General features: G+C 37.8%; 2 protein-coding genes across 4 annotated transcripts; one reads left to right on the plus strand and one right to left on the minus strand.

Annotated features, from left to right (window-relative positions):
- The first annotated feature begins 794 nt into the window (after positions 1-794).
- BHLHE22 (basic helix-loop-helix family member e22) lies at positions 795-4828 on the plus strand. The gene has a single exon (XM_003831394.7). It carries the CDS (start codon positions 1991-1993, stop codon positions 3128-3130), a length of 1140 nt encoding a protein of 379 aa, XP_003831442.6. The 5' UTR covers positions 795-1990; the 3' UTR covers positions 3131-4828.
- Positions 4829-12078: 7250 nt separating this feature from the next.
- Positions 12079-219565, minus strand: CYP7B1 (cytochrome P450 family 7 subfamily B member 1). 3 transcript variants are annotated; one of them, XM_055116599.2, is made up of 7 exons: positions 217471-219561; positions 45546-45682; positions 36866-37456; positions 36198-36404; positions 25906-26081; positions 17997-18148; positions 12079-13418 (listed from the first exon to the last, which is right to left on the minus strand). In XM_055116599.2, the coding sequence occupies exons 1-7, from the start codon at positions 217590-217592 to the stop codon at positions 13277-13279; spliced, it is 1527 nt and encodes a 508-aa protein (XP_054972574.1). In that variant the 5' UTR covers positions 217593-219561; the 3' UTR covers positions 12079-13276. The 3 variants fall into 3 exon arrangements, with proteins under 3 accessions (XP_054972574.1, XP_003831426.1, XP_034822051.1); XM_003831378.6 differs by having other exon boundaries at positions 12079-18148; positions 217471-219562; XM_034966160.3 differs by lacking the exons at positions 12079-13418; positions 17997-18148 and adding an exon at positions 18192-25315 and having other exon boundaries at positions 217471-219565.
- Between the last annotated feature and the right edge of the window lie 68793 nt (positions 219566-288358).

The raw sequence follows: 288358 nt of genomic DNA on the forward strand, positions 1-288358 counted from the left end.
CCCTTTCATCCTTTCCGGGTGAAAATACAGACATTTTTGTGTCGCCCTCACCCTTCCTTTATGAAATAAGGTGCCCAACTGTTCTGATATTACCATTCAAAAACAGGTTCTGTGGCGAACCTCATTTGTGAATCTATTACAGAGATTAATAGATTATTTCTCCTTTTTCAACTAATTCTCAGTGGGGAAATTTAACCATATGGTAAGGAGAGAATTAGAATTTCATCACATTAGAGCAAAATGTAATGAAAAGAGTCCAACACCTGGGGCCAACTCCGAAAGCCACAATTAAAAGGTTTTTAATGAAACCAGAGAAACCAAAAATTGCATAGTCTTCAGTACTTCTGCCATATAAGAAAGAGTTATTGGAAGGTGTTGGGAAATATTGTTTTTACTTATGTCATAAGGATGAAAACCAGCTGCTAAATACCATGTGTACCCAGAGACCGAACTCAGGAGTGAGAGGACCGCGTGTACCAGTGCCCATCCGGAGAGGAGCACTTGTTTTTACATTCTCCCTTCCGGAACCCTCCAAGAACAACCGAGGCTGATCCAGATGTCCTTAAATGGCTTCCGGGTAAATAAATATGCATAAATGCCTCACTTCGTGTGGGAGCGGATTTGACTCCTGGTGAAGTTGACTCTTTTGAAGCAATCAGATTTTCATCTTAAGGAAAGTTTGAGAAACCGGTTTGTTTGTTTGTTTGTTTCCTGTTTAGGAAATTGTGTACTTCACAATTACCATCACTGTAACAGTTATTTGGAGACCACTGCAAAATCACTCCCACCCCACCTTAAAAAAAAATGGGCTGCATGATCACTTGCTCTTCATTTTGCTTTTTTCTTTCTTTTTTTCCAATCTGGGTAGGAAATGGGCAGTGGCGGGTGTGGAAATGAGGCAGAGTGTTCGGGGGGACGACTGCTTTGCTCTCTGACCAGCTGAAAACCTAGAGTGAATTTCGGGCAAGCCAGCTGGGACACCACCTTCTCTCGGAAAGTCCCATCCCCAAATCCAGACCAGTCATCCTACGAACAGGGGTGGAGTATAATTCTCGCCCGGAAGGGTAATTTAGCACAAGCTGAGAAAGCAGTGGCGAGGGAAGGGCAGTGGGGGGTGGGGTGCGGTGGGTGGGGGCGTCTGCTTTCCACAGGACTCCCAGGCTTCGCCGCCGATCTACAATTTGCTGAAGGAGCAAAGAACATCCTCGGCTCTAAGTAGGGCTTTTAGTGTGCTCATTGATGAGTGAAAGTCGCCACACATGTCAAGCTAAAGGCAGTTGTTGGGTTACTAACAGGACCCAGCGCCTTGCAAACATATGCGCTAAGCTGTGTATACAGATGGCAGGCAGAATAATGGAGCAGGCGCCTTTTATAAAGCTCTAGCTGCTGCCTGTCTTCAGACCTGGGAAATGAAACTATTCAGACTTGCGGCCAGATAGCGCCTGCGATTGTTTGTTACCGTTTTAATCCTATTAATTAAAACGTTAACCTGATTGGGTAGAAAGCGCTGTCCCAACAGGCGAGTCTTCTTCATAATAACCTACTCAGAGATAATGATGTAAAAGACTCCCCCGTCTGTGGCGGCGGCTGGTTGATGGGTCCGGAAATCTCTTGAAGGTGAATCCAAGCAAGATAAACGGTGCGGAGAGGAGGCGCGGGGCTGGGCTCAGAGCGGCGGCGGCGGCGGCGGCGGCTCCACTCCCTCCGCGCCCACCCTCCCACCATGCGGGGCCGCGGCCCATGGTGAGCCCCAGCAGCCAGCACCATCGGCTGGAGACGAAGAAGAAGAAGAAGAGGAGGCGGCGAGCGCGGGGGAAGGCGAAAAAGAAAAAGAAAGAAGGGGAGAGGGCTCCCGGCAGCACCAGGACCGACGCGCGCACCAGCTCCGGAGCCCAGCTCGCGCGCGTCTGTGGGGCCGCCTGACTCCGGGGCCGAGGCGGCGGCGGCGGCAGCGGGCGCGGCGGCCCGGGCTGCGCGCCGGCGCGGGACCATGGAGCGCGGGATGCACCTTGGTGCAGCGGCCGCCGGCGAGGACGACCTCTTCCTGCACAAGAGCCTGAGCGCCTCCACCGCCAAGCGCTTGGAAGCGGCTTTCCGCTCCACGCCCCCGGGCATGGACCTGTCCCTGGCGCCGCCGCCTCGGGAACGCCCGGCGTCCTCCTCCTCGTCGCCCCTGGGCTGCTTCGAGCCGGCTGACCCCGAGGGGGCAGGGCTGCTGTTGCCGCCGCCTGGAGGAGGAGGCGGCGGCGGCGGCGCGGGAAGTGGCGGCGGCGGCGGCGGGGTGGGTGTCCCCGGGCTGCTAGTAGGTTCAGCCGGCGTTGGGGGCGACCCTAGCCTAAGCAGCCTGCCGGCCGGGGCCGCCCTTTGCCTCAAGTACGGCGAAAGCGCGAGCCGGGGCTCGGTGGCCGAGAGCAGCGGCGGCGAGCAGAGCCCCGACGACGACAGCGACGGTCGCTGCGAGCTCGTGCTGCGGGCCGGAGTAGCCGACCCGCGGGCCTCCCCGGGAGCGGGAGGTGGTGGCGCGAAGGCAGCCGAGGGCTGCTCCAATGCCCACCTCCACGGCGGCGCCAGCGTCCCCCCGGGGGGCCTGGGCGGCGGCGGCGGCGGGGGTAGCAGCAGCGGTAGCAGTGGCGGCGGTGGCGGTAGCGGCAGCGGCAGCGGCGGCAGCAGCAGCAGCAGCAGCAGCAAGAAATCCAAAGAGCAAAAGGCGCTGCGGCTTAACATCAATGCCCGAGAGCGCCGGCGGATGCACGACCTGAACGACGCGCTGGACGAGCTGCGCGCGGTGATCCCCTACGCGCACAGCCCCTCGGTGCGAAAGCTCTCCAAGATCGCCACGCTGCTGCTCGCCAAGAACTACATCCTCATGCAGGCGCAGGCCCTGGAGGAGATGCGGCGCCTAGTCGCCTACCTCAACCAGGGCCAGGCCATCTCGGCTGCCTCCCTGCCCAGCTCGGCGGCTGCAGCGGCAGCAGCTGCTGCCCTGCACCCGGCGCTCGGCGCCTACGAGCAGGCAGCCGGCTACCCGTTCAGCGCCGGACTGCCCCCGGCTGCCTCCTGCCCGGAGAAGTGCGCCCTGTTTAACAGCGTCTCCTCCAGCCTCTGCAAACAGTGCACGGAGAAGCCTTAAACACACCCCCGAAAAACACAAGACCGACCCAAAATCTAGAGGAAAGCGAAAAGCTGCTCCCCACCCCCTTTATTTTGGTCCTCTCGTAGTTGTGAAACACTTGCAGAGCAAACAAAGCAGACGCAAGAACTGAGGAGAAGTATCAGAGACAAACGGGACTTTTAGCCTTGACATCCCCAGAATCTCGGTCTTTGGGGTGGGGAGGGAGGGAGGAGGGAGGTGGAGTTGGGATGGAGTATGGATGTCTTTTTTTTTCTCAGAAAAGTGGCAACTTTGGTGGCAGCCTAGACCGCGAGGAAGTGGAATCTTCCTTAAAGGTGAAAAATAAGTTGAGAAGTAGTGCTTGGTTATTAAGCCTGGAGAGTGTTTGAATGGCAAAATACTAATCCTACTAATAATTGTGGATTTGGCTAGTGCTGAGGGGGAGAGGAGGAGTTAGGGGTTGGGTAGCATGAGAGATGGAATATTCATTCAGACAAATCAGAAAGGGCACTTGAAAATAAATTTTGATTCTGAGCCAGGAGAAAAACTTGAAATGTTGACTTAAGTGAGGGGGAAATAAAACCCAGAGAGAGAGAGAGAGAGCGAGAGAGAGAGACATGTTACTATGAAAGACTTGTATTTTTTATTGTCTCTGAACTTTAATCCTGTGAAAATGCTCAAAGTTTTGGCGAGAGTGATATAAAAAAACTGACTGTGGCTGAAAGAATTGCATTTAAAAATATTTATGTGCACCTTGTTACTTTCTACTCTGCAATGATGTATTAACAATTCATGGTATTTATTTGTTATTCTTCAATGACCCTTCCACATCAACAGTATTTATCATGTGTTAAAGTCATGGGTCTTATGTGCAGATTTTTTTAATGCCTCTAAAATTGTTTTATAGATTACTTATACTGTGTGCCAAGTGTTTAAAGGTTTATTTGCCAACAAGTATGAAGAGAAATATTGATGTATCTGAGCTGCTTAGGTTTATGAAAGGTCACCTGGATATTTTCAGTTGCATCATCCCTGTATTTAAATTGAGCTTTAATAAATTGCTTCAGTCCAAAAATTACAGGAAAGGTGTATTCTTAATTGATGAATGAATTGATCTCTTTTTTGAAAGGGGACTCCTTTACATTCCAAAAGGGAAAAACATCACAGCAATAGTTGCTATACGTAAGAACATGCTAAGCAAATATTTTTCCAGGCTGTGCTGTGCATTTTTAAAAGGTCTAATTTAATTGCTTTTAATATATATGTACATATATGTTATTTTAACTGTGGAGAATTATTTAAGTTAAAAGACTGGTTTGATTTGCCTATGGTGTGAAATCCTTTGTTATTTTTCTAAAAAAATAAAATTTAAAAAGAAAGAAAACTAAGGAAGAACAAGAAGCTATTTACCCAAAGTGAGCTTTCAGTTTTAGTTTTGCATGGCTGTTTGACTGCCTTTCCGCCCTATGAAAATCAAGAAAATCTTTTTTAAAAATGGAGTCCTGCTATTTTCCACTCCTTGCAGATAATACAAATTCAGTTTGTCAGGTTGGATGGTGAGTTGGGAGCTGTGATGGATCTGTTGGCGGGTTTTGGATGTGTAAAGAATGATATATATATTAAATAGGTCAATCAGACTATGACAGCTATGTACGACCATTTGTATGTGTATCTATGTCAGAAAGAATCTTTATTAAAATATTTTGATCAAACATTTTATTATGCTGTGCTTTGTGGAAGAAGCAATCACCTCTCTTCTGTGTTACTCTTTGCTTGAAAGGTAACAAAAAAGAAAGGAGTTTCAGAGAAGGTGGAACTAAAGTTTTTGCAGGGATGCACAATTAGAAGTAGCCCTAATTTACTTGTTTACTTGTTACAAGGAGGAGAGATGAATGGGGTCAGTGGTGAAACCCAGAAGAGATTCCAAGTTTCTGGCTACTGGCATGAACTTTGAAGGCCACATTCTCCCTGGAAATCTTTTTCCACTTGTATGGCATTGTTAACCATGCCAGGGCCCGTCAAAGAGAGTAAAGTTTCTTAAGAGTTTGTCATCAAAATTTCTACCTCCAAATGCGTGAAGGGCAAGGAAAAAAAATGGACTCGGATTCTCTGAGCGCTGATTTCACTGTGGCTTTCTACTTTTTTGTGATAAAAAGGATTAACTTGAATCATATAAGCATACACAATGCCCATAGAGATGATCAGAACTTTACTAGTGTTGCTTGATGATGAGATTTTTAGGTTCCATGTTTGGATTGATTTAGGCTTTGATTCTGTTAAAGAATGACTGTCGAGACTTGTATTTTGACCTTTATATTGCCCTCAAATATAGAAGGTGTGATTTTTTACTGTGGCACAGGTTGCAGAGATAGTAGTGGTGGTGGTGCAGAAGTTAGATGTTTCCTCTGTACCCAGTATGCTAAATGCATTTTTTTCTATACAGCCTCTGCTCATAAAGATATCCCTAAATGCCATCAAACTTAGTGGGGGGTGAGGAAGGATATTTTCTGCTCCACTTGCCATCAAAAAAGATTAATCAGAACTTGTAACTTTTCAGAAAACATAACAGCAAAGGGCCTTGAAGCTGGAGCCCTCCCAGACTGGGAGTGAGGGCAGAAGGAGGGAGGAGACCAGGGCAGCCCCCAGGCAGGAGCCGACCCGTCTCTCAGCATTTACCAGACAAAGCCTGGGTGCGTCTAATTATGATTATTAAAACAATTTCCATGACGATGTCTAATATTATGTTAATTTGAAAACAACTGTGTATGAAAACTGTCGACTATAATACCTAAATTCATTTAATGAAACACATCGTTAAGGCAATTAAACCTCCTGGATGTGATTAAGAAACATAATTACGACACTGTTCTGCGCTATAATTGGGTGTCTTTAATCAAGGGGTAAAGTGATCAGCAACACAGCCATTAGTTTGTATTGTTCTGGCCCTGCTGTCCATCATTCTGATTAGGAATTAACCACAGCCACCACCAGTCAGATTTTTTTTTTCCTTTTGCATATTAACATTGTAGGGGACACATTTGCTGCAAGATTTAATGCTTAATATTTCTCATTATTAGAAGGCCTTCTTGAAATACTTCCTTTGCAACCTTTGTACTGTTCAACTATTATTAAAAATTGTACAGAAGAACACATCTTGAACTTTAGGGAAAAAATAAAGAAATGAGAATCCTCCTCTCTTTAACCACTCAGCTTTCAATCTTAGTTCTGAAGGAGACTTGGATGGGGGTGGGGATAGGAAGATATTGAGAATAAGTTCAAATGTCACATGAATAGGCATAATTATTTAATGTATTAGGCTTATTAACATTTGTTTTCATTTTGATAATTTTAGACAAATCAACCCTCTTTCCAAACCTAGGAATTGGCCAGCCTGTGGTTTTAGCAATTAAAATGGGACATCTGAAAGAAACAGGAGAGGAGTTTTCTGTGGTTTACTTAGGTGATCCTCCCTGCCCTAACTCCAACCTTTCTAAAGGGTTTTCAGCAGCAGCTTTAAGAAAAGGAAGCCAGTGATTGGAGGGACAACACTTTCCACTCCTGATAAAGCCCTAGAGCTACTTTCTTTCTGGGGTCTGAGCCCTGAGTTTTGGCCTAGTCTGAAGAGTTAGCCCACATACCATTGACCCCAGCTGTCTGTCCAGCATGGAGCGCACAGGTCGGAAATGGGGGACTGAGCACCAGGGGAATCAGTGTGGTCTTGCAAAAGTCTCCTTGGGTTAGAGCAGACAGCCTGGTTCCTAAGACTGCAGCATGTGCCAGAGTGCAAGGGTATCTTGGCCACCCCTGAGCTTGCTCTGGCATCCACCACGCCTTGGGGTGCTTCTCTCAGGCACACCCATCCCGCCAGTCCGATCTCTCTGCTGGTGTTCCTTACAGAGCTGAGAGTGGACAGATGAGGCCAAGCAAAAACTGAGTCCCACTGGCTTTTTATTCTCACTTAGGGTCCCGTCGCCAGCTTGACAATGGGGACCAACAGAAGGGTTAGCTTTGCGTGTACGACTGCAGGACCAGCAAATGATCATCTTCGATAGAGCTCTCTAGTTACCCCTGCTTCTCCCTCCCTATGGTATGTGTTTGTGTGTGTGTGTGTGTGTGTGTGTGTGTGTGTGTGTGTGTGCTTGTGTGCGCGCGCGCGCGCGCACCCGCACGCGGTCTGCAATGCCCTCACCAGTCCCCGCAGCTGGGCAACCCCTCCAAGACCGTGTGTTACGCTTAAATTCCTCTCCCTCCTATCGTACCCACCATTCATCCTTACAGCAGGGAGGCCGAGACTCACAGAATTCCCTTCTCCACCAACTCGCACTCTTGGTCTAGCACGCGGAAACCGAACCTTTCTACGCGGCCCGACCTTGCGATTGCTCCAGCATGAGTGGCATTGACTTTTCCAATGTAATGACTTATGAAAGATATAATCATGTGTTAAATTGAATCCTCCGTTTAACTGTTAATGGTGTGCTCTGGGCACATTTACGTATTAGATGCTATGGTAACTAATTACCACTAGAAAAAAGGATAATACACTTCCCAGACTTTGAAAAATAATCATGAGTTCACTTCCCGGCTCGCAGCACATCGTGGCGGCCCTGCCGGGAGGAGCGATGAAACGAGTGGAAACCCGAAAGTGTGCTCATGGAATGCAGGAGGTAATGAATCCTGGTCAGGTGAGACTACTTAGTCAAACCTTTAATGAAAACGTGATTCAGATGGAAAGGAGGAGGGGGAGGGAACAACTACACAAAGGTGCCTTTAAACAAAATTAAATTGCAAAACCTGACTATCAGAAACATGAATAGGTTTTCTTTCAGTTAAAATGCAGGTAAGACTAAATTATCCACGTGCCAAGCAACTTTACATCAATTAACATTTTTTTGTTGTGTGGGCAAAGTAAATGAGCCCGGCTCCTGCGCTCTCTGTATTGGCATATACAACTTGAAAGTCTCTGGATTTGCCAAGCCAATGAGCTGCAGGTTTATTTAAATTCGGCCTTTTAAATCAAACTTTAGACACAGTAGATGGAAGGAGGGAAAGAGAAGGAAAAACAAGGAGTCAGTAACTTCAGTTTAACAGTAAAAACAACTCTTACGGTGAGAGTCTTTTTTGCCCGGCAAATCTCTGGCTCTTCTGATCGACTGGTGTTTAGAACCAAGGTTCCAGTAAACAGGGCTGGGTAGGATAACGAGGAGAGTGTTTGTGCTGGGACCTGGCAGGACTGGAGGAGGAAAGGAGCCGCCTTCCAGCAGGTCCAGCAGCCCTAGGTTGCAAACACACCAAATGACGTCCACGCAGCACTCGCGCCCACCGCGCTGTTTTTGCTTGCGCAGTGCTCCCGAAGGGATTCGGGATCCGCATCCGGAGGGATTCGGGATCCGCATCCGAAGAGCACCCCTTCTCTCAGGACTTCCCCTGGGACCGACGTTTCCAGTCACCCCTGCGGGCGCAATTGTCCTTCAACCGCCAAGCTCCTTGGGACAAAAAGAGAACTTCAGGGGCTCTGCCTCAAACTGTCCTTCGAGGGTGGCTCGAGGATCGGGTTGTCCCCTGTATGGCAGCAGGCATGTGGGTTCACACGCAGCTGCCAGGCTTGTAAGAGGCACCCCGCAGCCGCACCAAACCCGAAGCATCCGTGAAAGCGCCCCGGTTTTAAACCCCAAAGAGCTGCTCGCTTCCTCACGCAGCAGGGAAACTCTGCTCGCTTTCCCTGAGGTTAGATTTGTGTTAAATTCTACTAATTTTTCTAAATTACTCGTCTTAACAAATCCAGGAGACTGTTTCTTAACTATTGCAAAATTATCAAGTATACTAGAATGTGTGTGTGAATTTTCCTTCTTTCTCTTCTCCACTTTTCTCTAATTTAGGCAGTACAGAAGTACAGATTTGAGAGCTCTGAAAGAGAAATGAATGGGTTGGGAAGGTTAGACTGCAGAGGAAAAGAGGATTTGGCAGTTATCAATCCTCACCATCCCCAACCCCACTACATATATGATGGACAAGGCTCACAAGTCACCACCATGCTTGGATGGGGAGTTGGCTTTAATTATGCACAATGTGTTATTCTCCTTCTCAGCTTGGGAAAGAGTTAATTCTTTCCCAAAGACCATAGTTGCCCTTGTCTCCTCAACCTGATTCAGAGATGCAATAAAATATGAAGCAAATTTATGGTCTGTTTCAAGCATTTTATTGCTGTATTTTTAAATTCATATATGCACATATAAGAACTATGATCTGTGAATAATTTGAAATGCTATAGAAGAATGATACATTTTAGATAAAACATAACCATATCTTTATATAAATTGTCTGAGATTAAAATAAAAAAGAAAAATAGATTTCTAATGTGGACCAAACCGAAAAACTAATGACAGCCATAAACTGCTAACCACCCATAAATTAACATCTTCATCAAATGCTAAAATGGTATCACTGGTTATATAAAGCAATTACTATTTCTCCTTATAAGTTTTAGAATAAAGTTCAGAGATATTTAAAGGATCCGTTATTTACATATGTTTCTCAATCTTAAAGATTTCATTTTTTTATTAGGAGGATGGTTGCATCTCAAATCTCCTGTTAACAGAGGTGTTTAGAGATGAGAATTTAAATTTAAACATAAAAATGTTTCATGGCCTAACCTCATTTTATACATTTATCCTGCTCTGGCAATTACTGAAGAACTTGGTGTAAGGATTTCTCTGTTACATATCCTTACCCACTTTTTGAAAAGAGATAAACAATCTCTGCTTATGAGAGAGACTCAGTTTTTGTACCTAACTAGTCAAAATAATAAATCATGCATTGTCCAATCAAGTAAGTACAGCTACCTTTGCCATGTGCAGTCCATTTCTGCAGTAGTACTATGGTCAAAATTCAGATGCCAGGCTGACTGAGTCGCTGCTCTCCATCTAAGATTTTGATGAAAGGAAATGATTTTCCTAAGCAGGCCTCCACAGAAATGTGAAGAGTTGGGAAAGAAGAAAGGATATCTATCTATTAAATGCCTGATGTATCGGGAAGCAGGGTCAGTTAATACCTGCGTCTAAATAACTTACTTTAATTTCCTTTGGAGAAGCATCAGGCATACATCTCTTTAAAGTGTAGATTTCTTAAGAGAGTGAACTTAAGTAAAATCTGTAATTATTCAACAAAGTAAGCTCCTTTAAAAGTTTACAAAATTATGGTTTATGAAAGCAAAACAATTATTTGGCCTATGGAAGATGTGGGTAGCTCACACACTCAAACTATCCCTGCTCCTCTGTTGGATTTACAGCATGTTGTCCCGTGGAGTAGTTGATGTGGACGATTATCCTCAAAGATCAAGAATTAACTAAGATCTTGAACTGGTTAAGTTCTAGGACCACTCCTTAATTTAATTTTCTGCAAGCATTGTTTAGTCCAAGTACCTCCTCCTTAAAAAATAAAAACTGTTTGTAACTTTTCTTTAAGTCTAAACTTAGTTCAAAATAAAAAGTTTTTTTTAAATGTGTAATTGCTCAGTATGAAGGAAGTACTACCACATGTATAGTTTTTACTTATAAAACATTCAATGATTACAAATACTTTTAACGGTATTCCATTTGACGTAGAAAACAAATACATTTATAAAACTTTAAATAAACTCATTAGTCCTTAGAATTATGGAATTGAAGTAATTTCATTCAAACCTTAATTTTAATATAAAAAACAAAAGCATTTATTAAAAAGTTTGGTATCTATCAGGCAATAATGACACAGATTTTTTGGTAACTACGATGGCTAGTTCTTAGAAATAAAAGTTATGTGTAGTAAATATTCTCTTGCACACAAATAAGAATCTCCAACTAATATGTTTCATATTTAGAAATGTTTAAATTTGACTCAATGATGAATCATTAGATAGTAATACCTTTACCTGTTATTTCCATTCCTCTAGTTTCTCCTGTGAGCACAGTTTGCTGTAAGGGAAGTAAAATACTTCATGATTGTATCTCTGAACATTTACTTTTTGTGTAGTCTGTGATACATCATGTCTCTCCTTATAAAAGTAATCAACAGTAAATAATTAACAATAAACAATTAACAGTAAACAGTATCAAGCACTTTAAAAAAAAAAAAAACAGCACAGCCATTGGGCATTTTTTTATCCTGAAAAGAAAATACACATTATTATTCACATGATCATTGCTAATTCTGGAAGGTTCTGCAAATCTAGAATACAGTTGAAAACAAAAGATAATTATTTCACAGTTTACCTATTTAGTGACATAATTTATCCCAGTTGGTAAATAAACAATACTGAGCTGACTAGTTCAAATGAACAGAACACCTTCTAGCCAACTTCTCACGGAGTCTCAGGCCAGTCCCTGTAAAATGTTAGTGACTCACACCAGTGTCTCTGAGAAAAGCCCAGTGTCCCAGGAAAATACTGTACGTAGGGTTACTAAAAACCCACATTTCATTTTTATCACCACCATTCTGTAGTATATGCTTTATTTACAATTTATTTTAGTTTTATGAACAAATAGAATACTGTCCAAATATTACCCAGCTTTATTCATTATCTGTGGTAAAGAGAAGAGATCTGCTGAAGACAAAGATTACATCTGCTGAAAACTCTCTCCCATTTATTGTGCTTATACTTCTGTCCACACTAATAGTGATTATTAAGAATTGTAACCTAGCAAGGTCAGCCTGCCTAGAATAAACATTTTAAAACTTAGTGATTTTTTTTGAGTTTGTTATTTTACAAATAAATAATAAGTTAAAATATATTGAAACATACTCTGAAATAGTTAATATACTTTCAGGAGAGCATCAGATGATAAGAATATATGTGTACGGGGGCAAGAAATGGAGATGAGGAGATATTCAGAGAGCAAAATTATTTTCCAAATAATTTTCTTTTGTAATCAAATCTTCTGTTATCCAACATATTCCTAGTAGGACAATAAAGAGACATAATCAGTCATCTGTGCTTTAAAAGTTAATTTATTAAATTTTTGTTGTACATAAAAGAACATTAAGTATTAGACTTGCAAAGCACTTGCATTTCTTATCTGACATCTTTTAAGACAATTTGATTCATTGTAAATCCACATATATGTCATTTTAAAATCAAAGATAATATTAAACAAATAATTTCAGAAAATTGTTTTAATAATATACAGCACTCCTCTTTCTAAAAATATTTTAAAACATAAGTATTGACAAATTATAACCTATTTTAAATTGTGTAGTTTTTCATGTATTAAATTTATTTTACTCTAGCAAGTAGTATAAACAAAATAAACATTTAAGCCAAAAAGTTCAAACATCAATGATCACTGATTTAGATAAACAAATGAAGTAGAGTAATAATTACTTTAGATAAATACTAAAGAGTTTTATGTGATCATTCATTATAATTTAAAATAGTGCTACAGAGAATGTCATCTTGGCTTGCTAACTTTTTCTTAATTCAATATGTTAATATGAGTATCTAATTATGCAATACAAGTAAATAATAGTTTGCAAGATTGGCAAATTTAATAGGTTAAAAAGTGCACATTCTAAGGGCATGTAATTCCTGTTCACATAATTATTTCCATTCTTTTATACTAGGATCAAACACTAGATAAATGTTGTGCTTTGGTCTTTGAACAGTTTTAAACTTCTACTGTTAAGTTAGAAGTCGCTTGCAGAAAATTACCCAAATTATTTTTATGATAAAATAAGCATTAAAAATGTAGATTTTCAGTATGGAAGCTCCTTTGCCTTAGACTTGTGACCCAAAACTTAATTATAAAATGGAGATGAAGTAAGGAAGTATGCCAGGAAAGCCAAAACAAGGCAGATAAAAGTTTTCTTCTAGGTTGCTTATAAGCATGCCTGATTTAGTGATAGGTAGCTTTTTCTTAACCACTTCAGGGCTTTAGTTTCTGCTAACTGAGTGTTTCATTACTGTTGGTCATTGATATAAAACAATATTTTGGGTATTAATTATTTATTTCTTTTAATTCAAAACTTAGGTGAAGCTATAAAAATGAAAAGATGGGGGCAGGCGCGGTGGCTCATGTCTGTAACCCCAGCACTTAGGGAGTCCGAGGCGGGTGGATCACCTGAGGTCTGGAGTTCGAGACCAGCCTGATCAACATGGTGAAACCTTGTCTCTACTAAAAATACAAAAGTCGGTCAGGCATAGTGGTGGGTGCCTGTAGTCCCAGCTACTCGGAGGGCTGAGACAAGGGAATTGCTTGAACCCAGGAAGTGGAGGTTGCAGTGAGGTGAGATCACGCCACTGGACTCCAGCCTGGGCGACAGAGCAAGACTCCATCTAAAAAAAAAAAAAAAAAAAAGGATGGGATTTTACAATATATAATACAGTTTTTAAAAATTCTAAGCCTCAATGACTATATTTGGTTTTAATTACTTTATCATATTATCAAAATACCTGTTGTATATATTTTTATTGTGTATAATTATACATAGTGATTTCTCATTACAGACCATTACTTTGGAATGACTGATGGAAGGCTAGTTAGAACTAGTGATAAATCAGAATTTTAAAATAGTTTTAAAGAGATGAATTTATCACTTACAACTGCATTTATAATAAATTAGTTGCCTACGTATTGTTTTCCCTAACAAATAGTATGTTCTTGAAGGGGAAGGGCAATCCAGTGTCTAGCATCAATCATATCTAGAACAGAGAAAATGCTCAATAAATGTTTGGTTGAATAAATGAATAATGAATTAACAAATGACTATAAAAAATGATTCCCTTGAACAATACACAAGAGCAATTTTTTAAAGGCACAACATTGTTGAAGTATCTTCATTAAACTTTGCATTGGTATATTGCATTATACCATAAATCCATACACGTTACTGTGTTTAATCGTTACAATGAACTCTGATGTCAAAGGGCCTTATTATTTTATTTTTCAAATGAGGACGCTGAAGCTCTGAGAGGGAAATTGTTTAATAATAAGCCAGTTATGTCACAGCCAGAATCTGCATCTTTTAACTGATTTGTCCAGGACATGTTTTTCTATTTGTAAATACTATTTAGTTACTGGATTTCAGACTGTCACAAGATTCTCAATGTTTTGTTTTGGTTCTACTATTCATTCCTTTTATGTCATCTTTTCTCAACCATTTCATTTATTCTTACTTTCCATTTCTAAATTCCTGTACACATTTCCAGTTATAAAATAAGCAGAAATTGGAATGGAATAATTTCCTGTGTTCTCTGTGCCTTAACATCACAAAAGTGTACCACTAAGTTGAATTTAAAACTATGGAACTTCCACTTTAGGCAACATGGCGAACTAGACGTCCAAGTACGAAAAGGACAGAGTATGCTTTGTGGTGGACTAAAGGCTAGGGCCCAGGGTGTGTGTGTGTGTGTGTGTGTGTGTGTAATCCAAGGCCTTTGCATAAAGCCAAGAACTTGCAGAAACAACATACTCAGTAGGTGAACTAGAAAGAAACTGTGCTCCACAGAGCAAAACTGTCAGTATATTTGCCTATCTCAGTCTTAACTCCAGGTAAAAATAAACAAAAAAATGAACCCCCAAATGTGTCCCCTGTCTATTCCTAATAAAATGGTTGCATTCTACCTGATTTAGGGCTAGAAACCACAATACCTATGTAGCGTTCCCTCCCCACTCCCAGATAATCAAGCTGAAATTTTAAGGTGATCTGAGTTTGGTAGTAGTATCAGCAGTCTGACAAATGCGAATACAAATTCTCTCTTGAGGAATGAACTTTAAATCTAGGTCTAAAGATTTTTCAGAGATAAAAATCCAAGGAACATGGGCTCAGTAAACAAGCCATTCCTGGTAACAGTGACAGCAAAACACATAAACTACAGAATTAGATCCACAAAACACCAATGATTTGGAAATATCAGATACAGAATCTAAAATGTTTGCTTCATACAGTTGAAGAAATGAAAAAGGATGTTGAGTTTATAACAAAGGTACAAGATATTATAAAAAATAACCAGCATATATGAAGAACAAAAGGGAATCGTAAAACTGAAAAATGTAATGATTGAACTTAGCAAACTCAGTGGAATGGAAAACCTGAAGGTTAACAAGCTGGAGACTGACACTCTGACTCAAAATCAACCTTGGAGACCCTACAGAATGGAGAGGATTGGATGGATCTGAGGATGGGACATAACAAATTTAGAACATCTTAGGAAGAATTAAAGTTATCATGGACTAAATGTGTGTATGTTGGGGGTGGGTGGTGGGGCTTGGGGACAAGGCTTTTAGCGGCCCTGGGCTGAGATGGTTAGGCACAGTAGTGTGAGGATAGGTGATGGAAAAGCTTTTAAGTTCTGCTTTGGCCTCTGTCCCACAATAACTGTCCCACTGACAGTGTCCATCACTGGGTAACTAGATCATTAAAACATAATGTGTGCACATTATGGATTGCTGTGCAGCAGTTAGAAGCAATAGATTAAATATAGTAGTATACTATGTATATACTACAGAAATATGAATATATTCTTTAAAATCACAGAGCTTCATAAGAAAATTAGGAAGACTATAACTTACAGAAAATTGGTACTCAAGATAATATATGTTACATGAAAACATACACATACCAAGACATGCATCAAACACATTAGAATATTTGCCTATGATATTAGGAAGGGGTATGAAAGTGGGTATTAGGGACAAAACAGAATAAGTAAATAAAGCCAGAGGGACCTTATTAGAACCAATTATAATTGTGTATCATGAACTAAAGAGTATAAGGAGAATGATCACTCAACTCGATGAACCTGGAGTTAAAACAAAAAGAAGGAAAAAACAAACTCAGTGGATGAGTTGGAGAGATTAGATATACTGTTCAAAGAAGAAACTGGAAGAGACATCTAAAGAAATTACGTGGAGTGTAAGTTAGAGATACAAAGTGTGGTGAGAAAAGATCAAAGGATGTATGTAGAGTGAGAGGATCTAATGTAGAGTGTGAGAACAGTAATATTCACAGAGAGAATGGCTGAGAAGATTCCATACTTGATGGGAGACACCTGTGCTCAGACTCAAGAAGCAGCAGAACGTGCAAGCATGAGAAACAGAAACTAAGAACATCAAAGACAAAGAGGACACGTTAAAGTAGTCAGAGAGAAGAGACAGACTACCTATTGAGTAATTAAACTCACTAATGGCTATCCGCCCAATAACAACAATGGATGCCTTAAGAACGGGCAATATCTTCAAAGTGCTGTGAGGAAATAACTGTCAATCTAGATTTGTGCATCCAGCAAAACCATCTTTCAAGAAGGAGAGTAAAGATAAAGACACCCTAAATCAAGCAAAAATAGAATTTGCACCAGCAGACCTTCACTGAAGGAACATTCAGAACATGTACTTCAGGAAGGATAAAATAAATGCTAGACTGTCTTATTTACTTATTAAGAATGTAAATATTTTGTAATGTTATTTTTAAAGTCAGTTTCCTTTTCCCAAAACAGTAGCAAATTTCTGAAATATTAGAAGTTCCAATTAACGAAGCATGAATTAACTGGACTTTATTACCTGCCTTGCCTGCTTATATATTGCATCATCATTTATATCAGATGCCAATCATGTGGTACTCTGATATTAGAATCTTTGAATCACTGGGCTTGGTGGTACATGCCTGTAGTCCAGGTTCCCAAGGGACCAAGGCGGGAGGATCACTTGAGGTCAGGATTTGAGACCAGCCTGGGCAACACAGCCAGATACTCTCTCAATTGAAAAAAAATCTTTGAATTATTGACACAATGCTGCATGTGTCATATGAAATTACACTGCATTACATGATGTTGTAATTCAAAATAGAACACATGAACTCCAAATCCAAAAGGTGAGACATCAAAACCAAACACTATATCTAGCTTCTCAGTTTATATATATGAAAGCATTTAGGAAAGGGTTAATTGCAATATTTGCATAACCTGTATAGTTTATACTAAAGCCAAATGATATAATCAATGCTGTAATTATTTCAACATTTGCTCCCATAATAAACCTAATACTAATGTCTAGGGCAATTTCTGAATATATAATAGGTTCTGTGTTTTCTTATACATTAAATCTTATCAGTATCTAACTTGAACATGAAAGGTCTTATGTAACCAGAAATTTTGTTCTATTGAGCCATAGTATACAAAGTAATAAGAAACATTTATGCATGATTAAATATTGAAGTGAAGTTGAAGCATTTAATCTACTGCGAAACTCATTTAATGCACACATACCCTGGAAATATAGGTATTATTGATATTATACTTGAAGGGAACATTTTCATCCAGTGTAACTCATGGAAATTCAATTTCCTTCTTCTGTGAGAATTTGGAATTTGTTAGACTGTGTCCATTTCCAGCACAATTTTCTAGTAGTTCAAAGTGTAATTTTACATATTAGAGAACAATTTCAGTGATTTAAATTCCACAGTGCCCAATCTATTGGTGTGAAGGTACATTTATTATAACAGGTGAAAATCACAACAAGGAGAAACTAAAAACAACAACAACAACCCTGTTTTGAGCCTACCCTTAAGTTGATTTTGATGTCCATTTTCCTGCCACCATCCTGTTTTATATTATGATGGGCTTTGTGACTAAGGACAAACTGGACTGATATCAGATCAAATAGAAATTAGCGCTTTTTAAACAAATAAATCAATTACATTTGCAGAAATTAAAAAGAAATAGATGAGCTTAGGATGTTTAGGGTAATTTTGATAGATTTATTTTCTTTCCTTTTAGCTTCTCTAAGATTTCACTTTGTATCTAAATAAAACATCAGAATCTGGATACTGAATACCAAACAACAAGCGGCTGTAGTTTAGTCCTATGGGCTTATCATCAATTATTTCTAAATCAAAATAAGTTAAAAGTATAACCAACAATTGTTTTATTTCCATAAGTGCAAAAAATCGGCCTGGACATTTGCTGGTTCCAGTTCCAAACGGCATTAGGTAACACTTCAGCTTTTTCCCTCTTTTGAAAAAGGTGGTTTTCTTCTTACCATCTTCTATAAAACGATCATATCTAAACTCCTGTAAGGAAGAATAGTGTTAAGATTAACATTTTACATGAAATAGTTTGAGTTCAAGTCCACAAAGTTGCTAGCTCTCTCTGCCTGTCTTAAAAAGCTCCTTTTAATCAGGTGAACACCAGAAAAACTTGGCTGAGTGCAAATTAAGCATGAACTTTCAAAAAACTCAAATATTACTAGGAAATTACTTCTCCCATATCAAAGTGAAATCTGAAAAGCTGTATGACTTTTTTTCTCCACTTGTATTTTTCTCCTAAGCTGAGCTTCCCAAGTACAGTGGCAATATCACTATTTTTGCTCCCTAAGGTGGGTCCTGACATATGGGCACTTGATTATACCAATGTTAGGTAGAAGGCAAGGGCTCTGGTGAGACTGCCATTGTTACCCGGGTCTGATGAATCCTAACTAGCCACAGGAGCTGCCTAACTGTGGATTCCTAATTCGAGTTTCTCTTATCCCTTCCCCACCAGCTACTGATAGATGAGAACTATGAGTTTAGGATCCGGTGCTGATGTTTGGATTAAACAAATATAAAATCGTAAGATTCAGATAAAGCACTAGAGAGGAACTAAGCCCCAAAATTAATCTTCTTTGTTTTTTGATGTTGTAGTTAATTTCTTCTATGAAAGTTCTATTAAAATCAGCTCTCTTTGAGTTTACTCTAGGGTGGCAGGTGTTTCTGATATGTTTTCATAAATAAGTTATATTCGTTTGTTACAGGAAATCATGGGACTGCTTTACCTAGAGTGTTGGGCCTGCCGTCTTAATTTTGCCTTGCTGCCAAAGGGTTATGGTTCAACTCTCACTTGAATTTCTTAGAGGGGACTGAGTGACCTTATTTTAGCCTATGGTGAATTAAGCCATTGATTAAATTAATGTCCGTGGCTTGCATGGAAACGACCAAGTATTTCCTGTAGTTGGTGCTCATTAACATTAGACCTGCTCGCACACAACTTTGATATGAACTACATGAAGACGAATGCAAAAAAGTAGGTCAGATCCAAAGCATTTCAGGTTAAGGTGAAAACCTTGCAATATGTGGATAGATTCTGAATTCATCACAAATGATTTACTTTTCTCACTCAAAGCCAGTGTTGTTAATGACAGTGAACCATTTCCTTTAAAAGTATTAGCTTTGTCCTCATTTATGTAGAATACTTATTTTGATAAGTATTTGAGCTTAGAAAAATTCTCAGTAGTTCCCATTTCCTTCCAACTTGCAAGTGGATGCAATGATAATGGCAAAATTTATCTGCATTTTTATAACTGCTCAATTCCTGATAGTGAATATTTGAGCCCTTTAAAACACGTATTTTACCATAGTTTTGGGATGTATCCAAACAGTATTTAATCAATGCTGAATGAACAAGGACACCCTTTGTTGACATACAGGGTCACTGGAGATAGAGTTACTAAATGTAACACTCTCCTGGGGAACTTCTTCCATTCCTGGGGCTCAGGCCTGCTTGCCTGAGCTTAGTCCTGCTGCTTCCTCCTTCACGCTGACCAATCTGAGGAGACTGGCCCTCTATCTACCTAACCCAAATCAGTTTAAGTGAGCTTTGCTACGGTATGATTTATTAGGAAGCCTCTCACTGTAGCCCCACTAGTTAAGCCAGCAAACGCAAAATGAAAACTTAGCTTGGATTATGACTTTTTAGTGTCTTGATATCATAAATAAGCCAGAAATCACCATGGTTTTCTGGTTCCTCTTTGTGAAAATGAATGTGCTAAACTCCGAAAGGCCCACGGCAAACACGTGATGCAGGAGTGCTCCTTACCCATGACCTTCAGCTAGTGTTCATATTCAGTTCCCTCAAATTTCTACTCAACGAGCAACACCATCCCTCTAGTTTCCAGGATGTTCTATTCAATTTTCTCATAGTAAACATCTTAGAAATTCCTATTCGGTTGTTTATTTTATGAAACTAAAATGGAAATGGCCACTGTCTTTAGCTCTGTGACCAACACCAAGTTCAAAGGGTGCAGGAGCATAAATATATTTTTAGTTAAAATTTATTTGCAATTTGCCCTATTGCCTAGGCATGGAAAACCTAAGCAGGAACCAATGTTAAGAAGGGCCTGTGTCAGCTGCTAGGGGTACAGTTTTGTTTTAGCTGAAAAAGGAAGGGGTATAATAATCTCACCACTGAGATTGTGGGGTCACAGTGACACAGAACAAAGGTACAGGAAGCTCAAGATGTATCCATTCATTTGGAAAAACTTAAACTTGGAATTCATCAAACTGGTTGAAATTCTTTTTCTTTTTCTTTTTTTGGAGACGGAGTCTCGCTCTGTCGCCCAGGTTGGAGTGCAGTGGCGCGATCTCGGCTCACTGCAAGCTCTGCCTCCTGGGTTCACGCCATTCTCCTGCCTCAGCCTCCCAAGTAGCTGGGACTACAGGCACTCACCACCACGCCCGGCTAATTTTTTGTATTATTAGTAGAGACGGGGTTTCACCGCGTTAACCAGGATGGTCTTGATCTCCTGACCTCGTGATCCGCCGGCCTCGGCCTCCCAAAGTGCTGGGGTTACAGGTGTGAGCCACTGTGTCTGGCCGCTGATTGAAATTCTTTACAGTGACCATAATAAGCATGTTGCTTCACAATTAAAGAGAGTCAATTAAATAGATGAGAATAGAAAAATCACAAGAGAAGGTATAAGACATGGAAGTTCCTCATTGTTCCTCTAATGATTGTTGCAGTTGACTCCCCAACATTGTTCTTCTGAATAAAATTTGTCTAGGCACTAATCTTGGTAATTACATTGTTCTGATCTCTGACTGGTTTGGTAAAGAATTGTGAAACAATCTGGTGAGTGCTACAAGGGAAAAATCTATGGGGACATCTAGGAGAAGTCCCCTTTCTGTGAAGAAAATAAAACAAAAAGAAATGGTTGATTACCTTTCCTCCTCTGGACCTCATCATGTGTGACTATGATGTCTGGAACTGCTATCAGGCTAAAGACAGAGCTAACCTACAGGAGATGGCAGAGCCAAGAAATCCCAGGAGTTTGGAGCTATCACATTTTCTTATTTATCTCTGCATGTTTAAAGCCTTCAACACAATGCTATTCCCATAGTAGAGGTTCCATATATGTTTGTTGAATTAATGAATAAATACATGAGAAAAAAGTATATTTTAAAAACCATTTTCAAGCTTTTGAAGAAAACATAGATATTGAATGAGTAAATAAATATGTAGAGTATGATGAGTCGATGAATATTCAGTGTTTACAAATAGTAGGAAATTGTATAATATTGAAGCACTAGAAATCAAGTTTGGATAGAGGACACAATTTTCTGGATAGAGAAAAGATTTTGGTATTCGTGACAAAGGAAGATTGCATAACACCCTAATTTGTGTTCTCCAAATACTATGTTTAGTTCAGTTCAACAGATTTTTTTGGAGCACTTCCTGTATGTAAAGCATTGAAGTTACAAGGCATAAAACATGGTCTTGCTGAAGTAGGTGACACACAATAGGATCATGTCTTGAATCCACTCAATTCATAATTTTGGGTATGGGAATATAAATTAGACAAATATAAATTAGACAAAAGATATGACTTTCTCATAATAAAAAAAGTCAGTGTTTTGAATGCATGGCTAAGGGGCTACACTGTTGCCCCTTAGCAAGATGGCAGAGTACAGAAGTCCCTTTTTATCTTCATGACTTGGGTTCAAATTGGTAGTGTGCTGCAGACAGTTTGACCAGCTTGTCAGAGTGTGCACATCTCTTAGTGACTCTGTGTTTAGGGTCTTCACATTAGTAATATGAAATTGGCCAAAGGGGTAGTTTATACTACGAAAATTGACAAACACTACAAATCAGGGCTCAGAGCCCTGGTTTACCAGCACACTGCTAGTTCCAATATGGTAGGTATGAAGTGTCAATTTGTTGGTACAGCAGAAAACTTTTCTCAATAGGAAGCACCTCACTATGAGAAATCAGCTATGTGACAGGGCTGAGTCCCTATACTGCAAGTTTGTAGGGGAAGGGGCCTTTTTATTTCTTTGTCACTCACTATGCCCATCAAAGTGATTTCTGGATAGTAATTAATTGATATATGTTTGTTTCCTTTAAGTCTACTAGTGGCACAATCTCTATTCCATTTTGCAATACAGATAAAAAATTATTGAGAGTACTTCTTTATCTGTCATGTCATTCTAAGAACAGTGGCAATAATCAAAATAATAATTGGTACCACAATTCTTTTAGTGATTTAGAATTTTTTCAAGGGCTTTCAAATTTATTAATCATTTTATTATCTCAACAACTATAAGAAGTAGATAGGGCAGAATTGCATTAGGTTAAACAAACAAGATCTTTCATCTTCAGAGCTTTTGGGGGATATTCCAAAGGCTTTGGAATTACATTGTTATTTCACCGTTGTTTCTTTACCTACATGGTTATATAATGCATTGCCATCTTAAATGTCTGACTTTTTTCCCTATAAACCCCACAATGTCACCAGGTCTCCCTTTATCCCTCAGCACCTCTGGACCTAGGAAAGCCAACGAACAGATTTAGATTTGATCTTCTCTATGGAGCTTCTCTATAGCTCCAGTTCTGTATCTTGCATTGTGGCAGAAAAGAAATCATCACTATTTACTACTGAGCCACCTGAATGGCTAATATTACAATAAGTTAAGCAACCAATATTCAGGGAAATAATAATTCTTAATATAGAGGTTACATGTTGGTAGCTTATAGGCTCAATTAAGTTCCCAAACACCTTTTATTTATTATTGTAAGATATCGTGTTTTAAATTTCATTTTTCCAAATATTTAAAAATTCAAACCTTCACTCAAAAGTCTATTTTTTCAGGTTATTTTTTAAATGAAAAATCAAGATGACTTCACCAAACTAGGTCTAAATGCTTGCAAGAGCTGAGGGCTAGTTCAGAAGTAGCCAGTGGTCCTATTTAGATGTCTCCTAGCATCTCCTTTTGCCATAGTTCTTAACACTCCTAATAGTATTGCTATATTTATACACAAATCACTTCTTTATTTGATCTATTTAGGCCCAGTACATATGTTAATGTGCAATATCTGTCCTGATTTAAAATTATAACTGAAGCATATTTTCACTCTCAGTACATTTATCTATCCAAGCATCCCCTTATTTATTCAACTTATGTGTAGTGTACAGCTTCCTGTGTGCTAGGCACTGAGAATGCAGAGATGGGAATGACATAGTCCTTCCTCTTCTGGAGCTTACAGCATATGGGAGCAAGGACAAGTAAATAAATAATTGCAAAATACTGTGTGTTATGCCCCCCCACAAAGGTAAACACAGGCCACAGTGTGAGCAATGGCAAATTCTCTGAGGAATGAGGTGGAAATCAGGCACACTGTCAACAAAGAGGTGATTAGGTGATTCCTGTGGAGTAGTTTGGTGCCTGCTGGGTGCACAAATAAGGAGGGGCATTCCAGGAATAGGGAGATGCAGATCCAACAGCTCTCAAGTATGTTGGAAGACCATGGCCTGTCTTTGAAATGCCAAATTTTAGAGTCTTTTGGAGGTTGGAAATTCTGAAACCATGCCTTGTTGGGCTGGGAGAATCTATGTTCTGCTGAGGCTCTTGTCTCTCTGTCTTCCAAGAATAACTATCCCTGTAGCTGCCTTCCTTATATTTTTGGCCTAACACCTATTGCCTGTTATCAACATCTGAGGCTTGGTCTTCTCATTCAAGGTATGTTGGATACAAAAGGCAGGTAGTAATGAATGTGTCTCTGATGAGCTCCTGAACCATGTTCTCAGCAACAAATGGCTCACGGTAGACTTTTCTAGAACAATCTCCTTTTCTTTACTGTCAATATATGGTGGCTTGGGATGGACATCTCTTTTAAGAGCATCTATAGCATCTACTTATTGCCATATGAAGTTGTTAAGAATCAAAGGAATAATTGATATGTCTGCGAGTGGTAGTCACTCAGAAAATGTTTATACAATGAATGATAAAACCTTCCCAAATTCTATAAAACTGGTTCTGAGCTATATCATTTTTTTTTCTGTGCCAGGTATTATCAGCATTCTCCAGCTAATTTCAAGGAAACAATGGCGTGACAATAAATTAGTTAATTTTAACATTAGTCAGGCATAATTGGCTAATGTTAAATCTAGTAAATAATAGAGAGTGTTCATCAACTCAAGTTAAAGCTACCCTAATGATGCTAAATCAGTATTCACAATATTGCAATTTTGTTCTGCCACAGATTTTGTATAAGGCAAGCCCTTCTGATTACTATTTGATTTATTATGTAAAGTTTGGGCATTGCTATTGAGTATTCCAAAAGAAAACATTATAAATTAGCACACTTTTGATTTTTAACTTTGAGTTTTAAGTTCCTAAAAGTCTAAATCAAGGTATTTTTCATCATGAGGGTAAGAAATAGGAGGAGTCCAAAGCACAGTGATATAAAGACAGTGGTAATCTGGTAAACATTTATTGTTTCTTGATAACACTAATGTTGATTTTATCATCATGATATGAATAGTAAACTTAATGACTAGTGGAATAATCACATAATGAAAATAGTAAGTTGAAATTAAATAAATGCAGAATTGTAGATAAAAATAAAAATTAAAAATATTTTCCAGATCTTGGATATTGGCTATTCATTTGCCCTGTTTATTGAATATAATTTTGTTCTTTGATACTTATAAATGTGGAGATAAAGCCTGTTGTTTGCAGAATGTTCCTTCACTTGCTAATACTCTACAACCTATTTGTTATTGTCATTCATACAATGTCCCTCCTTTTGAAACACACAGAAACTGTATGTACACTCCCCCCACACTTAAGTCATTCACCTTTGCTGCTGAAATAAATGCAAATTTTCTAATTGTATTTGAATCTGCTCTCTTCTTGTTAATTTTCAAAATTCAACAATATCGTAATCCAGCCTGGATGCAAAACATCTATCTTAGCAACTAGATTTAGAGGTGGTCCAGCTATGAACTGCTAAAAAAGAGCAGCAAAGTTTCCCTTTGAAAAAAGGCATTTTACACACAAAAACTACCGCAGCAACATTACTTCCTGAGAAACACAGGCAGAATAGGACTGCATTCAATTTGCATGCAGGTGGTGAATCTCTGAAGTGGTATTAAGGGATGAACCAGGGTGGATTAATTTCCAGTCTTTGATATTCATTAACTCCAGCTTCAGAAAAAAACACAAGGAGATGACACAATTACCCTCAGAGCTTCACCCGTGAGCAGCAGCTTTACAATCTCAAGTTCATAATGCCATACTAATTGATCAAGAAGGGGCACATACCTTTCATAAGAGGTGGAAAAGTATATGGGCTTAACTACAGCAATGATACTATTTGACTTTGGAACAGTCAACCTCACTTTGGAAACACTTAGCAAAATAGTTATCATCATTTATTCTCTAAGCCACCTGTCAATAGCTAGCCCTCCATGGTTTTCAATAATTCTCCACCAAGCAAAATGTAATTTTGGCCAAAACGTAATAGTGGCCAAGGCGCAATGTCCACTTCATTTGAAGCAACTAGCATTTAGTCTCATCACTGTATTTCTCTTTATAGATCATGAAACCTTTCAAAGATATCCTTAGGGAACACTTCAGTAAAGAGGAAAGCTTTCTTATTAGGAGGAATAACAGAAGCCATCAAGCTGCCTCAAACCCCTTCTGGACCAAAGTGGCAAGAGGAAGAGATAGGGATGGAAGAGGAATGTGCCCACAGGATCTAAGAAGTAGCAATCATAGGCTTGATGTTTACTTACCTCTGGAGCTTCAAAGATTTCAGGGTCACCATGTAGGATTGGAGGAAAGATGGCTACCAAGTCTCCCTTTCGCACACAGTAGTCCCCGGTCTCTGAACTGAGAGTCAAATCCTCCTCAACAAAACGAATGGTGGTTGAATATGAGGACAGTCGTAAAGCTTCAAAAATGCTGCTTTCTGAAGGAAAAAAACAAACGATAGCTTATTAAGATAGGGCTGGTCCTGAAAACTGCTCTCAGTTTGCAATAAAACTCATTACTAATAGCCTTGATTGAAAAGGAAACTGTTTCTTCATCACATACATTGAGCACCAAGAGGGAGCCAAGGGTGGCTGTGCACAGGATGTGAGCAGGGGCAGTGGTCTGGCTCCAGCAAGGCTTGGGGGCATTTCACAGGTAGAAGGCAGCAGTGTTGTACCTGGGCAGAAAGTCATTAAGATTTTGTAGGAGAGGGTGATCTGCTAGAGAGGAATGTTGTGTTATGGGTATATATGTTTGAAATTAAAACCATATCCCAGTTAAAATACACAGCTGGTGAGTCATTCCACAAACCTTTAGAACTCTGATGCTTTAAAGCCAGACTTAGCCATTTAATAACCACTTAGGCAGTTAATAGTAAAGTAATTGTAGTAGTGCTTTCTGAGACAGCTTAACACTTAATTTCTTTTATGCTAGCTGTAAATAAAATGTGAGTCAACATTTGCTGGAAAATTTTCAAAAGGAAAATATTTCTAGAGGATTCAGAAGAAAACCACATTTTTCTCAGCATCCAGGGAAAATAACAGGCACCATCATATCCTGGAAGATTCCAGAAGCCTAATGTCCTTCCTTTCCCAGTGGCCTTCACCTTTTGCTCCTAGCACGACAGATTTTATGGCTAATTTCCGGCAATTTATCCTGGCAGTTTGAGGAGGAATTCCTTTGGGAATAATATGCATAATTTGCATAAATCATTCTGATAGCATGCATATCAGCGTGTAGCTCCTGTCTAGGTCTGCATCTCTCCCTTCATAATCAAAACTGACTATGTTTCCACCAGCGTGAATGGGTCCTAGAATATAAAGCTTGATTCTCTCTAATCAGCAATATGAAAAAAAAGCCCCAAATGGAGTTTTCTCCCCCTTCACATGATAACAAATGGTCGTGTTTATGACTTGCAATTTAGAAATCACACAGACACACACACACAGAGCCCCGTTTCTCAGTGTTCAGCAAAGCTCTGAAACACAGAGTACCCAATTATTAGATTATTAAAGGCAGGCCCATCCGTGAGGGCTTGCATCAGCCAAAAATAAAAATAAATGTTATTTCAGTAAAATTTAAATCTATGCACAGCCTGCATAAGGCTATCAAGTAGCTTTGGGTGCTTTCTCCCAGGAGGTTTTTCCTTAAGCATGCATTTGTCTAAAGAAATGAGGCTGCGGTCAGCTTTGTGTGGCCAGTGTGGTGATTCAATGTGACGTACAGTGAGGCAGTGCATATTCTCTTGGACTGCCTTCGTTATTATAATCAGGCAGAGTCAAATCGGTTTGTTGGTGATGAGGCCAGAAAAGAACTTTGGTTTTGGAACATGGGCTCTACTGCAGATAGCCACGAGGCACCTGACACGATGGATTTCAGCTGGCAAGACACCAAGGACCAACATTTCTGTGGTGAAAAGCAAGGCTCGGCCTCCCATGTACTGCTGCTGGCTCTGTTGGAGCAACAATAGCACAGCATCCTTTTAGCTTGTGGTGTGAAATGGTAGCTGACATATGTAGCAATGCTGTTCACTCAACAAGTCCAGTAGGGGTGTGGGAAGAAGAAACACAAAAGCAAAATAATTGTGGGATGGCTGCTGTGACAGGGCAGGCATATAACAGTCCGAATAACATGGTCAAATCTGATTGGCTGATGTGCTCTCGGGAAGCATGGCAGCTTGCGCCCACCGCAGTATCACAAATGACAATTGGGCAAGCATATCTTATGTAGAAGTTAATCACAATAATGGAGCGCAAAGTGTGGCTTAGCGGTCAGATAGTAAGTGACAAATCTGTTTTACCTTCCAGTACCAGTTATGTGTGCGAGATGAGGTTGGCTCTCGCTCTGAGCCATCATGCCGATAATCAATAGACGACAAAAGTAATGAGTTGCGTTATTATCAACAATGGAGAGTAGAGCTTACGTGGCTCTGCAGAATAACATCCAGACACAAAAGCCAGCAGCTTTTCCACCAGCCCCAGTACGAATGCAGGCAGAGCTATACGTTGAGAAGAATGACAACTGCACAATAAAAAAATTGCAGCCTCTACTTGTAGTTGTCATAGTTGAGCAGACACCAGCCAGTGCCACTGACAGACCAGCTGGGCCCTGGGAGGACTTCCATGCTGCACCAGGAGGTACAGTAAATTATCCTGCACGGTAGAGCAACATCTGTTTCTGTGCTAGTGCCGAACAAACAAGGCAATTTAAAACATACCAAGGGATAACCAAGCAACAAATGAACATGACCCTCATTTTTTCCCCCTTCTCACACATGAGGTGCTAAACTTCTTTGTGCAAGCACTCCATGAAAGAGAAGCCAGGTTTTTATTTGATAAGGTGTTGTCAGAGAGATTTTACATGTTTCCAAAGTGGAAAGAAAAAGCTTATAGTATTGTTATTCTTAGAATCTTCCCCCTTCTATCTTAATTTCTTTTATACCAAAGCTAGCACTCAGTTCTCAATTCGCTCTAGAATTAAAAAAAAAAAAAAACTTTCCATATACTTATAAATATTCAGTCTTTAAACCTAATTTGCTATACTTAGTTCACATGCCTTCAAGCATTTGTCTTCCAATTTCCACTGAATAAATGCGTACTAATGAGAACTAGAGCAAGCTGCTGAGGCAAAGCTGGGTGACTTGGGTCTGGCCTGCCACCAGCTTGTGATAGGCGGGCAAATTGAGTTAAAATGAAAAGTCTTGTCAGCTGAAATTCAACATGGTAGCCAAACAGCAAGCTGTCAATCATCCAGCCAAAACAGGGGACCGCAGGTAATAAAAGGTCATTGTGAGTCATTAATGCACTTGGCTTTCATATGGAAGTTAATTTTAATTAAAGATGATCTCTATCTGTAAATGTTTTATAAAACTTATTGTGTATAATGGATTTTAATTTATACTAACATTTAGCAGGTAATAGGACTCTAATTATTAGAATGCATTGTCGAAAAATGACCATCAAGAATGCAAATATTTTGAGATAAAATTTACACCAGGCACTGCAAGGTGCCAACAACTGCAACTGTGATTAAGATAAGGCTGCCTGTGAGTTGTTAAGAACTGAGGTTTACTGACCAGTATATGCTAGGAAATTGGATTCCAAAATTCCCTCTATGATCTCACAATTCAGAGCATGCACTACATTCTTCACCTGGCTAGGGAAGACTTCTTTCTCTTTTCAGGATACAAAATTATTTTGATTAAGTATCCCTTCTAAGTGAAATGCCAGGGAATGTCTTGAGCTAAAATCTTTTACAACACAATTGTGAAGAAAAATAACAAAAAATTATGGTTAAAAAAGGCATGCACATATTCTCTTTTGCTCTCAGTTCTCAATTCTGGCTGTAATAAAGGATGGATGATTCTCATTTGCAGATTTACAGCACTAAAGCAGCTTATGACAATCAATAATGCATGTTACAACACAAAAACAAATAAGCATATCTGGGTTTCTGCCTCACACTTAGGCCCTGTCTGTATATGTGGAATGAATGTACTGTGACATGGCCAGGCTGTTAATTTGGGTCATCTTAATGATTGGTGCAGGCTGGCATGCCATTTGATTAGCCATGGTGATCAGAGGATAGCAGCAATGGATAGAGTGAAATGAACAGCCAGAACCTGCTGCAGTCACTGGGGCTGAACAGTGGGTGATCTTAAAGAGAAGGTGGTTATAAAAGGGGGAGAGGGGTTGGGTATGGAGGTGGTGTGCTCTGGAAGGTGTGATGGAATGGAGTGAAGCTCATGATGTGTGCATGTGTATGTGCATTTCTACATAAGTGTCTTCAAGACAGTTGAGAAGGTAAATAAGAAATTGTGATAATCATATAATTTGAGGCAAAATAATCTTTGGCTCAACAATTGTATATCTTAAGTAAAGTTAAAAATAAATCTGAATTGGTACAAATGCCTATCTTCACTCTGCATCTCAGACACAGTCTTTGGTTCACTGCTAAAATACAGACATGTAAATTCGGCATTCATATATTCCATAAATGTTTGTTAAGGCCCTACTCTGCTTGGAGCACTGGGCCACTGCTGCTGGTGTGAAAAAGGAACACAGCACATGGACTTGGCCTTCATGGACAATGCAATCTAGGAAGTTCAAAGTTGGAAAATACATATAAACAGGAATGCTCCCAAGATCCTACTGAAGATATTGCACAGTTGCTTTTATTTATTTAATTGACAAATAAAAATTGGATATATTTATGGTGTACAACTTGATGTTTGGAAATACGCACACATTCTGGAATGGTTAAGTCCAATAATTAACATATGCAATTACCTCACATACTGATCAGTTATTTGTGGTGAGAAAACTTAAAATCTACTCCTGTGGCAATTTGATACTACACATTTTCTAATTGGATAACTCCAATGATAGCATTCAGAAAGCCCATTTTAGTAGAAAGCCATTTTTCATACTGAGGTGAAATTTTCCTCCTTTTAATTTCCACCCTTTATAAAACACACCGGCCAAAAAAGTCTAATCATTCTTCCACATAACAACCCTTTCAAAGTATGTAAAGACAACTATCATGCCATTTTCTAATTGTGTATCAGAGATGATATGGTGTTTAGCCTTTGCCATGCTGGATGAATTCAATTAGTCAATGTGCCTCTTAAGACTTGGCACAACTAGGTGTGTACTATTTTAGTTGGAAAAGTACAGAATTATTAATTTATGTCCCTAGACACCATGCTTCTATTACTATTTCCTGGGAGCAGGTGAGCAACAGATTTTTGAAATAATATCACTATTGTTTTAAATTTTCTGATATGCCAGAGATTATCAGCAACCCTGGATGGCCATTAGAATCACCTGGGATTGCTTAAAAAAAAAATGCCCCATTCCAGTCTAATGGAATCAGAACCACTGCATTAACTAAAACCTTTCAGTTAGAGGCTTTGAATCTTGGCTGCACATTAGAATCACCTAGGGAGCTTTTTTTAAAGCCATCAGTCTGCACCCCAGACCAATGCAATCAGAATCTCTAAGGGTGGGGCAAGATATGCAAAGTGTTTAAAGCCTCCCAGGTGGTTCCAATGAGCAATCAAAGCTAAGAACCATTGCTTCAAACCCTTTTCTGCTGAGTCACATGTTTCTCATCCTATTCTTACAAAGTTGATATTTAGATCTAAATACAATAATTTGCATTTTAATTAAAGTTGCTTTTCAATCCTTTCAGATTCTGTTTCCAGCATTCCTTATATTATCTAACCACCTTAGCTTTGTGCTGAGTTGAAAATCCGATGAACATCGAAATCAGTATTTTTCACTTTTTAACTGCTGTTTCCTTATATTAGATATAAAATTTTCACTATTTACATCCCTGAGTTTCTGATGTACTTCTTTGTGGAAGATGCTTCACCCACTTCCTCCAGTTAGAAGTTCCTAAATAAAGTTATGTCTTCTGTAAATCCTCATTAGAAGAGAGGATGTTGCAAAACTTCACTACTGTCTGAATTATGTAATCTTTTAAGCTTTTGAATACACAATTATTTTATAATATTTGAACGAGCTTTTTCAAAATAACACCCATAATCTTTACAAACATATCACACTAATGTAAAACGTTCGTAAGGGAAACTGTGTGGGGGGTATATAGGAATGCTTTCTATTATCTTTGTAACTTTTCTATAAATCTAAAACTATTCTAAAATAAAAAGTTCATTTTTATTAAAAAAAACACCCAGAAGATTCTAATGTGAACCTCTAGTTCTATCCTTACCCTTAAACCCAACTGCATTTGAGAATCAGTAATATATATCTTATAAAAAATACTGGTCAAGGTCTCCAGTCCATTTCTAGAGCATTTTTGTCTGAGGCGACAGTCATTATGGGTAGGCATTAAAGTTAGATCTGGCATCAACTTCTGGTTCTGCCACTATCTAGCTGTATGACTTGCATTAGTTTAGCAACATTTCTGAACCTCATTATTCAATAATTGAATAAAAATAATACTTGACAATTAAATAACCTAATATACATAAAACACTTAACACAGTGGCAGGCAAAATTCAAATAATAATTATTAATATTATCATTCATAATATCTTATCCTGAAGCTAAAAATTCAGCCAACTGTATGATCCTCTGGCCCATGTTGCCTGATCTTGTCCACATGCACATCATGCCTGGCTTTGTAGAACTGAGATACAAAGAATTCCTCTCCGCTCTCAGCTGGGATAATGAAAAAAGATCTCAAGGGCTCTGGTATCAGACAGGCCTGAGGGGAAAAGCACGGGCGTGGTCAGAAAACCTGAGTTAAAGACCTGCCTTTCTTCTTAATCACCTCCATGATCTTAGACGGGGTATTTAGCACCCTGAGAATTTTCTCATCTGTGAAAGTGACAAAATAATAGCTGTCACTGTCCTCCAGAGTATCCTGGTGCTGATGACATGAAACAATGTCTATAAGATTGCTTTGAAATATTGAAATCGTTAATATATTTAACATGGATTGCATCCAATTATCATTATTATTTGTTATTAAAGGACCTTAATTTTTTCCTTTCTGTATTCTCCTCCCACACCAACTACTCACAATCGGCTTCAAAATCTTTCATCAAATTTCGATGTGGACTCACTGCAAGCTCATACTTCTAGAGTTATAATTTTTAATATTCTCTTTTTAAAAAAGTATTACAGATTTTGCCCAGTTCCAGTTTTAAGGCATCTCCCTTTACTTTAACATCCCTCACCTGGACCATGTTTGCAACTTTTCTCAATTTGAGGATACGTCACTCAACAACATTAGGTGTCTACAATTCACCTGAGTCATGTGGCAGTTCTGATTTACCTTGACTTTCCAGAGTATGTTTGCTCTTTTCACTGGTGAGTCATCGAAAGAGCGCTCCTGTGAGGTAAGGTAGACTTGAGCATGATGTTCATAAATAATTGCAAATGAAGAAAACAATATAAACTACATAGGGACATTGCAGAGGTTAAATGTCATTTTGGTGATAACAACAGATAACATTTATTGAGCCTATACCATGTACCATTATACTAAGTTATTTATCCATTATTCAAATAAACCATTAAGAAGTGGTATTCATCAAGCTTATTTGCAATTGATTTATCAAAATTCCAATTTTGAGAGCTCTTACTGCTTGCGTTATCTTTTTTTCTTATCTTTCTCTTTCTGAATTATCTTTTATACTTTTCTTTTTCCTATATCTAAACCCGCAGTTCTAAATCCTACCTCCACCCCAGATTTTTTTCTGAGATAACTGAAAAATTCTTACTTTTCTCTCAGAGTTTCTCAAACTTCCATTCTATCAGCAATTTTTTTCCTATTGAGATTTAAGCCCCAAGTAACAGTTACTGAAACCTTATATCTACTTATTTTAAATTTTCAGTTAAATGTAATTATAGAGATCTTAACTAATTATTAATAGATAAAATGTTTTACTGAGGTCATAAGCAGAATCTTAACAAGATACATAAATATATAAAATATAGAGTTGTGTTTTCTTTGCCTAAAATAAGAGTAGAATAGTTTTAAAGAGAGATTCTCAAAAGCATTGAAAAAAGGACAAATCTATCATAACCTCTTACAGCAGATGATTGCTTTAAATTACTTAAACAGACTTTGGCAGTCTAACGTTTCTTCTCACCCTGCTTTATAATCAAAGTGTGCTGACATGCAAAATTTCTGTAAAAAGAAGAACCTCTTTTCTCTTTACTGTAATAGTGCCCAAATCCTCCTTCCTGGTAAAAAGTACAGCAAACATTTTATCATTGTAATCTTTTTTCCTCTTATAATGATAAAAGTTTAAACTTTTTTTTAAGACATTGAATTTAAAATACATAGAACTCTTTCCTTAAGAAGACAAGAAGGATAAGCACATACACACATACCACGTGGCACATGGTAAATATTTAACTGTGTAAGTCTTGCCTTTGTACATATACTTCATGCTCTCTCGATATAGAGAAATACAACTGAGCTATGACTATGTGCAGAGGTTATTTGTTGTGTAACTAATTCACATATAAGTTTGCTCTGATCTGCATAAAACCTTCTATCTTTTGAAAGAAAAAAATACACACTATTTTCTAGATCACAAACAGCCCCATCATTTTAAATTCTCGTAATGAACAACACTGGCCTCTGCTGGTAACCAAGGTCGTGATGAACCATCCAGGCTGCTGAAGGTACTGCCTTTATCCAGGTGGATCTAAACTTGCTTGGGATTTTTATTGTTTTTATTCATTTGTCAATGATAGGAGACTTGTCAATTTATGAGGGATCCAACAGTGAAAATCTCTAGCTCTAGCTATGGGCTTAAATGGATTCAAATTATAGCTCTAGAATCTGCCATTTTTTCTGGTCTAATAAATTTAAATGTTTCTGCTTTAATACTGAAATTTAAAAATGATTTTTTAATAGCAAAAAGTTGAAAGTAAAAAGAGTGGATGAATTACAACTACTTTTTTAAGAGTAATAACTATACAGAATACAAACACATATTCCTTTTAGTGTATTTGCCTTACTTCCCAGTATGCGTCATCTTATTCATAAAATGCAATGGAAACTGCTTGAATATATGGGAAATGCAACCTAGATCTTCATAGAAATTATCAATATGCCAGAAAATACTGTGTATCCAAGTGGAGCAACTACCCAAAATTTTACACAAATTTTCTGAATTTGTTCCCCAATAATTCTGCAAAGAAAAATAAAAGAATATTTGTATTTTAGTAATGTTGAGATTTTTTTAAAAGAAAATATAAAATTTATTTGATAACCTATGCTAAAGACACGAACTACAAACTTCCAAATTGACTGCTAGTATAAGGCATGCTTTCTGGCATTGTCTCAATGGGCCTTAGCCTGAGAAGTGAGAACAATCTCTAGAACACTTGGGGCATTTTCCTCAATGGCCACTGAGGGTGAACATTGACCAAACCTGGGAGGACTTTTGCTCCTGAAAGGTCCCATTAAAGAACCTGGTTCATATTTAAAAGATAAAAAATTGAGACCAACATAGGCTAAAATGCTCACCTACATTGTCAAAGGAATAAAGAAACAGAAATATGTGAACATTTGTTCCTGCGTTTGTCTAAAGAAACTTGGAATATTGTACCCTAAAGGATACCGCAGGATGAAATGTCAATACAGAGAGAATAGAGAATAGCTCATTGGTATGGAATTTAACTTTGGCAGTAGAAGTTCAATCAGGGAATGGTAGTGAACAGCCTTCTCAAAGTAGTAAAGGGGAACGAAATCTTTAATTTGCAGTGTGCTAATTAAACGAAATCTGCTGCGATTAAAAGCTCCAGTCATTGAGGTACAGACCTATGTAGAAATAGAAAAAAACCTTAGTCACTACCAACCTCAAACATACTTGAAATAGTGACCATGTATATCTCACGAGTCGGTGAGTATTTTATAAAATATCAATGTTTCACAGGAATAGTTTGTAGTTGTTGCTTTTCCTTTTCTTTTTCTCCCTTTCTCTCTTCCTTCCTTCCCTCTGTCCCTCCTCCCTTTCTTCTTTTCTATTTTTTCCTTCTTTTCTTTTTTTGTGGGTTTAAATCACGAACTTCCAATGGAAAACTTTTTTCTGTGTTTTTGAGAATCACACACTCCATAAAACGTCTAACCTGTGTTTGAAAATATAGACATCATTTTAGGGAAGAAATACAATTTGCACACAGGGTGCCTTTTTTGCAATACTTTCCTTTTCAATCCCTAAATACTTCTTGACAAGATGGTGCAGCAGTGTTGGAAAGCATTAGCACATCAACAGATGCTCAGAATCAAATGATTTAATAGGCATAAACTTTTTTTCAAATAATTGTAAAGCTTTGGTTTAGCCTTTTGCATACCTTGCACAGTTAATTACCTAGGCCTTAATGTTTACATGCAATGAGAGTATCTACGGCTATAAACTACATAATTTATAATTGATGTAAATGGGTGTTATTATGTCAATTAGGCAGCTGTGTCCTCTACCTCTTGGTAAACAGCTATGAGTGATAAACCGAGTTTGCAGAGAGGTACTTTCTTTTCTTCATAACAGATAAAAATAAATTACCTAGGCAGATTAGGCTGTCCAATTGTTCTCTGGTGAGGTGGATGGGAAATCCAGACCCTTTCTTTTGACCTGTTGACTGCAGCAAACGGTCAATTTCGTCACGCACTGCTGCCATAGCTTCTGGGTGCCGCAGAAGATAATACATTGCCCAGAACATAGTTGGAATAGTGTTTGCCACAGAGGCCCAGAGAAAGCCTAAATGATGTGCTGGGAGAAAATAAGTGAAAAGGAAGATTAATAGCGTTTATTACACTGATTAGATTTGCAGTGTGCTAATTAAAAGATGTTAGGACACAGACCCAGCCAAGGATCAGTGCATGCTAATGAGAACCAATAGGCTTCTGAAGTCTAATTTTCTGCTTAATGAGAATAGTTTAAAATGTAATGTGTATGGGGGGGCGGTGTGGTGGGGGATGAGATAAGAGGAGTAAATGCAGCTTAGTTATACTCTTTCTCATTATCACCATTAAGTATCTTGTTTTACCACCTCAGCAAAAAAAAAAAAAAAAAAAATCAATTATAGAGGGTTATATCAGAGTAAAACATTTTATCATTAGCCAATTAGAAAGAGCATAAAAAATTTTCAAGGTCGCCATTTTGTCTTTTTATTTCAAAGATCTATTGTAAATGATTTTGTTTTAGGCAAGTGCTCATTCAGAAGTTCTTACCTCCTATTTCAAGGTCCTCGTGCACATAATATTTCTCCAGGACATCTTGCCTGCTTTGAAAAACTTCTGACCATCCTTGCATCTTGGCTAACTTTTCTGATGAGAAGCATTTTATAATTTTCTCTCTAATAGACTTGACATTTCCTAGAAGCTCAATGGGTATGTTGGATACTAAATATGCAAACTTGTCATCAAATTTTAAAAAATCATCTCTTAGCTCACTAATAAATTTGTTGTTGTCACAAACAATAACTTTTCCATATATAGTTGTAAATGTGATCTCAAATATTATTGAGCTGCAGAATGGATACAGTTGTGCCATGTCCCAACTTGTGGTTTTTAACAGCTGGGGTTCAAACACTTGTTTTAGATTCTGCATCATGCTTTCCAAGAGTATGTCCAAAGACTTGCCTTGCAAAAATTGATAGCAGAGGTGAAGCTCATCATTCATGTCATGATTTTTTTGCAACTGACTGATGCTAAATGCTTTCTCTAATAATTTATTAGAAAATACTCGAAAGCTTAATTGTTTATGATTTTTTATCACTAGCTGGTACTGGAAGGGGTCCAGGATAAATGTTATGTACTTTCCTAGAAAAAAAAAAGAGAGAGAAAATATGAGTTTGTTTGTTAATAAAACAGAAATAAACACCACAAATTAACAAATATGTTAATCAAAATTAGAAAGACCCTAATAACTAAGGCAAAAAGTTTAATACAAATCCATTTCATTCGAAGGTACACTACATGTTTCCTTTGAAAGATGGTGGAAAACACTCTAGAAACGTGAAGTTAAATATCCTGAAGTTCTTACTAACCTTTGCAAAGATGGTTTACTCTTCCAATTTTTATTTTAACTAAAGTACCTGAACACTTTAAATATCCTTTAAATATTCTCATAATCCCCTGACTTAAATACTTCTCATATATTTCCCTCAATAAAGCAGAAAACAAATTGGCAACATGCCATTCCATTTCTGAGTATTTATACTTCATAAAGAGCTTTTTCATGCTTAGGTGTCATCTGAGTTTTGTTCAAATACAACAATTTTAACTCAAATAAATGACCATACTGTATGGAGCAGGTACTCACAAATAAATGTCTAATTCAACACTAGCAAAAATCCACTAATGCCAGCATTTTCACTTTTATGGATGCGGGAGATTTAATAACATGTTCAAGGTCACATATTGACTTGTGACTGACACAGGATTCCAAACTAGAACACATCCATTCATCCATTCCTTCAGGAAGTCATTCACCATTCACCACATTTATTAAGATCTGGAAACTTGGTTGGATCCCTTTCTTTTTGAGATACAATTATGTATAGAAATCATTGCATCCCTATGGATTGTGATATGGCAGGGGTGAAACACAGCATAAGGAAAGCAGAAAGTAGAGTCTGCTTCAGTCAGCCTGGAGTTATCACCAAGGTCTCTTTGAGGTGATGACATTTATCTCTTCTACATATCAGTGTTGCCCAAACTTATCAATTTAAAAACTTGGGATGCTTGCGAAAAATACAGATTCCTGCAAGATTTTGATTCAGAAGGCTTGGAGGGGGTCCTACCAGTGTCCTTTTTGATAAGGTCCTCAAGTGATTCTTATAAGGATGCACCTTGAAGGACACAGTCTACTATAGTCTGTCTCTCAAAATTGGCAGAGACCTTGGAGAATTGCTTGTTTACCATCTGCATTTATCAGTTGATAAAGCTGAAGAAAGTCAAGAGATGTTAAGGGTCAAGATCATGCTGCCATTTTCAGAGGCAGACCCTTGATGAGAAGTTACTCACCATGCACTATTCTTTGTCTTCTCACTAGAGTGCTGTTTTAAGATTCCTTCTAATTAGAAATATTAAGCAGATAGTAATCAATAATGACATTTAATGTCTTTCCTCTACAGAACAGGCATAAACTTTAGATGATCCTAAAAACGTTAACATCTACTTATTTATTGTCTTCATGTCATTATTCCTGTTTGTGTCTGTGTGTCTGTGTGTGTGTGTGTTGCTTTGTTAGCGGAACAACTTCTCACTTGTTATTTATGGTAACTCAAACGGCATCATAGAAATTTAATTCAATTTGGTGCAAGATATTTCAAATAAAGTTTTGAAATAATTTTCAACCTAATCCTAGAAACAGATAAATATGTTTTTGTTTCACAATTTTGAAACACAAGTTTTTAATATACATGAATATACATGTGCTGTGATTTATTTTCTAAAAATGACTCAGATGACTTAAATTTTATTCACTCATTTTCCCCTTGATTAATTCAATAATGTGAGTGGATCTAGGATGCCAGTAAAGCTAGAAGTGGCTATTCATTCTGGTCAGATCCCAAAGCTGTCTTCTACAAGGTAAACTAAATTTGTGTGTGTGTATGTGCTCTGGGGAGAGCAAAAAGGATTCAACCCAATTTAGGCATATTTTATGACACCTGCTTTACCATCACAGCTTAATTAAATAAAATTGCCAGCATCTGCCTGTCAAATAATTGAAAAAAATCAATTTTCTTATTTTGCAAAAGATATAATTTTAGGCAAAGTTGTGTATTTTCACAGGTGGTGATTCATACTTTTCTCCTTTCACTAAATAAAAGGATTTTGCTAAATATCTTTGGGGTTATTTTAAATTATTCCCTAATATTACCAGAGTATATAAAAGATTCAGTTAGCAAAACACACAATATTTAGAGAATATTTTGAATTTTTTCCTACAATTTTCTATATTCATCTAAATCTAAATGGAAACAGAAAATATATTCAGACATGACAGCATGAGCTACCTGTTATTGGGCCTACTGAAGTAGAGGCTGTATACATGTTACAATTTTTGTTTTGTCTACAATCATTACAAATACACACATTCATTTTCTCTCTCTCTCTCTCTCTCTCTCTCTCTCTCTCTTTCTCTCTCTCTCTCTCCCTCTGTCTCTATTTCCTCCTCTCTCCTATCCCCATCCTCTTGGGAATAAGGGTATGGGAAAAAACAATGAGGTTAATTTCAAATAAAAGGAATAAAAGTTGAATGTGGACAAAATGGTTCAAGTTAGCAACCAATTACTAATAAATTGTTTTTAAATATATAAGCAGTTGTTTGTACATCAGTTCTTTATAAAAATCAGTACTGTTAACTTCATTTGTTTGTAGATCTAATCTCACTCCTTTCAAGGCTCTTTTCACTCTAGGATCTGTATTTTCTCTTTCTCATTCTTATTTCAGTGTCCTTCAATATCAAGGCATTGTGTTTTACCTACTATCTTTTTTATTGAGATGTGAATTGCTTCAGAAGAAGACGTTTTGATTTTCCGGATTTTACTTTTCATGTGGGTTTGGAAGTACTAATAACCCTGGAGATGTTAGCTGGCTTTCCAACTTTTAATCTTCAGTATAAACAATTTAAGCTAAGTTTTCCAAAATTAATATTAATTTAAACCATCTGTCCACCATCTGCTAATGTGAGATGCAAAACCAGAGTTTCTTTGTGATCTTTAATCAGACAGTTAGGAAAACTCATATACATTCACAAAATGAATTTAAATTTCTTAACAAAGGAAATCTTCTGAAAAGGTATTCTGAAGGCCGTGTATTCTTGCAGCAACATTAACTTTTGCTCCAGGGTGATTTTATGTAAATGAATGGCCAGTGTCAGCAGGCATGTTACCTAGTTTACAAAGATCACAAGGTAAAAACAATACCCTTTGCCATGTTTTCCAAAGAGAAGAGAATGCTGTCAGCAGTTGATATGAAATATTGATTTAAAGAATTTCAAAGTCTGCATTTGTCTAAAATATAAATGTCAAAGTGGGGCTGATATCTGCAAGAAAAATACAATATAAATCATTCTTAGATGCAGTAAATTTGAAGTCAGGTCAAAATTTTTGATATCTTCCTTGCCAATCATTTCATTCTCTTCCCTTTTTAGGAGCTAACTGGCCTTACAATATTAACTGTAGCATTCCTGTATAAGCTGCATAAGAGACTTTACCACCTCAGTAGCCTTTCCACTTCCGTTAAAATTAATTGTTTAGGAAGGTAAAGCTACATAATTCAAAGTATGTTGGTAAATGTATTTTAAAAATTCAGTCATTCACCCTAATGTCAAACAAAAAGTTTTGACATCTGGGTCATTATAAATTGAATTTTGGTGTTTTCATTTTATATATTTGGTGCTATACAAAGATATATATATATATATATATATATATATGTATATATATCCATGAGAATTGGCTGCTTGGCATAGAAATGTCCTGTAAAAAATATATAACCAAGGCCAGAGGATCATTTGAGGCCAGGAGTTCAAGACCAACCTGGGCAACATAGGGAGACCCCACCTCTGCAAAAAACCTTAAAAAAAATTAGCCAGGTGTGGTGGCACACACCTGTGGTCCCAGCTACTCAGGAAGCCAAGGTGGGATGATCACTTGAACTCAGGAATTTAAGGTTGCAGTGAATTATGATTATGCTACTGCACTCCAGCCTGGGTGACAAAAGGAGAACCTATCTCTAAAAAAAGAAGAGACAAATTTGAATTTTAACAATTTTCATAATTAGAAGCTTTTCATCTCTGTGTTTAGCTTGTTTTACAATAGAAGTTTTTAATCTCAAGCTGAAAATATCGGTTGGAAGAGTGAAATATGAGTCAACTTTGTACTTTATGAGGATGGCCACATGTACATACATATCCCCCCGCTTATTAGGAAGATTTCACTAGCTGCTGACAATGATGTACAGTGGTGCTTTGCTAGGGTGACATCTAGGGAAAACGATTCCGCTGCACCACCACACAAAACCAATTAGAGAACTATTTTCTGCGACAGGTCAAGAATTTACATGGTTTCTCATGAAAAGATGTACTTTTTAATTTCTTTATTAAGATGACATCCGTGTCCCTTGAGACTTTTGGGGATGACAATCATTTGCTCATCATGCAAGAACATATACTCAGTGAAATCACATTATGAGACAAGAGCGGAAGACTTTGTTCTTCATTTCACATTTTCTAAATGAGCTACTTTGCAAACTGATCACTAGAACCGTATACATTAACAGGATTTCTTGACAGGAATTTATTCAAATTCTAGTAAGAAGCAAAAGGGAGGTATCGTGCACATTTAACTGTGGTTGTCTACTGTTGAGTTCAAACATAACCATGGTCAAATTATTCAGATGTTAGAAATTCAGCAAGCTTCTTGGTACCTAAGATTAAGAAATCAAGCATCAGCAGAAATTGGCTATTTTTTTGAAAAGTGAATAAAGTGATTCAAATCTGCCACAACTTTCTGCATAATCATCTTAGGTTATTTTTGTACATTGGTATTAAAAAAAGAAAAACTGAACATTTCAATCACTTGTTCTATCTATTCATTAGAAACACCAGTGTTAATTATTTAAAGTAAGAATGACTCTTTTGAAGTGAACAATATAGTTTTGGTACCATAAAGCCCAAGGCTCACTTAGAGGAGAAGCACCAGCTCAGGCTTTTATCTGTACAGTATTCTAGTGTTTCATCAGCTCTAAGAAATTAGGGGCTTCCCCATCCAATATTCGTTGAGAATCAGTTCTGAGCTCTAGACTAAATGTTGACAATAGAGAAGCTAACAGAACAATGAAGGGAGACAGATAAGTCAGTTGGTAATAACTTCACAATGTATTAAATGCTCCTACAGAAGTGATACTGGGAGTAACTCGACCCTGGAGAAGAGGCACCAAATATAGGAGGAGTCAGCAAAGGCTCTTGAGAGGAAGCAATGTGTGACTCTGGCCTCAAAAGTTGAGTCCATGTCAGTCAGGTAAACAATAACATTCTGGCAGAAAGAACAGCAAGATAAAGAAAACCCAGAGTCCCCACCAGGTATGGCATGTGAGGAGGAAATTTCAAACAACATGGTGCATTCATGGTGTGTGAAGCACAAGGCGAGCAGCAGCAAGAGACTGAGCTGGAAAGGCTGGTGGAGACCTGATCTTGGGGAGCCTCATGAGGACTACTGTATATAATATAATTCCTCTAAGATGCATGATTTTTTTCCATTTCAATTTTTCTGAAATCAGAATGCATACAATTTTTTTTTTTTTTTTTTAGATGGAGTCTCGTTCTGTCAACAGGCTGGAGTGCAGTGGTACGATCTCGGCTCACTGCAACCTCCGCCTCCCAGGTTCAAGCGATTCTCTGGCCTCAGCCTCCCAAGTAGCTGGGACTACAGGCACATGCCATCATGCCCAGCTAATTTTTGTATTTTTTTTTTTTTTTAGTAGACATGAGGTTTCACCATGCTGGCCAGAATGGTCTCGAACTCCTACCTCGTGATCCACCCGCCTCAGACTGGCCAGCTTCCAGGCAAAGGAGTAAGTTGTGATGAAACTGATACTGTCTGTCCATGGGAGAACTCAATCATGCTGATAATTTCCTCCAGTTGGATCATTTCTCCCAAATACTGCATTAAAATACATTATTTGCATAATAATGCATAAAATGCATTATTTGCACAATAAAGCATTGAAATTAAGTCACTGTAGTTTCCAAACGTTGCCTCTGACCCTCAGCAAAGTAGTTACAGGCAGAAAAAAATTACTGGCTCTCTAAGAATAGAACATAAACTTCCAAGGCTGGTTGAAGGAAGATGTAAGGGTTGAGCTAAGAAAAAGGCATGCATGTAGATGATTTAGATAAAGAACCAGAAGGGGGAGTATAGAGAGTAAAGGACTAGCAGAGTATTTCAGGAAGGAACAAGAGATCAGCATTGTCAAACCAGGTAGAGAGGTCTAGGTAGGTGGACCAGGGAATCACTTCAGCAAGGCTGAAGTCTGGTTATAGTTAGGAGGGCTCTAGGAGATATGCAACTAGAGATAGCAAATATATGCAACTCTCTTGAAAGAGCTGAATGCAAAAGAAAAGAAGAAAAGTGGAAAGTAACTAGAGGGGAACCTTAAGCATGGTTATAAGTGATGGTAAGAGCCCAAGAAAGACAAAAATGAAGATGCATGTGTGAGAGGAATGAATCTAGATGTACCAGTCCAGAGGCGGCAAGAAGAAAGGGTCATGGGGACAGGGAGATGGAGTGTCTTGAACATTCTTTGAAATTGGAGAAAACATGGTAAATCATTGAGAAACGTAGGTACATTTGGTAGATACATGGGGATCTAAGGGAGATTATACTGGATCTTCAGTTACCTTGTGAAGGAAGGAGAGTGAACTGTGTTACCAGAGCCCCAGTGAGAGTGGGGAGTGAGACTCAGCCTCTTCTTTTCCTGCCACTGGCAACACTCAACAAGCAAAGGAGTGTGGGTAATCTAGTGTGTAGAGATCAGCTTACAGAGCACAGACAGGACATGCAAAAGCAAAGAGAGGGAATAGCTAGCCCAGGCCATAAACTGATGTTGAAGATTGTATACAAAGATAGCTATGATGTATTCCTTCCATCTCTCTACATGTGCCCCCATGCAACGTGACTCTGCTACTCCTTCCAGGAAGAGGTGGAGTCTCTTTCCCTGCCCTTGATTCTGGACTGCACTGTGACTTGGTCTAACTAATAGGATGTGGTGGAAGTAAGGTTTTGCAATATCTGAGCCTAGGCCTCAAGAGACCTTGAAGCTTTTTCTCTCACTCCCTTGAGACACTAACTGCCATGTAAGAAACTTTTCTTGAGGATGAAAGACCGTGTGGACAAGGCAGCCCACCCAGGTATGTGATGAGACCATCTGGGATCATCCAGTTCCCATCCAGAGTCCAGAAAAGCCACACAAGTGACTCAGGCCAGACCAGTTGTTATTTTAAACCATTAAACTTTTTGGGGATTTGTTACTCAGCAATCAATAGCTGATACAGCTACATAGTTTGGGTCTTAAAAAAGGTTGTGAACTAGGAACAGTCTAGCTTCTCCTCCCAGTCCTAGAATGTTTGGGGTGTGTAGCAATTCTGCTGTTTTTTTCTTCATTTTTCTTGGTGTTTTGGTACTTTATTAAAGTCTGAAGTGCAATGAAAGTTTTAAAATGAAAAATACATTCTTGACCAGTGGTTGCTGGAGACTCAGAGGCAGGGGAAGAAGAATGAATAGGTGGAGCACAGGAAATTTTTAGAAGAGTACAGCTACTCCATATGATACTGTGATGGTGGATACATGTCATTATACATTTGTGAAAACCCAACGAACTACACAATACAAAGAGTACACTGTAATATAAATCATGGATTTTTAATGATTGATCAATATTGGTTCATCAGTTGTAACAAATATACTACATAGATACAATCAGGGAAACTGTGATTGGGGGGAGGGGGTATATGGGAACTCTCTGAACTACTAAATTTTCTGTAAACCTAAAACTGCTCTACAAATAAAGAGCATTAATTTAAAAAATACATTCTAGCTTTTGTATAGTTATATATATATTTTTTTTTCTACCATTCTTAAAACCAAACTAAACCAAACCAAAATGACAGGTGATGGCTGGAAAGAAGGGTTCCCTAAGTACCATGAAGAGAGTTCTATAATTTGATTTTTAATGTGAGGATCACTGAACTAAAAATAATAGTTTTCTTTCACATTAGCTCTACAAAATAAAATAAAAATATACAAATATTCTACATTTTGCCTAGAGAAAAACAGAAAGACATTAAAGAACAAGTGAAAAATTATGACATATATAAGGTATTAATAGAAGTGCTTCTTACCACCAAGAAGAACAGTGAAAGTGTCACCATGTTGCTTTTGAAGTGTTTTCATGAACCTTAAGGGGTCTTTTCGTAAGTTCAGGACCACTCCAAGATAAGGAAGCCAACCTTTTATCAATGGAGGCTCACCGGGTCTCCTATAAGGAAAAAAAAAAAAAAGACAAAACAACAAAAGAAAAATCAAATCATTCTTATTCGAATACAGGTGGTTTATTTACTGAATCTAGAAGTTGACTGCATGGATTGCACTACTTCTTTCTATTCTCTTACTCAGTGATTCTTATATAATCATAGACATGAGTTTACTGAGCTTCTCCAGTATGTATGGATAAATGCATAACTTCTGGTGAGCAACTTTATTTCAACAGTTTTTGGGGATCAGGTAGTTTTTTGTTACATGGATAAGTTTAGTTGTGATTTCTGAGATTTTGGTTTACCCATCACCCGAGCAATGTAACTGTACCCAATATGTAGTCTTTTATCCCTCATCCCATCCCACCCTTCCCCCTGGGTACCCCCACTGAGTCCCCAAAGTCTATTATATCATTCTTTTTTTGAGACGGAGTCTCGCTCTGTCACCCAGGCTGGAGTGTACTGGTGCGATCTCGGCTCACTGCAAGCTGAGCCTCCCGGGTTCACGCCATTCTCCCGCCTCAGCCTCCCAAGGCTGTAGCTGGGACTACAGGCGCCCCCCACCACACCCGGCTAATTTTTTGTATTTTTAGTAGAGAGGGGGTTTCACCGTGTTAGCCAGGATGGCCTTGATCTCCTGACCTCTTGATCTGCCCAACTCGGCCTCCCGAAGTGCTGGCATTACAGGCGTGAGCCACCGCGCCCAGCCTATTATATCATTCGTACGCCTTTGCATCCTGGTGAGCAATTTTTTGAAGGAATTGTGTCTTGCAAGGCCTGTATGACTGCCTGATAGTTAAGTTACAATCTGTTGTATTTATTTCCTATTCTGTTTCCCGTCATCATAGGTAGGTACCTGTGACTAAGGAGATCTCCGGGAAACTAAATCAACTGTTTGATATAATTTACTCTATGAAATTGTTAGTTATAATATCGATAAAAAACAAATGATCAGCTGCCTGATTTTATTGGTCTTACACAAGTCATGTTATAAATGCTGCTTGATCAGTTTCATCAATGAGACCTAAACTTAGTTTTGACTAATATTTATGTTATCTGCTATGTGCTTGGTGATGTGCAGTGGAACAGGCCAAATCTGAGTTCTAGTCAAACTGCTTGTCAGAAATCACCTAAACAATGTCAATTACTGATTATTTTGTTTTCTATACAGCATAGTGTTTTTATATGTGTAGACTCAGTCAGACTAACTCCACCTCATTTTAAATTCCAACTCATGTATAGGCATTTAGGTCTTTCCACAAATAAAGGCTATGAGGGTTTCTTTCTTTCTTTTTTTTTTAAATCTTAAAAAACCTTCGATTATATTCTTATATAATAAAGGTATAGAGGGATGATGCATTATGGGAGTTGAAGTTTTTTAAACCACTTAAGTCTACTTAACACAGTAAATGGAGATGTATTCTTTAGGATATGCAAGTCATATTCAAGTATTTGTTGTGAAATTTTTCACTGAATTGATTTATCACCGAGTTTAGAACTAGATGGCACCTTGGAGGCTTTCGTGCAATTTCTCATTTTTATAGGTAAGAGTTCTCAAGGCCTAAGAGATCAACAAGTTTCCTTAAAGTCATGAAACTATGTAAGGACAAGCTGTGTACCAGGATGCAAGACTTAGAGTCCCACAGCTGCACTCTGGCCCCTTTAGAAACATTAGTCAGTTAACCTGTGGACCTAGGGAAAAAAAACTACCAAAGCAGCTCACTGCCAGAGCTGACAGACATTGTGTGTGTGAACCTGAGGGCTCTTGCTGTGCCCTGGGTTTTAGAAGTTGGAAAGTTTAGCTGCCAGAGTAAAGCTCTTTGTTATCAGATGTCAATTAGACTGGAAATACATAATCAGAAGAGAAATAATAATCTTAAATTGAGAACTATAAAAATCTCCATATTATGTATTTGAGGTATTATTTTGATTTAGTCTTTTATAAAGTTTTTTATTCAAGCTACCAATGATTGAGACGATTTGTTAAATTTTACTAATAATTTGCATTTTTTAACATACAAAAAATCCTTTAGAATACTATCAGTTAAAAAACAAGTTTTTTCTTTGTTGATTTGTAATCTTAGCAAGACTATACTTCAAAATGTCTTCCTAGTTATTTATTTGGTGAACTCAATCTGATTTAAAGTAAAAAAGGTAAAAAGAAACAAAAACAGAAAACAAAGCCATTTTATCCTAGAAAGGATTAAAACAGATATTCAAAAGAACTCTGATTCTGAAGCCCATCTGTGAAGACGACTTGTGCTACATGCAGTGCAACTCATTTTGATTAATCAAAAGATATTACTAGCTCAGATTTAATCAAAGATCAAGATTATGATCATACCCAGCATGGACTTTTATGTAGCTAGATTAACCATATCAGAGGCTTTTATTTTCCCACAATCCAACATGGTAGAATTTCACTTTGAAAATAAAACTCAGATCTTTCAGGGGAAAGAATGTCAAAATAAATCCAAGTTATGATAGAAATAAAGGAAAGATTTTGCTTTCTCTTTTTAGAAGACAATTTATCTTAATGCTAATTTACAAAATGTATACTGTTGTTTAAATGCACATACTTAGAAATAGGAAAACAAGAAACACTGCATAGAGATGGGAATCTTACTCATTATACTTTCTCCCATTATTTTCTTGAATGCAGGCTTTAGCAATGGAGACTTGCTTTTATGAGAAATATAAGAAAACCAAAAAAACCATTAATACAGTTAATTCCATATCCAAAGATTGAACAAGAGGAGACCACGCATGTAACTGTAGAGTAGGATCCCCAAGTTACAAACTGCCACAGCTCACATGCTATCAATGACCCTTTCAAATTTGCAAGTGATCTAGTTCACCAAATTTCTTTTCAAAATATTAACTCTCTTCCTTGGTCTACTTATACTCTGTTTGGTTTAATGTTGCTTGAATGTTGCATTGTGACAAAGATTTAGAAAGGCTTTTTGTCATATTCTAATTTAAAGCAACTAATTGCATCCTCTATGCTCTGTCATTTGGTCAAAAGCTGTATTCTTCATGGGGTTTCCGCCGGGGGAAAGGATAGGGCTCAGAAATCCAGGGGATATTAACTTAACATTCAGAGTTAGGGAAGCACATTAGGAAGCTATTTTATTGTTACAAAGATGAGAGGGTCATCATTTCTTACAGCTGTGTTTATTTTGGCAGCAGTAAGCTTAAGACTATTAAACACCATGTCACAACTGTGCATATTTTCAGGAAAAAATATAGTGCTTGTTCAACTTATGACCCATTGAAGATAGATAACAGAAATCTGTCTTCATCAGTATATTTGTAGAAATTATTTAGGGAGGAAAGACATCACCATAATGATCAAGAAAGGCCCGATGACACACAGCACAGTGCAAATACTGCTATTTGTCTCTCTCATGCTCTGTGACTTTGAAAATGAAATACACACTGCCCATGGCTGAGTAGGGATATAGGATGCTTGTTGGGGTTGATCAAGTTTCAAAAATTAAATGAAATAGGTCCAAAAGCAATGATGGGGAGTTAACAAATACTATGTTCCCTACTCCCTCATAATCTCAAACAATATACATTTCCTCAAATCTTCTCATTACCGTTTAAAAAACTATAACAACACATCTAAGACATCACACAAATTTGAGCTTATACAGGCTCTTGATAACTAAACCCAAGTTCTATGCAAGTACCATTGCATCAGTGCTTACAGTTTCTTTCATACAAGTTGTAGGGCGCATCTTAAAGTGTGTGCAAAATGTCATCTACAGTCCAAAGTTATCTGGAAACAAATTTTGGAGACGGGGAGTGGTGGTTCATGCTTGTAATCCCAGCACTTTGGGAGGCTGAGGAGGGCAGGTCACTTGAGGCTAGGAGTTGGAGACCAGCCTGATCAACACAGTCAAACCCTTTCTCTACTAAAACTGCAAAAAATTTAGCTGGGCAGGGTAAAGCTTGCCTGTAATCCCAGCTACTCAAGAGGCTGAGGTACAAGAATCACTTAAACCCAGGAGGCAGAGGTTGCAGTGAGCCAAGATCGCACCACTGCATTCTAGTCTAGGCAACAGAGCAAGACTCTGTCTCAAATAAAATAAAATAAAATAAAATAAAATAAAATAAAATAAAATAAAATAAAATAAAATATAAAATAAAACAAAATGAAATAAATAAAATGAAATACTGGAGAAGAATCTAAATACATAAAATGGATGTAAAGTGTAAAGAGGTTTAAGACATTTCTCTTTAGTTAAGAAGAGGTACTCTGAAATTTAAAAGAGTAGACCAACACAGAATATTTAATTTCCCATAATATTTGAAGTTCATCTTCATGCTATACCTGTAGTTAAATAAACATGTTAAAAACTTGACTAGTGACCTATTGCACATTTTTTCCCCTCAACATTTAAAGCCCATCGCTGCCGGGCACAGTGGCTCACGCCTGTAATCCCAGCACTTTCGGAGGCTGAGGTGGGCGGATCATGAGGTCAAGAGTTCGAGACCAGCCTGGCCAACATAGTGAAACCCCGTCTCAACTAAAAATACAAAAAATTAGCCAGGCATGGTGGTGGGCACCTGTAATCCCAGCTACTCAGGAGGCTGAGGCAGGAGAATCGCTTGAACCTGTGAAGCAGAGGTTGCAGTGAGCTGAGACTGTGCCATTGCACTCCAGCCCGGGCGACAGTGTGAGAATCCATCTCAAAAAAAAAAAAAAAAAAAAAAAAAAAGTCCAGCGCTTCTTACAGCAATCTATACTTACCAGAGTAATTTCTTCTTTTCCACTTTTCCTGTAATCATTCTAGGCTAGGCGTTCAGGTTATTGCAATAACCTCCTAAGTAGGTGGTGAGCAACCTTTATACATGCACACTAACTAGAAAAAATAAAATTACGTATTTATTAAAAGTGCTTAAAGATGTAATATATTTGTATTAGGTGACCGAATATATGTAACAGTGCCTTAGTTTTATTTTTTTATTTTCCTGAATTAATGAAGATTTTCTTTTTGTGTATGTGGTTAAAATTTCAGAAACTACACAACTGATATACATTACAGTATCTGATGATAATTCTGAATGTTTGAACGACTTTTTTTTTTTGAGCAAGGCACTTTGGAAGCTGCTGTGTTTTACCGTTCTTTGACTTACTTTGGCAGCAACCTCAATGGAAAATGTAATTTGCTTCATAGTACCTCTTGGAACTGAATTCTTGAAACACTCTTTATCCCCGCACACTTCTTGGGCTCTGATGTTAGCACAAGGAAACTTAGAAATGTTCTAACAACTCTTGATAATCAAGAATTGCATGTTTGTCAGGATATCGGGAAGAGGAGTATCTCAATACAAGGCTGTGGATGGGAGATCCCAAAGGAGGAGGAGATGGAAGATGTGGCTGAGTCTAGGGAGACCAGAAGCCCCAGTGAGAGGCCTGGTGGGGACAAGGAAGCACAAGGCCACAATGTATTGCTCTGCCAGGAAATGAGGTGAGATTTACAACCAGGTGGGCACATTTTAGCAATGAACGCAAAGGTGGAGGGCTATACTCAAAGATATCTGAGGAGGCACCCTGGGGAAGCCAAAGAGGACCAATAGGAACATTTGCACAACAGGACTCATCAGATCAACAGAAAGGAAGTGGGGGGAAAGAGTCTTACATTTTATTAAATAGTTTTACAAAAGAGACTAGGTTTTAAACCAGAAGTGGCCAGACTATTGTCACTGGAAGTCTTCAGTGTTTTCAGTCATCACCAGAAATCAGGGCTCAAGAGAAATTTGAGTTCAGATATGAAGAAATAAAGTTACATTTCTGTACATCTGACTCATGGGGAAATTTTAAATCTGGCCCACTATCTATGTAGATCCTCAGTGTCTTCACCTGTAAAGGAGAATGTTTATACCAACCTTGGTGGTTTATCATTCAGACTGAGATAAGAGTATTTGAAAGTAGCTGACATACACAGCAGGATTAGTTTTTCCCTGCTATTCATATTTTGCAAGCAATTGCATATCTGTGGTTTTGCTTACTCATTCTCTGCCTGAACTGTTTCTTTTGTCAACTCTCTCTGCTTATCTATACCTTTCAAGGAGTTGCCCAGGTCTGAAGGCCCTCTTCATCCTTCAACACATCAGTTAAGTAAAACTGCCAAATGCCCAGATAAACACGAACTCAATAACTTCAGATGAGCAGGCAAAAATATGCTATGCAAAGAGCTTTCTCAGAAAATGAACTATCTTTGTTTAGAAGCAAAGTTTCATTGGATGTTTGATAATTTCAATGTGGTCCACTGGGCATGACCTGGTTTAAGAGATAATGAGATTGTTCTATACAAGAAGTGAACAAGAATGTGGGGGTTGGGACGTTAAGGAGAAAGAGAAAGAAGAAAAGAAGTGGCAGGACAGAGGAATAGTGAGACTGCATCATGGTAAGCTGGGACTCTCTAAGGAGGACAGTGACCTGGGAAAAACTTCAGGCCCAGATAGTCTCATTGGTGAATTCCATCAAACATTAACATTAATCTCTTGTAAAAAATAGAAGCAGAGGGAGCATGTCCTAACTCATTCCATGAGGCCAGCATTACCCTAATTCCAAAACCAGACAAAGACATTATAAGCATTACAAGAAAGGAAAATTGCAGACCAATACCTCTTATAAACATAGGTGCACAAATTCTCAATAAAATAATTATCAATTGAATCCAACAATGTATAATAATTATACACCATGAGCAAGTGGAATTTACGCCAGGTATGCAAGGCTGGTTCAACATTCAAAAATGAATTAATGTAATCCATTGCATCAACAGGCTAAAGAAAAAAAATCATCTGCTCATATCAATAAAGAAAAAAATGTTTGACAAAATCCAGTACCCCTTTATCTTATACTACCTACAAAAATAAACTCAAAATGGAAAAAAGACTTAAATGCAAGACCCAAAACTATAAAACTCCTAGAAGAAAATATGAGGAAAGAGCTCCTTAATGTTGGTCTTGGTAATGATTTCATGGATATGACACCAAAAGCATGGGCAACAGAACCGAAAATAAACAGGCGAGACTAAATCAAATGGAAAAACTTCTGCATAGCAAAAGAAACAACTGACAGAGTCAAAAGAAAACCTACAGAATGGAAGAAAATATTTGTGAACCACATATTTGATAAAAGGTTAATGTTTTGAAAAATAAGGAAGTCCTAAAACTCAACAGTAAAAATCCTAACAACCCAATTAAAAAATGGGCTAAGGACTTAAACAGATATTTCTCTAAAGAAGACATATAAGTAGCCAACAGGTATTGAAAAAATGCTCAATGTCACTAATGATCAGGGAAATGCAAATTAAATTCACAATGAGATAGCACCTCATACCTGTCAGGATGACTATTATCCAAAAAACAAAGACAACAAGTGTTGCTAAGGATGTGGAGAAGTGAGAACCCTTGTACACTATTGGTGGGACTCCAAAATGGTGCAGCTGCTATGAAGAACAGTATGAAGCTTCTTCAAGAAATTAAAAATAGAATTACCATATGATCTAGTAATTATATAATCCACTTCTGGATATTTATCGAAAAGAATGAAATCAGGATCTGGAAGAAATATTAGCATTCTAGTGTTCTTGAAAGGCTATTCACAATAGCTAACATGTGGAACCAACCTAAATGTCCACTGACACATGAATGGATAAGGAAAATTCGGTATAAACATACAATGCAATACTATCCAGCCTTAAAAAAGGAAATTCTGCAATATGAAGCAACACAGATAAATGCGGAGGACATTATCCTAAATGAAATAAGCCAAGTACAGAAAACAAACACTACATGATTCCACTTATGTGAGATATCTACAATAGCCAATTTCATAAAACAAAGAGTGAAATTGTTGTTACTAGGGGCTGGGGGGAGGGAGGAAATGGGGAGTTTCTAATCAGCAGGTATAAAGTTTCAGTTAAGCAAGATGAATTAGCTCTAGAGAGCTGCTGCTGTACAACATTGTATGTATAGTCAACAGTAATGTACTGTACACCTCAAAATTTATTAAGAGTAGATCTCATGTTAAGTGTTCCTACCACAATAAAATAAACAAAAAATCTTAAGGGATCAACCAATGTAAAAAAAAATCCAGCACCCATTCATGATAAAACTCCTAGCACAATAGAAACAGAGGTGAACTTCCTCTACTTCATAAGTAACATCTACAAAAAAATCTACAGCTTACATCATACTTATTGGTGAGAAAGTAGGTGCTTTCCCATTAAGATCAGAAACAAGGCAATAATGTCCCTCTCACCACTGCTATTCAATATCATTCTGGAAGTCCTAGCTAATGCAGTAAGATAGAAAAGGAAATTAAAAAATATACAAATGGAGAAGAAAGAAAGGAAGATGAAAAGAAAAGAACTGCCATCGACAGAAAGGAAGGGGGGCGGGGAGAGAGTCTTAAATTTTATTAAATAGTTTTACAAAAGAGACTAGGTTTTAAACCAGAAGTGACCAGACTATTGTCACTGGAAGTCTTCAGTGTTTTCAGTCATCACCAGAAATCAGGGCTCAAGAGAAATTTGAGTTCAGATATGAAGAAATAAATTTACATTTCTGCACATTTGACTCATGGGGAAATTTTAAATCCGGTACACTATCTATGTAGATTCTCAGTGTCTTCACCTGTAAAGGAGAATGTTGATACCAACCTTGGTGGTTTATCATTCAGACTGAGATAAGAGTATTTGAAAGTAGCTGATATACACAGCAGGATTAGTTTTTCCCTGCTATTCATATTTTGTAAGCAATTGCACATCTGTGGTTTTGCTTACTCATTCTTTGTCTACATAGAAAATCTCAAAGAATCAATAACAACAAAATTTTAGACCTAATGAAGTACTACAGTAAAGTTGCAAGGTACAAGATTAATATACAAAAGTCAATTGCTTTGTTATACAACTGCAATGAACAATTGGTATTTGAAATTAGAAACACAATACTACTTACATTAATCAAAACAAAATATACAAAGTTAACTTAGTGAAAAAATTTATTCTTAGGTATAAATCCAACAAAATATGTATAAAATCTATATAAAGAAAACTATACAACTCTGATTAAAAATCAAAGAAGATCTAAAATAGAGAGATATTCTATGCACATGGATAGGAAGAGTCAATATTGTCAAGTCAGTTCTCAACTTGATTTACAGATTCAATGCAATCCCAATCAAAATTCTAGTAAGATGTTTTATGGATATCAACAAACTGATTCTGAAGTTTATATGGAAAGGCAAAAGACAATATTGAAGGAGAAGAACAAAGTGGAAAGACTTATACTACCTGATGTTAAGACTTAATATAAAACCATAAGAAACAAGAGAGTGTGGTATTGATGAAAGAATAGACAAACATATTAATGGAACAGAACAGAGAGCCTAGAAATTGACCCACACAAATATAGACAACTGATTTTTACAAAGTAGTTGCAAAATGCAAAGAGAAAAGTCTGGTATATGTTACTTTAAGATGTTAGTAGTCATTAATCTCAGGTGGTGAGATTACAAAGGTTTGATCTTTGATATCTTTTGATTTGCACATGACATAAACATACTGCTTTTGAAGAGTAGTTGTCATTTATTTTGTAGAATGTCCCTCCATTTGGGTTGGGTTGTCTGATATTTTTCATGGCTAGATTGAGGTATTAATAATAACATTTTGAGAAAGAATTCTACAGAAGTGATATGTCCTTTTAGGTGCATATTTTTAAATAATAAAGAAATGCTATTTTGGGGTTGGGTGTGGTGGCTCACACCTGCAATCCCAGCACCTTGGGAAGGCAAGGTGGGCAGATCACCTGAGGTCAGGAATTCGAGGCCAGCCTGGCCAACATGGTGAAACCCCGTTTCTATGAAAAATACATAAAAAAAAAATTCACCGGGCACGGTGGCACACACCTGTATTCCCAGCTACTCAGGAGACTGAGGCAGGAGAATCGCTTGAACCTGGGAGATGGAGGTTCCAGTGAACCGAGATTGCGCCACTGCACTCCAGCCTGAGCAATGGAGCAAGACTCCATCTCAAAAAAGAAAAAAAAAAAAAGAAAGAAATGCTATGTTGGTGTTAAAAATGAAATCCATGTACAGAAGGCACTGCCTTCTAAAAAGTAGTTGATGACAAAAAGTACAGTCTACAAATGAATCAAAGGTTGATTTTTTAAAAAAAGCTCAACATTCCTAAGTCAATTAAGTGGAGAATCAGCCTGAAATTCACCATGAGGACAAGCAGAACCCACCTAAACTGTACTCCAAAAATGAAGAGTAGACACTGAGTTTAGCTGCTCTAACTGTACAAAGTATGGACACACAGTGCAACCTAAGGATACCCCATTACTTTCACCAATGTCCAGGTGACATGCAAATGAGGCAGGCAGAATCAGTTCCTTTGACAACCTCAGCAGGGAGAAAGGCTTTTCACAGTTGCAGTGCAGCTGTTGGACTTGACAACTGAAGGTCCTGATGGTCTCTTCAAGGTTCTACTCGAAGCAAGAAACATGTGACACACAGCACACAGTGTCTACTTCCTTGCCAAACTCAAGAGCATCTCACGGGTACAGTTAGGAATTAGGTCAATTTTCCCCTTGTTGAGTAAAGTTATCTGCTTAATAGTTGTTTACTGCAAGAATCAGACTGATGTAATCTCTTCTCAGGATGAATATTAATCCAACTCTGTCCAGAAAAATTATGCAATTCATTACCCCAAGTAATCTCTATTGTCCCCTGTGCTTAACCTTCATTTTTTCCCCAGTCCTATAATCTTGCAAATCTACTGGTGGTATGTGATTGACATCTGGTGTTCACACACCCTCTGCTTCACAGCAAATAAATGAAAAATTCCTGTATAATCGTCACTTCCAGGCTATCAATAATGCAGCTCTCTGTTCTTTGGTAACTTCTGCACCAGTCTAGAAAGGTCTGTTATCTTTAGTCTAGTGACCACTCTAGAATGGTCTGTAAGAATAAAGAAGCCTCTTACTCTGAAATGTTTTGACTCTATCAGGATAGCATTTGACTTAAAACTTGATTTAATTTTCCTGCAAAGATATTCACTGTTCAAGCACTTTTAATCAAAGCTTTACATATAATGGCAATGTAAAAGCAAGTAATGCTGAATAGTCACACATTTCTCCATGGAATTTCTCAGGTGAATTCAGAGCAAAATCAACATGAATATGATGAAATGTATTTTCACCCTCCAGAGCATAACTCTTCAAGCCATATACCAGCTGAATCTTTAGCTGTCAGTTCATCTATGTAATTTTGTGATCCAAATAAAGCTTTGTCTGTAGAATGTGCCTTGTAAACTCGATTCTATTAGCAGAATTATATTAATACTAATGCCTTGATCAAGTGAGTGATTTGTAAGTGCTTCTTTGTATCTATGTAAGATTTCAACCAGAGAAGTCTAGAACTTTGTTGTTGTTGTTGTTTCTAATCTGGGAGGGGTGCTTAGGTTTGCACCATGGAAATAATGTCAAGGTAGAGTTTTAAAACTATCATTTAAAACTTAATTGAGTTTCAAGCAGGCCCCACAAACGATGAATGACCACACCACTCAAGTGCCTTTCTCTATTAACTTAACCCTGGATTAGCAGGGTTCTAGGGTTCTAACCCTCATCCTTTCTCATGTGCATGACTGCAATAGCCTCCTGGCTAATGTCACTACCCAGAATGAGGGTGCTGTAGTCTCACTGTGTGGCTCAGCTCCCAGGCTCTGCCAACTCCTACCTTGGTAACTTTGGTCCATTTAATTATATTTGCCTCTGGTTCCTCATTTGTAAAATGAATACCCTATGGTATTTTCCTTATGTGAGAATTTAATAAATTGATGAATATAAAAAGCTGAACACAATGACTCACACAGTAAGCATCAAAAATGTTAGTTACTATTATTGTTATTATTTATTATATTATCTCTGCACCAATACCTGGGATCATCTAAAATACAAATCTAATCATGGCTCTCTCCTGACCCTTTTTTCCTAAACATTTTCAATAAAGTATTAATTTTAAAGATTTTTTCATTCACTTGACCACTTTCTTTATTTGCCTAATTTAGATTTTATTTTAGGGCTGCCATAGCTGATATGCTGGTCACAGATGAGGCACCAGAATAACCTGCCTGCTCTGAAAGAAACTCTAACATTCTAGGCTTTGTATTCTCTAGGCAAACAAACTCAGGGGAACAGAAGTGGCTCTGAAGTGCACTGGATCTTAGGAGAAAGCCAGTCAAAAATGTTTAAACGGCCTAGACAATCTAAAAGGGGGAAGTCGATTCATAATTGAAGTTATTTCAGCCCCTTAATTAAAATAGAAAACCATGCAACTGAATTTGTAATTTCTGAGATGATCAGTTGTTAATTTACTTTACAGACGGGATTTGATTGGACTCCATGGAAGAGATATCAATTCCATTAACTCATAATTTCTTTCATTTGATTTTGAAATGTTTAATAAAAAATTAGAACCCACAGTTTTGTGGAAACTAAATTATTACAGAGGACTAGCCCAGAAAGCCTTGGCGATGACAATATACAGATCAATGAGAATGATGTATAAATGCATAGTCAAGTTAACAAATGACGTTTTATCAACCCCTGTCAATGGAGAAACAAAGTTCCAAATTCTGCAGATCAACACCAAAATAATCAAGCACAGCTTATCAGAATCATAGAAAAGACATTTCAAGGATACTCTAGTTTACTGAAGTGGGAAGATAATGAAAAGCCTGAGGCCCCATATGCTATACCTGCTTCATAATATGTTAACTCATGCCCATATTTTAATATTGGATAAACTATTAACATAGCAAAAACTAATAATATCTTTACACAGCACATGGTGCTGAGAAGGGCAGTGTTTTGATGTTGTCGTGAGCTACAGGGCTTTACAACTGGGAAAATACCATTCTTTTCCAAAGATCAGTTCCTGACTTTGGTGATTTTAAGTCACTGCATGAACAGTGTATGATTACTTCAGGAAATCCATCATCACCAGTATTAGAACATGGGACATAGAAGGCACAGCATCATATTTATATACAGAAATCATCATAGTTTGCAAATTGTCAAATTCTATTATAGATAACCTCTTACATATTTTAGACATCTTAATTCTTGCAGTGTCCTTTGCTTAGGCTACCCCATCTTGTCTGTACCCTCCCACATGTTTTGTGAAATAAACTTTCAATGTTTACACCATTTTCATTATTTAGATAGTGTTCAATTGCTTTGTTTTTGCACGTGCCTCGTTTCTATGTACTCGTCACTAATTCTTATCAATTTCCTTCAGTGCTCTCTAAATTCTCAATATGGTCAGACATATGGTCCTGTAATTTTCATATAGCTCCTCTCCTATTTTCCATCACTTTTTCTTTTGCTCCACTTACTGACAGATTTTCCTGACTTTATCCCTTTCATAGATTATTTTATTTCTACTTTTAGATTTCTAATTTCCCAAAGTTCTCTTATACTCTCCGATTATACCTTATAAAAACTGCATGTCATTCTTGATTCATAAATGCAATTTCTACTCTTATTTTTCTAAGACTATTAAACATAGTTTCTTGGGATTTTTTTTCATGTTCCTTGAATTGTCTATTTTCTCCAAGTCTCTTTGTTTCAGTTTTTAAAGTTATGCTTTCTCTTTTTCATGATGGCGACTTTCCTCACTAGCTCCAGATCCTTAGCATCCATTCATATTTGCAATAAGGCTCTGTGTGTGTTTGCAGGGCTGGTGGACTTTCTTGCATGGTGGCTGGAAGGGAATCTTGTTTTGATGAGCTACCTCTCTTTTCTAGTTAAATGAATGAGATTTTGTTTATGTTAATTTTGCTTTGAGAACTTTGAAATAGAGCATGGTATACAAATATACAGTAGTATATTTCCTACAAAGAGTCAACATTAACCAATTTTGAATTTTTCTTTATAGTTTTTTGGAGACTGTTGCTGAAGTCATTTGGAGTAACATTTGTAGGTAGAATATTTTTGAGTTTATTTCCATTTGTGGAGATAAGAATAGACAGAAGATATCAGGCAAGGTTGGCATTAGAAGTCAGGAATGAAGGAAAGATGATGTCCTCTATAGTTATACAAGTTGTTAGTTACAATTCCAGGGTGGAGTAAGGGATTTTATTATTTCACTGTGTTGTTCCCAAAACTACTCCAACACTTCTGTAAGTGATACCAATTTGTTTCAGGGGCTGGGAGGATTAGGAATAACTGGCAGAGAGAACCTAGGGCAAAGAAATATGCTACTTTTGTGTATGTGTGTGTGTGTGTGTGTGTGTGTGCCTGTGTGTGTGCATGAACATGTATATGTATTTTAAATTGGGACCTAGAAAAAGTGATGCCAAGGTCAGTAACTCATTAATTCCTTCCACAAACCACCCTTTAGAAGGCAGATGTCTTAACTCACAGTAGAATAGGAAGCATTAAAAACAAGGGTTCTAGTGTCTCTCTCTCCTTCTGGTTCCTCAGATACTTCCTCTTCTCTCCTCAGAAATAGCTGGATTTTCACAGACTTTTATACATCTATAGAAGGTGTTTTTTTTCCTTCTCTATAAATAGGACACAAACTAAGAAAACAGAAGCTACTGTTAGATTTGTAAAAAAAAAAAAATTTACCATTTTGATAGCTTACAGATAAGTCCTCAAAATACTCTTAATTATTGTCAATGAACATTTAAAAATTATTCTGTTTCTTGTCCAAAATTAAAAATTCCACTCAGTTATTGCAACAGGATTTTATTTCAAAGCATTGGTATGAAAGAATTAAGTAGTGTATATATATTGAAATATATAGATGCTGATGGCAGGGAAAGTCCCCTAAAACTTAGGGGTGAACATATAGAGAAGCCTTATAACTATAAGGAGACAAACAATCTGATTTAAAAAATGGGCAAGAGGTTTGAATAAACATTTCACCAAGAAGATAGACATAGGCATATGAAAAGATGTTCAACATCACAAGTCTTTAGATATATGCAAATTATAAACTAAAATGAGATACTACTATACACCCACCACAGTGGCTAAAATAAAAAAAAGAATGACTATATCAGGTGTTAGCAAGGATGAGGAGAAACTGGAACTCTCATACAGGGCTGGTGGGAATATAAAATAGTACAGTTACCTGGAAAAGAATAGCAGTTTCTTATAATCTTTAACATACATAAAATATGTGACCTAACAATTCCACTTCTAATTATCTCTACCCAAGAGAAACAAAAACACATGTCCATACAAAGACTTATATGTGAATGTTCATAGGAGTATTAATCATAATAGTCAAAATTTAGAAATAATTCATATGTCTATTGATTAGTGAATGGGTAAACAAAATGTGGTGTATCTATATAATGGAATAATATTTAGTTTATAGAATAAAAGAAATGAACTGGAAAAGAAAAGAAATGGAATAAAAGAAAAAGAACAAATCACTGATCCATGCAACAACATTGATTAAACCCCCAAAAGCATTATGCTAAGACAAAGAAACCAGACACCTGATTCCATTTATATGAAATTTCTTGAAAAGATAAAAATAGAGGCAAAAGGCAGATCAGCATTCCCTTGGGGTTGAGGGTAGGAGCAGGGATTAAATGGCAACAAGCTTAAGGAAATTTTGGGGGCTGATGGAAGTGTTCTAAACCGGATTGTGGTGATGACTGCAAAACTATCGGTTAACTAAAATTTACCTAATTGTACACTTAAAATGGATACATTTCATGGTATATAAATTACATCTCAACAAACCTCATGAAAAAATGAGACTTTCTAAGATTAATTTCAAATTTCAGTTATCAGACAAATTTCTGAATGAAATATATCACTGCAAATAGTATATTTAAATTTCTATCATTAGGTAAAGAAAGCAAGGGCCTATCTACAGAACTTAAATGTTAGGTTTAAGCTTAGATATTGTTGGCAATTTTTGTACCATATCTATATATAAAGAAACATTTTTATCTTTGTATTTTCCAAGCAGAACTCTCTCCTTTAATGATTTTGCTGAACAACCCATATGACTTCTGCAAAATTCCATAAATAGAACAGGGTCCTGAAACTAGAAGAGATTTGGAAGATTCACCTAGCTCACTGTGTGCTTTACAAATAAGGAAACAGAATCAGAGATGTAAAATAACTTGCCCAAAGTCATACAGCATCAAATAAGCAAAAAATATCAGGGACCAGGTCTCCTAACTCACAATCCAATGATTGTGACACACACTACCCAAAGAAAATTAGGTAAATGTCATGGTTACGGGAATTCTGACTTTCTGAAATCAGGTTTTTCTCTTTTCTGATGTTTTGCACTTGTGATGAGCCCAGAGGTAATAATCCTATAAAGTAAACAAGCATAAGATGTTATCTCCCATAGGGCAACTTCTATTTGTGGCTAAATGAGCCAAGATGAAGAAACACTTCAAATAAAAGACTCAGCTGGAATAACATAGCAAAGAGGCTGCTTAGCTTGAAAGGGAGTTTGGCACTTAGCCATTGTGATTCATAAACTATAGTGCAATAAACTTGTATGAACAAAAATCTAATTTCCATATTCAACGCTGGTTACCTGAATGAGCCATATGAGAGCTAATTTTTGGAAACAACATTAATTCTCTGGAAACAAAATGAGCCACTTGATACCAGACAGAGTGTGGTAGCTAAAGGGTTTTCAAATCTTACATCCTATTCATACCTTTTCTCCACCTCCAGATTCCAAGGAATATCTCTAGAATTGACTTACATCAAATCCTAGTCCAGTTTAATGCCTGTTTTTCTTTTAAAAGAATCAGTCTGGTTGATAAAAGTAAAATACAAAAAGTAAGCCATCTAAAGCAAAAGAAAAGAAAGATGAGGACATGTGATTGAGTCTCAGAAGGTTTTAAAGTATTCAATATCACCAAGAAAGTTTCCTTATTTGTATCAAAGAGACAAGGGTACCAAAAGTTATTTGAGACTAGAACCAGCAATATTTACTTGAAAAGGTTCAGGCAAACTAATTCTTTCCAAAATCTCAATAAAGTCCTGAAAACAAGGAATATGATAACTTGATAGTTCTTAAACATAAATTTTTAAGGAAACATCTGATACACTGTGGTAGATTGTAGTGGTGTTCACAGTAGCCACTGTTTCTCCGGGTAAAAGCATTATTAATTGATGTCCCATGGGTACCAAGCTTAGTCACATGACTCTTTGGCTGATGAACTGTTAGGAGCAACATATGCCACTTCCCATCAGAAGCTGTATGAGCCATCACATGGTTCCACTATGTTCTCTTCCTACTGCCACAAGTAAAAGAAACATCACACATAGAATATTCTCCTTAAATCTGGAAACTGGAAGGAAGACAATGGCTCATGGTAAACATATAGACTGAGCAAAATTTTCTTTGAGTTGTAGGCCACTGAGTTATTTGTTACTGCAGTGTAACCTAGCCAAAAATGACTCATAAGAGCTAAACAAAAAGAGTTTTGTTTCAGGTAATGAACTACATGGTTCTTTGCATACCTCACACTGATTGCAAAATATGTGTTAATATATGTACTCATTATCCTAGATCAATGTTTTGCCAATACTTTTGATCTAGCATGTACATTATGATGTAATACACATATGCATGTATAGATATATAAATATGTAGACATAACTAAAAGTCACAAAATGATACCTCACTATGTGTATTGTACTCTATTTCCTCTTCTATTTTAATTTTTTTTTTTTTTGGAACCCACTAAATTGATTCGAAGTCCTAGTAATGTGTCACAATCTATTGTCCCACTTTCTACCCAGGGTCCACCTCGTTGGACTATTCCCTAAGTGTGTCTTCCTGTTTTATTTTTTCTCCCAAATTTTAATGTAACAGTACTTGACCCCGAATTTACTGTAGGATCCCCAGGGAAGATTTTTTAAATTTTGCTCCCAAACCTTCACAGATGGTGATTTATTTGGTATGGGCTGGAAACCATTATTTTAACATTTTAGGATTCGTCACAGGTTCCTCACTAGAGGAAGACAAGAGAACAAACCATTGTTGAACAATGTAATTAAGGTTTGGTGATGATGCATCTGCAATGAACTGTCCCTGTGTGAATCAACAGGATTTTAACCTTTTGTTGAATATCCAAATTATGGTCAGCTATAGAACATTTAAAAATTGTTGTAACATACTTCTTTTCAGGGCACAAATTTTGACCATTTATATATACAGAAGTAAAGCACCAGGTGGGAAAGGCAGTGAATGGGGTGCTTACAGGCTGATGACATTGTCCAACTCAACACCCATCTTGGGACAGTAGTGAGTCCTGGGGTGCTGTGTCCCAGAGCATATACATTTCATTATCAACACTCATATAAATCATTTGGACATATGTCTGTTTATGCTAATACACATACTTTGGTTCCTGAAAATCTGCCACCTTAATTTGGCCTCCCAGTCATAGAAGATCCTGCAACTGTCTCTCATATGGCCATACAGTTCTGTATTAGTCAGTGTTCTCCAGAATAAAAGAATCAATAGGATGTGTGTGTGTGTGTGTGTGTGTGTGTGTATACACACACATATACAAGCATACCTTGAAGATACTGCAGGTTCAGTTCCAGACCACCACCATAATGTGAATGTTGTAATAAAGCAAATGTCGCAATAAAGTGAGTCGCATGAATTATTCGTTTTTTACAGTGCATATAAAATTTATGTTTACACTCTAGTCCATTAAGTGTGCAATAGCACTATGTATAAAAATGTACATATCTTAATTAAAAATACTTTATTGCTAAAGAATGCTAAGGATCATCTGTGCCTTTGGCAAGTCATACTCTTTTTGCTAGAGGAGGGTCTTGCCTCGATGTTGATGACTGCTGACTGATCAGGATGGTGATTACTGAAGGTTGGAGTGACTGGTAATTTCTTAAAATAAGACAACAATGAAGTTTGTCGCATCAATTGACTCTTCCTTTCATGAAAGATTTCTCTGTAGCATTTTGATGCTGTTTGATAGTATTTTACCCACAGTAAAACTTTTCAAAATTGGAGTCAATTCGCTCAAACCCTGTTGCTGCTTTATCAACTAATTATGAAATACCCTAAATCCTTTGTTGTAATTTCAACAATGTTCACAGCATCCTCATTAGGAGTAGATTCCATCCCAAGAAACCACTCTTTCTGTTTCTCCATAACAAGCAACTCCTACCTGTTTAAGTTTTATCATGAGATTGCAGCAATTAGGTCACATCTTCAGGCTCCACTTTTAATTCTAGTTCTCTTGCTATTTTCACCACATCTGCAGTTACTTTCTCCAAGGAAGTATTGAACCTCTCAAAGTCACCTGTAAGAATGGCGGCCAGGCGCGGTGGCTCACGCCTGTAATCTCAGCACTTTGGGAGACTGAGGCAGGTGGATCATGAGGTCAGGAGTTCAAGACCAGCCTGACCAATATGGTGAAACCCCTTCTCTACTAAAAATACAAAAATTAGCCGGGTGTGGTGGTGCACACCTGTAGTCCCAGATACTCAGAGGCTGAGGCAGGAGAATCACTTGAACCCAGGAGGCCGAGGTTGAAGTGAGCTGAGATTGCACCACTGCACTCCAGCCTGGGCGACAGAGCGGGACTCCATCTCAAAAAAAAAGAAAAAAGAGAATGGTTATCAACTTTTTCAAAACTCCTGTTAATATTGGTATTTGACCTCTTCCCATGAATCACAAATGCTCTTAATGGCATCTAGAGTGGTGAATCATTTCCAGAAGGTTTCCAATTAACTTTTCCCAGCTCCATCGGAGGCATCACTATCTATGGCAGCCATATTCTTAGGAAATGTATTTCTTAAATAATAAGAATTTAAAGTCAAAATTACTCCTTCATCCATAGGCTGTAGAACAGACATTGTAGCCAATACAAAAACATTAATCTCCTTGTATGTCTCCATCAGAGCTCTTGGGTGACTAGGTGTGTTGTCAATAAGCAGTAATAGTTTGAAATAAATCTTTTTTCTCTGAGCAGTAGGTCTCAACAATGAGCTTAAAATATTCAGTAACCTATGCTGTAGATGGCTGAAGTCTGGGCTACATCATTTCATTTATCGTGCACATGTAGAGTAGATTTCCACATTCTTTTATTATTATTATTATACTTTAAGTTTTAGGGTACATGTGCACAATGTGCAGGTTTGTTACATATGTATACATGTGCCATGCTGGTGTGCTGCACCCATTAACTCGTCATTTAGCATTAGGTATATCTCCTAATGCTATCCCTCCCCACTCCCCCCACCCCACAACAGTCCCCAGAGTGTGATGTTATCCTTCCTGTGTCCATGTGTTCTCCTTGTTCAATTCCCACCTATGAGTGAGAACATGCGGTGTTTGGTTTTTTGTCCTTGCAATAGTTTACTGAGAATGATGATTTCCAATTTCATCCATGTCCCTACAAAGGACATGAACTCATCATTTTTTATGGCTGCATAGTATTCCATGGTGTATATGTGCCACATTTTCTTAATCCAGTCTATCATTGTTGGACATTTGGGTTGGTTCCAAGTCTTTGCTATTGTGAATAGTGCCACAATAAACATACATGTGCATGTGTCTTTATAGCAGCATGATTTATAGTCCTTTGGGTATATACCCAGTAATGGGATGGCTGGGTCAAATGGTATTTCTAGTTCTAGATCCCTGAGGAATCACCACACTGACTTCCACAATGGTTGAACTAGTTTACAGTCCAACCAACAGTGTAAAAGTGTTCCTATTTCTCCACATCCTCTCCAGCACCTGTTGTTTCCTGACTTTTTAATGATTGCCATTCTAACTGGTGTGAGATGGTATCTCATTGTGGTTTTGATTTGCATTTCTCTGATGGCCAAGGAGAACTACAAACCAGTGCTCAATGAAATAAAAGAGGATACAAACAAATGGAAGAACATTCCATGCTCGTGGGTAGGAAGAATCAATATCGTGAAAATGGCCATACTGCCCAAGGTAATTTATAGATTCAATGCCATCCCCATCAAGCTACCAATGACTTTCTTCATAGAATTGCAAAAAACTACTTTAAAGTTCATATGGAACCAAAAAAGAGCCCGCATCGCCAAGCCAATCCTAAGCCAAAAGAACAAAGCTGGAGGCATCACACTACCTGACTTCAAACTATACTACAAGGCTACAGTAACCAAAACAGCATGGTACTGGTACCAAAACAGAGATATAGACCAATGGAACAGAACAGAGGCCTCAGAAATAACGCTGCATATCTACAACTATCTGATCTTTGACAAACCTGAGAAAAACAAGCAATGGGGAAAGGATTCCCTATTTAATAAATGGTGCTGGGAAAACTGGCTAGCCATATGTAGAAAGCTGAAACTGGATCCCTTCCTTACACCTTATACAAAAATTAATTCAAGATGGATTAAAGACTTAAACGTTAGACCTAAAACCACAAAAACCCTAGATGAAAACCTGGCATTACCATTCAGGACATAGGCACGGGCAAGGACTTCATGTCTAAAACACCAAAAGCAATGGCAACAAAAGCCAAAATTGACAAATGGGATCTAATTAAACTAAAGAGCTTCTGCACAGCAAAAGAAACTACCATCAGAGTGAACAGGCAACCCACAAAATGGGAGAAAATTTTCGCAACCTACTCATCTGACAAAGGGCTAATATCCAGAATCTACAATGAACTCAAACAAATTTACAAGAAAAAAACAAACAACCCCATCAAAAAGTGGGTGAAGAACATGAACAGACACTTCTCAAAAGAAGACATTTATGCAGCCAAAAAACACCACGTTCTTAAAGGCTGTAGGATTTCTAGATGGTAAATGAGCACTGGCTTCAACTTAAAGTCACCAGCTGCATTAGCCCCTAAGAAGAGAATCTGTCCTTTGAAGCTTTGAAGCCAGGCACTGACTTCTCTCTAGCTATGAAAGCCCTAGAGGGCATCTTCTTCCAATAGAGGGCTGTTTTGTGTACATGGAAATTCTGTTGTTTCATGTAGCCATCTTCATCAATGATCGTAGTTAGATCTTCTGGATAACTTGCTGCAGTTTCTCAATCAGCTTTACCTTGTACTTCTATGTTATGGAGATGGTGTCTTTCCTTAAACCTCACGAACTGCCCTTGACTAGCTTAGGGAATATTGTGGCTGGTTTGATCTTTTATTCAGACGGCTAAAACTTTTTCTCTATCAGCAACAAGGGTGCTTCACTTTCTCACACGTGTGTTCACTGAAGTAACATTTGTAATTTCCTTCAAGAACTTTTATTTTGCATTCACATCTTGGCTAACTGGTGCAAGAGGCCTAGATTTCAGTCTGTCTTGGCTTTCAACATGCCTTCCTCACTAAGCTTAATCATTTCTCACTTTTAATTTAAAGTGAGAGAAGTGTGAATCTTCCTTTCACTTGAACACTTAAAGGCCACTGTAGGGTTATTAATTGGCCTAACTTCAATGTTGTTGTGTCTCAGGGAATGGGGAGGCCTGAGGAGAGAGAAAAAGATGGGGGAATGGTTGGTCAGTGGAGCAGTCAGAATACATACAACATTTACCGATTAAGCTCACTATCTTATATGGGTGCAATTCTTGGAGCCCCAAAACAATTACAACAGTAACATCAAAGATCACTGACCACAGATCACTGAAAAAGGTATAATAATAATGAAAAAGTTTGAAATATTGTGAGAATTATCAAAATGTGACACAAAGATATGAAGTGAGCACATGGTGTTGGGAAAAAAAATGGTGCTGATAGATTTGCTTAATTCAGGACTGCCACAAACCTTCAATGTATAAAAGATGCAATATTTGTGAAATGCAAAATATGTCTATATATATTTATTTATTATGAGGAATTGCCTCACGTGGTTATGAAGGTTGGTAAGTCTCATGATCTGCTTTCGACAAGCTGGAGACCCAGAAAACTAACAATATAATTCAGTCTGAGTCCAAAGGCCTGAGAACCAGGGGGAGCTGAGGCTGTAAATTCCAGTCCAGAAGCAGCAGAAGATGAAATGCAATGTCCCAGCTGAAACAGTGAGGCAGAGAAAAGAGGAAAATTCCTCCTCCCTCCACATTTTATTCTATTCAGGCCCTCAATGTACTGGATGATGCCCTCCCACAGTGGGGAGGGCAGTCTACTCTACTGAGTCCACTGCTTCAAGTGCTAAGCTCATCCAGGAACACCCTTACAGACACACCCAGAAATAATATTTAATCTGGGTAGCCATGGCCCAGTCAAGTTGACACATAAAGCTAATCATCACAAGTTCCTTTTAGATGCCAATGATTTCAAAAGAAGGATGGCTACTCTTAGCTTTATGGCTACAATTAGCTGACAGATCCATTAATCAATGGATTAATCAATTTATTAATTCAAGCAATTACTCTATACTCAATTTGTGTCAAGCACTATAATAGGTGACAAGGGCACATGGAAGAATAAGAGGATCTTCCCTGAAAGAGCTCAATGTTGACAGAGGTGGGAAAAGGTATATATAAAAAGTTAGTGGTACACTGTGGTGACTGTAGTGATAGAGTTGATTATGAATTATGTGCTCTGCCTTGTAATTCACTTCTTATTTTGATCTTTTTTTCTAGGAATTATCTGTATTTCATTATTCCTTGTCATAATTCGCCATTGAATTTACCCCTAGTCCATGCATCTACCCCTTTTCCCTGTATATCTGGTCCTCATATACCCTTGCCAAAGGAATATGGTTGTTAAAGAGAAATACAATGCTATTTAATGATGGTACCTGTCCTGGCCACACATATTTGTGCTCGGATCCCCACATGAAAATGCAGTTTCCACAGTGGTTCATTCACAGTCCTGTGGGATGTACTCACATCCTTTCTCAACACATGTCATTAACACATTCTTTAATTTCAGTGCTTGTTAAGTGATGTCTTGATGGCCCTTTGCTCACTGCTATCTCTGTATCTCAGTAAAGTAGAAACTTAGAATAATTAATTCATTCTGTTTTGCTCTAGCCTCTGCTGATAACTGGCAACTTTGTAATAATTATATTTCCTTGTGATGATAATATTCATATCACAGTGAGGTATGGTAAAGGCAAGAGGTGTAGAAGATGCTATACAACTTTTCTCATATTTAATTCCATAAAATGCATATTGTAATTTCTGCTGAATGGGATATGGAAGAGTCAGGTAATTCTCCATAATCTAAAATCCACGGTCTAGAATCAATTGCCCACCATCCAAAGTGACCTGAGGTCTAAAAATAAAATATGAATGATACCTTGTCATAGCCTATAAGAATTAGCATCATCCTTACCCACATGCTCCAGAATCTGTGCATTTTTTAAAAATCATGGTAACAAATAATATTAAATTTATCATCTCAACCATTTTAAGTGTACAGTTTAGTAATGTTAAGTATATTCCCACTATTGTAAAACAGATCTCTAGAACGGTTTTCATCTTCCACCACCAAAACTCTATGCCCACTAAACCTTTTAATCGGTTCCCCTCCAGCTCTTTAAAACCACCTTCATGAATCAATAAATTAATCAATTCATCAATTCAAGCAATTACTCCTGAATTTCCTCCCCCAAGCCCTTGGCAACTACCTTTCTACCTTCTGTTTCTATCATACTGACTACTGTAGATACATCATATGTGTGAAATTATACAGTATTTGTCTTTTTGTAACTGGCTTATTTTTGTTAATATAAAATCCTCAAGTTTCATCTATGTTGTTACATATTGCGGAATTTTCTTCCGTTTTAAGGCTATATAACATTCTTTTGTATGTATGTACCATATTTTCTTTATCCATTCATCTGCTGGTGGACATCTGGGTTACCTCCACCTCTTGGCTATGGTGAATAATGCTGCAGTGAACATTAGGTGTGCCTGTGTCTCTTCAAGATCCTGCTTTGAATTCCTTTGGATAGAGACACAGAAGTGGGATTGTTGAATCACATGGAAACACTATTTTTAATTTTTCAGCATCCTCCATACTGTTTTCTACCATGGTTGGACCATTTGGCATTCACACCAGTAATGTGCAAGGATTTCAATTTCTCCACATCATCACCAACACTAGTTATTTTCTGTTGTTTTGATAGTGACCATCCTGACAAGTGTGAGGCAATATCCATTTGTGGTTTTGATTTGCATTTACCTAATTATTAGTGGTGTTGAGCATCTTTCCATGTGTTTATTGGTCATTTGTATTTATTCTTTGGAGATATGTATATTCAAAGTTCTTTGATCATTTTTAATTGGGTTATTTATATATTGTTTTTGTTGAATTGTAGAAGCTCCTTTTATATCCTAGATATTAACGCATCATCAGACATAAAATTTGCAATTATTTTCTCCCATTCTGTAGGTTGCTTTTTCACTGTTGACTGTTTCCTTTGATGTGAAAAAGTTTTTAAGTTTGATATAGTTGTCTGTTTTTTTATTTTGTTGCCTGTGCCTGTGCATATGTTTAAAATAAAACTGTCTTACAGTTTAATTTCAAAACAAACAATAGCATAAGTTTACAGAAGCTTCTCTCTAGTAATACTCCCAGAAAAATATATAAGTTGGTTGGTCTATATGGGTCAAGTTTATTTAGACTGTGTATCTGTTCCTAATGATAAAATGAATCAAATAATATACAGATTACTATGAACTGCCTTAATGTCCTAAAAAAAATTAGAAACAAAGTCATAGATCAGTCATATATAGAAATACTTAATTCTTGGCTGGGCGTGGTGGCTCATGTCTGTAATCCCAGCACTTTGGGAGGCTGAGGTGGGCGGATCACCTGAGGTCAGGAGTTCGAGACCAGCCTGGCCAAAATGACGAGACCCCGTCTCTACCAAAAATACAAAAATTAGCTGGGCATGGTGGCATGCACCTGTAGTCCCAGCTACTTAGGAGGCTGAGGCAGGAGAATCACTTGAACCCAGGAGGCAGAGGTTGCAGTGAGCCTAGATCGTGCTATTGCACTCCATCCTGGGTGATAGAGCAAGACTCTGTCTCAAAAAAACAAAAAAAGAAATATTTAATTTTTTATGCCACAGGTAAAATCCTTTCTAATATAAGCCTGGCAAAGATTTTTAAAAGTTTAAATTGTAATAACCTTGAAATTTATTTTTTTAACTTGGACCTCTAAGAAACTTACAATTTAATAACATAACCTAAGAGCAGCAGAAAATTTTCTAGGTTGGCCTTCACCTGTCCTTTCATCCCAGCAAATACACCTTCTTCTAGAGTATTCTGGGGCCTTCTCCATAGAATGCTGTGGGGTTGGGCTCAGACGAGGCAAATGACCTGTGAAACCTCTTACAGTTTTCATTGGGTATATAAAATGTACTTGCAAGTGCTGACTTTCTAAATTAAAACAACCTATAAAAGTGTGTTTGAGGTGGGGGAAGACGGAGATGAGGAAGAAGGCTGAGACATCCACAGTGTATTCTGATCACATGAGCTTTGGAAAAATACTACTTGGAGAATGTTTTAGGGGTTGCTTAATGTTACCAAAACCACTTGGTTCTTCTGAGATGGTTTCTCTCTTCTCTGATAGAGCTGAGAAATGAGGCTCAATCTTCTATTATGCAGGGTAGCCAGAATATTAAGAAACCCACTCCCAAGACTGCGCTGCAGAACTGCATGATACACAGGTCCATACTAGTCTGCAGCTCTTTCAATAAAACAAAATGGTGTGACTCAAAGATAATGCTGGAGAAGTGGATGAACATATTGAGCCTCTGTAATTTAAAATAAATTTTGCAAATGTTTCTCAGACAATGTTGGTGGTTAAGGACATAGCATCTGGAGCCAGATTATCTGAGTCTGACTCCTGGTTTCACCATCTACTCAATGTGTAATCTTGGAATAAGATCTTTTTCTGTATCTTGGCTCCTGCTATGAGCTGAATGTTTTTGTCCTCTCAAAATTCCTACATTGAAACTTAATCTCCAGTGTGATGGTATTTGGGGGTGAGGCCTTTGGAAGGTGATTAGGTCATGAAGGCAGAGCTCCCATGAATGGAATTATTGCTCTTATAAAAGAGACCTCAGAGGGCTCCCTTACCTCTTCTGCCATATGAGAAAACAGTGAGAAAGCACCATCTATGAACCAGGAAGCAGCCCTCACCAGACACCAAATCTGGTGCTGCCTTGATCTTGGACTTCCCAGCCTCCAGAACTAAGAGAAATAAATTTGTGGCTTATAAGTCACCCAGTCTATGGTATGCTGTTATAGTAGCCTGAATGAACTAAGACGGCTCCCTTTTCTGCAAAGCAGAGATAATAATACTGTTTACTTTGCTGGGTGGTTGTGAGTATTCAGTAGTGTATATAAAATCTTTAGAAACATTCAAGCTCATAACAAAGGGTCTATCAATGATAGCTATTGTTGTGAATCACATATAATTTTACCTGAAAATTAACAGGTGAACATTTTGAGATAAAGAAATCTAATGGCTTACAAACATTCTAAAATTATAAATATTCAAAATGTAAATCTAGGCCTCTTGACTCCCAGCCTATGATCTTTCCAAATTACCAAAGATTCCAAACTTTCGTTATTCATAGACTACTAACAATTTTTTTTGCCATATCCACGATACACCTGGTTATAGTATTTTATTAGTCTCTTTTAAAAATTGGCTCATTCCTATTCAGAACCTGAACTCAACATTGGACCAAATGGATCTAATAGACCTTTACAGAACGCTCCACCCAAAAAACAACAGAATGTACATTCTTCTCATCACCACATGGCACACACTCTAAAATTGACCACATAATTGAACATAAAACAATCCTCACCAAATGTGAAAGAACTGAAATCATACCAAACACACCCTCAGACTACAGCACAATAAAAATAGAAGTCAAGACTAAGAACATTGCTCAAAATCTTGCAATTACAAGGAAATTAAACAACATGTGGCCAGGCGCAGTGGCTTACGCCTGTAATTCCAGCACTTTGGGAGACCAAGGCGGGCGGATCACGAGGTCAGGAGATAGAGACCATCCTGGCTAACATGGTGAAACCCCGTCTCAATTAAAAATACAAAAAGTTAGCCGGGCGTGGTGGCAGGCGCCTGTAGTCCCAGCTACTTGGGAGGCTGAGGCAGGAGAATGGCGTGAACCCGGGAGGCAGAGCTTGCAGTGAACTGAGATCGTGCCACTGCACTCCAGCCTGGGCGACAGGGAGAGACTCTGTCTCAAAAACAAAACAAACAAACAAAAACAAAAAACTAAAAAACAACAACATGCTCCCTTTTGGGTAAATAATTAAATCAAGTCAGACATAAAGAAGTTCTTTGAAACTAATGACAACAAAGATACAACATACCAAAATCTCTGGGACACAGCTAAGGTGGTGTTAAGAGAGAAATTCACAGCACTAAATATCCACATCCAAAAGTTACAAAGATCTCAAATCAACAACCTAACATCACAACTGAAAGAATTAGGGAAGCAAGAGCAAATTAACCCCAAAGTTAGCAGAAGCCAAGAAATAACCAAAATCAGAGCTGAACTGAATAAAATTGAGACACGAAATACCATTCAAAAGATCAATGAATCCAGGAGTTGGTTTCTTGAAAAAATTAATAAGATAGATATACTGCTACCTAGACTAATAAAGAAGAAAAGACAGAAGATTCAAATAAAAACAATGAGAAATGATGAAGAGAATGTTACCACTGACCCCACAGAAATAAAAATAACCATCAGAAGCTATCAGGAACACCTCTAGGCACACAAACTAGAAAACCTAGATGAGATGGATAAATTCCTGGACACATACACCCTCTCAAGACTGAACCAGGAAGAAATTGATTCTTTTAACAGACCAATAATGAGCTCTGAAACTGAATCAGTAAATAGCCTACCAACCAAAAAAAGCCAGGACCTGATGGATTCACAGCCAAATTCTACCAGATGTACAAAGATGAGCTGGTACAATTCCTACTGAAACTATTTCAAAAATCGAGGAGAAGGGACTCCTCCCCAACACATTCTGTGAGGCCAGCATCATAGTGATACCAAAACCTGGCAGAAGCACAACAAAAAGAGAAAACTTCAGGTCAATATCCTTGATGAACATCGATGCAAAAATCCTCAACAAAATACCTGCAAACCAAATCTAGCAGCACATCAAAAAGTTAATATACCATGACCAAGTGGTCTTCATCCCCAGGATGCAAGTTTGGTTCAACATAAGCAAATCAATAAATGTGATTTATCACATAAACAGAACTACAGACAAAAACCACATGATTATCTGTAAAGCCTTTTGATAAAATTCAACACCCTTATATTAAAAGTAAACTAAATAAACTAAAACTCTAAATAAACTAAAAACTAAATAAATAGATATTGTAGAAACACAACTCAAAATAATAAGAGCCATCTATGACCAACCTACAGCCAACATCATACTGAATAGGCAAAAGCTGGAACCATTCCCCTTGAAAACCAGCACAAGACAAGGATGCCCTTTCTCACCACTCCTATTCAACATAGTATTGGAAGTCCTAGCCAGAGTAATCAGACAAGGAAAATAAATAAAGTGCATCCAAGTAGAAAGAGAAGAAGTCAAACTATCCCCGTTTGCAGACAACATGATTCTATATCTAGAAAACCTTATAGTCTCAGCCCAAAAGCTCCTTCAGTTGATAAACAACTTCAGCAAAGTTTCAGGATACAAAATTAGTGTACAAAAATCACTAGCATTCCTGTACACCAACAACAGCCAAGGTGAAAGCCAAATGAGGAAGACAATCCTATTCACAATTTCCACAAAAAGAATGCAATACCTAGGAATATAACTAACCAGGGAGGTGAAAGAGCTTTACAATGAGAATTACAAAACACTGCTCAAAGGAATCAGAGAAGCCACAAACAAATGGAAAAACATCCCAAGTGCATGAATAGGAAGAATCAATATTATTAAAATGACCATATCATCCAAAGCAATCTATAGATTCAATGTTATTCTTCTCAAACTACAAATGACATTCTTCACAGAACTAGAGAAAACTATTTTTAAATTCATATGGAACCAAAAAAGAGCCCAAATAGCCAAGGCAATCCTAGGCAAAAAGAGCAAACCTGGAGGCATCACATAATGCAACTTCAAACTATGCTACAGGGCTACAGTTACCAAAACAGTAAGGTACTGGTACAAAAAGAGGCACATAGACCAATGGGACAGAATAGAGAGTCTAGAAATAAGGCCGCACACCTAAAGTCATCTGATCTTTGACAAAGCTGACAAAAACAAGCAATGAGGAAAACACTCCCTCCTCAATAAATGGTGTTGAGGTAACTGGCTAGCCATATGCCCAAGATTGAAGCTGGACCCCTTTTTTACACCATATATAAAATCAACTCCAGATGGATTAAAAGCTTAAATGTAAAACCCAAAACTATAAAAGCCCTGGAAGACAACCTAGGCAATACCACCCTGGACATAGGAATGGGCAAATGTTTTATGACAAAGATACCAAAAGCAATCATAACAAAAGCAAAAATTGACAAACGGGATCTAAGTAAACTTAAGAGCTTCTGCACCGCAAAAGAAACTATCAACAGAGTAAACAGACAACCTACAGAATAGGAGAAAGTATTTGCAAACTACGCCTCTGACAAAGGTCTAATATCCAGTATCTATAAGAAACAGACAAGCTTACAAAAGAAAAATAAATGACCCTATTAAAAAGTGGGCAAAGGGCATGAACAGACACTTTGCAAAAGAAGACATACATGTGGCCAACAAGCATTATGAAAAAAAGCTCAATATCACTGATCATTAGAGAAATGAAAATCAAAACTGCAATGAGATACCATCTCACACCAGTCAGAATGGCTAATATTAAAAGGTCAAAAAATAAGAGATGCTGCTGAAGTTGTGGAGAAAAGGGAACCCTTATACACTGTTGGTGGGAGTGTAAATTAGTTCAACCATTGTGGAAAGCAGTATGGCAATTTCTCAAAGAGCTAAAAGCACAATTACCATTCAACCCCATTACTGTGTATATACCCAGAGGAATATAAACTATTTCTACCATAAAGACACATGCACACAGATGTTCATTGCAGCACTATTCACAATAGCAAAGACATGAAATCAACCTAAATGCTCATCAATGAAACAGATAAAAAAATGTGATACATATATACCATGGAATAGCATGCAACCATAAAAAAGAATGAAATCATGTCTTTTGCAGGGACATGGGTAGAGCTGGAGGCTATTACCCTTAGCAAACTAACGCTGGAACAGAAATCCAAATACTGCATATTCTCACTTATGAGTGGGAGCTAAAAGTGGGAGACCTCATGAACACAAAGAAGGGAACAACAGACACTGGGGTCTACTTGAGGGTGGAGGGTGGGAGGAGGGAGAGGAGCAGAAAAGGTAACTATTGGGTACTGGGCTCAATACCTGGGTGATGAAATAATCTGTACAAGAAGTCCCTGTTACATGAGTTTACCTATGTAACAAACCTTCACGTGTTTAGTTCCAAACAAAAAATAAAAGTTAAAAAAGACTCGTTTCTTTTAAATAAATAAATCACTACCCTAAATTAAAAACAAACAAACAAACAAAAAACAGAAAATAAAAACATTGCTACTAAGTTTTAGCTAGATATTCTAGCCTGCTGAAAGCTCCAAGCCCAAAGTCTGTTCTCTTGGCTAAAAAGAAAGATTAGTAAATGTCATGGGGGGTAGAGATGTGGTCTTTGACTTACTGAAGCTTTGAAGCAAACTACAAGTGAGGTAACTTTCTCACAAGGTGATTCAACGTTGCTACTACACCCTCAATCATCTCCTGACCACGAAAGCCCCACTGCCTTTTGGGAAAAGCTGTATATGCTGTGCTGCCTCCTGCAGAAAGCCCATGAAGAACAAGCATTGTGGCCGAGCTGCAGGGAAGGCCTAGCTGCCAAGACACCAGGGACATTTCTTATGCACCACCATATCCCAAAGTACTAGGTAGAAAGTATTGTTCTGAATGAGGTCACACAATCAAAGATAAAACCATTTTAAAAAACAATTCATTGAAGAAACCTGAAAAAGAAGCCCAATTGTGCAATCCTTTCAGTTGGTACAGTTTTCATTTCTGAATTCTATTTATTGATGTTAAGAAATGTCCCTCCTTGATGCTGTCAGTTTTATAATAACGTGATGTTACACCTGCGATGTGATTGGGGAAATCAACAGATTTTAAGTCACCATAAACACATTACAATTTAATTTTAAAACTCTCAAAACTACAGACAAAACCCAAACAGTGATAACACAGACTGGTGGCCTAGGAAGCATCTCTGCCAGTCACACACTCCTGGGCCCAAGGAATGCTAAATTGCCTTAGTTTCTTTGTGCTCATTGCTAGCAAAAATTCTGATAACAAATGATTGGCTTTTATTAAAAAAAAAAAAGCAGTGTGAAAAACAAAAGCAAAGACAAAATAGCGTGAGATCCCTCAGATCAAGCTTCAGTGACAGAAGGAAGCAGATAAAACAAGTATCTGAATAATTTATGGTTAAACATTCAGTGTATTGTTCCACGACCTCAGTAGCTTCACTATGTTCATTTGTGAGGCCTAGAACAGAAACTGTTTTTCTAGAAAGAGGGCTCTAGGTTTTAGTAATTTCTAGAATAAAATGCTCTAGGCAATGAGGATCCATTTTTCCCTTGGGAAAAAAAGCTTTAATATTGGAGTCTAAAAATAAAAAGCCAGAAGCCCTCTTCAACTTCCCCAGGAGGTGTTCGGGCTTTCTCTTTGATGTTCTCCCAACATTCTTTCACATTTCTATTATATGTGGCATACAGGGTAAAAATTCCATGTAACATGGCAGACATTTGTATGAATCCATGACCTCCTGTTTAAAGAAACCATGTCTTTTTCATCCTTAAATGCCCAGCACTTGTCACATTGCCAAACAGGAGTAGGGTTAAAAAATGTATGTTAAAGGAAGAGATGGTTAAATAACTACACTATGTTTTAAAAATCCATATTCACTGTAGAGACATTATAGAATGGAGATAAACAAAACATCACCTGTAATCCAATCGCCTCAAAATAAACATTAACATCCTAATGCACATCCTAAAGACTTTCCTACTAGTATATACAGGCAGTCCTTGCTTTGCACAGTAGTAGAGGATGACAAAAATAACAGTGTAAGCTGAAACTGCAAAGTGATCTGTCTTAGTCCATTCAGGCTGCTATAATGAAATACAAAAATGGTGATTTACAAACAACAGAAATTTACTTCTCATAGTTCTGGAGGCTGGGAAGTTCAAGATCAAGACACTGGCAGATCAAGGCATCGTGTAAGGGCCTACTTTCTGGTTCAAAAGTGGCTCCTTCTACCTGTATCCTCCCATGGCAGGAGAGATGACCAAGCTTCCTGGGGTCTCTTTTATGAGGACACTATTCCCATTCAAGAGAGCTCTGCCTTCATGACCTAGTCACCTCTCAAAGACCCCACCTCCTAACATCACTACCTTATAGATTAGAATTTCAAGATATGAATTTAGGAGGAACACAAACATTTGGACCATAGTATTATCTTAATAATCAATGAAGAATATTATAATTGTTCTGTGACCTCTAAAAGTTTTTTTCAAAGCATTGAAATCTCTGTTACTGTTGGCTATACCTATACAGGGAAATGAAGAAAATAGTAAAACTAATATTTATTCAGTACACTGTAATTTAAAACATTAGCAACACTGAGAAGTAAAGTTTTTTTTAATAAAAACTTATGAAGAGTACTTTGAACAGTGCTTGCCTCTTTTTCCTTGTCTTATAACTTATAAATTTCCTGGTCTTATAACTCTTATATGGAATGTGCATTTTTTTCCAGGCTTTGGTGACTCATCACACCCTTTTCTAAGTTTGGATCAGTTTCTAGCATTTTATCCTTTGCATTTTCAATGTGAAATATCTGAGAGTTCCTTTACTGTGAAGTTATTTTTTGTGGTCATGTTCCCTGGTAAGTCTTCATCTTTTTCATTACAACCACTTTCCTCATTTATGTTGTTAGGTTGTCCACCTTCACTAAGCTCCTCTGGCTGCACATCCAGGATAGCAGCAGTGCCAACATTCCCAGGGTCAGTGGTCTCTTCTAGAACTCTATATAAAATTCACACCTGACTTCCAGCATTATCAGTTTTTGTTCCTTTGCTGTACTTTAATCTTTCTTCGTCAATTCCCTCTTTCAAGTACCTAATTTTACACACAGGTTTATCAGTAGGAGACAAGGAAGCAACACAACTGCACACCTGCATGAACAGAATCACACACATGTGCAGGAACTAATCTGAGAGACTTGAAAAGAAGTGATGTGATTGGTCATTGACCGTGATGTGCATCTGTTATTTACATAGTGATTTTGGGGCTGAAAAGCTAACAGCAAAATAGCTTTGTATCTGCAAACTATAGCAGCTAGTTTGCTTTTTATTTTTCACAGTAATATACTATAGTAACTGAAATTTGAACTGTGTTTTTGGGGAACTGGTATTTTACTAAACCACGGTAATGGAGAATTTGTGCATTTAAAAACCATGCAAAGTAATTGACTACAATAAGAATTATTTACTATATATATTCACATCTATGCATATAAGTGTTTTAATATGCTATTATATGTATCCTTCAATAATTTGCTTTTCTCATTGTACAAAATTTCATGACTGTCTTTGCATACCAGTAAATCTATATCTATAGCATCCTTTAAAATAGGCTGTGCAGTATTCCCCTGAATAAATATAAATAGAATTCTTGTAGTGATTTAAGTGATACAACATATACAATGCTCTTAGAATTGGGCCTATCACATAGCAAGGACTAAATAAATGTTAATTAATATTATTTATGAGCATAATTTATCTGATTTCCTATTGATACATACTTAGATGGTTCCTAAGTTTTAGCACAACATTATAATAAGTTTCCTTGTACAAAGATCACTGTATACTTGTAATTTTTGATTTAAAAGATTAGCATAATCATGGTTATTCATACTCAAAGCAAAGTTCTTAGATCATAACTTCTGTTAAATAGGAGAATATAGGAGCTCCATCCAGTCTGGGTTGGAAGGAAAGGTCTAAGAACAAACTCTGAATTTCTGAGTTGAGGTACCTGTGGGCAAAACAGCCTGGTGGAATTATCCAATAGGCAACAAAAAATACCCATCTTGAGTTTGTAAGAGATGTACAGGCTTGGTGGTTATCAGTGCAGAGGTGGGAATTAACATCTTTGAGTGTATGAGATATACCAAGGGAAAGTCAATGGGAAGAGACTAAAGTATAAAACCCTAGGCAAAGTCAATATTAAAAAATGATGAACACTGAAAATAATAACAATAAAACAACTAATATTCATTGAGTACTTGTTTATGAGCCAGGTAGTCTGTCAAGCACTTAGCACACATTATTTCAATTAATCTCCAAATAACCGTCTTTATGAGGAAAGCACTATTACTGTTGCTTTGTTACAGATTAGAAAACTGAGGTTTACAAAAGTTAAATAACTTGCCCATGGCTACTTAACTAAAACATGGTGCAGGCAGGGTTTTCACATATACATTATGATTCCAGGATCCATAATCTTAGCCTTCTGTATTTGTTATCATTATTGTGTAACAAACTAGCCCTAAACCAATAGGCTTAAAACAATTCATTATCTCATGACTTCTGTGTGTCAGGATACCAGGCATGGCTTAGAGTGATTCTGTTTCAAGGTCTCACTGAATTGTATGAAATCAAGTATACACAATGAATGAAATTATACACAAGAGTTGGTTGAGGCTGCAGTCTCACTTGAAGGCTTGACAGAGCTGAGTTGTTGTAGGCCTTTGTTGCAGGTCTCAATCCTTTGAAATCAAATAGGCCTCTCCATAGAGTTGCCTCATGACACAAGAACTGGCTTCCTTCAAGTGAGTGATCCTACAGAGCAAGAGTGAGCAAGTGCCCAAGATGGAAGCCACAGTCTTTTCTGTAACCGAATATTGGAAGTAAATTCCCATTATTTCTGCTGTATCCTCTTCATTAGAAGCAAGCCAATAAGTCTAGCCCATACTCAAGGGGAGGGGAACATATGAGGCATGACTACCAGGATAGACTCACCAGGAGACATTTGGGAGCACCTACCACTGCCCTCTGAGAGGTATCATAGTAGGCTAACCAGAAGGACTCAGGAATGAGGGAGTGGGTAATTGCACTTTAGTGAGCAATACTCTAGAATTTAGACTATCATTTTAGTTGTTGGTTCTGCTATGAGAAGAAAGGTTAACTTGGAAAGTATAGTAAGAAAAACTCACAAAACTAATCACTGAGGATTGAAAAAACTTTGAAATTTTCTGAAAATCGAGGAGAAGCTTAATGGAAGCCTGCAAATGTGAAAGAAGATGTATATAACTTGCAGCTCTTCAATTTAAAAGAGAGCAAATCATGGTGGCCTTAAACTGCAACATACAGGATTTTACAGAAGGATAAGGTTTTGATGGGAATTGCTAAGAAAAGAATAGGAGGGCACTGTAATTTGCACGTATTCTCATGAGTCTGAGTAGTGTGGGGATGGCCTTTCTGAACTTGAGGGATTAGAACAAATGTCATAGGTTTCTTCTAGATGAAAGTTCTAATAAAAATTAAACAGCACTTTATAAATGTTTGCAAGAAGACAGCCAAATCTTCCATATAAGGCCAACTCAGTCTTCCTGAAAGTTAGCTTCTGTCAGCTCAAGAACTTTGGTGCAATTTACTGTCATTTGTTTGCAAGTAAGCCAGTTTTTATTTTCCTCCTTTTCGTTGAGAATCAGAGATGATTTGAACTGTTTTTCTATCAGTGAAGCCATAGCAGTTCATCCTAGATATATCCAGATGGTTTTCATTGCTTAGGTTGATTTCTGTTAAACTGTTTAATAGTGTTAATAATCCTTTTAATATATTTAAATTTGTGTGGAAAGTAGAGGGGGACAGATCTGATACAGATTGGAAGTCACAGCTCCAGCAGGACTTCTGTTGATTTGTTAAAATCCAACTGTGGTCTCTAATACTTGTTCCAGTTTTGCTGAACCCACAGTCACCTCTTCCTTTAAGCTGTGGCTCTCAACTGCAATGGTTCATTTAATAGGGACATTCATGGAAGGTGGACCTCACTGCTCTGGAAGTGTAGGTTTTAATATGAGATGTATGCTTTAGAAAAATAAATTTAACTATAGCATACTCAGTAGAGGAAAAGGCAAACTGTGGAGGAAAAAATATTAATAAGATTGTCTTTCACATTCAATGAATTCCAGGCCTGTCAATTTTCATTCATAAATATCCAATATCTGTGCCCTCCAGCCCATCTCACAAGGCATGGCCCTAGCTTCCTCCTCTACTAGACCAACAAGGCCTCCTGGCTGGCTAGTCACTTTGCTTTCAACTTTACCCCTATAAAGATAATGAACCAACGTGAGAGGCCAGGAGTTTGAGAACAGCCTGGACAACATAGCAAGACCTCCATATCTACAAAAAAATTTAAAAGTTGCTGGGTGCAGGGGTATGCACTTGTAGTCTCAGCTACCTGAGATGCAGAGAAGGGAGGATTACTTGAGCCTGGGAGGTCGAGGCTGCGGTGTGCTTTATCACACCACTGCACTCCAGCCTGGGTGACAGCAAGAGACCGCCTCTATAAAAAATGATAATGCATAAAAATAATCGACATGATAATTAAGAAGTATTGGTGATTGCTTTTGGGTTAGGCACAGTGCTAAATGCTTTCCATGATCTAATTTACCCTTCACAATAGCATAAGGTAAGTTTTATTCCTGTCTCCATTTTAAATATGAGCAAATTAAAGCTCAGAGAGTTTAAGCAACTTGCCCAAATCATAGGCAAGTTCTATCCTTCCCATTCAACTAGAGTGTGAATGCAAACCATGTCATTTTGCTGATTAAAACCCCTATTGTCTTGTTGAAACAAACAAAATGAAGCAAAATTTCCTTAGCAAGGCATTTAAATAGTAATGATTACAGTGAAAAATTGAGTACTTTCTATGTGCTCAGAGTTTCAGCTATGTGGTTACAAGTCCTTACCACAACGCTACAAGATATATGTGCTTTTCACTATGGTAGATGAAAAAAAATGGGGTCTCAGAGGAAATTTCCATAGTCAAAAAGTTATTATTAATTGGCAGAAATGGGATTCCAACCAAGTATGTTTGACCCCAGTCCTGCATTTTCCCTTAGGCTACTCTGCCTTTCCTATAGCCTGACCTCTGACAATCTATGTGAGTTCACATTCCCTCATTCCTTTTTCTCCCTTTGTTCTACTCCTATACTCAAGTAATTCTGGAACACAGGCCATTTCACAAAGATTCTCTTCCCTATACACCATATTTACCTTTATTTCTTGTTTACTTAGCAAGCTTCTACATATCATTTCAGGTTTAGTTCTAACAAGCCTTTTCTTATGAACCTTTGTTTGATCTTCCTCCCTCCATCCTCTCCTTGCTAGAAGATAACTGCTTTATTTTCAATGGTACTTTGTAAATAGTTGTGAGGAGATAGCCATCTGACTTTATTATGAATGTTTATTTATAATAGACAGTGAGGAATCATATATTGATTCATTTTGGTCAACTAATTATTCTGAATGCCTACTGATGTGTCTTAAATTTATCTCTGTTTTCCGAGCTCTTAGCACAGGGCTTGACACTTAAATGTTTTAAAAAATGGTTGTATGAATAAATGACTAAATAAATGGAGGCTTCACTCCGTAACATGAGGGGGCTGAATCAACAGCAGTCATTTCTGAATCAGATGACACAGCTCCTGAAATATGGTTTGCCATGATTCACTTTCCTTCTCCATTCATAGACAGGGCCTCCTTGATTTAAATATCATTTTCTAAAAGATGCATAAAATAGCTGTTAAACCCTTCTGCCTCCTGAAAGTTGCAAATACAAGGAAACCTTTGCTAGGTCATTCCAACAGTGATACTTCAAATCCTGGGTTCTCTCTTTCTGTCTCACCTACCCTGTGTAATCTCGCATCCAAACTACAAATAATATGCAGGCATGTCTGACAGACAGGACAAGGAAAGAGGCAGAGATAGCTGCTCTCTTCATCCTTTCTCTAAGGACCAAAAATTTCATTTCTGTCCACTCTCATCTGGCAACACCACGCGTCTCTCTTGCCTATTCCTTGCCACTCGGCCTTTTCCCCTAAGTTGCCCAGTGCTTCAGCTATGTGGTTACAAGTCGTTACCACAGTGCTACAAGATATGTGTGCTTTTCACTGTGGTAGACGAAAAAAATGGAGTCTCAGAGGAAATTTCGTGCCTCTGCTCTCTCTGGTCACACACGCTCTGCCCCCTCCAGCAGGGTTGAAACTACAGATGCCAGCTGGGCAGGTTCAGGATCCATGCAGGCCAGGGAAGGAAAGCAGCTGCTGTTTCTCACTGCTGTCCCTCAGAGCACACCCACTGCCCATGCCTGAAGCCACCTGGGGGATGTAAGGGTGCATGGGTGTGCACACACACACACGTGTGTGCTGGGGGAGATGGAAGGCAGTATTTGAGATCGGACCTGTCTATTTGCAATTTGAATAATCCAGCCAACAGGAGCTCAGCATTTTTCAGGCCACACCATATATATTTACACACATACATACACACAAAACTACTGTTTCTGGCTCAATTTTAATAATAATAGCTATTATTTATAGAACTCATTTATGTCAGACATTGTGCTAAGTGCTTTGAAAGGATTATCTAATTTAATCTCTACGGCCACCCTATGAAACAGATTTTTATCATTATCCTCTTTTACAGAGAGAGAGAGAGAAACCAAGACTTAGGAGAGGTAAGACACTTGTCTCTCATTACTCAGTAGGGAAGCTGGGATTTGAGTTCAGCCATTGCAGTGAAGCTGGGGTTCAGGTTCCCAGTCTGCAGACTTGACGATCTCTAAAGTCATTGCCCTGGAACTGGGATTCTGTTAAGCAGATGTCCTTTCACCCAAGTCTCATGGACTTTCTCTTGATGAGTGCAAAGACCTAAGGAAAAGACCTGTGATGAGGACAGGGCCATGAGCTGAGGCTTATTCTTTAATAAGAGTTATCTTTGTGGCACTTATCCTTTATCTATAAATTCTTGTCTATCCTAAGGGTACTGAAGCATGAGAAACATTGCGACAGAATATAGAGTTGAAATACTGACAGAACAATGGCATAATTAGTTTGTCCAAAAGAATCCAAGCCAACTACAATTTGGCTTGGTTATGCATGGAATTAGAATCTATCTCTGCCAGTCCCATTAGCATCATCATAAAAAAAAGCACTCAGACCATGGCTGGCCAGTGATTTGGACCTTGGCAACCTATACAATTATTTTCTATGTGTCATATGTGAAAACGATGCTAGTCCATTACTGTCAGTGGGATGCACATTAATATTTATTAATTAATTCCGCAGACATTTATTGAGTGCCTACTGTGTTACAGGTACCAGGTCAGGTTCTGTATGCAGTACTCCAATTAAAAGTTACGATTTTTGCCCTCCCCTAGGAGTTCATTATCAAGAAGTACGGGGGTGGGAGGAGACAAAGTAAGATGATTAAAGTTGGGAGAACTAAGGCTATATGCAGTATAAAGCACTCTCTTGTTTTGGAGATTAGTGGTGATATTTTAATGAAGTATTTTAATGAAGTATTTAATGAAGATATTTAATGAAGTAATTTGGAGGAGGGGTCCTTTTATATGTAATAAAAGGGTAGGAATTTAAAAGGCAGAAATGCTGGAGGAGTGCATTCAAAGAAAGGAGAATGTCAACACTTAACGAGCTACATAAACTAGGCAAACTAAGTTTGGGCAAAGTGTTTTAACTTAGCCAAACTGCTTCACCTTTAGAGCAGCATTTTAAGTGTTTTTTTTTTTTGGTGGTTTTTTTTTTTTTTTTGAGACGGAGTTTCACTCTTGTTGCCCAGGCTGGAGTGCAAATGGCGCAATCTCAGCTCACCACAACCTCTGCCTCCCGGGTTCAAGAGATTCTCCCGCCTCAGCCTCCTGAGTAGTTGGGATTACAGGCATGTGCCACCATGCCTGGCTAATTTTGTATTTTTTGTAGAGACAGGGTTTCTCCATGTTGGTCCGGCTGGTCTCGAACTCCTGACTTCAGGTGATCCTCCTGCCTTGGCCTCCGAAAGTGTCAGGATTACAGGCGTGAGCCACCACGCCCTGCTTAAGTTTTAATAAGATCTCTTGGCAACTTTTTACAACTGGCAGCTTAGGTCTCACAAACACAGAAAAGCTTGTCTTTAAGTATATTGTCTTTGAAAAGTTAATATACTCTCTAAATGCTCCATTTAAAATGATTTACTTTATAAATGCATGCACTGAGACAAAAGATATTTGAACGATATACACCACAATGTTAAATTACCTGTGATTGTTTGTAAGTATTGGCACTATGGTTAATTTTCTTTTTCTTGTTTATGCTTTTCTGAGTTTTTCAAACCCCCAATAATAAAGATGTATCTCTTCTATAACCAATAAAAAGTACAAAAGTTACTCAAAATAACCCTTTAAATGTTATGTTTTAGAGACAGAGTCAGAGTCACTCAGCTCATGCATTTAACAAATAGTTAAGTCCTACTCACTGTCCTTGGCATTATGGATACAGAAGTGATTCAGACAAAATTTCCTTACAGAGGTTGCAGTCTACTGAGGAAAAATAAATGAAATAACAGAAAAATTTTAAAATATAGAATATTATATTTTAGGAATAAATAAGGTTATGTGAAAGAGAGTAATAAGAACAAACAAATTGGTAGGAGGGTTTAGAGAGAATTGCTCAGAGCAGTTGGCATTTGGGTTGGATCCTAAGGATGAGTAGGGGTCAGGCTAGGAAGAGTGTCCAGGTGGGGTGGACAAGTGTGTCTGAGCCCTGGGGCAGAAAACAGCTTGCCACAGTGGGCAGGACAAATGACACTAACTTATAACTGATTTAATGAAGGTAAATGAGTAAAGTTTATCAGAGCACCACACTGAAGTGAAAAATAGTCTGGTATTCAATTATTTTGGATTTTTCCTCTTCAACAGTATTGTCACTGTTATTTAACACCATGATTATTTGGTTTGCTATAGTCATTACCTTCCTTACCAAATTACGTACAGCACCCAAACAACAAATGCTGCTGGCTATTTAAAAAATAAAGTTGTGTTAAGGTAGTGTGATTATTTAACCTGAGAGTTTCATGTGAAAATGTACCTACCCTACAATGTTAATTTGTTCAATTTCTAATGTCTTTACAACTCTACAGGAAAGTGTTTTCTCTCAAATACCCTTACTGCCATACTTCTCACTCAAATAACCTTGGAAATATCAGGATATTACAGAAAGAAGCCAGGGCTTTCACATAATCAGGGGCTATTCACCAGAGTCATTTCTGGTTGATTTGGAAGACATTTTCCTTAATTAAACAGACCTATTTATTCTCAAAAAGAAAAAAGAACCCAATGGGGAAAATAGAAGGAGGAAAGAAACCCCACCCTGTCAAAATTATGTACTAAGTTGTACTTCTGGAATTATAGATTTGAAAGAAACAATCACAAATGGGCTTTTGAAGTAAGTTTCCCCTAAGTAATTTGAAATTTGGCAGAATGACACATTCCCTCGGGGGGCTCATCCACCATATCAATCCCCGTGCAATAGAAATGCACCATTACTCGGAGCATGCTGGTGCAGAGGGCCAGGCCAGCACTGGAGATTAATTCTTTCCTATTCTGAAAAGAGCTAAAGAGGATCCTAACAAGCCACCAATTTCCTAATGCTCCCTGGAAACAAATGCTTTGGGACCTGGTGACAATAGTGACCTTTAAAAATCTTGGGTCCTTAAAACAGATAAGGAAGATAATAATAATAACTATTATTATCTGATCTTTTTATATTAAAGCATAATGTGATAATTTATTAGTCTGCTCACCAAATGACAAAAGATGAGACTCACCTCTAATTAGGTATCAGTTGGGTACCTTGCCATTAGGGAATGAATTTAGGTCACTATGTTTTTTATCCACACTTGCAAAATATCTGTGATGGGAAAAACCATTGTCTTCCTTGAAGCAGGATGGGAAAGAAACAAAGGTCTAGTCTTCTTTTTTTCTTTTTACATTCTAAAGAAGTGTTTTATTTGGTTCTTCATTAGCAGCTATAAATTCTAGATATAGCATACACATAGTAGGCATTCTTGAGTGTTTTTGCAAATTCACTTCATTTTATTAAACAGGAATGCAGTGACTTCATCCTCTGTTGAAATAGTCCTATCAAATTCTCTGTACAACTCTGAACTTAAATGCTACAGACAACTGCTTAATCTTCCAAAGAATTCTTACAGCGTAGGAATAGTTTCAGAGGGTAATTCCTTTTCTTTTCTTTTTTCCAAGCAATACCAGCCTTCCTATCAACAGCAGTGTTTGAGATGTTTGGGGCTTTACCTTTGATGAATACATGACATGCCACGTTCTATGGGTCTACAGATTCATCACTCTCTAAATTTATAGGGATGTATGCAGTGTGATTTGATAAATTGTTTTGTTTTGCTTTTCATCACTCACACGCTATTGAAAGGACGCTCCCTGTATATCTTAGCGACCATCTATCAAAAATAAGGCTTGGGGAGAACAAATAAAATGCAGTAAAAACTTGTTGAACTGATAACTATATAATATGAATGTGTCATCTCTGAATATGAAGGACCACTATATGAGGCTCATATTTTATTTTTTTAGCAAGTTTACATATCTGTTTCCCAGTGGTTTAAACTGCATTTTTGTTCAAATGTTTGCAAAGCTTCCCAACTGTCTTTGGGAAAAGAGTACTATAAATTAAAATGATTATTAATCTTACTAAATCTATTCCTTTTACTGGCATTTACTTAGGAGATCCGTGCCTCCTATAATGGATTGGTTTGGCAACTTACTTGACATAGTAGTACATGAAATAAGAATTTGAAGGAGCTTGATACTGTTTTGGTTTGTTTTGTTTTTAAAAGGAAAAAAACTCTATTAAACTGAGAAGCAAATTGACCAAAAAAAAAAAAAAAGGTTAAAAAGAGAACACTAAGACTTTATAAACTGCCAAACCTGTCAATTTAAATCAAGGGGAGAATGATAATGATTGCATTTATAAATTAAAATTATATTTCATCAGGAGAACTACAAGTTTCCTCTAATTACTAAAATGTTCTCTCTCCAAGGCCAATAATAAGTATGAGTCTATGAAAATATGTTCGAATCCCATAACTGCTTTATAGGTTACAGGGTCTAAATTTCTTACCAGAGACAGACAGCATAACGGTAACTCTGCTAAACAGATATTATACTTAAAAATGGGTACCATTTTGTAGGTATTAGGTTATCTTCAACATAACAGATAATGAGAAATCTACTTTGCCAATATAGAGTGCACAATGAACGATCAGAGAAAATAAGTTAAAAAAATGAAGATATCAAATTTGCCCTTCTGACAGGAGACATTTGAAAGATTGATAATTCCAGGGCTGTTGATGGCATGGGGCAAATGGGAATTGTTATACACTATTAGCACCTTTCAGCTCTTAGGAAGAATTAAGTATATCATACTGATACAAAATGATTTCTAAGTCATACTGTTGAGTGAAAAGGTACGTTACACAATAACTATATTCAATTTATGTAAATGCCTCCCCCTCCATGTATGTACAAAATAAATACAAAAATGAAGATATAAAAGGTTTCATATCAAACTACCAATAGAGCTTGGGGCAGGGGTAGGGGCAGGAAAAAGGGTGCAAAATAAAAGGGCTTTTCACTTTTTACTCTTTATCAACTAAACTTTTTACAGTAAGAGACACCCTCATATTTCTTATATAATAATTATTTTAAAGAAAACATAGCTTTTAAAAAACTTGTTGGATGAATTACCTCATTCACAATTTTGCAAAGAATTCCAAAGCAGCAACAGACATCATTTCGTTTCAGTAAATTTATGGTTTGCAAACTGTAGGGGTTTCTCGAGTTCTCTCTAGGGAGGGAATGAAGGTTTTACATACACACACACACACACACACACACACACACACACACACACCCCTCCCCAGCAACTCTGGAGGTTTCTTATGTAATCATTATTTTAAAGAAAACATAGCTTTGTAAAAACTTGTTGGATGAATTATCTCATTAACAATTTTGCATAGAATTCCAAAGGGAGAACAGGTATCATTTCATTCAATTGAATTTATGGGTTGCAAACTGTACTCTAAGCCTTACTGTAGACTCTGGCTTCCAGATTTGCCTTTTTGTTTCACAAGTTAGAATTAAATGTAAGATTGTGTGTAAGCAGTGTTTCAGGACTTAAAAATGCTTAAGGGCTATTCCAACTCCAATTTGTCCCTGGAAGGACACAATTGGCTTAATGCCACACCCTAGTGGCAGAACTCAGAGAACACTGCCTGTTGTCTGTGCCATGCCCTGTTGCCCTGTACCACATGGCCTCTCTGTAACACTTGGGTTCCACCCATTTCATGTGCCTAGCCCTTACCTGAAAGTCAGATACAGCCAGCAGTAGAGCCAAAGCAAGAACACCTCACTTTACACCAACGTTCCTATTCATTTCCTCTTACATGTTTACATGTATTTTTCAATACTACATAAAGGTAAAACTATGTAAAGTCTTCTAGCTTCTTTAAGAAGGATAATTTTTATAAAATTTTTATAATTTTTATAAGTACACAAAATGAGAAAAAGATAGGCTTCTGCCATTTTCCTGGAGATAAAAAGGATTGCCAAACTAATTAATAAAATGACATTTATTACAGTCAGTAAAATATAACACTGAGTACAAAGTAGCTTAAATGAGTCACCTCCCCCACCCAATTAAGAGCTGACCCACAAGATCCAAGAGGACCATAACTCAAAGGAGGCAGGAGCGCCACTCATTCTGCAGGAACCAAACTGCAGCAGCACATTCTCCCAAGAAAACAGCTCATTGTCATTGTCACCTGCAGAGACCAACTGAACCAAAGGCAGACAGTTACAGGCCCTGAGAGGGCAATGAGAAAGCCGCCCAACTGGGTTTTAGTTACTGTCACACAACGAAAAAGAGCAGTGAAATAGCAACCTGATATAGATGCCTGACCCTCCTGTAGGTCTTTGCTCATCCCTTCCTTTCACAAGGCTCTTCCCTGCTCTGAATTCCTAGTCTTTTTTTTTAAACCCTGGTGTTAGTATCACTTATTTTAGCTCTGAATGATACATTGGCCAGTGCTGTGGCTTAATTATTTCCTTGTAGATGATGTGTCTTCCCACCTGGGTCATAAACACAAGGAGAGCAGGATCATAGCTTGTAAGGTCTATGTAATAAGCAAAAAGGTAAGTTATTGAATAACAACTATATTCAATTTATGTAAATGCCTCCCCCCCATGTATATACAAAATAAGTGCAGAAATGAGGATATGAAAGTAGTAAGTTACAGAATAATAACTATATTCAATTTATGTAAATGCCTCCCCCTCCATGTATACACAAAATAAATGCAAAAGTGAGGACATGAAAGGTTTTATATCAAACTACCAATAGAGCTTGGGGCAGTGGTGGGGGCAGAAAAAAGGGTACAAGATAAAAGGGCTTTTCACTTGTTACTCTGCGTCAACTAAACTTTTTACATCAAGAGAAATCCTCATATTTCTTATGTAATCATTATTTTTAAAAAACCCAGCTTTTTAAAAACTTGTTGGATGAAGTACTTCATTCACAATTTTGCATAGAACTCCAAGGCAATGGAATGATATAGCCAACATATAATCAGTTACTTTTAATTAAAGGAGACAGCCCTCAATAATAAGGGGTGGGCCTCATGTAATCAGTAGAAAGGCCTTAAAAGCAAAACCAAGTTTTTCCTGAGAAATAGAAAATCTGATTCGAGGCTACAGCATCAACCCTCGCCTGAGAGTGCCTAGCCTGCCAGCCTGCCCCATGGATTTTGGACTTGACAGCTCCTGCAATCCCACAGGCCAACTGCTTAACATAAATTATATACATATACAATACAATAAATGTGTGTATGGATACATTCACACACATACACACACGTATATATCTCCTACTGGTTCTGTTTCTCCAGAAAACCCAGATGATAAAAGGGGTGGAAAAGATGCAAGGTTCTCCTATTTTGGAACTTACATTTTTCCAGGGGAAAACTAAAAATTACTTAAATAACATCACTAGTCAAAAGCAATATATGAGTGATAGGGCTATGTAGAAAATAAAACAAGATAAATATGATTGCACATGAGTGGTGAGCTACATTTAGATTGGGTGGTCAGGGAAGGTGTCTCTGAAGCCATGACATTTAAGCTGAAATAAGAGCTGACATTCTCATTACTTTTTTTGTTCCTTCCATAGATCTTGCATAAAGTAATTTACATAGTATGCACTCAATAAATTATTTTGAATAAATAATGAACAGATTAATGATATGATCTTGTAGAAGACTGGCCATTTTAATTTCAGGTAACTAAGAAACAAGCTGAGTTTAAGACCTTAATGAGCAGTAAGTGTTTCCTCTAAGCTGAAATTACACCAACCTGGAACTGGAGGCTCTTGTTTCTCACTTGATTAATGAATGGAGGTGACCGATTAAGGTGTTTAAGGTATGCAATTGCTTTTATCTGACTCATTTGAAAGCAATATAGACATGACACTGTTGGTAGACAAAGTCCAAAGCAGAACAAATATCCCTCTCTGACCCTATTATTCCCCTTCTTAATTCCCTCTCCTCCTTCAAAGCAAAAACACACCCTACTCTAAACCTACCAGACTTGATGTTTATTCATGAGAAACAAAAGATCCTATATTTCATCTTTCTTACCTATGATTCTTCCTATCTGATGTGTGTGTATTTTTATGAGGGGCAGAGGAAAAAATGTGGAGAAAAATGTGGGATTCTTCTAAACCTGAACCTCAGAGATGCCCTTATCATCCAAGAGCTGTGACTCCTATCAGTAAGGGGAGATTTGGGCCAAGTAACCACTTCAGATGGTGCGGCAAGACACAGGCATGACTCCCAAGGAACGCTGACTTGCAGTTTATGTTTCTTGGCCCAGCTAAGCTGACTTCTGAGTGTGAATGTAATAAGTATGTTAATAGCTAAAGACCAAATGTGGGTGAAAGGCAGGGCAATCATCAATGAGTGAGCCCCTTTGGTTTGTTCTTTTCCAGGATTTCTTGGATTGCAGGTTTTCAAGTGGTAAGAAAGAACGGATGTTTAATCCTGCTTAAAAATATTTACTCTGTGCAGTTGAGTTCTGTGCATGTCAAGTATGAACAGAGTAGTCATGTTCAAAGGCAAGGGAGAAAAAAAGCAAATGACATACACAGACATACACACACACCATAAAGGCACAAGCTACATACCTTGTCTCCCCCTTTGCTCTAGTTTTGTGGAGTTTCTCCATCGTTTGTGGGTGCTGGTACCCCAGAAAAATTTCATGGGGGATGTGTCCTGTTGTGATTTTCCCTCACCTTGTTTTGAGATAAATTGGCTTGGACAATCCTGTTCTGCATAATGTATACTCCGTTTTTTTCTAATCCTAAACCTTGATCAAATTCCCCTTGGCCTTCATCTCTGTTCAGGAATTGGAATGCTTTTGCCATGTCCCTGTTTGAACTTGATTTCAGATGGCTTCCCATTGCCTCCAACCCTTTTTGGTTCCTTCCCATTAACGACTTTCCACTGTGAACAAGATAATAGGTTTCAGCCTGTAGCTTATGCTCCCCTGCTCTGGACTTGGTCCTCCCTTCTTTTTGTGTGGCTGCTGCATTAACACTATAGCCATGTCCTGGGAGCAAATCTTAACAATACATGTTTGAATTTGTGTAATTCTTCCCATTGTAAGTTGGATGTGGGAGCCAAGGAGGAACGCATAACTCAAACTAACCAGTATTTTGAACAGAATTATGACCTGCAGGTAATTCATGATTCTATTAATTGTTTGTTCTTTCCTGCTCTGAGTAAGATATTAGCCACCATTGAGTCCTTAACCATAATAAACGGGCAGACAAGGTGACAGTGGAAACAGGTCCTTGATTAAAAATCTATGCCCTGCAAACCTGCAAATTAGGTAATCAGAGTACATGGAATAGAGTTTCTCAGCAAATGTAACCATTGCTGCAGACCTTTCAGAAAATAAATAGCCACAGGTTTAAAGGATGAGAGATGAGTGATGACTGGAAATGGAAAAAATATGCTTTAAAATGATTATATCTGATATCCACCTAAATCTTCAAAAACAGCATAAAATATCTGGTCTTGAAGAATGACCAGCAGCCGGCTCATCTGCTTTTTTTCACCCCTTCCCTCCACTCGGCCCTCTGGAACTGAGCAAGGTTTTAGTACCTTGTTGACAGAGCCAAGAAGTGAATGATCGACACTAATGGGATTTTTAATCTTCAACCTAATTAACTTTGTTAAAATTAAGGCTTACTAGGAAGAATCGGCACAAAGAAATTAATTAAAGCAATGGAATTTTTGCTGGATTTAACAGCTGAGTACTGACTATATCTATAATGCACACAGAGACAGATACTTCCGATTCATTGTCATTATTCTTTTGTTGCTTTGGTGTTTCCATTTTTGAGAATGCCTATGTTCCCAAACCTGAGGGTGCACACCTTTGTCACTGGCACAGAGACCACACTTTACTGTAGAGGGGGATTTCCTTGTCTGTCAATGCCACCATACACTTGACCTTGTTGGATGTGATTTGCCTTATGCCTAGCAAGTTACCTGGCTATGGCAAGTTTGATACATATTTGTTGAAAGAATAAATGCATGAATGAGTAAATAATGATAACTTTAAATACTTGATGGTAATAAGGGGTAGCATTGATGCTCCAGCTTATTTTTTTCACTTTGTGGTTATTACATGAAAAAAGGCAAACACAAAAAGAATGGGACATTTTCTTTCTTGCAGAAACTAAGCAAGTTGATCTTTACAATACCCCGTAGTGCACAGGAGAGTCTTTCAGGGGCACCTAGCTCTAAGCACATCTGCTACCAGTGAAAATTCATGTATATACCTAAAGTGTTCTTAATAAAAAAATAAAACAATACCTTTGTTTTGGATCATAGAGAATGGAGCATTTCAGATGACTCGTCTTTGTTTAGTTGTAACTATCACAAAATATCCTGAATAGCAATATTTGTAAATTTTATCACAAATTTTCTTGACTCAAAGTTATTGCACAATGATCACAATTTAAAGATTTTTTTATGACTGGGGCTTATCACCATGAATAGCAATTATTAAATGATGTGCTGTAAAACAGTGATACTTTCAGTCCACTGAGTTTCATAGGGTGGTAAGTTAGAATATTTTTCTTACGTTTCTTTACATGAACATGGTGTTCTTCATGGAAGTTAAATTTGGAGAACCAGGTATACACTTGGCCCTCCTGATATACCTAGGCTCAGTTATCTACATTCATTTCAAGTACAAGTTCTTAACTGTGCAAAAGGTGTAAATTCACTTTGAATGTAATTCATTCCTCCTAACCTAGTCCTTCTACTAGGTCCTTCATTTCAACAGTAGATTCTAAATAAATATGCTAGCACAGTGATTGTAACAGTAAGGAAAACTTGTGTTATAATCCCCTCATTCTTTATAAGCCTTTGGAATTTTTATTTATATTTAAAATTTTTAAATAATAAAACAATGAAAACTGCAAGATGTGCTATTTTTGTTTGGTAAATACACATTTCATTTCATGCATTATTTTATTATTTATTAATTTTATTTTTATTATTTTATATTATTAAGTATTTTGCTATTATTATTTTACTGATTTTGAGTAATATCTATACATTGAAATTTCTTCTTTATTAATTTTAAAAACCAAAATATTAAGAAAATACATATTACTAATTATTACTTAACTATCACTAAATGATTCTGTCATATAGAAGAAGTATTAAAAATCCACTCTGGGGATCAAGTACACCAGGTACAACACTGAAACAAATGTGGTTGAAATGTGGAATTTGAGAGCAAGAACTGGGAGCGTGGTTGTTTCTTAGAGGATGCACTTGAAATACCCACAATAGCACATACCTAGGTCCTGACTAAGGGTTCATACATTTTTCCTGCTGAGATTCACAAAAACCAACTTTTGTATATAGCTCCAAGGCCAGTCCTTAGAGGTCTATGATATTCTGCACTTTTCTACATCCTAGGACCATATACCCCCAGGGGGGTCTCTGATCAAAATCACTCAGCACAAACTCAGAGCTCCTTGAAGGCAGGGCCTGTGTTTCCTTTCTCAACTCCCCAGTCCGGACAGAGTGCAAGGAACAGCAGAAGTGTTCTAAGCATCGACAGAATAAATAAACAAATGAATAGATTTCAAGCAAAACAAAGGTCTTTTAGTATCCCAACCCATATCTTACTTAATATTTGTCCAATTAACCTATTGCTTGTCTTCAGTTTTATGTGAATTATTTTCTCAACCATTCATTAATATTTATGGGGTACCTACTCTAGAGTGGTACTATTTTAGGCACTAAGAATATAATTATTGAATTGGACAAAGTGCTTTAGTCTCATGTGTAAAGTGCTTCCTGATGACTAGATAAAACAATGTACCATCTTAAGCGTTAGCACACCCATGTGCACCTGCCTGTACTTGCTAAAACAACCTTGCCAACCATTTAGAATATATGGACTAAATGGAATTAACCTCTGAATCACATTAGATGACCTGGGTTTTATACACTGTGAGACCATCTAATGCAAAACCTCTGAAGAACCCCTTCGGATACTTAGGGTTGAAGTGAAATTTTGTCCTATTAATTATACAGGACAGTGACATTGGGTCTGGACTCACTTGTATACTCTAATTAAATTTACCACCTGGCACATAGTAGACCCTCAATAAATATTTATTAAATGAATTCATCATACAATACTCATAATGGCTCATTTGTGATATATTAATAATATATAAAATTCTCAGTAATATATTCTCTATTGCAACTTGATTTCTCTTACAGTCTTAATTCAGTATCAAATGGTCATTTGCTCCCGTTTTCTTTGACTAGTTCACGGCATTAAAACACTGCTTTCTTCCCCCAAGCTTTCAATTTAAATATGCTAGCAGAAATTCCTATTAATTCCATTCCAAGTATTTGCACAAAACTGATCCACCATAGCTGTCTGCTAATGATGCATCTGTCATTTTATTGACACCCCTAAACAGCTTTATTCTCTTTTCTAATTAAGAGACAAAACTGGTATTGTCAGCTGATGAACCGACATTTGGGGGCTTTTGTTCTAATGTAAAAGGCAACACATTATGATGCTAAAACAAAAACTCAGGAATGTTAACAGAAAAGCCCACTAGACAAAATATATTTACACGAACAATTTGAATTAAGCTTGTTATAAGCCTAATAGTCATACAATATTTTGAGTTACAGGGAAAAAATATACACTGTGGCAAAATATATTCAAAACAAAAAGTGGCAGTTCCTACCCTAACTGGCCATTAAAATTCAGAACAAAGCATTCTCATGTGCTTACCAGACAATCAAAAATCCTACGGAAAAAAAACCCTAAACCTTTTAAAGCCAACCAAAATGATGTGCTGGAATATAAGTTGTCATAGAGGTACTAGTAACATTTAAATAACAGCTAATAAGAGCTAAAAGTTCTTATAGAAAAAGCCCAGAAATGAGATAAACGGCACATATTTAGGAGCCAAAAAAAAAAAAAAAAAAAAAGCAATGATTTCCTGGTGATTATATTAGCTAATTTCCAGAGAAATGACAATTACATACAAGTACAGGACTAACAGCTTACCAGAACATTCTCAAGCAACTGAGGAGGACAGGCCATAAAAGCTCTATCGCCATCACATTAAAAATCTAATCTAAAATCACTGCATGTCAGAAAATTAAGGATTCATCAAAATATTCCCAAAGGTAATGTGATGGAAGGAATGCATAAGAAGGAACCACACTCCTTGGTTTTTTTTTTTTTTTTTTTAACATAGAAATGTATCTTAAGATCTATGTTTTAAAATTAAATATAAAATCTGGTCTGCTAAATGAGATCATTGTCATGTAGTTAGCATACTTTCTGGCACATAATAAGTGTTTGATAACATTAGGTGTTCTCATTGTTGTTATTATTACTGAGGAGTCAGATTCAGCTCATTGCTGTTCATGGTTTCCTCCCAAGGCTTAAAGGAACCCAAGACAGATTTCTCGTGGTTAAGCCATGATTCCAGCAAATGCTGTTTCTACCTGTCTTTCTGGATACTCTGGTTTGATTCTCTAGTTGCAAACTCTTGCCTTATACTTAAATTCTCCCGCTCTGCCTGAACGGGCTGTCCTAAGCTCTGACCTGTACATCTTGCTTTTATTGTCCATTTCACCCCAACTTGTCTTCTGTATCACTCTCAGTATAGGGACTATGGGTGAAACCTACCACACATGTAGCCTATAGTCAATGCTCAAATTCCTGCTTGTTGAGAAGGAGATCCTGGGTATGTTATAAACATGGGTATCATTTCATCAGGCCTGCTGTCTGCATACAAGGTTGAGAGTCTACTGATTGCCTTGCTGGGAGTCCCTAAAACAGCCAGATATTGATCCATACTTAGAGAGGCATATAGGGTTCTTGTGATCACTAGGCTAGCTGGATTTATTTAGCATCAATTCTTTAATCCTAGAAAAATCATTGAAAGAAAAGAAAGCACCTAGTCTGATAAAAAACCTCCTACTGTGACAAAAAATCAACTTACTAGTTACAAATAAAATGCTGGCTCATCTGTCATTTCCCAGGATATTTTGAACAAGCAAAGAGGTGGGATATATGTGGTGATATTCAGAGCAAAGCAAAACAGAGTCTACAATCAGTATTTGGTAACATACTGCTGCTAGGGGTGCTCCTTGCCTGCTGGTCACATACTGCTGCTGCTGGGGATGATCCTTCTATCTATAGAAAATAAAGAGGAAAATGCTGCTTTGAGGTAGGGAATATCCAGTGAGAACCATGCCTGTAGGCACAGGTAGCTGATGTTTCAGATGGGATCCTATCCACATGGGATGAGAACTGTACAGGCCCTTCTTATCCCAAGAAATTGGAACTCTTGTGGAATTTGAGGGAATTGCTTTTTTTAAACATCAATGCTGTGTGTGTGTGTGTGTGTGTGTGTGTGTGTGTGTGTAGAGAGAGATAAGCAAATAAATTGTGGTGCCAGATTCTGAAAAGCAAGACAGCATAATGGCAACTGGGCTTAAGAATATATTTGATTGCATATATATTGCATATATATGACAGTCCTTGTAAGTTTTGAGTTTCTAGGGGGCAGGAAAGGTAGAGTTGGCGATTTATAAACCTGTGAAACTTTCATAATCTTTTTGTTAAAATTCCACTTCATCAAGATGGTCAGACAGCATGCTAGCTTGATAATTAAACTATTTTTCCACATTTCATATATTCATTCATTCATTCATTCATTCATTCAATAGCTTGGAGAATAAAGAGCTGACCAAATACAGTCTCTACTTTGAGACTTCCCTATATAACTTATTTGTAGAAATCAATAGACAGGCATTTCTATCATCACTACTTTATATGCCAGTGACAGGGGCTGATAGAGAAGGATAGGGAAGGAAAGTTCTTTGTAAGATTTGTGCTGTATAGATAGATAGAAATAACCTTTAAAAACATTTTCTTCCCTTTGAAAATATTTTTTGTTGCTCTAAGTTAAATATGATTGTTTAAAAAAATTGGGCAAAAGGCTCAAGTCAGTAAATCCTATCAGAGACAGTTCCATATTTTTTAAACAAATTATTATGTGTTTTCCAACATTTTTTTCTTGCTTTCTAACTTCTATTTCATTTCTAAAAGTTTTATGTGAAAGGGAACAGAAAAACCTTTCCCCTTGAATTTGTCCCCATTATAGTAGATTTTATTCTCATTAGGAAAACCAGCCTATCTTTTCCTAGCCCTCCTGTGACTGCTTTTAAACTGCTTTATTGAAATATGATTGACATATAAATAGCTGTATATATTTAATGTATAGAACTTGGTGTGTTTGAAGATAAGTATCTACTTCTGAAACCATCATAACAATTAATGCAATAAATTTATCCAGTATCCCCAAAAGTTTCCTTCTGCCTCCTTTTATTGCTTGCTTTGTTTTCTGTTGTTTTTCCTTTTCTGGTAAAAGCACTTAACATAAAACTTATCCTCTTGGCAAAATTATAAATATATGATACAGTACTGTTAACCACAGGCCCTATGTTGCAGGGTATATCTTTAAAACTTACCTTGCATAATTGAAACTTTGTACCCTTTGATCAACATCTCTCCATTTCCCCCTCCCTCCATTCCCTGAAAACAACCATTATACTCTGCTTGTATGAGTCTGACTATTGTAGATTCTACCTACAAGTGAGATCATGTGATATTTTTTCTTTCTTTGTCTTATTTTATTGTTTTTTTTCCTCCTGTGACTTTCTCCTTTAAACTTCTTTCATCACACCTTCATTTTTCTCCCCAGTGTTGCACATGCTTACTTTAGTCTATCTAACCAATTGAGCTTTCCTTTCAAGAACACTCTCATATTTCTAATATGTTCCTAATATATTACTAATATGTTCCTATATCATCCAGGTGATGAGCTCCACCAATCCCTCATCCTCTCACTGGAGGAAAACGCAACAGTCCCTACCCAAACCAGGTCTGTGCCTGAAGGACAGCAGTCCCAAATTTCTACTTGATTTAGATGAAAAACATGAAATCAGACCTTCTGTGTCCTGTGGCACTGAGGCATTGTTTCATTTAGAAAATAAAAGTGTCTACAACTTCTAAGAATTCACAAAAAAAACCCACTGCATGGGCCCTTCGAAAATTAAACACAGAAAATAAAGGTGGTAACAGCTGCCAGTGATACAAATTCCAGATACTTGAGGCAGAAATATGGTTTCAATGAAGCACATCAGAGGGCAATAAAAGGATTCAGCTGATCCTGATGATTATATGCTTTCACCTCTTCTGACTTTTAAAATTAAAATTAAAATTTGAAACAACATTTAACAATGTTATGTTATATTTGTGAGAAAGTAAGGTTTTCCTTAGCATCTTTCCATTTCCATTTTCCATGGAAACTCTGGGCCCAGTGAGCTCATGCCATCTTCACTTCAAGTATGCTGCACCAAATATCACCCAGGTCCACTCTATCTGTAAATGCTTCTTTCCAAAATTACTTTCCTTGTTTACTCATACATTGCTCAACATCCACTCCACCTGCCCCTCACCAGAATTTTCAATTTTCTCACCGGAAATTATTTCAAACGTTTAGAGAACAGCAATGTGATTGGTTCAATCTGTGCCTTAAGTACAAGTTTTAAAATGTTTGTGGATGCAAATGAGTAGACAATAAAACAGAAATAAAAGCATTTCTAATTATCTATGAAAAGATAATTAGATCTTTCTCCCCCCTTTTGCACATTATTTTTTGGTGGAAAATAGGATCAGAATGTCAACACTACTTCACATTCTCTGGGCCTGTTTCTTTGCTCAGCCAGTTAATAATTCCCCAGTTGTCACGGAGTGTGTCTTCCACCAACTATTCACTATAAGTAGTGGTGGGGGGAGGAAGTTGAAAAGACAGGTGTGCTCGTTTTGCAGCAGCCAGCCAAAGGACCCCTGAGATGGCCCCTACAGAGCTTCACCTCCTGATATTCACACCCTGTGCAGTTTTCTTCCATGTTGAACAAGGATGGATTTGTGTGACAACTATTGTAAGGCAGAAGTGATGGTATGTCACTTCCAAGGTTAGTTTATAGAAAAATTGTGGTTTCAGTATTGGAGTCTTTCTCTCAGATCACTTGCTCTAATGAAGCAAGCTACTATGTTGAGAAGAGCCCTGTAAAAAGGCCTGCACAGTGAGCAGCAAGTCTCTGGCCCATGACCAGCAAGGAACAGAGGCCTGCTAGCAATCATGTGTGTGAGCTTGGAAGCAGATTCTTCAGCCCAAATTGAGTTTTGAGATGGCTGCAGCCCAGCCAACATTGTGATAGCAACCTCACGAGAAACCAGTCAGAACCACCCAGCTCAGCCTTTCCCAGATTCTCGGACCTCAGAAACCATAAGATAATAAATGTTTGTTGTTTCAAGATGCTAAATTTGGGGGGGCAGTTTGTTACACAGCAATAGATAGCTAATACACATTTGGCATGGATGGTCCAGGATATAAATATGGTGCACTGAGTTGTAGCCAATGTAGAAGCATAACTGAGCAAGTTGTTAAGGTATTAAGAGAAAAACCCAGTAGATTTATTATTGGAGTGGCAGGGGAAAGCTTTCCATGGAAGGTAACATCTGAGCTGTGAGTTTAAAGATGGGCAACCGTTCATTAGAAAATGAGAGGAGGAAATGATAGGCCAGACAGATGGGATGGCAGTAGTGAATGCACAGCTATGCAAACTGATAACTAGAAATGAGGAAGTAGCTCAACACTGCCAGAGTAATAGGGTGCAGTTTGGCTGGGATGGGAGTCGTGGATTGTGAAAGACGAAGCTGGAAAGAGGTGGGATGAAGCCAGGTTGTGAAGCATGTGGAACACAAGGCTGAGCAGCTAAGACTCATCCTACAGACAAAAGTGAGCAAGTGTGCATTTTTTAAAGTAGGAAAGTGCCTAACCAAAAGGCGCTAACCTTTTTTACTGCAAGGGATACATAGGAATAGAAATGCCCATTTCTGATCAGATATTTCCTCCATTCCTCATTTCAACCACTGACAGTCTCCTGGGACTTAGGCCTGAGACAAGCTTATTCCTTGGTGACTTTTCTTCAAACACTCTTTCTGTGTGGCTTCCTCATTTAGCTTCTACATCATTGGCTGATGCTTCTCAGTTCCTCTGTCTGTGTTCCCCACCTTTCCAGTATCTCTGAACACTGAAAAGCCTCAGAACTCAGTTTTCAAACATCTGCTCCTCTCTGCACGTGCTCTAGAGCGTGGTGTCCTGGCTAGTTGCAACAGCTCTTGATACCACGGAATACTGGAGACACGTCAGCTCGTATCTCCAGCCTGGCCCTCTCCTCTGAAATCCAGACTCCTAATCCTGCTGCCTATCCATCATCTCCACTGGGAGGTCTATTAACATCTTAAACTTCACCTATCCAAAATGAATGCTTCATTTTTCTATCAAGAATGCTTCTTTCAGTGTTCTACAACTCAACAAATGGCAGGCCACTACACCCAGTAGCTCAGGCCAAAAAACTTGATTGAACCTTGACTTCTTTCTCTCACAACCCACGTATAACATCAGCAAATCACTTTGTTCTACCTTCAAAATATTTTCCAAATCCAAGTAGTGTTTCCTCTCCATCCAGATCACCATTATCCCTTTGCTGCATGATCACAGCAGCCTTTCTCTGGTCTAACGCTTCCCCCATTAACAGTGTATTTTTCACAATAGCTAAGACTTGGAAGCAACCTGAGTGCCCATCAATAGATGAATGAATATAGAATATGTGGTACATATACCCAATGGAGTACTATCTAGCCATTAAAAAGAATGAGATCCTGTCATTTGCAACAACATGGATGGAACTGGAGGACATTATGTTAAGTGAAATAAGCCAGGCACAGAAAGACAAACTTCACATATTCTTACTTATTTGTGGGATCTAAAAATCAGAATAATTGAACTCCTGGGCACAGAGAGTAGAGGGATGGTTACTAGAGGCTGCAAGGGTAGTGGGAGTTGTGGGGGAAGATGGTTAATGGGTACAAAAAAATAGAAAGAATGAATAAGACCTACTGTTTGATGGCACATAGGGATACTATAGTTAGTAATAACTTAATTGTATATTTTAAAATAACTTCAAAGAGTGTAATTGGATTGCTTGTAACTCAAAGGATAAATAATTAAAGTGATGCTTGAGGAGATGGATACCCCATTCTCCATGATGGGCTTATTAAACATTGCGTGTCTGCATCAAAGCATCCTGTGTACCCTATAAATATATACACCTACTATGTACCCACAAAAATAAAAATAAACAGTGTATTCTCCAGATTGATGTTCTAGTGAGCCTTTAAAAATACTTTTTTTTTTCCTGTTCCTACACCTTGCCAGTCACGCTGTAATCTTGGGGCATTTGCACCTGCAGATTCTTGGGCCCGGAATGTTGTTCTTCTAGATACCCTCGTGGCTCACTTCATTCCTGTTGCTGTTCGAATGGCACCTGTTTAGAAAAGCTTCCCCTGACTCCCTGTCTGCACGCTCCTTTCATCCCCCCATCACACTCTCTCCCTTACCTTCATTCCTTTTCTTTATATCACCTCACAGATAACTGGTCTTTCTGCTTACAGGGTATGATCTGTCTCGTCCATTAGAAGGTAAACCCCATGAGGGCACAGGCTCTGACCACGAAAGTGGGTCAGGGTAGGCATTCAGCAAATAATTGTTAAATGAATGCATGGTTGGGTTTATACGCTCCTCATCCCAAATACTATGTATGAGTAAGACGACATAGCATAAGAGGGGCAGCAGAGTGTGGTAGTATAAATCAGGTGGTCCTGAACCATACTGCCTCACTAGCTGTGTGGTGCTGAGCAAGTTGTTTCATCTCTTTTTGCCTCAGCTGCTTCATCTATAAACTGAGAGCGATAACAATATCGACTATTGGTTATTACCAGAATTAAATGAATTGATATTTTTAAAGTGCTTACAACAATACCTAGAATGCCTAGTATATGATAAACCCTGTATCACGCTTTGTTAAAATAATTAAATAAGTTAATAGATTTGCTAAGCAGCGGAATAGTGCTAAAGTATAATTTATTTATATGTCTATATTAAATAGATTTATTTAAAAAATGTATAAGGTCACAATCAGCATTTCAACATTTCTTCCCAGTTCAAAGATGATGTCACTCAAATGTACCTACAAATGGCACCTTACCAAGCAACTGCCAGCAGGTGCTCAACAAATGTTTGGTGACAGATCCAATTAATGCCTGCCTTCATTTTTCTCTTCTATATAATATAGAAATGCACAATGATATGAAATGAAATTACTCCTAGACATTTCTCCAAAGAAGATATACAAAATAGATACATGAAAAGGCGCTTGACATTATTAGTCATTTGGGAAAGGCAATGCAAAACCACAATGAGATACCACTTCACATCCACAAGGATGGCTCTTATCAATAACCCAGACAATGACAAGTTTTCACCAGGATATGGAGAAATCAGAGCCTTCACACACTGAATGTAAAATGGAGCAGGCATTGTGTAAAACAGTCTGCCAGATCCTCAAAAAGTTAAACACAATAATACCAAATGACCCAGCAATTTCACTACTAGGTATATACCCAAGAGAAAAATTACATGTCCATTCAAAAACTTGCAAACAAATGTTAATATTAACATTAGGCATAGTAGCCAAATGTGGAAGGAATCAAAATGTACATAAACTGATGAATGGATAAAGAAGATGTGGTATATCCGCACAATAGAATATTATTCAGTCATAAAAAGGAAAGAGCTATTAATTCACGTGACAACTTGAAAACATTATGCTAAAGGAAGAAGTTAGTTACAAAAGACCACACATTGTATCATTCCATTTATACGAAATGTCCAGAATAGGCAAATGCATGAAGAAAGAAAGTAAATTAGTGGTAACCTAGGGATGAGGGGAGGAAGGAATGAGGACTGGCTGCCAACAGAGTTTTTTCTGGGGTGATGAAAATGTTCTAAAATGAAAATGTTCTAAAAAAAACCTGATGAATTGTACACTTGGAAATAGTGGATTTTATGATGTGTGGATTTTATGATGTGTGAATTATATCTCAATTAAGAAAAATTTAAAATGCCCCAAACAAAGCAAAGCAAAACAAAATGTGATAACACCTAAAAGTATGTAGCATATAACAGGTGCTCAAGAAACATAAATTTTTCTCTTAAAAATTATGTAAACCTCAAAAATACACAATAAAATTTACTTTAAAAATCACTCCTTGGATAATTCAGAGTTTCTCCGAGTATTTTTCAAGTATGTGTTACTCCATATAGCTGGGAAAACAGCTCCACCTGCTTTCAATAGTGTGAAAAGTGTAATAATAAAAGCCTCGCTCGTTACTTATAGGTCTTTTCTCTAGATATTATATTTCTCACACTTCAGTGAATCTACCTAAGGTTGTCTGCAAGATTCTCTTCAGTATGAGGCAGTGGCTAACTAAACTTGGTAGCTCTTCCCAGCCATCTCCTGGTAGAGTTCTCTTATTCTATAGCATAATACATACAAATACATTTAGTACCAAATAAACCCTCAACCATTGCTCCCTCTGCTTTTATCCCTAAACACATATGTTTCAGCATAAAACACTTTCTTGGACTCAGTGAGAGCACTGCTGATAATACAGATGTCTGCACATAAGACCTGATATTCAGGCTGGGTCACTACATCTGTGAGGTCCTGCAGCAATGCCCAGAAGCCCACTTCTACTCTTCTATCTCCATCTTCTCTCTGAGCAAAGCTTTAGAGACTTGGGTGGTGGCCATAGTGACTACAGTTAATATATAAAAACCTTTTAAAACTAGCTTTTGAAGTTTTTTCCATTTCTCCTTTCTTCCTTCTTTCCTTCCTTCCTCCCTCCCTCCCACCCTCCTTCCCTTCTTTTCTTTATTCACTTACCTATTTAGCAATAAACATTTATTTAATATAGACTACATGCCAGGTACAACACTAGAAGCTGAAGATACACTGAATGGAAAAAGAAATGCCTACAAGGAGGTAATGCTTTGCTTTAAAATGCACACATCCCCTATAAGCTTTCAGAAGTCCAACTCTGGCTGAAGTGCAAGTTATTTGGGTTCTGGTTTTCTAGGTGCTGGTGATAAAAATTGTTGATTTAGGGCCAGGTGCAGTGGCTCATGCCTATGATCCCAGCACTTTGGGAGGCTGAGGCGGGTGGATCACTTGAGCCCAGGAGTTCAAAACTGGCCTGGACAACATACGGAGACCCTGTCTCTAAAAAAAAATACAAAAATTGGCCAAGCACACTGGTGTGCACCTGTAGTCTCAGCTACTCGGGAGGCTGAGGTGGGAGGATTGCTCAACCTGGGAGATGGAGGCTGCAATGAGTTATGATTGTGCCACTGCACTCCAGCCTGGGTGATGGAGCGAGACCCCATCTCAAAAATATAAATACATAAAAAACAAAAATAAAAAATGTTAATTTAAAAATAAATTCTGAGGTGTCTGCCATTAAGTTTAAATATCCTTCCATTTCTTTCCTAATGTTTAAATTAGCTGTATGAAATAGATGTGTCTTTCTTTACTTTTAAAATTATTATTTATTTCCAAATACATAGCATACATTTTGAGATCAATTCCTAAAATCTGTATAAATATCAAACTATAAAATCATGTTTATAATGTCCTATGCAAGTTCACTGTTTAAAGGAATAATGAAGTAAATGTTTATGTAAATTCAGAAAATACTCATAAGTGAGTTATAATTTCAATTTTATTTCTGGGGTTTACTTAAAGAGGGAAGGGTCATATTAACAACTGAATTTCATCACAAATACATTCACACACATAGATCCTACTTCAATGGCAGGCACCATAAGTGCCTATCTTACATACTGACACTTGCAGGCATGTATGAGAAATATTATCCCCAAAATCATGAAAATCACGAATCAAAGCACAACACATTCCTTCTTCTGTGCTGTTATTTATGAATGAAATTGGTCCATGTTGAAATATCCATTGTTTTTATAGGTTATATGCAACTTTTAACTGGCTAATAGACCACCAAAACAATTATTTGATTCCAGTTTTTTTTTTTGGACAGGGTCTCACTCTGTCACCCAGACTGGAGTGAAGTGGCACAATCTCAGCTCACTGCAACCTTCACTTCACAGGCTCAAGTGATTCTCCTGCCTCAGCTTCCTGAGTAGCTGGAATTACAGGTGTGCGCCACTACTGCCCGGCAAATTTTTGTATTTTTAGTAGAGATGGGGTTTCACCATGTGGGCCAGGCTGCTCTCGAACTCCTAACCTCAAATGATCCACCCGCCTCATCCTCCCAAAGTGCTGGGATTACAGGCATGAGCCACCACGCCCGGCCTGCTTCTGTTTCTAATTGCATCTCCACTCTTTGGAAAACGCTTCAAATAAATTACAGCTATGTAATTACTATATTAAAATATGTGTTCTCCTTTTAAATAAGGAGAAATATGTCTTGATGTAATACTAATTTTCCTAATTTTAAAAGAATATTCCAATGCTAGATAGTCTTTAAAATAAATCAATTATTTTATGCCATCATTTCCCCATGTTTATGATCAAACATCTTATTTAAAAAGTAATGATCGGGGGCCAAGCACGGTGGTTCACGCCTGAAATCCCAGCACTTTGGGAGGCCAAGGCAGGTGGATCGCTTGAGCCCAAAGGTAGAGACCAACCCGGGCAACATAGCAAAATCCCATCTCTACAAAAATAAAAATTACAAAAATTAATCTGGCATGGTGATGCATGCCTGTGGTTCTAGCTACTCAGGAGGATGAAGTAGGAGGATCGATTGACCCTGGGAGGTTGAGGCTGCAGAAAGCTGTGATCGCACCACTGCACTCCAGCTTGGGCGATACAGTGAGACCCTGTCTCCACAAACAAACAAACAAAAAGTAATGAGCAAACCCAGATGTTGTGTATTTTTTTTTGGAGGAAGGGGTGGATAGAGATACTCTTATTTACAGCCTTCTTTGAAGCCAAGAAATTATGAGGCCATAAAAATTTCTAATTTCTTTTTTATGGACCTGCTAAGAAAATGCTGGTTAAAACAAACATCAACAACAAAAACTTATGTATTATTCTTTTTCAAATTTGATGGAATAACCAGCATTTTCAGTAGTATATATATGTTGAGCCATGGTTAAAGAAATATGTGAGAATTGTTCTATTCAAAAAATATATATATAATAGATTGTGAAACGAGAAAGCATTTTCCAAGGCAGGCTTATGCTTCTCCTTTAGCTGGAACTACTTCTCCTGTTCACTCTGCTGTGGGATGTGGATACAAACATCCCCAGGCATTCACTTTCTGCCAGGACATTTTTGTGGCTTAAACATGCACATAAGCAATCAGTTTTATGCCTTCCAGTAAGAAATGGAACCAAATATTTATGGCACGAAGGGACTGCACATGTGTAACTGTGCGAAATTCACCACTCCATTCCTCCTCCTGGTTTGATGAGCAATTCTGTTCTATAACGCTCTGGGATGAAACAACTCCCAAGGTAGGCTTCCCAGGTCTTGGGGAGGAGGTGGTTTAACAATGACAGTGAGGGGAGTCCTACCAATGGCTAAGGTATTACTTCAACATTATACAACATCCAGAGCTTCTACAAAGTTTCAAAAAGTCTCAATAGACATGGGCACTTATCAAAGTTGTATACTTTACCAAGACGTTTAAATTTTCTTATTTATCAACACAAATTCAACCATTAAATAGGTAGTACAGTTTAGGGACGTTAAGCAGGCTTAGTGATCACTTATCAGCTCTTCCAAAAGCTCTAAAATAAAAGACAGGAGAAACCAAATGGCTACCTACCTTCTCCTCTCTTAACTCTTGTCCACTGTCACAGAATACAGATTGCCAGAAAAGCACGGCTCCCACTGGCACACACAGCCAGCATATGTACATATAAACAGGCACCAACATGAACGTATGGTTGCGATGGCAACTGGGAGGGGGGGTGGTGGTTAAAGCTGGAATGTGGATGGCCTCCAAAGTCCTTTTCAACTGTAAATGCAATAGGCTTGTTTCTACTCATTGTTGCATCCAAGTGCCTGAGACATAGTAGGTACATGAAACAACATTTTCAATGCAATGACAATGGCATAAAAAATACCTCCACTTTAGTGTAGCCTGAGGAACTCACAAGTCCACCACTAGCACCAGCTCAACAGTCATGGATCATCTGAGCACTGAGGCTGGACAGGCCCTTACTGCTCATCCAGTCCAACCTCCCCCATCTGCAGAGGAGTTAAGTGACTGCCACAGTAGGGGGCAGAGCCAGAGCAAGCCTCCTGCCTCCTAGTTCTTAGGTCAGAGCGCCTTCCCCAGTACAGACGATGCTTATCACACAGTTACTGTGAACACCCAAAGGGCCACCTTTCTGACATACCTCAAACATGTTTTTTCTGGAAGTTGCAGAGTATAGATATCCAAATCCTGTCTCAAAGGATTGCAGTCAGTCAGCATCAACTGAATGTCCTCTGTGGCCAAAACATTATTAGAAAAAAAACTCATAGATGAAGTGGAAAGGATCACAGAAATGAATACGCATATGCTAACAATAGGTACCTACCCCAAAGAGCCACAATACTATCCACTGTCCATTGCTCTGATTTTATTCTCATGAAGCAGCCTCTGGAAGACCAACGTAACATCAATGTTACCTCCATGTCAATAAGGGGATACCCTGACTAGCCCATTTAAGCATTTATGTCTCTGAAAGGGTTCACTCCTAACTGCAAATTAACAAATGGATATTATCACTTACTCTGTCTTTTTTGAGACTATGTGTACATCAGTTTATGAGAGGGTGGTTAATCTGTATTCACTGACAAATTCGGACTCCAAGCTGTTGAAGCAGACCCTGGTGCACAGAGATGGAGCCCGGTCTGAGAGTGCTTCCCTTGACATGCCTAGGTCAGCTATCTATCTAAGAGCAACAGAAAATGGTCATGGACATTTCTCAGTGTGTCTTAGAGAAGTGGAGAGAGAACAGAATCTAGATCACAGTGGGCTGAGAGGATCACAGGTATAATTACGTAAAGGTCAGAATAAACTCAGGCTTGGATTCCACAGCTTCATCTGACTTTATCACATTGAGTACACCTTCAAAAACAGCAGAAGAGGGAAAAGTCTCCTGGAGTCATTTCCACACCTGTATTATAATTATCCATATTTTTCATGAGAGCAGATACTCAGATTATTTTTTCTTGCTACTGTCTACCCAGTACCAGGCACTGGACCTGGTACATTATAGATGCTCTATAAATGTTTGAATGTATGTATGAATGAATGAGGTTCTGTAATTCTTCCAAACTGTTCTCGAGCCACATGTAACTCTTACAGCCACATGTTCCAGTTTACTAGGGTGAAAAATGCTTTTCCATTTTCTATTTCCAGAATTTCATATTTGGAGTCAAATCATTCAAAGCTGTCTCCTCATGGACCGAAGAGGCTGGTCAGGACTAGGCTTTGCCAAGTGTCCCAGCATTAAGACATCCTGCTTCTTTGCTCTCAGGGCAATGACCTTGTGGTCTCATTTGCAATCACTGTTCTCCAAAGGAAGTCCCATTATCTTCACTTGCAGAGCCTAGCCAGAGTATGTCGTTCAGACATGATCTGCATGACAGAGTACTGTCATGCAGAAATTGTGCAGGTCTGGCCATGGCTATTGGGAGACAACTGAGTGTCAAGCACTTGGGATGTGTGTGCACGTTTGTGTAAGTGTGCATGTGTGCATGCACATGTATACATTTCTATATGTGTGCGTCCGTGTGTGTGTGCGGGTATGTATATGTGTGCACATATGTGCATACAGGCATGTGTCTTTGTGTGTGTTTTGGCAAGGAGGCAGCAATGGGGCTTGACACTGAGCCTTCAGAGGCCAGGCTCCCTCTTATCCAGACAGCATAGCTCAGTACCATACCTCTGCTTCACAACACTGCGCAAGTGAGATGAAACCTTGTAGATTATATTTAAATGATCCTTTCCTCTAACATTTCCAATAATAAACTGTATTGTGTATATTTAAGTTTATCTTTTACCTTTCAAAAGAAGTACAAAAATAACCATGTGCTTAAAGTTATGGGTGGACTAGGCATAGGGTGAGAAAGGACCATAAAATGGAATGGGTTAACAATGAACTTAGAAGGTATATATTTCAAGAGCATTCAAGAGAAATACATGATTAAATAAATGGAGAACCATGCAATATATACACATACACATATATACGTGTGTGTGTGTAACTTGTTTGCTGGTCTCCAAAGCCCACTGACTAGTTAACTTGATCTTCCTAGCAACCAAGCCTGTGAGGGAATTAGAGAGGTAACAGTCTTCCCATTTTAAGAAGAGAAAACTGAAGTCTAAAGTGATTTGCTGAAGGCCATCTGGCTAGTAAGTAGTGACAAGATGATAACCAGGTCTCTTGATTCCCAGACCAGTGTGTTTAGCTAATCTGTCCTCAATACGCGTTGAGGCTTGGAAGACAAAATTACCATCAGCTCTATTTCAAAGGGCAACTGAAAAGAAAGAAAAATAAGGCAGTGTGTTCAGCCTATTATTTTACTAAGCTCTCCAGATTCTCTACCTACTGAATATTTCATGAACATGAAGACCCCCTTTAATTGCTTCATTCCTGCCCCAAATTCATAAGAAAAGAAATAATTTAATATTGAATCTTTTGTAGAGTGAGGTGATTAGAAAATATCATCTGCAATAAACTTTTAATTACATGCTCAGGGTCAAACATTTGAAACCTTATTTTCATTAAACCAACACTGCCACCAACTCTGCTTTGTAATTTTAAATATGGCTTTTTCTATTTACCTCCACTCTATGTTCAGTACTGAAGCAAAACCTTCCAAGTCTGGCCTTGCTCTAGATAAGGAAGAACAGGGGAATTCCGCTAAAGTTGGAGCTCTGCATGAGTCTGAAAGGTGCAGAGGTAGGGTGGTAAATGAGAGTGCTATGAGGCCAGTGCAAGTCAGAATGCTGGCCTCGGGACTGCCTGTGCTGGTCCACAGTGAGAGACAGAAAGGAGAGGAAGAGCATAGAAACTCTTACAGCAATTTCACAGAACAATTTTGTCTGTTGAAGATAATAATAGAAAATTAGTTAATATTTCAAGTGTTTTTTATTTCTAGTCATTTATTTTTACTGTATTTTGCGGAAGTATTGATCCAAAAAAATTGGAAGGAAATAAAGGAAGTGGTCTGTCTCTGTGTGTAGTTTGAGAAGCACTATGCTAGGCCACTCTGCGGCAGGTTTTATCTGGGAGGAATGTAATGGTTTCCCAGATTATCAAAGCTACCTGTATCAAAATGTAGGAACAAAAGTCATACATAAATACATATCTGTAATAACAAACTGCAGTTTTGATTGCCCGTTCTGTCCTGACTTCTGAGTACATGGGTAACGAGAAGTGGGCAATCCAGAAATGAACTGAATCTGACGTCAATAATGCATAAGATAAGACATTTAAGCAAAACTCAAGGGTCCTGTTGAAAACCTGAAATTCAAAACAATTCGAACCCTTCAATTATATGCTGCTGACTAAAAATCAGCCATGCTGAGAAAGGAATGGCTGTCCCTGCCCTCCCTCTGCTTTTGGTAGCTGAGGTGAAACGAGCAGGTGGTTTCAGCTCAGTTCCTCATTTATAAACCGGCTCTGTGAAAAATACACACGCAAAGCCACTTGTTTGGCAGTCTCAGAAGAGGTCTGAGGACTGACCGGACATGAGCCACAATTACCCTCTCACCCTGGAAGGAAGTCCCTGCAGGTTAGGGGCGATGTACATCAGTAGGTTAGGATGCAAAAACCCTGCACAGCTGCTGCCTACATTGGGCGGCGGGCTGAGGGAGAAGGAGGACATGTTCATTTCCAGATTACAAAACCAGCCCTAAAATGGAAGTGATCAGATTATCACTAATTTATGTTATTTAATCCCTCATGTTCTTCAGACTGCTAAATCTCTGTTATTTTAAGGAAGCATTGTAAGTTTTTGTCACCTTTTAAAAGTTGTGCACTTTTTAAAAAGAACAAAATAAAACATGTTATCAAATTCCTTTTTTTAAAGGAAAATAATGAACCCAGTGACAGTTAATGTGATTACTATGGCAATTTGTATGCATATGATATCGTGGACAGACAATGGATGTGTCATCAGCACCCGAAAACAGCCTGTTTCATGTTCTCTTGGGCTTGGCATTCCTGACAATGCAGACTCCCTCTAGTGGTCAAAGTAATATATGTAAATTCTCAGGTTGGTTAACAAAAAAGGGCTATTTTGTAATCTGGCTGCTTTTAAAAGAAAAGAAAACTTTTTGATGTGCAAAATGTTTTCAAGTACTTCAAATGATGTAATTAGATATAAATTTAAAAATGAAAAATGTAGATTCTATTCTTAAATTATCTAAATGTATATGATAAATAGAACAGTTATAATTCTTATAATTTATTGGACATTAATTCATTCCTCTGAGTTTGTAATGCTAAATGTCCAGAACAAAGAAGACCCAATAACAGATTTATTAACAGGGTCATGACTATTCTTTACCAATACAAGCACTTATCATTTAGGGGACTGGATTTCCACAGTTAGATAATTTCCAAAGCAGGTATGAGGTTATCATACAGGGTCATTATAATCTGATGCCTGCACTGAAGGCCTTATTTTTAAATGCTGACCAAGACAGACAAGATGGTACTCACTTAGACCAGATGTTTTTACATATTGAACTTATTGATTATGACAATACTTTTGGAAATCAAACATTTAGCCTTTATAATGAAACTACAGATTCCTAAAATATTGAAACAAAGTTCTGGTTAAAGGGGATAATATATGTGGAAACTATAAACTGCAAAGCAAAAAATCAGATATAAATTATTATTTTTACCACCTAATCCTCAGACCTTCTTTTGCAGATGAAAAATGAAACCCTGAGAACCAGGAAGCTCAAATGACTTGTTCATGGTCACTAAACTAGTCAGCAGGAAAGGAAATGAGAAGCCAGCTACTCTGAGCCCCAGTCTTTTTGGAATATGTATGGCTAAGGAGACATAGTGCTAGCTTTGTCAGTCTTCATCTTAGCATTGATTTGTGACTGTAAAGTATTTAGCCTGATTTCCATACGAAATAGTCCCATTCTTTGTGTCATATTGCTTACTTTTTTTTTCTTACATTTCATCAATTATTTAAGCACTTTCTGAAGCACTGGTTAACTGACAGAACAAGTTCCTAGGTAATTCTTTTATGAGATGAACATGAGATGTTAAAAACTAATAATTGTAAAAATACATGCAAATTTCTGGTCTGAATGCTCTCTCAGTCACTGTGGACTTAACAGCTCAATTCTGGGTTTCTTGTACATTTCTGGAATTTTGTGAAAAATAAATGATGACAAAGCAGTAAAAGTGCTGTGAAATTGTGGCAAATGCTACAAACACAAGTTCTTGTTTTAGTTAGCCAAAGTTAAATCACACAGGGGAAAAAAAAGGTTTTATCTACTGCTTTAGTTTCCTGGAGGGTGAAGGAAAATAGAAACTGCCAGTCTGTTTGGAGAATGAATGAAAATGGAAGAAAATCACAAATTCTCTCCACAATGTGTATTGCCTGGCAGGTTCTGTGTTAGGTGCTGGAGAATGCATTATCATTTTTCCCCTGAGAGTTTTGGCATTTGATTTGGACTAGAACTAAAATTGTGTTACAATCATAGCTGTGAACTCTTATAATTATACTCATATATAAATACAGTAATGGGTTGCCACTTCTTGGGGAAGGCCAAACACATTCTGACTTATTCAGTTTTTCATGACATGAAAATGTGTAAGCCCCCCCTCCCGCTGTGTCAATCCAGACTGTAAACTCTGAGAGAACAGGACGTGTGTCTGTCTTGTCCATTTCTGTATAACCAACACCTAGGATAGTGCCAGGCACAGAGTCAGCATTCGTTTTGTGCTGGCTGAATTTGAACTCCAGGTTGGACATAATAAGAACTCACCTGGAGGGAGGAGGGCTGAAGGAATGAAGGAAGAACTAATAGCGTATGGGGCTGTTTTTGTGCCTTATCTAGGAGATACGCCACTGCTGCCAGGGAGAACAGGCTGTTGGGCTTCGTTTCATGAAAAGGCTGACCATGTTCACCAATACCTACCCAGAGACTATGTAGCATCCCCAAACTGTGCTCTACATTCCACACTATGGATGAAAAATACATGAGATCTCAACCACTGATAGAAATGTCAGAAAAGCAGACAAGAGCTATCACCACGGACTCTTCAGAGTCAATACAAACCAAACAAACCAAAAACAAAACCAGTTTGTGCTCTTCAGTTTTCATTTTTTAAATCCTGACCAAGAGAGACAAGACAGGGCTCACATAGACCAGATATTTTCACAGACTGGACTTACTGATTACGACAATACTTTTTGAAATCAAGAGTAGAATCACTTTAGTCCATGGCCTTGTATCAAATAAAATGTTCAACGTATACAAGAGTGAAAAACATAAAATTCCACCAGTTTTCCAATGTCTCATGCTTTCGAATTTATTTTTTAAAGTCCTAACACATGATGGGTGATAGAAGCTTCTTTTTACTGTCAGAGAGATCAAAGAGAGGTTGAGAAAGAATCCATAAGCAGATGCTGCCCAGTGACAAACCTGAAAGAAGCAGACAGTGGGGCCAGATGTTGGAGTGACCTTTGGTCTGCAGATCACGTTGGCATGGTGTTGATTTAGATAGTTGTTGGCAGAAGCTTTAGCTCCAGCAGCAGGGGGAAAAAAAAACTAAACTACGGAATTCTTTCCTACTCTTTCCCCTCACTAGAAAACCCAAAACCACTGGTCAGTAGTGCTGATGGCTGTCAAAGAAGTTGAATTCACCACGCAACCCTGCCAGTAGGTATCACATCAAAAGGGAGTTAGCTGAGTGAGTAAGAACATCTTCAGGCTGTGCCATTTTGCATCCCACTCAACTTTTAACAGCTGTTTCTCGAGTGAATACAGACACAAAATAATTATATAAAAAGGACAACATATTCAATATGCGAGATGATATTTACAGTTATTACTTAGTCATTGATAGAAGAGTTAACCAGGAAAAATGCTGGCACATCTGAAACCTGAATGACCTGTTATAATTAGCACCCAGTGAAAGTTCTCTTAAGTTGAACTCTGAACTGTACACTCTGAAGACAGCACAGGAAGTAGGTTTTCATTAAAAAGAATGACCCAAATTAGTACTGAAGAAACAAAAAAATATATAATGGTGTGTTATAGTTTTAAAGACTCCTATCACATTATGTGATTATCCTGATCATTCACTCATTAGAAATTTAAAGGATTTTTTTCTAGTGACCCTAAGGTTCTTAATATTGCAAACACTTGTAAATAAGCCAGATGCCCTCTAATCATAGGTTCTGACAGAATTTTAAATTTCAGCCATCATACAATGCTGCAACACAGTACTTAAATGGAAGCTTGCTTTATAGTATTAGAGATGATTGCAGGCCACATAGTTCTTCTGACACTTTTAGACATTTTGTCACTTTACCTGGAGAAATATACACTGCTTATTCTAAATTGCTGCTGATGTCCAGCACTTGTCAAAACCTCTATCTGTCAAGGCCTTCACAAAGAGTTGCAAAATGACAGATCAGGATGTCTGAGTTGATGGAGCCCCAGGAAAAATGGAACAGATAGAAAATTCATGACTCTAAACTACATCAAAGTGACTTCTGTCAACATCATGTCAAAAGAACTGTTCATTTTTAGAGGTTTTTTTAAAATTATATAAACACTTTTTTGAGTATGAGCTAAGTGTAATGAAAAAATTTTCTTGGTGTACAGTATGATCATCCAAATGTTCCAAAAATACACTTTAGATCATCCAGGAATAAGGAAAATTCTAATAGTAGATACTGTCTGCCAGTTAAAACCAATGACATTCAAGAGAGATGTATGAAGTTACTATCAGCTTAAAATAGGACAAACCATCTGGCTATAAAGGAACAAAAGTATATTTTTTGCATATTTTTGAACACATCAAATTTCTACAACTGGATTAATTTTTTATTCTTCTACAATCAGTTTTGTTCCATTTTTTGCTTAGTGTGACAACTGCAAAGCACTAATTCAGTGTTATTTTCCTAAACAGGTTTCCTAAAATAGCTAGCATTATTTTAATTTTAAAAAAAATTACTGGAAAACCCTCATAATGCATAATTCCCTTAAATTATTGCTTTCAGAGGGAAGTAAAAAAATAAATGGCTTATGTTATGCAGTACTGCATACACAGAACCACTCCATAATCACATTCAAGGAGTCATTCACTGAATGAAATATGAGTTGCATCAATCTGGAAATGACCACTCTCCCATTTCAATTCCCAACACCTTTTCAGGGAGGATGGCTGGCACCTGGTGCTAGAACCCAGGCAACTTGAGTCCCACTGCTCATATGTCACTGAGATAAATAGGATAAGTGACCTTGTGAGGAAAAAACTGTGGAATGTGCTGTGTGCATATATACTGAGCAGACAGTGGGGACGACACATAGAATTCACCATGCACACACATCTTGCACACATGTGCAGAGTCACACACACTTAAAAGAGCAATCAAACATGAGCAACTTCCACAGTCACCATAACCGGCCCTAACACAGCAACACTGTCAATCATTTATACCATCCATTTGGCAATTTTGACATCAGTCCTTTCTAACAACCACCAGGACAGGGACCATCTATGATCCTAGTAACGGTGGCCACTAGTTCACTGCACTTGTCCAGTGGCACAAAAGGTCCATTATCTGTGACCAGAAAAGTTTGCTTATGTCCAGAATGATGTCAGATCTCAAAAATAACAAGCACTTCCAGTTTTGAGAGAAGCTTGCTTCCCATAGCATTGTGTCTAACTATGTATGGGAAGTACCATCTATTAGAACAAAAAAGTAGGACAAGATCACTATCTCTTATTATAGGCAGAACTCAATATATCCTTTGTTCTACTTACAAAAAAGATGTTTATTACCTGTAAGTGTACAGAGGTGTGGACTTCATGGGAGTCGTGATTGGTAATAAGCCTCTTTTTCTCATTTACATTGATAGCAAGCATTAGTGAAGATATATGCATTTCATTTCATGGTTCAGAAAGAACAAAGTATATGTATATGTGATAGCAGTGGGTGGTTAATGAAATGGTCTGACAAACATAAGCTAATACATAATCATACCAGAATGTGACTGGAACACCTGTTCCTGCTTCACACACTTCCAATTCTTAAGGAAAAGTTACCATTCTGAAGAACTGAAGCCACCACTATTTAGACATCAATATGCTCCAAGGAAATTTTAGTCACTTTTTGTTGTTGTTGGTGTTGTTGCAATCACTAAAAGGTGGCTATTTTAATGATATCAAATCTTTTTTGCTTGTGTCCTAAGAGTAATGAAAACTTCACACATGCATGAAGCTCCAGTAATTATTTTAAACTGCCTTCTGTTGTCCCCCTGAGGAACACGGTGGTATTTGTTTGATGCAGTTTAATTAGTGTCAGGGTAATTAATGCTATGCTATCTACATGAGATCAAAACCCTTTCTTTGTAACACTCTGGTAACTAAGAACTAAGAAAAGGAAGCATTTTGAAAACGTCGAGGCATGGTGTTAACCTGGGTTCACCAGTGAACCGAGTTCTCATCTCTTCCTCCACACCTCACCCAAATGGCAATTTCAGTCTCTCCCAGGACAAGATCATGCCCGTAATGCATTGGAACCACACTGCCAGGTATAAGACCCAGTGGCTGCTATGGAATTAAACTCTTTCTTTATGGGCATAATCAAATTAACTAAAACATTCATGGTCACCAGGCAGCTTTTGCTGTAGTTTAATCCTTTAATAATGAAATAGTAAACTTTTGCACTGACAGAGAACTAGAGGCCCTTGTAAGCAGGGTGTGATATTACCATGTGCTGATATATTTTTTCAAATAAAAGAATCATTTGGTTTAATGAATGAATGTGATTCTGCTTAAATGCCTGAATAAAATTTGCATTTAATTGTAGGTATAGATAGTCTCTCTATTTGACGATAATGTTAAGAGAGGAAAAAACAGAGATAGGCAAGGAGAGAAGTTAAATACACAAAAATTCCAGACACACACATAACAGGCACTATCATAAATCCTTTTTAACTGTTTCTTTGGTAATAAGCAACGGCAGTATAAATCTCCCAACACACAAACTCAAGCTGATCACAGGCTTAAGGAAATAACTCCAGTTATCTTGACTAGATAAATTATTATATCCTAGAGGTTATTCCAGTTTCTAATAAAGCACTGTAGCTAACAAACAAAAATAAAAAGACCAACCATTCTCTTTATTTTATAACAGATGAAATTACAGGCTGCATGGGATCGACACAATGGCATTGAATTTATTTTTACTCTAAAAAATGCACCATGCAATGTTCATTTTGGAACACGACCGGTGCTTTAACACAATGAGGAGAACCAGCATTAGACTGATAATATTTTTTATGGGAAGGGGAGGCTTTAATGGCACATATCTAACAAATAAACATGACTGGTTTTAAGTCAAACCAAATGGATTTAGCCCATTATATAACTATACTAAGCATGAAAATAACCTCTGCACTGCACAAGAAATGAACAAAGAAAAACACTTCTAGAGGGTAAAAACGTTAACTCTATAGTAGTTATGAAATTGCGTCAGTATCCATCAGCAGCTGAAATTAAGGTTAATGTTATAAAATGAGATTTCACTAGCTTAGGCTGGCAGCGTATCACAACCTGAAAGGGTCTGTGCTGAATGCATCTTCTTGAGGTCATTCATTACTGAAAACCTACTGGGATCAGCTGACTAGCAAAATATGTTTTTTCACATCTTCAGTTCTGCTTCCTGTGACTTCGTTGTTTATCAATTAAAGTGATAAATACAAGTGACTTTGATAACACCAGAAACACATTATGTAGTAAAGTAACCTCCAGGAACCCTGCAATAAGAACTGTGTGCAAAGTTCAACAACTGTGAAGGAACTATTGAAGAGGACACACAAACAAGTGACCTTGACTGACAAGCGCGCTTCATTCCAGCAATAAACAGCGGTGGTGCTGATAACTGTTCATTGGCGCAGAGAGTAATTACCTATCTGTCAGCGTTGCTGGTGTGTGCGAAATAGTATAAATGAAACACACATAATGTACGGCAATAATATCGGGCATGCAGAACCTAATGTATTATCATCATTCTCAGGACCCAGGTTTATGTGGCTGCCACCACTGAGTAAATGCCTTCTAGCCATGATAATTTCATTCTAATCTCTGTTCCATATTATAATTTTCATAGCTAAAAGATACTAAGGAGCAATACGTTTCAATCAAGGGCTAAATAGAACACAACCTATAACTGGGTATTTTATACATCTATATATTTTTTTCTTTCAAAAAATTTAGTCAATTTATGAAGAGACTGGAATAAGCTGTAAATTTATGAGTGACAAACCCTGTCTGTACCAATGTCACCATGCCTAGAGATGGGGTGAAAGGGCCTTATGAACGGGTTGTCAGCTTTGTCTCACATTTCTTTCAACAATACGAAATTCTATCTTTTTAAATGCTTCTATTCTGTTCCAAAACAGAAGGTAAGGATGCATTTTTAAACAAAATAAAAGACAGCTCCTATTCAAAAGGAGAAAAACAATCATCTAGTTGCTAAGATAAATTATCTTGATTTGCTTGAATTGCTTAATTATACATAAAACGGAAGCACAGCATAACCCCTTACACCATGATATTCTACTCTTCTTATAAAACTGTCTGGCTCTTACATGCTTGGTTTTTTCCTTTAATGAAAATACAATTTGAAGAAACCTCTAAATCATATTTAATACCATACAAAAGAAGCCAAGAAAGTATAGGTAGCAGCTAGGCCATCAGGACCAGTTCCTTGTCTGAAGGATGAAACATTAGAAATCCTCACATTAATAGGGTAAACAAACGAAAGAAGCATATCCCAAACTACATAATAGAAACAGCTGTTGGTCAAGGGCTCTGTCATTCAGAAAGGGAGGAGAATATATGAATATTTAGGAAACAAACTGACACGTGATTGTTTTAATCTGGTTCTCTCTTTACAACAAGACAAAATATTTTGGAAACTTTTAGATAGCATGAAATAATAATCAATACAACAGTCTATCTTTTTAAAAAGAGCATTTAAATTGATTGTCCAATGTCACATTTTGAAGATCACAGACATGAGTGATTTGAACTATAGAAGGACTTCATCTTCATCCTTTGGCTTTTTCTTTGCTGGTTTCTCAAAGTTGTTTTCTCAAGTGAATATTGTGGGTAATAAATGATGTCCTGACAGGAGATTAGACAAAGCAGAGAAACAGCTCAAGTTCTTCTTCAGGGTTATCCTTTTGTTTGCTGCACTTTTCTTTCTATATGCCTAGTCAGGAGAGAAAGCAATAAAAAACTAACCCATGATAAGTTGTTAGAAGTATGATGTGTTAACTCTCAAAGAAGCAGTTCTATTTTTAAAAAGAGGAAAGGCAGAGATAATCCATGGCAGGAAGAAATAAAAACTCTTTTTTTAACTTCCTCAGATCATGACATTAAATAGCTTGTCTATTTTACCCATGTGTCAGCTGACTTCATTGTATGGCTAGCCCAGTACAGAAAAGATTTTTACCCAATTTCAAGTCATTCAATCAAACCTGGCATTCCAGGATACTCTTTCTAAAGAGGCAATATCTGGTAGATGAATAATGTCTATAAATTCCACAGATATATCTTAATCATCTCAGTGGGTTCCCCATTTAATTCATATAATATGACTTTCCTAAGTAACATCTCAATGTGTAGCATTATATGTGTTTTGCATGCAGGTTTAAAAATATAATATGTATCAGAACATAGAAAATTGTCAGGAAAAGGTATAACCTTATTTCATTGATTCTAAGAACAGTAGCACATTTGTTTTTTACATCTTTGCCTCTTTGAAATAGCTTCTTATAGTCTCTGAAAGCCAGGTGGTAAGATCAAGACTGCTCTAACATCAAAGCAGAAAAGTCTTAGACATACCTCTTGACTTTTGCATTCAGGGATATACAACATTTCATGCTGTTCTGGCTTTGAGAAATATCTGTTACACATTTATCTTAAAATGGTCTTGATCACAACAATCACATCTTAAAAAATATCCAACAAAATAATATATTTATTTTATGCTGACATCTAGAGTATGTCTGTGTGGCATGAAAATATCTACTTAATCAATTAAATTAACAACCAGTTGACTTATTGGGGGAAAAAATCAACTACACTTACTTAGTTCCACTGACTCTATTAGGATCATAAGGACCTTGCGTTAGATGTGTTTAGACATTATCTCTGTGGCCTACTCAGTAATTACCTATGATCCCATTTACTGATAATTCTCAACCTAGGAATGGGCAGACAGCCAAGGAACTCTTTCAGTCATTCCCAGCTCTGGCAAAGGGATAAGTCACCTCCTCCTTTTATGTGAGAAGCACTTCCTGGGGGCCAAGTGTATCAGGTGGGTTGTGTCTTATCACTCTGATATGTTAGGGCGGTAAAAAGAGCAAGAACCAGTGGAGAATATAATCTGCATAATTCAAAAAGGCGGGGGGGGGGAATCACCACCTTTTCATAATTTTCTCAAATATCCCCAAGGATATTTATCTACAGCCGTGATTAGAATTTAAGTTGTTTATTGTCTCATAATATGTCAGAAAATCGCTATTGCATTTCAGTCATTATTCTCATTGTCTAAAACATCACTTTTTTCAACATAGATGTGTTAAATAAATGAATGAATGACTGAATCAATGAGTGAATGAATGGTATTCTCCAATTCAGATTAGTTATTTTATGAAATCATATATCCTAATTTTATGTTGCAAAGTCCATGCCAAAAAAAAAAAAATCTCAAAACATTAAGCGCAAAGCACTCTCTTTATCATGTCCTTTGGTTTTTATAAGATTTTTGGGGGTGAGGGGAGTAATAGAATTACTTAGAATTGACGGTTTTGCAGTTAAAGTACACTTTTAAATCAGAAATTAACTTTTAATATATGGCTTGGTGATGATAATACTGAAGTATGTAAAGTGTAGTTGCCTTCTTATAGGCAATATACTTGATTAATTTTGAACAATTTAACAGTGAAAGATTAATTAAACATTTCATCCAGTACAGGCCATCTTTCTTTTCCAATTACATTCCTTTAGAGCCGCCATAACTGTTTTAATAATTGCACTGAAAATGCTAGAAAGTATCAAGATAATACAGTGATTCAGTGAGAACAATAAAATTCAGAAAGATGGCACTTTGGTATTTAGAGCATTTAACATTGTGGTGTATAAGCCCTCTGAACTCCAACGGGTTATTTTAACCAAGAAGGTCTAAACTGAGCCTTAATTTTTTTTTATTTACATAAGAACTACTTTTATGAAGCATCTATTTAAAGTACTTTGCTGGAAAAAGAAAACAGCATTAAGAGCCCCTCTAATTATCTGGCATAAGATTTCAGGCTTATGATAACATTTCTCTCTGAAAACATAGTTGGTAGAATTGACTTTGAGATAAAAGGATACCTCTAAACTTGATCCTAATGCAAGGAAATTTTAGAGTACAAAGGTGAAGGTGAAGTTAGAATACATGGTAAAACTGACTACTAAGTCCTGAGTAAAGTGTGCCAATAATGAGTATAAAGGAAAACGTTTAAAATGTAGGCGTTCTTTTTATACTCTTAAACTAGGAGGATGGTTGTTCCTGAAACAATCATTCTTTCCATAGACTACCTAAGAGAGTGTTCATCATTTAAGCACATACTTTCTCATCTCTCTTCATTAATCAGGATCTTAATTCTAATGAAACAGAAATACCTGTTAAAAGCTTCACAATTATAAAAGTTCTCTACATTTCTCTGATTTTTCATATGAAAGTTGCAGCAAGAAATCCTGGTTGCATCAGGAAAATAGAAGTTCTTGTCCTAAGTAAGGGCTCTTATCTTATCGATTGGATTTAATTAGGTCCATTTCATCCCTTATTAAAAATAGTAAACTAATCACAATAATAAAAAAGGATGTTGCTTGATAAAGAGGCTGTCCTGAATCACCACTGAGAGCAGGAAGACCTGAGTTGGACCTTGCTAAGCTGCTTACATCAAGCACATGTCTTTCCTCTTGAATTTCATCTCCAATGTGGTACAATAATAGTGACATTTTATTGGCACATACTAAGCCCTCAATAAGTAGGAGAAAAGATTATCATCAGCTTAAAAAATACTTTCTTAAAAGAAAGTATCCAATATCAGAAAGGGAAACAGGATTGCCAAGCAGTCGTAACAACTGAGCAATTCATCCACTTAATACCATCCAGTAGAACACAAAATCAGACTTTATATTAGAAACCTTGAAGGATTCAGCTTTAAACAATAATAAATTTATATGCATTTAGAATTTATACTCCAACAACTCAAAAATCCATATGTTGTGCAACATATGCGTATGCAAAACAAGCCTTCCAGAGAGAAAATGGAAGTCTGAGAGTTCTACTAAGGCAATACTTTCATCCTTAATGGAGTCCATTTAGTTTGAAGGTACCTAGAGGCCAAGAAAATGAATATTGGAGACAATGTCATTTCCCAAATTCCAGAGTCTAATATCTATTTCAACATGTCTGTGTAATTCAAGGCCATATCCCCTGATAAGTGGCCAGGCAACCAGCTCTCTAATTTGTGACATCATCTCCAGGTAGAAGTTCTTTCATAGTCATAGTATGGGCCAAGCTTATCTAGGGGGGTTTATTTGGCATTGAAGAGGTTATAGTAGGCACTTCCTTTCTTTTGAGTGAACAGAGACTTCACAAACACAATCAGACTACAGCAGTTTAAAAATTCAATAGACCACTACAAACATGACATGTAATCAAAAGCTAACCACTGAAAATGGTATTCACCTGTCATTTGAAATGAAAAGTTTACCTCCCCAATTACTAACATGGCAGGCTATCTTGGGTAGTCAGTTATCACCAAATTAGACTAGTAAACCATTTCATCCAAACATTTACATTTTATTCAATTAGTTTTTTTTTTCACTTTTCTTGCACTCCAATTTGTTTTTCTAAAGACTTAAAATCCAAAATCAAACAAAATTCTCTCTGCTATGACCAATCACAAACTCTGGATTTCTAAAGATTTTATTGGAAATTATACATAGGAAATAAGATGTGTTTTTTAAAATAATTCACTATCAAAGTATACTCTCTGGAAATAGAGATATATACACTGGCATATGATGGGCAGTACTGGGGAGGGAGGAAGATAGAGAACTACCTTGAGAATTAGAAGTGCTAATCATATAATTCTAATCCCCTCAGGCTTGCTGTTGTATCTTTTGCAATATCAGGATATGTACAATGCCCTTGGGAGCATGGACTATCAGCAGAAAGAGGCAAAGGATATTATGTTCTTTTCTTCCTTGCCTGGTGTTATGTAAGTTTGCTTCAATGCCGAGTCATCTGTATTGAGTAATTGATGTTGGATAACAGATTATTGGATTTAAGTGTGAATCTGACTTAATCTAAATATTTTGCTTAAAACTATAAAAGATTCAAAAGAAATTTTAGGATGGTTTCAATGAAAATCACTGAAATTTACTGAGTTTGGAAGTTCAATGACATCCTCTTCTGCTCTCTACTCTGTCCTCACTGAGGCCACCAGTTCACCTACTCAGCACGACATCTTTATCACATTTTCACAATCAGCCAATATGTCACCACCTTTCTTTGACACTTTGCAAAACTTAATAATCACTATTTTGTTGTAAACAAAATCCTTAAGGAAAGAAGTCATCCAAGAACATCCACAAAGATATGAGTACAAATTTTTAAAAATATAATGTCAGTATCAGGATTATGCTAGTGAACCTAGGCGTTTCAGTTTGTTGCTTTATGTGCTATGATATCAGCTCCAGTAGAATTTCAGAAATAATTCCATGTTTTCACATTTAATATGGTCATGAGGACTTTTAAACTAAATGTATTGCTTTTCTGAATTAATGTTTTGTTAGAAATTAATAATTTTTTGAAATATGGCTTAGATATCTGCATTCTTGAGTGTATATAATACACGCATTTGATTATATCCAATGTTCAACACTGAAAGTACTAGTTATTAAAATCAGTTACATATAGCAAAATCATAGTCAGAAATATTTACATAGGCTTGAAGACATTTGTATGTGTGTTCGTATAAGCATGTTAGAGGGGAACCTCCTTTCCACTGGTTTTGTGTATCTAGATGAAAGTACTTCCCATAGATAACACCATTAGTTCTCCCTCAACCTCATGCTCACCTCCTCCTTTGCCTCCCCACAAAGAAGAAATGTTAACTTATCTAACTGTGGGCAACAGTGATCTGACAGGCACTGAGCTGTGTTACTCCAATTGGTGGACTAATCTTGAGAAAGGGGCCGCAGTGCAGGATTCTCTTCTTCTCTATCAGCTCTGCACCAGAGGCAACACTGATCCTCCTGGGAAGGGGTGTGTGCTCTGAAGACACAATCATTTCCTTGGGTGGACCATCACTTCCTTGTATAGTGAGGAAGAACCAAAATATAATCAAGCCTGTTTAGCTGCAAATGCCAAGTTTGATTTTCCAAAAAGCTTGATCAACAATAAATTTGATCTTTTGATTTATATCTTTCTTTCTTGTATCTTATTTATGAGCTATTTCTGAATATAAAGTGTAGAGGGAGAAGAAAAGAGTGTTATGCATTTAATTCTCCCCACTGCATAAAAACTTTAATGATATGGATATTTGTGTATTTGTGTGTTAAGAAGAATTAAATATGTATGTATATATAGTCATTCAAGTAGTGCTTTCATTACTAAGAACATATGTAAATGTATTAGTCAATGGTGAAAATTATTAAAAAGTCAGAATCCTGGGATTTATAAGACTGTTCATAAAAATCTGGACTGTTTTCTATTATCATTATTTTAATTGTATATTTTACAAAGAAAGAAATAGTTCTCAAAGGAAGTGAAAGTGAAATACCTTAGGGCTAATCTGGATGGAATCATAATTTGTGTTACAAGCGCCAGAAAAAGGATAAATGGCATACACAGTGTATAGCTTTTCAAAGGAGGAAAAAGAAAAAGAAAACATCAACTTACAAAGTACTCTCCCAGAAACACTTAAGATTGTTGAAAATTAAGCACAATAGATTGCAGAGGATTTGATTTCTGTGTTAAATTTTACTACATTGATTTTTTTTCCTCATGAGCTACTTCACCTCAAACTTTACTGTTTGAGAGCAATTTTTTGTAGTCTGATTTCATGACTGATTTTGTCCTGCCACAGTATTTGGTTGACATTTTCTACAGGCCATATCGAGAACAGTTCTATCAGATAAGAACAATGGCACTCGGCTCATTTTTCTGAGGGTATTGTTCAAGCAGTAGAGAGTCACAGCAGATTCAGGCTCGCTGATTCCATTAGTCTCAGTACCAGCCCCTGTGATTCTGGAATCTATCCATCCCTCCTAGCCTACCAGTTGTTGCCAGCCAAGTCTTCGTAAAGCACAGATCTGACCAGGTCACCCCATCCTCTCTGAAACTCTCAATGGCTTCCTATGACACAAATAAGATTCAAATTCTTTAGAGTTTGATGCCCTCTATTTTTAAAACACCCATCCCTGATCCAGTTAGACTGAGTTGCTCTCCATTCTCTAACTTTGCCTTGAATTTTCTGTCTTCCTTTGTTCACATGGTTGCCTTTGGTCTGGCATTGCCAACCTACTCACTTTGCAAGGCCAAAGGATACTTCTCTTTCATTTGTTCCTTCATCATTCATTCATGGAGTAAATACTGTTTAAGTAGCTCCTATATATACCAGGTACCATATTTGACACCTTCTCTCTTAGACTTTTCTTACATCCCCAATTCCTCCAACCTTGGAAATAATCTTTCTTTTCTCTGAATTCTGCTAACATCTCAGTTAGGATACTTGCCATTTTTAGATTCAGAAACCTCCTTTGTATATCACTGTAGGCCAACAGTACCCAGAACATGGTAGTACATCAATAAATTTCATGAATGGATAAATCCATGGTTGAGCAACAGATGAATACAAAACACCTTGTAAAATATAAATTGTATAAAAAGTACATATAAATATATTTTATTTATATTTATTTATATTCTTATATATAATATATAAACATAAAGCACCTTATAAAAATAAATACCTTTCAAATTAAGCTTCATATTTGAAAATACATAAAATATTCAAGCAGCCCAATTTTAAAAGGAGATACCTACTTTGTAGTAGTTTAAAATAGGAAAACTCCTGCAAGATCTTAAAGAATAAAACCACACATACTTCTCACCTTAGAATACTTTATCTACCATTATAACAAACTGCATTTATAGAAATAAGCACATTGCAGTTTGCCCACTTCTGTTCTATATTTTTAGAAGGGGGAAGAGAGATGTGGGCATGAGAGGGAGGGAGGGAGTAAAAGGTTTTCAAATCTCTCAAAGTTTAATACACCAGAAGAAGACAGGAGTAGAGGCACTAGGAGCCCTTAACTCTAATGATAGTGGTCATATCTGCTGTCAGCTCAGCACAGAGAGATCTGTTGCTACAACTTCTAGACTAGCAGAATCACAGCAAACCAGTTCTCTATTTGTATACAACTCACAGCTGAGTGGAAATGATTTCACAGCTGCATGGTAAACCTCCTGGCGTCTCTCCTGCTTGGTGGCCTCACTGCCTGGGACCAGTCACTGCAGAGAAGCCCACCACCGCTGCTTCCTGGGAAGGGACAAATGGTGGCGCTACAAAGAGGGTGAGGTGCCAAGGGAAGGCCATCTGCCCAGTGTTGGTTTTGTCATCTGTCACTCTCTGAAATGAGTCCCTGCCTTAAAGAGGGAAGTCAAGGTTTACAGAAAAGAATTCCCTATGTGCATCTACATTGACCCTTCTAATCTGTGTCTGACTCAACTTTCAGGTAGTTCTTCAGAAAGCTAGTTAAGTGGGGAATTTACCCTTCAGCAAGCCATAATACTAAGGAGGCACCCTTGTGGGGGTTATTTTAAATTCTGAATATTCTTATAATACGCCTTCCTTCTATAAAACAATATAGAAATTGAAATGAATTTTCCAAATAAGTCTTGCTCAGAAAGCTATCTACTCAGTCATCAAATCAACAATGCTAATTGCAATTTACAATGTGCAGTGTAGCATGTGCTAATAGTCTTATTATAGCACTTTCAATATAGCAAATCAAAAATTATTTCTGTCTTGGTGACTATGTCTCATTTTTCATAAATACTTTAAAAATGATTTTATGGCCAATCCTTTCTCTTCTGCACTATTATTATCCTTCACCTCACACAGTTCTTTCAAGGATTAAAAGAGATAAAGTAAGCAAAGAACAGAGTGCCTAACACAGCACTGGCACATGTTGACAATTAAGAAAATCAGAGCTACAGTAGCAGAGGCAGGAACAACAATAGTAGTAACATTTGTAGTTGTAGCTCATAGCCTGACTTTTCTTTTGTAATTAAGAATCTTCTTGAAAATCATACTCTAAAATCCTAAAAAAGGAAGTCGATTTGTAGCTACAAAAATAGCACCTTAACAGACAAAATTATAGATCCATCAGCAATCCTTTTTTTTTTTTTTTTTTTTTTTTTAAACAAAACACTTTACTGGAACTGGCCATCAGCAGCAGCAGCACTTGCATTCTGGATCTCAGAACAGAAAACAGGCTGCCCTGCCTAGGGACAACTTTCTACCATTAACTCAATGCTAGAACCATCATGTCACTTGAGAGTGGGAAGATAAACACAGAGTCATCATTTTATAAGACATCATATATCATCACCACTTGATCTTGCATTTTAAATTTGCATGTGGAAAGGATTTTTTTTTTCATGGTTGTAGCTCCAGTTGTGAAACTGGCACATTATAGTCAACCAACATATATTTGTTAAATACACTCTTGAATTTTTATAAATGTGGATATATTTTTCTCCTCATTTATATATATCATTATATATATGTATATATGCATACTTATATATTTTCTCCTCATTTTATATGTATACATATATACATTTTCTCATTTTATATGTATATGTCTCATTATATATGTGTGTGTTATGTGTATGTATATTTTATATATTATATATATAGTCTTACAGTGCAGAAATTTGTATAATTAATTTTCTTAAAACACTGTGAGGCCGAAAGAGAGAAGAAAATGTTGTATGATTATACTTTGGTTGAATATCCATATATACACATGGTAAAAGTAAGATGTCGACAGATGCTACAGCACTTTGCATATAATCCTATTAGTACATAATTACTGCCTGATAATGCTTTACACCTAAATGATCTTCTCTCTTGAACTGTAAGCTCCTTGAGGATTCTTATTTATCTTTATTCTATTATATAAGAGAAATTGAATAAAACATTATTTGGATGAATGGATAGAGAGCTGATTGAAAAGTTAATAAGTAGCATCATCAAACAAAAATTGTTGGTATATGTGTAGTATATGAGACTTGTCAAATGATCTGTTTCCAGACCCACCCTTAAATGCAAATTTCCAATAAATCAACCTGATATCAAAAAGCTTAACTGCATGCTAGAACAAAGCCCAACAAAAAGAATATGACAAAATCCAGCATCCCAAACCATAAAATTCTCAATGTCCAGGATGCAATAAAAAGTTATCAGGCAAGCAAAGAAGCAGGAAAATATAGAGAAAAAAAAATCAATCTATCAATAAAAGCAGGCTCCCAAAATGAGAGAGAATGGAATTTGCAGACAGGGAAGTTAAAATATCATGTGATTAAATGTTCTCCATTTGTTCAAGAATAGAGAAAAAAACATGAACTTGAAAAGAAAGAAATGGAAGATAGAAAAAATGAAAATGTTAAGAGATGAAAAATGAAATGTCTGTAACAAAAAATTATGTAAAATTGACAGATTAGATTAGATACTGTAGAAGAAGAGATCAGTCAACTTGAAGAAACAGCAACAGAAACTATCTGAAAGAAAAAAAGATAAAACTCTAAAGAAATTAAAAAGTAGTAATGACCAGTAGGGTAATATAAAGCAATGCAAGTAATTGGAATCCCAGAAGGGAAGAGACAGGGAGTCAAAAAAAATCTTCAAGAGATAAGAGCCCAAATTTTCCCAAATTTGATCAAAATTATACACTCATGGGTCTTCTCTTTTTACATTATGCTATCTCATAGTGACTGCATTTTAAATATATTAAGAATCAGTGACAGAATTTAATAATTATAAACATCTATCTTACGTCAAGTGCTGCTTTAAATGCTTTGCAGGTAGTAACTCATATAATCCCAATACACAAGGTGATAAGATCTCTTGTATCTCTATTTTATAGATCAGGGCACTGACTCCCAGAAAGATTAGGTGTTGGCATGCTCAATGTCGCCCAGCTTTTTTGAGTGGAGCAAAGACTCAAACCTGTGTTTCTGGCTTCAGCATTCGTGCTCTTAACCATGCTATATGGCCTCTGTACCTTCTGTGCAATGGACAAACATTAACACTTTAAGACTCAAACTTGAGCCAGATGTGTCCATTTTTATGCTAAACACTTCTAAATCTTAAAACAATTCAGTGTGGTTTTTATAAAGAATATGAATTTACACTTTATCTTCGAGGATCCAGAATAATATCAATAAATGTGTGCAAATGCATGAACAAACTGGCAAAAAGATGAAGAACATGTTAGCATTCAAATCATTGTGACCCGCCATTTAACCATGGACTAAATCAGCAGGAAAACTGTGTATCTGGAGGAATGTGTACTTGTGATTTTCTGAAGCCATATTTTAAAAGAAAACTAAGAACATCCAGACACTACAGTTGTCAGCAACTTGACTCCTTCTAGTTGCAATCAGAGGGTTCTTGCTGACACATGTAGCCCTACTTGTCCTTTGTCACATATGTGCTTCCCCTGCAAACTGTCAGTGACTTGTCAGAATTGATCAGGAAGTCTAAGGTCAATCCTCAGTGATGGACAGGTCTGGACACGACAACATCCCATTTCTGGTTCTGTGTCATGTAACGTATGAAAACTGATGTCCCCATCATTCTACTCTCAGGATGAATGACTGCACACAATGATGGTGAGATTTTTTTTAAAGGTAAAGAAAATCAACAGGATAAACTCAACATTTATTTTTTTAAGCAAATATTTAATCTAATGTTGCAGAGAGACAGGATGTCTTATAAAAAGATGTATACTCCTTTCTCCCAATGTATGAATAAAACTGACCATGTTCCTTATTTGGGAATTTAAACCATCCAACAACCAAACCAACCAAATCTAGGAATAAGGAAACAGGGCAGGGCACTTCTGTAAATGGCTGAGACCCTGATGGCTCCCAAGGCACCCAACCCATGAATTACAGGCCAGAAATTTGGAAGTATCTTTGTTGCTTTCCAAGGTGTCTACTTTGAAATTTGATAGAAATTAAGATTTGTGTTACACTTCAAAGACTGTTACTTTTTTTTTGTTTGTTAAAGTGGGCATCTTACTAGGTAAATTGCCCCTGCTAGAAAAGAAAAATGCTGGAAATTTTTTATAATCTTTTAAAATATCTGACACCACTGAAATATATTATGAGACTGTAAAAAGAATAACTAATCTTTTGGGGGAAGAGGTGGAAAATCACTGTGAACAGGGGTCTAAAGTATGCACAGTATTGCTTAGAAGGGAAAGGGACATAAAAGGGCCTCCACTGAACAGTTTATATAAATTAGCACACAACACTTTTGGGCTTCTGTTCACTTGGCTCATTTCCTCACTGTCCTGACTTCTCTCATTGTTATCCTTGCTAGTCACTTTATTCCTCCTTATAGATTTTACTACAAAATATAGAGAAGAGGAAAGAACATCCCATTTTGCTACACTTCCAAGATCTTACCTCTATTTTTTTTCCGTTCCTCACACCCCTACAAAAATCCTCATAACATCACTTTGATTTTAGCAAAATCACTGGCAACAGAGGGAAAATGGGAAAATGTGAGAGGAGAACTCACTGCCTAACTCCCACTGCTTCTTTCTACACCCAAAAGAGGGAAACGTAGAGAAAGGAGAAAGACCTCTACAGCATAGTAACATGAACATAAATTTAAGCATCTGAATCTTTTAGTTCTTAACACGGACACAGCCTGTAATTACAGTTGCAGGGGAAACCACTAAGTTCCCTATGATTTGTTCCCCAAATGAAGAAAAGGGAGAAACACTCTGTGAGTTCAGGCTACTGGTAATATTCAACAATTGATACCTATTCCATTATTTCTATTTTTTTAAATTAACAAATATTTTATTCTTTCAACTTAATTTCAGTTTAGTTTATGCCTGTTTTTCATCTTCTCTAAGTGAAAACATAAAACATGCATTTTAAATCTTTTCTTATGTTCTAACATAAGCATTTAAAGCTTAAGTTTTGCGTTAAGCACTGTTTTTAGCTGTCTCTCAAATTATTTTCTAATCTTCTTTTCTGAATTCTCTTACTTAAAATTATAGTATTTAGAAGTGGTTGCTTAAGTCCTAAACATGTAAGAACTTCTTTGTGATATATTTTTCATTTACTTTTAATTTAATTCCATATTAGTCAGATAGCATGCTTTTTAATATCTGTTTTAAAAGATCTTTCACTTCTCTCAGCAATGTTTCATAGTTTTTATCCAAGAAGTTATCATATCTTTTGTTAAATTCATCCCTAAACATTTATGGAAAATACTATATCAGACATAGTATCCCACTTCAGAGCCGGGCACGGTGGCTCACACCTGTAATCTCAGCACTTTGGGAGGCCGAGGCGGGCAGATCACCTGAGGTCAAGAGGTCGAGACCAGCCTGGCCAACATGGTGAAACCCCATCTCTACTAAAAGTACAAAAATTAGCCAGGCGTGGTGGTAGGCACCTGTAATCACAGCTACTCAGGAGCCTGGGGCCTGAGACTCGCTTGAACCCGGGAGGTGGAGGTTGCAGTGAGCCAAGATCACGCCACTGCACTCCAGCTCGGGCAACAGAGCGAGACTCCATTTCAAAAATAAAATAAAATAAAATACTCTGTAATACTCCAATTCTTTAAAATTTATTAAACTTTGTTTTATGACCCAGTGTATGGCTCAGGTGTTGGTTGCAGTGTTCTGTTAATGTCAGTTAGACTAAGTTGGTTGAAAGTATGGTCCAAATCAACATGCTTACTATTGTTTGTCTTTTATACTTCAAACAATTACTGAGGGAGGAGTGCTACACTATCCAACCACAATTATAGGTTTGTCTATTTTTCTATTACTTTTGCCAGTTGTTGCTTCATTTATTTTAAAGTTCTATCATAAAGTGTGTACACTTTTAGCATGGTTATGGCTTCTTAATGTATTAACTGTTTCATCAAAATAAAATGTCTCTTTAGTGCTGGTAATATGCCTTGTTCTGAAGTGGGATACTATGTCTGATATTAATATAGCCTTTTCCAGCTTTTTATGATTAATGTTTACATGGTACATCTTTTTTTTCCATTCTTTTACTCTTTTTTTTATACTTTTAAGTTCTAGGGTACATGTGCACAACGTGCAGGTTTGTTACATTCTATTTTTTAACTGCAGAGGGAAGGGAGATAAAACAGTATCAAAGAGATTCCATGTTGTCACTGCTAATTTTCCAATCATTTTGGTTGAACATTTCAGAATGTTGTGAAAATTGTACGACTGTTTATTGACTTGCTAGCTCTTTACCATTCATGAGTGCCATTCAGATGTAATTGTTTAATGAAACAAAATAGTATAATTCCCCTAAATCATGTATCTATTCTACCTTTAGGTAGTCTCAAAGTATAAAATAACACATTTGGAGCCATAACAGGCCACTATGTCCATTCGGATGCACATCTCTAAGAGTTATTTTTTTGGCCTAGTGTGGTGGCTCACACCTGTAATCCCAGCACTTTGGGAGGCCAGCACAGGAGGATTGCTTGAGCCCAGGAGTTTGAGATCAACCTCAGCAACATGGCGTAACTCTGTCTCTACAAAAAATACAAAAATTAGCAGGGCGTGGTAGTGCATGCCTCTAGCTACTCAGGAGCCTGAGGTGGGAAGATCACTTGAGCCCAGAAAGTGGAGGGTACGATAAGGTGAGATTGCACCACTGCACTCCAGCCTGGGCAACAGAATCAGACCCTGCCTCCAAAAAAAAAGTTTTTTTTTTTTTTGGAAAAAAAATGTAAATAACATTTTTCTAGCAAATCATTGTAATATTGTAATATAAGACTATTATATCTAGCAAATCATTATAATTATAATATAGACATGAAACAATTAAAAATAAATTACTATATTTATTACTGCAAATTGCTATACAGTCACGAGTTCATATATTCCACCCTTAATGATCATGGTTGTATAAGAGCATTAAAGGAACAGCTCAAGCTATTTATGTAATATATGTTGGTATATCTAGTATATGGCATTTCAAAGGCCTAAATAAAGTATAAATCACTGACTTCAGGTAGTTGCATCCCTATTGAATATTCAAAGTGAGAGTTATTAACTACTTCTTCGTTCATCATTAGCCCAAGAGTCAATGGTATTAACAACACATTCCAGGGTCGCTCAGTAGTATAAAATAACATATTTGGAGCCATAACAAGCCACCATGTCCATTCTGATGCACATCTGTAAGAGTCGGCTTTTTGGCCAAGCGTGGTGGCTCACACCTGTAATCCCAGTACTGCTTGTCAGGACTAAGCACCAGGGTTTCTGCCCTGAATCTTCCTAGGCTTACACCTCTCTCCAAAGGCAAGGAATCCAGCACCCAAGGGGACATGCTGCCCTAGCCCCTCCATCTTTGTGCTCATGGTCCAGCTGCTCAGAAATTGGGATTCCCTGTTCAACAGTAAGAAGTCCCCTTCTGGGGCATACATGGGCTTCCTTCTTGGGTCTATCCCCCAAAAGCCAAACATGAAGCCATTATGTTCACCTCCAGGTCTGAGGTTAGCCGATGGCTGTTGTTTGGGGTGAAAGTTTGATGGAGCTTCCTGTGGGCAGAGTGGTCCATTCCAGGCAGACAAGGTCCCCGTAGAATGGCCGGTGCAAGATATGGGCTAAGGGTCACATTTGCATCTGTGTCCCACAATTGTCAGAGGTGGATTTTCCTTAGGGTAACTGGAAGGTAAATATAAAGTAGATTCCCGGAAGTCCCAGCATTCCAGTGGCAAGGCAATCATGGGCAGGGTTACCCCCTCAAAGTCATCAAGGCTCCATCTGTTCTACTACAACAATCACGACTGAAATCATGGGATGTAGTGGCTTCTAACATATATAGTTGTGAGGTCACTGGAACAGATTTTTAAGGAATTTCAGCTCATAACACACAGTTTTGGTAAATTTTAAGACAACAGTGGATACACAACTGACCATATCCATTGCCAAGAAATTAGATTAAATGGCATTTAGAATAATAAAAATTTGAAGAGAGCATATAAAGGTCATTTCAATGAGCAACCTACATTTATGACAATTGAGTTCATTCCATGACTAAAACCATAAGGTCTCTTTCTCCCCTCTGCACACTCAGATATCAACCACTTAAAATATATTAAATTTATATTTCTAAAATTTACATCATTAAGATCCCCACAAAGCAAAGCATACATGACCTCCTTAAACTACACTTTCATGATAAATCAGTAGTGAGTGCAGCGATTCATGTATTATTAAGTTAATTGTCTGTCAAGATATTAACAATGTTGACTTCTGAAAAGAAGTCTAAAATTTTAAAAGCGAAACTGAGTTTATCAGCTAGGACAGATTGCTGCTTGTCTAAGTGACTTAGTTTGTGTGACAGAGCTACACGCTGCCTTTGGGTTCACAAGTCCTTCAAAACCAAAAATCCATGCTAATGGAAACCTTTTCAGCATAAAGCATCCAACAATCAGAGTTAAGGTTTTATTTATTGGCTTTGACCATCTACTTCTGTTATCAACCATAAGGGCCCATACACTTCATCAACCTCTAACAATAGCCGCAAGCTTGGACAATCTGTCTTGCGTCTTCATTGGGTAAGACTTCAATGGGACAGCCTCGATTAAAGAACAGCCCACGCATAAAATGAAAACTCATTAAAATAAACTTTCTCAAAGGGTAGAAACTTCACTTCCAATTGAACTGAACTGTTTTTATTTCAAAGATGAAAGGCACATTACCCAGCCATACATTCATGTGCTCTTGGCCTAAGTGCTTTCTATTTGACGACTTTAACTCTGGGTCCCTTCCCATGTCTTTTTGGAGGCTTTAGAAACAGAATAGGAATTCAACCCTTATTGAGCCTGATTGGAACATAGTATCTGTGAACCTCTTAATAATACTTCAGACCTTTATGGTTTAATTTGCAATGGTGTCCCTTTTGTCTGCCTTACTAGCCTTTAATCTAAGGCACAATGAACCCACTTTACATTTATTTGTAGAAAAACACGGAATAGCTAAGGATTTTTTAATGTGCCCATTATAAATAGAGATTTTTTAGAGACACACAGGTATGGTCATTTACATAACAGAATGCAAAGCTGAATAAAAAAAAAAAGACGATGTCGAAGATGGTTGTTGCCAATTGTTTACATGAAAACTGACTTATAACTTTGAAGTTGAAAACTTCACCTTGAACTTATGAGGGCAATATCAATGAAAGAAACAACACAATAAAATGAAAAAGTCAAGAGACTGGGAAAATCTGTTATGTGAAAATATCAGCTGACCTATAAAAGAGTAATATAACTGGTATTAGCTGAAGCAAATAATAATACTCTGAGCTTTAATTTTATATGAATGACCATTAAGTGAAATGAACCACAATCATGGTTACTTAGATACACAGACTATTCAGAGAAATTGTTAATACTCAAAGCAATGCAAAAACATCCACTAATGGCTGTATATGCATGCCATTAAGAGGAAATTAAGCTCTTTAAGGTTGGCTATATGTTATTATATAACTTTAATTCATACATCTTTGTCTGAGACCTAAATGTATATACCATGTGCATACTTTAAAAGACACATTAGTTCAAGAAATATAAATTTCTTGTGTCAAAAATGTTCCCTTAAATTATGTAATTGTGAAACTATATGTAGATGCATTTTAAATTTTATCAAAATTAATAACTAGCATAATGGTCTCTGGGTAATGAAAATGCTATATACTTTCTCAGCAGGGGTTGCCAAAAGCTTCTCAATTATCTTTTTGATTTAATCTATTTGTAAATTACTAACAAAGGCTTTTTTTCTTTATGCAAAAACCTATCAGAAATTGAATATATAAATAAGATATTTTTAAACAAAAATCTATTATTTAAAACCAAAACAAAAGATCAAAATAAAAAATGTTACAAAATCAAACATCATCACAAATAACAAAGTATAGAAAACTGATTCTTACCTGGTTTTTTTTTTACCTATAAAGTCAATCTAAACTTTCTTGCTATTTTTTGCTTTGCTTTTGCTTTAAAGGTGAATGTATTCAATATTTGAAATTAATCTTAATCAAAAAGTAAACGAAAAACAACACCTATCTTTGTCGAAATTACAAACAATTCTGTCATTCACCAACTTATACTAGCTCCAGTACAAAATAAACATCTGCCCTGACTGCTAGAAAGCGTTAAGTGAATTCCTGGCTTTGCTCAAACAGGATCATATAGATATCATTTTTTCCCACTAATTTAAAAAAATCATAGCTTCTGTATTTTATTTGGTATTATTTTGGTCTTACCACATCTATTCATCATTTAGGGGTCTAAATATATCAATCTGTAAAAAGCCAAATTAAAATAACCAACAATCTCTCAGGGAAAAGTAAAATAGGTCTGTCGCACTTTAAGCAAAACCAATGTATAAATGTAGGTGAAGGATGATTAAAAGATTAATATTTGTGATGCACAGTATTAGCGATAGGACTTTTTCACAACAGCAAGCTCTCCTCTTGAAATTTACCGTCTTAAAAGTGTGTATGACTTACAGCCGTCCTGGATTCTATCTAATATATACAAAATAATACTTTGTATAGATGAAAATATTTACAGATATATATTTCATATCTATGAAAACATTTGCAGTAAATAACACTATATCTTTATGATAGATAGCAAGATACATAGCCTATATAATTATGACACATATGATATAGATAACATTATCTACTGTAAATGTTTCATTTATTGAATTATTCAAATAAGTCAAAAGAATCTGTATTATTCCACCAAGAATGTCAGTTTATAGAAATTTGATTATTGTTAATCAGGGCCTGTTCTTGCTTAAAAATTTAACTTATAAACCTCGAATTAACTATAAACAATTTATAATTTTAAAAATTAGCATAACAGGAGCATACAATGCTTTTCTTGTTATCAGGAGGTTGAGCCATGGAAGTTCAGAAACTATAATTAATTTCTTGTTTAATGAAATTGGCCAAAGCTGCCATACATCATGCTGTAAGTTGCTTCCTGAAAGTGAAGTTCCTTTTGCATCTTACGCAGCAAAACTAGTTTATAATTACAAAGGAAAACTCTATGTTGGAAGGCCCTGGCCTCTCTAGACTGTACTTGCAAATGGAAAACAGAGCAGCCTAAGCTGTCCAGTATGTGCTTCCCAGACCTTATGTGGCCCATCAGAGAAGTTCCCCAAGACAAACTCAGTGTTGAAAATATGGCTATGAATATTAGCCATAAAAATCATGTTTCAATTCAAACAAATTCATTTTAATGTAAAGAAATCAAATAAACATGAAATAATTTCAACAAAGCATTAGATGATAAATACCTTTCTAACTTTAGACATAAGGACATTAGCTACTAGAAAAAATCTAACATAATTTTAATGCTTTTACTTTTGCATTGAAATTAGTGTGTGTCAAAAAATGAGATAACACAGTAGTTTTTTGCTTACATGGACACATGTTAATAGTTCTGTGGGATATTTGCAATTTTCACTTTTATGGTTTCAACTCCTGATGCTTACCTAGGAAAACTGGGATCTCGTAGTATAAAATTTAAGAAAATCAAACAAATGACTTAACGGGTGTAGAATGATTTTTTGCGGGGGGGGGGGGGGCGGGAGGTTTTTTTTTATTATTATTTTTTTGCCTTAATCCTCTCATTTGGTTTAGAAACATAAGGCCCTGTTCACTTCATTTAAGCCTCACAATGACTGGAAGCCTGATCAATCTGTCTTGTGTCTTCTTAGGGTGAAACTGCAATTGAGCGGAAGCAACAGATGAACAAAGCCCACATTCAAATCTGTAGCTCATTAAAATAACGTTAAAATAGAGTAAAATCTCAATTGTAAGTGAATCGTAGCTGGCTTTTTTTTCTGCTAAATACATTTGATTAATAAACTATACAATCATTAGCCCTGAATCAGTAGTCTTTAAAGTAAATTTAAATAAATGTCTACTTCTTTCTAAAAACTTGAACATTTTGAAAACCATTTTGGAAATAGGCTTTCAACAAAGCACTACATGAGATAACTCTGCAGCATGCTCCAGTGACACATTCCATCAGGACATGATTCACAGTAATTCTACAGTTTATGGTGCTTTCTACAGTATATGGAGGAACCATACACAAGATAAAATCAGTAGCAGTCAATGTAACACTTCCCCCTCCAAACTCCTATCATTCTATAATGACACAACATCAAGTTTCTATCAATAAATGCCAAAATTGATGTGCTATGCCACAATTTTTTATCCAAATGCCCAATAAGTATAATTTTTAGAACTTTTGTGAATTTTAAGTAACCCAGAAGTTCAGCAGGGAAATTCACAAGTAAGCATACTACCATTCCAGTCTGTACCTAATCCAGGGTTGAAATCTTTATTAACACATTTGACTAAGACAGTCAAGATTTGTAAAAGTCGGATTTTAGTTGGGAACACATGTCCATAGTTATGTCTGATGGATTTTTGTTATAAAGTATAATCATGTTCCAGAAACTGCTTAGGCAATCTAAAGATATCTGTTAAAATAAGACATGCAAACATTTTTCAACCCTAAAACCTCACCTTTAAGAAACCAATCTCAAAGAAATAAAAGCACCAGTGTAAAATCATACATAATCAAAGATATTTGCTGTAGAATTGTTTCTTGGGGCTAAAAAAGAAAAAAAAACAAAAACAAAGTAGAAAAACTGTCGGCCATTCATAGTATGGAATATTATAGAACGTTAAAAGAGTCTGTTAAAGCTACACCAGTTGACCAGGACAATTTTTCATGATATACTCTTAAATAAAAAATAAGATGCAGAGAACACATCTTTAAAAAACTAACTGGCAAAATCCCTCCACATACATGAGTGTATAAACAAAGTTCTGAACAGATCATATGCCCACAGAGAACGGTCTGAAAGGCTATGTACAGGTTGTTGATATAAGCATAGAAAGGAACGGGGTTGGGGGAGGTAGGGGTGGAGGGTTGGCTAGTAACCAAAAGAATAATTTTTTTTTTTTTTTTTTGAGATGGAGTGTCGATCTGTCACCCAGGCTAGATGGAGTGCAGTGGCGCAATCTCGATACACTGCAACCTCTGCCTCCTGGGTTCAAGAGATTCTCCTAACTTCTGCCTTAGCCTCTGAAGTAGCTGGGACTACAGGCATGAGCCACCACGCCCAGCTAATTTTTGTATTTTTAGTACAGATGGGGTTTCACCATGTTGGCCAGGCTTGTCTCTAACTCCTGGCCTCGCGTGATCCACCCGCCTCAGCCTCCCAAAGTGCTGGGATTACAGATGTGAGCCACCGCGCCCAGCCAAAAGAATGAATTTTTTTCCAAAAGTCCTCAATGACAACAGCATATTATTCTGATATATCTGATTTTTACAATGAGCCTGTAATAGTTAAATAATCAGATTAAAACAATAAAGTCATTTTCACAAATAAAGAAGAGATGTCTGAGAAGCAAGTCTGGCTGGAAGCTTTTCAGGTTAACGGGCAGCTTTGCAGGTTAATTCCTAGTTTCTTCATTTGCTTGTATTGGGGCTCTGAAAATGATACTCCAAAGTATGATGCTTTGGTGTGCTGAGTACTTTGAACTAAAAGATGTAGGGCTCAGAAGCAGCCTCAGAATGAAGATCTCTCTGCCCTCCTGCCCTCCTGTTTCTCTTCCCTGGCTCTCTCTTAAGGTGAGTCAGAATAAACAGAATTCCTCTTCCCCAAGGCAGTTCCCCTTTTCCCCAAAGACAGATATAAAACCTAGAAATATTACTCTAACCTTCCCCTGTCTTTCTGTCAGTCAGCTGGCTGTAAAGAAATTCTCTGACCTAACCTTGTCCGATAGTACGTCGTAAGACCCTCATTCCAGAGGGTTCCTGCCCCATTCCAGTGAGAAGAAATACTACAACAGAGAAGCCAAGAAGAATCTGAACAGATGGGAGGCCTTGTTGGGTTTCCCCATCAATCCGTAACCATTAGATCACCCCCTTTGGTCCAATCACATTTCTACATAGCTGTCCATTTTTCACCAAACCTACACATAAAAATAGGCAGTGTTCTCTGAGTCTTTGGGTCTTCATTGTGAAGGCTCCCAAGTCACATAAAATGTTGATTATTTAAATAAAGATGCTATGCTTTTCTCTTGTTAAGCTGTGTTTTGTTATAAAAGTATCAGCCATGACCCTTACTGTGAGAAAGAAAGGTGTCACACCCTGTCCACTTCTACACTTGCTTTATACTTTTGGAGAATCACTGAATGTCTCTCTCCACTTTCCCCCTGTGTCAAGTTAGGTAATGTTAAAGTCAGCATTATGTGAAATCATGCATTTAAAACACCTAGAAGCAGGAATGACTACTCTAAGTCCTCAATACATTGTGATTCTTAAATCCTTCTCCCTGACTCTTGCCCTAGGGTTTCAGAAGGTGGCTTCCTTGCTGACAGTGGGAGCTGGATTCAGGCTGAAGTAGCTACTAAAAGGCTCTCATATGCACACATAACTGCAAGGCTTGGGCCTGTCAGATCACAGAAGGGAATGCAGAGAGTGGGAGAGGAAGGTAGGTTAGGAGGAGGAGCAGGGAGGGAAGACTGACACACTTCTTAGATATCTTTTGGTGATGAAAACAGAAAATATGACTATGAATCCATTAGTATCACACAGTGATAGAGAAAAGCATCTCTGACTGTTGATAATCTAGATTCTGATCAGCTGCCTAGTATCTCTTCTCCTTCATCATGCCCTGACCTCGCTCATTGGTCCACCAAAAGCCCACCCTTCTCAGTGGATATGCACAAGCTCTGCCCACCACAACAATCCGCTGTCGTGTGGCTGCAGGGCCAGAGATTTCTGAGTAATCACAAAGGAAGCAGACCGTCTGTTTCATGGATATCTTGTTCTCCTGTGAGGATCTGACTGACATTTTTTAATTAAACTGGCCCACTGGAGTTTAATTAAGGTGTTGTCTTCTTGAGATGAAACTAAAGAAATATAGATCCCTTTTATGGAACAAACATGTAGGATAAGAAACCTTCTTCTACCCCTCTGATCTTTTTAAAAAAATGCCCTCAATTGTTTCTTTTATTCCCAAATGTTTTCTTCTTTTTATTAACAAAGTTGTTTCAGAAGTGACTTAAAATGACCCATAGGCTAGCCCCATAAATCTACAAGTATCTGAGAAATTGCAGAGACTGAATATGTACGTTGGGGGATAAGAAAGTCTGCCTTTTAAATTCAATTTAATAGAAATCAGCTTAGAAAATATGCATTGACTAATGGCCCAGTAATGAACCCAGTTACAAAAAGTAGTTTGAATCTCACAGGGAAACTAACCAGGTTAAAAAAGTACATAATAAAAGCAACCTCCTATTGGAACGGGCACTAGATTGAAGTCAGGGTTGCTGGCTGTGGCTTTGCCCTTCCATTTTTTGGCGCTGCATCTTTAAGCAAGTTACCTAGCTTCTCTGAACAGTAGCTGCCTGATTTGCAAGATTTGAGTGTTCTACCTCGCTGTGTTAAGGCAAAGATTAAATGGGATAATAAATGTGAGAAGCTTGTGTGGCCTGTACAAATACAGATAACCATCACTATTATTTGGGAGAATTTCTTTTGGAAACGACTCTGAAGTTAACTTAGGATCATCTGTATAGCAGACAACGTTGAATCTCCTTCCCATTCCTTCTTGCCACTTTTGCATGCACCCCACCCCGATTTTGTGGTCTGGTGCTTTCAGTCCCCCACCCCCAATTCCTGTAGCTCTTTGGAGGACAACTCTCAGGCTGATGGAGCCACTTTGTGACAAGGGCAGAAAGTGGGAAGTGCCTGAGGGCCTATGATCCTTTGCACACCCTGAGACTATCATCCAATGAGTATGGGATGAAGGAGCGTGAACCTGCAACACAAATAGGTCTAATTCATACTCCAGAGTGCTATAGGGTTAGATTGAATGAAGTCACCCTCTGGGAGATTCTGTCCAAGCTAAGTCAAACCCTTCCTCCACTTTCTCCCTTCCCTGCTGTGCTTTCCCTGCCCACTTAAGGGTTTCCCCTGGGAGTTCTACTTCTGAGGAACCCAATCTGAGACAATACAGTATTATAAAGGCTCTCAATTCATTTTCCTTCATTTGAGAGCCTAAATTTTTATCCTTCTTATTTCTTTTAGGCAAAAAGTATAATAATTCACCATTTCTCTTTGCGGACTAGGTTTCCAAATGACATAATTCCCTAGCATTTGTTGCTTTCATTCAATTATCTTTCCTCACAAATTACTTTTTGATCACTTGAGATCTTTTAATGTATATACAGTCAATGAACCAATTTTCATGACAATTCTCATGAATTAGGTATTCACACAATATGTACATTGATCATAATAGTAAATGACACAAAGGACCTAAGTTTTTGAAAAGAAGAATTATCATGAAGATTCCAACATCAAAGCCACCGCATCTGTCCCAGTACTGCATTCTTCTAAACTGAAAAGGACTATAGGGAACAGTTGACCAAATAGAAATCTTTAGGCAAAGATTATGCTAATACACATGCCCACAGAGTCAGGGAAAGTCAGTCTAGAAAGCCCAATGAGAACAATCTAAAGTTTTTTTAGACTGACAGACTTAAAACCAATACTCAAGGTTCACAGCCAGGGCAATGTGCTTGGACAATTCTAACACAGAACTCCAATGGTATCTTCTATTTCAAAACACAGGAAATTAAGCAAAAAAAAATACACTTGGATTCCAACCTTTTAAGAAGCATGGTTAATTTGAAATATATCTGAATATTCAACAAAAGTATGGATCAAGAACATTTAAATTAACCTCTTTCATTACCGTCATTATCTCTTCATCCTCTCATTCACCACCACAATGGAGAAGTTATGCTTGCCACTCATTTGGACAATAGGGTCATAAGTCTTGGGTTTAGCATGCAGTACCTGCTGTGGTACACATTCTTCTGTTAATGAGCATGCATAACTCTTCATCCCTAAGGAACTGTCTCCACACATAAAAGGATACATAATTTTTATAATGCCAGAAAGAAGTAAATACAGCTCATTGAGTTTTCTATGGGAGGATTTGGAGAGTTTAATTATCATGCACTGCCAGTGTCTCTAGGCACTTACTAGACTGGTTCTTTTTCCATGTATCATACCACCAAGTTACCAAGTATATTGTTACCAAATACAAGGTAAAAGCACATTTTAGATCCTTGTGCTGGTTTCAGTGGTCAGATCTTACCGCTTTTCTCTAGAGAGCAAGTCTCAGGCCACTAAAGCCACTTGGTCACATGCAGTGAGCAAAACTGCAGAGATCAGCAACAGATCCTTCCCCACACTGTTAGCCCCTTATCTCAGATGTGAAAAACTCTTAAGGTGTCAGTTACACCAACCATAATTGATGTGTAAAAGACTTCTCCTTCCGGATGTATTCAAATTTTAAGTTATTATAATTGTTGAGTAAAAGAAAAGCATTGCATTTCCTCATAATATATATTAAATGTTCTGCAAAGAAGCTGACACATACTAAATGTTCAGTAAATGTTGGTTGCTATTATTGTGTTTATTAGAATGATTATTATCATTAAGAAAAACTCAAGAGAATTATCAAACACTTCTAGAAAAAATCAGGAAAACAACTGAAATTCAGTTTCAAAATGTTCAAGAAATTTCTGCCATTTCTTAAATTGTTTATAATGCAATGAGTGAAAAAACACTGTTAAGAGAGAATATCCTACCCAAGAAATTCTACCTTAGACCAGGTTCAGTGGCTCACACCTATAATCCCAGCACTTTTGGAGGCCATGGCAGGTGAATCCGTTGAGTCCAGGAGTTCAAGAACAGCCTGAGCAACATGGCAAAACCCCATCTCTATAAAAAAATAGAAAAATTAGCTGGGCGTGGTGGTGTACTCTTGTAGTCCCAGCTATCAGGGAGGCTGAGGTCTAAGGATCACTTGAGCCTGGGAAGTTGAGGCTGCAGACAACTGTGCGAGTGCCACTGCACTCCCGCCTGGGCAACAGATCGATACCCTGTCTCAGAAAAACTGTAAGAAAATCAGAGAAGCTCTAAGATAACAGCTAATGTAAATATGTATTTCAGATGATCTTATGATACTTGACACATGAAAACAAAGTGAAAAGTATTAATCTAGGACTTTCTATCCTTCATTACTTGATCAGAACATACACAAACATATTCACACATGCACACATACACACATTCATGCACACACAATCTTACAGAGACACATTCAGACACACACGAAGGCAGTCCTTGACTTGCAAGATGGTGCAGAGCCATAAACATGACCATTTATGCTGAACTGTGCAAAGCAGTGTTAATAATAAATGCAAAAATTTATGATTGTTCTTTGACCTTTAAAATTGTTCATCGAGGCGTTAAAAACTCTTATGTTAGTTATAAATGTTAGAGAAATAAAAAATTAATATAACTAATATTTATCCAGCATAGTGTAATTTAAAACACCAGAAGACATTTTAAGCATGAGATTTTTTCCCTTCATAAAAATCTTAACCAAGAATAGCTTGAATTTCTCGTCATGAAACTTACAAGAAATGGGGTAAGCATCTTGCCTATGTCCTGATGAATCATCACATTCCTTTCTAAATTTGGATCCGATTCTAACATTTTGTCCTGTGTGCTCTGAATGTTATGAAATATTTTGAAGCATTCTTTTAATGTAAAGTTTCTTGTCAGTGTCACTTCCTCTGGGACATCTTTGTCCTTTTTGTCACAAATAGTTTTCTCATTTATGTTGGTAAATTGTTCACCTTCACTAAGTTCCTCTGGCTGTGAATCTAGTCTTTTGAATGGCTATGCTGTCAACATTCCTAGTCAGCTATGTCTTCTATATATGTTTGATTCTAATTTCACCTACAGTTTTATCACTTTTTGTTTCTTTGCTGCATTTTCTTTTATTGACTGATTGATTGATTGAGACAGAGTCTCGCTCTGTCACCCAGGCTGGAATGCAGTGGTACCATCTCAGCTCACTGCAACCTCCACCTCCTGGGTTCAAGCAGTTCTCCTGCCTCGGCCTCCCAAGTAGATGGGACTACAGGCACATGCCACCATGTCCGGGTAATTTTTTTTTTTTTTTTTTTTGTATTTTTAGTGGAGATGGGGTTTCACCATGTTGGCCAGGTTGGTCTCAAACTCCTGACCTCAAGTGATCCACCCTCCTCAGGCTCCCAGAGTGCTAGGATTACAGGCATGAGCCACTGTGCCCAGTCATCTTTGTTGTCCAATTCCCTCTTTTAAGCTTCAATTTTTGTAAAATATCCCATAGGTTTATCACTGAGAGACAAGAAGGCAACAAAGGTACATGCTTTGTGATCTGTGCATGAACTGAATAGCAGATGTGCAGTGACCCATCATGACAGACTTTGAAAAACATGACATGATTGGTCATTGATTGAGATGAGTACCTGTTATCTACCTAATGATTTGTGAGCTAAAGATCTGGCAGTTAAATGTATATGTTATGCAATTACTCAGTTAACACAATGTGGTAACTAAAATTTGAACTGTGTTGTTGGAGTACTGGTATTATATAACTAAACCATGGTTACTGAAATTCATGGAAATTGGAACCCTGTGAAGCAAGGACTGTCTGCACACACACACACACACACACACACACTCTGTATATATGAAATGGCCTGGCTCTGTTTCCCCACCCAAATTTCATCATGAATTGTAATCCCCACGTACTAGGGGAGGGATCTTGTGGGAGGTGATTAGATCATGGAAGCGGTCACCTCATGCTGGTCTCATGATACTGAGTGAGTTCTCACAAGATCTGATGGTTTTATAAGGGGCTTTTTCCCTCCTCACTCTGCACTTCTCCTTCCTGCTGCCCTGTGAAGAACGATGTGTCTGCTGCCCCTTCTGCCATCACAGTGTTTTCTGAGGCCTCTCCAGCCATTCTGAACTGTGAGTTAATTAAACCTCTTTTCTTTATAAATCACCCAGTCTCCGGTATGTCTTTATTAGCAGCGGGAGAATGGAGTATAGTAAACTGGTACCAGGAGTGGGGTGATGCTGCAGATACCCAAAAATGTGGAAGCAACTTTGGAACTGGGTAACAGGCAGAAGCTGGAACAATTTGGAGGGTTCAGAAGACAGAAAGTTGTGGGAAAGTTTGGAACTTCCTGGTCTCAGATGGAGAACTTGTTGGGAACTGTATGGAGGTCTCAGATGGAGAAACTTGTTGGGAACTGTAACAAAGGTGATTCTTGCTATGTTTTAGCAAAGAGACTGGCAGCATTTTGCCCTTGCCCTCGAGATCTATGGAAATTTGAATTTGAGAGAGATGATTTAGGGTATCTGGCAGGAGAAATTTCTAAGCAGCAAAACGTTCAAGAGAAAGCAGGGCATAAAAGTTTGGAAACTCTGCAGCCTAATGATGAGATATAAAATAAAAACTCATTTCTTAGGGAGAAATTCAAGCCTGCTGCAGAAATTTGCATAAGTACCAAGGAGCTGAATGTTAATCACAAAGACAGTGGGGAAAATGTCTCCAGGGCATGTCAGAGACCTTCACAGCAGCCCCTCTCATCATAGGCCCAGAGGCCTAGGAGGAAAAAATGGTTTCATTCACCATGTCTTTAGATTTGGTGACATGGTGTCCTTGTGACATGGTGTCCGGTGTCCCAGATGCTTCAGCTCCAGCTGCTAAAAGGAGCCAAGTTACAGCTCAGGCCATGAATTCAGAGGGTGTAAGCCCCAAGCCTTGGTGGCTTCCACGTGGTGTTTGGCCTGTGGTGTACCAAAGTCAAGAACTGAGGTTGGGGAACCTCCACCTAGATTTCAGAGGATGTGTGGAAACACTTGGATGTCCAGGAAGAAGTGTGCTACAGGGGCAGAGCCCTCATGGAGAACCTCTGCTAGGGCAGTGCAGAAGGGAAATGTGGAGTAGGAGCCCACACACAGAGTCTCCACTGGGGCACTGCCTAGTGGAGCTGTGAGAAGAGGGTTACTGTCCTCGAGAACCTAGCATTGTAGATCCACTTACAGCTTGTACTGTGCACCTGGAAAAGCCACACCCAGTCAAGGCAAGCCTGTGAAAGCAGCTGGGAGGGGAGCTGTACCCTGCAAAGCCACAGAGGCAGAGCTGCCCAAAGCCATGGAAGCCCACCTCTTGCAGCAGTGTGACCTGGATGTGAGATAATGAAGTCCAAGGAGATCATTTTGGAACTTTAAGGTTTAATGGCTGCTTTATTGGATTCTGGACAGCATGTGGCCTGTAGTCCCTTTGTTTTGGCCAATTTCTCCCATCTGAAATGGGTGTATTTACCCAATGCCTGTACCCCCATTGTATCTAGGAAGTAACTAACTTGCTTTTGACTTCACAGGCTCATAGGCAGAAGGGATTTGCCTTGTTTCAGATGAGACCATGGACTTGCACTTTTGGGTTAATGCTGAAATAAGTTACGACGTTGGGGAACTGTTAGGATGGCATATTGTGTTTTGAAATGTGAGAAAGATGAGATTTGGGAGGGGCCGGGGACAGAATGATATGGTCTGGCTCTGTGTCCCCAATCCAAATCTCATCTTGATTTGTAATCCCAACGAGTTGTGGAAGGAAACTTGTGGAAGGTGATTAGATCATGGGGGCAGTCCCCTCATGCTGTTCAAATAATACTGAGTGAGTTCTCAGGAGATCTAATGGCTTTTTAAGGGGCTTTTCCGACCTTTGCTCTGCACTTCTCCTTCCTGCTGCCCTGTGATGAAGGATGTGTTTGCTTCCCCTTCCACCATGATTGTTAAGTTTTCTGAGGTCTCCCCAGTTGTGCTAAACTGTGAGTCAATTAAATCTCTTTGGAAGGGCAAAAAGAGAAACCAGGCCTACCTGGTTCTCCCGCCCTTTCATAAGGCATTAATCCATTCATGATGGCATGCTCTTTCCATATTTGTATGAGTCTATTTTTATCATAAACTACCCAGTCTCAGGTATGTCTTTATTAGCAGCATGAGAATGCACTAATACAATATGTATGCACACACACACACATATATAGAGAACTCTGATGAGTTTTTTCAGGGGCACAGTAACCATGTGCTAAAAAGAAAATGTAAGTGAAATCTGACCACTTTAAGAGATGGGTCCCCCTACTATATTGAAGGATGAACAATGATCTGATGCGCTAGAGACTAAAGAGAGCTTGGAATTCCTCAAGGCTACATTCCAGGCCTCCCCTCTCCAGTGGATACACAGCGGCTTTTGATGCCAATGCAGGTAAAACAGGATGAGATAACATTTCTCACCCACCATCTGAGGACTAACTAGTGCTTTATGGGCATTATCTCCTATCTCCTCACAACTGCCCAACAGTAGTGAGCAGTATTTACAAAGAAGAATTTGATCACCAATCAGTTCCACATGCACAGGACAGCTCTTCTCTACCATACGCTACTACTGCTTGCCAAGTCACACCTAGAAAGCCAGCCTTTGTGTGAAGGCTGACACAGGCTTGGCATTTTTGGAAGGTACTTGGAAATTTCTACTCAGCTATGAGGTCTCAAGTTAAAAATCACTTCTGCCATGTGCTATGACCCATGCTTGCAATCCCAGCTGCCTGGGAGGCTGAGGCAGGGGGATCACTTGAGGCCAGAAGTTGGAGACTAGCCTGGGAAACCTAGGGAGACTCCATCTCTACAATTTTTTTTTAGTTAGCCAGGCATTGTGGTGCATGCCTATAGTCCCAGCTATTTTGGAGGCTAAGGAAGGAGGAGTGCTTGAGCCCAGGAGTTTGAGGCTGCAGTGAGCTATGATTGTGCCCCTGCACTTCAGTGTGGGCAACAGAGCCAGACCCCATCTCAAAAAATATATTAAAATTAAAATTAAAAAAATAAAAATAAAAGTCACTTCCTTAGGGAAACTAAGGCTAGGTGAACACCATCCCACTATACATTCTGTTCATATTCAGTACTTTTGCTTTATAGTGTATATGTATTTATGTGCTTACTTTGTACTCAGGTATTGTAGTAAGTGCTTTACAAATAATAACACATTCAATTCTTATAACTAATAATCACAAACTTATGAGTACGATAAACAAATTAGACTGTGTGCCCCAAAAGGACAGACATCACACCTGCCTTTTTTACCTCTGGATCCTTAGTCCACTAGTGCTGCTCTAACAAAATACCTGAGACTGGGTAATTTATAAAGTACAGAAATTAATTTTCTCACAATTCTAGAAGCTGGAAAGTCCAAAATCAAGGTGACAGCAGGTTCAGTGTCCGGTATCTCTGCTTCTAAAATGCACCTTGAATATTGAGTCTTCACATGGTAGAAAAGATGGAAGGGCAAAAAGGGAAACCAGGCCTACCTGGTTCTCAAGCCCTTTCATAAGGCATTAATCCATTCATGATGGCATAATCCTCATGACTTAATCACCTCCCAATGGCCACACCACTTAATGCTGTTGCATTGGTTATTATAAGTTTCAACATGAATTTTGAAGGGGACATAAACATGCAAACCATAGCAGATCCCCAGTGCCTAGTCCTAGTATCTAAAACTTACTAGGTCAACAAATGTTTATTTGTAGTCCTATATATCATGTGAAGATTGTTCTAAGCATCTCTAGACTGTTCTACTGGGTAAAGACACCCCTTTATTTGCTAACATAACTTTTAACTACAGAAAGCATAAACACTTTTCTTTACAAACTTTTTTTTAAACAAAAGCATAAGTATACTGGTTGCCTGAAAATTAGGTTGGTCACTATTATAACTCATTTGGTTTTTACCAAGAAAAAGGAATGGGGAAAATATTTTAGGACAATAGGCTCCCTAGACCAGCATCCCCAAACTTTTTGGCACCAGGGATTTGTCACTCCTATGAGAATCTAATTCTGCCACTGACCTGGAGGAGGTGGAGCTAAGGAGGTGGACCATGGACCAGTACTGGGTCTATGGCCTGGAGACTGAGGACCCCTGATCTAGACCACTGCTCTCTAAACTTGCCTCAGTGAGTTCCTGATCTATAAAAACTGCATGTTCCCTCAATATCTATATATTTATTTAAAAATGGATATACAATATTTTTTCTAAAATGGATATACTATACTAGAAAAAATATGCACTGCAAAATATGTCGCTTTGGCATAAGAATTATTTTGAGCTGATTTTGAGAAATCACAGACACAGGAGAGGGTCAAAAACAGAGTAGAAGTTACCCTTTTGTAAGAAAAATTTATGTCTATAAAGGAAATCTCCATTTCTAAGGGTGTCTCCACTCTCTGTACCAGGAAGAGAAGGATGACTAATCACAAGAGAAGGTGCCTATTTATATCTGGATAACAAAACTTACCCTTGTTAGGTGTGCTTTTCCTGGTCACCTTTCCATAACTAACCTTTCCAAAATGTTTCTTTGTTTCAGCTGACGGTGATATTTAAATCTGAACTCAAAACCCCTTCCTTGAGATTTATTTTCATGTATACATGAGGTATACATGTTAATAAGCCTCTATTTGTTTTTATCTTATTAATCTGTCTTTTGTTACGGGGAGGGGGGAGGTCCCAGCAAATAACTCACAAAAAGTAGAGAGAAAATTATAATTCTTCCCCTACAATTCTGGCAATGAGAATGGGATCTGTGGGACATCCCATTTGCTCTGGAGCCTGCAGATGAGATCCTGGGAAAACTGGAAAAGGGTAAGAATTCTCACAGAGGGACTCTAGTATATCTGTCTCCACAGTGCCTGATCAAGAGAGAAAGGTAAAATTATGTTTCTTCCCCTACAATACTAATATAAGTTGTAAAGCATGCTTAAAATAAGAAATTTTTAAAGGCATAATTGAAAAATAAAAATAAATTTTTAATGTTTTCACCCATGCCCTAAGTATTATATAATTCCTGGTGAGTAAATGCCTTTTATCTTCTGACAACATCAAACAATAATTATCACTACAGAATCAAGGTATCTAGAAAAATAAATTAATTTATCAGGAAGTCTTTGTGTTTACATCCCTATTATGGAAATAAACACACACCTTGAATGTGTCACTAAAAAATATAGATCTTGATTTTGCCATTTCCACGAGAAAAACACCCATATAAATCCCAAATCAGTCACTTCTTCAACTTCTTCTACCAATATTAGATTCAAATCATTGCAATCATCTGACATATGCTTCTCTTCCCTTAGTGCTCCATCCATCTCTTACGGAATGTTCAGATGACACACGAATGGATCAAATGGAAAAAGAAGACTGGGCAAGAGAAACAAAAAATGCAAGAAAATACAAACAAATATCTTTGCTTTAGTCAAAAACTAACCCAACCTGAATTTTTATTTATTTTATTTTTTTGAGACAGAGTTTTGCTCTGTTGCCCAGGCTGGAGTGCAGTGGCGTGATCTTGGCTCACTGCAACCTCTGCCTCCTGGATTGAAGCAATTCTCCTGCCTTAGCCTCCCAAGTAGCTGGGACTACAGGTGCCTGCCACCACACCCAGCTAATTTTTGTATTTTTAGTAGAGATGGGGTTTCACCATGTTGGTCAGGCTGGTCTCGAACTCCTGACCTCGTGATCCTCCTGCCTCAGCCTCCCAAAGTGCTGGGATTACAGGTGTGAGCCACCACACCTGGCCTGAATTTTTTTTTAATTCCTGGGACTTTCAAAAATTTTATTTTCTTGCTCTCTTTAATTTTAGTCACTTTTCATTTTACCAAATCCATATCTCAAATCTAATCTAATTCTGTCTACTATCTATAACAGATATGTTATTTTAAATTTTTACCTAGTAATACTTGAGGCTGAACTGTAAAATCTCTAAGGACAGAGGCATGTCTATCTTTTCTACCTTTATATTCTTGGCACAATACCTGACTCTCAATAAGTATGTTTTAACAAATAAATTAATGAGACAGAAAACATTTTCTAGAGCTCTCTGTGTACAGTGATTATATAGTGAATGAAAAATATCCTAAATCAGTCCATTTTTAAAGATCTATTTTGTGAGTGTGATATTGTCTCACTTTGTCACCCAGGCTAGACAGAGTGCAATGATATGATCATAGCTCACTGCAACCTTGAACTCCTGGACTCAATCAATCCTCTGGTCTCAGCCTCCCGAGTAATTGGAACTACAGGCATGGGCCACCATGCCTGGCTCCATTTAAAGATTATCCCTCAATATAAAGAAAAAATGTACATAATTCTTGTTTTGTTTTTCTTTTTAATGAAAAAAGAGAACAAAAGAAACAGCTACATTGGCAAGTCTGTTAGATTTGGACCACTTTGGCCATTTAAAATCTCAAATAGCAAAACTAAAAGTGATAAAGTGCACTAGCTCAAATCCAGTACTCTCAGCTTGGCATTAAAATCTGTAAAGCATAATCCAGCTTTTTCATCCTGCTAGTTCCCTCATTAAAGAGTTAAATAAATGTTAATGCACGTTCTTTCCATATTTGTATAAGAATCATATTTTTAACTTTTCAAAAATTATGCCTTGTAAGTACCAAGATGCCTGAGAAGTCAATTAAACTGCATTGCCTGAAAATATACCTCCTAGGCTCCTCTTCTCAGTCCATCTTTTCTTGGATCCTGGAATGAAAGGATTCCAAGAGGCAACAGAATTTCAGGTTTGCTGACTAAATTTTTCTATTTTTTTTCTTCTGACTTGTGTTTTTGTTTGTTTGGTTTTTGTTCTTGGCCAATGTTGTTCTTATTCTTGCTTGTGCATAGCCAACAGGTTATTCCCGATTGGTGGCAGCAGTAACTGGGAATTTGGTTTTATGTTCTACTTATTTGGTGATCTCTTTTGTGTAGAGACAGGAATTACTCTTTTTCAGATGAGAGACAACAGGGATACTGGTTTGTTAGTCTTTTTGCTTTCCTGTCTGTCTGTGCAAATGTATGTCTTACCTTCCATTGAAAAGGAGACTCTCTTTCAGATATGAATTTTTATATTCTAGGTTTATTCTGACCTAGAGCTGAATATGTAAAAGTAAAGCTGTAAGTTCTCTGAGTATCTGCATACCTCTACTGAGAAAAGAATTTACTTCTCATGTGTAATTGTAAAAATACTTTTCTAACTCTGGAGTAATTAAAAATTTATATTGTGAAGTCTCTAGAAATAAAAAAGATTGTGATTGGTTTATAGATACCAATAAGCACTCCATATATTTAGCATTCTTAAAAATCCCAGAAAAGTTTTTTCAAAAACTGAATTTCTAACACTTTAAATGTGCTACTCTATTAAGAAAGAAAAAAAAATCTTCTCAAAGAAACTACTAGCTCAGCAGCATTTTCCTATAAGAAGCTATGTTCACAGAATCGTTGGCAAATCAGATCATTGTTCTCTTTTCAGTGTTTGATCACTGATTTAAAAGAAACTGTTTTCTCCCTAATTTTATCAGGATAGAATATAATACAAGAAAACACACACACACACACACACACACGCACACACACACACACACGCATATAAAACATAATTTGGGTTCCTTTTCTAATCAAGATACTAACTAAACTTCTGGTTTCAGCTCCAATATGTAAAGAGCTGGGAAGTCATCACTTATGTCTGTACAAAAGGAAAAGCTAAATGAACTAAAAATCAACAATTTTTCTTGGAAGCTTCAGAGAACTGAGCTTGCAGGGCAAACTGCCACCCCAAAATCTGGAGAACCAGGCTAATCCAAAGAGTCGACAGCCAAGATCAGTTTACCTGAAACAGAAGCCACTGGAGTCATAAACTTGTAGGAAACACTTAAATGGTAATTTTGACAAATTCCTGGGGGGTGAGTGTGGACTAGTGTTAACAGTGAGAAACTCCTGGGAGCCATAGTCTTGGGCCCCCCAACACTTTTATGGGTTTTACCTCCAGGAACCCTGCCATGTTCTCATAGAGAAGAGCTAAAACAGATTCCCTTCTGTCTCTGGCAGGCAGAGGGAAAGAGTATTTGTGAAATATTCAGAGCATTTTCTATAACAAAGGCTTAGTCTCCAGGGGAAAGATTTTACCAGAGCCTTACCCCCGCCCCAGGCACAGGGCATTTCTCCTAGTGGACTTTCTCTAGCTTTTCTGTCTCACCTAAGGGAATTGAGGGAAGCTAAGAAACATTGGTGAAGGTCACAGCCCAGGAATACAGGCCCCCTAAAAGACTGAGATTTAATCATAAGATTATGGAATGCTTTTCCTCTCCCATGCCTTACCACCATATTAGCAGGACTCTGATATAATGGTAGTTTACTGGGAAGAGTATAAAACACATAGACTCTATTTAAGGAAGAATTCCTAGCGAAGCTCAAGGACAAAAGTGGAGACAAAAAAGAGAACACTAGAGGAAGTTGAGGCCCCTGGCACCTTCCACTACATCAAACATTAAACACAGCCTAACACCTAGCAAGACTTCCATAAATTCTCTAACTAAAATGTCTGTTTACCTCAAAGAATGAAGAAAACAGAATAGGCCATGAAAGAATTGTGGGACAATTTCAAAATGTGTAACAGATGTATCATTAGAATACTAGAAGAAAAGAGAGATCAAAATGGAAGAAATATTTGATGTAATAATGCCTTAGAATTTTCCAAATTAATGACAGACATGAAATAACATACACAGAAAATTCAAAGAGCACCAAGTGGTTCTCCTGAATATTCACATCTTGACATATCATATTCAAACTAAAAAACAAATAGAATAGAGAAAATCTTGAAAGAAACCAGAAGAGGATAAGAATTATGGTAGACTTCTTTTCATGCAAGAAAGAAGAGTGGATTGAAATATTTAAAGTGTTGAAAGGAAAAAAATCAACTTAAAATTTGATATCCACCAAAATTATCCTTCAAAACTGAAAGAGATATATAGAGACCTTTTTCAGACAAAAACAGGGAATTCATCACTAGACAACCTACCCTGCAAGAAATGTTAAAAGAACTTCTTTAGGGAGAAGAAAAATGATATAGATTAAACAAAACAAAACATGAATCTATATAGAGAGGAAGAACACTGGAGAAGAAAAACCAGTAAAATAAACATTCCTCTCAAGCTTACAGAGAACACTTAACAAGACAGACCACACCCTGGGCTGTAAGTCACACCTTAACAAATTTAAGAGATTATACAAAGTGTTTTCTCAGACCACAGTCAAATTAAGCTAGAAATCAAAAATTGAATAAAAGCTGAAAAAACTCCACATATTTGCGAATTAAACAACAAATTCCTAAATAAAACATGGGTCAAGGAAGTACATCAGTCAATAATATATATTTTTACATATTATGTTTATGATATAACTGCATAAATTATAAAAGAAGATCTATAATCAATAATTTAGCATTCAACTCAAGAAATTATAGAAACGAGCAACTTAAGCATAAAGCAAGCAGAAGAAATGAAATAGTATACCTTATAAAAGACAAATAAAATTACAATTAGGAAAAAAATAGAGAAAATCAACACAACCAAAGGTGACTGTTTGAAAATATCCATAAATTTGATAAATCTCTAGCCAGGCTAACAAGAAAAGAAAAAAAAACAGAGAAGATATAACTTGCCATAGAAATGAAAGAGGGGTAATCACTATAGATCCAATGAATGTTAAAAGATTCATATAGAAATATTATGAAAAACTCTATGCCCACAAATTTGACAACTTAGTTGAAACGGGCCAATTCCTTAAAAGACATGAACTACCAAAACTCATAAAAGGAGGAATATATCTTTTGAATAGGCCTATATCTATCAAAAAAAATCCAGTTCCTAACTAATAATCTCCCAAAAAGAAAGCACCAGGCCCAGATGATATAAATGGCAAATTTTTTCAATCATTTAAGGACAAAATAATACCAATTCTGTATCATTTCTTCCAGAACACTTCCTAACTCATCGTATGAGGCCAGCATCACTCTAATAGCAAAACCAGATAAAGCCATTACAAGAGAGAGTGACAGACCAATGTGGTTTTATTGAGGATGCAAACAAAATTTAACATAATATTTAATAGTGAAAAACTGGATGCTCTTTCCCTAAGTTAGAGAATAAGGAAAGAATGTCCCCTTCACTACTCCCATACAACACCTTACTGAAAATTCTAGCTAGCTTTATAAAATAAAGAAAAACCAGAAAATAAAATAAAAGGTGTACAGACTGGAAGATACAGTGAAGAAGGAAGAAATAAAATTTTCTTTGTGCATAACATGATTCTTCTATGTGGAACTCACAGAGATTTGAACATTTTTTTTTTTTTTTTGAGACAGTTTTGCTCTTGTTGCCCAGGTTGGAGTGTAATGGCGCGATCTCGGCTCACTGCAAACTTCACCTCCCGAATTCAAGTGATTCTCCTGCCTCAGCCTCCCGAGTAGCTGGGATTACAGGCATGCACCATCATGCCCAGCTAATTTTGCATTTTTAGTAGAGACGAGGTTTCTCCATGTTGGTCAGGCTGGTCTCGAACTCCTGACCTCAGGTGATCCCCCACCTTGGCCTCCCATAGCGCTGGGATTACAGGCATGAGCCATCGTGCCCAGCCCCCAAAAATTCTTAAACAAATAATCAATTATAGCAAGGTTATAGGATACAAGGTTAATATATAACAGGAAATTACTCTCATACATACCAGCAATAAAATTGGAGTTTGAATTTAAAAGCACAATACCATTTACAGCAGCACCAAAATGAATGAAATGCTTGTTATAAGCTTAACAAAATGTGTACAGGATATATATGCAGAAAACTACAAAACTCTAATAAAAGAAATTAAAGATATAAATATATGGTAGAGATAAACTATGTTCGTTAATTGGAAGGCTCAATATTGTTAAGATGTCAATTCTTTCCAACATGATCTATAAATTCAACAGAATCTCAATCAAATCCCAGCAAGCTTTTTTGTAGATATCAACAGAGGCTAGTTAGTATAAACTTCCTTAACTTCTTATACTGATTTACTGATCAGATAGATTAACACTATTCTCATATAAAATCTATGATTATGAAAAATAGAAAATTATGTATCTGTTCAAACAAATGGAATTATAATTCTGACAAATATTTCATAACCACAGAAATTATGATCTGTACTATGTCAATTTAAATATAATTTTTAAGATCTTTAGTTAATGTAAATACTGAAAAAATATTACACTGAGTTGATCAATAGATAATCTTTGAATACTTGTATATTTCCAAGTGTAATAGAATGCTAAGCCATTAGTCCCAAACATCGTTTTAATGTATGCATTTTGGCCTCCTATTTTTATATTTGTGGAGTAGTTTTAAGAGAGTAGAAACAGTAGTGGTAGAGAAATGTGTTAAAATTTTGCAAAACTTTCTGTTTTGATGGATTTATTAATAAGAAAAAAAAGACCATGAATGCTTTACTGTAAAATGTTATATTAGAATTTTATATTCTCTGTTAAAATATAATTTTAATTTGTTAGGGCTGCCATAACAAAACACTACACTCTGGGTGGCTTAAACAAGAAAAATTTATTTTCTCGCAGTTCTGGAAGCTAAAAGTCCAAGATCAAGGTGTCCACAGGGTTAGTCCAAGATCAAGGTGTCAACAGGGTTGACTTCTTCCAAGACCTGGCTCCTTGGCTTGTCTTCTCACTGAGTCCTCACCTGACCTTTCCTCCAGAGGCGCGCATCCCTTGTGCTTCCGTGTGTACCTCCTTTTATTATGACACCAGTCAGATTGGTCTTGGAGAATTTAGTCTATTCTTTATCAGAGGTAGCAAAAAGTTTTTTCCTTTGTAACCCTCCATATGTCATCAGAATAATTTCCTACTTTTTGCATACTTTATCATGTCTTTGACTGTTATAAAAAGTTGTTCATTTCTAAATGCTAGGGTTCATTATAATTTCGTTTCCTTCTTCTATGTTTATTTACAAATTTTGTATTGCTACTTTGACTAACAGGCAGCCAAGCCAATGCCAATCTTTCTTCCAAGGTACCTATGATACCCTCTTAATGAAATAATCGAATTTTCACCTACAACTCTAGATTTTGCCTTCCTAAGATCAGAAGTCAGATTAGCCAAAAAACAAATAAACAAAAAAACAAACAAAACATTTTCCATTTTTTTAATATTTAAACTATCTCTGGGGTTTCCCAGAGGGCTCCTGGACATTCACAAAGATCTGTTCATTCACCTTATTAAAAAAAAAAAAAAAGGGATGCTAGAAATAATTAGGCTTACTTAGTAGGCTCTATATCTGTTAATTGATTCAACACTAATTAGTTGTGAGCTGCAAGAAAAGCAAAGTAAATTACAACATGGCCTTAGCATACCATATTAATTTGTTAGGGCTGCCGTAACAAAACACTACACTCTGGGTGGCTTAAACAAGAAAAATTTATTTTCTCGCAGTTCTGGAAGCTAAAAGTCCAAGATCAAGGTGTCCACAGGGTTAGTCCAAGATCAAGGTGTCAACAGGGTTGACTTCTTCCAAGAACTGGCTCCTTGGCTTGTCTTCTCACTGAGTCTTCACCTGACCTTTCCTCCACAGGCGCGCATCCCTTGTGCTTCTGTGTGTACCTCCTTTTATTATGACACCAGTCTGATTGGATAAGGGCCCATGAGTATGACCTCATTTAACTTCAATTACTTCTTTAAAGACCCTATCTCCAAATGCAGTCACATTCTGAGCTACTCATATTTGGGGCTCAATATATTAATTTTGGGGGGACAAAATACAGCCCCTAATACATACTAATATATTTTTAATTTATTTGTTTGGAACAGAATATTGTTTCTTTCCATATAAAGAAATTTAACATCCCCATGAGCACACAGTAGAATCCAATAATAAATAAAGTGTTATGAGCATTCTTAATTATTCTTTGGTGGCTCACATGTCATTGTGGCACCTCAGGTCATCATTCAAAATATCACTTACTAAAACTATAGCTATTTCTAAAGATAAGCATGAGAATTTTGGCCAAATGTTTATTCATTCTAGGAAAATAACCCGGAAATTACTTCTTGAAATAAATCCTTTATATTGGCTTTTTTAGAAATTATGATTGGATTTATTCTCCTAAAAGGAGAGGGAAAATATAGTCAACTGAGTGTTAGAAGAATGAAATATTGTCTGTTTATTAATTTTCTGCATAAAATATTTAAGAAGTTTGAAATGATGGAGTTATTTTATAGATATATCATAGCCGTTCCATAAGATATCAAATCATCCTCATCTACCAGTTAATTCAAGAAAAAATCAAGAGATTTAATGAAAAAGAATCTCTTTTTTTTTTCCTTTTCTCATTACATAGGCCTGCCAACCTAGTGATGGACAGAATTTGCCACGGTAGAATGCTCCATCAGCTCAACCCCATTCCACAATCCCAATAACACCAAGACAATTGAACATATTCAAGTAAAGGAAGGTAGGCTACTAATTAAAGTGCTGCTCAGAAATAATTATTTAAGCAATGGAAATTGTGGATAACTAAGATAGGATTTTTTTCTTTTATTTTCTTAAGAAACATCAAAGTCTTATCCTGGCCCCTTACATTTGACAGTAAAAGTTAACTGGCACATATGATGCTGACCCTTCTTTGAGATGTACTCTGCAAACCTATGAATTGTCTTAATTTTGCCCTGTTGTAATACTTCTGGTTTTCACTGCAATATAAAGCAAGATTTGATCCACAACCAAATATCTCTATTTGTGGGAATTTTCTTTGTTCTATACTGGACCTCAGAGGACTTTCAAAAGTCAATAAACTATACATGTATGTATTCCTTAGCAAATAACCCATTTAAACCACATTTTTACTAGGGCTTTATAGCGTAATGACAGTGAGTTGAGGTATAGTAATACTATGACTAAAACTAAATGTATGCATGTGTTATAACTGGCTGATCATACAAATAATTATTAAATATAAACACATATGCTTTTGTAGATTTGTTGGAGAGATTCGTTAATTGCTTAATGAAAGATGTCTTTCAGATACTAATTCCTTCATTTAGTTCAACAGATTAAATTTTATATGAGAAGATATTAGCATGCATGCAATGAAGTGGCAAGGACAACCAAAAAGCTTAAATGTTAATGGGTAAGATACAGCATTCCGGTTATTTAAAGAATGCAGCAGTATAATGTTCATTTTGTATGCTTCCATTTGCTCTCCACATAGATGAAAATGTCCTTTTTAATATTTATGCAAATATTGCAATATCAAGATTGTTTCTACATATTTCTGAGTTGTAAATAAATTATAAAACTTTAAACAGTGTATGAATAATTCCAGATAAAATATGATTGTGCATTTTCTAATTGGGAGAGCTAACCAGGACTCAACATTTAAAACCAAAGCTAATGACTTTTTGTGCTATAGTTTTAAGCCATTATCTAATCTTTTGGAGATTCTACATTTATAGTGTGCAGAAAGCTTTAATATAAAAATAGCTTTGCCACCAGAGTTAATTTTTTCATGAAGGAAAATTACCACTAATACTAACAGACCTGTGTCTTCATTCCCCCCAGTCCCCTTAAACTGCAGTTCAATCGGGTATAATCATTTTTCCTCCCCCAGTAGGGTGCAGAGAGCCCTCTAGCTTCCAAGCCTGTTTCCTACTGAGGTACATATTGGCCAGCATACAGCTGCTCAGAACAACTATTTGCATCTACAATGGGGTCATCCCACCACAATCTTTTCAGATCAATATGATTGGTACAAACAATAGTTTGATTTTGATTGCTCTATAGTACGCTTGGGTAGAGCCTCTGAATGCAAGTGAATTGCTTAGAAACAATGGGCTGGTTCATCATCTAAAGCGTCCCTTTGCAAACAGCTGCCTCTGCCATACTCACCCTGACAACGTCCAGAAAAACAGATGGTTTCAGCATTCATGGCCAGTTTAGTGAAAGCCCCTGAGTCAACCATTCAATGCATGTTTTTTAATCTATTTGATATTAAAGGATAATTTTCTCCACTAAAAATTTTAAATATATTTAAACTCTCTAGCTGGATTTAAGTTGAATTAAAAAGAAAAAAGTAGGTATTTTCAGAGGTAAGAAAAAAAAATCCCTTTCTTAAGTCAATATAGCCAGGTCTTTTGTTAAAACTGTATAGACTTTCATGTATGGTATGGGTAGTAATTCTGCAATACTAAACAGTAAAAATAATAATATAGCTTAAGTCCCCAAGCATTGATCTCCCAAGCTTCTGTTATCTATTTAAAGGCAAGCCTTAAGGTTACTTTAAAAGGAAAGTATTTTTCTCCTGGTTTTGTTTTACCACAAGAAAAATCAGTCCAGGGAATTGCAATGAGAATAACGCAAGAGGCACTGTCATTCCTGCATGCTATCATCACTCATTTACAGAATATATTAAAATATATTTTGCATTCAGTTAGTTGCAATGACTGTGAAGACTCAAGTATTGATCCAAATGCATTTGTATTTTGGTGATTTAAAAGAAGTAGTAACTGTTATATGTGTCTATGATCCCAATACTATTTTACTTTGCATTTTTATAGTAAGCACTGACAGCAAGACAATTGTTACCTGTTAGCCCAGAGAAATATTTTAATTTCAAAAACAAATTATTAGAAACAGGAAAGTAAACGTGTTATAATTGTTATAATAGGCTTTATTGTTACTATTATTTACCATTTAAAATTTTGGAAGATAACCAAACCCAATGTTATATATTTTTCTGAATACCCCTCATTTATATCATAACTCTCTAAAGATACAAAGGAGATTAAAAGAACATTTGACACACTCTTACTAGTAACTACCTTCTGTGGAATGTATTTAATCCCAATCTGCATTTATAAATCCATAAAATTGTATATACCCTCACTTTATAGAATATTTTATTCCTAAAATCTAAATACAAAGTATGATTATAAAAATAAATTCTATGTTATTGACTTTATGGTAAGTTACTATTATGGAGTAATATAAGCTATGTCAATATGAATTTGAATTGATAAATTAACATAAATTATAAATTCATTGTGAATTACAAATTATTTATTTTAAATATATTTATTGTTATTTATAGATCTATACTTACATATAAGCATACATAAGTATATATTGTATATTACATAAGCATTATATTTATACAGACTATATATTTATATATTAAATATAGTATATATAAACATAATAATATAGTATTAAATGTAGTATAAGTCATATAGTATATTTGTATATTATATTAATATAATATACTATATTCATAATATATAAGGTGTATAGTTGACCTTTGAACAAGGTAGAGGTTGGGGCACTGACCTCCACCCCTGCACAGTCAGAAATTCACATACAACTTTTAACTCCCCAAAAACTTAACAAATAGCATACTGTTGACCAAAAGCCTTACCAACAACATAAAAAGTTAATTAACACACATTTGTATGTTATATGTGTTATATGCTATATTACTACAATAAAGTAAGCTAGAGAAAAGCAAATGCTATTGAAAAAACCATAAGGAGGAGGACGAGGAAGAGGAGGGGTTGACCTTGTTTCAGGAGTGGCAGAAGTAGAAGAAAATCTATGTATAAGTGGAACCGTGCAGTTCAAATCCATGTTGTTCAAGGGCAAACTATATATATTATTTATATATATAAATATAATATTCAACTAACTTTACCGATACATAAAATGGGGATAATTTTATGTATTTCATTGGGCTCTTGGCTGGAATAAATTAGATTATCACATAAAAGCACTTAACCCAGCACCTGGCTATTCATTATTATTATTATTATCATCACCATTGTCATATCATTTCTAGAGAAAGTATAAAGACAACATAGAGCAGAAGAAAGTATGAAGTCACCCAATGGGTAAGGCTAAAAACTTGCAGAGGAGGAACTAAGGTCATAGCCTAGCCCATGACCCATTGCAGCACCTGGAAGCCATACTTCACAACTTCAGGATTTGTTGCTGTCCTTCCCACCCAAACTCCTCTTCTGGGGACAACGAGAAGATTTTTGAGCTTGCCAGCCATGGCCAGTGTTGAAGCAGTGATGATGTCTGATGAGAGACATCATCAGATTTGTATTCTAGAAAGATCAGTTCATCCACTATTCAGTCATCTTTGCCCAGGACTGAAGCACCTGCTGAGAAGCTCTGATGTTGGGTGAGCAGCAAAGCAGAAGGTGGAGCTCTTCACCCTTGGGGTGTCTACCATCTTTAAATGCACACAGACAGACACTCCCCCATCTATTCTCCTTCCTTTTCCTTCTAAGAGTGGTCTGTCTTCACCATTTCTCCTTCCTCCCCTACAATCCCTCCCTGGTCTTCTGCCCCAAACACTTCACTACAACTGTAATTCAAATCCAATAAGTACTTCTCAGTCCTTTTGGTACTTGATTTTGCTGCAGAATTTGAATCTGCTGATCATTCATTCTCCTATTCATTTACCTGCCCCTGTGCTGGGTCTTGGAGATCCAAGGAAACACTATTGAAATTCTCTGCTGCTTAGCCTGCCTCCCACACTCTCCCTTAGCTTTCCTCTGACTTTCACAATCACTCTCACAGATTTACCTTCCCCTACCATCCAGTGAAATGTTAGTATTCTTCAGGGTTCTATTGACTATGCCTGTTCTCAGTCTACACACCCTTATTTTCTATCCATTCATACAACAAAACCCTTACCGAACATCTCCTACATCCAAATTTTATCTGCACCCATGACTTCAACTAAAAATGACCTCCAAACTCACATCCTTCATTCACTCAACAAATAGTGTTGAGCATTGTGCCAGGCAGAGTGCTAGGCTCATCCATGTGCAGATTAGTAAACTACAGTCTCCATCTTCATAGAGCTGTAGTCTACAGCTAGAGAAAGATAACTATGCAGATGATTACAACACTGAATGACTCCAGAGATGAAAGCACAAAGGTTAACCTAATATGCAGAAAGGATTTAGATTTCATTCTACATGTATAAAAGCAGGGGAGAGACATCATCAGATTTGGTTTTCTTTTTTATTTTCTTTTTTTTCTTTTTTCTCTTTTTTTTGAGACGGAGTCTTGCTCTGTCTCCCAAGCTGGAGTGCAGTGGTGTGATCTTGGCTCACTGCAACCTCTGCCTCCTGGATTCAAGAAATTCTCCTGCCTCAGCCTCCCAAGTAGCTGGGATTACAGGTGCACACTGCCACACCTGGCTGATTTTTGTATTTTTAGTAGAGACGGGGTTTCACCATGTTGGCCAGGCTGGTCTCGAACTTGTGACCTCAGGTGATCCACTCGCCTCGGCTTTCCAAAGTGCTGGGATTACAGGTGTGAGCCACCAAGCCCAGCCCAGATTTGTATTTTAGAAAAATCAGTCTGACTAAATGTAGAAAATAGATTAGAAGGGGGTAGAGAGAAAAGGTACCATAGTAATCCAGGTAAATGATGATGGCAAGCTGGACTGAGGGAGAGCAGTGGGGACAGAAAGAAACAGTGGATTTTAGAGCTATCTAAAAGTAGATTTGAAGACTTATTGAATCCTAAAGCTAGATACGTAAGAAACTCTGGGAAACGGGATAGGACACATGGGGTCAGTTATGTTCATGTGGCTATATTTCTATGGTCCAAAGAATATCACCTTGTTATAGTTCTTATAATGGCACTTTGTAATTCCCTGTATACGAGTTTGTTTCCTGCACCAGAGCAGTGGTTTTCAGTACTTTTCTACCTCCATACTATCCATATATTTAATCAACTTCCATTGAAATATTTCTTATTAAAAACAGGGTGGGTGGAAGGGGAAGGAGAAGAGAAAGGAAGCTCAATATCTCTAGGGGAAAATATGATACGGGAGTTGGAAATCCTCCACTAACTACATAAAAAGTTTCTTGACAGCAGGTGAGGCATCTTTTTATTGTGTTTACCTGAAACCTAGCACAGTGTCTGGCACAAAACCAGGTGCACACTGTTTCTTGAATGAATAAGTAAATGAATAAATGCATGCTAAAATGCTCCTAGACATTTAGCCATACAATCTGTAATGATACTCCAGGAAAAAAGAACAAGCTCTCCCCTCTGTCTAACTTTCTATGATTGATTTTCCTTTCAAGGCTTTTTTATTTGCAGGTTAGGGGTGGGTAGATGAGACAGAGGATAAGAACATGAAAATAAGAGTAAAGTTTCAGGTCCAGAGTCATGAAGTTTCAGGGATGAAATGATTCTCCACCTTTACCTCACTTTAAAGAGTACGGAAGTGAGGCATGGCAACCAACAGGATCTAGATCTACTGACCCAAATCCAGTGGTCTTTTTCTCTCCAAAACCTTACAACCCAAACCTTTCACAGGCTTAAAACATCTAGATGTTGCAAAGGATCTCAATTTAAGGGCATGTTTGAAGTCAAAGGAATGAATTTAATCACCTTTGCTTCTTAGGGAAAAATTAAGTTGCAAAGAAGATATTGGTTCCATCTGTTGGTTTATTTTTCATTTGTCTGTTTCCCAACTTGATCCAAGCACATAAATATCCCTAAGCAACCTTTAAGTACAGTAGATATTGTGCTTTGACTATCTGCAAACAAGTGATTCTCCAAATCCTTAGTGTGGTAGCAGGAGAGGGAACCAAGCTTTTCTGGAGTGTTATCAAGGGGAAATGTGAAGAGTCCCTGGGACTGCTGATCAATAACTTAATACTGAGTTGAACTTGCTTCTCCCTCTACCCTGGGTTTAAACCACTTCCCAGCACCAATCTTAATTCTTGTGTTTTGTTCTCTTTAGGTTCTCTCAATTTCTCCAGAACAAAGGTGATTCCTATACTAAGACTACTTTCCAGGCACCACGGCTGGGTACCCTGCCCTCTAGGCATCACTGATGCTACCTGTCCCGCTGTACGCTTCTTGACCTTCCCTTTACATCATGCCAGGACACCATCCTCATGCCAACTGCTGGATCTTCTTGCTGTTTAACATCAACTTCCCATGAATTTCCTGCTGCAGGGACAGTTCCCTGTCCAGTTCCATTTTCAGTAGATGTGCCTTTATACTGGGTCCCTGGTTGCTTCCTGTGACAATATTCTAAATTACTTTCTTAAAATGTAAACTGTTTTAAATTTTAAAAGTAATGTGCTTTCATTGTAGACAATTTTTAAAATAGAGATGAGGAAAAGAAGAAAATAAATGTGACCTGTCATCATATCTCTCAAAGATAACCACTGCTGGTATTTAGGTATATGTCCCTTATAAACCCACACAATTCACATACAGACATACAGAGTCTTATCCACAAAATGACATCACATGGAATTGTAAACCTGTTTTTCTCTTTATTTCATAATATGGTATAAACATTTTCATGCCATTAAGTACTCCTATACGATGTATTTTTAATATATGAATATAATTCCATTTTAGGGATATAACATAATCTATATTAACCACCCTTTGTTATTGGTTGCTATTTAATTTATTTTTACTACTATAATAAATGCTATAATATATAGCATTCATATAAGGATGCAATAAGTACATATATTAATCATCTTCAAGCACCTCTATGATTATTTCCCAGGGACAAATTACTAGAATTACAATTGCTTAGTCAAACGGCATGCATGCGTTTCAGCCTTTTGATGCATATGGGAAAATTGTCTTTCAGAAAAACTGAAGCAATATACTATGCAACTGACAGTATATGGGAGTGCTCATCCTTGTCTGAATAGCCTTTTCTTTTCTGCCTCAAAAACTAGGACATCTTAACTATTTACCCAGGATCATAAGATCAGATTTTGCTTTGAATACTGCCTTCAACAGCCCGTAAACCTGGGCATGGTTCCTAACCTCTCTGACCTTTTAATCTCTCTAATAGCATGTGAAAGAACATAGCACCACATAGGCACCCAATAATTCACAATAAAAGTTTATTTTCTTCCTTTCTTATGTCACACACCAGCCAACATGTAAATTATCATTGCCACTCAATTTTGTTATTTATATTCTTATGAATATGTTTGTTCTAGAAAAGCAACACCATGATCCACTTTCCAGGGATGTACTGTGACGAAATGCCAGGCCACCTATAGAATTAGAAAGCAATATCACTCATTGCCAGCAGATGCCACTACCTGATCCATGATGTATGTACTCCAGAAAAAAAAAAAATCTTAAAAGTACTGTATAAGGTTCCAGGTGCTGTAAGCAAGTCAGTGATCTAGCTAGATCATGAGTGATACACACCTGAAATTATGTAAAAAACTATATAAAGAAGTTTACTTACAAACAGGTCTACATATTTTGGAATATATTTTCATAATGAAATGTCTTGTCCAACTTTCTGTTAAATAAATTGTGTGTGTGTGTGTGCATGTGCGTGTGTGTGTGTGTGTATGTATAAATCAAGTTAAACTCCAAAGTTCCTCTGAGAGGTTTATATTAATTATGAGCTGCTCTCCGATGTATCTCTGCCACCCACGGAGTTCTAATGACTTTAAAATATGCTAGTAATGAGGAAAGACATATGGGATATTATGTAGAGCTGAGGTAGGTGGTAAGAGATACAGAATGGGACTCAAGGAGAGAATATATTTTTCTAATGTTCTCTGTGTGAAATTACACACTACAGTATTTGAAGAGAAACTGCAAAATCTTATGTCCTTTTCTACATATGTAAGTCTATACATGTATGCCTGAAACCTTGATCCTATGTACAAATATAGGGTCAAATTTTATATATATGAAATGTTTATTATAATTTCTCTTGCAATTCATAAAGAAAGTGCAATCTGAGAAACTTCTGCACTTTAATGGCAGCCATCAATGTCTTGTCTCTGAATACCCTGGCTTAGGTTTTCCACTTAGAGATGATGAAAGCTTTGGTAATTTACTATTCATATACTACTTCTGCTACATATTAAAGAGATCAGAAGAAAGTTGAGAGAACACACAGATAGCATACACACACACACACACACAATTAACAATCTGAAAAAGTTTAAAGAGTGTGCAAAAATTAAAGGTCAAATATGAAGATTTTCCTGTGTTTGAAATGTTATTTTCCACTGAAGATTTAAAGAGAAGACTTTTATTTATAAAGTACAAGAATACAATGGTTCTCTCTAAATGGTTAACACTCTTTTAAAAATGAAACAATAGACTTATATTTGGAAAGACTGAAAAGAATTCCTCATTAAAAATATTAATAGCATTTTTTTCAAAGCCAAAAACAAATGCCAAATACCTACTATCTGGGTTTGTTCTTGATTTCCAATTTATTGATAGCATCTAAAATGTCTGTCTTCTTTGTTGAGATCTGAAGCTTTATATTAACATTTAGCATCACATCAGCTCTCCTTGCTTTGCAATCCAACTTGGTTTCTTCCATATACTAAGCAAGTATATGTAGACTTTCTTCGAAGTCCAAGCATGTAACCTTGTCACACCAAGGACTAATGTCCAGTTTGAGGAAAAGCAAACCACTCTGCAGAGAATGAGTCAGACCACTGGGATTGAGGTATGCCCATTCACGCAAAAGGAAGGAATACGTGACAGGACAACTCGGGCGCCAGGGCAGTGGTGAAATAGACAAGACTCCCGCCCTCATGAGGCCTACATTGTAGTCACTGGGAACAGGCAAGAACCAGTACACAAATACATTAAGCCAGTAAGTTTCAAACCAGATAAATCTATAAAGAAACGAAATGAAATCATTTCACAGGGTGAGAGGACTGCTTTAGAAAGGATGGCAAGGAGAGGCCTCTCTGAGGAGGTGACACTTGAGCTGCACTTTGGGTGACAATCTTGACCCCATTGTAAGAATGTGAGGGCTGAGCTCCAGTCAGAAGAGGAAGGGGGCATAGCAGAGCCAGCTCACCATGTCCATGCAACAAAGAGGCCAGTGTGGTTAGTGCTCACACACAACCATGTCCATGCAACAAAGATGCCAGTGTGGTTGGTCCCATACACAACCATGTCCATGCAACAAAGAGGCCAGTGTAGTTGGTGCTCGTACACAACCATGTCCATGCAACAAAGATGCCAGTGTGGTTGGTCCCCATACACAACCATGTCCATGCAACAAAGAGGCCAGTGTGATTGCTGCCCGTACACAGAGGGGACAGAGAGTGTGAGGAGGCTTCTGTGTGGGCCCTGTGGCTCTAAATAGGATGCTCGTTCTATTCTCAGAGGAATGGGAAGTCGGGAAGAGTCTGAAACAGGAGAGTGGTACGCATGATATGATTACATCACGAAAGCCCTGCCCAAAAAATGCAGGGTATCTTGAATATATTTTTAGTATTGAAATATTTGAGGCCAACTTGGTGCATTACATTAATAAATTTAATTTTTAAGATCTGCAGGAGGTCTCAGGGCTTGGGGATGTTTTATCATTGGAACTGTGCTTGCCCTAACAGTAAGTTGAAGTGCTCACAAAGATAATCTATTACATTTAAAACAATCTTTAAATGTTTAAGATAATTTAACAAGTAGGGGTCAAGTCAGAGACTGGAAGGACTAGAGGAAGTAAGTCCAACAAAGGTGAGCAGAGAGACAATGCAGGCAAGCAGTAGGGAGGGAGGGAGGCCTGGAGTTAGGGGATTCAAGCCCTTGAGCAAGGCTAGGCCATGGGAAGAAGGCAAGGTGAGTTTGACCATTAGGATCCTGGGGATGGAGGTGCAGCTACAAAGGCCTTGACAGTAGTCTGAACTTTGCCATGGTGATGAAAAGCCCCTGCAGAGTTTTTAAGCAGAGGAGTGATATGTTGAGAATTAAGGAGGAGTAATATCTTTGAGGGAAAGTGTGAAGAAAGGAAAGCAGAGAGCTGAGGATTGAGCCTTGGGTAAGGCCTATATTTCTATAGGGAATTTCAGATCAAGAAATGAGTCAGTGAAAGATCTTGAAGGATCTTAAGAGCAGTATGGTGGGAACCAGAGGTGAAGTTTTCAAGGAGACCAAGAAGTGGAAAACACACTGGCTTTAACGATTGCAAGTTCCACCAGCAACTTTGGGGAATGGAGAGTCATTGAGGCCTATGGTGAGGCCAGAGGGGAAATAAATTGGCAAATCATGGTAAGTTCATGGCAGACCTGAGATTTGTGCTTAGGGTCACGTTTGCCTCACCGCAGGCTGACTGCCAGGTGTGTGCATATGTGTGTGTGCATGCATGTGTGTGTTTTAACATGGGTGATAAACTTTTGCAGAGGTCAGGGGAAACCAGCCAGTCCTCAAAGATTCCATGTAAGTGCTTCTTCATATGATTAGTGAAAGGACGTTCTGCTTCCATTTTATTTGTAACAGCACTTCACTTTCCTCAGTCTCTCCCATAGCACTGTTATCCCATCCATTGTCTGTCTGGTTTCTTTTCCTGTTAACCAGAGTCCGGCAATTTATTTTTATTTTTTATTTATTTATTTTTTGAGATGGAATCTTGCCCTGATCCCCAGGCTGCAGGGCAATGGCACGATCTCGGCTCACTGCAACCTCCGCCTCCCAGGTTCTAGTGATTCTCCTGCCTCAGCCTCCACAGTAGCTGGGATTACAGGTGCCCGCCACCACACCCAGCTAATTTTTATATTTTTAGTAGAGATGGGGTTTCACCATGTTGGTCAGGCTGGAGACCGGCAAATTTTTTTCTGTACAAAGCTGGATAGTAAATGTTTTAAACTTGTGGACCAAGAGGCAAAATCAATTATATTATGTAGGTATTTATACAACAAGAGGGGGACAAAATTTCCACATATTTCTCATTGATGAAATTTAAAATATAAGAATAATTTAGTACAATTTTTTGGTAATATAGGTCTACTAATGGAAAGAATGAAATTATTTTAGGGGGAGTCAACATTTCACTTAATTGGAATTCTAAGTTAGTGTCCTCAATCATCAAATCAGTTGCAAATATTTACCTGTAAAATAATTCCTAGCTAGTACACCATAGAAAAAGAGGTACAGGTGGTGGGCTGGCTTTGACCTGCAGGCTGTAGTCTGCTGAGCCCTATTCTAAGCAGTTACATCATTCGCCCACCTGTGTGCTTTATACCAGGAGGTTTTGCAGCAGATAACCAGAGAAAGAAGTGTCTAGCTTCCATGGTAGTGCCCAATGTCTGTAATTCGACTTCATGTCCAACTTTTAACTCTTTTCCCTCATTTCCCCCCCTCTAGTCCTTAATGGAATGAACTCTTTCTTGGTCTTCAATGTGGAGGCAGTTTGGGTTTTATGTCCAATGAGATGATTTTGGAGTTTCAGAAGAGCCCTGTCCTTCAAAAATGAAGTTGACTGACTAATGAAATGTCTTTAATGGGGTACATATTTTAATTTCACAGTTAGACAAGCATGTCAACATGCAAATACATCCAGAAAGAGAATATGTTGACAAGATCCTTCACATTAAGGTAGAAATAAACATCCAAACATTTTCTAAGCTCAGGGTTTGTTTTGGAAGCGGAATTTCTAGGTGCCAGGATAGGAAGAACTATCAAAGAGTAGAGGAAAGGAACCAGAATGGGGGCTTGCCAGCTTTCCATACTGCTGTCATGTGGCAAACCACAGAAAGAACAAGGCACGGCGAGAAGATTCTGCTAAATGCTGAGAAAACAGAAATGTTGAAACCATGCCCCTGCCCGCTAGCATCTCACAATCTGCTTCAGTGTAGCCTCTGCATCATAAAATTTAGCTTGGAAGGGACCTTAGAGATCATAAAATCCACATCTTTATTTCATAAATGAGAAAACTGAGACTCAGAGAAGTTGACACTAATTTTCTTTGTAACTTTGGACATGCTGTTTAATCTTTATGTTTCTGATCGCCAGAGAAAATGTGACCTTCAAGCACTTATGGAAAATAACAGTGCATTTTCTAAGAACTTTCATCTTCAGTTTGTGCTTACCCAGACGTTAAAGATTTATGGGCTTAGAAACACACCTCTGAGTCAGACGTACAGTGGGGATTTCCAGCACTTATTGTGGAGACCAGCCAGGTCTCCAGTTGACTCACTTGGAGGATGTTGACAAGCCTGAGTCCCAAAAGTGAGTTCATTTTGTAGAGTCCTAGGGTGAGAGCTCAAGCATTGGCCAAACAAGAGGAAGCCCTTCTGGTTTTGCCAGTCAACCAACCAGCAGAGTGAAAGAATATGGGCTTAGGAATCAGCTGCAGGCATGTTTGAGTTTCAGCTCAACTGCTCTGTAGCAGTAGTCTCAGACAATTCAGTTTGGCTTCCTACACTCAGTTTCCTCTGTGCAAGGCAGAGGACTAATACCAACTACAGTCATGTGGCTAGGATTGAATGAGATCATGAACTTAGAGTCTATCACAGAAACTGGGACATAATAGGTATTCCATAAAATAGGATTATTAATGCCCAACATGCTTATGCTTTTATACATTGATATTATATGCCCAAATTTCTCATAGAAAAAGGATAGTGAGAGGGAAAGTTCAGAAATTAGTTAAGTCTGAAGGCATTAGTATTTCCCTAGCATGTATACAGCCTTTATAAGGTTCATGGAGACTCCCAGGCCTACAGTAGCTACAGAGATCAACAATGGTCAGTGTCCTATGTGGCACCACTTCAAGATCATCTCAGGCCCAGTTCTTACATCAGCCACCATTGCATTAACCAAGTTCAGCACAGGCTTTTACCAGCTTCACTCAGGTGCAACTTGGCAGTACCTCACCTCTGATCTGCATTGCTGGCTTCTTGCTTTCTGCCTCTGGGCTTCTTTGATACTACAGTGTGGGAAATTCCAATAAAACCCTGAATACTCACACATGTGACTCTGGAGAGCGTGGAGGAGTTAACACCCACAGAACTGCCTTCATCCAATATGGGATGGGAACCTGTGCATGCATGCTTCTTGCCCCTTTGATCCTCCCATGGGGACAGTTCTCAGACACATTTCATGAAGCTTCTCAGAAAGTCACACCAGATACTAAGTACAAGTAGGGGCCATCTCCATAACACACCTTTGGACTGGTTTCTTTCCTTCCTTCCCCATCCTTTGCTCCTGTTCCCTAGGGTCACATTCCCAATTAAACTACCTATGCACAAGCCTCTGCTTCAGGCTCAGGCTCTGCTTTCAGGGGAATGCAGGCTAAGATACCACCTATTCCTATGGTTACCTAGAACAAAAGTCTTGCAGAGAATAAAGGGGCAGTAGAGAGTCCACTGCCCCTTTATGGAGGAAAAATAAATGGCTGGAGTGCTGTCTCCTCTCCTTGCTCCTGTAACAAATGTCACTGGCTGAATGAGATGCTCTTTCCCAGAAAGCCCAGATACAGCCTCAGAACCCTTCTCTCCACTGCTGCAGACAATCTCCATCAACTGACTAAAGTTAATCCTTAAGATAAAATTCATTTGCTACCTTGGGTCCAAGAGATTGGATTCAAGTCTCAAATAGTTACTAGCTATGTAGCTTTGAAACATCTTTCCTAACTTTTCTGAGCTTCGGTTTTCTCATCTATCAAACAGAGATAATAATTTGTTTCACATTGTTATTAAGAATATTTAATATTCTTTAAATTTATTTAATATTTAATAACACAATATACTAAAGCACCTAGCCAGATCTTTGGCATATAGGAAATAATAAATGTAATTTTAGTCTCCCTTTTTCATTTTAAAATGCAAGGAGCAGGCAAAGAACAGACACAGTAACTCACTGCATAAACTGGGCAGGTCAACCTCTATCTTAAGATGTTACATCTGTAAAAAGGATGTAATTCATACCTCGCATTCTTCACTGTGGTAAGGATCAGATGGAATAATGCATGAACCAGAGTACTGTTTCAATAGTAATACTAGGATTATTGTTGTATTTCAAATGAAAAATTCTAAGGACTACTGAGGCTACAAGATCGGTATTGCCCAGCTAAAAAAGGCCAAATCCTTAGTCCCTGCTCCTTATGTCAGACTGCTTCCCATCTGGGACATTCAGACAATTTTAACCACCATCTACAGCATGACAAACTCAAAGTGATTGTGATGATGACCAAGAAGTTCTCCAAACACCATGGAGTCCTGCTGTACTGTGAGAAAAGGAAGGAGGAAGAAGGTAAATAACTCTTAAGATGGGCTTCCTACTCTGGTCAGCTCTAAATCAATGATTGAGGAACTAGCTATAGAAATCTGAATCTGCTGTAGCTCGCCAGGATGAAAGATGTATTCTTAAATGTGGCAAACTAGTGATTACATCAGGGTAGAAACATTACGGCTGATGGCAGAGCTACAAGGAGGCATACAGGACAAAATGCAAGAGGTCATCAGTCTGCTAATTTCTGAGTTAATAAATCCTCCCTCTACACCAAAGTCTAGTCCCTGAAACAATTCTGTCATCACTTTTGTCGCTTTTAATGGATAGACTTGCTGATGTTTATGATTACTTAAATCTCTAAATATCTATACTTCTCATACTATTTTGCAATAATAAATTCGCATGTGTTCCCCTCTGTTGACTGCACAAGAAATGAACTGAAAATCAAAAGAATGGTCAGCAAGAAAGAAGAGTAATATGTCAAATTACAAGAACCAGCAAACAAAGAACCCGATAAATTATTTTTTTTAATATGGAGAATGATCAAACTATGATATGAATATGAACTGTTAGACTTTTATGAAAATGAAAATTCAGACCTAGAATGGGTCATTGAGATCATGGAATACAAAATTCTTTATTTTACAGATAAGAACACTGAAGCTCAGAGTGGTTAAGCTATTTACATGAAGATCAGGCAGCTAATTAGTGAGAAAGATATTGCTGCTTGAAAGTCCAGAGATTTGAATCCAGCTCTCCAAATTTATTTTAAAATATTCTTTCCACTCAATCATAGCAGCACATCATGGGTAACATGGATTGTTTTAGAAAAAAATATATAAAAGTTAAAACAGAAGTTCACCACTTTATTTTCAGTTTTTTAAGCCCAAGAGAGGATCAATATTTCAGAGAATATGTTATAGAATTTTTATAATTAAAATGTAGATATAAGATTTTTGAAGTAATAATTCATAATCAAAATTGTTTTAACATAAAAATAGAATCACAGGCCAATAGAATAAAAACCCCAGAAGTAAACTCATGCATATATGATCAGCTAATCTTCAACAATATTGCCAAGGACACACAATGGGGAAAGGATAGTCTCCTCAATAAACAGTGTTGGTAAACCTGTATATCTCTGTGCAAAAGAAATTAAAGCCTTATCTTACACCATACACAAAAATCAACTCAAAATAGATTACAGACTCAAACATAAGGCCTGAAAAGCTCCTTGACATTGGTCTCAGCAATGATTTTTTGGTTATGACACCAAAAGCATAGGCAATAAAAGCAAAAATAAAAAAGTGAGACTACATCAAACTAAAAAGCTTCTGCACAACAAAGGAACCATAACAAAATAAAAGGACCATCGAATGGAAGAAAATATTTGCAAAACATATTTGATAAAAGGTTAATATCTAAAATACATAAGGAATTCATACCACCCAATAGCAAAATTAAAATAACCCAATTAAAAATTGGGCAAAGGACTTTAACAAACATTTATATCAAGGACACAAAAATGGCCACCAGGTACATGAAAAGGTGGTTGACATCACCAATCATCTGAGAAATGCAAATCAAAACCATAATGAGATATCACCTCACACCTGATAGGATGACTATTATCAAAATATAAGAAATAATAAGTATTGATGAGGGTGTGAAGAAGAGGGAATTCTTGTACACTGTTGGTGAGAATGTAAATTGGTATACCCATTACGTAAAACAGTATGGAGGTTCCTAAAAAAATTAAAAATAGAGCTACCATATGATCCAGCCATCCCAATACTGTGTATATATCCAAAGGAAATAATATTAGTATCTTCAAAAGATATCTGCACTCCAGTGTTCATTGTAGCATTATTCACAACAGACAAGATATGGAAATAACCTAAGTGTCTGTCAATGGATGAACAGATAAAGAAATTACAATAGAACATTATTCAGCCTTTAAAAAGAAGCAAATGTTGTCACTTACAAGAACATGAATGAACTTGGAGGACATTATGCTAAATTAAATAAGCCAGACACAATAAAGCAAGCATTAGATGATATCACTTACATGTGGAATCTAAAAAGGTTGAACCTAGAGAAACAGAGAGTAGAATGGTAGTTGCTAAGGATTAGAAGGTGAGGGAAATGGGTAGATGTTAGTCAAAGGGTACAAACATTCAGCTGTAAGGTGACTAAGTTTTAGAGATCAAATGTACAGCTTGGTAGCTATAATTAATAATAATATACTGTATATTTGAAATTCGCTAAATGACTAGATCTTAAATGCTCTCACTGCAAAAAATTGTTAACATGAACTGATGTATATGTTAATTAGCTTGGTTGTGAGAATAATTACATAAGATATACTCATATAAAACACCATGTTAAACACCTTAAATATATATAATTTTTATTTACCAATTATGTGTCAATAAAGCTTGGGGGGAGGGGAATGTCTTAAAATGAACACTCATTTCCTCAAAGGGATTAATAATATTTTAAAAATGTATATATATGTAAGTACAGATTTGTCACTAGGGAAGAAATGACTGGAAATTATCAAACTAGAAACGAGTCTAGTCAGTTCCCAGAGTGCCGGACACATTCTTTGGGTAGAAAATATGCCTGCTCTCTGCTGACCACCTAAAGCCCTACTTAGTGGCATGTGTTTTACACCAGAATGCACATAAACCAGAATATATTTAGGAGTTGGTCTATTTCTAGTCACACAAGTTTTGTTTCCTAAATAAGACTTCACATTACCATTTGGGTTTGTTCCCCAAAATTTCAGCACTCCATATGGTTGAAGATGTAGTCCCATATTCTTAACAAGACCTTGTGTGAACTGTGTACAGTACTGTCTTCAAACCGTTCGCTCCTATGCATATTCCGTGGTGAGTAGAAATGCAAGGTTTATGAGAGAAGCAGGAAACAGGCATGTTCCAAAGTTGAAGTTCTGAACTGCTTTCCAAATTTTCAAATGTAAAAATGTCTTTAGTTTGCTAAAACTGTTATAAATGATAGCACAGAACATACACACTCAGCTTATGGAAAGCCACAGAATATAGTAATTATCCTAATTAGAGCCCAAAAACCTACTATAGTAGCTTTTTTTAGTGCACTAATAATAACATTATAGCTGTAATTTTATGTTAGGTAAAATGATTATTTGTAAAGCTACATAAGTCTTATCTAAAATGATTATCTGTAAAGCTACAGAAGTTTAATACTGAGGATGTATTACAATTATTTTTGATATCAGGATAAAACTACCTGTTCATGAATGATGGTATTGATTTTCTCTTCTGACTTGTCTCCAGTTACAGGTGTAATAGCCAATATTACTTATATTAACAACTAGCACCCATTTTAAAATTTCTGTAGTGCTGATAATTTATATGCAAGGAAATTAAGACAATGAGTTATCAATACTTGGGTTGAATCAGTTTGAGAAACTAAAATGCAAATAGGTAAAAAAAAATAGGTTACTTCACTAAGTTTTCATAATGCATTTGAAAACATGGTTTCATAATGCAATGACCTGGGGCTACCAACTGTTTGTAATAGCACAAATCTAAACAGTATTATGGGCATATATTTCAATAGCTCACATCCTTCTTGAAAGAAAATCATTTGTCATGGCCATTATTCACATAAAAGTTCAAATCTCTCCAATCAGCTTTTACATAACAGTTTTATGGATTTATCTTAGGAACAAAATTAACCAAAAGACCCTGTAGTAGTTTTCCTTCCAGCATATCTTCTCTACCTATTTTATTATTCATTGTAAAACTACTGGGTGAATAGTATATGTTTTTTCAGATGTTTCTAATCAGTAGATAAATAGGTACACATAGTGCACAAAAATCTAAGACAGAGAAGGTGAATAAAAAAGTGTTATTTATGGGCAACCCCCTTTGGGTCCCCTCCCACTGTATGGGAGCTGTGTTTTCACTCTAGTAAATCTTGCAACTGCACACTCTCCTGCTCCGTGTTTGTTATGGCTCGAGCTGAGCTTTCGCTGGCCGTCCACCACTGCTGTTTGCCACTGTTGCAGACCCGCCACTGACTTCCACCCCTCCGGATCCAGCAGGGTGTCCACTGCGCTCCTGATCCAGCAAGGCACCCATTGCTGCTCCTGATCGGGCTAAAGGCTCGCCATTGTTCCTGTACAGCTAAGTGCCTGGGTTCGTCCTAATCGAGCTGAACACTAGTTGCTGGGTTCCACGGTTCTCTTCTGTGACCCACAGCTTCTAATAGAGCTATAACACTCACCTCATGGCCTAAGGTTCCATTCCTTGGAATCCATGAGGCCAAGAACCCCAGGTCAGAGAACAAAAGGCATGCCACCATCTTGGGAGCAGCCCTCCAACATCTTGGGAACTCTAACAACAAAGACCCACTGGTAACATTTGGTGGCCTCATATAGGGATTCTCTAAAGCGGTGAGTAATATCCGACCACTTTCGCTTGCTATTCTGTCCTGTCCTTCCTTAGAATTGGAGGAAAATACTGGGCACCTGTTGGCCGGTTAAAAACAATTAGCATGGCTGCTGGACTTAAGACTTAGGTGTGAGGCTGTCTGGGGAAGGGCTTTCTAACAACCCCCAACTCTTTTGGGTTGGGAGCACTGGTCTGTCTGGAACCAAATTCCACTTTCAGTTTTCCTGGGGAAGCCGAGGCCGACTAGAGGCAGAAAGCTGTCATCCCGAACTCCCAGCATTAGCCAGCTGAGATCATGGCATAGCCAGAAGTCTCTACTCAACAGTCGCCCATGCGTGTGCCCCTACCTTTCCTTCTGACCCATACCTCCTGGGTCCCGACCATGACTTTCTTGAAAGTGTAGCCCCAAAATTCTCCTTACCTCTGAATCTACTTCCTCCGATCCCTGCCTCCTAGGTACTAATGGTTCAGACTTTCATTTCCTCTAGCAAGTTGTATCTCCAAAGAGATCTAAGGAAGCTCTACACTGTGTCCTTAGGCATCTAGGCTATGAACCCAGGGAGTCCTGTCCCTGGTGTCCCTCCCAATTTAGGTATACAGCTCTCAACATAGGCAGTTGTGTGGGATCCGTTCCCCACCACTCTTGCCAGGGCCCCAAGTTTGTAAATGGCTAGGAAGATTGCTCTCCCATTGTGTAAGATGCTCTCCTCCCCGAATTTCTACCCAGCTTCCGCGCTGCCCCGCCAACCCCCGTCCCCCGCCCCCTGCAATACAGTCTCCAAGCCTTGGCTCCTTGGTCAGGGCCTTAGAACTGATAACCCAGTACTTTAACAACTGGAACTGGGTCTACAACAACATAATAGATCAGGATAAACGTGAATTGAGTAAGTCAGAGGCACAGAGAGAGAAAGAAGGGAAAGAGAGGCAGAGAGAAAGACAGAAAGGAAGAGAAAGATAGAAGTAGTAAAGAAAAAACAGTGTGCCCTATTCCTTTAAAAGCCGGGGTAAATTTAAAACCTATAATTGATAATTGAAGGCCTTCTCCGTGACCCTGTAACACTCCAATGCTACCTTGTTGTCAGTGTAAACAAGGGCATACCCTGAAAACACTGAGACAACCCCGTAGCCTTCTTATCAAAAATTCTTAACCCAGTAACCCACGGATGGCCCAAATGCATTCAAACTGTAGTGGCAACTGCTTTGCTAACAGAAGAAAGTAGAAAAATAACCTTTAGAGGAAAACTCATTGTGAGCATACCTCACCAGTTCAGAACTATCCTAAGTCAAAAAGCAAAAAGGTAGCTTACTAACTAAAAAATCTAAAAGGATAGTGCTATTCTGTTAGAAAAAGGTGATTTAACATTAACCACTGAAAAATTCCCTAAACCCTGCAGATTTCCTAACAGGGGATTTAAATCTCAATTGCCACACAAAGTTCCGACCAGACCTAGACAGGACGATAGATGGTTCCTCCCAGGTGATTGAGGAAAAAAAAAAAACACACAATGGATATTCAGTAATTGATAGGGAAACTCTTGTAGAAGCAGAGTTAGGAAAATTGCCTAATAATTGGTCTGCTGAAACCTGAAAGTTGTTTGCACTCAGCCAAGCCTTAAAGTATTTGCAGGATCAAAAAAAAAATCTATACCAATTCTAAGTCAATTTGGACTAAACAAGGTCTTATTAATAGCAAAGGATAATTGAAATCCTAAATCTACAAGGTTTTCAACAAAAGTAAAGTTTGCTAAAAGTTAACAGTGTAACCTGCGTTATCCTAATCTTGCGGCCTTAGACAGTCTAGTCCACAGACATAAAGGAAGTTCACATTGGAAAAAAATGGTTATCATCTTTAAAAATCTCTATCTCAATCCTGGCTCAAAAGGTTGCTTACACCCTCTATGAAATGAATTTGCATAAGAACTGTTGTTTACGGGAATGCATCTTGATGGGGCAACTGGGCTGTTATGAAATACTCAGGAACCCAGCCCAGCTCTAGGACTCACCCCTGAGCACAAAGGCAATGTTGGGCACACTGGTAAAGGACTGCTAGAATCCAGCAGCCCGGATCCCTTTTTCTGTGGTCAACAAAGGCAAGAAGAGGGGTGCAGGACTGCTACATCAGTGAGCGTTAACTAATCCGATAAGCAGAGGTCCATGGGTGGTTACGCACCCTGGAAAGGAGTAAGCATTAGGACCATAGAAGACGCTCTTGGACTAATGCTCGTCAGAAAATGACTAGGGGTGCTGGCATCCCTATGTTCTTTTTCCAGATGGGAAATGTTCCCCCCAAGGCAAAAACGCCCCTAAGATGTATTCTGGAGAATTCGGCCCAGAGTGCATGTACCTCTTTCCCTCTCAGACTTGAAGCAAATTAAAATAGACCTAGGTAAATTATCAGATAACCCTGATGGCTATATTGATGTTTTACAAGGGTTAGGACAATCCTTTTATCTGACTTGGAGCCATATATTGTTACTGCTAGATTAGACACTAGCCCCAAATGAGAGAAGTGCTGCCATAACTGCAGCCTGAGAGTTTGGCGATTTCTGGTATCTCAGTCAGGTCAATGATAGGATGACAAAAGAGGAAAAAGAACAATTCCCCACAGGCCAGCAAGCAGTTCCCAGTGTAGACCCTCATTGGGACGCAGAATCAGCACATGGAGATTGGTGCCACAGACATTTGCTAACTTGTGTGCTAGAAGGACTAAGGAAAACTAGGAAGAAGCCTATAAATTATTCAATGATGTCCACTATAACATAGGGAAAGGAAGAAAATCCTACTGCCTTTCTGGAGAGACAAAGGGAGGCATTGAGGAACCAAACCTCTCTGTCACCTGATTCTATTGAAGGCCAACTAATCTTAAAGGGTAACTTTATCACTCAGTCAGTTGCCGACATTAGAAAAAACCTCAAAAGTCTGCCTTAGGCCAAGAGCAAAACTTAGAAACCCTAATGAACTTGGCAACCTTGGTTTTTTATAATAGAGATCAGGAGGAGCAGGCGGAATGGGACAAACGGGATTTAAAAAAAAAAAAAGGCCACTGCTTTAGTCATGGCCTTCAGGCAAGTGGACTTTGGCGCCTCTGGAACAGGGAAAGGCTGGGCAACTCGAATGCCTAATAGGGCTTGCTTCCAGTGCGGTCTACAAGGACACTTTAAAAAAGATTGTCCGAATAGAAATAAGCCACCCCCTCGTCCTTGCCCCTTATGTCAAGGGAATCACTGGAAGGCCCACTGCCCCAGGGAACGAAGGTCCTCTGAGTCAGAAGCCACTAACCAGATGATCCAGCAGCAGGACTGAGGGTGCCCAGGGCAAGCGCCAGCCCATGCCATCACCTTCACAGAGCCCCAGGTATGCTTGACCATTGACAGCCAGGAGGTAAACTGTCTCCTGGACACTGGTACAGCCTTCTCAGTCTTACTCTCCTGTCCCAGACAACTGTCCTCCAGATCTCTCACTATCCGAGGGGTCCTAGGACAGGCAGTCACTAGATACTTCTCCCAGCCACTAAGTTGTGACTGGGGAACTTTACTCTTTTCACATGCCTTTCTAATTATGCCTGAAAGCCTCACTCCTTTGTTAGGGAGAGACATCCTAGCAAAAGCAGAGGCCATTATACACTAGAATTAGGAGAAGGAAAAGGGGTAAATACATATACAGACTCTAAGTATGCTTACTTAATCCTCCATGCCCATGCAGCAATATGGAGAGAAAGGGAATTCCTAACTTCCGAGGGAACACCTGTCAAACATCAGGAAGCCATTAGGAGATTATTATTGGCAGTACAGAAACCTAAGGAAGTGGCAATCTTACACTGCCAGGTTCATCAGAAAGGAAAGGAAAGGGAAATAGAAGGGAACTGCCAAGCGGATATTGAAGCCAAAAGAGCCGCAAGGCGGGACCCTCCATTAGAAATGCTTATAGAGGGACCCCTAGTATGGGGTAATCCCCTCCAGGAAACCAAGCCCCAGTACTCAGCAGAAGAAAAGAATGGGGAACCTCACGAGGACATAGTTTCCTCCCCTCAGGATGGCTAGCCCCGAAGAAGGAAAAATACTTTTGCCTGCAGCTAACCAATGGAAATTTTAAAACCCTTCACCAAACGTTTCACTTAGGCATTGATAGCACCCATCAGATGGCCAAATCATTATGTACTGGACAAGGCCTTTTCAAAACTATCAAGCAGATAGTCAGGGCCTGTGAAGTATGCCAAAGAAATAATCCCCTGCAATTCAGGTCATACATTTCAATCCCTGTATCTTTAACCTCCTTGTTTAAGCTTGTCTCTTCCAGAATCAAAGCTGTAAAACTACAAATCGTTCTTCAAATGAAACCCTAGATGCAGTCCATGAGTAAGATCTACCGCGGACCCCTGGACCAGCCTGCTAGCCCATGCTCCAATGTTAATGACATTGAAGGCATCCCTCCCGAGGAAATCTCAACTGCACGACCCCTACTACGCCCCAGTTCAGCAGGAAGCAGTTAAGAGCAGTCGTTGGCCAACCTCCCCAACACCACTTGGGTTTTCCTGTTGAGAGGGGTGACTAAGAGATGGGACTAGCTGGATTTCCTAAGTCGACTAAGAATTCCTAAGCCTAGCTGGGGAAGGTGACCGCATCTACCTTTAAACACGGGGCTTGTAACTCAGCTCATACCCGACCAATCAGGTAGCAAAGAGGGTTCACTAAAATACAAATTAGGCTAAAGCAGGAGGTAAAGAAATACTCAAATCATATGTCACCTGAGAGCACAGGGGGAGGGACAATGATCGGGATATAAACCCAGGCATTCAAGCAAGGAGGGGCAACCCCCTCTGGGTCCCTTCCCATTGTATGGGATCTCTGTTTTCACTCTATTAAATCGTGCAACTCCCAAAAAAAAAAAAAAAAGTGTTATTTACATTTCAGAGAGCAATTCTTTAGTAATTTGCTCTTCTGATGCATTTTCAATATTTAGTTTGTTTAAAAAATTGATGTTTTAAGTCTTTTCCTGTAGTAATGTTCTGAGAGGCTGCTTTTTAAAGTCACATTTCACTTAATAATTGATAAACAATCATCGAGTTATTCACATATGAGAGAAAAAGAAAGAGACCGTTCACTTAGAGCTCTCTGTGCACGTGAAACTCTACTAAGCACTTAACATCTTCTGTCTCATTTATGCCTCATGTCAAACTATGAGATAAGTCTTATTGTGTCCAATTTACTTATGTGACCCATAGCAGCAAAGTAGCTTATCTAAGATTATATGGTGGTATGTGGCTAAGCTTTAATTCAAAGGTTTTCCCAATTTTAGGCAACAAACAAATGTCTGACTTCACCATTAAAAAAACTAAGCCAAACCACAGCAAACTAAAACAAAACAAAGCCCTCAATAAAAGAATCACCTACCTTTGAGTGGCTCTAACTTCCTGGTGGGCTTTCCAACATAAACTGCAAACTCTATGAGTTTGTTGCACAGGATTCTTATCTACACATCAGTTTTTTATGGATCACCCACCCCATCATACATTTTTGCAACAAATATTATACATACTAAATTTTAAAATATTGTTTTTAATGCTCATGACATCACACTCTTAAAAACGTTTTTCTGAGACAAATTATTGTTAAATTATCACAATCATTAGTTGCAAACAATTGAGTAAAACCAAATAAATGCATTACACATTGTGATATATTACTCTTAAACCTAAAAAGTAAAATTTATAGTAATTTAATCTCATAATAAGATCTATGGAAGGGGATGGCACCATGCCTTGATGAAAACATCATAACAAACACAAATATTTGAATCTCTACTTTTTTCTCCCCAGCCAAGAGATTTTTATACCTTGAGACAATAGTAAGATTCAATGAGAGTTGGAATATTGTGAAAGATGAAGTAGGAAAGACTCCTTGGCACACGAGCATGTTTTTGTGCTAACAATGTTAGAAAAAAAATAAAGTCTATAAAAGTTGAGAACCCAAAACCTGATTACCTTCACCCTATCCTCTGTGTATCCTCCCAGGGCAGCATAAACCCAATTTTGTATTCCATTTTTTTTCTAAAGATTTTTTTACCCCATCCTAAGCCTCCATGCCCAATTAAATTTTAATTGTGTGGCCTTCCACAAAAAGAATTAAATATTAACACTTGAATGTATTCCATCCAGTATACTTCACAGCAATGCCATCTGCTGTTATGTGGTTCAGCATCCATACTTTCTGCATTTCCAGACTTTCCTTTTGTTCTTCCAAGGCAAATTGATTGCTTTCTCCTCCCTCAAATGTAATCTTCACTTCCCTGTCTCCGTGCCTTAACCCACACCTCCACCTTCATTCCCCCCATCCTACTGAGCATACACCCAAAAGTCTATTCTTCCTGAAGACTGACATCCACCTCATTCTCCAAACAGTGGGTCAAGTAACACCACCTTCAAGTCTTCACAGAACAATACGGGGACAACGGTAGGGACAACTCCTTCCTTTCTGAAGTCCAGCAAGTCCCAAAGTTCTTACCATCCTTCTTTATCTCATCTTTATTGTTAATAGTCTCAATTACATTTGTGTGTGTGTGCGTGTGTAGACGCATGTGTGTGAATGTCCTCAGTTTCACCACAATGCATCCCTAAAAGCCATATTGGGAAGCAGATTGTCATCAAGCCCATGTATGTTTTCCACCTGGCACCATGCACTACTCTAAGAACATGGAGGGATATATAAATCATAGATGAGACCAACAGTGTGCCATAAAACCAAACAATAGAAAACCTCTAAATCTCAAAAAAAAATTTGGAAAAAAATTAAACTATAGTTAAGCCATAAAGTTTCAGAGTTGGAATAGATCTTAGAGTTCCCAGAAAAGCCCCTGATTTTACAGATGGGGACTTTAAGACATAAAGAGGGTGAAGAACTTGTCTTCAATCTCAGAGCTGAGATATGATGGAGATGGAACTCAAGCACAGCTCTGTTGACAGGCAGACCAAAGCTCTTTCCAGTATATTCTCTGCCCTGTTATAAATACCTATTAAAAGGGGCATACTTTACACACTGATTATTTAAGGACACTTAATATGCAATAAAGTATTCATCTACCATAAAAATAAAACTATTGAACAATAAATCTAAAACCAATATACTCACCATAATAAACATTAAACAAACAACACAAATAAAAACCCAAGGATGAGCTCCTTGAGAGTGGCAGCCAGCCATTCCTTGGTGCTCAAGAGTGCCTGGCACACCAGAGTTACACACATTGGGTGGATGAACCCACAGTCCATGTGCCGGCCTCCTTAGGCTCTCCCCATGGCTAGTTGCTAGAGCTATAAAATCTATCCAGGGGAAATCTAAACACGCTTTCCCTTCCCCATAAATATCCCAGTAGCACGCAGAGATAATCCAAACATTAGTTGATCATTTAGTTCAAAGATTAATTTGCAGCATCTAAAAATTTGAAGCTGTCACTTAAGAACTTAGTTGACATGGTTTAGAGCTATAGTTCTAAACATATGGGGAGTTTTGAAAACAACTTCCTCAATCTTCACTAATTGAATCAGAATCTCAAGAGTGGGATATCGGCATTTTTTTTTTTTTTTTAGACAGGGTCTTGCTCTGTCGCCAGGCTGGAGTGCAGTGGCACAATCTCAGCTCACTGCAACCTCCGCCTCCTGGGTTCAAGTGATTCTCCTGCCTCAGCCTCCCAAGTAGCTGGGACTACAGGTGCATGCCACCATGCCCAGCTAATCTTTTGTATTTTTAGTAGAGACGGGGTTTCACCATGTTAGCCAGGATGGTCTCGATCTCCTGACCTCATGATCCGCCCGCCTCGGCCTCTCAAAGTGCTGGGATTACAGTCGTGAGCCACCATGCCCAGCCTCATTCTTTTTAAAAATGTACATGCTTTAATAATATTTCTGATACACTGTGAACATTGAGTTGTTTGGAGTCTACACGTTTTGTCAGTTAGGTTCTCACTTCTTTTTTTCTTTATATTTTCTGCCAAATTGATAGAATTCTTCAGCTTCAAATAACAGAAACTCAACCTACACTAATTTACACACAAAGAAGAATGTGCTTACATAACTAAGGTCAGGAGTAAAACTAAAACTGGCCTCAGGTGCAGGGGTCAATGCCCTCAGGGGTCTTTTGATCCCTCCACCTATTCTGAGTCCCTCTTCCATGTGGTGTAGTCTCTTGTTTGTTTCCCAGCTTAAATTCCATGGCCAATCATCATAATCATTCCCTGGCTCTCTCTCTCAACTGTGTTGTCCTTCTCATTCTACATGAAGCTTATAGACAAAACTATAACTCCATTAGCACAATCCTCTGCCTGCTCCATACTTTGCCCATGCAGCTGAACATGGACAGAGAAAAACATACAATCTTGCTGGTGTCACTTAAAATTAATGACCACAAACCTGGGGTGACCCTGCATCCTGTCCAGCAATCATACCATATTCCCTACTCCATTCACTCATCCACTTTCCTGGACAAGTAATGTACACCTTCCCTTCTTTCCCCAAACTCCTAAGACCCCATCCCACATGTCACTCTCATAAGATGACCTTGCTTCCTATTTGATAAGAAAATTGAAGTAATCTGAAGAGAATTTTTACAGACTCTCAGCACCACCATCATCCACCAACTAGCTTTGCACACCATGACTTCCTTTACTATCTTTTTCTATGAAGGAAATAATCCATGCCTCTGCCTAAACCCAACCCTCCTCTCATATGCAAGATCCCATCTCTGATGGCTTGGCATATATTCATCCATTTGTCTGGGTCACATTGCCCAGATATTTGGTTAAACATTAGTCTGGATATTTCTGCAAGGGTGTTTTGGATGAAATCAACTTTTAGCTCCATGGACTTTGAGTAGGACAGATTGTCCTCTAGAGTGTGAGCCAGCCACATCCAATCAGTTGAAAACCTGAATAGAACAGAAAGAAGTTCCAGGAGCAGAAAAGAATCCTGCAGCCAATGGCCTTGAGACTTGAACTGCCGCACTAACTCTTCTCTGAGTCTCCAGTGCTCTGCCTCACCCTGCAGATTTTGGACTTGCCAGCCTCAGTAATCACGTGAGCCAATTTCTTACAGTTTTCTTGCGCACACACAGGCGCACATGCATACACACATCCTGTTGGTTCTGTTTCTCTGGAACCTACTTACAGGTGTCTGGCTTCTACCCTGTCTACTGCACACCATTTCAGAACAAAAATCAAATTACCTGACTCCTCTTTTCCTATTCCTTCAATGGATCCCCATTTCATTAGGAATAAAAACCAAGCCTCACAATGGTCTGATTTTCAGTAAATATGTACTTCCCTCACTTCACTCCCACAACACTGGCCTCCTTACCATTTGTCAGGGACATCAAGCAACCCACCTTACTGTCCTTGCACTGGCTGTACCCTCTGATTGGAATGCTTTCTCCACTGATATCCCATCTCCTCCTTCTCACTTTGTCCAATTATTTGCTCAAATATTACTTTCTCAGTGAGAGCTAATCTTACTACCACCCTAAATAAAGTTACCACCAGTGCCACTTCCAGAACTCCAGATCCCTCTTACCCTGCTATATTTTTTCCACTGTGCATATCACTGCCTATATGATAATCTATGTATTTATTGTGCTTTAAAATTAATATCTGCTTATAATGTGAGCTCCATAAGTGCAGATATTTTTTGTCTGTTTTGTTCTCTGGTATTTTCCAAGCATCTAAAACAATGCCTGGTATATATTTGAAACTCAGAATGAATGATGATGGTTTTCAGCTATATCCTCTTTGTTTTTTCTGCTCATCAGCTTTAATTTCTTCTAATGTACACTTGCTTCTCTTTAGATAGGGCAAATAGCTGCAAACTATTCCCAGGCTCATATCTTTACAGCTTCAGGATCGCAGATAAATGGGATCTTCCCTATCAATTGCAGTTTGAAAAAATCCAAAGTAAAATATTTTTAGGTCACACGCCTACTCTTCAGCTTTCCAATGTGCATGTTTACAATTGCAAAAAATAACAGTACAACAGGGTATCCCATAGACACTGTACATTCAAAATGTTCAACCAAGTAGGCTTATTCTGTTAGCCCCAAACCTCATCTTCTTCTACTGTCTCTGTCTTGTTGAATAACCCAGTGCCTCAGTCCATTTTCTGTTGCTATAACAGAATACCACAGACTGGGTTACTTACAAAGAAAAGAAGTTTATTAATCTCACAGTTCTGGAGGCTGAGAATTCCATGAGCATGGCAATGGTATCTGGTGAGGGCCTTCTAGCTCTGTCATAACATGGTGGAGGGCATCACATGGCAAGAAGGCAAGAGCAAGAAAGCCAGAGAGAGCTCACTTTTATAACAAATCCACTCTCACAATAAATAACCCACTCCCATGGCAGTGACATTTATCCATTCACGAGGCCAGAGCCCTCATTAATCCATCAGTCCATTCATGAGGACAGATGCAACATTAAGTCATACGTAAGGGAAGTGGGATTAAGTTTCTAACACATGACGTTTTGGGGGACACATTCATACCATAGCACCTAGTACAGTCCTTCATATCAGAAGCCTAGTTCATCCTTATACCTTCCCTCTCTCCCACCTTTTTCCCACATCCAGTCCAACACCAAGTCCAGTAAGTCTGACTCCTAACAATTTCTCCCATCTAGCTAAATTATCAGCAATTGTTTTTCTGTGGCTTATCACTATCCTGATTACCTAGCACATCATGTAATGGAATTGCTGGATTATTTACGTACCTCTATAGATTTAGGGTTCTTTGAGGACAGAAACTGACTTTCATCTCTATGTAACCAGTAGCTAACAAAGCATGTATATAGTAGGTAGCCAATAAATACTTGTTGACTTGAACTGAAAGGAAGACACAAATGGAAAGACTAATAGAATAGGAAGCTGGATATTGGGGTATCAACAGTCCCTTTCTTTTGCCTTAGTGATTGTTGGAAAAGTCATGTCAATAGGAACAGTTGTTACTAGTAGCCTTAACTCTCCTCCTTGTGCAAGTCACAACTTTAGGGGATCAAGTAAAAAAAAAACTACATATAAAAACACTGACAAATCTTGAATTTGTTAAGCAACCTTGAATTAATAGAACACATAAGTGTGAACATTGCGAGAGGGGTATAAACAGGTCCCATATTTATACTAGTCTTCGTAACTCGGCTATAACCTCCTTAGTGGCAGAAATCGGAGCTTATTATCATTTCTACTTGCCTCAGGGTTTCCCATTGCAGGAGTTCAATAAGTATTTACTGAATAGTGCATATCTGCTTTCCTTCAAGGGTCTGGGCAATAAAACATTTCCAAAATCAACTGTTTGCCTCCAAAACTTCTTCTATCCTCAGAGGTAAAATAACTTGTGAGAAGTCTCACCTCAAGTAAGTAAGGGAGCTAGTATTCAAACACCTCCTTAACTCTGATTCTAAAGCCCTGCTCTTTAGCACTCTGCCATATCTTGACCTGACACATTCCAAACAAGTATAAACATAGATGGTCAAATATCTTACCTTCTCTGTTTCCTTTCTGTAACAAGAGTTTCATCCAAATTGTTTTTACAAATGGTTTTCTTGTCTCTGAACTGAGTTCCAATCTGATCTGAGTTCTTGTCTCTGATTTAGATCTCCAAATATCCTTAGTAAATAAATTCCATAAAAAAAACTCTAATTCTCTGAAATAGCATTGCTCCAGTCTTCAGATATGAGATGTTTTTCATGGCCTGAACTCACTCTAGGATTCAGCATCTTGTGATCCTGATACAGTGAGTCTTGAAACTATTGTTCTTGTTTGACAGGCAGTCTAAGAGGAATTCCAAATAACCACCTTAGCTCCGACTAAAGTGGAGCCAATGAGTTATATTCCTTATAGTAAACTGTGTATTCTCAGGTTTCTCGGCATTTTGGGAACTAATAATGACTATAAAGAAAATAGTCCACAGGCTTTGTTTTCCATGTTATGATTGGGCATTGATTTTACTTAAGGATAGTTCTTTCCTTAGTTACTAATGTATTACTTGTTGATGACCTACAAAGTGCCAGACATTTTTCTAGGTGCTGAGGACACAGAGATGAGTAAAAAGTAGACCTTGATTATCATATTAGTTGCTGACATACTGGCCAGAGGAGATAATACATATTAACTGATAATTATAATACATTGTGATGTGAATTCTGACGTGCTGTGGGAACCTAGGGGAAGAGACAGTGAACTTTGTCTGGGAGAGAGCTGGGAAAATTCCACAGAGGTAGAGCATTTATGCTGAAAAGAAGGGTACCATCATGAAGTCAGAAAAAGGCATAGTGTGTTTGAGGACAGGCACATTTCACATAGCAGAAATGTATGTGATTTGGGGGGGTGGTAAATGTGAGAATAGTAATGTCCTTGTGGAATCATATCATCCCCAAATGATTATCTGGTTCAGCTTCTTCATTTACAGATGAGAAAACTGAGCCTTAGAGAAAGTTAGTGACAAATGTTGTCATGCCATTTCCTCTGCTGTGGGTGCTCCATTAATGCTTACTTCATAAACAGCATGGTCCTACTTTTTCTCTTTCAATAAGGAGATGTATTCTTAGTTATTTTATTGACCTGGTTGTAACTGTAGCATTCCAGTGAAGGCCTGGAAACAGTAGTTCGAAGAGGAAAGTGCTTACTGCCATTGATGCTTCTTTATTTGATCTTACCAATGTTTCACAGACCCTGCAAAAAGTATGCTCTGGACACAGCCCAAATTCTGGTCCTTTTCTAAAGTCATCCTTTGACAGAAATGCCGTCTCTGCATGTTTCTTGCTTGTTTTTCCTTTTGTTGATAATTATCTGTTCTAAAGAAGGAGGTCAGTTTGCAAATGAATCTATGCATATCCTAAATACAATTAGAAAACTTTAAGTTGCTGACAAATAAAGAACAACCAATTTTTCAGGATTAAATAATCTAGCATTATTATCAATTTGTCACACACAGGGCATGAGATGTCCCACAAATTTGATTATCCTAAAATACTTTTAAACCCTCTTGCCCTATCATATAAACACAGCACTTGAGACAATTCAATCGTGTTCCTTTTTATAAGAAACTAATAAACATGAAATGAGGAGAGGCATTACTCAGATGTGCTTTAGCAAGGGGTGGGGTTTAGGATATGCTCCCCCACAATATGGCAGCATGGCATTTGGGAAAACAGCAGAAGCAGCAAAGTCACTCTCATCTTCCCCTCCTTCCTTCTCCCCAAAGCAGGTCGTAAGACCTAGCTGCCCTTCCTCTAAAGGAGGTCATAAGACTTTAATTCCAGAGATACCCTCCCTACACCCAGAGGAAAGGAACAACCTTATCCTCAAAGACACAGAGATGCCAAGAAGAATCTGAACACGACTTGCAAAGTGCCCTTCAGTTTAGATAATACCTCCTTGGTTCAATCATACTTTTGCACAATTGTCTACTCTTCATCAAACTTGTCAGAAAAATACATATAATTTCCTGTTCCTTTGGGTCTTTATTTCTGAAGGGTCCTGTGTCATATCAAACTTATACTAAATAAATGTGCATGCTTTTTTCTTGTTAATATATCTTTTGTTATTGGGATCTCAGCCATGAGCTTAGCAATAGGTGAGGAAAGACATCTTCTCTATTATAGATCCATCATGTAAAAAGTAAACCCAGGTAGGGTCATTTTGTAAAAAAAAAAAAAAATTAGAGGTGATTAAATACAAAAGGTGAGTAAGCATAATTAGCAAAGACATGAAGGGTAAGATGGGATTTTTGGCATATAACATGAGCACTATTTACAGAGCTGCTACCCAGAAATTTCATAGCAATAGCACTTACGCTATTTAATGCAATAGTTTATTTCTCTAGTAAAAAATATGCTCAAGCCTCAGCTAGGAAATTAACCACTTAAGTTTTTTCCCCATTTTTGTCTAATTAAGAAGTTGAAAACAATATTCAATGTAGCATAAAGGAATGCAGGTCGATTTGAGCCCTAAAATGAATAAAATCTGAGTAGCAAAATATGGCATATCATGGACCACGTGCCGACTATTTATTATTTATTGATGCAAAAGAAACAGCCCGAATCACATTGTCATTACAACTTTATTACATAGACCCTAGGAATGTTGTTAAATCTTATCTTCTGCACTTTACTAGTTAAAACATGTTACCCATGGAATAAGTTTGAAAACTATATAATGGCCATGTTATCTATAACCCAAAGACTCCATCCACCTGCAGCGGGTTTCATCTCAAAGTCTCTGCTTCTGAAAACTTAAAGAGCCAAATTGTATGGTAACTCTAGAGATTAAAATAATCAGGGCAAATTCCATAAATGGATATGGAGAATTTCAGTATAGGAAAAAAAACACTGATTTGAATCAATTTCTGTAAAAAAATAAAATTTTCAAAGACTTTATTTTTGGATTCTTTCCCTTAAAAAGTAAGAGTCAGTTTAACTTTAAAATATGTCTTCTTTTTAAAATTGTGGGTATTATGCCATATACTATTGCCTGCAAATACATCAGAGTCATAAATGCTTTGGTCAAAAGTCCTTACCCTTCTTCAGTTGACTGGTGATTTCATATGTTCTAGGAATATTTTTATCTTTTGGCATGATGCTCTACTCCATATGGTACAACACACTGAGAAGCAAAAAGGGTAGAACTAGTTTGAAATATATATATATATATATATATATATATGTATACACACATATATTTATACATATGTGTGTGTATATGTAGTATATGTATATACATACATATACTACATATACACACATATACATGCATGTAAGTGAAAGAATCTGCATGCATGACTGCAAAGAAATATAAGGACAAAGTTTTGCATTCTGTATTCAGTGCTAAGATTCTTTGCTCATGTGAAAAAGGTCATTCAAAATCCAAAACAAGATTAAAAGTTTGCTATAGACCTGAAAGCAACAAGAGACATATCAGGAACCACTATGTTTTGGTACATAAAGTAATATTTGAACTGTCTGTAACACTTTCTCATTCAATATTTAATGCTGCTACTCTAAGTGCAATAGTAACTGCAGCGATGACACATGCAACAGCTTGCATAATCCATTTAGGAAGGATTGTTAAGATGAGAAACACACTAAACTGTCTATAATTAATTCCCAGGGGGTGAAAATATCCTTCCCCTTTGATTCCAGGTTCCTTCAATCTGGTTTTACTTTTGAAAACAAATCTTTAATCAAATTTTACAAGTTTTCAGAAAGACTGAGATGTGACTCTTGCCTGGCTACTACCCTTATGTCACAAGGCAACTTCCTGCATCTTCTCTCCTGCTTTCCATTGCATCTGACATAGGGCAGTCTAGGCACACAGTAGACCCCAAACCTCTACTAAGCCAGTAAGCAAGTGGATGCAATAGCCAGTAAATGGGATAGAGCAAAAAAGGCATTTGCCAATGTTGACCGTCAAGTGTGGCTTTCACACAATCTAGTGCAAGAAGGAGACAGCAGACCATTTTTGCCTGCTTTGTTCTTAGGCTTAATATATTCTTTTTAAAAAGTCCAAATGTGTGTAAATGTGTGTATTCATATCATACTTACATTTCTTCTAGCAATGCTTAAAATGTACTAGCTCTTAATATTTTCATTTTTAGTAAAGGGGGAGTGCAAATGTCAGAACATTGTTTTAAGAGAGATTTTAAAAGAATACAAAAAAGGAAAAAACTTAAGAAGTTAAGTTTGAAGTCAAACATTGTGAGTTTGAACTGCATCACATTAGAAACATTATTTAAATAAAACTCACTTTCAACCTCTATAAAATGAGGAAAGTTATCATAAGAGGATTCAATAAAATTCAATACAATAGTGAATATAAGACACTTTCCTCTATGTATAATAGGCTCATAGACAATTCTCAAAAGTGTTGGCCATCCCTATTACAAGTCAAAATCAATTCTATAATACTATATACTTACTGTAAAAAATATAAAAAGGAACCAACAATATTGGAGTAGCCAGTGCTAAAGTGATATCTATTTATTATCCAGAGAAGTTAATTCCTTTACATTCTAGCCCTAAAGGACAGCACTACTGAAATACAATACTACAACACTAAGTTCTCCATGCCAGTGACCCAACAGTAAGCCTCTTGCCTTCCTGGGATAAGATGATTTGAGTATTCATACTTCTAAGATACAGCTAATAAAAAGCACTGCTTTCACCAGGACAACTTTGGTTTTTCAAACAGAAAACTAGTCTTTTAAATGGTTTATGAGCTCTCATCCTACCATTATTTGTTTCAAGTGTACTAACGACCAAACGTGTGTAATTCTATGTGATTACCAAAAACAGGCTCAGCCCCTTCACAAAGGAGTTCCCATTTGTTAAATAGCACTATCTACCTATGCCAGGAAGCAGAATCTTAAGCACAGTTATACAAATCCAGTACCTAAATATGAAAGTCCAGTACCTAAACCTAAATATGTATTGTTATACATATTTTTAAACTGAATTTTCAGATGCAGGAATGTTAGAGGTCATCTGCACTTCAGTTACTGTGTGCAGTTAGGTTTATGCAAAACAAGTCGTTACACTAATATGTTCTCCATTTATAAAATATTCACAATTAGATAAGCATTTGCTAATGAAATCTTCAGTTTTTAATGGAACTGCAGAAAATGTGGTTTTATGACATTAGGTTTCAATTTGTATGCAGTTTGTATTTTTGATATCAATATCTAGAACTCTAAAATATTCATATTGGAAAAAGATAACAATTACTGTACCAAACTATTCATTCATTCACCCTTCATTCTTCTAACAAATATTCACTGAGAACCTACTCAGTGCCAGATACTATGCTAGGTGCTAAAACTAAAGTAAAGCTTCTAAAGTTTCTTCTTTATTAATGTCAACTATTTAGGATGAAGTTATGAGGAGAAATGACAATGAATTTAAATCCTGTTATGGGTGTACTTTTGTTAGAATTTCTATTATTTTTTATATTAAGCAATTATAGACTTAATTAATCCTTTCCACTTTCCTATATAAAAAAAGATCCCATCCCAAATACTTCTACGTTGAAAAAAATGCCAAACCCATAAAAATGAGCAATTCAGCTATAAAAATGCATGATATAATAGATGTCACCTTCTCTTATTCAACAAAGTAACTTTCCATAATTTTGTCCTTTGCCTTTCACAGAACAGTAACCTGGAGTAGTTTCAATGGGATTTTACTTTGTATAAAGCACAAAAACCTCCTACAAGAAGTTGTTAATTTTTTTTCTGTGGATGTGGCTCTCTCTATTATTTTTGGGAAATCGGTGAAGTACAACTCCCATTCCCTTAGATCCCTTCAAATTCTCAGAGTCAAGCTCAGTTTTCTCCTCCAGGCTGCAGGCAACCATAAGTAGGTATGCACCGGGTTTGGGCAAGAAAAAATCTCCTAACCAAATCATATCTGAGTCTCAATACCTTCAATGTCTGACTTATTTTCAAAATGATTTTTAAAATTCATGGAGTTGCTAGATGCATAACAAACATTCAAGACTTACTTGTGAATCTATGGGTAAGGAACACAGAAATCAATGCTAATCTGTGACCCCATGATAATCTGTAAAATCTGAGACCAAAAATTCTCAAATGATGATGTATTAGCACAGTGGCAAAGGCACTGAGTATTTATTATAGAATGTTCACTTTCCATCCTGCTCCTCATAAGTAACCAGCAAAGTCCACCAAGGTCCAATCTCCCAATCTTTTTCACCCTTTGAACCTCCTTGCAAGAGGCAGTGTAGTTTAATGCAAAGAACATGGGGAATATGGCCATTACACTAGTTTTCTAAGAATGTTATAACAAATTACCACAAATTTAGGGGCTTAAATAACAAAAGTTCATTTTTTTTTTACATTTCTGTGGGCCAGAAGACATGGGCCTCACTGGGCTAAAAATTACAGTACTGGCAGGGCAGGTATGGCTGAATTCCTTTCTGGAGGCTCCAGGGAAAAATCTGTTTCTTTGCCTTTTCCAGCTTCTAAAGGCTGCCTGCATTCTTTGGCTCAGGAAATACTTCATCCACCATCCATCTTCCAAGCCAGCAAAAGTCAAGTATTTCTCAAATCATATAACTCTGACCTCCTTTTTCTGCCTCCTGTTTCCAGTTTTAATAATCCTGATTCCACTGAGCCCTCTCAAAAACTGCAAGATAATCCCCTATTTTAAAGTCAGCTGATTAGCAACCTTCATTCCTTCTGCAACCTTAATTCCCCTTTGCCATGTAACCCAACATATTCATAGGTTCTTAAGGTTAGAATATGGCTATCTCTGGAGCTGAGAAGGCTTTATTCTGCCTATCACAGTCTAATGGATCTACAACCAAAAACCCAGGTCTATTCCCAAGTAGCACAGCACCTTAATCTTTTATTATTTTAGTCTTTTCTTTTGAAAATTGCTTAATAATAGTTAACCTCTTGAACATGAGTGAGGATAAAATGAGACAATAGATGCAAAATATCTAGGCACAGAGGCTGGCACCTAGGAGGACCTCGATGATGTTCATTTCCATCTTCCCTTACCATCCTCTCAAAAGTCACCATTTGTATTAGAGTAGAGCTGAATTTTGGATCCATGTTCATTTTAGCTTTATAGCCATGCTCTTTGCCCACCATGACACCACTTTCTGCAAGAAGGTCTCAGTGTAGGGAAAGACTGAGCTGCAGAAGACTTCACATACACAAATTGCCAGCTATGATCTGCCTTTCTGCATCACCCCAAGATTCATATGTTGAAACCTAATCTATAAGATGATGGTATCAGAAGGTGGGGCCTTGGGAGGTGTTTAAGTCATGAAGGTGGAGCTCTCACAAATGGGATTAGTGCCCTTATAAAAGAAGCCCAACAGGTCCTTTGCCCCTTCCTCCACATGAGGGCACAGTGAACAGCCACCATCTATGAGGAATGGGCCTTCACCAGACACAGCAACTGCTGGAACCTTCATCTAGGACTTCCCCCAGAACTATGAAAAATAACTTTGATCTTTCTAATCCTCCCAGTCTATGACATTTTTATTAGAGCACCCAAACAGACCAAGACAGTGCCCCACATTATTAGGTGAGCACTCTAAGATATTCTTGTGATAGAGATAAGAGATTTATGCTAATCCAACATAACGTTTGAATTGATTTTCTGTTATGACAAAACAGATGAAGTATTTAAAAGGAATAACCAGGATTTACCATTAAAATGTGATTACAGAATTGAGCAATCTCCAATGTTGATCCAATTAGCACTCCTGCAGGTCCCATGAATCATTAAATGGTTATTTTGAATGAAATACAAAATAAACAACAAAATGTTTTATTTTAGGGTCATCATGTTTTTATTACACAATGAGAATGTTCTCTATCTTAGGACCATTTTTTAAAGACAATGTGTAACAGTGAAGCAAGCCAGAAATCTGTCTCAAATGGTAACAAGAAACAATCTAACCTCTGGGCTTTATAAGGAAAAGCATAACATGATGCACTAAGTGATTCTCTATTAATCAAGAGCCACAGAGGTGCCTGCAGATCTCCCTGTCACTTCCTTTGAAAAACACAAAAATCCACCTGCTAAGTTCAGCATACTCTTGAATAGAAAATAACTTTACTCTCAGCTGTCCACATCCTTTTCCTATATTTTATTATAAGAAAAGGGGAAGAAACAAGAAAAACATCCACTAATGATGGCAGCCTGGTTCTTCCCATTCCCTGGGCAGTGGTAACAATGTGAGGGATCTAGAGCACGAAGGATCTTGCTTGAGAGTAATTAAGTAATTAGAAACAGAAATAATTGACTTATGTGATACAGTGATGTCAACAAATCAACATTTCAAAACAACTCATTATCTACATAACCTTAACATCTCAGAACTCAAAAAAATCATTAAATTCTTACTTTGACTAAAACTTATCTTAACAGCATTTTAATCTTATTTCTTACCAATTACAGCATTGGAGAGGGGAGTATAATGATATGTATGTCGGGTGAGAGGGCTAAAAGAGAGAAAAAATTCCATACTACTTTTTTTTTTTTTTTTTTTTGGTACAAATAGCAACTAAGAGGAAAGAGTTTCTGGTTAGTGCCAAGGAAACCCAATGTGCAAGCTGACTGTCCTCTAAGCTTTCAAATAAGATAACCCATGATAATCTGGTATTCTGAGCTTTACCTCATGTCCTCAATTACAAATGACAAGATCATTCCTGCTTCCAGACAAAGCTTTGCTCAGAGAAATGGGGACTTGACAATAGTTAAAAAGATCAGTGTTACTCAAAGTGCAGGGCTAACTAGTATAAGTCACAAAGAGACAAATGCAAAGCCTGAGAGTAAACATTTAGAAAGTTTTAGACCAATTTTAGGAAGTCTCATTCATTACTGGTAGGACTGCAAAATGGTACAGTTAATTTTACAGAACAATTTTAAGTCTGTTCAATTTAATAATTTAGAAAAATGCTTTAGGTTTGTATCATTTTTAAAATTTTATTTTACGAATCATTTTTCTTAATTTACCAAGGTATCAGTCCTTGACAGATGCAAATTAAAACAAATATCAAGAAAACCAGTCTTTCATCACAGCTAGTTTGAGAAGCATCACAATAAAACATCCCTCACAAATAGAATAGGCAAAGAGTAGTGCCTCAAAGGTACTTGCTGGCAGAAATAATTTACTGTGATCACAGATTACTTTTATCATGCTGAATAGGTAACTGATAATGCAGCTAAGTAGAGACAGCAGGACTTAGAACAAAAGCAAGTAAACACAAAAATTGAAAAAGAACAAATACTTAATAAGTCCTTTATAAATTCTGTGCTTACAGACTAATAGTCTGCCACTATATTCCACCATGATAGCATTTTCACTAGTTGAGAACTACTGATATATTTTTCAGTATCCTTTTTGCCATTTAATATTTATAGTGAACTGTTGACTTGAGCCTCAATGGCCATTAGGTAACAACTCAACAGTAGAATTCTCTGGATGTCTTGATTCTTCAAGAAAAGTCTCAGTATAACTGCCATATACCAAGCACCTAGTATGTATCTGGTACTGGCAGATACTTAATGTATCATGGTTCAAAAAAATTAAATACTTTATTCAAGATAACAAAATGAGTAAGAGATGGAGCCTAGATTCAAATCCAGGAATGTTTGATGCTCTTGCCACTATATGAAGCTGCCTTTCATCAGAATAATGTGCAAATATAACTCTGAACTGAATCACACTTATTTTGAATAGTATAAAACCTCAGTTGCTAACAAGAAGATCAACAGAAAGCAGGGAAACACTTGACGAAAAAAAGTTAAAATAATATGACAGTGACTCCTTATATACAACACCAAAAGCAGGTTCCATTAAAAAAATGAGAAATTGGACTTGATTAAAATTAAAAACTTCTCTTCTGCAAGGACACTGTTAAGAGACTAAAGATACAAGGCAAAAGCTAAGAGACAGTATTTTCAAAATATCCAAAATATACAAAGAACTCTTACAATTCAATGATAAGAAAACAACCTAATTTTTTTAAATGGGCAAAATATCTTAACAGAAACCTAACCAAAGAAGATATATAAATGGCAAATAAGCATATGAAAAGATACACAACATTTTATGTTATCAGGGAACTGAGAATTAAAACAATAAGTATCACTTCACACCTATTAGTATGGCTAAAATCCAAAACACTGACACCACCAAATGTTTTCAAGCATGTGAGAAAAAAGCAAGTCTCATTCATCGCTGGTAGGACTGCAAAATGGTACAGTCATTTTGGAAGACAGTTTGACAGTACTTTTACAAAACTAAACATATGCTTACCATGTGATCCAGCAATGTTGCCCATGCATACTTACCCAAACGAGTTCAAAACTGAAGTCCACATAACATCCTGCACATAAATATTGTTAGCACCTTTATTCATAACTGCCAAAACTTGGAAGCCATCAAAATGTCTTTCATGTCTGTCAGTGAACAAACTGTGGTACATCTATGTAATTTAGAATAATTGAGTGATTAAAAAGAAGAGCTATCAAGCCTTGAAAAGACATGGAAAAACCTTAAAGGCATATTGCTGAGTGAAATAAGCCAATGTGAAAAGGCAGCATACAACATGACTCCAACCATATGACATTTTAAAGAAGGTAAAACTAGGGAGACGGTAAAAAAAAAATCAGTGGTTGCCAAAGGTTAGGTAGGTAAGAGGGAGGGATGAATAGCAGAGGCCAGGATTTTTAGGGCCATGGAACTATTCTGTATGATACTGTAACTGTATTAGTTCATTTTCATGCTGCTATGAAGACATACCCGAGACTGGGTAATTTATAAAGAAAAGAGGTTTAATTGACGCACAGTTCCACATAGCTGGGGAGGCCTCAGGAAAACTGACTATCATGATGGAAAGGGAAGCAAACACATCCTTCTTCACATGACAACAGAACAGAGAAGTGCCAGCAGGGGAAATGCCAGACACTTATAAAACCATCATATCTCATGAGAACTCATGCACTATCATGAGAACATCATGAGGGAAATAACCCCCATGATCCAATCACTTCCCACCAGGTCCCTCCCACCACATGGGGGGATTATGGGAACCACAATTCAAGATGAGATTTGGGTGGGGGAACAGCCAAACCATATCATTCTTCTGCTGGCCCCTCCCAAATCTCATCTTTCTCACATTCCAAAACACAATCATGCCTTTTCAACAGTCCCCCAAAGTCTTAGCTCATTCCAGTATTAACCCAAAAGTCCAAGTCCAAAGTCTCATCTGAGACAAGGCAAGTCCCTTCTGCCTATGAGCCTGTAAAATTAAAAGCAAGTTAGTTACTTCCTAGATACAATGAAGCTACAGGAATTGGGTAAATACACCCATTCCAAATGGGAGAAACTGGCCAAAACAAAGGAGCTATGGGCCCCATGCAAGTCCAAAAACCAATAGGGCAGTCATTAAACATTAAAGTTCCAAAATAATCTCTGTTGACTCCATGTCTCACATCCAGGTCATTCTGATCCAAGATGGCCTTCCATGGCCTTGGGCAGCTCCATTCCTGTGGCTTTGCAGGGTACAGCCCCCCTCCCAGCTGCTTTCATGGGCTGGCATTGAGTGTCTGGCTTTTCCAGGTGCTCAGTGCAAGCTGTCAGTGGATCTACCATTATGGGGTCTGGAGGATGGTGGCCTCCTTCTCACAATTCCAATAGGCAATGCCCCAGGAGTGACTCTGTGTGGGGAATCCAACCCCACATTTCCCTTCTGCACTGCCCTAGCAAAGGTTCTCCATGAGGGCTCTACCCCTGTAACACACTTCTTCCTGGACATCCAGGTGTTTACATACATCCTCTGTAATCTAGGCAGAGATTCCCAAATCTCAATTCTTGACTTCTGTGCACCCACAGGCTCAACACCACATGGAAGCTGCCAAAACTTGAGGCTTGCACCCTCTGAAGCAATGGCCCTAGCTGTGCTTTGGCCCCTTTTAGCTACAGCTGGAGCTGAGGCATCTGGGACACAGGGCATGATGTCCTAGGCTGCACAGAGCAGTGGGGCAGGGGTTAGGCCTGGACTATGAAACCGTTTTTCCCTCCTAGGCCTCTGGGCCTGTGATGGGAGGGGCTGCCATGAAGGTCTCCAACGCCCTGCAGACATTTTCCCCACTGTGTTGGTGATTAACATTCAGCTCCTCCTTACTTATGCAAATTTCTGTGGCAGGCTTGAGTTTCTCTAAAATGGTTTTTTCTTTTCTATCACATTGTCAGGCTGCAAACTTTCCAAACTTTTATGCTCTGCTTCCTCTTGAACACATTGCCACTTAGAAATTTCTTCCACCAGATACCCTAGATCATCTCTTCCAAGTTCAAAGTTCCACAGATCTCTAGGGCCGGGGCAAAATGCCACCAGACTCTCTGCATAGCAAGCATGACCTTTACTCCAGTTCCCAACAAGTTCCTCATCTCCATCTGAGACCACATCAGCCTGGACTTTATTGTTCATATCACTATCAGCATTTTGGTCAAAGACATTCAGCAAGTCTCTAGAAAGTTCCAAACTTTCCCACATCTTCCTGTCTTCAAAGCCCTCCAAGTCTCTAGGAAGTTCCAAACTTTCCCACATTTTCCTGTATTTTTCTGAGCCTTCCAAACTGTTCCACCCTCTATCTGTTACCCAGTTCCAAAGTTGCTTCCATATTTTTGGGAATCTGTATAGCAGTGCCCCACTCCCTTGGAGCCAATCTACTGTATTAGTCCATTTTCACACTGCTATTAAGACATACCCAAGACTGGCTAATTTATTTAAAAAATAGGTTTAATTGACTAACAGTTCTGCATGGCTGGGAGGCCTCAGGAAACTTACACACATGGCTGAAGGGGAAGCAAATATGTCCTTCTTTATGTGGCGGCAAGAGAGAGAAGTGCCAGCAGGGGAAATATCAGATGCTTAGAAAACTATCAGATCTCATGAGTACTCACTATCAAGAGAATAGCATGAGGGAAACCAGCCCCAAGATCCAATCACTTCCCACTGGGTTCTTCTCATGACACATGGGGATTATGGGAACTACAATTCAAGATGAGATTTGGGTTGGGGCACAACCAAACCATCATTAGACATTTGTCAAAACCCACAGAATGTAAAACACAGAAAGAACCCTAATGTAAAGCATGAACTTTAGTTAAAAATGATGTATCAATATTGACTTCTCAATTGTAATAGATGGACCACACTAACACAAGGTGTTAATAGTAAGGGAATTGAAGGAGTGGGCAGCGAGAGGTAGGGGTGAAGGGAGTACAGCAGGTCCCCAGATACCGTTGTTTTTCATTCAATGTCATTTTGTGATAACTTGATGAGAAAAAAATATCACTTCAACCAGGGGGCAATATCTGTGTGGAGTTTGTTCATTCACCCCAGGTCTGCATGGGTGTTCTCCAGGTACTCTGATATTTTTCTCACATCCCAGAGCTGTGCACCTGAGGTTCATTGCTGTGCCTAAATGGTCTCCATCTAGGGGACTGTGGGTTTCTGTGAGTGGCCCCTGTGATGGGTGCTGTCCTGTCAAGGGCTGGCTCCTGCCATGCACCCACAGTTGCCAGGACAGGGTCTGGCCACCTGAGAGCCTGAACTGGAATAATTGGGTAAATAATAATCTTACTTGTTTTTATTCATCTTTCTTAAATGTATGTATATATCACATTTATTTCAATGTTTAAAATTACAAGTGTTTTTGGTCCTTATTTAGAAATTTTGTGAGGTTTTGTGACCAGAAATATGCTATAGGAACTTAACTCTTGTTTATATCAATTAGCCTACTGTAGAATATACAGTGTCTTGCTTAAAGTTGCAGTTTCCACCCAAGAATCCAGATGATGTTAAGTGAGGACTTACTGTATAGGGTAGCTTTTTGTACTTCGCACTCTTTTTTCTTATTTTCAGATGCAGTCTCGCTCCGTCGCCCAGCCTGGAGTGCAGTGGTGTGATCTCAGCTCACTGCAACCTCTGCCTCCTGGGTTCAAATGATTCTCCTGCCTCAGCCTCCCGAGTAGCTGGGATTACAGGCACGCACCATCACGCCCAGCTAATGTTTTTTATTTTTATTTTCAGTAGAGACAGGGTTTCACCAGGTTGGCTAGGCTTGTCTCAAACTGCTGACCTCAAGTGATCCACCCACCTTGGTCTCCCAAAGTGCTGGGATTACAGGCATGAGCCACTGTGCCTGGCCATACACTCAGTTTTTTTTTTAAGCCTAAACTGCTCTAAGAAAAAAAGTTTATTTTAAAACAAAAATGTGTATGATTCATAATCATACATCTCAAAATTTTTCTGTGCTCATGACTACTTTTCATGTCAATCATGAGAAATTTTGAGAATATTCCACTGTATAAGTAAAAAGCCACTCATCCATATCCAGGATCTTGATAAGGCAGTAAGAGTCCCAGTGTTTTACTATCTGACTTATAATTCATACCTACTCCAAACTGGGAATTTCCCTCTAACTACAAGCAAGACTGCACTCAGAAGATGACTGTGGGCATGCCCTCCACTTCTTCAATGCAGTGGTTCTCTACCCTCACCCAGAGGATATTTGACAATATCTGAGGACATTCATTATTTTCATGGAAGGGGAGGGTGTGCAACAAGCATCCAATAGATAGAAGCAAGGAATGCTGCTAAATATTCTACTGCAAAGGACAGCACCCACTAGAAAGAATCATCCAGCCCCAAATTTCCAGGTTGAGAAACTCTACTTCAATGTAACACACAGTGCCAAGATGACCCACTGCCTGTGCAGGTGGTGAATCGCCACTCCAGATGTTTAAATAAATCCACATCTCCATCTGGGGACACAAATGAACCTTCAATGCATAAGAAAAGTTTCAACAAGAAAAAGATGTCAAAGACTGAACTCAGAAGAGGAAGCCTCAGCACCTGACATTTCCCAGATTATCTCAGAGAGAATCCTTCCTTCAACATGATTCAAAGGATCCATGAACTGTGGTGACCACTGAGCAGTCTACGGAACCTAGCTGAGTCACATTTGTCAACTACAAAATGGAAATGACAGTTACTAGATAGATGTAAGAATCAAAGCACGTGAGAAATGTGAACACATTTTGAAAAGTGTGAGGTCCTATTTACACAAACAAGCAATAACCAAATCTTCTGAGTAACATTAAGGCTAGAAAACCCCAAATCCTGTCATTTCTAATTTCCAATGTTTGATCTTCTGGGCCAACACCATACCCCACATTCAGGATCAGTGTTCTTTCCTTATCATTATCACTTGAGCAAAATGATAAGGAAAGTTCACTTCCACCTAAAGGCTAGCTTGAAAATCCATAGGAATAAGGCAGCCAAAGGACCCTAGGAGATTACATTTAAAATACTAAAAGGAAAAAATCTGAAACTCATTTACTCCATGGTGTGAGTGTCCAGTGAGAAAAGTTGAAAGCTTCTTGCCCCAAGATCAATGTGTTTTAGTAGGAATCAAAGCCTAAAGCTAAAGGAAGGACATGCTTAGCTGTATGAGAGAGGGGTGCTTTGAAATACAATATGCTTTTTATTCTTTAAGCCATAAGTTATCTATTTTCAACTTTCCATAAGGCCACAATGCCTGCCTAAATCATGAATTAATCAAAACATTTAACTAACCATCACTCCTATTCCTCCAATGTGCCCAAGAGTGTTTACAATATCTGATTAGTAGAAATAAAAATCTTAGACTCACATAAGAAGAATCTATTTTTTCAAATGATGCTGTTATGGGTTGAATCATGACCCCTCAAAACTCATATGTTGAAGTCCTAACCTCTAGTACCTCAGAATGTTATTGTAATTGGAAATAGCATCATTACAGATATAATTAGTTAAGATGTGGTCCTACTGCAGTAGGGTGGGCCCCTAAAACAATATAACTAGTATCCATACAAAGAGGGGAAATGTAGACACAGACACAAACACAGGGAGAATTCTGTGTGAAGATAAAAGCAGAGTTCAGGGTTAAGCTTCCACAAGCCATGATATAACATAGAGTCCAGAAAATCACCAAAAACTGGGCAAAAGGCATGGAACAGAAACTCTCTCTCAACCCACAGAAGAAAGCAACCCCGTAAACACCTTGATCTTAGACTTCTAGCCTCTAGGATATGAGACAATAAATTTCTATTGTTTAGGCCACTCAGTTTGTGTGTGGTACTTTGTTAGAGCAGCCCTAACAAACTATTACAGGTGACTATCAAGCAAAAGCTTTAATAAGGTCATTATTGATATCAAAAGGTACGGTAGGGAGAATAATGGCCCTCAAATGTCCATGCCCTAATTCTTGAAGCCTATGAATTTGGTGCTATACATGTCAAAAGGGACTTTACAGATGTGATTTAAATTAAGGATCTTGAGATGAGAACATTGTCCTGGATTATCAGCACGGGCCCGAGGTAATCACAAGAGTCCTTATAAGAGGGGAGTGGAAATGTCAGCGTAGGAGAGAGATTTAGAGATGCCATGTTGCTGGTTTTGAAAACGGGGGAAGGGCCCATGATCTAGGTCTTGGTGGCCTCCAGACGCTGGAAAAGTCAAAGAAATGAATTCTTTGTGAGAGCCCCCAAAAGGGATACAGCCGTTGCTCATGCTTTGACATTAGCCCAGGAGGACTTCTAACGTCCAGAACTGTAAGAGAAGAAATTCTCTGTTGTTTTAAGCCACTAAATTAGTGGTAATTTGTTATAGTAACATTAGAAAACTAATATAGATTTGTGGTACCTGGAAGTAGTGTGCTGCTGTAACAAATACCTAAAAATGTAGAATTGGCTTTGGAGTTGGGTAATGGGCAAATGCTAAAAGAATTCTGAGGAGAATGGTAGAAAACTATTTACTGGAACAAATGGTTAGTAGAAATCTGGACGTCAACAACCCCCTTGGTGAGAGGTCAGAAAGAATTAAGTAAGGGGTATGGTAAAGAACATATCTTAAAAAATAGTTAAATCATCAAAAATAAACAGTAGAAATAGGAAATGTTAAAGGCACTGCTGGTGAAGGCTCACATGAAATGAAGAACTAAGGAATGTGTTATTGGAAAATGGAGTAAAAGGGATCCTTATATAAAGTTGCAGAAATCATAGCTCTATTGTGTCCTAGAGTTATGTGGAAAACAAAACTTGTAAATGATGAACTTAGATATTTAGCTGAGGAGATTTCCAAGCAAAGTGTTGAAAGGTTAGCTTAAATTTTTTTCTCACTATTTATAATAAAATGTGAAAGGAAAGAGAGAGATTAAGAGAAGAAGTGTTAGGCAAAAAGGAACCAGGAATTGATGATTTGGGAAATCGTCCACCTATCCAGATTGCAGAAGGCACTAATATTAGGAGATTACTAATATTAAAGGCACTAATATTACTGCGAGGAAACAGTGCTCTGCATAGACAGCTAAGGGCATAGCTGGACAACTTTTGCTAGCGGTGGGAAGAATCAGAAACCCAGTTCAACCCATCACACATACTCATTCATTTGTACTGAGTATTTAATCAATTGTTGAAAAGATTAGGGAATAATCTTTTCAATGACTAATAGTTGCCCTCAACCACGTCAGCAGAAGCCAGGAATAGAGATGGGATTATCCAGAAAAGATCTGGGGAAACAAATCTCTCAGGAGTGAATCTCTGTGACACACAGGGGAGGCCCACAGAGTTCTTTGGAATTTTACCCCCAAGATGGATCATACACAGATCCTCGCAAATACGTGATTGTGATGATTTAGATGATGAGATCTGGAACTCTTAAACAGATGAGATTTTGGACTTTGAGCTGATACTGTAAACGGGTTAAGAATTTTGGGTCTATTTGGGATGGAGTGAATGCATTATTTTTTTAATGTAGGATGGACATGAATTTTGGGGGCTCAGAGGGAAGACTTTGTAAGGCAGAATATGTGATTAAGTTAAGGATTGTGACAAGAGGATATTATCCTAAACTACCTATGTGGGCCTGGTATAATCACAACTGTCCTCATAAGAGAGAGGCAGGGGTGTCAGAGTAGAAGCAAGAGATTTGAATTTAAGTGGCACCTAGAAACTGAGAGAGGCAAGGAAACGTATTCTCTCCTAGACGGTCCAGAAGGAATACAGCCTTGACAGCACCCTGCATTTAGCTCACTAAGGTCTATTTTGGGTCTCACATCCAGAATTGTAAGTTAAAAATAAAATCTGTTATCACCCCCTCTCCATCATATTTTCTGTAAATACTTTCCCCTCTTCATTATAAATCTTTTAATTCTGGTTTAAGTGTCTTATTTTAAAAAGATTTTATTTAATCCATTTTTCATTTATTTAAAGAATTTAAACATCTTATATTTATTTTAATTGTTTCAGAAAAACTATTTTTTTTTCATTTTTGTAGGGATTGAGCAAGTAAGGAAAGAATGGAGACATCTTTGTTTTCATGTTTGTCTTTTGCAATGTAGATTATTTTTATATGTTATCTTCAACAATAATTTGGGAAGTGGGTATCTATACCTAAGTCTATTATGATACACAGTGATTTAAAAATATATCTCATTATTGGACAAAAACATGTTATTAATGACTTGCTGTAGATGAACTGCATTTTGTAACACATCCAGTTCTAAGTAAGAAGTCTTCTATGGGAAGGACTACCCATAAGGCTGGTCCTTCCAATGGAAATGATAATTTAAAACACTTTAAACATTTTTCTCAAAGTTTATTTTAAATAAAATATTAAAATTTTAAATGTATTATTCTTTCTGTTTGTAAAAGAATACATATTTATTGATATCAACTTAAAGATACATATAAGCATAACAAAGAAAAGAAAAACCATCCCATAGAAATATGTCACCTAGATATAACCACTGGTAAATGTCTTACATAGAATTTGGATTCCAGAAATGGCAAAGTTGCTTGAACCAACCTAGCATTTCCACAGAAAACAAAATATGAACCAAAAAAAAAAAAACGATCAACCAATTTATACTTGCTGAAGAATAGGCAAAAGAAGGCAGATATCAGAAGGGAGGCAACCCTTAAAGAACAGACCAATATTGAGTGAGGTCCAGGGTGGACAGGATTGCCCCTGAGGGCAGCTGGAACTCAAGGAAAAAGCCACAATATTATCAGCATGGGGTGTCAGAGTTTGGGGCTACTGAAGTGGCTGGCAATCAAGGAGAAAAATCTAGAAAAGAAGGAGGCACTTCAGAAATCTCTATATATACACCCCTCAAATTCTTGGCCAACCCTGGACATGTGCATCTTCAGGGAAGACCCCAAAAAGCCCAGCGGAAGGGATCTGCTGGAAGACTGCACAGAGGCTTCAGCCACTGCCCACCACTGGGGTGACAGAGTTTAGGGTTTGAATTTCATCTGCCTTAGTCAATTCAGACTGCTATTGCAAAATACCATAAACTTAATGACTTATAAACAGCAGAGATTTATCTCTCACAGTTCTGGAGCCTGGGAAGTCCAAGATCAAGGCACAAGCACATTCCGTATCTGATGAGGGCCCACTTCCTGGTTCATAAATGGCCATCTTCTTGCTGTGTCCTCACATGGACAAAGGGGCAAGGGAACCCTTTGGGATCTCTTCTATAAGGACACTAATCTCATTTATGAAGGCATTGCCCTAATGATCTAATTATAACCCAAAGACCCCACTGCTTAATACCATCACCTTGGGGGTTAGGATTTCAACATATGAATTTTAGAGGGGAAGCAAACGTTCAAACCATAGCATCACCAAAGAAGAGAGAATCTGTAAATATCTCAAGCTTTTCATAGATTCACCTTGACAAAGAGTAAAACTAAGCTTCCATGAGTTCAGAATAATTAGCCAGAAATGTATCTGCGTGCTAAAACAAAAATCAACACTTCATAGGAAAAAAACAAAATCCAAAATCCCGAAAGATAGTGCTTCCAATCAATAGACTGGCATTATTAAATACTGGCAAGGATGTGGAGCAACGTAAACCCTCATGTATTACTGGTGGAAGTGTTTAAAAAAAAAAAAGCAACAATTACTCCGAAAAGTGTCAATTTTCCGAAATGGTTGTGGATAGAAAACTCTATATTCTATGCCCCTCAATCTTCTCTCAATCAATATGTTATATATATTACAAACTACAATTAAATAGAATGAACTAATGATAGATACAACAACATGAGTGAATCTTAAAATCATTATGTTGAGAGAAATAAGTTATACACAAAAAAGGATACTGTATAATCCCATTTATATGAAGTTTGAGAATGAGCAAAACTGACTCAGAACTCGGGTGGGAACTGACTAGAAAGGAGTGTAAAATATTTTCCTCTTTCTCTGCCAGGCTCAGTTTCCATAAGGAGAGTGGCCCAGGCCCTCCTCTTCTCCATCAAACCCTTTCATCAGGCGATCTCAACTTGTTCTTGCTTTAATTCCCTCTTCACATTTATGGCTTTCACAAATACGTATCCTGCCTGGACCTCTCCCCTGAGCTTTTGGTGCTCACTGCCTATTTAACATAACCCAAAGAGAATTATTGATCTCCTCAATTCTCCCAAACCTTCCTTATCTAAGGAAATGATATTACCATTCACTAAATAATCAGACAAAAAACCCAAAACCAAAAAAAAGGGAAACAAAACTTCTAAGCTTCATTGTTGATTCCCATCTCCCTCACACATCATGTTCAGTCCATTAGTAAATTATGTTGACTCTGCTGTCAAAAATGTATCCTGATTCTAACCACCTTCCATCAACCCCACAGTCACAACCCTAGGCTAAGCCACTGTCATCTCTCCTGACAAGTACTGCAATGGCATCTGTGATTGACAGTCTCACCAGATAATATCCAACAAGGGAAAAGACAATTTCACAAAAGGAAATTAAAGTACTGTAGCCAAAAGAGGTGGAATTGGTAAGTGTCTGAAGGCAACAAATGACCTCTGAATTGATTTTTACCAATTTTTAAAAATTTTTTTACCATTTTTATAGGTAATATTTAAATTTTTACTTTGGAACATCTGGCATTCCTATACTATGCAATATTACAAACTTTTCAGCCATAATTGTTCAAAAGATGAAAATGGAATGAGAATAAAAATGTAATCTACGTATGTATAAAAATCTCTCAACGTGATAATGGAAAACTGTGCTGAATATTTTTATCATGTTAGGAACAAGAAGGGCTTTCTAAGCAAGGACATATAACCAGAAACTCTTAAACAAATGCAAATTACAATAGTAAAAATAATTGCAGCTGGTATGAAAGAGTATGAAAATTCCCATTACATAAGAGTCTTTGCTGATTATATAGAAAAAGAACCCAATAGAAAAATAAATTATTGAAGAAACAGACAATTATTTTCTTTAAAAGTATACAAATTCCTTTAAAAGTAAATACATGAAAATTTGGGATAAAAATGAAGCTGCATTTTCTTTATGTATCAGATTGGCAAATTAAAATGATTTATAATACCAGTATTGGCAGAATGTGGAGAAATTGGCACTTGCACTACATTAGTAGTAACATAAATTGAGACTTAGAGTAGTTTGGCAACATCTATTAAAACGTAAAGCACACATACATTTTGATAACAACTCCACCATCTTACATAAATATTTCCACAAAAGCTCAAAGATATCTATGTTTTGTGTGTGTGTTTTTGTGTATCTATGGTGTATATTTATATAATCGTTACAAATAATGACTTCTATAAACTGACATAGGAAGGGATCTAAAATGTATTGCAAAGTGGAAAATATAAGGTGCAACACAGGGTATATTTCCCCACGATTTTTATTAACATATATTCATGCATATTAGCATAAGCTTTAAAAAATCTGTAAGAATATATCAGGGACTCTTAACCATGTTTCTGTTCTTAGAGGTGATATCTGAAAAATCATTTTCGTAGAGCATTAGGGTAAACTATCCAAACATTAGAAATAAGGAACATGACTCTGTACTGGGACAAATGAAGCTATCTTCTATACACTGAAATGCAGTATAATCAAAGTAGTGTCCTATAGATTTGGGGCATTAAACGGTCTTCCTGGTATGAAGGAATTGGCAGTTGATGGCATGAATATCTCAGTAAAATAATTTTTCATGATATAGAGAAAGATCAGCCTATTCTCAGAATGCTAGAAGAGAAAGTCTACCTTGCCCTTTTGCCTTCCTGTCCCTCAAGTTCCGCATTCTCACACCAATCACCTTCACTGATCTAAACTGCCCTAGTCAGCTTGTCTGTTTCTACCCTGCATGTAAAGTGGGAATAGAACCAATAGCCTTCTTTTACCACCTCTCTTTAAAGGCATACCTAGGGGTGCATCTTAACTGGCTTGCAAATGCAAATAGAGACCCTGCAAATAGAGAAGGTGGAACCTACATAGAATCACATACCACTGAAGTTCAAGTGTCCTGAGTCCTCATCTTGGGCTCTAAAGCAAAAGTACAGCCATTGGAAAAGGCAACCTGGAAGAGTGCACATTCCAGGAACATCTCTGAAAACTGACATGGGAAGAAAGGCAAATACTCCTAGACTACTCATCTCCAGGCATTCTAGAAATGTCCATAAATATTTGTATGCAGTACAAAGGTGTCACTTCCCCCAAAACTATTGAGAAACAACCTGTATCACACACACATAGATATCTATACATTGATACATATGTATGCAAATATACATGCATATATCAATTATCATCCAACAAAATGCATCCGCTTGGTTCTCAAAAGCGATGAACACCAGAGCAGTATGAAAATAGGACCCAGAAAGAAAGGAAAAACAGATTAAACTCAAAGTGAATGATTTTATCTGAACTTCTCTATTTCTACTTCCACAATTCAAATTAAAGTGACACACGTCTAGATTGTCATTATTGTGTGTTTTGTTTTGTCCTTATAAAAATGATAGAACAACTGCATAAAATACTCTCCATTAACTCATTTAGTACTCACAAAAATCTCACGAGGCATGTACTATTATTTCAGCTTTCCAAATGAGGTACAGTGAGGTAAACTGAGGAAGAGAGGCACTCAGAGTTATTGTTCACACCATGCACTGGCATTTTCTTGAAATAGTTCTCTTTTAACTGATGAAATGTAAGAATATTCCCCTCCTGAAATGCTCTATGAATTCTAGGCCATAAAATATCAACTCGCAGTGGCAAGGCACACAATGTGTCTGTGATGCATAAAGCATACGGCCAACCTAGGGCTTATTACAACTTACGCTGGAGCAGCAAATGGAATTCGGTCCCAAAGCTTTAATATGTACGCGTATGTGTGGGAAAAAGACAGAAGAAGCCTTTGTTATTACAAAGTCCCAAAGGAAGCCAGTACCCCGCAGCAAGTTCTGACTGTCTGCACTGGAAATCATGGAGGGGGACTCCCCTCGCCATCTGGGTCGCGCGCGGCCCGCGGGGCCCAGGGCGCATGCGTGGCCTGGCGGCCGAGGCGCTTACCTGGTGCGCCGGACGAGCAAGCAGAGGGCCAGGAGCAGCAGGGCCGCGGCGAGGGCCAGGCCCGGGAGGCCCAACCGCTCCAGCGAAAAGCGGCCCGTGGCCGCGGACACTTCTCCTGCCATCCGGCGCGCGCTAGGCCGCGGTGGGCAGCCCGGGGTCTGCCTGCAAACAGCGCGGTCGGCGACTCTGCAGCCTGCGGCGGCTTCTCTCGGCGGCGCCCCCTAGTCCAGGGCGGGAGAGGCTGGCCTGCCCGCAGCGCAGACAGGAATGTCACCGTGGTCTCCCAGGCTGAATGACAAAAGTTCGTGGACTGCCCCCTCCCCGCCTATCCTCCACCCACGCGTACCGCCCCGTTCCCCCACCGTTTCCGACCCGGCAGCTTCTGGAAAACAGCGCCCTTGATCCTCCCGGGCAGGAAGAAGGGCCAAGGAAGGGGTTAGAAGGGAAAGAGTTAGGATTTCCCAAGAACCAGCCCTGAAGGCCTGGAGGTGGGGGATTTCGCTTCTTAGTTGGACGGGAGCCCCTTGGGTTCCTCACTTCTTAGCCCGCGCCCTGCGGGAGGAGCGACTCTGCTTGTCCCTCAAGATGCTTGTGAAGGTGCCCGCTGCGCTCTGACACCGGCGATCTCTTAGGTACGACCCAGCGGGGTTGGGCTGGCGGCAGAAACCGGCGGAGTGCGCGACCTCGAACCCGTTTCGCGCCCACCTCCTTCACCCCCTTACGTCCTATTTGCTCACAAGTTTTGGTTCAGGCCTGCTGTGTGCAGAGGCGCGTGCCAGAGACACGGAATACAAAGACCTAGGCCGTAAGCCTTTAGAAGTCCCGATGAGGCACACAGTACAGGAAGAGAGTGAGACAGGTAAAAAGAGATTGCAGAACAGCGTGGTAGGGGACGAAAGAGAAGTGGTTCAAGTACTACAGGTTGTACTCAGAAAGAATAAGGGAGAAACTTTTAAAATACCTTTTTCTGAGTAATGACCATCCACTGGGTACTTTACACACGTTTTTACTTTCTATTTTTAATGCGTATTTTATAGAAGACATGAGACTCAGATTAAGTAACTGAACTTGGTTGCTCACTTGATAAATGTTTACCATTCCCACTGATAAATATCGGCCGTTCTAACCACGGTCCTATTCGAGGACTTGTGTGCTCTGTCAATGCAACACTTCTCTGGAATGGGTACAGCAGCTTCAAAACCAATCTCTGGTTTTTTACCTTTCCAGTCCATCATCCCCATTTCCACCTCCCTAAAACACAGACCTCTCCAGCTTTTACTCTGTTCAAAACTCTTAATGGTTGTCTTTGTGACGAAGTCATATCCTCCACCTGCAATGAGAAGCCCTGCACAAATTGTCTTCATTGTACAACTCCCCTCGCCAGAACGGTTCCATATATACTCAAGCTTGGGCCACCATGTCCCTCATACTCAGCCTGTTCACATTATTAACTTAAAAAATCCATCGTAGTTTTGATTTGCATTTCTCTAATGATCAGTGTCATTGAGCTTTTTTTCATATGCTTGTTGGCCACATGTATTTTGGAAATCAGTGTGGTAGTTCCTCAAAGACAGAACTACCATAGGATCTGGCAATCCCATTACTGTGTATATACCCAAAGGAATATAAATCACTCTGTCATAAAGACACATGCACGCTTATGTTCATTGCAGCACTGTTCACAATAGCAAAGACATGGAATCAACCTAAATGTCCATCAGTGGTAGACTGCATAAAGAAAATGTGGTATATATACACCATGAAATTCTATGCAGCCATAAAAAAGAATGAGATCATATCCTTTGCAGGAACATGGATGGAGCTGGGGGCCATTATCCTTAGCAACAGAAAAGCAAATACAGCATGTTCTCACTTATAAGTGGGAGCTAAATGATGAGAACACATGGACACATAGAGGGGAACAACGGATACTGGGGCCTACTGGAGGGCAGAGTGGGTGAGGAGGGAGACGATCAGAAAAAATGACTAATAATTACTGGGCTTAATAGCTCGGTGATGAAATAATCTGTACAACAAACCCCCATGATGTGAATTTACCTATATAACAAACCTGCACATGTGTCCTAAACTTAAAAGTTAAATACATAAAATAAAAATAAAAATTCACAATTTTTAAGTTTTGAAAAGGAGAGAGGAGACTTTATTTCTTCCAAAGGGTTACAGCCTGCAAGGTGGCCATCCAGGCAAAACTAGAGACAGGCCCTTCAAAGGAGGGCTTGGGGTGGGAGCTTTATGCTGAAGAGGTTGGCTAAACATATATATTTAACTGGTTACAGGAGGAGCTATGAATATTCATGAAGGTGGTCCTGACACATGCCTATTGAACAAACATGCATGTAACATATGACCCATGTTCACTTTGGGGTGGCTACTTAACATTTAAATGTGTTACAGTTATGCTTTATATATCAAAAGATCATTTTACGTACAAAGGTAGGTAAGTGTGTAATCTCTGTAAACTGGCAAAACCAGTCAATGGTCAGTGGTCTTCTTAATCAGGAGAAAGTTACTGAAACCAGACTCTTGTCCAATCAAAGCTGTAGTTATGACTTGTGGAACAGCAGGGTCAGTTAGCATCTGATGGTGGATGAGCTGTGACTTTTAATGTTGCAAATCCTGAGGCCAGTGCTTTTTTAGTTGCTAGAGTGAATAACCTTGTGGTGGTTAGAACATAGTATATATTTTAAGTTTTACTGTCCATGGCTCTAAAGCTGTGAATGGCTAGATTAGCCCCAGAATCTTGATGTTTACGAGCCTCTTTGTCTTTGACTTCTATTCCAGAGTCTGTCTCCTGCCTCTCCTTTCTCCTGTTGTACATTGAATTTTCCAGGCAGTCCAAAATATTGCAGTAAACTGACAGCCACTCTGTCTCTTCCAAGAGAAAGCAAATTGAGTGCTTTCCATCACTGCTGGGACAGCAGAGCCAGTTTACAGGAGGGAGTCCATGCTGGGGCATTTCTGTAACCACTGCAGAGAGCCACTCACTGATTTTCAGAAGAAGTCTCAATCCTCATACTTCTGTTTTCCCCTAGATGACCTTTGTTTAAAAATATAATTAAAATACTAAGAATTCATTCTACTTACTGAACATTTATTATTTGCCAGACACCATACCAAACATATTATTTTATCACATTAATAACAGCAAAAACCCATGGTTGATTGCCCTGCCTTAGAGAAGTGGAAGGAAGAAGCCTGCATAGTTATCTACCAGATTTGGTTTGCAACTGTATCATATTCCTATGTTATCTGCACAGTGGCTTACTTGGGACACTTTATTATATATATGCAATACATCTTAAATATATATTTCTTTTGGGTTTTCCACTTTTATTAAAAGGGACCTTCGCTCTATAACCAGATTAAAACAATCTAAAGATACCTTTTATTTTTCTTTTACTTTCATGGTGGCTCATTATTAGCCTCATTATATTCAATCCAGTTCAATTCAGTTTTAACGCCAAAGTATACCATTATCCCCATCACCTCTCTGACAGAGATTGCCGGTTGACCCTCCATATCTGCTCACCCCTTCCTCCTCAGTAACAGAGTCCTCCATTTTTAACTGAACAAATGCCAGTCCATCATAAAGACTACTTCTAGTTAGCTGGGTGTGGTAGTGTACGCCTGTAGTCCCAGCTACTTGGCTAATCAGGAGGCTGAAGCAGGAGGATCACTTTGAGCCCACCGAGGACTTAGAGGCCACAGTGAGCTATCATCAGAGTACACTACTGTACACTCCGGCCTGAGCAACAGAGCAAGAAACCCTGTCTCTCTCAAAAGAAGGAAGGAAGGAAGGAAGGCAGGCAGGCAGGCAATATAGTGAAACTGTCTACTAAAAATACAAAAATTAGCTGGGCATGGTGGCACGCACCTATAGTTCCAGCTACTCGGGAGGCTGAGGCAGGAGAATCGCTTGAACCTGGGAGGCAGAGGTTGTGGCGAGCCGAGATCACACTACTTCACTTCAGCCTGGGCAACAGAGCAAGACTCTGTCTCAAAAAAAAAAAAAGAAAGAAAGAAAGAAAAGAATAAGATGTCACTTCCTTCAAAAAGCTGGGATGAAAGATGAAAGGGACTAAACACATTAATATTGGATAAAAGAAAGTAAAAAGGCCACTCGAAGGAAGGAAGTAGGGAAGCAGGGAGGGAGGGAGGGGAAGGGAGTGGAGGGGAGGAAGAGGGTGACAGAAAGAAAGAGTAGGGGAAGTAAAGAAAGGGAGAGGGTGACAGATTGTACTTCAGTGACTCACTGCACTAGCCAAGTGACCCTCATCTACCAGGTGGCTGGAGTGATTAGCCTCTTTCTCTGTTCTTGTTCTAATCTAGCATTAGGACTTGAACTCTGGCTTTGGTTCCCCCCATGCCTTAACTTTTGATTCTCAAGAGCCTCTGTGGAAGTCAACAAAACCTGAATAATGACTATTTCCTCTTTCATTTCAACATGTACATCCTAATTCTGCCCAGATTTTGAAAATACTAATAAACTGGACTGAAACATTCAAGTCTACCTACTTAATGACTTTTGTTAAGTGCAAATTATGTTCATGGCACTATACTTGGCCTATTGGACCTATAAAAATGAATGAGATGGGCTTGGTGGCTCACACATGTAATCCCAGCACTTTGGGAGGCTGAAGCAGGCACGAATCATGAGGTCAGGAGTTTGAGACCAGCTTGGCCAACATAGTGAAACCCTGTCTCTACTAAAAATCCAAAAATTAGCCGGGCATGGTGGCATGCACCTGTAGTCCCAGCTACTCAGGAGGCTGAGGCAGGAGAATCGCTTGAACCCGGGAGGCAGAGGTTGTGGCGAGCCAAGATCACATGACTGCACTCCAGCCTGGGCAACAGAGCAAGACTCTGTCTCAAAAAAAAAAAAAAAAGAATGAGATGTCACTTCCTTCAAAAAGCTTGGATGAAGGGGATGAAACACATTAATATTGGACAAAAGAAAGTAAAAAGGCCACTCAAAGAAGATTGTGGAGTGACCATGGGGGAATTTAAGGATATGCACCCATATGGCCTCAATCTTGTGAGCTCCTGGGAAGCAAATGATGTGCTGGAGGGGAGGGTAGATTACAGGCTTCAGCTGTTAGGAAACATGGGAAAGTACCACTGTGGAAAATACCAAAATGGAATTTCACACATTCTTTTTCCAGTATTGGGAAGTCCGTAAAGTCAGAATTGAGTGTCCAACACTGAAAGGTCCTATCAACTTTTGACATAAAATACAGGTTAGGTTTAGGTTTTGAATCATATCAAAGCACAACCCCTCTATAACTAAAAAGATTGACTGCTGTTTATTTCTCTCCCATTCCCATGAGTTTTATTGTAACTAACTTTGATTTCCCATTACCTTCGGTTAGAATGAAGACCATCCCTGGGCAAAATTGCGAAGAAGTGGAAGGAAAGAAGAGAAAGAAGAAGAAAGGAATATAGGTACATGTTTTACATACATTGTTTCATCTAATCTTCAAAACCAATCTCTGATGTAGCTATTATTATTCCTTTTTACATAAAAGAAAACGAAGACTTAAAAGAATTCCAGGACACCCGTGGTTATTCAGCTCTTACGTCCAACTGTGAAGTCACCCGTCGTTTTCACTGTACCACCTTGCCCTCCTTAGAGTTTTCGTTCACTAACCCTTTACTTACCTGCTCAGTCATTCTTGCGTCCATCTTTATGGATCCAGTTATTACCTTAGGTTGTCCATAACCGCTCCCTGTGGAGACAGTTGAGGCTCTGCCATGACCTTGGCCCTCCATGGCCCTTGTCTAGCTCTGACGCTGGTCTCAAGTTTTCCATCTGAAAAATGATTTAAGACTACTTTCCCTATAAGTTTATGAGGATTAAATTGTTAGGAGTAAATATATATGTGTGTATATATATATATATATATATATATATATCACAATGAAAATGCCTGGGGCTTCCTTTTTTTCACAGTTGAGCACCTTCTGCTCCACTGGCAAAGGGTATAAGTAGAAGCAAGTTAATCAGACAAATTCAGCCCAGCTGAGGTGTTAGCTTATTGATATATTACTTCTGCCCAATTAAAATATAAAATAGGCGGCTTTCTTCTTTCCTTAAGGTGACTATTCAAACTGATTGTAGCTGAGATTGCAATAATCACATATACTGAGACTGCTATAAGCCCAAAAGTTATTGTTTAATTTGGCACATAGTAAATAGTGAGGCATCGTAGATGCAGGCACCAAACTTGACTAAAAATATCTTAAATCACAAATGCTTCCACTTATTCTGTCGTTCTTTACAATTTAAACGATTTTAGTTGTTTTCTCTTTGCTTTAGTTCTTCTTTCTCCTATAAAGCCAGTTTGTAGTGCTGACCCAGCCTGCAGTCTGGTACAGGACACATATAGACATGGCAGGCAAAAATCTTATTAAATAAATGCTGTTGAATGAGCAAAGTGACACCCAACAATAGAGTGTAGTTCCATTTAAACCTTTTTTTAATAAAGTATAATTTTAGGTAAGACCTGAATATAATTATTTTGAAGCAGCTTCAAAAATGGTGGAACAGATGGCTCTGATTATCTCCAAGAGGAAGGAAAAGATTGGAGAGTTTTGTCATTTCTTGTTTAACAGTCTTGGCATTGCTTATACACACTTGAGTTTTGAATACTGTGATTTATAAAATCACAATCCCGTGCTAAACCTCAGCTCATTCTCACAATCTGACCCTACTTCCCACGCCAAGTTTTGAGACTCACTCTCTCTCTCTGTCTCTAACTCACACTGGCTATTCCAACATTTCATTTTCCCACTAGCCTTGACCCCATATTTCTGGGGACAAAAAGCACAAGACTCTCTCCCTGAGCATTCCTTTTAATGAGAACCATTCCCTCCTCCAGCCCCACTCCCCATCCACCTCTGTTCTCTAAGGAAATGTTTTCCAGAGTCAAAAACATTAAAAAAAAAATTTTTTTTGGCTAGGTCAGTACTCCGAGAAGCAAAGACCCCTGTTACAGTTCAGGTCCCAGGAAACGGACTCTGAGAGGGACATTATCGTAAAAGAGTGTTTTAGGACAGGCTCATAGGATCAGCATCAGGCATGCTGATGGGAAGGAAACATGCAGAGAGAAGCTGAACTGGGACACAGTCTTACCAAAAGATTCAGCTGAGTCCTTGATAATATGTGGAACTCAGGTAGCCCTTAGAATTGTCCCAAGATGAGGTGCAGGGTTCAGGTCTTTAATGTCACTGGTTCCAGACTGCCTGCAGGAAAGGAGAGGTGTCTACAAGTGATGGGGTTCTCTTTAGCTAAGAGTGAGTCCTGAAACAGCCGATGAGGCAATCCTAGAGCTTGGAGCAAAGGTTCTTCCATGCTGACAGAGAATCTGGGTGACAAAATAATAGTCAGTATCCACTAGGATGCTACAGAAATATGCTGGAGGCAAATAGCACATAGGTGGTGGAGGTGCTTGCACTCATCTTGGATTTGTAATATCTCAGAAGCAGAGAGGTTAGTGTTACTATAGGTGCTTTGCTAATGAGAGAAACAACAATCCAAGATGAATAAAAGCAAATTAGCAAAATACCTATAGTAACATTAGCCTCTCTGCTTCTGAGAACACAGCAGTCACATTACTAGGTGATTCTAATGTAAAAGAGAAATTTTTTTTTATGAGTCAGGTTTTATTATAATATTGCAACAAGGAAAGCCTCTAGGAGGTCAGTTCAAACATTTACTCTGATTACAAACATAGGGAATACTACCTAAGCATTGTCAGAGTAACTAAAAGAACAATTTAAAATCATTCAACTCTTGCCTGACAGAGGACGATGAGGGAACATAACTAGTTTCTCCAAACAAATCAAAATCCCATAAAATTATATCAGAAAACTACTAAAGCATTTTTTTAGGAAGGTTATGCTTTTCCGTGAAGTAGGTATACATTTCATTAAGCAAATGCTTTCTGCTGCAGAAGGGGCTTAGGACCATTTTTCCTTCACGCTAACATTTTACTTGCTCAGTCTATCATGGTGCCCTTGCCTGAAGTAGCTCCATCCTCTTAGCAGGGACTCCACGTGGGCCAGTTGCCACTTGGATTCACATTGGGCCCTTTCATACCCACACCCTTCTTTAAAGACTAGAAAAACACGGACATGCTCTTTCTCTCCCCCTTCGTATCTGACTCCTCGTTTGTGAGCTCTGTTCCCAGCTTTCTCCCCACCCCCTGCTTTCCTTTCCAAAGCTCCACTGGAAAATGGTCAAATTAATTCCCTCAGGATTTTCTAAGGCCTTTTATTTTCTCCTGCAGCTTTCTAATCACTAACATTTCCATGGTTATTCTCTTTCTTCTTTCTTCTCTGAAGTCTGGCATTTTTTCCACCAACAAAGATTGCTAAATTTTGACATTTATAAAAGCAATTCATAACACTAATTATACATATGCTGGAAGTTTTGAATATTCTGCTTTATGAACAAACATAGCACTAATGAATGAGAAAATTGATTTGTAATGATTCTGAAAAACAGTCTAATTGTCTGCTTGCCAGGGTTGCAATAGAACTAAGATGGGTATACACACACTTAACCCAGACATCAGCCAGGGGCTTCCTGGCACTTGCTTCTGCATGTGCAGGATCTGGTTTGGCCCTTCAGCAGCTGATAACCAAAAGGCAGCACTCTGTACCTTCACTTGTTTCTGCAAGAAACCCAAACACAGCAGGCACCAAAGTCTTTGTGGCAGATTTCTTGAGGGGGGTGGGGTCATATTGTACAGAACATGGGATCCCACTCAAAAAATTCTTGACATTTTATATCCTCCAGTCCTCTTAGGCCACATGGCAATAGGAATTTTCTTATGCTTCCCTCTAACAAAGTCCAGCCTCTCTGGTTCCAGTGTCCCTCCAGAATTTTCCTCTGCAAACATCAAATACCTCCTGCCTTTATAATACAAAGAAATTCAGCTCACATCTTTTATTTGAGTCAGGCTTTGGAGTTCCCCATGCTAAGTAGCTGTCAAAAATTTCTTCTGAACAAGGAGCATGGAATATTTTCAAAATATAGTCATCATCTTCAAAAGCAAAAAAAAAATTTAACCGACATAAATCATTTAATATTTTTCTTTTCTTTTTAGAGACAAATTCTCTCCATGTTGTCCAGGCTGGTCTCCAACTCCTGGGTTCAAGTGATCCTCCCACCTCAGCCTCCTAAGTAGCTGGGACTATGCCTGGCTCATTTTCTCTTCTAGAAATTTAAGTAGATACTTGGTTAAGTAGGGGAGAATGGTGTCCCCTCCAGCCTATTCTTAAAGATGTTCGAATGACAGTGACTAGTCAGTCAGAACATATATAAATGGACAAATATCAACACATGTCCCTTCTGCATTTACAGGCACCTCAGAAACTTTCATTTCTAGACATGTCTTCACTTGCCCCTCTCCTCTTTACAGGCTGGATTCCTGGTCTAGAAAGGTACAAGGGCTAATTCAGAATTTCCTCTTCCTGCTTTTCAGAATTTCTTCTTCCTGCCTTTGGGTGTGCCAAGACCTCAAAACCCCTTTCTCCTTTCCCATGTCTCTTTGTTTTTGCTACTTTTTTTTTTTTTTATCAGTTCTGAACAATCTAGACATCTGTTCCTTACCTAGATTCTTACTGCCAGGCTCAGCAAAACTCACAGCCCTCTAGCACTTACACAACCCCCGTGCCAAGACAAACATAATTGTTGTAAGGAGCCTTCCTAAACTCACACAGAAATTGAAGTGAAGATTGGAATTCTACCCTCCTACTTTTCTCTGCAGCTCTGACTCAGGAGTCAGAACATAATTATTTTACAAATAAAAGTCTGAAGCCCGGGCACGGTGGCTCACACCTGTAATCCCAGCACTTTGGGAGGTCGAGGCGGGCAGATCACAAGGTCAGGAGATGGAGACCATCCTGGATAACATGATGAAAACCCATCTCTACTAAAAATACAAAAAAAATTAGCTGGGCATGGTGGGGGGTGCCTGTAATCTCAGCTACTTGGGAGGCTGAGGCAGGAGAACGGCTTGAACCCGGGAGGTGGAGTTTGCAGTGAGCCGAGATCACGCCACTGCACTCCAGCCTGGGTGACAGAGTGAGACTCCATCTCAAAAAAAAACAAAAAATAAACAAACAAACAAAACCAAATAAAAGTCTGAAAATGAACAAGAGTAGTTTTTCTGAGTTGATGCATTTTCAAACGTTATCTCACGTGACCCCTTGACAATCCAGTGAGCTGAGTATTATTTTCACTTTACACAAGTCCTTTGTAACGTCCGTGACAACAGGTACCATGTCTGTCTCTTTCCACCAATGTATACGTAATACTTTGCAGAGTTCATGGCACTTTGTAGATTATCAATAAATATTTGCTGAATGAATGAAAATTAGAAAACTGATATTTAAAAAATGAAATGAAATTAATATTTATTGAATACCTACTCTGTGCTGATCGCCGAGCTAAATATTCTCATCTATATTTTATCTGAACAATAGTCCAATGAACTTGACCAAGTTCCCGAACTAGTTAGTGCAAGCAAATGATTTCTAATTTATTGGTATGAATATTAGTTGCATTTTTCTACTGTATGTGTATAACTCATTATATATAATACATTACTAGATCCTTTCTATTGAAGCTTACCTTGCAACTTAGCTCATTTCTAACAGATATCTCTAGATGTTGGGTCAGTATCTATATACAATATTAAAGTTTTAATTTGAAGAAAACATCCTGGATACAAAACTTCAGGAAGGTATTTATTTTAGAAACAAATCATCTCAATTGTGTCTATTAGGGACCTCATTTTGACAGTTTCAATTGTGTTTGCTGTAAGGATTTATCAGTGTATTGAGGCAAAAATGGATGGGACTTCCATGAGTCCACTTAGATAAGAGATTTGGGGCCACATGAAATACGTAAGCTTGTTCAGAGGATAAAGAGTCAGTGTGAGAGAGAAAAGATAATTTTTAGATGAGTAGCCATTAATTTTTCCTATGATTCTACCACTCTTTTCTCTCTTTTACTTCCTTTAAAATTTGAAACTTTGGAAAGTAAAGGCTACTAAAGAAAGAAAAAATGATTTTGCTAAAATTTCTCTAAGATAATGGAAGCACAAGGCAGTATCATTTTGTGGCCCATGTATTCACATGTAATTAGAAGCAGAGTAGGAGCATATTTCTTGTTTTATGAAGCAGCATCCTAGGAGCCTTAAAGGACTCAGGGGACCAACGTCTGGAGAAGGAACTAGACTTCTTCAATGTAACCAGAAGCAATAACACAATTCCATAGTGCTGGACTCACTGTTCGTTTTTCAGCCCATGTCGTACTTGCCCTTTCAGCAGCACTCTCACTTTCTTTGAATACTTTCTTCTCTGGGTTCCCATGAATGTCCTCTTACTTCTCTGGTTGCTTCTTGGTCCCCTTGGGCAGTTCTTCCTCTACTTGGCCACTAAATGTCAAAGGGCTCAATCCCAGAGGCCAGAGGCTCCTCTCTTTTTACTACAAACTCTAAACAGGTAAACTTTGTGCTTTAAACATTATGTCTATGGAATAGCTCCTAAATGTGTTGGCTGCAGATTTCCTTAAGATGCAGCCCCCCATCACATGTCTTTTAAACAGCCCACACGGTTGTTTTATAAGCACCTGGAACTTAGCATGTCCAAACAACTCTTAACCATAGCTAACACATCTGCTCTTTTTCCTAAAGCATCACCATCCATCCAGTGGCCCATGCTCAAAACTGAGGCGCCAGCTTTGGTTCTAAGTCATTTAACTACTCTGTTAAAACCCATCTTAAATCTATCTCCTCCTATTCTCTACAGCCATCACTTAGTCCAAGACAGCATCATCCACCATTCATCTGCATGTCCTCAGATTTTCCCTTGCCTCATTCATCCATTCATTGTCCACACTATAACCATAGTGATGATTTTTAAAAAATACAAATTGAATCAAGTTACTACAATATTTTAAGTCCCTACAATAGTATCACATTGTTTTTGAATAAAATGCAAACTTCTTAACCTTCAAGCTTACATGGTCCTCAGTGACTAGACCCTAGCCTCATCTCTCCCCATCAACTCTGATCTCATTCCAATATAGACTGCAATTTGGTTCAGTGAATGAACCCGGTTCTCTTTCAGCCTTTACAGATAATCCTTCTTACACCTGCTTTCTGACATCTATACCTCCTTGGACTACCTAAATTCTAAATCTCCCTCTGAACTGAAATTAAGCATCATTTACTTAGGAAAGTGGTTTCTAATTCCCCAGTCTAGGTCAGTACAACCTATTCTTTGCCTACTCAGCATATTAACTTCCCCTTGATAGTACTTATGACATTATCATTAAATAATAATTCACTGTAATGAGTTGTTGAAAGCCTCTCCACCAGAATGTCAACGTGTGAAGGTAGAGATTTTGCCTACTTCACTGCTGTAACCTCGCACAAGGTCTTTAACATAGTTGGTGCTTAACACGTATTTGTTGGGTAGATCAATCAATCGATCAATCAGTAATACAATAGATAAATAAGCGAAGCCATTCAATATGTAGTAATCATTTCATGTGTGCCATTTACTGTTCTAAGGTCTTTCATGCATTTTTTTTTCATTTAAACATCACAACAGCCCTGTGGAGTAGGTACTTTTGTAATCTGTATTTTATATATGAGAAAACAGGTTTAGGAAGATTAATAACATGCAGATGTGGAATATCCATCCCTACCACCATGACCGTTTTTTTCTCATGAGGCCATTGTTAAAGGACAGGAATAGATGAGGAAAAAGGCTACTTATCATGATCTTCCTCTGCTGAGGCTGTTCTTTGGGCAGCAATTCACATAGAACAAAAATATGTTTACATTTTATGCCCAGTTGGAGAGGTCTGTCTACATACCTGTTCCCTAGATCTCCTTATCAACACTTTTCTAATCATTTTTCTTCTACATAACCTCAGCATACAATCAAACTGTTAGTCACTACTCATAAATCAGTGTAGATCTGTACTTCCAGCCATCTCTCCTTCCAGGTAGAACAAACCACCAAGTACATTGCCTGAAGTTATGCCTACGCAGAGGATTTCCTTTAACAACCCTTCTTCAGGGACACCTCTGCATGGGGCTGTAGTATTGCAGATGCTTTTGGATGGTGCCGGTATTTTATGCAGCACCCTCTGTAAAGCAAGCTGAGATTTTCTTTTTTCTTTTTAAATCAATAGGTCATAGAAAATGGTTGTGGGTTGAGAAAGAGGAGGTAATATAGCAAGAATATAAACCTTGGGAGTCTGATCTACTTGTTCATGGAAAATACTATGCCTTGAGAACTTTCTTGAGCCTGACCTAGAATAGTTCTACTTAATTATGGAGTGCTGCTGTGTACATCCAACTTTATGGCTTGGTGCATCAGACTGAATTAATGATGGATAATTCAGGTTGCATGGTAATTTGGTGGCTGTGGTCAAGTGTTTTTTCTCCATGAGGGCCCTGAAATAAGCCAAAAGTTGCTTGTCAAGAGGAGAATAGTTACATACAGAAACAGTGATTCTTAAACATTTGTTCTATGATTTATATTGAGGGACCTTTTAATGACTCCATACAGCATCTCTATCTTCCATAGATAATCACCATAGGATCTGATTGGTCCAATAAATAAAGTAGCAGAACAACTTTCATAACAGCCTGAAATTGTTAAGAGCCTTGACTTGCTCTGGACCCTTCTCAAAACTGAAAGCCTTCTGATTTACTCAGTAAATAGTATCAGGCCTAAGTGAGTATCAGTATCAGGCCTAAATGGAATATCAGGCCCAAATGAGGTGCATGTTGCCTCCCAAATCTAACGAGACCCACCAGGTGTTGTGCCTCTTTCTTGAGGTAGGAGAAATTGGGTGCAGCAACTTGCTTCTCTTGAACTCTGGCCACTGGACCCCTAAAAATTTCATCAAGATGGCATATGTGTGTCTAGCAAAATGTCTAAGAAAGTGTAATTGTCTCATCACAAGGTCCAATCAGCATGATGACATTAATTTAGATAGACCAAGGTGTTATCCTATGGAATGAAGAAATGATAAAGGTCTCTTTTGACTGAATTATTATTATGAGAGCTGAAGATGTTATATATGTAGGGCAGTGAATGTGTATTGCTAGCTCTGTCAGGTGAAAGCAAACTTCACTTACCAGATTAATAGCTATAGTGTGCCAGAGAATGTGTTGATGTGCTGCGACAAATAATCTACATCTGGAATGGCAGCTGCAATTTGAATCATGACCTTATAAATCTTACAATATTCTACTATAATTCTTTAAAATCTGTCTTCTAAATAAGCCATATAGGGAAATTAAATGGGAATATGAAAGGAATTACCTGTATTCTTTATGTCCTTGATGAGGCACCCATATCTGCATTTCCTCTATAAATTTTGCATTGCCTTTGCTTTACTTTTGTTTTTTGAGAAGAGGTAGTTCTCAGGATTTTCATTTAATCTTTCTTCCTACAATAGCCCTCATTCCCAAGGTCAAGGAACCAATGTGAAAATTCTGCCAATTGCTGAATATGTTCATTCTAACTATATTCTGGAGCTGAGTAAATAATAATTTATTCATATGTATTCTGGAACTGAATAAATAATCATTGGGTGTATTCAGGGACCACTGATCCTGCTGGGAGATGGATCTAAGCCAAAGCTATATTAACTGCCTAATTTCTATAACTTTCTGGTTATTTCTTTTTCACCAAAGGACAGTGACTGTACATTCTTCTGGAGAAGACTGAGTATAAATTTTTAGCAGTGTGGCAAGACCTTTCCTTCAGAGGGCCTGGTCTCTCCATCATTCAGTGGAGGTCTTACTCTTTTTATTTGATCTCTGAACTGATTCAAATAAAAGAATTGGTTGAGGAATCATAATGTATGGTGAGTCAAGTCAAACTTTTATTGCCCAGACTTAGAGTTTTTCTTTCTGCTTACACAAATCAAGTAAGACTTTAGTAGGTTGCCTTTTTATTTTAATTCTAGGGAAACCATGATCACTTACCCCAAACCAAAGATCTCTGTGCATTAAAACATTCGTATTACCACTTGTCTGTGGCATTTCTTCTGTTCCAGTAACAGAAACCCTAAACTCAGTGATATAAAATCATAACAATCTTGTTATGGTCTCAGGTTCTGTGGGTCAGAAATACAGAAAGTGTACATCAAGGATGGCTTGTATATCTTCTCCATGATATCTGGGGCCTCACTTGGGATAACTCAGAAGCTCGTGGTTATTTAACAGCTGGGAGCAAGAATCACCTGAACGTTCTGTTACTCACATGTCTGGGTGGTAGATGCTGGCTATTGGCTGAGACTTCACCTACACTTGGCCTCTCCATGTGACCTGGGTTTACTCGCAGTATGGTGATATCAGGGAAATTAGAATACTCATCTGATGGTTTAGGGCTTCGAAGACAGATGTCCCAATAAAACAGGACAGATACTCTGTCATCTTTTAGGGTTTAGCCTCAGAAGTTGCACACCATCCAAAGCCCACTGAGAGTCAAGGGGAAGAAACATAGCCAGATACGAAGGTGGTTGCAACTTGTTCCCTGACAGTCAGGGATCCTATCATTACTACTGAATCCAAGGAGCTATCTGTTTTTAGGGAAAAAATATTAATGACAGCATTTTTTTTAAATGGCCAGTCATGATCTGCAGAAAATAGCTGCTTGAGAGCTCTTCAGGGATACTGGTGCTCCCCTCATCAGTGCATTTCTCAAACCCTCAAAGAAGAGAATGTCCAATAGAACTTCCCAGGAGACAGGATGTATGTGAGCGGGTCTTACCTGATAAATTCATTTCAGCAATCTGAGCTCCCTAAATCTCTGGATGTTTTCCTCTAGCAGGAGTCAGTAAACCATAGCCCACAGGTTGACTGCCTGATTTTGCAAATAAAGTTTTATGGGAAGATAATTCCATGCCAATCTATTTACTTATTGTGTAGGGCTGAGTTTAGGACAAAATAGTAGAATTAAATAATTGTAACAGATACTGCACAGCTCAGAAGCCTAACATAATTAATATCCATCCCATTACAAAAATGTACTATGCACACTTTTGCAAATTTGGCAGAAGAAGTTCTGGTACCTTAAATTCATTTTCAATATAAGCCATTTTCAAGTCTAAGATTTAGTTAAGTAACTAAGCAACTAGTTAGAGTGATTCCCATCGCCTCAAATCAGTACACCGAATGCATGACCTCTGCTTAGTGCGTCCATATTAGTAAATAACGCCCTTCCAACTTTAGACTTCTCTAACCTGATCCAATATTTGTAGAATACAATGCCACCCATATTCACCAGGTTTCTGTCAATTAGAATTTAGCAACACATTGCAGTTACTTTGGTGTGTCATCATGAGGTAATACTTGGTAGCTGAACCCCTAGAGTCATCTGGCATTTGCATCTATTCATAGATCTAGAAGCAATGAGAGGTGATGGGAGTAGATCTTGAGGAAGGTTGTTGGTGTTCTGAAAATAAGAGACTTTTTACTTCAGATAATAGAAGACTAATCTCAGAGAGGGGTAGAACTGTTTCTTTAATTGTCAAAGCAAATTCTGTAGAATTTAGGGTTTAAAGTTCTCAGCTTTATCAGAATTTGCTTATATGTCCCCCTTTCAAAATTCAGGGTCTTATTCTTTTTCCAGGCAATCCCTTAAGAGACCCTTGAGAAGTTGTTAATTTGATTTGTATTGCATGTTAGCCATCCACAGTATTAGATTTCGCATTTTGTTTTTAGAAATCTCAATTCTGTAGCTACAGAAAATAAAAGTCACCTTTAGGACTATTATAAAAGCCTTTTGGTTCCTTATCAAGAGCTTGAGCTGGGAATGTAAAGCCCTAATCTCATGTTTTTCCCTCCAAGTTCTCCCTCACATTTAGAAACAATCAGGTAATCCATGATAATTTTACTTACTCCCACTAAATTGTTCTATGGTAACAACCACTTGGACATGCAAAGTCTTTCCAAGTGGCTCTAGATGATACTTTAAGTAGTGATTTTCTACTGAAATTCATAGACTACCATTGCCCAATTTGCCACAGACAATGGGATCACAAATGTCTTCGAATCTAGTCAGAGCAAGAAAAAAGTTTTAGATCACCAATAATAAGATTTTGTTACTCTAGAATTACTTTAGATAACAATAATTGTGTTAGGAAGTAAAGCCATCATACATATTATGGGAATAAAAGATTTATTATGGGAACTAGACTTTACCAACTGAAGGAAGAGCTGTGGAAGTGAAAGTACAACAGGGAAATTTGGAGGATCTGAGATAAAGCATTAACCAGGCCACCTGAAGCACTATGGCAGGTGGACGTGCTAAAGCTTGCAGAGAATTCGTGAAGCACAGCATATCCAATGTCAAACTAGACTGTGAAGGGGAAGCCCATGGAGAGGTGTCTGAGAAGTCGTGGCTTCTATGCAGTTACTGCCTCTGTGAGTCTACAGTCAAGTAGCCAGTGGTGGTCTTAGGGCCGCTGTGGGTCAGCTGGGCCAACAGTTGGAAAGATAAGCTAAGCAGGAAGTGGAGTGGAGTAAGGAAAAGCTGGGGAAGTGAAAGCCCAGAAGGAAATTTACACATTCAGAGTCAAACAGACTCTCCCGGTTTCATCACTTACTACTGTTATCTGGAGAATGTTAATTAATTTTTGTGAATTTCCATTTTCCTAGTTGTATAATAAATGCGGATAAAATATCTACCTTTAGGGGCTGCTTGCTTGCCTTTTAACATTTTTTGGAAATCCATTTATCCTTCTGTTCTTTTTTAAGCTAACATAAAATGTTTTCATCATAAAGTAAACTAGTTTCAAAAGATGTGATTTCTGGGCTGTTTTAATTATTGACATATGGTAACAAAATGATAATATTATTTTTAATTTATCTATGCAATATAAATACAATAGCAGCTTTGTGCCCACCATCAATTTAAAAAATATATGAATAAGCTCTTTTTCAATAATCAGAAATTTTACATTGTTCCATTTTCTCTTTGAACTCATATTTCCATTCCATTTTTCCCATAGAGTTTTATCTTAACATATTTTTATGCTTGAAGGTCTTTTATTGATAGTAAAATTGCAATGAAAAATGTATATAAATTGAATTTTCTAAATATTAGTTGTGATCATAAGATCTAATATTTTTTATCTGAATTATGATATAATACAATCATTATTGGCATATTATTTATCAAAGAAAATTAAATATATTGTAGAAATTGATAAGTAAACCTAAAAAGTAAAGTTTAATTAGAAATGCACATTTTAAAATGTGTATATACATATGCATGTCTATGAATATATAGAACTCCTTTCTCTGACAGTGAGAAACTTTCACCTTCAATATATTTACTTACCTAGTCAATCCCACTCACAAGTCACCAACTGCCCATCACCACCACCTCCATCACCCCATGTCTACAACCGCCTCACCCCTTTTAGGCTCTGCCATTCCACACAGGACCATTGTGTAGATGCTTTCTTCATCCTGCTTAGGCTCCCACACTTGGCGCTGGGCTTGCATTCCTACTTCCTCTCTTTGTGTTATTACATTCGACCCTACCTACTGGCTTTTGGACTAAATTATTCAGAAAGGAAATGAGAAAGGGAGAGCGGGGAAAGAGAGCATGCATTTTCTATAAATCTTGACCCTTCTCATTCTGAGATAGGTAGGTAGATTAGAAACATATATAGATAGATAGATAGATAGATAGATAGATAGATAGATAGATAGATAGATAGATAGACAGACAGACAGATAGATAAAGCACAGAGCTTTTTCCAAACATTTCTCACCTAGATCACATAATCTGAGATGTCTTTCAATACTTACTACTGATTTACTTACTTTTGTTGCTTTATTCTCAGGATCTTCCTCAGCATCAGTAATTTCTTTGGAAAGAATTGGGGAGAAAGAAGATATACATCTTTAAAAGGAAATTGTCACTACCTCGCTAGCCCAACTCTACAAATATACCTGACTTCACAGTATCCAAGCAAAGACAGAATACATAATTTTTAAATCTCCCACTTTCTCTAGGACAGAAAAATGTATGAGAAAGGGAAAGACAAAAGCCCTATCAAAAGCTTATGGTGACTTGGTTAAAGAAGGTTGCAGGCACTGTGGTAAGAGTTTGGATGGGTGAAACATAATCGTTTGTTTTGTAATATGAGATAAGTTTTGTTGTGAGATGGGGAAGTGGGAAAGGAAAACCAGACTGAAGCCCTGACCATAGACTTATTAGGCAGATCAATTTTAGCAAAAAATAGAGAAAATGAAAATGGATTTTCTTATATCTTTTACTGCCTATGAAGTTCTTGGAAAACTATCATGGATTCTTATAGGCACATGTACCCAGTTGACTAATTTTTGGTGTAGATGCTCAAACACATTAAAAGCAGCAATAAATTTTAGTAAATTGATGGCCCTTAAAAATAAAATAATTCATGCAGATAATCCAATAATGTCCAAAAGTTAGAATGAGATGAAACATATTAAAATATCAATGAATAATCACTTCTTATTGATTAAAATATGAATTCACCAATGAGAATAAGAAATGGGTATAAATTACACCTCACTTCTTTTTTTTTTTTTTTTTTGAGATGGAGTCTCGCTCTGTCACCTAAGCTGGAGTGCAGTGGCGTGATCTTGGCTCACTGTAACCTCCGCCTCCCAGGTTCCAGGAATTCTCTGCCTCAGCTTCCCAAGCAGCTGGGATTACAGGTACCTGCCACTATGCCCGGCTAATTTTTGTATTTTTAGTAGAGATGGGGTTTCACCATCTTGGCCAGGCTGATCTTGAACTCTTGACCTCGTGATCCACCCACCTCGGCCCCCCAAAGTGCTGGGATTACAGGCATGAGCCACCATGCCCGGCCTTACACTTCACTTCTATAAGATAGAACAACATGTAATAGAAAGCACAAAAGTAATTTTTAAAAATTTCTGTTTTAATTTTTTGCCATTGTAAATCCAACTTTTTATATTAATATATTTATCTCTGTCATATTCTCAACTATTTAGATTTAAGTTGTAAATTACTATTTAAATTACTGTTCAAATCTTAAAAGCAAGAAGTATTTTTAGGAGTGGGGATCCACTTATTCACCCATTCTGTTTCATCATTCAGCAAATAGTTGCATGCCTACCAAGAATTAAGCACACAGCCAGCACAGAGAATGAAATAGGGAATTTATATATGGTCCCTGCATCCACAGAGATACAGTCAAGAATTCTTTGATTGAAAGAAAAACTAACAAACAAAAAAATGAAAAAACAAACCAAAAAAATGAACTTAAACAAGAAAATGCAAAATACACATTAACTTGCCAAAATGTGACTCTTAGCTGCAGAAATTTGAGGGCCCTGTGTTTGAGGTGACTCCACTGGCTCATCCAGCCACAAGCACCTTCCATACCTGTGTACTTTTCCCCTAATTCAATCAGAAGGTAAATTCAATTGACATAGCTGTTTGGTGGTGTTTCCACCTCTGGGAATGGGTGTGTGACTGTAATTGGTAGCTCTGCAATAAACAAAAGGAAAGAAGATTTTTTAACGATGAGGATGTTGGGGGTGTGGAAACTGGTTCTTCTACTGGCAGAAAAAGGGAAAGTATATCAGGAGTAGGAACGTCCACTCTAGCTTTCAATCATAAGCCAAAATCTCTCTCTGGTTCATCTTATTTAAAAAATCAGCTTAGTTTCTCTTAGTCTAAAATTTTAAACTCTGGGTCAATCCCTACAATGCTATTTCACTTTTCCACTTCCCTCCCTTTCTCTTCTTTTTTGTTTCTCTTTCTTTTACTGCTAGCCATATGGTTCAGCTTTCCTTAAGAGAACTCATGCCCATAATCATAGTAATATGGAATGTATTTAAAAAGTCAGTGTTGTAATGTTTTTCTATAATTATAATATTAAAATAGAATTATAATAGTTTTCAGATTTGTAAAAAATATTTTTCAGATATATGTATGTACATACATTTGCTACATGTGATGTACACATGAATGCTATTCTCATTGTGCAGCACATCGTATAGGGAAGCAGCTCAATCACCAGTCAGCACCTGCAATTTCAAGCCTCTACCCTGGTGGCCTATTAATGTTTAAGGTGAAGGAAATGTCCTGTGGTAACTGGGGCTGTTTAAAAGAGGAAGGATGGTGCCAGAGACTCAATGCAACCCAATATATAAAAGGAATCCACTTTCCTTTTTAGTGCACTCTAAGGACATGCAGTGATTTTTATCTTGATGTCATTTTTTAAATATTTGGGGGTTTGAGAGGTTTTTTGTTTGTTTTTTGGTGATTTGCTTTTCGCCCTGTTAATAACCACTTCAGTAGTCTAAATTTCAGACATTAAACTGATATTGCATTCCTTGCTTTGAGGCTCATATTAAAGCCATTGTTTTCTCTGTCCATGGCATCTTAATATGCGTGGTGTGTCTCTCCTGACTGGCGGCCAAATTTCCCTCAGGCTCTGGTTCTAACTGCCAATGGCAAACCTGTCCTGCCTTGCAGTCCCAGGGGCATCTGCTCAGGCCTCAGTTTCAGCTGCTCTAGAAGCTGCCTGCCTGTCCGTTGGGGCCAGCCACTTCTCACACCATGCATGGGTCTCAGTTGTCCCTGACTAACATGCCTCTCGTCACTGTCCTCAAAAGGTTATCCTTTTCATACGAACTTTGGCTCAGTATCCTCGTTTTTGTTTTTAGGCTTTTGACAATGTGGTGCTAAGATCTGCGAGTTTTTGAGTTTGCCTTTTGTCTGATTTAATTTCTTGTGACTGTGGCTGAAAAAAAGTTTTGAAATCAGACATGTTAGAAAACTCAGGAACATTTGGGATGCTCCGCCTTCAAAACATAAAGCAATTTTTAATGCAATATGACTAATTGAAGTCTTTGAAATTATGCTTCCTCAACCTTCCACATGTAATTTGTGTGATTGTGCATAGTATATGGTCGACACTTTAAATCAGCCCATTCCGAATACACTCTCAAAATTTGGTGAAAACTTCACCTATTTGTTTTCACAAGATGTAGTTTAGAAGAGACAGAAACGTCATAGAAATTAACATTTCATGACACATGAGACAAAAATTTTAGGCTCTTGCTGAACTCCATGAGCTCTCTGCACATGAGAACTAGTATTGCGTTGCTGGATATTTTCTTAGTGAAGTTACTGCTCGCCTCAGGTCCCTGCTACTCAGCATTTCCAGAGGGGCCTTCAGAAGTGACAGGCCTAGAGAATGCATGCTAAGTTGGCAGTAGTGACAAAGGGGTACTTGGAAGTTATTCTGCGTTCAGAGCAGAGCACAATCAAGAGAATGCTTGATTACTGGGGGGAAAAGAAGGTGAAAAGTGAGGTGTGCCAACAAAATTGCCTAGGCCTTCTGGATTTGGGGCACACTTTTTTGTTAATTATTTTTAAGAAAAATCATTCTCAAATGATATTTCACCCTTTTCCCTCATTTTTATGAAATTCTGCATTTTGGTCAATTTCAAAAAAAAGAGTTAAGAGGAGGTAACTGTTGTCTCTGGATCATTGGTTCTCACAGTGCCATATTCATATATTCTTGTGGATACGAGAGTTGTTAGTTTAAAGAATTAATGAAAAGATGTCAATTTTCAATTTTCAAGGTGAATTAACAAAGCAAGTCCTAATCGATGTGACTATGGCTTTTGGTTGTTAGACAAGCATGTCATATGTATGTATGTATGCCTTCATTTCATCCCTGTGCTCTTTTGTTTAAATAAATTATGTTAAGAGAAAACTGAAATGGCAGGAGCTTACCAATGCCTGGGGGTGTGTGAAACGGCCCTCATTCCCCATAACTGTGGGAAATCATTCCACCATGGGCCCAGACCAGAATACTAGCTTTAGTGACTTGCACTGTTTTAGGTAGCAGTGTGAAGACTAGTCATAGGTTTTGTTTCTGTAACTCAGAACTTATTTAAATTATGAGACCCCGTGTTTATCACTTGATAGTAGAATTAGAAATGACTTGGCTAGGCACGGTGGCTCACGTCTATAATCCCAGCACTTTGGGAGGCCACGGCGGGCAGATCACTTGAGGTCGGGAGTTGGAAACCAGTCTGGCCAACATGGAGAAACCGCGACTCTGCTACAAATACAAAAATTCCCCGGGCGTGGTGGCGTGTGCCTGTAGTCCCAGCTAGTCAGAAGGCTGAGGCAGAAGAATCCCTTGAACCCGGGAGGCGGAGGTTGCAGTGAGCCGAGATTGTGCCACTGCACTCCAGCCTGGGCGACAGAGTGAGACTCCATCTCAAAAATAGAAATGACTTTTATTTTGTCCTTTATAACATTTGCAATTTCCAAATGTCCTCAATGAGTTTTTATTTCTTAAAAAAAACACATTAAAAAGTAATTAAAAATTTAAATATCTAATTCTAGGGTTAGGAGTCAATATTTATATCAAGGGTAGTTTAATTTAGCTCATATGAGTTAAAGAGGAGGAAACATTTGGGGAATTGGCATATTGAGAGTAAGAAAGTTTCAAAAGAAGCGTACCAAAACACTAATAGTGGCTTTTGGGGTTTAAGGTGATTAAAATATATTTTGTACTTGTCTGCATTTTCCAAAATTTCCACTGTTAGCACGTATTACATTTATCAGTAGAGAAAATTGCCTTTAGAAGCATTGCTGAGCCCCGTCTGCAGCCCTAGGTGTCTGATTCTGCTTTTATCAATGTTGTGGTTCCTTTCTCTTTGCACCGCAGAGCAAATAAAAAGCTTGGAACTGTTACTACACCATGTTGCTATAAGAAAAGAAAATGCAGGAAAAATTTAGACTTATAGACGGCACTTAAGAATGAAGAACATAGAAAAACCACTTGCGTAAAGTCACTCACGCCAGGGAAGGATCTTGCTAAGTGCTTATTCATTCCACCCCTTCAGTGAAAACAACATTCTCCCAAAGCCTAAAATTTCACAGTTGGAAGTCTTACTTAAAAAGTGCCAATAGCTGTCATTTCTACATTTGAATAAGGTTAGTCATTGTTGCTTTTTTCCTAACACCTAAATCACTTTAGTTCACTGAAGCTCTAGTAGTGTGGGCGTGGGAGTGGAACCATGGAGGCATTTTGCAGCGTGGCATATTCCAAAGCAGGGAGGATAAATCTGAACGGAGACTGTAGTGAAAGGCTCTGGGAGGCTGGGGGTAAGGCATGTGCTCTAGGTACCTAGAAATAAAAGGGAAGGCCTGGGAAATCCTAGGAGACTTATAGAATGAAGAAGCCACCTATCAGAGGCAAACATCACTTGCTTAGAGTCAATCTGCCGGACGATACAGCCTTGAGGACAGGAGGGTTAGAAAAATTAACAAGTCTACAAGGGATGAGCTCAGAAACACCAAGCAGATCCAGATAAACAAACACCCCCTCCAGGATCCTTTACAGTCTGTTGTCTGATACTTGAATTGTATGACTTTATTACTTACCAAAGTATAATACTTCCAGCAGGAGTAATGCTTTTAAAGACACAGCAGGGAATGAGGAGTGATTGTTCATGGAAACAGCATTTATTTCTGGAGTGATACAAATGTTCTAAAATCATATAGTGACAATATTTCCATAACTCTGTGAATATGCCATAACCCACTGAATTGTACACTTCAAAAAGGGTGTTTTTATTATAGTGGATGAAGTAAACTCCAATGAAATTTATTAGATGACCTTCCTTTCCCCTCTTACCATACCTTAAAAAAGATATAAGCAATCATTTAAATCTTACAAAGAATACATGAACTTACAGTGGAGTTCAGGGAAGAAAGCAATGTGAGCAAATAGTTGGAAGACAGAATGCAGAATACTCAAAGGGGCAAAGTAAAAATAACTAGAAAGCAATGAGCACTGATGCCTGACTCAGATCCTCAAAGTCAAAAAAGACCTAATGGCCGCCCTACGGGACATTGGAACACATTAGACTAGTCTCGGGTAGAAAGCTCCACTGTCTAGAGGGCCTTGGCAGGCAGTGTCAACATACAGAAAAGTTCTCGGATGAACTGGAGAGTGTGCTCCCACTAGATCAGGCAATGCTCTGCTGCAAATGTAACTATTTGCAAGCATGTAGGCTCATTTCTGTCATAGACTTTTCAAGAAAATAAGAATAGCCACCTACAGTTTTATGTAATATCAACTTATTAGTTTTGAATGTTGGCAACCAATTGAGAAATGCAATAATTTTTTGAAAATCCCAGGTCAAAAGACACTTGGTTGGTAATTCATAAAACATCACATGGGTGACCCACAACCCCAGGACTAAGCACCAGGACAGGCTGTGGAGTTTAAAGGATGATTTGACAAGCAGAGGAGGCTTTCCAGAATTCTTATGGGAACATTGCATTCTCAAAACACTGTTTACCAAATAAGCCTTCTCTCCACCCTGATTTGTTAGGCAACTGTGCCACATATCAAAACTCCATATATGTAAGTATCTTTTCTGGGCATTCTTTTCTATTTCATTGGTTAATCTGTATGCCTCTGAGCCATTATTAAGTATAGCTGGCAGGTGGGTAAAATCTTTTCCTTCAAATGTGTCCTAGCAATCGTAATGCTCATTCTTTCCAATAATGTGTGTGTGTGTGTGTGTGTACGTGTGTGTGCATGTGTAATGCCACTAATCTCATCATGGGGGCCTTACTCTCATGACCTCATCTAAACCAATTTAGCTCCCAAAAGCCCTGTCTCCAAATACCATTTCACTGGGAGTTAAAGCCTCAGTGTATAATTTGGGGGAGAACACAAACATTCGGTTCACAACAGTCTCCAAACCCCCAAGGCCTCTCCCTTTAAGAAGATGCACTTCTCATCCTGCTTGGGGTCTGACTCTGCTCTGAATCATTTTCCATATGGACACCTCCATTCCCCACTGGGTGAACTGGATGCCTATGCTGGGCCACCCCTTTGTGTGGACACCCTCCTCTCCCTGACCAGTCTCTGCCTACTTGCTCTGGGCAGCCCCCCTACAGGCACATGCACCTCACCACATTTGGGGTCTGAGAGCCCATCCCCTGCCACTGTGGCATCCCTTCCCCTCTTCCACCCACATGAAGCCTACCTGGCTGTGCTCCACCTAATGACTTTAGAATTGAATTGTTTGGGAAGGGAAAGGAAGAGGAAGAGAAGCCACTATGTTTTTAGAATCATCTTGTCAACTTTCATGAAAAATCCTCCTGAGAGTTCTATTGAAGTTGCTTCAAATCTATAGATTGATTGGTAAGAATTCACATTTTTACAACACTGTCTTCCTATTTATGAGCACAAGGTATCTATTATTTTGTCTTTAATTTCTTTTATTAATGTTTTATGATACTTTGTGTTTAGAGTCTTATATAACCTTTATTAGTCGTATTCTTAAGTTCTTTGTAGTTTTGGTTGCCATTTTAATTTATTTGATGTCTTTTAAAATTAGGTTGTCTATTTGTTGCTGGTGCTCAAAACTCCAACTGATTTTTTTTTTTTTTTTTTGAGACGGAGTCTTGCTCTGTCGCCAGGCTGATCTCTGCTCGCTGCAACCTCTGCCTCATAGGTTCAAGCGATTCTCCTGCCTCAGCCTCCCAAGCAGCTGGGATTACAGGCACACACCATCACACTGGCTAATTTTTGTATTTTTAGTAGAGATGGAGTTTTGCCATTTTGGTCAGGCTGGTCTTGAACTCCTGACCTCAGGTGATCCGCCCACGTTGGCCTCCCAAAGTGCTAGAATTACAGGCGTGAGCCACCATGCCCGGCCTCCTGCTGATTTTTTAATATTGATATTAAATCTAGCCATCTTGCTAAACTCTCCGATTGTTCCCAGTAATATGTCTGCAAGTTATAATGACAGTTATGCTTTAACGTTTTTTCTTCTGTTATTGAACATATAGGATAAGTGGCTACATTTGAAGTTTCATCATACATATGTAATGTAACAAAGTTTTAAAGTTGAATAATATCCTGATACTTCTCCCAGAAAATTTAAAGATTTAAAAATAGTTTAGCTTATGTTTCCCCCTTATGCCTTATATGATATCGTTAGTACTCTTGTTGAGTATTTTATTTGTTTTTTAAAAACCCACATAATAGACATTATTGTTTATATAGATGATGTTTGTTTGAATTTACATGCCTGTTTATCCTTCTATTTTCACCATTATTTCTTATGTCTCAGACCATCCTTCTAGCATGATTCTTCTTGAAGTAGATTTTTCTATTGTATGTTTAAAGTAGGTTACTTGGTGGCAAAATGCCTCAGTTTTATACATCTCTATTTTCTTAGAAATGTTGCCCTTATGATTATTATCTGTTTTATGAACAATAATATTGCTAGGTACACAATAGGCTGACAGTGGTTCACTCCCAAAAGTTTGGAGGTACATTTTGCTGTGTTCTGGTTCCCGTTTCTGTAGTCAGATGTCTGAAGTGGTTTAACTATTGTTGATTTTTAGGTATCTGTCTTTACTTCCTGGCCGTTTGAATGATCTTTGAGTCTTTGATATTCTGGGACTTCAGTGAGATACATATAAATGTGTAACCTGTTGGGATCTGTAGAATCATGTGTATTCATTTTGGAAAATTTTCCTTAAATACTTTTTTCTTTGTTCTCCAATTTTATTTTCTGAGACTTCAGGTAAGTATGTATCAGTCTTATTCTGTCTCAAATGTGGCTTACCTTCTTTTTGTATTTTCCATTTCCTTAATTACGTTACCTATATTCTGGAAAAATTTTTCAGACATATTCTCCAGCTCATTAATTCTCTTTTCAATTGTGTCTGATCTGCTGTTTAACCAAGCACCGAGTTTTTTTATTTCAATGATTATTTTGTATTTCCAAATATTCCATTTCTTTAAATGTCTGTTCATTCTTTCAGGTTTCCCCTTTCAACTTTTTTTTTTTTTTTTTTTTGCTGAGTGCACGATCCTAGGTTGAGTGTTGTTTATTCCCAACACTTGTAGCAATTATTCCACTATCATTGATTTATTATTCTTCAGGTTTTAATTATATATAGTATATGACAGTTTTTCACATCTGCTGTCCTAGTGTCTAAATTTATTCCTTCCTTGTTTTTTTTCTTGACTTTCATTCAGAACTTACCTTCTCATTTGTTCGGCAGACTTTATGAAGTCACAGTTGCTTTTAACTTGTGCTAGTCCAGTAGTCCCGACTTGGGGAAGCTTTCCTTCAAAGGAAAGTTGGAGATGCTCCTATCCTAGAAACACTTTGGCCTTCTCAGAACAAGAGACTGAGACTGAGCTTCCCTTTCCTGTATATGTTCTATATGTTCAAGTATCTCATGCTGCTTTGGTTCTGTGACTTCAGGGCACCACCCCTCCCTGCTGCCCACAGTCCTGGTGATTTCTGTGTCTCTCTGGCTCCCTGTTGTTGTGAACCCTGACTTCTCTGGCCTGGCTCCCTGCCTCTGTGACCCTGCTCCTTGCCTCTTTGGCCCTGCCTTAGCGCATTTGCAACCTTCTCTCTAATATTCTAGATGGGCCCTTTCATTCCGGTTGGCTCTAAGAAGTAGAAGCATAGGTTATCTGCATTCAATGCTCCTCCCTTTCTGCTTGACTCTATTCACATTTCTTGCCTGTTTGTTTGTTTGTTGGATAAGGGAGGTCCAGAGACCTCTTTTACCGATCTATATAGTAAGTAGTGTGTCCAAGAGTTCACTATATTTGTATAAGTGATTGATTAATTGTTGTTAACTGGCAAAGTTATCATGACTGGGAAACAGAACTCTAGATAACTTTCATGTATCTTATAGTGTTTTTTAAAATCCATGTGATGGTGTCTTCCCCCTTCCTAATAACTAAATTTGTCTGTGCTTCCTGACATAAGAGTAGATACATATTGCCTTAGGTCTGCTATTTTATGCCATAGTTTTAATGTTATTTAGAAGGATCCTGTGGCAGTCATATTCTGCTGCTGAAGTATTGAAATGTATTTCAAGAACGTATCAAAGAAATCAGGAGATTTTTTTTGTAGGTTTTTTTTAGCTTTCATTAAACATCATTGATAATTCAAAATTTTTAATTTTTATCCATAATGACAAAATAATTATGGGCAGAGGAAGATATTGCACACTTACTAAATGAAGCAGAAGATAAATTGAAACAAATAGTAGCATTCCAATATTGGTGAAATTGACCATCAGCAAAATCTCAGACAATGAGTCTTCAGGGTTTGATGTTCTGGAGAGGTTTTCTTGGACTCAAGAATTAATGAGTGAACAATATATTCCTAAGGAAAAGGTGAAAAATGACACTCGACAGGAAGGAATTCATCCACAATGTTTTATTTTCCTAAAAGAACATGTATCAGAATTCTTTCATCTTTTGTAAAATTTGTGCACTAGTATTTACTTGATATAGTTTGTAAATGGACAAATGCTGAAGGCAGGCATTTATGCAAAGGAAATTAGATAATGTAGGAATGAGAAAAAAATCATTCAACTGAGCATTCTAAATGATGTCTGTAAGTCTAAAACTGAAAATATTTTGCAATTATGGAGCAAAGGCAAAGTCCATTTCTCTTTAGCAAAATTAGGAGCCATCAAAGTTTTCAGAATTATTGTGTTTTGATAATGCAAGTGCCCCCCATGGAAAAGAAAGGAAAGAAAAGAAAGAAAGAAAAAGAACTAAAAAATAATAATAATGTATAGCCTTAACTTGAAATCTGGAATCAATGAACAAGATTTATATATTCCAGGTTCATGCATAACTGTTACTAAGCATTTAGTTGCATTCAAATTACACTGCCCATTTTTGGTGTGGAGTTGTATATATATTTTGGGGGAGCGTAGAGTATATGGATATATACACGTGTGTGTATGTGTGTGTGTATGCCTTCAAACCTAGGGTAATAAGGAGTGTTTGGCTTTGCTATGTTTAAGTTCTTAGTAAAATTTCAAATGTTGTTTTTCACTATCCTTTTATTCCTACTTTTGTAAATTATATATTAAAAGTGTCAGTTGAACCCAGATGGTAAATGGTGATGATTTTTCTATTAAAGCTAAACATTCTTTTTTTTATCTCCTTGAGGCTTCAAAGATATATACATATATGTGTAGGTAGATAGATAATAAGATAGATAAATGCTCCCTGACTTACAATGGGGTTATGTCAATAAACCTATCACAAGTTGAAAATATCACGTCAATATGATATACATATATATATGTGTGTATATATATATATATATTCTATTGTTCCATACATAACTTTTATTGAAATAGAATATGCTTTTATTTGGCCCTTCCTTCATGTTTCTATATCTTGGTTTCTCATCTTCTCAACTATCCTTAGGTCTATCCCTGTCTTCTATTTCCATTATCTTCTCTCCATGTACATTAATCTCTTGTTCTCTACCTTCTCAGCCCCTCTTCCTGCCATCACCAGCACATGGACTCACTAAGACTCTCAAGCCTTCCCCTATAACATTAATGAAGTTTTTAGCACTTAATTGTGTGCTTTTTTGTTACTATTTTAGTTTTATTTACTTGTTAATATTTTAGTTTTAAGTGGAGGTGTTTTCTTTTGCTTTAATTTCTTTATGTTTATCTAGCTCTGGAAACTCCTTTTATCAATGTGTTGTTTTATCATCTCATCTGTGATTTATTGCTTCATAGAATTAATGTTCTTTTTGAGGGGCATTAATTATAGGTAGTTTTCCTCTGTTTTCTGAATTTATGTATTATCTCTGAATGAATTAATCATTTATAATTTTTGCTTATTTTGTTCCTTTCTTTAGCCTTCTTGTTGTAGGATTTTTGCTTTTTCCTGTGCTTTTTAAAAAAACTCAAACATATTTAAGAAGAATGATTCACTATATCTTTTTCCAAGATTTAATTGTTTAAATAAGAAAATAAGAGGTTTTTAACCTATTACTTATATAAAGTTTCAAGCATTTTAATAAATCAGCATGCTCATTTATGCTCATGTTTTATAAAATAAAATAGACATTTCAAAGATTAAATAACAGATTCGAAGGAAGTGGAATATATGTATTTATTGATTTTAACATTCATTTTTCTCCATCTTCATCTATCTTTCTAGGTCTTTTGCACAAAATTCTCTACCAATGTAGTGCCTAATGGCCCTGAGCAGTAATGACTCTAGAATCCTGTGGTATCGACAGTAATATCTGGCAACGAATGCGCAGCTAAAAGGCTGGGTATGCTAATGCTCTTTGTGAAGACTTTTCAGTCTCCTTAGAAAGCAGAAGCCCTAGATTTATCTGTTCTCAAGGTCACTAACTTTGCCCTCAATTTTTAAAACATTACTACAAACATACTGTTTGAAAGTTTTTAAAAAGCTATAACTTAATTATGTAAGTTAATAACACTGGTGTATTTGAGGAAATGAGAGATCATTATTAAAAACAATTATGCATATATTTTAAATGAATATCTATATGGCGTATAAAGTTTTGTTTATATTTGTGAATGTGCGTGTGTGTGTGTGTATACATATACATAAAGGCAGGAACTCTGACTTTGCTGCCATTGATTCCTCATGGCATAACACAATGCTTGGCATATAGTCAGTATAAGATAAATATTTATAAAATGATCTCTCTCCCTCTGTCTCTCTCACTCTCCTTCCTTCTCTCTTCCTCTCTCTCTCTCCCTCTCATTTTTTATGGCCTGCAGTGGAAATAAAAATAAGCTATTTTGAGGCTCTGAGATACAAGTTTCAAATGTGACTAAAAATAACTAAGCAAATAAACTCATACTTAAAAAAAACTAAACTATTTTGTGATCATTATAAATTCACATGCAGTTGTAAGATATAATAGAGGGAGATCCTTCATATCCTTCACCCTCAGTTGTAGCACATGGTGAGCTATAGCACAATATCCCAACTAAGATATTGACGTTGATACAGTGATAGAGAACAATTAATTCCATGGTGGTGAGGATCCCATGTTACCTTTTTGTAGTCACATCCACTTCCCTCCCACCCCCAACCCTTCATCCTGAACAACCACTAATCTGTTATTTATTTCTATGTTTTTCATTTCAAGAAGCTTATATAAATGGAATCACATAGTGTGGAACCTCTTGGTATTGGCTTTTTGCATTCCTCATAATTCTCTAGAGATTCTTCCAAATTGTGTGTATAAATAATTCATTTATTTTTACTTCCGAGTAGTTTTTTTTATGGTGTGGATATAGCACAGTTTACTTAACCATCCAGCTACTGAAAGACATCTGGTTTTTTTTCGAATTTTTGGCTCCTAGGAATAAAGCTGCTATAAACATTCATGTACAAGTTTTTGTGTGAGCATAAGTTTTCATTTATCTGGGATAAACGCTCATGAGTGAAATTTCTCACTCATGCAGTAGTTACACAGTTACATTTTTAGGTTTTTTGTTTGTTTGTTTGTTTGTTTGCTTTTTGAAAATGCCAAACCACTTTCCAGGATGGCTGTACCATTTTACAATCTCATGAGAAAGATATGAGTGTTCCAGTTTCTCTACATCGTTGCCAGCATTTGGTTTTGTCCCTATTTTTTACACTGAGTCATTCTGATACGTGTGTAATGATATCTTTGTACATTTTGATATACACTTCTTGGATGGTTAGTAATGTACATCATTTCATGTGTTTATTTACCATCTATAAGTCAACTTTGGTAAAATGTCTCTTGGTGTGATTTGCCTATTTTTTAATTGAATTATTTGTTTGTTGTTGTTGTTGAATTTTGAGAGTTCTTTATGTATTCTAGGTGCTAATCCTTTGTTGGATATGTAGTTTAAAAATAATTCTTCCCAGTGTATACTATGTCTTTTCTTCCCTTTAACAGGGTCCTTCACAAAGCAAAATTTTAAATTTTTGATAAAATATAGTTTTATCAATTTACTATTTTATGGTTTGTGTTTTTGCTGTCAAATCTCCTCAGATATACTCTTTTATTTTTTCAAAAAGTTTTATAGTCTACCATTATATATTAGAGTACTGGGTCCATTTTAAGTTAATTCTTTTTTAAGGCATGAGACCTGAGTTCTTTTGCCTATAGATATCCACTTAATTACTCCAGTACCATTTGCTGAAATGGCTGTCTTTTCTCCATTGAATTGATTTTGTATCTTTGTCAAAAATCAGCTGGGGATATTTGTTTGAGTCTATTTCTGTGTTCTCAATTCTGTTCAGTCAAACAATGTGTCCCTTTTTCCACCAATACCACACCATCTTGATTACTGTAACTCTGTAATAAGTTTACAAATTAGGTAGATTGATTCCACGTTTTCTAGTTCAAATATGTTTTAGCTATTGTAGTTCTTTGCGTTTTGGCATAAATTTTAGAATAATCTTATTCATATTTACAAACACCTTGCTAGGATTTTTAAAGAAATTGTGTTAAACCTGTATATATTTCAGGAAAATTTACATCTTTACTATGTTTAGTCTTTTAATCCATGAGAGTATGTATGTGTGTACACATATATACACGTGTGTATAAGAATGTCTTTCTATGAATATAGATTTTTGTTGATTTCATAATACCGAATATTTTGTTGGTTTCATAATATTTTGTAGTTTTCAGCATATAAGTTCTGTACATGTTTTGTTAGATTTATACTCAAGTACTTAAATTTTTGTGATTGCAAATAATATTATATTTTACATTTTTGGTGTCCACATGCTTATTGCTAGTATATAGAAATATAATTGATTTTTAAATGTTAATCTTGCATCTTCTGTCATTACTGTACTCTCTTATTAGTTCTAGTTGTGTGTATGTATGATTCCTTGGGATTTTGTACATAGAAAATCATATCATCTGTAAATAGAGGCACTTTTATTTATTTCTTTCCAGTTTACACATCTTTTCTTTCCTTTTCTAGACCTATGCACTGGCTAGAACTTCCAGCACTATGTTTAACAAGAGTGGCAAAACAGACATTCTTACTTCTTTCCTGATATTAAGGGGTAATCATTCAGTCATTAACCATAATGTATAATGCAGGTTTTTGTAAAGCTGTTTATCAAATTGAGGAAGCTCCTCCCTACTGCTATTTTTCTGGGAGTTTTTAAAATCATACATGTGTGCTAAGTTTTGATAAACTGCATTTTCTACATAGATTGATATTATAACGTATTTTCCTTTTTTAGCCTGTTAACGGTGAATTGCACTGATCACTTGTCAAATATTAAACCACTTCTGCATTCCTGGAATAAAATTCCCTTTGTCATGGTACATAGTTTTTTGTACATTGCTGAATTCTGTTTGCTACTAACTTGTTAAGGGTCTTTGTGCCTCTAATCCTGAGTATTCTATGTCTGCAGTTTTTTGTTTTTGTTTTTTGTTTTGTACAGCCTTATATTTCTGTACTACCTTTGTCTGGTTTGGTATCAGGGTAATACCAGTTTCATGAAATGAACTGAGAAGTGTTCTTCTATTTTCTGGAAGAAGTTGTATAGAATTGGTGTTTGTTCTTTAAATGTTTGGTAGAATTACTCAGTGATTACTTCTAGGCCTGGAAATTACTATATTGAGGTTTTAAAATTATGAATTCAATTTCTTAATAGTTATAGGGCATTTCAAATTATCTATATTGGGTGAGTCATGGCAGTTTGCATCTTTTAAGGAATTGATCCATTTTTATGTGAGCTATCAAATTTATGTGTACAGAATTGTTTACAGTATTTCTTTATTATCCTTCTGATGTCTTCAGAGTCTGTAGTGATATTCCCACTTTTCTTCCTGATATTGGTTATTTGTATATTCTCTCTTGTTTCTTTATTAATTTTGCCAGAGGTATGCCAATTTTACTGATCTTTTCAAATAACCACTTTTTGTTTTCACTTATTTTCTCTGTTGTTTTTCTGTTTTCAATTTTATTGATTTTTGCTCTTTATTATTACTTTTATTTTCCTTGCTTTGGTTCTTATCTAGCTCTTCTTCTAGGTTTTTGAGGTGAGAACTTAGGGTATTAATTTGAGATTTTTAAAATCTTTTTTCTAATGCACACAGTGCTAGAAATTTTCCTCTCTGCACTCTTTTAACTGGGTTGCACAAATTTTAATATGCTGTATTTTCATTTTCTTACAGTTTAATGAATTTTTTCATTTCCCTTGTGACTTGCTTTTTTTTTTTTTATTATTATACTTTAAGTTTTAGGGTACATGTGCACATTGTGCAGGTTAGTTACATATGTATACACGTGCCATGCTGGTGCGCTGCACCCACTAACTCGTCATCTAGCATTAGGTATATCTCCCAATGCTATCCCTCCCCCCTCCCCACTCCCCACCACAGTCCCCAGAGTATGATATTCCCCTTCCTGTGTCCATGTGATCTCATTGTTCAATTCCCACCTATGAGTGAGAATATGCGGTGTTTGGTTTTTTGTTCTTGCGATAGTTTACTGAGAATGATGGTTTCCAATTTCATCCATGTCCCTACAAAGGATATGAACTCATCATTTTTTATGGCTGCATAGTATTCCATGGTGTATATGTGCCACATTTTCTTAATCCAGTCTATCATTGTTGGACATTTGGGTTGGTTCCAAGTCTTTGCTATTGTGAATAATGCCGCAATAAACATACGTGTGCATGTGTCTTTATAGCAGCATGATTTATAGTCATTTGGGTATATACCCAGTAATGGGATGGCTGGGTCAAATGGTATTTCTAGTTCTAGATCCCTGAGGAATCGCCACACTGACTTCCACAATGGTTGAACTAGTTTACAGTCCCACCAACAGTGTAAAAGTGTTCCTATTTCTCCACATCCTCTCCAGCACCTGTTGTTTCCTGACTTTTGAATGATTGCCATTCTAACTGGTGTGAGATGATATCTCATAGTGGTTTTGATTTGCATTTCTCTGATGGCCAGTGATGATGAGCATTTTTTCATGTGTTTTTTGGCTGCATAAATGTCTTCTTTTGAGAAGTGCCTGTTCATGTCCTTCGCCCACTTTTTGATGGGGTTGTTTGTTTTTTTCTTGTAAATTTGTTTGAGTTCACTGTAGATTCTGGATATTAGCCCATTGTCAGATGAGTAGGTTGCAAAAATTTTCTCCCATGTTGTAGGTTGCCTATTCACTCTGATGGTAGTTTCTTTTGCTGTGCAGAAGCTCTTTAGTTTAATTAGATCCCATTTGTCAATTTTGGCTTTTGTTGCCATTGCTTTTGGTGTTTTGGACATGAAGTCCTTGCCCACGCCTATGTCCTGAATGGTAATGCCTAGGTTTTCTTCTAGGGTTTTTATGGTTTTAGGTCTAACGTTTAAATCTTTAATCCATCTTGAATTGATTTTTGTATAAGGTGTAAGGAAGGGATCCAGTTTCAGCTTTCTACATATGGCTAGCCAGTTTTCCCAGCACCATTTATTAAATAGGGAATCCTTTCCCCATTGCTTGTTTTTCTCAGGTTTGTCAAAGATCAGATAGTTGTAGGTAAGCGGCATTATTTCTGAGGGCTCTGTTCTGTTCCATTGATCTATATTTCTGTTTTGGTACCAGTACCATGCTGTTTTGATTACTGTAGCCTTGTAGTATAGTTTGAAGTCAGGTAGTGTGATGCCTCCAGCTTTGTTCTTTTGGCTTAGGATTGACTTGGCGATGCGGGCTCTCTTTTGGTTCCATATGAACTTTGAAGTAGTTTTTTCCAATTCTGTGAAGAAAGTCATTGGTAGCTTGATGGGGATGGCATTGAATCTGTAAATTACCTTGGGCAGTATGGCCATTTTCACGATATTGATTCTTCCTACCCATGAGCAAGGAATGTTCTTCCATTTGTTTGTATCCTCTTTTATTTCCTTGAGCAGTGGTTTGTAGTTCTCCTTGAAGAGGTGCTTCACATCCCTTGTAAGTTGGATTCCTAGGTATTTTATTCTCTTTGAAGCAATTGTGAATGGGAGTTCACTCATGATTTGGCTCTCTGTTTGTCTGTTGTTGGTGTATAAGAATGCTTGTGATTTTTGTACATTGATTTTGTATCCTGAGACTTTGCTGAAGTTGCTTATCAGCTTAAGGAGATTTTGGGCTGAGACGATGGGGTTTTCTAGATAAACAATCATGTCGTCTGCAAACAGGGACAATTTGACTTCCTCTTTTCCTAATTGAATACCCTTTATTTCCTTCTCCTGCCTGATTGCCCTGGCCAGAACTTCCAATACTATGTTGAATAGGAGCGGTGAGAGAGGGCATCCCTGTCTTGTGCCAGTTTTCAAAGGGAATGCTTCCAGTTTTTGCCCATTCAGTATGATATTGGCTGTGGGTTTGTCATAGATAGCTCTTATTATTTTGAAATATGTCCCATCAATACCTAATTTATTGAGAGTTTTTAGCATGAAGGGTTGTTGAATTTTGTCAAAGGCTTTTTCTGCATCTATTGAGATAATCATGTGGTTTTTGTCTTTGGCTCTGTTTATATGCTGGATTACATTTATTGATTTGCGTATGTTGAACCAGCCTTGCATCCCAGGGATGAAGGCCACTTGATCATGGTGGATAAGCTTTTTGATGTGCTGCTGGATTCGGTTTGCCAGTATTTTATTGAGGATTTTTGCATCAATGTTCATCAAGGATATTGGTCTAAAATTCTCTTTTTTGGTTGTGTCTCTGCCAGGCTTTGGTATCAGAATGATGCTGGCCTCATAAAATGAGTTAGGGAGGATTCCCTCTTTTTCTATTGATTGGAATAGTTTCAGAAGGAATGGTACCAGCTCCTCCTTGTACCTCTGGTAGAATTCGGCTGTGAATCCATCTGGTCCTGGACTCTTTTTGGTTGGTAAACTATTGATTATTGCCACAATTTCAGCTCCTGTTATTGGTCTATTCAGAGATTCAACTTCTTCCTGGTTTAGTCTTGGGAGAGTGTATGTGTCGAGGAATGTATCCATTTCTTCTAGATTTTCTAGTTTATTTGCATAGAGGTGTTTGTAGTATTCTCTGATGGTAGTTTGTATTTCTGTGGGATCGGTGGTGATATCCCCTTTATCATTTTTTATTGCGTCTATTTGATTCTTCTCTCTTTTTTTCTTTATTAGTCTTGCTAGCGGTCTATCAATTTTGTTGATCCTTTCAAAAAACCAGCTCCTGGATTCATTAATTTTTTGAAGGGTTTTTTGTGTCTCTATTTCCTTCAGTTCTGCTCTGATTTTAGTTATTTCTTGCCTTCTGCTAGCTTTTGAATGTGTTTGCTCTTGCTTTTCTAGTTCTTTTAATTGTGATGTTAGGGTGTCAATTTTGGATCTTTCCTGCTTTCTCTTGTGGGCATTTAGTGCTATAAATTTCCCTCTGCACACTGCTTTGAATGCGTCCCAGAGATTCTGGTATGTTGTGTCTTTGTTCTCGTTGGTTTCAAAGAACATCTTTATTTCTGCCTTCATTTCGTTATGTACCCAGCAGTCATTCAGGAGCAGGTTGTTCAGTTTCCATGTAGTTGAGCGGCTTTGAGTGAGATTCTTAATCCTGAGTTCTAGTTTGATTGCACTGTGGTCTGAGAGATAGTTTGTTATAATTTCTGTTCTTTTACATTTGCTGAGGAGAGCTTTACTTCCAACTATGTGGTCAATTTTGGAATAGGTGTGGTGTGGTGCTGAAAAAAATGTATATTCTGTTGATTTGGGGTGGAGAGTTCTGTAGATGTCTATTAGGTCCGCTTGGTGCAGAGCTGAGTTCAATTCCTGGGTATCCTTGTTGACTTTCTGTCTCGTTGATCTGTCTAATGTTGACAGTGGGGTGTTAAAGTCTCCCATTATTAATGTGTGGGAGTCTAAGTCTCTTTGTAGGTCACTCAGGACTTGCTTTATGAATCTGGGTGCTCCTGTATTGGGTGCATAAATATTTAGGATAGTTAGCTCCTCTTGTTGAATTGATCCCTTTACCATTATGTAATGGCCTTCTTTGTCTCTTTTGATCTTTGTTGGTTTAAAGTCTGTTTTATCAGAGACTAGGATTGCAAACCTTGCCTTTTTTTGTTTTCCATTTGCTTGGTAGATCTTCCTCCATCCTTTTATTTTGAGCCTATGTGTGTCTCTGCATGTGAGATGGGTTTCCTGAATACAGCACACTGATGGGTCTTGACTCTTTATCCACCTTGCCAGTCTGTGTCTTTTAATTGGAGCATTTAGTCCATTTACATTTAAAGTTAATATTGTTATGTGTGAATTTGATCCTGTCATTATGATGTTAGCTGGTGATTTTGCTCATTAGTTGATGCAGTTTCTTCCTAGTCTTGATGGTCTTTACATTTTGGCATGATTTTGCAGCGGCTGGTACCGGTTGTTCCTTTCCATATTTAGCGCTTCCTTCAGGAGCTCTTTTAGGGCAGGCCTGGTGGTGACAAAATCGGTCAGCATTTGTTTGTCTGTAAAGTATTTTATTTCTCCTTCACTTATGAAGCTTAGTTTGGCTGGATATGAAATTCTGGGTTGAAAATTCTTTTCTTTAAGAATGTTGAATATTGGCCCCCACTCTCTTCTGGCTTGTAGGGTTTCTGCCGAGAGATCCGCTGTTAGTCTGATGGGCTTCCCTTTGAGGGTAACCCGACCTTTCTGTCTGGCTGCCCTTAACATTTTTTCCTTCATTTCAACTTTGGTGAATCTGACAATTATGTGTCTTGGAGTTGCTCTTCTCGAGGAGTATCTTTGTGGCGTTCTCTGTATTTCCTGAATCTGAACGTTGGCCTGCCTTGCTAGATTGGGGGAGTTCTCCTGGATAATATCCTGCAGAGTGTTTTCCAACTTGGTTTCATTCTCCGCATCACTTTCAGGTACACCAATCAGACGTAGATTTGGTCTTTTCACATAGTCCCATATTTCTTGGAGGCTTTGCTCATTTCTTTTTATTCTTTTTTCTCTAGACTTCCCTTCTCGCTTCGTTTCATTCATTTCATCTTCCATTGCTGATACCCTTTCTTCCAGTTGATCGCATCGGCTCCTGAGGCTTCTGCATTCTTCACGTAGTTCTCGAGCCTTGGTTTTCAGCTCCATCAGCTCCTTTAAGCACTTCTCTGTATTGGTTATTCTAGTTATACATTCTTCTAAATTTTTTTCAAAGTTTTCAACTTCTTTGCCTTTGGTTTGAATGTCCTCCCGTAGCTCAGAGTAATTTGATCGTCTGAAGCCTTCTTCTCTCAGCTCGTCAAAATCATTCTCCATCCAGCTTTGCTCCGTTGCTGGTGAGGAACTGCGTTCCTTTGGAGGAGGAGAGGCGCTCTGCATTTTAGAGTTTCCTGTTTTTCTGTTCTGTTTTCTCCCCATCTTTGTGGTTTTATCTACTTTTGGTCTTTGATGATGGTGATGTACAGATAGGTTTTCGGTGTGGATGTCCTTTCTGTTTGTTAGTTTTCCTTCTAACAGACAGGACCCTCAGCTTCAGGTCTGTTGGAATACCCTGCCGTGTGAGGTGTCAGTGTGCCCCTGCTGGGGGGTGCCTCCCAGTTAGGCTGCTCGGGGGTCAGGGGTTAGGGACCCACTTGAGGAGGCAGTCTGCCCGTTCTCAGATCTCCAGCTGCGTGCTGGGAGAACCACTGCTCTCTTCAAAGCTGTCAGACAGGGACATTTAAGTCTGCAGAGGTTACTGCTGTCTTTTTGTTTGTCTGTGCCCTGCCCCCAGAGGTGGAGCCTACAGAGGCAGGCAGGCCTCCTTGAGCTGTGGTGGGCTCCACCCAGTTCGAGCTTCCTGGCTGCTTTGTTTACCCAAGCAAGCCTGGGCAATGGCGGGCACCCCTCCCCCAGCCTCGCTGCCGCCTTGCAGTTTGATCTCAGACTGCTGTGCTAGCACTCAGCGAGATTCCGAGGGTGTAGGACCCTCCGAGCCAGGTGTGGGATATAGTCTCGTGGTGCGCCGTTTTTTAAGCCGGTCTGAAACGCGCAATATTCGGGTGGGAGTGACCCGAGTTTTCCAGGTGCGTCCGTCACCCCTTTCTTTGACTCGGAAAGGGAACTCCCTGACCCCTTGCGCTTCCCAGGTGAGGCAATGCCTCGCCCTGCTTCGGCTCGCGCACGGTGCGCGCACCCACTGACCTGCGCCCACTGTCTGGCACTCCCTAGTGAGATGAACCCGGTACCTCAGATGGAAATGCAGAAATCACCCGTCTTCTGCGTCGCTCACGCTGGGAGCTGTAGACCGGAGCTGTTCCTATTCAGCCATCTTGGCTCCTCCTCCAGACTGCTGATTTTTTTCAGGTGTGACTTGCTTTTTGACTCATGAATTATGTAGCAGTGTGTTGATTAGTTTCCAAGTATTTAAAACTTTCCTGTTTTCTTTCTGTTATTGACTTCTGATTTGATTCCATTGTGGTTTGAAAACACACTTTGTATAATTTCAATTTTGAAAAATTTGTTGAAGTTTGTTTTATGGTTCAGAATGTTGTCTTAGTGTATGTCCACTGACCATTGAAAAGAATGTGTATTCTGCTTCTTATGTATTGGAATTTCTCTAAATATCAATTTGATCTTTTTTGTTAATGGTGTTGCTGAATTATTTCATATTCTGGCTGATAGTCTGTTTAGGTGTTCTATCAACTGTTGAGCGAGGGGTGTTGAAGACTTCAACTATAATTGTGAATTTGTCTATTTCTCCTTTAAGTTCTATCAGTTTTTGCCTCATGTATTTTACAGCTCTGTTGTCTGACCCATACACATTTAAGACTGCTATGATTTCCAGGTGAATTATCCTTTTTTCTCTATATAATGCTCATATCTGTCTGGCAATTTTTCTGGCTCTAAAATCTACTGTATCTGCTGTTACTATAGCCACTCCTGCTTTCTTTTGGTTAATGTCTGCATGATATACCTTTTCCTCCTCTTTCTATCAATCTGGCCATATCATAGTTGAAGTAAATTTTTTTGTAGATAGCATACAGTTGAGTTCTGTTTTTTGTGAAACATTAGCATGGGTCACTCCGCCAACACTCGCCTTTTAATTGATGAATTTAGACCGTCTACATTTAATTCATACGTTAGGGCTTAACTCTGCTTGTTCAGTTTCCCTTCCTTCCTTCCTTCCTTCCTTCCTTCCTTCCTTCCTTCCTTCCTTCTCTTCCTTCCTTCCTTCTCTTCCTTCCTTCCTTCTCTTCCTTCCTTCCCTCCCTCCCTCCCTCCCTCCTTCCTTCCTTCCTTTCCCTTTTTTTTTTTTTGAGACAGTGTCTCACTCTGTCACCCAGGTTGGAGTGCAGTGGCGCAATCTCGGCTCCCTGCAACCTCTGCCTCCTGGGTTCAAGTGATTCTCCTTCCTCAGCCTCCCAAGTAGCTGGGACTACAGGCGTGTGCCACCACGCCCGGCTAATTTTTTGTATTTTTAGTAGAAACGGGGTTTCACCGTGTTAGGCAGGATGGTCTCGATCTCCTGACCTCGAGATCCGCCCGTCTCAGCCTCCCAAAGTGCTGGGATTACAGGCGTGAGCCACCGCACCTGGCCCGTTCTTTCTTTTCTTTTCCTTTCTTTCCTTTCCTTTCTTTTCCTTTCTTTCCTTTCTTTCCCTTCCTTTCCTTCCTTTCCTTCCCTTCCTTCCCTTCCTTCCCTTCCTTCCCTTCCTTCCCTTCCTTCCCTCCCTTCCTTCCCTTCCTTCCTCCCTTCCTTCCTCTCTTTCTTTCTTTCTTTCTTTCTTTCTTTCTTTCTTTCTTTCTCTTTCTTTCTTCCTTCCTTCCTTCCTTCCTTCCTTCCTTCCTTCCTTTCTTTCTCTCTCTCTCTCTTTCTTTCTTTCTTTCCTTCTTTCTTTCTTCCTCTCTCTCTTTCTACTGTGGTTTTGCTCTGCTGCTCAGGCTGGAGTGCAATGGCACGATCTCGGCTCACTGCAACCTCCGCCTCCTGGGTTCAAGCAATTCTCCTGCCTCAGCCTCCCGAGTAGCTGAGATTACAGGTGTCTGCCAGCATAGCCAGCTAAATTTTTTTGTATTTTTAGTAGAAACGAGGTTTCACCATGTTGCCCAGGCTGGCCTCCAACTCTTGACCTCAGGTGATCCACCTGCTTTGGCCTCCCAAAGTGCTAGGATTACAGGCGTGAGCCACTGTGCCTGGCACAGTTTCTGTTTATTTCTGTGTTTCATTTTTCTGTTTTCTTTTTCTTGCCTTTCTGTGAGTAACTTGAACATCTTTTAGAATTATATTTTAATTTCTCTACAACGTTTTCAATTGTGCCTTTTTGCATAGTTTTTTAGTGGCTGCTCTAGGTATTATAGTATGTAGTCATTATACCAGTTTGAGTGAAGTGAGGATATTTTAACTTTTTATGCCCCTTTACTCTCCACAATTCAGAATATTATTGTCTTATATATTTCCTCTACATACATTTAGGGCCACACCAGAGAGTGTTATAGTTTTTTGCTTCAATCATAAATCATGATTTTGAAAACTCAGGAAGGAAAGTCTATTGTATTTACCCCAATTTTGGCTTATTATGTTCTTTCTTCCTTCCTGATGTTTTAAATTTTCTTCTTTATAAAATCTTTTCTGTTTAGAGAACTTCCTTTAGAGATTCTTTTAGGGGTGACTCTCTGGCAATAAGTTCCTTTAGTTTTTGTTCATCTGAGACTTTCTTGATTTTCCCTTTGTTTCTCAGAATTATTTTCAATAAATATAGGTTTCTGGGTTAAAAGTTCTTTTCTTTTTCAGCAGTTCAAAAATGATTGCTATTTCCCTATGGTCTCCATGGTTTCTTATGAGACATCTGATGTCATTCAAATTATATTTCCCCTATAAATGGGTTATTTCTGTCCTACTGCTTTGAGGGTTTCCTTTATCTTTGATTTCTTAGTGGATTTCTTGGCTTCATCATTTGAACTTCATTCAATTTCAAACTGTAAGTTTATGCCTTTTACCAAATTTGAGAAGTTTTTAGTCATTATTTCTTCAAGTATTGTTTTAGTTCCATCTGGTTTCTCCTCTCTTTCAGGGACTTTGATGATATGAATTTTACATCTCTTTTAAGTCCCACAGGCCTAGTATGCTATGTTCTCTTTTTGATTTTCAATCTTTTTCTCTTTATTGTTCAGATTGGGTAATTTTTATTGTTCTGTCTTCTAGTTCACTGATTTTCCAGTTTTCTTCAAATTTGCTGTTAAGTCTATTCATGAGTTTTTTTTTTAAATGTAGCTTATTGTGTTTTAAATTCCTAAAATTTTCATTTGGATTGTCTTTATATTATATCTCCTACTTCTTTGCTGATAATCCTTTTTTCACTTATTTAAAGTGTGTTTTTACTTGCTCATTGAAGTATTTTTGTGATGGTTGATAATTCTAACATCTCTGCCACCTTGGTATTGACATTCACTGATTATCCTTTTCATTCAGTTTGAGATCTTGGTTCTGGGTAAGATCAATAATTTCCAATAGAAATTTGGACATTTTGGGTATTATGTTATAAGACTCTGGATTTCATTTAACTTTCTGTTTTTGATTACTTCCTTTGTCAGTGCTCCAGTGGAGGGAGAAGAGGCACTGCCTCATTACTGCTGCATGAGGATAGAAGCCCAAATTTCCCACATGGCCTCCGCTGATACCCCAAGGGTAGTGACTCCTTGTTACCTCTGGTCAGGGGTGGCAATTTGTTCCCCACTGAGCCTCCACTGAAAACTTCCTGGCTGAGAGAGGTATGAATACCTTGTTACAGGTCCCCCCATGACCTCTGCCAACAGCACCTTAGTGTGGACAGGGAGCAGAAGTGTAGGCTCCTCATGTGGTCTCTCCTAACATCACAGGGAGGGAAGGGCCCTTGTTACTACCTGGTGGAGGTGAAAACTCTGGACTCAACTTTCCCTAACACCAGCCCCGCAGCAATGCTAGAGTCTGCAAGGGAGCAAGTCTAGGCTTCCCTCTCAGCTTTTCGTGACATGGATGAGAGTAGACTCATAGTTTTATTCACGCTGTTCGGCTGGAGTAGAGTGGTTATTGTGTGAAAGCATTCTATCTTGCTAGGCTGCCTCTTTCCCGTTCTTTGGCTTAAGAGAGCAGGGTTTTGTTGGGGCGTTTTCTGTCTGTGCCTATTGACATTTCCAAGTTGCTGCTAAAGAGAAACTCAGGAAACCCGCCACCATGTTATTCTTTGGGTTCCAAAGTCCCTAGTCAGTCTACTTTTTTCCCCTCCTTTCCAAATCTTACACTTGTTATATATATAACGTCCAGAGATTTTAGTTGTATATAGAGATAGGAAAAGGAAAAAAATCCATCCACTGCATCTCCCTGGAAGTGAAAGTCTCTGCAAATGTTTTTTTTTAATTAAAAAAAATTTAATTTTCTCATATTTCTCTTGATGAAGCAACTCCTTCAAAAGCATGCCAACTTTGTAGACTTCTTAGAAATAATAATGTATTAAACTTGCTTCAACAAATATAATGGTAGATTATTTAATGTGTATAAAGATTCTTTAATAAACAAAAAAAATCCCATAATACTCACCCAAATCCTACAGAGGTGCTTGTAAACAATAACTATGAAAATAAGAATTTCCTTTCCTAATAGATTCCAGTACTTGACAGAGGCGAATTTCTGGAGCATATCTCTGCCTTAATTAGCTGTTGCTATAATAATGCTACATAAAAACCATTCCAAAACTCAGAGACTTAAAACTTATTCTCATGCTTGTGGATCTTCAGGTGGCTGCAAGTTGGCTGGGCTGAGCTGGACTTCAGATTTCAGGTTCTAGCCTGCTGTCTGGGTTCCTGTCAGGAGACATGTGTTTCTCATCTTCTCAAACCAGCAGCTCCTGGTGCATGTGAATGGCTTCATGTGTCTCATTCTAACGTTCAGGCTGAAAGGTTAGACACTATCTGAGGCACATTTTTTCCATGATAGATTATCAGGCCACTGATCCCCGCAAGACATTCAAGGCCTCTGCTTGCACCTTGCTTACTAACATTGCGCTGCAATCACATGGTCAAGTCCAATAGCAATGAGACAGGGTCCTGTACCCAGCACAAGGTGAAAAAAGAGAGGAGTCACTATTTGCTAATACAAACGCTAGTACAGACTGTCACAATTTCTTTTACTAACCTTGTTCCAATGAGGAAGGGGAGAAAAAGCTAGTTCACATGCCACTTGGAACTTTACAAGTATACTAGGGCCCTTTTGATTTTACTCAGCTATTTAGCATGCTGGAGCCAGTTTCCTTGTCTTAGATCCAAAATTAATCAGTTACTAATGATTCCCTGACCTTTTTCCTCATGCCTGCTTTCAAAATGACCTCTCCAAGTTTGGCCTTCTCCAGCTGCTGTTGTTCCTTCAAAGAGCTATTTCCTCTACTTTCGTATACACCCAAATGCAAAAAAAAAAAAAAAAAAAAAAGACATCCTGTTATTCTTTGGTGCAGATAAACATATGTGTGTGTCTTTTGTAAGGATTTTTGATATGATAACAGAAAGAGGTCCTCTAGAATCCTTTCCCCAAAATTTAATTATTTCTTTTATTGCATTCTTGCAAAATTCCATTTCCTTTAATTCTAAATCTCATAATTTGTTTGCCTAATTGAGATGCTATAAAGACTCTCAAGATCAACCAGTTGTAGGAGTGCAGTAAACGTGGTATTTAATTCTGCCTCTGTCGCTTCCCAGGTGTTTTATCTTGGGCAAGTCAGGAGCCTTTCAGAAGCTATGTTCCCATGTGTGCAGTGGAACTAAAGATATCGATCTTACTGGATTATTGTGAAGATTGAATGAGATTATGCATTTTAAATTCCTCTGTGAAGAGGACAGTGCTGATCAATTATAAATGATTCAAATATAAAAATTGAATGGAAGGGAAAATGCTCATTTTCTCATTTCCCTTTATGTTTATTTCCAATTCAAAACATTTGGAAACAAATGAAAGAGGACTTTTTATTTAGACAGCTAGAGTTACTTCCTTTTTCACAACTTCATGGGTTGGAGGAAGCTGATGGAGTTAGATTTTCCTTATATCTATTTCATCAAAGATTTAATTCAGGGAATTCACCCATTGGTAAAATCTCCATCACCCATTTGTCTAGTCATGAGCCCTGGTTTTGCCTTATGTGTGTGCTATAAGACCATGCAAGGCCCTGGGCACTCTTCTTTTGGGAATATCCACCCCTCACCATATTAAACAGATTAAAATACATTCACAGCTCACCATAAAAATAGTGAAGTTCTTGTTGTGAAGTCTTTGCTATGAAGATGGAAAATATTTTATAATTTTGCTTTAGAAATTATTTGCTCCAATAAATTTATTTAAATTTTTATTGCATATGCTTTATCAGCCATCATCCTGCCTTTTAGGAATTCTTGAGAAGTAACAAAATCAAACTTAAAAATTACTTATAATGTTACTCTATTTCTATGAATTCTAAATTTAAGAAATATGAAATGAGGTTGACAGGATGTTATATTTTATTGACTTTTAATCAAAATATATTAATTTTTAGGCTTTCTTTTCATATTCGAAAGTATATATATATATATATATATGTATATATATATATATATATACTTTATGGGGGGTTTCAAACATTGTCCTAGGGTCTTTAAAATACCATAGTCCTGAGGCATGCAGTCTGGGTAAAAGAAATCGCAGGTGTGTTTCTTTAAGTATTTCCCCTTGTAAAATTTACCTAATACTTCTGGACCTGCCAGACCTCATTGCTGTGTTGGAGCAAGTTAATGCCTCAAACGTTTCCAATGTCAAAATTCAAGTATCCCCAGTCTACCTTCCAACTCCTTGTGTGGGGTAAGCGGAAAAATGATCCCGCAAAGATGTCCACACTCTAATCCCTGGAACCTGCGAATGTGTTATCTTACATGAATAAAGGGATTTTGTAGATAGAACCAAATCATGGATCTTGAGGTGGGGGGATTATCTGGTTGGGCCCAGTGTAATCTCAAGGGTTCTTATAAATGAAAGAGGGACTTGGGAGGTCAGAGAAGGCGATGTGATGATGGAAGCATGGTCAGGGTAATATTAGTACTGGCTTGGGAAATTGAAGAGGGCCACAGCCAAGTGTGAGAGCCTCTAGAAGCTGGGAAAGGCAAAGAACGGAATCTCCCCCAGAGCCTCCAGAAGGAACTCAGTTTTGCCAACATCTTGATTTAGCTGAGTGAGATAACTGTAAGATAGTCAATTTGTATTGTTCTAAGTCACTGGGTTTGTGATAATTTGTTACAGCAGTGATAGGAAAATAAGATAGCTTTATGTCATTTGCAAAGCTCTTTTACAATCCTAGGCATCTACCCCTCCATTTTGCTAGTACCTTTCCTCTTCCCTCTTGATCCCAGGTTCTGCTTGCCTTAAACTCTAATCCCTTAGCCCCAGGATCCTCTGTGAATGCTTCCCACATTGTGTCCTTTGGGGCTGTCTTTGTTTTTATGCACAAGTTCCCTTTTTTCTCCTCCCTCCTACACAGTCTTTCCTTACCTTCCCCTAAACCTTCCTACAAAAACACTCTCACTAATACAGACGAAAATTTACTCTGCATGTGGTCTCAGCCTGGTCTTCAATTGGGGAGCTGAAACAAAAATATTTATTTGAAATATCACGCTTTATTTGGGAGGCCGAGGCGGGCGGATCACAAGGTCAGGAGTTTGAGACCAGCCTGGCCAACATGGTGAAACCCCATCTCTACTAAAAATACAAAAATTAGCTGGGCATGGTGGCACGTGCCTATAATCCCAGCTACTCAGGAGGCTGAGGCAGGAGAATCGCTTGAACCCGGGAGGCGGAGGTTGCTGTGAGCCAAGACTGCACCGCTGCACTCCAGCCTGGGCGACAGAGCGAGACTCTGTCTGAAAATTAAAAAAAAAAGAAAAAAAAGAAAAAAAGGAAAGAAATGTGCTTTAATGTCAAAATCAATAAAATATTTAGTACTATTAATATAATGTTTTAAATATCTTGTCGGTTCAAATGGTTTTTTTGCCTCCACCTGCCCTTAGGGGTAAAACGGATGCTCCATGAAGGTGTGTCTTGTTCACTTTGGACCTTCCTTGACTTGTGGCACAAAAGCTGAATTTCTTTGCATATACTAATACCTGAAGAGCCAGGTGTTAAACACAACCTGGATTTGCCCCCATGTGTTGTATTTGTCAATCAGGACTCCTGCATTTTTACTTTCTGTTCTGTTGTCTTCTTCATGCATGAACTACATGTTGAGTGTGATAGGGGAGAAGCTTCTCCTAACAAACTGGATTTGCCCCGGGGTATTGTATTTGCCAATCAGGAACTACTGCATTTTTACTTTCTGTTCTTTTGTCTTCTTCATGCACAAACTACATGTTGAGTGTGATAGGGGAGAACCTTCCCATAAAACCTAAAATGGCAAAGTAAAAAGGTTAGAGTCAATTCTCAGCAAGAAGGACAAAAGTACGTGAATTTAAATAGCCTTTACATAGCACATCACTTATTGAATCTCCTGGAAACAGTCACTTTTTCGTCTTCATGAAAATAATGAAAGTCAGCTGCACACAGATTTTCCAGCAGTGGGCATTGGGGACTAGAATAAGCACATTTTTCAGCTAGGCTGACTCATCCACATCTATTGGAATGAAGATCTCTGCCAAGTATGGCTGAGGAGAGGAAGATGTAAAAACTATTTGTTTATATCATGTTTTTTATCCTCATGCAAAGGTATTTATGTGATTTGCGTAAGAACGGCAATTAATTTTCATGTATTTCTTCCTTGGGTTTTCCCCAATTTCCACAAAGCACTGGCTACTCAGTGGAGGAAGACTTTTCTGAAAAGAGATTTAAACCCTTTCCAATGTTATTTTTGAATCATTCTATGTAGATTTGACTAAAGATGAGGTTTTCACTTGCCTTTATGTACTGTGTATTTGAACTGCTCATAGAATCCCTTGTTCTTTAAATACGCTGTGCATACATGGATACAATGAAATCTATATGAGATCTCTCTGAAGATTTTTGTTATTCTTATGCTTGTCTTCTAAGCATCTTCAAGTAATTGATTTTTACCCAGTAACTGTAAGTAGTCAGTTTTTATAAAAAGTGGTTACTTTGGGGGAATTGGGAAGAGGGAAACTAGTAATTGAGGATGCAGTTTATATATGTCATGTAGCTCAGAGCATGAGGTATGTATTAGATTTTTTGACAGATTAATTTAAATAAGTGAAAGAAAATAGAAAAGGAAAAGAAAGTGGTCACTGTACTGAGCTCATAAGAGAAGTGATGCCACACAGAAAAACAAGCACACAGAAACTTGTCTTAGCATTCTGAGGACTCATTAAAAAATGAGTTGCATCTGACAGATGTGTAGTTGTATGCATTTTTAATCTCAGCCATATGGAGGCAGAAATCCTACTAAAACAGTGCTATTTCAAACAGTTATATCTATGGAAATGCATATAAATAATGCTTCTCATTCAAAGATGAAAGGTAAAACAGGCAACTAAACTGTTCCTATAAGTTTAAATGAGATGCCCAACAAAGAATTGTCAGTAAGGGATAATTGCTGTAAGTCTTCAGTAGACATTAAGAGTCCATGTACTTTTCTGTTTAATTTTAGTGAAAATTGTGTTACTGCACTTTGACATTGTAATTTACAAAACCTTTTAATTTTTTGGAAATAGGACATGACTCTAAATACCATTATAAATAATGAATCTTGTATGACTGGGTACATTATGTCAAGGGAAATTCCCTGCCCCTCATGAACCTAATATCAGAGCATCTAGATCAGCGAAAGAATTCTAAGAGCTTCCTAACATCAAACAGGTCTTCTTATCCAATTCCATCCAAACACAGAGGCCAAGACTTCTAACAGCACTAATAACTCCAACAGCAGATATGTGTATGTGTGTGTGCGTGTGCGTGCACGCTTTTGTGTGTGTAATTTTGAAAACTTTTATTTATTTATTTATTTATTTTTAAGTGGTGAAGCCTCACTATGTTGCCCAGGCTGGAGCACAATAGCTGTTCATAGGCAAGATCATAGCTCACTGCAGCTTCCAGTTCCTGGCCTCAAGCAATCCTCCCACCTCAGTTTCTAGATTAGCTGGGATTACAGGCACATGCAACCTAGTTATATTTTACTACAACTAAGTAACTAGTTTAATCAATTGTTTTGCTAAATTAAACTTCCGTGCTGTGGTTTGAATGTGTCCCCCAAAGCTCATGTGCTGGCAACTTAATCCCCAATGCAATAGTGTTGTGATGATCCATTCTTGAGGGTCATGAGGTCATGAGGGCTGTGCCCTCTGGAATGGATTATTGCCATTAATTTGAAAGTAGGTTAGTATTTGCCTGGGAAATTGGTTCCTGATAGAAGTATTTCAATCTCTTGCTCTCTCATGCTCTCTTACCCTTCTGCCATCCACCATGATGAAATGCCATTCACCATGATGAAACTGCACGAAGGCCCTCGTAGAGGTGGACCCCTCGATCTTGAACTCCCCAATCTCCAGAACTGTAAGAAATAAATTTATTTTCTTTAGAAATTACCTAGTCTTCAACAAACTTCCAGGTCTTATTCTTGATTACAACAGGGAATGAGTAGAGCAGATCATCAGGAACACCATAGGAGTTGCCATCAGAGATAACACCCATGGACACAAACTCTCCCTCTCCCTATTAATGATTTCTCATGTGAGAAGATGGATCTTACTGCAAAGGAACTGACAGAAGAAAAAGAAAGTGCTTTTGAATTTCTTTCCTCTGCCTGACTAGACAATGTTACTAAATGCTTCAAAGCTGAAGAATCTAAATGTCGTCTTTGACTCAAGTACCAAATAATAATAATGCTATACTTAAATTACTTGTGAAAAACAACACATTTTAAAGATTACGTGCTTCTTGGTACAGGTTTGTGAATGACAGTTTATCATCATGCTGTTAGTGTGCATTCTAAATAAATATATATTCAAATGAAAAAAAAAAGAAATTACCCAGTCTATGGTATTTTGTTATAGCAACACAAAATGGGCTAATATATTTTGTGAAACAGCTGATTTTCTCCCCAATTCAGCAAAGTATGAATCCAACAGATTAGGCAGGCTGTTTACTTTTACACAAGACCATACTCCCTGATGAAGATGTACTAGAATCTTTTTCTTCTAATCTTTTTATGTAAATAACATCCAACAAATAAAGCTGAATTTCTAATTAGCTTGCTTTCATTCAGAATTTTTAAAGACTACTTTTAAGTTTAAAAATATAATCACATATGTGTTATACAAATAATTATACATTATATGATATATAACATAATTTATATATAATATGCCTATAAAGTAAAAGCCACAGTAAATGCTGACACTGGCATTGCAGATGTAAGATTTCTGTAGTCAATTCTTATTTTCTTTAAAATTGCTTATTGGGTTTTCAAATAATAAAAAATACAAAGCAAGGTAGATTATAGAAAATAACTAAAGAAATAGGGCCATTTAGCATCTATCACTAGCTGAGTGACTTTTAACAAGTTCTTTAGCCTTCCTGTGGCTTTATTTCTTTTGCTGTAAAAGGTTCCACTTGTGAGATGATGCATATAAGACATGTAATACAATGCCTAGCACACAGTAAGAACTCAATAGACTTAAATTTTAAGTAAATTAAGCCCCATACCAGATGTGTGAAATACAAAGAAATCATGACTACATTCTATACTGAATATAGAGAAAACTTAAAGCAATCAGATTTTTTTGTAGGTTTAATGGAGAGTTATCAATAGTATTGCTTTCTACTTTATGTGAAAAATAATACATGTTGAAACTCCTGCAATCTTCGGTTGAAGTAAGATAAATATGACATAAAGGAAGATCAGCTGGCTGCTGACATGGCACCTCATGAGGTGGAAATTTATTAGTGGGGTCACTGGGCTCTGGTTTTGTAAGTGAAGAAATTTGATTTTATGCAGGTCAGAATAATTCAGATTGTCTAGAATAGATTCACACTGAATAACATGACAAGGGTGGATATGTAAATCAAATGCCAATGTGTTAATTTGCCTTTCTCAAGTACTGAAATACTTGAACTCTCCATTGAGGGTACCAATAGTGAATCAGATGTGTGATTTGGTAAGAATAGGAAAAAAATAAACAAAACATTAGGAAATGGGTGGTTTAGAGGATGTATATGCCCTAGACGGGGGGAAAACGTCACAAACTTTTCCTCTAACAAAGTAAAGTACAACTTTCTAATTAGTAGAACACTCTTTCCTGCTAGTTGCAAGCTCTGCTGAGCTCACAGTGAAGAGTCAGCATCAGCCTCCAGCCCTGTGAGTGAGCCACCTGGAATGCCAGCCCACATTAGATGACTGTAGTCCCAGACTTCATCTGACCACAAGTGTATGAGAGATGCCAATCAAGAGCTGCCCAGCTGAGGGTGGTCAAATCATAGAACTGTGAGAGATAATAATAAATTGTTGTTTTAAGCCACTAAGTTTTGGGATGGTATGTAATGCAGCAATACATTCTAGAAACAATTATCTACTGTTACTCAATCCATCTTTTGCTTCAACTAGATTATGATATTCAATAAACTTCCTATTCTTTTTTTTTTTTTTTTTGAGACGGAGTCTCGCGCTGTCGCCCAGGCTGGAGGTGCAGTGGCGCGATCTCGGCTCACTGCAAGCTCCGCCTCCCGGGTTCATGCCATTCTTCTGCCTCAGCCTCCCGAGTAACTGGGACTACAGGTGCCCGCCGCCACACCCGGCTAATTTTCTATATTTTTTAGTAGAGACAGGGTTTCACCGTGTTAGCCAGGATGGTCTCGATCTCCTGACCTCGTGATCCGCCCTCCTTGGCCTCCCAAAATGCTGGGATTACAGGCGTGAGCCACCGCACCCGGCCCCTATTCTTTTTTATTCAATATTTTTGGATTACTTTTACAAGACCTTTTTATTCATTTATTCATGTAACATATATTTATTGCTTCTATATATCAGGTGCTAGTCTAGAAATGTCAAATCCCCTTCCTTTACAGATCTTATATCTTAGTGATGGAGACAGACAATAAACAAGATAAGTTATTAGGGCTAAGAAGAAAAAATGAAACAAGCAAAAGATAAAACATGCAATGCTGAGGGATGAGTGGAGCAGTGGAGATGTTATAGAGGGTGGATGAGGAGGCTTCCCTGAGAAAGTGAGTTAAGACCTGCAGGAAGTGAAAGAGCTAACCTAGTGAATAACTCAGGAAATTCGAAGTGTGTCTGGTGGAAAAGAGGACAGTGCAAATAGAAGAAAGGATGAAAGTAATAAGAGATGAGGCTAAGAGAGATAATGTCGAGACTTTTAGGTCATAGTTAGAATTGTGACTTTCATTTTGAGTAAGACAGGAGTCCACTGAAGTATTTTACAAAGAGGAGTGACATAATTAGACATGATTGACAGAATCATTCTGAGTATTGTGTTGAGAACAGACGGTAAAGGACCACAAGTAGAGAGACCAAGGAGGAAACCATTGTAGTCAATCAGGTAAGAGATGATGGTGTCTTTGGCTAGCGTGGTATTTGATGAGTGTCAGGGGTCTCGGATATGATTTTACTCCACTTATACTCTAATATGTTAAACTGTAACTGTTTCACAGAACCTGGCAGAAGATATGAGACTCTTGGGTCAGAGACAAAGGATTTTATTACTCAGGGCATAGCAACCAGCATGAGCTTTATGTTTGTGTTGGTTCCTCTTGTACTGCCAAGTCCCTTAGAGGCAATATGGACAGGCCCAGATGAATGCTACATAATTGGTGGGCATGTGTTGCAGCTGAGGAACACTGAGCTTGGGAAATCCATCTCTTTTATAGTAATAGGCAATAAGCAAACCTGCTCTTTGTCCTGGAGGATGGGATTGCCCCAACGCTTCAGGATGTTTATCACAAACACAACCCTGAGAAAGATCCTGAGTGAAGGGTGGTCAGGGCCTTGCATTCTTGGCATAACTGGCCAGAATGTATAGGGACTCACAGGTGGTTTGTCTGGCAAGTTGAAGTGAGAAGTAGTTAAATTCTGGATATATATTTAAATTAAAGTTAAGATTTGCCAGTGGCTTTAATTTGTGAGACATTTTTCTAAATAATCCAACCTTTTATTAGTTAACTTATTTGAGACCAATTTTACCTACAAGTATTGGGAGTACCTTATATTTACTCCCAGTATACTGAATATACCTACCATCTAGTTGGATATAATTGAGTACATCCCAATTCCAAACCTCAAAATAATATATTCAGGTCACAACACACTTGAAAATCTTCAGATGAAAGAAGAAATTAAACATCTGAGAATGTTACCATATCCCAAATTTGGCAACTGGTGAGATAATGCACTAGATAATATAGTTTATAAAAAGTGGGGACATTATCATTTAAATTTTTTCTAACTAAAGAAAACACTATTTTCTCCTTGCAAAGTCTACCACTTGCATCATCTGCTTCTGAAAGATATCCACTTTCAAACTACGTTTTGCATATGTGCAAATTTCCAATTATACCCTCTTTAACCTTAGAAGGAATTCAAAGATCCAAAGTTGCAAGATAATGCTTGCATTATCAGAAAAAATATTTATCAAATAACAAAATATACAAATATGCTACATAATACACTTCCTTTTTTATAACAAAAATTAATGAAAATAATATTCTACTTGTTGGCATTCAACATTTCAGCAAGCCAAGGTGTGTCTGAAGTTCTTAAATTAGTTTCTCAATCTGGGGAAGTGTTTTAGTTCTTCAGGTTACAATTATACCTAATCAATAAAAAATAATTAAAGCTGAAACTGCTAGTGTATGATCAGTAGAAAGCCTAATTAATATGCTCCATGGGAACATGTCGTACTAACAGAACATTCCTTCATGCTCAACACTGACTAGATATTAGAATCAATTGGTGCTTAGAATACAACACAAAGAATACCATGTCTAGGCCCTGGTCCTGGAAAATTGGTTCAACTGGTTTTGAATGGAGCCAGGCCTTAGGATTTTTTAAAAAAGCTCTGTAGGTGAATGTAATGTTCAGTCATCATTGAGTACCACTGTGCTATTGAATTCCAAAATACCACTCCCCCAAAGTCAAATGTGCGGCCTAGTGTTCTATGTCATTAGACGTATTGAAAATAAAATATTCTCAGCCAGGCATGGTGGCTTATGCCTGTAACCCCAGCACTTTGGGAGGCTGAGGCAGGCGGATCACCTGAGGTCAGGAGTTTGAGACCAGCCTGGCCAACATGGCAAAACCCCATCTCTACTAAAAATACAAAAATTAGTTGGGTGTGGTGGCACACACCTGTAATCCCAGCTACACAGGAGGCTGAGGCAGGAGAATCGCTTGAACCCAGGAGGCGGAGGTTGCAGTGAGTGGAGATCACACCACTGCACTTCCAGCCTGGGCGTCAGAGTGAGACTCCATCTCAAAAGAAAGAAGAGAAGAGGGGACGGAAGGGGAGAGGAGGGGCGGGGAGGGAATGGGAGGGGAGCGGAGGGGAGGGGAGGGAAAAGAGTTCTCATAGAGAGGCATCCTCAAATATCCCAAATCTATTCATTTTCTTTTTCTTCTTAGAATTTGAATAATAATAGTCTTGCCCTTCTTGCTTATTTCCTCTGTGTGCCCTAAACCTCCAAATCTAAAGACTCCTGTTTATCCAAATTGCACCGTCTTCCAAATGTTAATAAGGGGACCTCAATTTGATAAGACTGGGGCTACTCTACCTCTTATGTTACAGTTGAAATTGCCTTCAACATCTCAATTCCCAAGCTTCTAGGAATCCAAAGCTATCTTCAAGATTTCTACAGATTCTTAGAGAATAAGCATTCTCCCAATCTCTTCAACTTTTTGGCTCAAGTTGCCTCTGCTTGCAACATGTGAACTTCAGCCGGAAACTCAGTCCTTCTTTGCTGCTCATACTCACTAAACAGTCCCTTGCATAGAATATTCCTGAGTTTTATTACACTTTACTGACCATTCTGGCAATAAGGGAAGGTGGTAAGGAGTGTAATTCTGAGATAAACTGCTAATTGTCTCTCAACATACATTCTCTCTTCCTTCCTTTCAGTAATTCACCACTCCCTTCTCCCCACAACTCAAAGATTTTCTTTGTTTGGAAAGACATGTCTATTCCTAAAAGAAATTCTGATGACAGTTGTTGTGATAATATAAACCATACTACAGCATTTTTGAACAATAATTGGTATATATTAGCCCCTTATATATGCATAGGAAGTATTCTTCTTTCTTTGAAATAGTTTGCTAATATAAAATCTTATTTTTCTGCCTAAAAATATCTTCCAGAATTTGGAAATAAAACATCAAGTAGTCTAAAACTATGGAATTTGACAGGCTTTTAAATTTTTTTTCTGAGACAGGGCCTTGCTCTGTCTGCCAGGCTGGAGTGCAGTGGCATGATCATAACTAACTGTAGCCTCAACCTTCTGGGCTCAAATGATCCTCCTGCCTCAGGCTCCTGAATAGCTAGGACTACAGGCACACACCACCATTCCCAGATAATTTCCTAATTTTTTTGTGAAAATGAGATTTTGTTATGTTGCCCAGGCTGGTGGTCTTAAACTCTTGGCCTCAAGTGATTTTCTTGCCTCAGTCCCCCAAAGTGTTGGGATTACAGGTGTGAGCCACCTTACCTGGCCAACTTTGTAGATAAACAAATTCAAGTTGTTTGGAGTTTTATTTTCATTTCATCCCAAGATAAAATAAATGAATGCTGATATAACCAGTGGTGCCATTGTTGAAAAACTAACCTCCATAAGCTGGCATCAAATACAAACATCTCTAGTCTCAGCATTTTCTGCTTTCTTGATTGCTTAGGCTCTTTAAAATTAAAATTCTATGACTGTTTGACTAAGCCAGCTATTAAATGATGGTAGAATTGAGTGGTCTGGTAAACAAGAGATTCTGTTTACCTGAAATATTTCATTTATGCCATGAAACATAAACCATTGTTAAAGAGCATACAAAAATGTCTGCCTGTTATTATGGTTACACATTTTTTATCTCAATCTTCTATAAGCAAGAAGATGCAGGCTTTCTATCTCTCCCCATAAACTAAAGCCATGACTTTTGTACTAAATAACAGGCTGGAGGTAAGGGGAAGGGAAGAATTAGGGTGTTGGGAGCAGGCGGGCCATGGTGATGGTGTTTGTACGTGTTTTAAGAGTGTGGCCTCAGAAACCAGATACCCCAAGTTCAAATCTCAAATCTACCACTAACTATCTGTGTGATATTAGGCAAAATGCTTAACTTGTCCATACCTCAGTTGGAATGAAGATTTGTAAAATAAGAATAATGATTTATTATAATAATGATAGTACCACCTAACAGGGGTATCATGGAGATTAAGGTTCACACAGTGCCCTTAACATATTGTAAGAGTTAAATAAATGCTAGCTATTGTATTAAGAAACTGAACTGATCAGACTTGATATCAACTGAAATTTCAGTTTGTGTGGGTAGAATCTGGTACATAATATCTCATCACTTCTGCAACTAATTATACTAACTAACAGAAGTGACACATTTTATTATCTAAGAGATGAAATGCCATCCCCAATCATAGAAAATTTCCTCTTACTTATTCTTTCTATGGGGGATTACACCCACTTTAAATGAGAGTGAAAATTCTGAAGAAGACATCTGTTTTTTCTTATATGTTATATATGTCTTCATATTCACACACAGATAGCATGTACTTTCTATGTGTTCTAGCCAGGAAAACAGCAGAAAATATTAGAAGCACATTATACTCTGCATGAAGCATCTGAAGTCAGCAAAAGAACCAAAAAAGATTGTACTGTCAGAGTTAAAAATTCAAAAATATTAATAAACTTTTATAATCATCTGTAGGATACCATGCATAAATGGCCCTTGTGAATTTTTCTCCCTCATGTCAATGAATTTTATAACTAGCGTTTTTAAAAAAACAAACCAAACATTTAGTCAAGTGCATGGTTCTCACTTATCTCTGATGCTGCGTTGTGGAAATTGTTTTTGAATACTTAAAAAACAAAACTCATCATCATCCTCACCGAACCAGGGTTGAATGTCAGCTTGATGGTAAATGATCCATGGCCCCAAAGTAATGCCTTTGCAGGTGGGAGTGTTCCAGCGAATATTCGGACATGAACTGTCAAAAGGGATATGCACAGTAGTTTCAGCATTCGAGGGAAGGCATATTATTATATCATTGTATAAATGGCCTTTGCCAAACAGTAACACGGATAGGAGAGGGGGCAATCTCTAACCAGCTATTGTGGTGGAAGGCGACTGCAGCCCTCTATCCCCCACTGCATGTGGAAATAAGAGAAATGCTTGAAGTTTAATAAGTTTTCAGATTTCCAGCCACCCTTTTGTTTAAAATTGGTTCTAACTTTTGACTTCTGCATGCTGCATTTCGTGTTCCACACAGTAACTTTCTTTATTTTGCAGAATGGCGTTAACTTCTACTACACTGCCACATTTAACTATGCATTAAGCATCTGGTACAATAGACTAAGCAACACAGAAAGCAGGATTATGCTGTCAGACTTAATAATTCAGGAATATTAACCAGCTCTCATAATTATCAGTAGTTCTTCACGTGTAATTGGCCCTCGATGTACATTTCTGTACTTCTGTGTAGCTCTCTGCATAACAGTATAAGGTAATAGTGCCTAATCTTTCATGTAACTAACAGAGTTAATTTGGCTAAATGAAATCAATTCATCAGTGATAGTAGCTCCTTGCCACAATAAAGAATTACTTAATCACACACACACTCAAACACATGTATACACCTTACCAAACAGCTATTTTAAAACAACACAACACACTTATTGCAGACAGTAATGAAGGAGTAAAAGCTGTTTTGCCTTAGGCAAACTTGAGAAAGAAGGAAAGTAAACCATGTTCAAAACTTTACCTGTGAAGTCAACATCAAGAGCTTGGCTTACTGCAAGCTTTGGTTTGAGACCATTTGCTTCCCTTTTTAATTAAAATGCTCTTGTCATCTGCTGTGACTCTACCTGTACTACCTCAGGACTGTTCAAATCCACTTTATACTTGGTCTTAAACAGCTTAATTGCAATTTAGACAACACATCATTTACCTGCAAGGGTCAGAGTTCAGGATCCTGGGCTGAAGCAGTGAGAACTGGTCAGAAGCTCTTGTTCTCATAATATCCTTATTTGAACATACCAAGTTGAAAGACTGTCTACTGTGTTGATCCTAGACAAATGTCTCTTTAAACATATTACTAATTGATATTAACATTTTCCATGCCTTTGCAGTTTCCTGTTTTCTTCCCTTGCTTTCAATTGCCATTTCCTGTGCATGCCACCACATCTGAGGGAAGTGACTGCTTTTCTCTATGGTGATTTTCTACTATTTATATGAAGTGGGCTTTGAAACAATAGGAATAAATGTGCTTTGAGTGAGGAAGGGAGTTTATAGAGTAGCAAAGTGAATGCGCATCAGTACTCCTTCCCTGTGCCTGAACTGTTCAAAGCACTTTGGGTTGCTCTCTGCTCCTTGACTATGTTTCAGATTGATAAAGTTTGCTAATATTTGAACTCTGGTTAGGGGAGCTATCTAGTAAAGATAGTTTTCATATGTTTCCTTTTGTATGTTAAAGGAAGGATCTAGCAAATGCATTTCTTAGAGTGATTGTTTCAGTGACTGACACTGAAGAAGTTCTAGAATCAGAGTGGGTCTGCCTGTCATTAGGAAAGGCACTCTTGGAACTGTTAGAATATATGCTACTTGCTACCTGATAGTAGGCTGCAAAAGCTAGCCTTTTTGTCTCTATAATAGGGTTCCTAGTGAAATAAAAAGAGAAAAGTTCTTAAAGTGAAGGATGTATGTTTTCAGAGGTAAGAATGAGGAAGTAGAAAATATGACAAGCTCATTCATTTGGAAAATCTAGCTCATGAAAAGAAGTGGAATAGTATTTCATTAAAAGAATCATTGAACCTCTCTGAGACTCAGTTTCCTCATTTAAAAAAATGAGAATGGCACTCAACTAACAGAAGTTTTTCTGGGGATTAAGTTAGGTATATAAGGCACTGAGCATGATACATAATAAATACTTTATAAATGATATTTATATACTCCTCTTTTCCTAGAACTCATCAAACAGTGCCCCAATTGGATTTGACTCTTTTTATATTAACATGTTGTGACTAAATTAAATGGTTAAATATCATTATCTAATATTAAATATTATGAATATTGAGTTCAAGACTCATTTTCCTTTACACAATTTGATTATAAACTTAAAACAAACTTAATATTTCCCCAAGGAATTTAGACAACAGGGAAACATTTTAAGACTTAATTTAGAGAAAAAAATTCAGGAATATATGTTGTAAAATAAAATCTTAAAACTTCAGATGTGATACCTGGTGCATAAATGGCAACAGAACTCCTAAAAAGAGAAAATAAATCTAGGCAATTTATTTTAAAAACGTGTTTGTTTCTGTTTTTTTTTTTTTTTTTTTTCAGTTTAAAAGAAGTATCCTGATCTCTTCGCACGTGCCAACCACTCTGCCAGGGACAGAGAATACAGTACAAAATAGGACATAGCCACTACCTCGCCACTACCTCAAGAATTTGACAGACACAATAACACTTCTTTATAAAAACAATGTAAATGTAATGATAGAAATAGTCATACACTTTAGGACCACAGATAAAGTGAGCCTGACAGGACCAGTGTAGAAGAGAAGGAGGGAGTCGGGAGAAGCTTCCTGAAGGAGGTACCATGTCAGCCAAGTCTAACGGAAGTAAGTGAAGGCATTCCAGGCAGAGCAGAGCATAGGCAGAAGCACAGCCTGCGAGACAATGGAGTGAGTGCTGGGAAGCACAAGGGCAGGTGGGAGGTAGGGATGAAGCGGGACACAAAGGCGAGATGCTGGAGCAGATCACCTAGAGCTCTGTATGCTGAATCCAGGAGCTTAACATTAACCCTGTGCATGGATGAATGCTTAAATGTTTTTATCAGGGTAGTGAATCAGTCAAATCTGCATTTAAGATAAAACAGTGACATTGGTACCTAGGCTGAATTGGACAAGGTTGTTGAGGATAAGGTGGTGGAAGGGATGCCACGCATTGACTTTAGGTGAGGAAAAATGAAGACCCGAATTAGGACAGTGCTAAATTCGTAAACTATCAATATACTCACATACACACATGAAAAGACAAACATATATTTTTAGGTATTGCAGCACTGTTTGGAAGGCTAGAAACAACCATAGTGTTTTTGTTTGAGTTTAATGCATAGATATAAATATGGAAGATTTTGGTAATTTCAGTGGGGATATGTGGGAGTAGCTGAAGGAATCAGAAAATGTTACTTCTCCAGGACCTTCCCAGTCATCCCATATTGAGATCTTTTTTGTCATCAAAGGTAAAATGTTGTTGTTTTTCAAAACAAATTCAAATAGGACACAGTCTGAGAAAAAGGACAATACCCCCTGATAGATTAGCCTTGCATCATCATCTTAGACTGTTGTTCTCTACTCATGGGTAATCACTAGAGTCATTTACTATAAATTAAGAATAAGGGAAATATATTGACTATCAACACAATTATTAGATTTTGTTCTGAAAATTCTATTTAATATAAGACAAGAAAAATATGCAATGACGATACTTGAAATGAGCTAATACATATTTGTATTATTTCTAATTCTGCAAAACATAAGAGATTCAACTGTAAAAACTAATAAAGCTAAAATGAATGTTCAATAATGTGGCATATTATGAAGTAATTACAAAAATACTACATATATTCTGTATACTAGCAATTGTCACCTACTACCAATGAGGAATAATTCTATTCCTAATGACAAAATTTGAAATATTTAAGACTAAGTTAACAAAGATGTGTAGAAAGTATTTGAGGAAAACTGAAATTTTTTACTGGGCAAGGTTGAAAGAGTAGAATAAATTGAGTGCAATACAAACTTTGTGAATTTAGAGGATTTACCGTTTTTAATATGTGAATTCTACCCCCAAATTAATCAGAAAATCGTTATGATTCTAATGAAAATACTAATAAAGAAAATTTTAGAGCATAACATAATCATTTAAAAATTTGTGGTAAGCAAAACCGTCTCCCAAATTACCAAGGCAATTTTGAGAATAAGAAGCAAGCAATATAGGTATTTGCCCTAAAAGCAGTTACATCTATGACAAAGCAATAATAATTCCACCTATTTTTTTCTTACTGGTGTTGCAATAGTCAGACATATCAATAGAACAGACTAGATCAGATCCAGCCTCATTATCAACCCCAATGATCAAATAAACTTAATGGTACGTAACTTTTGACTTAAGAAATTGGCTAAGATTACAAATATGTATCCTATATTCATACACTCATAAAAACTGATCACAGGGTTCATATTTCCTTTTTATATTTAAATTAATATGACAGGAACCCCACTCCAGTCTTACACCAGTGCTGTCCCTGCTGCCACATATCTCTGGATTCCTGGGGATGCTTACGTGCTCTGAAGTTTGGTTCTGGTGGTCACCTGGCCGGTGGTCTCACTCTGGACCACTGTTCCATAACCTCTGCTGGTCTTCTCTTTCCTCACCTTAACCTAAGTGAAGAAACAGACACAGATTATTCTCTTCGGCCGGGTCGAGAACAAACTATGCCCCTTAACTAGATACACTGAAGACCATGTACATGACACTCCCCAGACTGTGGGGTTAACCTGACAGGGGGCGGGGAGCAGTTGAGCGGGACTGAAAGGGCAGTGGGAACTCAGACCTTGCTGGGTCCCTTTTTACTGTTTTGAATTAACAAGAATGTCAAACGTATGCAATGGCCCACAGAACAGTACAATGAACCTTGTGAAACAAGCATGGGCAGGTCTTACCACATACAACTCACAACCCGTCCTGCTGCCTCCTGTGTTATTTTGAAACAAATCTCAGGCATTGAGTTATTTCTTCTGTAAAGATTTCAGAATGTGTCTCCCCAACATAGGGATTTTTAAAACATAATCACAAACTTATCACACCTAAAAAAAATGATCAACGTTTCTGCAATATCACTAAATGTCTAATAAATGTTCAAATTTAAAAAAAATAACAAATGGGAATTACAGCACAAAAACCATACCACATTACCTGGTAGATAGGACTCTAAGAATCCAGAATTGGCAGCTTTTCTCCTTCACCTTGGGTGTGGCCATGTATCCAAGCTCTGTGGTCACCGCTAACAAGATCAAAAATCTCCTAGCTAAAGCCCATTCATGAAAGACAGAGAGAATATAATCTTTTCCTATTTTGTATTTGCATGATCAAAAGGCCAGTTAATTTCTTTTCTCAGAACAAAAGAACAGTCTGTTCTCAAAGGTATTTTATGCCATGCCCCAGTTAACTTGTCTATATTCATGTCTATATTATTTATGGGAGAAAGTGTAATGCGGTGGGCTAGAATCTTGGCTTTGCCTCTGATTACCTGAGTGGACTTGGGCAGGTTATATCATTTCTCTGAGTTTTCATTTTCTTTTCCATAAAATAGGATTAATAACATCTACCTCTTGGTTGTTCTAATAATTAAATAACGCACATAGAAAGAATGCCATGTGATGTTTTGATAAATGACAAGTATAATAATATTTTTTAAACTGAACATATGATAATAAATATCACATTTTAGCTTGAATATGAATTGAGTGTGAACACAAACTCTGATTCTAGAGGTGGGAAAAGGGTACTTCAGTCACTCATTAGTTTATTCAACAAATGTGCACCTTACTTTGCAACATTTCGCTAAATACTAAATACATGCTAAATGAGGAAAAATTAGAAAACATTCAAAACAAAAACACAAAGTGCCCCCTACCAATATCACTTAATTTTTTCCCCTATGGACATAAACACTGAGAATATTTTGGCAACCTCTTTTGTTGTTCTTTCTGTCTTTGTAACTCTCTCTGTTGCTGTCTGTGTCAATCAACCAGGTTCCCAGAAGAAAACAGAGAGTACACTCACATTGGGACAATTTAAGGACACTTTTTAGAAAGATACTATTTATAAAGATGTGAGCTGGTTGTAGACAAACAAGAAGGGACAGTGTAAACAGCAAGGAACCTGTTAGTACCAAAACGTGAGAGTGTGAAGGGAGGGAGAAGTTCCCAGGATGGAAGATGGAGGAGCTCTGTGAAGACAGCTGCCTGATTCATGGAGATATATGGCAGGTCCAGAATGGCTTTGCAGGGAGAAGGCTGGGGGAATGAACTCTGAAGGAGTCTCTCTCTCCTCCCCTTATGGGTCAATCACCTGCTTCTCCTGGAGTAACCTAGCCAGAAGCCAAAGGGCAAGAGACCACTTACTGCAGTCCGCACAGCTCAGCCACCCTAGATGCAGGGCTGGAGGGTGACTTTAAAATCTATAAATCTATTAAGAGAATAAGGACACTTTTGAGAGTGAGTAGGAGTGAATTACTAATAATGCCAATAACTTCAGAACAATGAGCATAAACTGGGAGTGTCCCAGACAAACTAGGCTGTCATCACCCCATGGAATAAAGTCAAGAGCAAATATGGAGGGAAAATAGAAGATATGGTGCTATCTCTCTCTCTCTCTCTCTCTCTGTCTCACACACACACACACACACACCCCTATAATTTTATTCTAGTACACAACTTTTATATCCTTTTTCAAATATAGGGGTCTGTCATGAATATTTTTCTATATAATACGAGTTTTCCTAAAACATAATTTTTAATGATATAAAATAACCCTGTATTATGGTCATGCCATAATTGACTTACACATTCTCTCATCTTTGGATGTTTAAATATTTTCTGATTTTCCCATTATAACCCTGTGATGGACATCCTTGAACATAAATTATTGGGTGTATCTCTGATTATTTAGTAAATATAACTTGAATAACCACTATGTATAACCTGTCAGATTAAAAAATGAGTATAGGCTGGGCACAGTGGCTCATGCCCGCAATCCCAGCACTCTGGGAGGCCGAGGCGGGCAGATCACGAGATCAGGAGATTGAGACCATCCTGGCTAACACGGTGAAACCCCACCTCTACTAAAAAATATGAAAAATTAGCCGGTCGTGGTGGCGGCAGCCTGTAGTCCTAGCTACTCAGGAGGCTGAGGCAGGAGAATGGCATAAACCCAGGAGGTGGAGCTTGCAGTGAGCCGAGATTGTGCCACTGCACTCCAGCCTGGGCGACAGAGCCAGACTCTGTCTCAAAAACAACAACAACAAAAAAAAAATGAGTATAATATTGTTCTTACAGGTTATAGTCTGCTGGTGGAGACTTCAAACAGCAGCCTCAACAGTGAAAATATGAGACTTGGTACACCAAACCAAAATTCCACCCCCTGGGAGGAAGAGGGTCATTGACATCAGGCTATAGCCGTGGTCTTTGCTTTTGGCATGTGTTGTCCTCTCTGGGTGCTCTGGGCTCTGTTTCATGGAAATCACTCTTCCTGCCCACAGATCTTCCATCCATCCAGCCGTCACCAGGCTAAAATGAGGAGGGTGTTGTCTTCCTTTTGTTTAGTTGCCTTACTTTCATAGTGAGCTGTGTGGATGGGCTCAGCCACCCAGGTCCCTTTTGACCTGGGCTGAGGGCAGACACATTTCTTTCAACAGATAGTGTTTGGGAACAAAGGCCCAGGACAAAACAGTGCTACAGAAGGAACTGTTGGTTAAAGCTAGAGGTGCCAAGGAGCCCAAGAGTGAACTGCAGAGTGGCAGAACCAAGGGCTTATGGGAGTCCGTGGGACAAGCTAGAGGAAAAGCACACAGAAAAAGGTGAGTGATGGGTGAGAGACATTAGGTCAGGGCCTGTTGTCAGACTGTTTGTGTATAGAGTGGACTAAATTCAACTTCAAGAACCCTACAGGGACAGAGAGACCCAATGCCAGATCTACACATCCCACTATCTCCTCTTCCATTCATTGTCTACAAAGAAAATCTTTGTTAGACTACCTCAACACCCTGGCCAGATTTGCTTACATTTCTTGCTTCACTTTCTAACCCCATTCAGCTTTCCTTTTTGTTCTCTCTTCCTTCCAGTCTGACTTTCCTCTGATATACTACTCCCTCCTGCCTCACAGGCTGGGCACTTGCTATGCCTTTTGTCTGCAGTGCTCTTCCTTCAGAGCTTTGCTGAGCTGGCTCATTCTAAACCTGTAGGTCTAGCTCAGATTGCATTTCTTAGAGGACTTTTCTGATGCCCCAATTCAGATTAACCTCCCCCAGGCACTCTATTCCATTTCCCAGTGTCATTTTCCAAGTAGAACTTACCACCTGCTGAAATTATTAATACCTTGCTTATCTGGTAACCTGTTTACCAAGCATCTAAGTTCCACCAGAGCTTGTCTGCCTTGCTGCTCCTGCTCTATCTCTTATACACAGAAGGGTGCCTGCCCTTGGATGGTGCTCAGTAACCATCTCCAGATGGATGAATACATGGTGGGTTTGCGGCTGAGCTGCTTGCTCTGGGAGGAAGTTATTTTGTTTCTACTTTTAGCAATATGTGGGTCTTCTAGGGGACGATTCCTTTAATTCTGTAAGCATGACCTTGACACCTTGACTAATGTAAACATAATATGAAGTGTCTTTTGAATGGTCAATTCATTCTCACAGGAAAGCTAATAAATAGAAAACTGTCCTCTTTTCTTCAGGATATTGATTTAAATCAATATATACATAATACATAATACATAAAATAATGACACTATTTCAGGAGCCAGCACAATTTCTCACATTATTTACCTTGGAATTGCACATGAGGTTCATCCAATATGAATAAAATTTCAAATGTCAACTTTCAAACTTATAAGAAAACATTCCATTTGGATAGTTTTTGACATCTGTTTTTTCATTCCTTACTACTCCATAGCAAGTGAATCAGACAAGAGGCCAAAAGAAAGATGACTTTAAAACATCATGGGCTGTGTATAGCAAAGACAATCCTAAGCAGAAAGAATAAAGCTGGAGGCATCACGCTACCTGACTTCAAACTATACTACAGGGCTACAGTAACCAAAACAGCATGGCACTGTTTCAAAAACAGACACATAGACCAATGGAACAGAATACAGAACTCAGAAATAAGACCGCACATCTACAAGCATCTGATCTTTGACAAATCTGACAAAAATAAGCAATTGGGAAAGGATTCCCTATTCAATAAATGGTGCTGGAAGAGCTGCCTAGCCATATGCAGAAAATTGAAATGGAACCCCTTCCTTACTTGTTATATAAAAATTAACTCAAGATGGTTTAAAGACTTAAGTGTAAATCCCAAAAGTACAAAAACCCTAGAAGAAAATCTAGGCAATATCATTCAGGAAATAGGAATGGGTAAAAATTTCATGATGAAAATGTCAAAAGCAAATGCAACAAAAGCAAATATTGACAAATGGGATATAATTAAACTGAAGAGCTTCTGCACAGCAAAAGAAACTATCATCAGAGCAAACAGACAACCTGCAGAATGGGAGAAAATTTTTGCAATCTATCCATCTGATGAAAGTCTAATGTCCAGAATCTACAAGGAACTTAAACAAATTTACAAGAAAAAAACAAACAGCCCCATTAAAAAGTGAACTAAGACATAAACAGTCACTTCTCAAAAGAAGACATTTATGCAGCCAAGGAGCATATGAAGAAGAGCTCCACATCACTGATCATTAGAGAAATGCAAATCAAAACCACAATGAGATACAAAATCACACCAGCCAGAAAAAAATCAAGAAACAACAGATGCTGGCAAAGCTGTGGAAAAATAGGAATGCTTTTGCACTGTTGGGAGGAAGGTAAATTAGTTCAACCATTGTGGAAGACAGTGTGGTGATTCCTCAAAGACCTAGAACCAGAAATATCATTTGACCCAGCAAATCCCATTATTAAGTATATACCTAAAGGAATATAAATCATTTTGTTATAAAGATACATGCATACATATGTTCACTGCAGCACTATTCACAGTAGCAAAGACATGGAATCAACCCAAATGTCCATTAATGATAGACTGGATAAAGAAAATGTGGTACATATACACCACGGAATACTATGCAGCAATAAAAAGGAATGAGATCATGTCCTTTGCAGGGACATGGATGGAGCTGGAAGCCATTATCCTCAGCAAACTAATGCAGGAACAGAAAACCAAACACTGCATGTTCTCACTTATAAGTGGAAGCTGAACAATGAGAACACATGGACACAGAGAGAGGCACAACATACACCCTGTGGACTGTTTGGGGGTGTGTGGTGGGGGAAAGGAGAGCATCAGGAAAAATAGCTAATGCATGCTGGGCTTAATACTTAGGTGATTGGTTGATAGATGCAGTAAGTCACCATGGCACACGTTTACCTATGTAACAAACCTGCACATCCTGCACACGTACCCCACAATGTAAAATGAAATTAAAAAGCAACAACAAACAAACAGAATCATGGGCTGATAATACATCGTTAATTTTTCTTAGTCCACAAATAATGTGAAATATTATTCTGAAAGTAGAAGCCAGTTAGAGTCCATGTCATCATTTTAGTTACTTGCTCATTTACTTAAGTATTCTATTCAGACATTCATACTTACAGATAAAAAAGTATTTTACAGCATTTGTCTAGTTAGTAAATATAATAGTTGAAAGGGGATACTTATAAAAATAGAACTCCCAGAGCAATTTTTCAGCAACATGAAATGAAATGGACTTTTATCCTTGTCTTATTTCAACTAGAAACATGTTGAATCACATCATTGTTTAGGGTTTTGCTATCTTTAATTCTTGTAAACTAATTAAGTATCAAACAAAATATTATATATATATATGGAATGAAAGCTTTTGACATGACGCATTTATAGGTAAGGACATCTTCAGTTTTTGAAGGAAAAGGCCTTCTGATGCTTTTATAAAGGGACTTAGAGCGTTTTGTTTTAGTGCACACATACTTGCTCTCACCATGAGCCTTTGTACCATTCTCTAATGCCATTGCACATCTGGATGATGTGGAGAGTGATGACATATTGAGGACTATTTTCTGGCTTTCCTTTTTATATACCCTTTTTTTTCTTCTTTAAAAAGAACCATGCAGATGTAACTGTAAAACCTTTATTCTAATGAGAGAGCCGAGAGTTTGGGAGAACCCACCTGGAAAATCTTATTTTTTATCTTTCCTGCTTTCTTTATAGGGAGCTCACCAAGTTCATAGGTTAGGGAGAACTTAAATGAAATAAAGAACTAAAAGTGGTGAAAATAAGGCAGCAACAAATCATAATAAAAATACCAGTTGAAAAGAAAAGTGGAATCAAGGATCTCATAATAGTGTTCATTTCTCTGTTGGAAATAGTCCATTTGGAAGAACCTGTGATCCGCTTTTACAGACAACTTCATGGTAAGACTAATTTATCCTGGGTGTTTGGAACTTTTGCTTGGTAAACACGGGTCAGATTTTTTTTTGTTCTTAACAAGGAATGAATGAGAAAACCTATAGGGAAGTTACTGGTACTGATAATCCATGAAACTGGAAAAGCTAAGATTTGGTGGCATTTTCTCCTTATCTGTAGAATGGCATAAATTATTACTTTTAAATTTGAACCATAGAAAATCTGAGTTACTATCTCTTAGCTAAGTTTAGGTAAGTATCCAAAAGAAGAACTTAAAGAAGATATATCATAAACTTGGAACTTTAAAGTTTAAGACACATGGACAGGATTTTAATTAACGAATTCATTTTTTCCCTGATGTAGTTATTAGGAGCATGGGTTTTGGCATCAGAATGTCTGGGTATGAATCTTGCTTTATTACATCTGAGCTTATGCCAGGAGGAAATTATACAACTTCTCTGACCTGTTTCCTCATCTGCAAAAGAAAGATCATAAAATTGACCACAAAGGTTACTGTGAGCATCAGATTAACTCTACCTTGCTTAGAGAAGAATCTTGCAATTAGTAAGCACTTAATAAATGTTATAAGATAAATACCAATATTGTCATACTACTA

The sequence above is a fragment of the Pan paniscus genome, chromosome 7 (assembly GCF_029289425.2).
Source record: "Pan paniscus chromosome 7, NHGRI_mPanPan1-v2.0_pri, whole genome shotgun sequence".
In the NCBI taxonomy this organism is placed as follows: domain Eukaryota; kingdom Metazoa; phylum Chordata; class Mammalia; order Primates; family Hominidae; genus Pan; species Pan paniscus.

Bases quoted from the DNA above. Each gene is read 5' to 3' on its own strand.
- CYP7B1 (XM_055116599.2), bottom strand. From the start codon at position 217,592: ATGGCAGGAGAAGTGTCCGCGGCCACGGGCCGCTTTTCGCTGGAGCGG. The intron at 18,149-25,905 runs GTAAGTAAACAT...TCTTCCTTACAG, and splicing joins AAATCTTTGAAGCTCCAGAG to GAGTTTAGATATGATCGTTT. The intron at 13,419-17,996 runs GTTGGTTATACT...TTTTTTTTTTAG, and splicing joins CTTATGGAAATAAAACAATT to ATGGAGTCTTGCTCTGTCGC.
- BHLHE22 (XM_003831394.7), top strand. From the start codon at position 1,991: ATGGAGCGCGGGATGCACCTTGGTGCAGCGGCCGCCGGCGAGGACGAC.